The sequence below is a fragment of the Ictidomys tridecemlineatus genome, chromosome 6 (genome assembly GCF_052094955.1).
Source record: "Ictidomys tridecemlineatus isolate mIctTri1 chromosome 6, mIctTri1.hap1, whole genome shotgun sequence".
Taxonomy (NCBI): domain Eukaryota; kingdom Metazoa; phylum Chordata; class Mammalia; order Rodentia; family Sciuridae; genus Ictidomys; species Ictidomys tridecemlineatus.
In genome coordinates this window covers 39,304,347-39,514,647 of record NC_135482.1, presented here as the reverse complement: position 1 = coordinate 39,514,647, position 210,301 = coordinate 39,304,347, and the positions used below count along the sequence as shown (strand labels likewise).

Here is a 210,301-nt window from a genome sequence, read left to right as displayed (position 1 = left end):
TTTCATGGGATTAGGATCCTCAGAAAAATTCTCAAGTTTAAATAAATAAATAAAATATTGCAGAATGAAACATACCAAACACTGATCACACCCTAATGGCAAGGAGTCTTTGAGAATTTAAAAAGGAGAAAATTATTGAGGGAGCTTATTCTTTTGTTCACATAATTGTTTATGGTTTGAGAACTCAGTGGTATTAAATGAAAATGTTTTCAATTCATAATATTCAATTCATAATTATTTTGCGATACTGAAAGAAATACCTCTAGAGCTCAAGCAACTGTATTTTAAACAGTATACAAAATAAAGCAAGCCATCAGTGTTCTTTCTAGTCAGGTTCTTTAATCCTCTTCATTATCTGCTTATCCATGTGCATGGCAGTCCTTGCCAGACTGGTGGACTGAACCCGGGATGAGGATATGTGGTTCTCATTTATAGATGTATTTGGGAATAAGTTGTACACAACCAGGACAAGAAGTCTTCGCTTCTTGTTACAAAGTAAACCTTCAGTTTTGTCAAGTGCTTAATGTAAGAGTTTTTTTAATTTAATGTATTTATGTGACATTTAAAATAGAAAATCCACAATTCCAAGTCAAACATTCATAATGCCCCTTGACTAGGTCAACAAGTCATAGCTCAAGGAAACCAGATATGGCTCTTTGAAAATTCTTTTGCCTTTAAATTGAATATAAATGTTGTGCTCAGGTAAATTTCTGTCACCATTTACAAGCATTGACAAGTATTTTTTTTTAATATTTTTTTAGTTGTCAATGGACTTTTACTTTTGTTTATTTATATGTGGTGCTGAGAATCAAACCCATGGTAGAGTGCCTTACTCATGCTAGGCAGGCACTTTACCACTGATCTACAATCCCAGCCCATGACAAGTATTTTTAATAGGAGGCAGTATTTTTGGTACTCAGATTGTTTTCGTTTCTGGCATCAGAAGGGCTTGTTGCTTATGCTGCTGGCATCTGTTAGTTTAGTTTTCATCAGATTCCTGAAAATATGTAATGTCCTCATGTGCTAATTTTTACATCTATGCCAGTTCTGGTTGGTTTAGGCATTTTTCACCTTCATTATGTTTTTTTTCTTTGCCTCTTTGCATGCCTGGTAATTTTTGGTTGAATCCCAAACAATTTGGTACTGGATATTTTTATATTCTTCTTTTTCATTGTTTTTCTTTTTTTTTTTTTTTTTGGTACTTGCGTTTGAACCCAGGGACACTTAATCACTGAGCCATATCTCCAGCCCTTTTTTGTCTTTTGTTTAGAGGCAAGGTCTTACTGGAGTTGCTTAGGGCCTTGCTAAATTGCTAAGGCTGGCTTTGAATTCACGATTCTCCTGTCTCGGCCTCCCAAGCTGCTGGAATTACAGGTGTGCACTACTGTGCCTGGCTTATTTTTATATTCTTGACCAATTTTTAAGCTTTGTTTTGGGATGCAGTTTCTTGGCAAATTTGATCCTTTCAGGTCTCACTTTTCAGATTTGTTAGGCAAGACCAGAGCAGTGCTCAGTTTAGAGGTAATTATTCCCCATTACTAAGGCTTAGGTCTTTTGTGTACTCTCTGAAGTCCTGGGAATCTTCTTTCCCCATCTTGCTGGTGGGGCCAAGCACTTTGCTGCTCCATGTAAGCAGCAGACTTTTTTCTGAGAGCAGTGGGTCCCCCCACCACCTCCCACCCCCAGCATCACAGGTATCTAACATGCATTTTTCAGAACTAAGCTGAAGACTTGCAAGTTGGGGTGGTGGTGTCTACAGGTCTCAGGTTCTCTCTGCACAGCTCTCCAGTCCTGCAAACTAGCAATCTTGATTCTTTGGCACTCTCAGCTCTGTTTCAACTCAAGGTGGCTTCCAGCACTTTTCCTTCTTGCAGTCTATCCTAAAAATTCTCTAAGGAGTAAGCTTTGGTTATTTGTAGGCTAATCTCCACCCCAGAAACTATCCTTTGTTGCCTTATGTCTCATGTCCTGAAGTTTTTTGTGTAATTTGCCTTTGTTGCTAGTGAAAGGATAAATCGGCCCGTTATTTAATCTTGGCGATAGATGAAGTTTGAAGTTTAAAAAATTTAATTTCTAATGTGGAAAATATTGATAGATAACAAGTGTCCAAAAAAAAAAAACAACAACTCCTTGGATTCTTCAGTACCTCACCAATGTAAAGGGATTCTGAAAGCAAACATTTTGAGAACTGAATGTTCACCCCAACATTTCCCTAGATGATAGTGGTACCGTGGACAGTTCAGTACTCTTTCAGTATGCTAGTGGGCACTGTAAATGTATAGGGATAGATAAACACATCCACAACACTTTCAAGTGGGAATGTCAAGGAATTTATGGACTTACACAGAATCAGTCTGATCCATAACTATTCAATTCCACTTCTAATATTGCCAATTAACTATTTTCCAGCTTTAACTAAAAGGCCCTCCCCTCCCACATTGATATTGGTATGCTGTATAAAATACCTGAAGCTGCTCAAGGATGATATAGAGAAAGCATGAATTGTTTTGCCAAGTATACTCTCAAACAACCTCCAAAGTTTCTTTTTAAAATGTTTTCTCTCTATCCATTCATCCTCCCCATTAGCTTTTCTGAATAAGCAGTTTTGGATATAAATATGGGCTTGGGAAAGACTACGTTCACAAATCAAGCTGGTGCAATTTTATAACATACATTACAGACCAACTTCACACCTGAAATTGAATCAGAAATAATCTTGGGGGGGGGTGAGTAATGAAAATTCCTTGTTTAGTCTAATACCCTTTTCTACCCGAGGCAGATGAATATGTTCAGACAATGCAATATTCTTTGTTACTTATGCAGAATTGAAATGTGAAAAAAGCACCTGTTTCTAGAATTTAGTTAACATCTAAATTTACTTAACATCCTGTTCAAGTGGAGCTAAGCCCCAGATTCTAGTTAGCTATCATGACTTTTAAAAAATTTTATTTTTATGCAGTATTAAGGATTGAACCCAGTGCCAGCTCCAGCTATAATGACTTTTAAGTACAGATAGCAAAAGGTTTTTTTTGTTGTTTTGTTTTTTTAATAGTGTGCCCACTACTCTGGGTCTGTTTGTGCCTTTTGGAGGAACTTGTTAGAAGGACTTTTGTGCCTGACCTACTGCTAGAGATTCTGCTTTGGTGGGGCTGAAGCAGGGCTTTCAGATCTGCCTTTCAATTCTCCCAGGAAGTTTTAATGCAGGTTCTTCAGAAGCTACACTTGGGGAAACTGCTCCAAAAGAGAAGTTCTAGGCTCTGATGAGGCGATCTGTACTCCTCAACGCCAGCTCTGAGGAGCTGAAATGGTGAAACCACCTGCCTGACAACACTCCTAAGGCACATCCCCCAGATTAAAAGAAATGCTTTTCAACACCTGTGTCTCAAACATGAGCCTAGTGAGTCAGCTAGATAGGTTGTCTTTAACAAAATAGATGTAGGGTCCCAAATGATTTAAAATTAACAGAAATCAAAACAGCTCCTCCAAAAGATTAATTAAAAGACAAGGAACACATATGAAACTGAAGTTTTATTTAAAATATAAAATAATTGGTTCCTGAAAATGCTGGTGAATTAAAGTAAAATGATATAGTGCTCTCTTCCTACAAGTTAGCCAGCCTATACAAGTACAGGGTAATACACAACACTTCATGCTGGCAGAATTTCACAGTAGTGTAGTGTTACAAGATTATATGTGTAGATTATGAAGAGATTCTCAGTGTGTGATGATTAGTTCTGGGTTAACACTTTTACTGAGCATGAACAAGGGCTCCTGCTCCTTGGCCATAGCCAAATCCTTTGGGGCCAAAGTTTTTGGCATAACATCCTACAAAAGAAAATGGAGAATTAGTGCCAAGTCCATTGTGTTTTGCTAGCATTACTTAAGAAACTCCCATAAGTTAAAAAAACCAAACTGTTGACTATACCAAAATCAATTTATTTCAGATGCAAAATGTGCCTTGTAGTAATTATTTTCAAGCTGTGAAGTTATATCCAACATTCTGGTTCCTTTGAGTTCAGCTCATGTTGACTTAACAAGCATGGCAGTCAGATCAGCTAAGTTGTCTGTTACCCTCATATACTTGCACACTTTGAACAGAAACTTAATATTGTGGTTCTCTCGTCATCTGTAAGCATCTCTGGATGTTGTATTTTCAAATAGCTAGCAACACTGCTTTTCTGTTTTCAGAGTACTTTGGCTTTTTTAATACTGGTGATACTTCATGAAATAATAGTTATGGAATACTGGAATACTCATATTGATAACAGTAGGACATTAGTTTTACCTTTGCAATAGATTTCACCTTCTTTCTCGGTCAGAGTTGTGGATTCAAGACTCTTCCCACATTTGGCACATCGGAAACAGTTTTTGTGCCAGGGCTAGAAGAGACAGTTGTGTTAGCATGTTTGAGAGCCATGGTTCCTGCAATATAATTTAGATGTGGCAAGAAGTGTCTCAGGAAGATAAACCCAAAGCAAGCCCCTGGCTGCTGTGGCTCAGCTCAACTAGAAGGCTACATTGGCCCTCCTCTGTATCTGCATTCTTGGCCACCCACAAGAGGGCTGTCTTCAAACTTCATTCAGAGACTGGGAGCTATATTATGGAAGGCTATTTTAAGAGCAATCTTAGGTCTTGCTACAAATCTAGTGTGCTCTTTTTGCTACCTTTTGGTTAAGAACTGGGCATCTTAATGAGGCTAAAGTGATAACTTTTAAATCTACACACCTAATTAGCATCTGATGTCCTGACCCTGATTACATGGACTAACCCGAAGATCCCAGGTTGTTTGACAGTCTTGCCCTTTTCATTCATGACCTTTGGGAGTATTCCCTATGAAAACAAGTTTTAAACATAGAAGTGACATGTCAAGCTGTAACTCACCTTGATGTTGGGTTTCCAGACCCTGCTGGTGTCCCTCAGTTATGCAAACAACAATAAGTGTTGGTGAGGATGTGGGGAAAACGGTACACTCATACACTGCTGGTAGGACTGCAAATTGGTACAGCCAATACAGAAAGCAGTATGGAGATTTCTTGGAAAATTGGGAATGGAACCACCATTTGAACCAGCTATCCCTCTCCTCAGTCTATACCCAAAGGATTAAAAACAGCGTACTACAGGGACACTGCCACATTAATATTTATAGCAGCACAATTCACAATAGCTAAACTGTGGATCCAACCTAGATGCCCTTCAATAGATGAATGGATAAAAAAGGAGCATATATACACAATGGAATATTACTCAGCAATAAAAGAATAAAATCATGGCATCTGCAGATAAATGGACGGAGTTAGAGAAGATAATGCTAAGTGTTAAGTTAGCCAATCCAAAAAAAAAAAAAAATGCCGAATGTTTTCTTTGATATAAGGAGGCTGATTCATAGTGGGATAGGGAGCGGGAGCATGGGAGAAATAGATGAACTCTACAGATAGGGCAGAGGGATAGAAGGGAGGGGGCATGGGGTAATTAAAGATGGTGGAATGTGATGATCATTACTATCCAAAGTACATGTATGAAGACATGAATTGGTGTGAATATACTATGTATACAACCAGAGATATGAAAAATTGTGCTCTATGTGTATAATAAGAATTGTAATGCATTCCACTGTCATATATAAATTTTAAAAATTTACATAAGAAAGAAGTGATATGTCAAAAAATTGATTCTGATGGAAATTTGGTTTAGAAAAAGTTTATTTCAAAGCAGAAGACACAGCACTTAACTGAGACATGAAGAGGTTTGGGGCATCAAGGGAGCGGAGAGGAGTCATTTATTGTTATTAATTCAAATTGGCACTTTACCTTTCCAGCTCCAATTATCTTTTCGGCAGCATATACAGAATCCCCACATCTGGAACACTTCTCAGCACCTCCATATTTCTGAGCAAATTTTGAAGTGTTTGGATTTGTTGTAGGCCTGTGAGGTTGAACACTTGTAGAAGGGGGGAGAAAAATGAGGCAAGGTTTCAAAAAAGGCCCTTATAAGTCCAGAAGGCAGGAACTATGGAACTGCGGAACTTAACTGCTATCCTGTCTCAAGGCTGGAGCCTTTGCAGCCAGTATAGGGGAAAGAATAAAGAAATTACTCTTAGGTGCTGGCTGGAGTTGTTTAACCTGTTTTATAGACTCATTACTACAAAAAGATAGCCAAACTCCCATACTCAAATATCTTGTTCCTGAGTCTAAACAATTCATAATCCCCTGTGCTAGCCTCTTCATTAAGTAATTATTTTTATCCCAGGTTCACAGTATCAAAATCACTGGAATCATATCTAGTTTTGTTCTTCATATGAGAGTGAAAAATCAATGTTAAACAATTCTTCAGTTAAATTCTGCAAACTAGCTGGTCTCCGATAAGCAGCTCAAGAAGCTGAGGCAGGAGAATCACTAGTTCAAAGCCAGCCTCAGCAATTTAGTGAGGCCCTAAGCAACTCAGTGAGACCCTGACTCTAAATAAAATATTTTAAAAGGTCTAGAGATATGGCTTAATGATTAAGTGCCCCTGGGTTCAATCCCCAATACCAAAAAAATTATTTTCTACAAACTGATCAACTGACTTAAGTAGTTACTAATAAAGTTAAGCATGTTTTATAGATCAGTTTCCCAGTACATCTTGAGCAAGGTAAAGTATGACTAAACTATTTTCTTCATAGGAAAATATTTTAGAAAATTTGGCTATTTCAGTTTAGCTTTATTTTTTTTCTCTAGACAGAATAGTATTTTGTCACTATTTCCAGGTCACCAGGGTAGAACATATCTCAGCAGAAATTGTTTTTCTTTGAGTTAAGTAGATATACTAACATGTGCAGAATAGCATCTGGGCTTTGAGGCCCTCCTTGTAGAACCTCGTATGTTAAGCAGATAAAATAGATGACACCACTGAATAAGCAGCGGCTTAAGTGTCAATACTTTCTACTTGGAAAAAAAAAGTTTTCTGGGTTATCTTATTAAGTTACATACATAAAAAAATCAAAATCTTAATTTAGAATATTGCTTTTTCATAAAACATTTTATTCAAATACTTCCTGTGCATCTTCAATATCTTCATCTTCACTATCTCCATTTTTGGGAATTGTTCATACACTTCTACCCAAGTTGTTTAATATACAACATCCTTTGTGGGTGGCCAAGGGAAATATTCTAAGCAACAAATACCAATTCAAAGTACTAATTCACTGTATTGGTTTCTCCAGTTGACCCTAATGTAGGTGTATTTTTAAAAAAATCTCCATAATCTACTTTTTAGAGTGTTCTTTAAAAACTTATTAACAATGATATCCATCACTTGTAGTTATGAAAGTCCCAAGAAAAATTTCCAAATCTGTCAATTGTGTCAACTTCAGATGGAGTCTTCCATCTGCCTTTTAACAACTTCATAGTGTATGGAATTATTAACTGTATTACAGATGAAGAACTTGGGGCTCAGATATTAAATAACTTAGTGAAGGTCTACAGAATTAGTAAGTTGTGAGCCTGAACTGAAAATGCAGGTTGACCTCCATGAACGTGTTCTTCCCACTTTATGCTGCCCCTAGAGACCAACTCTGTGAAGATGTTCAATCTCCACAAGTATTCCAATTACCACATGACACAAGGATTTCAGAGTCATTAAGAAGGCTTAGGAACCTTGAGTGTGGAAAGAAAGTATTCTGAAAAAAACAGAGGTGAGACATAATGTAGTACACATTATTATTTAGCCTGAATATAAAATATTAAGTGAATGTTAACAGATTTAGCACCCTGATACTATGGTACTATAACCTTCAAAGTTTCACATTTGTCTCTCAAAGGATTAAAAACAGAAAATTATTTCTTTTTTTTTTAAGTTAGAGAAAAGTAATTTCTTGATGAGAACATTATGACATGGAAGGAATGACTGAGGGATTTGCACTGACTGCTTAAATGCATGTAAGGAAAGCCTGTCATGGTTAAGTACCATGTTTCTCTGATTTCACTTCATGATATATGGTCTCTAAAGTGCTATGAAATCACTTGGTTTTTAGAACACCATGACCCTTTTATACACCATGAAATGCTATAAAACCAATATTAGAAATCACTGAAGGAGTGGGGTTGTGGCTCAGTGGCAGAGCACTTGCCTGGCATGTGTGAGGAACTGGGTTCGATTCTCAGCACTCCATATCAATCAATAAATAAAGGTCCATTGACAACAATAATAAATAAATATATATTTATTTATTATTGTTTATATATATAATCACCGGAATAGTAAGAACTTCGTTAGGTACAAAACACAATATTTTGAAATTAAAGAATAGTTAGTAATTTACATTAGAAAATCTGAGTCACATAAAGTAAAAATGTTGTTCACTTAAAGTAAAAATCCAGAAACTTCCAGATTCTTGACCATTAAGCAATGCTAACTGTTGTAACTCACTTCTGAAGATAACAAACATCCTCCTATCTCACCTCTCTGGCTTGATGCCCAGCCTCTCGCCGCGGTCCATGTTGAGCGTGCCCGCGCCCTGGCCATAACCATAGCCTTTTGGCCCATACTTTTTTCCATAGCAGGATTTGCAATAGATCTCCTCATCATGAATTGCCACTGTTGTGCTGTCTAAATTTTTCCTGCAAACCACTAAGGGGGAAAAAGTTATGATTTTAAACATGTTCCAACAAATACCCTTTTCCTTAGAACCATGAGGTCCACAAATGGTAATGGCAGAGGCTCTCATTCATAACCTCTCCTGTGGTTCCCAAAGTCACAAGATAGCAGCTAGACTGGTCAAGTTACAGATGAAAATTATTGGCCTTCCTCCAAGATATGCTTTAGAAAGTATTGGAATTTTAACGTCCAGAAGCTTCAAACTTTGACGATCTGCCTTTCTGACAGGAGGGAAACAAGTTTCAGAGATGGCTCTGATCACATGCACAAAAGGAATAAAACTAACAATGCCTAAAATCTTAAAACCTTTGCTACCAACTTTTAAGACTTAACCCTTCTTGGCTTTTTCATACCAAGTGTTGGCACATCACAATCTGACAAAAAGGGTAGTGAGTGCCTTATGGGGCTGCCTTTGTAGGTCTCTCCTCTAAAAACATCCTCAGGGATAAAAAGTTTTAAATCCACAATTCTAGCTGTGTTCCCTAGAACAGGAGAAAGTGCCCTCCTTTCTTCCTTACTCCTAGCTTCTCCAGCAGTGAATGTGTGTCTGAAAACTAGCAAGTGGTTTAAAGCCTGAATTTGTTTTCTCTTGTGTCTCAAAGGAGAATACATTCTTTCTTGATGGATTTCTTGCCACAAAACATTTCCACATATCCCACTTCATAAAATTGCCACATGTCATCATGTTTCCCAGACATTATTTCACTTTCTGAAACTTCAATTAAGCTTGAGAAAAAGTATATTGTGAGAGAACTCACTGATAGCACAATTGGGCAGCTGGAAATCAAACAGTGCAGCAGAAAAGGGGAAGGAGGACAAAAGTAAGGACAGGAGGAAAGATGACTAAGCTGGCTGGTTGAAAGTTATATTGTGAAGTTTCTATTATTTTACACTGAAGACTTTCTAGTGGAATAAAGTGACATCTATTCTGGCAACAAACTACCAAGAACTTGATGTTTTCTCAATGCTGACTTTATTATGTGTAGACATTATGGCTTAACCTTAGATGAAATTGTGAACAATTTCTAAAGTATTTGCATTTCTCTTTGTCTCTATACTTTCTTGCTTACAAATTTGATGAAAACTTGATTACTTAAAAGAAACAAGAAAGTCACTAACTTCCTCCCCAAAATGGTTAAACCAAATCTTCTGAGAAACCGTAGCTATTATACAGATGTACACAGCAAACACTGATCTGGAAAACTTTTTTTTTTTTTTTAATAACCGCAACTCTTTTTTATTTCTCGTCATCTGCAAAGCACTCTCACTATAAAGAAGTCCAGATACCTTGAATGTTGCTTTCTATGGAAATCGGACAATTCAAATTTCAAATATATTTTTCCTGAAGATTATTTCTTATAGTAAGCAAATTTATTTTCAACAAATGGTTTCTTACCGTAAGTTTCACTATATAATATATAAGGCAAATATCTATATAGGTGGGATCCTTAGATGTGATAAATCCATCATTGAAGAAAATTTATTTGACTCACATGATCAATGAATGGCTTTCTTAAACTGATATTCAACTATTTTAAAACTGAAGGCAGTTGTCATTAGAGGGGATTTGTGTGTGGGGTTCTCTTTAGCTCTATTTCTCTCATTATCAAGTATTTGCTATCTCACAATGTCTTTGACAACAGGCAGATAAAACCCACCAGTGCTTCTAAAATCATCTTCCTTAGCAAAACCAATTTTCTTCTTAAGAAGATAAATGGAAGCATTTTGCATGTAAACTTTGTCAAAGGTGGGGCATAGGGGGATACTTACTACACAGAAAGCAGCAGCGGTGGAAGCTCCTCCCATCACACTGCACCTCTTCAGCATGGTACACGGTCCTCCCACAGGCCCCACACTTGTTTCCACCTCCCCAGACAGGCATTCTGTAGGAACAAAGGATTCATCAGAATGTCCCCTGTGCTTGTCTTACATGCTCCCTAGAGGGCTGTTTAAATCCAGGAGACAGCTGCACATCTTGTTGCTTTATGAACCACTCAAACCACATCTTTGAAAGGCCTGCGTTCCTCCAAAATAACCTCATCTCTTCTCCCAAATTGCAGCTCTTTCATTAGGAAACTCTGGCTTGTCATGCAATTTTTTTTTTCCTACAAGACAAAGAACCTGTATTCAATAGAATGGTACAGGTCACCAGGCACAAAACAAACTATGCACTAGAATCCACAGGAGTTAAGAAAGAAGCTGGGGAGTGGAAATGCAAACATCGCCCTGAGAGAACACCCCAGTCTTTAAAGAGCTTTTTAAAAAACCCAGCTGAACAGCTAACACTTGGGTGGAGGTTTTTACTACATGTTTAATTCACTGTAACAGTACTAAATTCTTAATATTCAACATATATAAGCCATAAACAATTTCTAGGGAGGAAGAAAGTGTGCTGCTTTGCAAGAAAAACTTTTATATTTGTCTGCTAAAGTTAGGCACAATTATAGCACAAATAGCTGTGTTTGTGTCCAGTACAACTGTGTGCGTGCAGCCCTGCTGTAACCACAACAAACACCCACCCAGATGGCTGTGATTTCAGTTTCTATGCACAACTACACCCAACATCCACTAGTCCAGCCAACAGTTGGTTTTCCGTGACAGATCTGTCAGACCATACAGAAAAAGCTACGAACGTCTCTTCCCAGAAACATGAACTGTTTGTGTGTCAGAATAACCTCTGAACAATGTGGACTAATGTGATGTAGAGCTGGAAGATTAAATCCTAGGCTAGCTTACTAGGACATGGAATCAAAAATCCTCTCAATTCCCTCTCAAATTGGTCTATTGGGACAGAGTTTTAAATGCCTGGTTCTGAATGACCAGCATCCTCAACCGCCTTAGCCATAAATAAAGTCATTCTGCTAGAAGACACATTTTGTCTGCAGGTTCCTGAGTGGTATCTAAAAACACAGTAATTACCTACCCCCCGCCCCCACCATCCTCTTCAGACTTCCCTTCTGTAATGATGCTATTAGCCCTTGCCTGTTCCATCTCTTTGGGGGAGCAGTTTGCCTCCGTAGAAAATTGGCTAGGTTAAAAATGCTGAGACTTCCTTACTAATGCAAACCTGGTGAAACATAAGGGGAAAGGAGTGCTGCTAAGCAGGAAAGACTGAAGAACTGTCAATCCTTAACATGAAAAAGGGGGTGGTGAACTCCCGTCCTCACCCATTACGGTGGTCCAGAACCCAACAATTTCCTGAACATTAGATGAGGTCTTTCTTGATACACAGAATTAATTGATGTGGGCATTTTATCCCTCTTCTAGGTAATACTTTCCCCAGATTTTCTTCCAGGGAGGCAACTATCTTGTGGTTTGAAATACTTATTAAAATATTGTCTCCTGGTGATGGTCCACTATGCTTATTTCCAATCTGAGCCAAAATTCAGATAAGCACTTTGAAACTTGCTATGGTTTGAATATGGACTGTCCCCACCCAAACTCATGTGGAACTTAATTCCTCAGTGTAGTAATGTGTGACGGTGGGGGCTACTGCAAGGTATTTGGCTCATGGGAGCTTCAACCTCATGACGGGATTCATAGAGTTGTTTCAAGAATGGGTTATCAGGGCTGGGGATGTGGCTCAAGCAATAGCGTGCTCGCCTGGTATGCGTGTGGCCCGAGTTCGATCCTCAGCATCACATACAAACAAAAATAAACATTAGAAATTCTCTTTCTAAAAAAAAAAAAAAATGGGTTATCACACTAGAGAGTTGTGATAAGGTCTTCTCTCATCCTGTCTTTGGATGCACCTGCTTGCCCTTCCACTTTTCCACCATGCATGCAATAGCACATGGCCTTACCAGAAGCCAGGGAGATAGATGCTGGTGCCCAAACTTGGACTTCCCAGCCTCCTGAACTATAAGCCAAATAAGTAGTAACAGAATAGCCGAGACTGGATTATATATAATCCTGTTACTACAAAAGGAAAGGAACTAACAAAAATTTTTATGTATTATGCCACAATGACCAAGAGCATGATGGATGGATTTGTACTTGGAAATTTTAAAAACATATATTCTTTTTTTTTTTTTGAAAAATCTGTTCCTGTTCTATGAGAAACAGTCACCAAAGGTGGAAGGGGTCAAAAGACCAAAGAAGAGGCACACAGGTCCAGGACTGTACAAAGCGTAATTTGTAGGGAGACTTACTGATAGAAGCCTGTCTTGGGCAGCAGAAAGGAGGATCCCCATAACTCAAGGGAGGTAGTAAGGATTTATATGCTACACTGAGACAAAGGTGGACTATGGCCAACTGGAATGTACCTGGCCTTTCTCAAAATTGATTAACATGTCCAATGTTTGTTAAGAAACATTCCAGGCATCAACAGCTGGCTCAGCTAACTATCTTAATGACTTGGTCCTATAGGGCTTTGGGTGTATGCCAGGGCCATCTGGTAGACAAAAGTGAGGTCATGTCCAGCATGGCTATAGTTAAGTCGAGATGGATTCCTACACAGTCCTTTACCACAAATAGTTTGGTTTAGATAATATTGACTCTATCCCGGTCTCAGCCTGTTTAGTGCTACCATAAAAGAATACTTGAGACTGGGTAATTTATAAAGAACAGATATTTATTTCTCAGTTTTGGGGGCAGGGGACTCTAATATCAAGGCACCAGGTTTTGTGTCTGGGCAATCCCTGGTCTCCATTTCCAAGATGGCACCTCCAAAGGAGAAAGGCTTTGTCCTCACGTAACAGAAGCGCAGAGAACCCCACCCACCCAGCCCCATAAGCCTTTTTTATAGTGGTATTAATCCTTTCATTCCTAAATTCCTTTTTTTAGGCCCTACCTCTGGATCCTGTTATTAGAGATTAAATTTCAACAAGTTCTGGAAGGGACAAAACCACTCAAACCATAGCAACCTCAAACTCCAGGGCTGGGTATGTGACTCAGTCATTGCCAGTCAGATCAATGCACTCCCCCTTCTTGTTGTAGTTACTAGTTTAGGAATGGGTACATAACCAATTCCAATTTACTGAAAGTTAAACCCAGAGCTTTGATTTAGAGCTTTGTGAATAAGAGGTAAAGGTGCTTGCAGCAGCCTAGCCACTATAGAAGTACCGACGAATGAATCTAGCATAGAGGAAATAAGAGCCCTTAGAGCCCTTCAGTCCCTAATTCAGCTGTGCCTCATCTTACCCTGCACTCAGTTATGTGAGCCAATAAATTCCCTTTTAGGCACTTTGGAATTAGAACTCCTGCTCCTAGAAACAAACAACATCTACACATAGCTTCCCCCCCACACACACACACACACACTCACACACAATTGATAAAATAAAACCACTGAACTGTCAAAATCAGTTTGCAGATAGGAACAAGGAATTCCAAGGATCCACAGTGTTACCATCTTTACTCTGAAGGTATCTACATAGGATCAATATGTTGCCACAACACAGCATACTTGCAAGCTTTCCTTTGTGTAGCTGCATAAATCTTTTATTCTATTTCCTGATGAAAGGTGCTCTATTATTTAAACCCAGAATGAAACTTGAGCCTGACCGCCAAACCTAAGACACAGAGCTTTGGCCCCACCAGCCTCTGCTGGCTTCAGTTGAGAATGCAATCAGTGACACTGACTTGGCACCTTGACTCCCTAAGTTTTCTATAATACTCACGGACACAACAGACACCCAACAGGTTCCCTCATGAGTCCTAAGACTACAAAAGATGGAGTCTGGGCTGTACATGAAGACACTACAATTATTTGAATTGGATCCCAGAATCAACTGGCTCTTAAAATACTTTGCTATTGTTGAGGCATTTCTGCTATTGAGGCATTTCTTTTATTAGAAGGTGAAGAAGTGTTTAATATCTGGTACCTTTCATTTTCACACACACTTACTTTGCAGCAATCACCATTAAGGAGTCAGATTTCTATTAGGATCAAGGTTAAAATAAGATAGTCTTTGAATAACATTAGAAAATAAAATTTTAAAAACCCAACTAATCACTTTATGTTCTTCTCTTGCAAGTGAAGAGCCGCCTAGATTTTTCTTAAAAGGAGGAAACAGCATTCCTTTTTCTTATGTAACTCAGAATTACTGTAAATTTCCTTGTTGTAAGTTGTCTTTAATTTCTACTGTACGTGCCACACTAGCCAAATGTGGAAGTGTCAGCTTTCAGGAAATGCCTACCATGTTTCACAGCATTCAATGTACCATGTTAGAAACTTCTGTTCATTGAGGTGAGGCCACATCTCTGTATTTCCCACACCACCTACCAGACAATTGGCATATATCAAAACACTGTTGCATCCAGTTTAAGGGCTTTCCTAAGTTCTAAAATAACCTTTTCTGGCACACAGACAAATAATGTACTAGAGCATTTTCAGAAAGCCTCAGCTGAATTGATGTTTTCTTTTTTAGGATGGATAGTGGGTAGTTACCTTTGGGTTTTCTTTTAAATTATTCTCTATTTTGTATATCCGAAATATTTCATAATGGAAATAAGGAAGAATAGGTAGGCTGATTGGTTTAGATAAACTTGGGCTAACTCAACTACTATAATATTGTTCAACTTGAGGTTAGTTTTCTTATCTTATATATGGGGAAACAGAGTATTGTGAAGATAAAAATCAGTATTCCAATAGGAAAACCCACTGAACCACCCCTAAAGAACACAGTTGCAGAGCTGTAAAGAGGGTAGGGAAAAATCAGCAGGCTAATCACTCAAACCTTTTTTGTCTGGGACATTAAAATACACTGAAGAATAATAACAACAGCTCCACCTACAGTGGTGACTAAGAAATGAAGTTCAAATTTACACTTTTAGGTTGAACCCCTAAGGAAGTTTCCTGAATTTGGCAGGAGGATGTGTGATATCTTCCAATTCTGTCACTCTTGGCATTGCTGTACATATTGAAAAAAATGTGAGGCCTCATTTTTCTTGTAAGCCTTTGGCGGCAGTACTCCACAACAGCTGCCATTAATCACAGCAAACTGGATCTGCACTGAGCTATATGGACTGCATGCTTTTCCCAAATCTTATGTATTAATTTCTAGAATGGCAAGAGCAGAAATAAAATCCCACTTTACACATATCTCAGAAAATAGGCCAAACATAGGTTTAAATAAATGATTTGTCTAGTAACAATATTTAGTCTTGTTCTTTGGTTTTCAGGGTCTGACAGAGTCCCAGCGCTAGGATTTACCGACTGCATCACAGTAAAACACTTGATTTACAATTGAACACCTATGTGCAATCACTCCTTCCTGCCTCTCCCCAGTCTAAGGCACCACCCAAAATTCCCAAGACTTACCCTTCAAGGAAATTACTATCATCTAAATCTGACTCACCTTTCGGTAAAGTTAACTATTCTCTAGGTAACCAACTGAGTGCCACAAAATGACCATATGAGTCATTCTTATACTATAGGGCTACATTTACTTTAATCTGAGTGACCTGTCTGAATTCATTTCAAGTCTATTTGTGACTACTTAGTTTGTTACTTGATCTGGTACTGAAGGTCTGGAGTGAGTCTCTCCATAAACCCAGATTTTAAATGCTTCCAGAAGTTCTGACACTGTGTTACTACATAGAAGGTTTTGTTATTACACTAGAACCTGGCTATGATTCAATTCCTCAAAAGTGAAAATTCTTATAAATCAGTTTTATCATGAGCCAAGAAAGAGTGTCATATAAAGAACATAAATTTGTAGCAGTGTCCCTAATTACAATGATTTTTAAAAGGCTAGTATTTGAGAGCTGCAGTTAATTAGAAAATAAGCTTTACTTGATGCCTGTCCTAAAACGTTTTTATTCTGCTACCCAAACTCCCTACTCAGTCTACTTCCTTTAGCTAGGGAACATGCTGAGCCAAGGACGGCCTCTCCATGTCTTGGTGATCCACTACATGGTCCATGTCTCTTCTACTGAAGCCAAATCCTTAACCTGGCTTTTAAGACAGTTCTGCCTAAAAGCAAATTAAGAGCATGAGTTCTGCAGCCAACATAGTGTCATTTCCCTTTTATGTAAAATGAAGATAAGTTACAAGAATTTACTGAGACAGGCACTCAATAAATGATTAGTCTATTACCAATATTTCACAATGTTCAACATTCATTATCAATACTCACTTCCCCTCCCCATCCCATACAGTACATATCTAGTCTCTCATTATGCCCCAACCCCTTCCCATCAAGGCAACTGCCTTCCTTCCCTCCCTCATCCAGCTAACTTCTGACTTCATTTCTGTATCTCAAGTAACTATTCTATGTTAGGGGCTGCTGATAAACACTGCACAGTCCTTTACTGTTTGGGAAGCTCTCCTATAAATGTAATACAGCATTTTAAAAGCCATACACTGGGACTGGAGATGTTCCTCAATGATAGAGTGCTTCCCTAATGTGCAAAGCCCTGGGTTCAATCCCCAGTACCACACACACACACAAAAAAAAAGTGTCATGAGCCATATACTGAGATAGAAGCTGAGGATAAAATGGATATGAGGAAGGATGTCTGTTTCTCAGGGTGTTTACACTGGTGGGAAAAACATGTAAATAAATGATAGCAACACAACATAACCAATGACAGAGAGGCACATAGAAAAGGCCTTTAGAAGTCTACATGGTTTCCATACGTGTTAGATAACCTCTCCTGGGCTCAAGCTACAGTGCTCATGGCTGTGGAGTCATTATTGCTAATGAACAAACAACACAGTCCATCTAGAAAAAGGAAAGGGAAATTCACCAATCTCTATGTGAGGCTTCTTCAGAAAATGCTAAAATAACATCTATGCATGAAGATATGGATAGGCAGCTGATTGTGTGGAGTCATGAAATGATGACCAAATTAAAAGGCATAGAGTACAGCATTGTTATAAGACTTTTTAGAGCCAAAGAAATTTCTAGGCACATTATGTAGGGCCAAGAAAATGTTAAGCCTTTCTTAGGTAAGGTTATTATAAAGAAATACTGTGTTAAATTAATTATTTGCAAGAAAATGTATGTTAAAACAAATTATATTGTCACACTGTGTATTTTGTGAATGGACGAATATGTAACAACAAATTCCATCAGTATGTACAATAATGTACCAATCCAAAAATGTGGAGAAAAAAATAAAAATATTTTAAAAAGTTTTCTTTAAACAGAAACACACATAAAAATAAGGGTATTTATTGATAAGTTGTTGAAAATGTGACCAGAGGCCCACAGTAACCTACCCCTTTGTTTCTCCTAAGAGCAATGGCTCAGTATTTGTAAATTCAATGTTCATTACAACCTTATAGAACATAACTACCCTGAATTATTACAGTATATTTCTAACTGGTCATATTCTTAATACCATTATGAGACTGTTTCTTCACTCTCAACTGAATGTTACTTCAAGCCTTTCAATATGTGAAAACTAGTACTTGAAAAATGATATCTAGTGATTATAATTTATTTTTATTTATTATGAGTAGTGTAGAACATATTTTCATGTTTTGGAGTTATTTATTATATCCTTTTTGTTTTTTCTTTGGATATTTATCTTTTTCTTATTGATTTGGGGTAGATCTTTTAGTACTCAAAAGAATTAGCCCTATGTGCTACGAATTGCCAATATTTTCCTAGATTTGTCATTCATCTCTTGACTTTTCTTCCATATGATAAAATGCTATATATACATATATATTTTAAAAATGTAACTAAATTTATTGATCTTTAAAAAAAAAAAAAAAGACGTCTGCATGGTTTTCATTTTGTAGGGATGGCAAAACAGTTTCATCTTGCAGATCCTCTGACAGTGGATTCCTGTGACTATGCTGAAGACGACTGTGAAGTTCAGTCATTGACCTGCATTAAAAATTACTGTGATTAGTAATGTCTGCCATGGAAACCACAGCAAGAAAGAATGTGGAACTCAAGAATTAGGCAGACTTAACTATGAAAGTCAGTTAGCAGCTGGCCAAGTTCTTTAAACTCTGAGCCTCAATTTCTTTAGCTGAAATGTAAAAATGAATGAGAAGTATCTCACAGGTGGTTGTAAAGATTTAATGAGATAGCATTTGCAAAGTACCTGGAAAAATGCCAGTATGCCACACGTGTTGGCTTCCTTTTCCTTCAGAAGCACTCCTTGACCAGAATATGGCTACCAGATTCCATTGTTAGGTGACTTGCTGAGGTCACTGATCTCCAAAGTAACTTCCAAAGCATCAAATCAGACTCATGTTTTGTCTCCAGAATTACAAGCTGTCCCCAAACTCCTACATCTGATTTTCTGCAAAGAACAGTGAGTACTGAGGCCATCTAAATCACTGTGAATTATAAGTACTTGATTTACCAAACAACAAGCAGAGGAATGTACCTCTCTCCATTCAATCTTCATTCACCCAGCTAAGTGGCTAGTGGCTTCTGCATGTCAATCTCACACCCAAACTACTTCTACCAAAAAGCTATTAACCTCACCAAGAGGAAAACCTTCCTTCTACCTAATAAACTCTTCTGTTTACTTCAGCTTTACCATTCTAACTAATTCTATATGCTATTAACCACTTATGTCTTCAACTTGGAGTACAGCAAAATTCTTGACACAAATCTGGATTACTACAGTATGCCAAATCACATACTGTAATTAAAATGCAACTATGCTATAAACTTGGTAATCCTGACCCCCCGGCATCTGCCATAGCAATCCACAATCTGTGCAAACTACAAGATATTTAACTATGCCAATAATTTATCATTTACATGATTTTCACATGGAGCTAGACCTAGAATTAAATGCTAAGACCCCTATCTATTTGCCAAATAATCACAAGTTGGTTATTTGATCTGCTACTTCCCTTTTTTTAAAAATGGAAACAATACTTATTTATATCGGAAGGCAATTCTGTGAATAAGCAATATACGTAGAACACTTAGAATAGTGTCTGCCATGTGACAGGTAATAATAATTAAAAGTACTTTATAAAGTTTACTGTATCCTTTAATCATGTTAAATAGTTTGCTTATTAATTTAATCCTAGGCATTAATTACCATTATTCCCACTTTATATAGAGCAAACCTGAGACAGAGAGATATTAAGTGATTCATAACTATGAATCCAAAAAAAATTACTAATTCAACTTAAAAACAAATACCAATAAAATCCCAATTCCAAATTACTAGTTTTATTTATTTATTTATTTGTAGTTGTAGATGGACAGATGCCTTTTATTTGTTTATTTTTATGTGGTACTGAGGATCAAACCTAGTACCTCACACATGCTAGGCAAGCGCTCTGCCACTGAGCTACAGCCCCAGCCCTAGCCTCAGCCCCAAATTAATAGTGTTTGTTAAAACTAAGCCACTGCTAGCAATAGAAATATAGTAATACTGTCCTCCTTCTATGGCACAGGTTCTTTTTAAGCTGGGTATTTCCTGCACTTCTATGTACTAAATAAGGTCTCAATTTTCTATTTTTCTCCTTTGTGAAGCCACCATGAAAGTTTCTTTACTAAAGTGAACTTTGAAGTCCTTCAGGGTGTCTGTCTTTTTTTCATTAATCAAAGACAATTAGCAATGTTGGCACAATGAGATCATAAACAAAAATGCAAGGAATCTGATATCATTTGCAAGTGATTCATAATATAGGTCTACTGGTTGGTTCTTCCTCTGTGATTTAACAATAAAATTTTTACAAATTGAAGCTGGCTTCTCTCAAATTCAGACTGATAAACACTCCCCTAAATCCGGACTCTTAACCGAGTCCACAGATTCCTTTAAAGTCTGGGTTGGCATCAGTAAATTCAGTACCATGTACTTTAAAAGAATTTTGAGAAGGGATCCAGAGGATTCACAGGGCTGTCAAGAGGTCTGTGACTCAGAAACAGTTAGAAATCCACACCTAGATAATTGAGGCCCCAAGGGAGTATGAAGATCCCAGTCCAAAAGAACTCAAGAGACAGCTATAAAATATCAGCCCAGGAAATAATATGGTGCCTTGAGGAAAACCTGTGAATATTCACAAAGGGAGAAAAGCTGGCCCCTTGGCAAGGCTTAGGAGATACTGAGACAAGTCTGAGTCAGCTTTCTCCCAGAAGACACTTTCACTGCTATCCATTTCCCACGTATATTTAGAAAAGTACAGAATGTTATCTAATCCCAAGAAATTTCTCCCATGCTGGAAATTTGTTCACACATTTATATTCTTTATAACAACCCTTTAAGGTATGTGCTATTATACCCATCTTACAGGACAAGTAATCAAGACCAGAGAATAAAGTTAACTTGCTTGAGGGCACTAAGCCAATGGGTGCTGCTGCTGGAATGTGAATTCTGGCCAGAGTGGTTCATTTCTGCCCTTCCTGGCTTGTCATGCCTCCTTTCCCTTAGAGGGCTCTCTCTCACCATCTCATTTGATGCATGTCATTTTTAACATAGACAAAAAAACTAGATACCCAGATCTCCATAGCTGTTTAGGAACAGGGTTGCATCTAGACCCAGATTTTGAAAGCTTCTCATTTCTTGATTTTTTTTCTATATTAACATTCTGTTTTTTTTTTTTTTTAAAGAGAGAGTGAGAGAGAATGGGGGACAGAGAGAGAGAGAGAGAGAGAGAATTTTAACATTTATTTATTTTTTCTTAGTTCTCGGCGGACACAGCATCTTTGTTGGTATGTGGTGCTGCTGAGGATCGAACCCAGGCCGCACGCATGCTAGGCGAGCGCGCTACCGCTTGAGCCACATCCCCAGCCCAACATTCTGTTTTAGGATAAAATACAATTTCACCCAAATCTGGGTGACTCTGCAATTTCACCAGGAGAGGCCTCCAATCAGTACTGCTTTCAACATAGTACTTAGCATAGAACAGTACTGATCAAAATTCACTGAATACATTGGAAAGAATCCATTAAAAATTCATAAAAACTTTATATCAAATCTAAAATATCTATTGCTGAGTCAAATTAAATCTTTGCTCCCAACAATTGCACCTTATTCTCTCCCTTCTTCACTTAACCAGTAGAGGTTCTAATCCAACCAAGGCACACAAGCAAACACAGTTTCAGATTCATGATGTAGATTCTGCCTCTGCAGTGCTCTAAACCGAGTGCTGAGGATGAAGGACCCTGAGAACTAGTGATAAAAGAGTCAGTGACAATCAAGAATAGTGAAGACCGGGTACTACTTCATAAAATCACTAATACTTTGCTATGTAGTTTTGAAGTTATGTGAGATTTCCCCCTTTTAAAAATCTATCACCAATTCTTTCCTGAAATTTTGGGTCAAAGTATAGCCAATTTCATGGTTGAATGACGTTTTGGGTTTTGTTTTGTTTTAAATAGAGCTTTAAAACAGGTCCATTAGGAAGGTCAATAACTAAAGAGATTTTTCACAGTCCAAGTTTTAAAACTGCCACCTCAAAGTGATTTTCTTTATAACGATAAAATGTGTTCCAACTGCAAATAAAATAGGCTAAAATTTCCAGTAACCATTTAAACCAACACACATCCCAGCTTCAAAGGGGGAGGGGAACCGCTGGTTTAGAGGGCCTTCCCCTCCCCCGGAGGGTGGGGGGTGCCTACGTGGAGCTCTTGAATCCAGCTTGGAACCCAGTAGGGGACTTTCAGGACCTGTTGCAGAATTTCACAACCAAACGTTCTGGCATCTTAATTTATACCTGAGTGGTAGAAAGTTCTGGAAAAATATGAGAGATCGAGTGACATTTTCTGACTGTTCGTTAAACATTTGAGATTTGGTACTTGGTGGGCAGAGACCACCAAACAATGGGGATGCCAGGAGCTCTGATCGGGGACAAATGAGGGCCCGAGGGAACTGCAGAAGCCCCCACCTAACTCGATCAGCCCCTTGAAGGTCGGGCTCGGCTTGCACCCTCAAGACCCAGGAGACCCAGAGATCAGACCCCTTTTCCAACGGCGGAGAGAGGACCCGCTCCAGGTGGGGGGGTGGGGGGGGCCCAGGCTGCTAAAAGGTGGATTAAACAGCGACGTTAAATTCCCGACGCCGCCTCTCCTCTAGAGGTACCAGTATTGAGAAATTAAAGGTCACTCAGGGCTATTTACCTGCCCCGCGGGCTGGGATCCAAAGGCAGGGCCCGGGCGGCCGCGGGGAATACAGCAGGTGTGTTGGGGGTCGGGGTGGGGGGTGGCTGGGAGAAACTGAGGCGCGAGGTAGGAGGACGCGTGGGAGCGCAAACGCGGGCCAGGCTGGGGACGTGAGACTACCGGAAAGGTGGCCGCAGGACCCAGGTGGCAGTGGGAGCCCCCTCCCCCAGGGTGGGCTGCTGGGAGGAGACGCCCCCACCGCCCCTACTCACTCGAGTCAGAGGCGGGCGCACGCACTGCGGGCGGAGCTAGAGAGGCCGGACCGGAGAGAGCGCGCAGGGAGCCGGGAGCCGCGGCTGGCGCGCGCGGACCGCCTTTTAAAGAAGCCCCCGGAGGGCGTGGCTTCTCTCTGGCCCGCCCCGCCGCGCCGGGCCGGGCGGATTCCCGGATCCGCTCCCGCGGGCTGGGGCGTCTGGCGGGAGGGCTTCTCGTGGCTGACTCCGGGGCTGAGAACCAGGAGACAAAAGGCAGGAGTCCCGCCTCTTCCTGCCGCTTCCCGCCTGCCCAGCATCTTCCCTCGTCCCGGGACCGCTCCCGTCGACCTCGCCCCCCCTTCCTCCCAACGGGACCGGCGGTTTCCAGAAGCCATAAGGACTTGGAAAAGGGGACTTCCTTACTTACTGAGGAGGCCCGGCGACCGGACGGCCCCCAGGGGAAGCCGCCCCCGCCGCCTTGCGCGGATCTTCCTACTGGGGACGCCCGTTCCCCTTCCCCGGGAGGGAGCAGTTCAAGGTTCGGCAGGCTCGAGCCATAAAAAGCCGGACAAACGGGGCTTTCCGCCACCTCTCTCCCTCGCGGTACCCTTATAAATAAACTCAACGCTCTTTACGTCTTTGGTGGATGTTCTCTGGGCCGGTTTCCAGCTCCTGGGAATCCGCCACTTTCCTGTAGTTAAAGAGCAAAATTCCTCACCTAGACTAAATAAATGACGTCACGAAAAGGCTTCATTCCTGAAGTGTTTTCCCTTTCCCACCACGCATTGCTCCGGGGAAAGAAACCAATACCCTGGTAGAAACCCCAGCGCCAAAGGACCCTGGGTTTTCAGTTGATGTCAGAAAAGGCCAAAGTTGCTCATTCGGATGAGAACCAAAGGAACCTGAAGCCTGAGCTTCAGGATGATTCATTGTTTTAGATAAAAAGGAAAATGATTCTCTTTTTCAAGTTCACCTTCTAGTCCTTTTGGTGACCTACTTCTCTGCCACCAGTAATGATTCCTGACAATTGATATTTGGGGAGCCTCCAAGAAGCAATGACGAAACCTACCCCTCGTGCCGCAAATTATGGCCTCCTCTGGTTCCAGGCTGGATAATTGTTTGGGGAGGAGGGCGTTGGGAATGGGATTTCCTGTGTATTGTAGGATGCCTCTACACAGTAGATGCCATAGCACCCCTCCCTCATGTTTTGACAATCAAAAATGTCTCCAGACATTGCCAAATGCCCTTTTGTGGGGAGAACAGGTCACGGGGTTGAGAACCCACGCTCTGGTACATATCTGCATGACAAAGCACAGAATTGGCTTATAATATCACTATTGTTTTATTTTATATTCTGGGGCCAATCCAGGGTAAACTCATTATAATAGCAGCCTTATTCTCTGTCCACCAAGTACTGTGTAAAAACACATAGTGGTGATTGACATCTCCTGATATTGTGTCAGAAGTCTGGAAGTATTCCTGCCTGCTGTGAGCTTTTCTAAATATGGGCAATCCTTATTTTAATGATTTCAGTAAACCTAGATGACTTGAATCCTGGGGCCAATGTGTCCCTCAGATTCTACATTTGCTTTGGCTCAGCTGCTAGCAGTATTTATTTTTTCTTGCATAGGTCTATGTAGTGTTTCTACGGACTGAAACTGTTTACTTCACTGCAACGTTGTTTTTCAACAAACCATGGTCCTTTCTTTCCTATGCTTGAGGAGTTCCCAGCATCTTTTTGTGGAAGGGACCTCCACCTGACCTTTTTGCTTTCTGTCAGGCTCAGGTTGTCCCTAGATTCCACATCGGCATCTTGTTATTTGAGAATGGGTTTGTTTCTGACCAAAATGGTACTTTTACTGTCTCTGTACATTTTTGTCTCAATATCTTTCACAGTGAGTCTGGGAACAATAGATAACATAATAGATCTGTATTTGTATTAAATTATCAAAGTTTTAAAACATTTTATTTCCTTTTAATTTAAACATGGAAACCAGAGTCAGTTATAAAGATTAACAAACTCTTCTAAATTTTTTAAGACAGAGTAGTGTTAAGAAAGAGTGTGGCTTTGGAATCAAACATGGTTTTAACATGCAGTTTTGCAGCTGCCATCACTTGGGTCTGGAATGTCACCTAGATGCCCATGTATTAAAGGCTTGGTCCCTAGCCCTTAGCACAGTTGGGAGGTGGTGGAGTCTTTAAGAGGTGAGGCTTCATGAAAGGTCTCAGGTCATTGGGGGAATGTCCTCAATGGGGATTATAAGAACCTGGTCTCCTCTTTTTTTGCTTCCCAGCCTCTCTGAGGTGAATGAGCTTTCTGTGCCACATACTTCCGCCATGATGTACTCTGCTGCCTCACCAAAGACCCAAAGCAGTAGGACCAACCTGTCATGGACCAAAACCTCCAACACTGTGAGTCAAAATAAATCTTTCCTCTTTAAAAGTAGTAGTCTCAGATATTCCATTACAATAAGGGAAGCCAGCTAACAGTCACCTACCACCTCTATGGGCTTGGGCTAAGTACTTAACCTCTTTGCACCTGTTTCTTTATCAGTAAAAGGACGATACTACAGCTTCTAGGGTTGTTATAGAATCAAAACAAATGATATGTGTAAAACTCCAAGTATAGAACCTGGCAAGAGAGTACATACTCAAGAATTATGGTTGTTATGTTAGGCAAGTCTATCCCTGTGTCCTTTTCTGCCTCTTAAGAAAGAAATAGAAATTGTACTTTGCTAAGCACTCATCTTATGTTGCCCTCCTCAAGACTTTGGTAGCAAGGAGATATGAGTGTTTTCCAAAACAATTGAGTCTTTAGTAGAAAGCAATTCATGTGCCTGGGAAAGGGCTAATAGGAGAAAGTTGCCTTCATGAAGAATAAGCCCTTCTTAATCTCACATGGTTTTGACCCCTTCAACATCATAAAGGCAAAATTGAAGGTTAAACAAGTCTTGGCAGGATGTTTCCCTTTCCCACTCAAAATGCACATTATACTTATAACAACTCCTTCTTTCTCTGGAACCTATCAAGCAATTTTGAATCAAAGGCTTCTGTTAAGGTCACTGTCCTAAGGCAAATTGAAGCAAGGATTTTTTTTTTCATGACCTTGTGCTTCAAGCTTAGATTCTTCAAATATTTTTATATTTTTATTTCATGCCCCTTTTTCTTAACAAAACTCTGAAACAGATGAGTGTGAATATAAACACAAGACCTCTTTATTTTATTTTAGGTCAAGGATTTCTTCCTAGAGTCCAGCTAGGCTATGGTAGAGAGGAATTTTTTAGTATATATTAAATAAAGGGGAAAAATCTCACTTTGCTAATCTACAACACAAAAAGAAACAGCTGTTCTACTTTCTTTGTCAAGATTTAGCAGCAGTGGTGGCAATTAAGAATTGCTCCTATGTGATCCTGATACTCTGATGCATTTTCTGACAGAGAAAACAATTTTACATTTTGAGAGATAAAGTACTTTGTTCTTGATATTTGTCATATTTTTTTCTTTTTTAATCTGCCATAGACTCCTACTTGCTTCATTTACTAAGCCTTTTCTCACAGTAGCTACTGTTTTCTTTCAGTACAATTATCTTCTATTACAGTGTTATTTATGTTTTCTTTTGCCCAGAGCTTTCTAGCTTTTCTACCTCTGATTATATTTTTTATTGTAGAGGAGTTTTTTTCTAGCTCTACCATATGAAAATCACCATTAATGTCAATCTCTAGGACAGCTTATTGCATCCTTGTCATCTTAACCCCTAATTTTCAGTTGGTGACATCACCTTCTCCTTCATTCACATTCACAACCACCAGGTAAATTTCCTTAGTCTTTCTCTACTTTGCCACCAAAAGTCCATGTTTTCTTCCACATTGATACTTGCTGACCATGATCTAAGAGGGGCACGTGCTACTCCCACTTCTTACCCACGATATCCACTCTGCCTGAATTTTGTTCCATTTCTTTGGCTTTTTTCTTCTTTCTTTATATTCCCACCCCTTGCAACAGATTCTTGGTATATTATCCAAGCTGGTCTGGAACTCCTGGGCTGAATAGATCCTCCTGCTTAAGTCTCCCAAGTGTTGGGACTACAGGTGCATGTCACCATATCTGGCTTACTTTGACATCCTTTACTGTCTTGATTTTCAATTTCTGTATCTACTGCTTCTTTTTCTTTCAGATGATAAAATGCTGTCTGTCCCATATTCTGAAAAGCTGACAGAAACTTCCCTGACTCTTCTACTAGGTGTTTGTGCTTGCCTCTCAATCATTTATTCCTCTTTTTCCCAGGGGCCTGAGTTTCTCTTTGGGGGTCCTTCTGGTCCTAGGGAAGTGATTCCACAGTCCCGGTCCTGGTTAAGGGGTGGAACATTGGAACCACTGGCTTGGATGGAGATTGGTGAACATGTGACCTAAGTCCAACCAATCAGAGTGAATCTTAGAGCTCTGCTGACATGCTGAGATGCTCACCTGTTCTGGAAGGTGCTATGTGTATATATGAGGGTAGAGTTGTTACTAGTAAGAAATGGACCTGGGGATGAGGAGGTCCTAAGTGATGAGGAGAGAGAAATGGAGCAAGACTTCTGAACCTACTGCTCTTAAATTTTCCTACCTGCAGGACCTTCTTATTAAGGGAACAAATGAACTCCCATTGTTTAATCCATTTTGAGGTGGATTTTCTGATACTTAACATTTAGGACTACCCAGTAATTGTGGTGGTTTAAAACTATTTTCACAATTGTTTTTAATATTCCTCCTTTCGATATGTGGTATTTAATTCATTCCTCTACCCTTGTGATTTTCTTCTAGAAAGTAAAGTGTTTGGTTCTAAGTTGGAAAAGGCTTTGGACTGGAGATGACGTGGCTCAGTGAAAGAATACTTGCCTAGCTTACTTGAGGCTCTAGGTTCTATCCCCAGTGTGGGAGAAAAAGAAAAGGCTATAACTTCTCATTCTTTCCCCTACCTTCTTCTCCACCCTCCTCCCCATATCTTTTCTCTTCCTATACACACTTGCCACTTTCTCTAGGGGGAAGATAGTTGCCATGTCAGGAGGACTCTTGAGCAGCCTATAGAGGGTTCAAATGTGAGAAAAAGAACCCTCTGGATAACAGGCACAGAGAAGTTGAAGCATATTTTCAAAAACATAAAAGTGAGCTTGAAAGGAAACTTTTTGGCCCAGTCAAACCATGAAATAATTCTAACCCCAGCTGAAGCTTGAATGCAGTCTGGTAAGAAACCCTGAAACACTTACTGTGGTCATCAAAAGGTTCCTAATTGCCAAACCAACTGCCATTTTTCAGTCTTTACCCTTCCTTACTTTCTGGTTATTGGACAACATTGAATATTTACATGATTTTTATGTACATGCACACAATAAAATCTTCTAAGAGGTCACACTTACGAAGTTTTGTACAAATGTTAACTTTCATATTTAAATACTGTTCTAATGAGAAATGGGAATGAATTCTAAAAGCCACAAACAATAGGAAACATTTCTTTCCATAAAAATAATTCTAAGGTGAGGAACAGAGGATACTGGGAAATGCATTAAATAATATTTTATTATCTTAGTTATGATTAGAAACACCAAATATTTCAAGAAAATAGTCTCTGTGTATTTAATTTCTAACTTTTAGATTATATTTTTAATTCTTGCTAAAGACTATATAAAAATAAATTGTATTTATTCACCAAACTTCCAAGAAAGTTTTTAGAATTTGCAATAGGGCTTATCAAAATATTTTGGTTTTTCCCACATTCAGGAAAATACTGTGTAGAAAATCACTCTAATTTAGGATTTAAAAATTAACATTTAGGTTTATATTTCATTTTAAATATAGTTAATGAGATTTCCATATGTGTCTTGTTCACTGCAGCAAAGCTCCAGAGAAAAACCTCATAAAAATTTCCACTTAAAACAGTATATGAATGTGTATGTGTGTATTTTTCTGGGAAATTATGTAAGGAAAGTTAACTAGATTTTGGAAACAATACACGATGCTGTAATTGATAGGCATTTAATTGTTTATGGCATATGCCTGCAAGGATTTTTGTATAATCCTCATACAAGAGATTAAAAGTCATTTGTAAAATGAACCCTTTCTTGTAAAAGAAAATAAAACCTGTCATGTTCCTGTAGCTCTCACCTCATAAGAAAAGTGTTGAGTTTTGGATAAAAGGTCAATATTTTTTTAGAAAAGCTTCTATAAATTCTGTAATCATGCTTATAATGAGGGCAGGCTTAGATTTTAGTTTAAACATTACTGACCTACACTGTTCCAAAAAGTTTGTGGGACTATCTAATATCCATTCCAGTTCTTAAATAATGTCATGTGTTAAAAGGCTTACATTTTTCATTTACTTGTCTCTATGTTCACTTTAGTTACGTGGCTTGGAGATCTGTAGCAGAACCAAACTCTACTGAACTTTTAAGGGGTGGACCTATGTATGTATGTTAGGTATGCATTATATACATACATTGCCTTTGTCCATTTGTGCTGCTATGCCAGAATATCTGAGACTGGGTAATTTATAAAGAACACAGACTTATTTCTTATAGTTCTGGAGGCTGACAGGTCCAAGGTCAAGGGGGCTATGTTGCAAGGGCCTTCTTGCTGTGTCATCTCATGACAGAAAGACAAAAGAACACTTATGGGAGATGAAAGGGTTGGGGCCTAATTGACTTGTCTTTTTATAAGGAACCATTACTACAATAACTAACCCACTCCTGAGATATTGGCATTAATTCATTCATGAGGGCAGAACCCTTGTGACCTAATTAGCTTTAACAGTCCCACCTCTTAACACTTCATTGAGAAGTAAGTGTCCAACACAAGAATTTTGGGGGATACATTCAAATCATAGCAAAATTGACTTGCAAAGCCATCTGGGTCCTCTATGAAAGGGCTCTGGGGATATCTTGGAGTCATCTTCTAACCAAATTCAGCTGTAAAATCATAAGTGAGGAAGAGCCAAAGTATATACCATTTATGTTTTAGCCAAATAACAATATTTATTGAATGTTCTTTTTATGTGAAACAGTATAGGAATATTTTTTCTGTTCCACACAACAACCTTTACATTTATTAACTTTCTTTCCATTTTACATGTGAGAAAAATTAGAATCATGGAAATTGAACAACTTGACCATAGCTAGTAAGTGGCAGAACAAGGATTTGTATTTATCATGTAAACATCATATTCTTTCAACTACTAAATGAGGACTTTCAACAATGATTCTTTCCTGTCATACTAGAAGAGTAAAAAACCTTTGCTTGAGGACTCTAAAGACTGTTAGCTTCACGGGAGCAAATGCTTGGGAAACCCAAATATAAAACTTTGCAATGCAAGGAGACCTCCACATCATGGGCTGATGGTAATGGAGGCTAAGATAAGTAGTGGTACCAAATAATAGCCTATCTGATCTTCAGATAGGGGAGCGGGTCTAGAAATAGGGTCTCTGCTGGGGAGGTGGAGGTGGAGGATGGGTGGAAGAAAACTCATCTAAAAAGCATCACACTGTGACTATCCTCTTTGAGCTAAAGCCTGCCAATGATGGATGAGTATGTTATGTTAACATACTCTCTGGGGCAGTGAATAGTGTCTTATGAATACATCCAATGCCAGTAAATGGTGCTGAATTCTTCTCACCTAGAAAATGTTAAAATATATCCAATCTGTTACTTAAACTTGAAGCTTCATTTTGAACTTGGGTTTATGAACTTTCTATATCAACATATAATTACAATTCACAAAACCTTGCTTAAATAATATGATTTCTTTAATGCCACAGGGAATGCAGTGAACTATTTATTTGGATTTTGGATTTCTGTAGTGTCTTTTAAAAATTCTCAATTTGATGAAATCTAATTTTTTTAGGTACCTCCTATATACAAAGAACATTGTTAGGCTTTGTGAGACATAACCATTAAAGGTGTCTGTTCTCAAAGAGAAGCTAGAGGGATGTTAAAGTCTTAGTACTTCCACTGTGTCTTACAGTTAAGACATCAATATATACAGGAAGGGAAAAGCCAATCCAAATACAGAGAATTGTTGGAGCAATGATCTAGAGGACGTAGAGTTCAGGATACTTTAGATAACTAACATAATTGTTATAACTCTGTCTTGTTTGTTTTTCCCACTTACTATTATTTAATTCTTAATTTTACTGCTTCCTTATAATTCATTGTGTCAACTCAATCTGTGTGTAGCAATTGCCCTGTATTTAGACATCTAGGTTGTTTTCAGACTTATTATACAGAATGTTCATTAATCAATATGTATGCATTTCACAAATACAGAGGTGAGCAAAACAGATCATATTTCTTGCCCTATGGTGTAGACATTTAACTGGGGACACTGTTGAAATACAGCTATGGCAGACCAGTCAGGTTGTAGCAGTTCAGTGTTCTCCCTTGGGAGACTAGGTAGGTGAATAATGTGGCTGACTGTGAGCTTCTTGAGGGCAGGGCACTGGCTCCTTTACACTTAAAACCTCTGCACTTAAAACCTCTACATCATCTGGCACATAGTAAGATGCTATATAAAATTAATTATGGGGGAAATTCCTTAAGTAGAATGTGAAAGGGGTAATAGGAGAACTTGAATTGGTCCTTGTATAAGAATCATGATTCACAGCACTTTCTCTATACCTTTAATATACCTTTCTGCATGTCCTGAGACATGAAATTTAATTCTCATACATATGTATGTGTGTGTGTATGTATGTGTATACATACACATACATAGTTGAGTAGTTTAATCCCTTTTCATAAATATATATATATATGTATTTAAATGTTATCTATTTATTTATTTATTATTTTATTTGTATCAGGGATTGAACTCATGGGTGCTCAACCACTGAGCCACATTCCCAGCCATTTTGTATTTTATTTAGAGACACGATCTCACCAAGTTGCTTGGGGCCTCACTAAATGGCTGAGGCTGGCTTTGAACTTGTGATCCTCCTGCCTCAGCTTTCAGAGCCACTGAGATTACAGTTGTACACTACCATGCCTAGTTATTTCTCAGATATTTTCTTTTGTGAAGCATTAAATTCAGGAGGAAATGTTTCCTTGGAATGTGGTCAGCTAATACCACACTTCTGCTGTTATTATCAGAATATGTAGAGTAAGCTCTTTAAATTCTAAAAGCAAACATTATTTACTGCATGAGTGTCTTCAACACCTGTAACCTTGCAGAAACACCTGCCCAGGCTTCTGGATTTCACCTGATTATATTTCAGTCAGCAGTTGCATATATAATATTTTATCTTGTTAAGCTTTATTGCAACAGTTCATGAATCATTTTATATGGTTTTCCTGTGAGCTACGGTATGAGTTTGTTCACATATATATTCAAATTCCTGCCAAATTTGTAAGGCTTTAAAATTTATCTTCAAACTTGTATTTTCTTTCTGCCAGCATCCACTTTTTAAGATCTCCTCCTCTTCCTCTTCCTCTTCCTTAGTTTTCCTTTCTCTTCTTCTTTCTCCCTCTTTTTCCTTTTCAAAATCAATAGCTGGCATTTTTTGGGTCATTTTTACAAATCAAATATTTTTATTATTTATATGGTAACCAACTAGAAAGTCACATTGACATATGTCATTGGCTACAGACTGAGTTCATTCTTCATCAGCTGAATGACTCACGCTCCAACCATGATACCTTGTTCAGCAGAATTACAAATTACTACAGCAGTGGAGCGTCTTCTGATAAATAGTTAATGCTGAAAATGGTAAGCTTGCAAATGCCCAGTGTCTGCTCTGGAATTTCTCAAACTGCCTGCAGAAGGGCATTAGAGTCCCTCGAATTGCTAACAGGTGATTTGCACAATAAAATTATTTTATTATTAAATAAGTTTGGGAAACACTTCATATCCTTGTTGCCTTTTAGAAAGTTCATAAAATAGATTAGCATATTGTGGCTTCCTAACCCTATTGGACTATGCAAACCTTTCACAAAACAAGTATTTTCATAGTAGTAAAAGCAGCAGGCACTTTGTTAAAGTACTTGTTAACAACTCACAGAGTGCTAATGTTCTAAAGAATATCATTTGAAAACGCTGATCTACAAACTTTCTAGAGTTGATTTCCTGGGATTTATCAGATAAGAGTGCATTGGCAGCTTGTTCTATGTGTCGGCCAATGAATTAGAAAAACACTATATAAGTACTTATGATTTTTTCTACCACTGACAAGTTTTGTCTTGATCACCAGTGTTCAGACTATTGCTAATTTGTAGATGAATATCATCTTAGTTGAGTAGTTTAACACAATGGTGTTCAAAGTATGATCCTGGACCAGAGGCTTCTGAATTACCTGAGAACTTGTTAGAAATATAAATTTTCAGGCCAACACTTACCTAATTAGAAAACAGAGGTTGGGGGAATACTCTGTGTTTTAACAAACCTGCCAGTTAATTCTGATACATGCTAAAATTTGAGAACCACCAGTTCAACATAGTCAAGACTTCTGCTTTCTGCTCAGAAGGGATAACAGACAGGCAAGAGCTGCAGAGAAGGAAAAAAGTGCAGAATTGCAGAGGGTTCCTCTCAAGTTTTTAGTTGAGTACTGATTAGTGCATTAATATAAGGAAACTAGCTAAGGCTGGGAAAAGATCTACACAAATGGAGCAAAGGAGGGGGAAATCCCTCATAAAGGACAGGGAATAGTTTCTATTCCCACCAGCTAGAGAGGATGCTCTTCTAGTGCTTGGAGCAAAAGTAGTCTTTAGGTAGAGTGCTCAGAAGGAATTGCCATAGTAGTGGGGCTGTTAGCTCTTGAATAAATGCTTTTCTGATCCTAATAAAAATCCAAAATAAATCCCAAAGGATCAAAACATTTCCAAATAGCATAGCTGCATCCCAGAACAAAACTCAAGAATATTGATAGGAAAAATCACAATTATTAGTATCAAATAAAAATTTACCAGGCATGCAAAGAAACAAGAAAATATAGTCTGTAGTGAGGTGAAAAATCAATAAATAGAAACATATCCAGAAATGATACAGATGATAGAATTAGCAAATGAGGACATTAAAACAGTTATAACTATATTCCACAAGTTCATATAATAAAGAAAGTACAGAAATACTTAACCATGTTAGATAGACATATGGGAAATATTTAAAAAGCATAACAAAAAAAGAAGTACAAAAAAATTGACTTCCTGAGATGAGAATACAATGTCTAAGATGAAAAACACAATCTATTAAGACCTGCAGGATAAAAGATTAAATAAAGATAATAACAAGTGAAATTATCCAAAATGAAACACAGAGAAAAAAGAAAAAAGAATAGAGCATTAGTGAGCTGTGGGAGAATTTTAAATTTCCTAATACACATACTTAGAATCCTCAGAAAAGGGGAGCAGAAAGAATATTTGGAGAAATAATGACTAGAAATTTTCCAAATGGCAATGAAAACCATGAATCAATGAACACCAAAAACCAAAGGAGATTGGGAGTGTAGCTCAGTGGTTCCTTTTCTGACTTAAGCACATCACAGATATCACAGTGTACAGCATTTACCTAGCATGTGCAAAGCCCTGACTTCAATCCCTAGCATGACATATAGAAAACAAAAACAAACCAAACAAGAAACATGAAAACTACACCAGGGCATTTCATAATCAAATTGTTTAAAACTAGTGAAAACAAAAAATTCTTCAAAGCAGCAGAGGGAAAAACACCACAATATATACAAAGGGAGGAAAAAATGACAGACTTCTTGTTGGAAACAATGTAAGCTACCAGAGAGTGGAGCAATATCTTTATAAAGGACTGAGAGAAGAAAATTTGTCAGCTTAGAATTTTTTAAAAACAGCAAAAAATACCTCATAAAAATGAAGGTGAAATAAAGTTTCATACATATGAAGGCTGAAAGACTTTATCATGGCAGACTTGAACTAATGGGAATGTTAAAAATAAGTCTTTCAGCAAAAGGAAAATGATACTAAAAGGAAATGTGTGTCTACAAAAGGACTGAAGAGCGCTATTCATAGTCAAAAGGCAGAAAAGACACTTTTTTTATTTTAAAAATCTAAAAGATATTTGACTAACAAGAAAACATTAGCAATGTACATGATATAGATTTTATAATGCATGTGGATGCAGGACACCAATGACACAAAGGCTTGGGAGTGGAAAAAGAACACTGTTGTGTTATATGTTATATGTTATGTTATATATGGAGTGGTATATTATCACTTGAAGGTAGATTATAATAAGTTAGGGATGTGTATGACAAAGCCTAAAGCAACCACTAAAATAAAACAAATTGTTATAGCAAAAATAAAAACCATCAAAAGAAGTAAATGTGATCATAAAAATACTCAATTAATCCCAAAGAGGGCAGAAAATATGAAAAAGGGAACAAAGAACAGATGGGTCAAATGAGAAGCAGATAGCAGGATGGGGGATTTAAACCCAACCATACATAGCTTAGCCTAAACTCTTAGGCAAGAACACTTAGCCTAAACTCTTAGGCAAGTAAACAAGTTAACTTTGATCTCCTGTCTGCATTAAATTTTCCTTGCAAAGTTGTACAGTGGAAGATTAGAAACTTGAACTAATCATAGTTACGACAGCAAAGTGATCTTGGCAGTGATTCCTTTTCTGACTTAAGCACATCACAGATATCTAATGAGTTCAGCCAAGAGACACTGTGCTGAAGGCACTTTTCATTTTCTTTGCAAAGCACTTACATAATTCAGATTGTTGTAGCATAACAATCTAGGCACAGTGTTCAAAAGAGATTTGTGCAATAACTGTTCTTGTCTCACAAGGCTGAGGCTTAGGAGCAGTATTAAGAGGACTTCCCTTTGACCTTTAAACATTTGAAAAGTTCTGGAGAACTTATGGGCCAAACTCTCTTGTTTAGCTGGATTGTGTGTACAATTTTGCAGTCTACTGCATGAGGATTACTTAGCCTTGTCGCATCTGTGTCATGCTCCCCTCACTGAACACACTTGCATTTCTTCAGTTCCCATTTTCTTCCAGGCTTGGGGTTCTTCTCTAAGGAGAATGCTTTCTTACCTTCCAATCCTGCTCACTTAGTTAATTCCTGTTAATCCTTTCATTCAAATTCAACCGTCTGTCACTGCCTACCTCCCACTTTCACCCTCACCCTTGATTCAAACTGTTTTGCAATTATGTACTGTGGAATAATATGATTGGATGGCAAGGAAAGAATCAAAGACATTCTAAATGCATTTATCATCTTCTTAGATTAAAATAGTCCAATCTTCTGCCACTAAGTCCTTCTCACTATCACCTTCTAAGGGCATTTCTGAACTTTATTATGCAAGTTGGGGAAATCGGCGAAGGGAAATCTGAGACATAGGTAAGACTGGAAAAATGAGAAAGAAAAGTATTAAAAGTGAGGAAAGTGAACCTATGCAAAGGGATTTGAGGCACAATGAATGAAGGCTGGGCAGCAGGGATGTGAACTACAGTTGAATTTTGGTAGGACTCAGATAATAGGATGTTCAAGGAGGCAATGGGACACAATGGGATATGAGGGACATTGAGGGTGAGAAGGAGAAGAAAATATTTAAATGTAATTCTGTAGGTCGTAAATTGGATCCTCTCTGGCAATCTTTGACAGGCACGAGGAAGGATAGAAATTTCATTAATGAAATTTTGGTTGCAGTGTTTTTCTCCAGGAATAGGTGGGCTCAGAGAGGCTATTCCACAGGGGCACGATAGCAGGCAGTACTAGTGTGTTTGGCTGCCAATGTCCATTCCCTCCTTTTGTAAGGCATCTTGATTTCTTCTAGTGATCCTCTTGCCCAAGCCTCTCCTGGAATTGGCTCACCTGCTCCCAGCCTTTCTAAGGAAGAACCTGTGACTTAGGCCTGGCCAATCTGAGCACCACATTCCTAGATCAGAAATACAGAAATAAATATGTGATTACTTTCAGATTAATCAGGGTTTTGCCCAGAATATTTTCTGGGAAGAGAGAAATACTGCATATTCATCACTGGATTTGAACATAGGAATGAATCCCAAACATAGGCAAGCCAGGCTCAACAAAGAAGAGGCACCAGATCCTGGTGACATTGTGTCCCTCACCAATCCATGCTGCAGTTAGCCCTCAGTTTTTTAACTGAGTTTTTTAAAATACAGGAGTCAATAAACAAACACCTTGTGTTTTGGTGTATGCCAGTGAGGTGGGTGTTGGCCACTTGGAACTGAAAGGTTCTAAATGGTACACCATTCAACTTAAATCTGTGTCACACATGATGAAAACTGTTTTGTGATGAAACTTCATGAGAACAGAGACTGTGCCTTTTTTGTTCTGTCCTGGATCTCTACCATCACGTACAGCATTGGATAAGTGGTTAATTGCAGCCTTTATAAACACATTGTGTTTATCTGTTTTGTTAACCTATTATGCTTTCTGCTCCCTGAGGCCGGAGAGTATAGACTATAGTATAAGGTTTAGAATATACTAAGTACTTTATAAATGTTGGTAGAATGAATGAACAAATACAGGGAAAACAGGATTTCAAACCAGAGTAAGGGATTACAATATTCATCATGAAAAGGCCAATTAACTTGGTTTTTATAAATTAATTTCTCGAGTATATATATTTAATGCTTGTACAGTAAAACATTGGTTTTTATAACAGATGTGGAAAACTAGAAATGAACCAGACATTTTTAGCTACTTTTGTTTTCCAGTATTTTATATCAATCTACTGGATTCTTATGCTTCTTTGATCTAAGAAGGCCTAAAACTAGGTGTATAAGACTTAACAACAACAACAAAAAGAGTAGTGGTTAACATATCATTTTACATGCAGTATCTGAAGAAAAACAATTGAAATGCTATGATATTTACAATGTCAAAAGTTGAAGCAGAAATCAAGCTACATTTCTAATTCAAAATTTTGACATTAAAAACATAAAAATAAGGACCCCAACGCACCCACAGGCCATTCTGATCCCCATTGTGACCTATGCATGCAGTGAGACTATTTTGAGAACGGGAAAAGGAAACTTTTTATCATCGTTTTCTCTCCCTGTTCAAATATTGTATATGATTCAGTAAAAGAAGGTAGAATTTTCTGGAAAAGCCTTGAATGATGTGAGTTCCCTAAACCATCTTTAGTGGTTAGAGAGAAAAAGCTGTAACTAGAGAAAAATGTGATCTTTCCAGACCATTTTTTTCTGTCAGGGCAGCTTGACACAAGATAAAGGCTTCCTCTTCAACAAGATCAATCAAAAGCTGAGGAAAAAAAGCAAATGGGGACAAAATAAGACTTCCTCTTGCCAGTGTGTGATGGCCCCCCTCCTTGTTTTTCAAGTGAATTGATCCATTGAATTTCCAAAGATGAGTATGTCATGCATAACTATCTCAGATTTCTTAGGCTGATTTTATCAATTAATTAATGTATGACGTTACTGGAAACTGTGGCAGTCAATTCCCATTATAATGAGCTCTAGAGAATATAAAAAAAAATAGAAAAAGAAATTTCTTTTTAATAGACTTGTGATTAGAAAAAGGCCTTAAAGAAATAATTATCATTTATTCCTTTTGTAGTGAATCAACAGGATTGAACTAAGAAAGGATTGAACTAAGAAACAAGAAAATGCTTTCTTTTTTCTATTACTGAGGATTTGAGAATTTATACAACATTGAAAGAAGTGAGCATTTCTTTGACATCAGAAAAGAAATATAAGGCTTTCAGTTACCATTCAGTTTAACTTTCCCCAATTACAAGAAATGCTTATGAACCTGTAGAGTAATTCTGTCTTTTTTTTTCCTTTAATTCCTTAATTAGGCTTTTGTGGTTTATAGTTAGTCACAGCATTCTCTATTTTGGGGGACAAGGTTTTCTTTTGTTCACATAGCAACAAACTGTCAAGAGAGAAGTCAGATTGGACTGATAGGTAGCAATTGAGATCATTTTCTTAGTTCAGCAAGACTACTGGGAAGACTATAGAAGGCTGACAGAATTAGGGGTATACTTCAAAAACTAGGACATGGAAAAAGCCAACTACAAACTATATACTAGGTATGGTATCATATTTGATTTTTAAATGTCTTTTTTTGTAAATAATTGAGCTCATTGTGGGCATATGTTTTTGTCTGTTTTATTCATGTTGTACCCTTGAAAGCCTAGGATAGTGGCTGGCACAGTTTCTCAATAAAAATATGCTGAATGGATAAATTTTTAACACATCCAGCAGAAAAAGCACCAAAATTTATTTCTGGCAGGTAGGATTATGTTTTTTCTTCTTCTTTTCTCTTGATTTCTGTACTATGAACATGGATTACTTGTGTAAAATACTTGTAAGTCCATAGTGTTTTATTTTAGTATAAATAACAAAAGCTTTAAAATATCTACATGTACATATCTATCCAAGTCTCTTCTAAGCAGAATATCCTCCTAGAAACAAAAGGTGCATGATAATAGGTCTCGAAAGAAGACTTGATGTTGTGTGGAATGGGCTAGTGGTAAACGCAGATTTTCTTGGCTACCATGTGATTTCTCTACAATGCACCATGGGAACACAGATTTCTGTCAAGGGTTGAATTAATGATTTTACTTATCTTACAGTCATACAATGATCTCTTAATTGAGCCCACTTAGGATTCCTTTCGTCTGCTGCTTTCGTCATCTTATTTTAGAAAAGGGTCCAAGAAAATCTCTTACCACTGCAATTGTTCATATTTAGGAAGGAAAATAGATTTCTGTTTGCATGCCTGTTCTGACTGACTGTATTTTAAGGATATGGTTATGCCTGGTTGATTAGCAATATCTGCTAGGGATCAGGTATGGAGGAAAGGAGGTATAATTGCCTTGTGAGTACATGATGTGGTCCATTAATATCTTATATTTAGACTCAACCTATTGATCATAATTAGCTTTTTAGGGTGAGTTCAAAATATGATATGCAGAATAATGAGAAACTTTTAAAATCTCAATTTATGTCTACACTGTATGTCATTTTAATCCAAATTTTTGGAATAGGTTTAGACACTGTCATTTTTTAAAGCTCCTAAATTGATTCCAAGTTTGAAATTCCAAGTTTGAAATTCCAAATTTGAAATTCCATGTTTAATCTACAACAAGGACTGTTTGGTGGATATCTCCCTAGCATTTAACTGGTTCATTACTTGGTAATATATTTAGTTACATGAGTGTATGTATGTGTGTGTATACATATATATGTATATATGTGTGTATGTGTGTATATATATATATATATAGACATATACACACATACACATTTACTTACATAAGTGTATTGTGTATACATATATATGTATATGTGTGTATAAATATATATATATATAAATATAAATATATATACATATATATATATCCCTTATTTTGAGAGTTCTCAAGAGAGTTAGTTCCTAAAGTTTAGAAGTTTAATGACTTTCAGGTTTTCTTAAACCATAGATTAATTTTTAATGGGTTCTGAATTTTTTGAATTTGCTGGCAATATTTCCTTTTCTTTTTAATTTGTGTATGCTTTTAAAATAATAATTGTTCTAATGCCCACAAACTCTTTATTTATAGCACTAATATATATTTAAAGAATGCCTATCTTTCTAGTTTGTTACTGTTAAAGTTGGTCATATTATATTGACACTAAGACAAAAACTCAGAAGCCGGAAAACCTTTTAAACTGCACTGTAAATAAAGGAAATACAAACAAAGACATTTCCAGTCTTGTGATGTGAGTTCTTATGAAGGGATAGAAAACTAAGATCCCAAGGGACCAAGCAGGAAATCTAAATAAATGAAATGGACCAGTATGTTTAAGGAGAGAATGAAAGGGGGAAAGAGAGAGAGAATGGGAATACACAGTGACCATTATTGTCAGATCTTCTAATTTTTAAAGAAAGCCAGTTGAACATTATCAATGTCTGCCCTCTTAATTTTTTTAAAACATCATGTCATTCCAATAAAACATATCCATGTTTGGGATGTCATCCATTGACTTATTGCAACATTTTAAGCACAAACAATGGTGTGTATACAAGGGTGAGCATCCTTCAGTGAGCCTCCTTGGAATATAGCTATGATTAGAATGACAGCAGATGATGTAATTCTGATTTATTTTTTTACTTAAGAGATAATGTCATTGGTTTCTTGACATCAGTAATAAAATAAGTACTGTTTTATTGGTTATTTATCATGCACTATTTACATTAAAACATAATTAGAGTACATTTTCTGAAACATAACATTTATTTTGTAACTAGGCATATTTTCATATGACTGAACAATTCTGCTGTAATTAATGCATTTGTCTCAAGTACTGTTTTTGTATGTTCTGCATGGTTAATATTCATTTTTTAAACAATAACCATAAGTATAAAATTAAAGGATTAAGTCTAGTCGATGGTGATCTCATGAAATCGTGATAACAGTGGCTTTTTTTTTTTTTTTTTTTTATTGGTTGTTCACAACATTACAAAGCTCTTGACATATCATACTTCGAACAATAGTTTCAAGTGAGTTATGAACTCCCATTTTTACCCCAAATACAGATAACAGATAACAGTGGCTTTTGAGATAGAACAATTGCTGAGAGAAGGGTTTAAGAGTAAACAGAAGAATAGGCTTACAAACCCAGAAAAACCAAGATCATGTCTATTTATGGGAAACTAGTGAAAATATTTACTTCAAAGAGGTTTTGACCTGCATGGAGAAAGTCAGAATTCCATTTTAATGAATACTTTTTATCTCTTGCTTTATTCAAGTCATTATTTATCAAACTCAAAACAGGCATTTCTTTTGTTGTTGTTGTTTGTTGCCTCATTTGCAGAACACATGTAGAACAAATTCATTGTTTTACTGATATTTTTCCCCCTACCATCTTTTGACTTTCATTTCCTTTGTGCTAGATGCTTTGAATGGCATTCGATAACACACACTGGCTATAGTTGTTTGGTTCTGAAGTTCTAAACAGTGTTAAGATGAGTCACCTATAACCCCAAGTGGCTAGAAGCATAAAGAATCTTTTTTAAACCTGCATACCCACTGAGTTGTAAAATGCTATTTCTTAATGAACTTACTGCTGCTTTCCTTTCAATTCTACCTTATAGTTCCCTGAAGTTTATGCAAACTCTTAAATCCACTAAACACAATAATGTTCAAAAACACTAGCTTTACCCCCTTTTATTATAGACATGGTAGTAGTTACCAAAGATGAAAATGAAATGATGATAATAATTTCTCCTTTTCTGACATCTTAGAATTTGATAGCTGGCAGGGATTAAAAATTCATCTGGGGGAGCTCTTCTCATCACAGTGTGTGATTTGGCCAAGGCCACACAGCTGGAGGTGCTCTTGTCCACATGTCTTGACTTTTACCTCACTGTGAAGCTCCTAACAGTTTTCAAGGCATTTCCATATTTGGCCCTTTAACAGTGCCATATCCTAGGAAGGGTGGGAATTATTATCCCATTGTAGAAATTATTAAACTGGATTTCTAAGAAAGTTATTCAAGATTAAATAGCTAGAAGCCAGTGTTCTCCCTGAAGTTTAGGACCCCTTAGAGATTGAGAAAACCCAAGCCAATTCTACTTCTTAAAAAGATCACATTTATTTTAAATTTTTACATTTAAAATTTGCTGTAGGGGCTAGGATTGTGGCTCAGTGGTACAGTGCTTGCCTACTATGTGTGATGCATTGGGTTCAATTCTCAACACCACATATAAATAAATAAAAGTTCATCAACAACTAAAAAAATAAAATAAAATAAAATAAAAAACCTGCTCTAATTTGGATCTTGAATGTCCCTCAAACCATGTGTTGAAAGCTTTGTCAACAGCCTGTGGTACTATTGGGAGGTGGCAGAAGATTTAGGAAATGGGGCTACTGTTAGTTCATGGGATATGTCCTTGAAGGGGATATTGAGATCCCTCGCTCGTTTCTGTTTCTCTCTCTTTGATTCCCAGTTTCTTTTTCTTTTTTAAAATATTTTTAGTTGTAGATGGACACGATATATTTATTTATTTTTTTAATGTGGTGGTGAGGATTGAACCCAGTGCTTACATGTGCTAGGCAAGTGCTCTACCACTGAGCCACAACCCTAGCCCCTGATTCCCAGTTTCTTGGTCTTTATAATTTCTGTACAGAAGAGGCAACAGTGTCTGGAATCTGTGGCTTGAAGCTGGAGTTATATAGTTCTTTAAGATTGAGGACATTTATCACAAAATGTAGGTGTAACCGGTAGAAATTATGGAGTGTGGGTGGAGGGGTGTGATACAATGAGATGTAGACATTTGGTAGTTGTCACTGGTTCCTGGCACACAGCTCCAAAAACCCTTTGAATCTCTGGAATGTTAAGGGTATTTTTGTTTACTAGTGAGGTGGCTGGGGAGCTCCTAGACAGCTTCAGGATGGGTGGTTATCAGAGAGACCAAGGCATGAATTTGGGGAGGTGAGAGGTTTGGGATTGAATTCAGTTATTAGTGACCAATGATTTAATTGATCATTCTGCATAATGAAACCTCCATAAAAATTCCAAAACAACAAGGACCAAGAGTCTCTCCCATAACTTGTCTTATTCATTTCTCTTACTTTACTGCTTCTGAGTTTTATAATAATAAATATAAGCTAACTACTTTCCTGACTTATGTGAGCTGTTCTAGCAGGTTATTGAACATGAGGAGGGGATGATAGGAACCCCTGATTGTTAGCCCATCAATCATCTGGCACCTGAAGTGGGGGTAGTTTTGTGGGACTGAGCCTTAATCTACTGGGGTCTGCCAAGGTATTGGGTAGTTAGTGTCAGAATTGAATAGTATTGAATCATGGGACACTCAGTTGGTGTGTGGTGAGTTGGAGAATGTGTGGATATTATGTTTTAGAAGTGTTGTGAATGAAAACAGTTCATGGTGAGAAGGAGCATCTAAATAACTCTGAAATCTCTCCCCTGTTTTGGATTCAGATAGACTCAACCACCAGCTGATTTTTTTTATAGAGAAGGGAGTAATACCTAAGCCCAGATGTGGAACCCTTCTTTCCTTCTTCCTTCCTCCCTTTTTCCCTCCTTTCCTTTTAAAAATATTTATCAAGCACTTACATTTCTGGGCCTTGGACTATGGAATTGAACAGGACTCACAAGGTCCTATTCATATAGGGCTTGGAGTCTAGTAGGGAGGAAAAGAAAACAAATAAACAAGATAATATGAGATAAGTAATGAGTGTGTAATGAAAACAAAAGCAGGGTAATGAGATAAGGGAACACTAGGATTGCCTAATTTCCCTCTCCCTACACACACATTTCCTAGTTTCCTGGGGTACTTCTCTTACCCTTTCTATTCTACTGAAGAATTTGTCAGAGACAATCAAATTTTTATGGGCCACTCCAGGTAAGCAGTGCATGCCATGATACACACACACACACACACACACACACACACACACACACACCCCTGAGCACATAAACTCAAATGCATGGAACAAACTGGAGCCCACTTAGAGATAGTCTCTTCAAGGCAGTTAACTTTGGCTTTTATACAAATATTACCTTGAAGCTATCATTGCAAACAGTTTAAAAATTCTCTTTCCTAATTGCCCATAATTGAGAAATTGTGGCACTTTCTTTTGATTAAAGACACTTTTTTTTAAAAAAAGATTGAGATTAAGATAGATTTGAATTTTGGCAACAACCTGTCAGATTTCCATTACTATTACTATAACGAATACCTAAGGCAATCAACTTAGAAAAGGTTTATTTTGGCTCTCAGTTTTAGAGGTTTTTGTCTATGGTCAGTTGACCCCTTTGTTTGGGCCTGTGTGGGGCATTATGGTGAGTGCATGTGTAGAGCAGAACCATTCACCTCACATTGACAGGAAAGTGGAGAAAAAGAAGGTGGTACTGGGGTCCCACAATGCTCTTGGAAGTCATGCCTCCAATGACCTGAAAACTTTCCTCTGGTTCCACCTCTGAAAGTTTACATCACATTCCCATAGGGCCCTGGGCTAGGAGCCAAGCCTTTAACACATGGACCTTGGGGAACATTCCAGATCTGAATTATAGCAGTGGCCATTTCTGAATATCATCTTTTTTGGCTTAAAAAGTTTGAAATAAATTCAAAAGTGTTTTAAATAAGGAGGAGGAGAGGATAGGGTGGTAGTTGGAAAGAATGTATCTATTTTGAAGACAAATGTAATAATTTTGAGGGAGGCAACATTCTATTTGAATAAATAAATTCAGATATTTGTTATAAATCTGTTTCATTTATGCAAAGTAATACTTCTTCATTTTTGGTTAGACAGATGTATATTTATTAGAAAACAGAAGTTATTTGCTTAGAGATCACCAGTTTACTATTTTTGGTTCATTTTTGTCTTATATCCAGCAAAATCCATTAAAGGAATTTTACTTTTTTATTGGTTGTGCCCTTATGTAAAGAATTGTTTAAATTCTTTCCTGCTTACCATCCCTGGCTCTTTCCAGACCACACTGCTGATCCTAGGAACATGGTGAAATTGGTAGAAATATGTATCTCACTGTATATATTATCAACATTTTTGAGGCATTTTTCAGGTTTGATCATTTTAAAGTACCATGTAATAGGTAGGGCAGAAATTATTGTCCCATTTACAGATGATCAAACTGGATCTCTGAAGGTACAGAAATAAATGCAAGGTTATGTAACTATGACCATTTCCATTTATAGACGCACTAGAAGGATATGCTAAAGGCTCAGAAAACTTAGGAAAACTCATGTCTGATTTTCAAATTCAGATATTTTTATCATGTTTATCACCAGTTATCCAAAGAACTTCCAGAGTTTTGTTTGTTTGTGTTTTAGTCTTTACGAAATCATGCAACTATTTTTAAATAGCTCAATATTTATTTTGGACTCTGATACAGATTTTGTTCACTTCTGCAGTTTTCCATTGGTGTGCTGCTTCCACCACGTTGTTAACTGTTTATCATGATTATGATCACTTTATGAGAGATTTGAGGAAGACTGCTCAATAATTATTGGTGTTTTGGCCATTTATGGTTTGATAGTTGATTCTTCAGAAATACTTAAGGAGTTACAGCTTGCTACTGATGAATCCTCCACCCAAATTATCATCTTTCTTAAATCAAAGAAAAACTATTCTTTTTGATAGGAAACAGTTCTTCTAAATGCTGAAATGTATAATTTCAGGCTCAGACTACTACTTTTTATTTATTTTTTTTAGACAACTTTCCTATGTTACCTCTGCCAATTCCTATGAGTGGGAAGATGATGTAAATTCCTCTAGTTTTCAGACTGGGAAACAACAAGACTGTTTACCTAGTATTATATGAATAATTAGTAGACATCTTAGTCTGTTTTGTGTTGCTATAACAGAATACCCAGAGACTGGGAAATTTATGAAGTCCAGAAATTTATTGCCTCGATTCTGAAGGCTAGGAGATCTAAGATCCAGGGACCACATCTGGTGGGGGCCTTCATACTGCAATCTAACTGGCAGAAAGCATCATATGGGTTAGAGCAAGAAAGTGCCCAGCTTATTTTTATAGTAAAAACACTCTTGCTAAATAAAGCAAACCAGCCCCTGTGATAGAGATGTTAATCATTCCTGAGGGCAGAGCGCTATGACCTAACCAGCTCTTAAATATTCCACCTCTCAATACAGTTGCATTGGGGATTAAGTTTCCAACACTAAAATTTTGGGTGATACCAAACCATAGCAGTGGTAGAACAAGAACCTTAACTCCATTTTGCCTTTTTATCATGCTTTCTGCATGTTGATATAACACAAGAGCAATGACTGAGACCAACCAGCTAGCTTTTTGGCAGGTGGGGAGTAGTGGGGATTTAGCCCAAGGGTGCCCAATATCTGAGCTACATCCCCAGTTCTTTTTTTTTATTTTGAGACGGCGTCTCAATAAGTTGCTTCATTAAGTTGCTGAGGCTGGTCTTAAACTTGGAATCTTCTTGCCTCAGCCACCTGAGTTGCTGGGATTACAGGTGTATGCCACCACACCCGGCTTAGTTTTTTAATATTTGAGAAAAATGACAGATGTATCCCTTCTTTCTGTGCCAGGCCAGTTACCAGCTCCTTTCTATATTTATCCACATTAAAAAGAAATCTCTCAATCTTAAGTCTTATTAACTCATTTTTTAAAAGTATATATTTAATATGTACAACACGATGTTTTAATATACTTATGGAGAGATGGTTACTATAGTCAATCAAATTAACATATTCATCGTCTCATGTAGTTACTTTATTCTTTGTAATAATACCACCTAAAATCTAAACTCTTAGCAATTATTCTAAGTACAATATAATATCATGAACTATGGTACTTGTGTGACACTACACTCTAGAGTTGTTCATCCTATACTTATGAGCTCCTTTTGATTTAAAACATTAGCAACTCACTTGTGAGAGTCCTCATTATCAGTAATATGTCTTCTGTCACTTGGTTATTATTTAACTCTCCAATATCCTATTTAATCTGATTTAGAATTTTTCATGTTTTGAACCCTAGTCTTGCCAATAAAATGGAGTTTCTATAGATAGGGGTGGAACAAATTTTTCTATGTTGAATTCCAACTATTTGAATTTTCCCTCCAGGCTTATTGATTTTTGGCTTTTTAAAATCTATATCGAAAGCAAGATTTTCTCCTTCTTATTTCTTATCAATTAGTAATCTTCTCCCAAAGTAAAGACAATCAGAAAGGACCACTCTGAGGTGCTGATTTCTTTTTACACCTCCCATTTTTTTGTTTCCTTCCTGGTCAAATTGAAGTTCAAACTCCAATGGTGAAATTTCAAATGGCCATTTTTAGGGCCAGCTTCCTAATTTGTGGGGCCCACTGTAAAGTGAAAATGTAGAGCCCTTTGTTCAAAAAAGAGGGGAACAGTGACACTATAGTTACTAGGATATGAGACTTTCTTATTTTATATTTTATTGTTTATAAAACATAATAAGGGTAACAGTGACACATGAGTAACAACATAAACTTACAAATTTAAAAAAGGAGAATAATTTTGGTATAATTTTCATTTCTAAGCCTGTAGATATTTGCTTTGCTATACTTGCAGCAGTTTTCAAGTCCAGAGATTCTAAACTCTTGAGAATTCTCATAATTGTTTTCTGTACTCTTAAGTCCACATTTTTACTTTGTGAAAATTTACCGACAAAGTTTGGTACCTGTGTGCCAGTAACGATAGTCCCAGTGCTCTCATCAGAGGGAGGGTTACAGTTTGAATGTGAGGTGTGCCCCAAAAGCTCACGTGTGAGACAATGTGAGAGAGTTTACAGGAGAAATGATTGGGTAACAAGACCCTTAACTCAATTGGTGAGTCAATCACCTCATGGAATTGCGTGGTACCTGGAGGTAGGTGGCGTGTGGCTGGATGAGGTGGGAATTGGGGGCGTGGCTTTGGGGTATATATTTGTATCTGGTGAGTGGAGTACCTCTCGCTTTGCTTTCTGATCATCATGTGAGCTGTTTCCCTCCACCACACTGTTCTGCCATGTTGTTCTGCTTCACCTCGAGCCCCACAGAATGGACGTACTGCCTATGGATTGAGACCTCTGAAACTGTGTGCCCCCACATAAACTTTTCCTCCTCTACAGTTGTTCTGGTCAGGTCTTTCAATTACAGCAGCAAAGAAGCCAACTAAAACAGAGGGTTAATGTTAGTGCAGACATAGCAAGGACAGGTTCTGGGGACAGACAGGCAAGCTGGCCTTTTGCTGCAAGTCTTAGTGCTGCTGCCTTACAAAACCCTCTTTCCCCAGTGTCTATTGCCATAGCTACTGCTGTTGCTACTTCTTCTGCTGTCACTGTTCCTATTGCCAGTCTAGGTCCAGTTTCCAGTCCAGCTGTCCCCAAGGGCCCTATGGCATCCTGTATTCCAAGATTGCTTGCTGTGCATGCCCATTGCCAGTCATAACTGGATTTGAGCCCTCAGTGCATGGGCTGCTGCTAGGCCACAGTCTCTTGTATCCTTTGCCACATGTCATCTCTATTTTCACGCTTATGCCCCATTGTGACATTAGACTCCACTATAAAACAAAAGTTCAAAGAAAAAATATCAAGAATTTTAAGATAAAGCAGAGTGTTAAACCAAGTGCAAGCCCTGAACCAATGCAGATTACGTTCTCATGAAACCAGCCCTGATTATTTTGCCTTTCTGAGTATGTGTTCCACCCAGAAATCTAAGGTGACACAACAAAGTTAGAACTTGTCAGTCTTCATCACTTTTTCTGGCTTTGTGACACTATCCAACATCAACACCACCTACTTTCTTCTGACCTGCCCCACAAGGTTCATTGTCCTTCCTGGATACCCACCCTTGCTTATCTACTAATACTGTTTAAGGGTATTGTAACCCTTTGTCCTTTGTCCTGCTTATTGACCTTCTTCCCTGGTCTATATCACTCTTGTTTATTTCACTTCTGTTTGTCCTTCATTCCTGATGCTTGGTTACCGTCCATGTCCGCCACGGGCGATAGAATGGGGTTCCCCTCCAGTGGAATGGGCTGGCTAAGCAGTGGAAGCTAGGAAAACTACAACAGCGAAATAACCACAGAACACAGAAAGTAGTTTCAAAACAAGGGCAGGAAGGGCAAGCTGTCCAGACAGGTCCGGCTTCTAGCAAAGAAAGGAGCCCACATTTGCTTTATTTATATTGGAAAACATCAAAGACCTTGGATAGAAAGTTCTTTACCAAAATAGAATAAAGGTGAGGGCAGGTAGACTGCTCAGTTCCTAATGGGTTACGCCCATCTTCAGTACTGCTGCACAGGACCTTTCTAGCAGAGTGGAGGGGAAGGCCACATGCATTGGGCAGTCTGTCTCAGTGGGAGTGCTACGGGCCATTCCCAGTGCCAGACCTATCCTTTCCTCAGCTGTAATGCCGAAAAAAAGGTCCTCACACATTTCACATTTCACGGATGGCTTCCCTCACTTGGGGTCACTTTGTAATAAAATACCTGCATGCAGGATCTGCTTTCAGGAGAACTCAAATTCTAACAGTCATTACAGTGCTTTGAGATGTGATTTCATAAGGCACTAATGTTACCCACAAGATGATTAGCTAGACCACAAACTATGTCTGCAGCTCCATTATCAGATACCAACATTCATTCATTCATTCATTCATTCATTCATTCAACAGACATTCACTCAGCATTTACTCTGTGCTAGGCACAAGATAGTAGAAAACAGAACCCCTTCCCCCTGGAAAAAAAAATCCCTGATTTTGCAGTGTTCTCATCATTAAGTGATACTGAGAGAAAGTAGGGAAGGAGAGTGATGAAGACTGACAAGTTCTAACTTGTCAGGAACAACCTCCCTGAATTAAATTGAAGTAGGGGAGGTACCATATATAATAGCCTCAAAGAAGAGAGTTCCAATCAAGACAAATGCTGAGGGCTTGGTATGGTAGAGCAATTGGCTATACTATAGAAACAGCATGAAGTCCGGTTAAGGCTGGATGACTGTGATTGAGGGCAGAACTGTATTCCAAAGAAGCAAAGCCTAGTGGAGAAGGACCTTGAAGGATACTATCAGGAAAACATCTACAGATTTTGTGCAAAAAGGGGACATGATCTTCTTTACAATTCAGGGGCTGCAGAATATTTGCATGTGGAAAGCCATCCCAACTGAGTACCACAAACTCAACTGCTTTTCAACTTCTTTTTTGTGTCTTTCAAAGAAAAATTTCAAGCAGACCTCTCTTAATTTTTTTCTCTGGTCAGATGTTCAAATTTTACTTCTGATGTTGGTATGACATTCTTTGATTTCTTAATTAAAAATAATTTTAGAAACATGTTTATATGTCTTCAATAAGAAGTATAAATTATATGTACTTTTGTCTCCATTCTAAAATGATCTTTTGTTTGCTGTTAGAAATACTTTACATCAATCACTGCCTGAATTCTTTGAAGGCTAGCTTATGATGTTGTACATATAATTATTCTCTTTGTTTGAAATGCATAGTTTCCACCCATTTGGATTTGCATTTTTATGTTCTTTTTTTTTTTGTTTTGCAATCAAACATCATTTTCTTGTTAGCCAAGTATGTAAGAGAAATCTAAACTGAACTATTTTTGTTAGGAGGTATGACATGAATATAACATGAAATTTTATACAGAGTCAATTATTCTTTGCCATAATTAAGTCACGATGGCATAAAATTAGTTTTCTGGATCTTTAGTAAATAGACTTTTTTTTTGTTCTAAGTTTTGAATATCATTTGAAATACACTGGCATCTTTCCCAGAACTCTAGATAACATCTGACAGTGAGCATAGATGAATGCTTATTAATGCCCCACAAGGCACAATTTAACCTGTGTCACCTACTGCCTTATTTTTTTTTTCTATCTAGTGTTCCCTAACTGTCTGTGCCCCTTTTTATGCTTCTGGTCCATGTTCTTTCTTTATACTCTGTTCTCTTTCTCCCAGCCACCCACCCTTCAATATCCACCAAACTGAAGTTGGGAGGGGACTGGGGTCTAGATTACAGGCAGGACAAATTGTTCCAGTTCCACTTGTTCTTCCCCAAAAGCTGTCTAAATGCTAAAGACATTTCCCATTGACCAGAGAACTTTCCCACAAGAACAAAATGTTCTACTCGCTTAGCTAGATTAATGATCTGTGAAATCTGTAGTGCAAAATGCTTTAAAAAGGGTGTAGAAGTAACCCATGCACTTGGAAAGCTGAGAATTTATTTTACTCTGAGTTTCACTACTGTCAACTCCATGAGGGGGGGGGTCAGGGTCTTTGTTATTTGATTTTGTTTGCTCAGCAGTAAATTAAATGCCTGAAATAGTCAGCATTCAATGAATATTTCTTGAATAAATGAACAAAGATCAAACTTTGTGTAGAGACTATAATTTTTTTAAAAAAAATATTTATTTATTACTTGTAGTTGGACACAATACCTTCATTTTATTTATTTATTTTTATGTGGTGCTGAGGATAGAACCCAGGGCCTCACACATGGTAGGTGAGCGCTTTACTGCTGAGCCACACCCCAGCCCCTATTATGCTATTTTTAAGCAAAATATTTTTCTATTAAAGTCATACCTGAAAAGAGAAAAGTGATTTATAAATTGGCATTGAGAAGTTGTTCAATAGATTAGCAAATACTTACTTAAAGAAAAAAAAGGAAGGAAATAATATAGAACAGAAATTATTGAGAAAAACTAGAGGATCATAAGAACTAAAACTGATGATTTATGTAAAGCTAATAAGACAGGGAAAAAAGAAAGCACAAGAAAAGTTAAAAAAAGTGCTTTGACTAAGTGGTAATAACAACTTAAAATAGCAGGGTGTCTGGGATAAAACAGTACTCAAATGAACATTTATAACTTAAAGTGCTTGTATCAGAAAGAAGCTAGAATAACAAGCAAATAATTTTTAAATTAAGTAGTAGGAAGAAAAAATAAGAGTAGGAGCAGAATATATGAAATAGAGATGAAATAATACAGCAAAAATTTGATAAAAATAAAACAAGTCTAATCAAGAAAAAATGAAAAACAAAAATTAATATCAATGCAAAGGGAGCTATCAAATAACCCTACAGATGCTAAAAATATATTAAGGTAATATTATAATTGTGTACCAACATATGTGATAGCTTATATAACATGGTCTATATTAGAGAAGGATCCATGTGATGCTTGAGGAAAAGTATATTCAGTCATTGATGGATGAGATATATTCTCTCTCTCTCTCTCTCTCTCTATTATATATATATATAGAGAGAGATTTTATATATATATATATATATATATAATCTGTTAAGTCTAAATTATTGATTATATTATTTAGTTCTATATTTCTTTGTTTAGTTTTTGTTTTGAAAGATCTATCCAGTAGTGAAAGAGGTATATTAAAGTCACTCAATAGTATTGTGTTGTGGTCTGATTCTTGTCAAGCTTCATCATTATTTTGTTTAAAAACATAATATTCTTACTATTTGATGTTTGCTTTATCTCTAATTATTGAAAGAGTCATATTAAAATCATCCATTTTGATTATTGGATTTATAAATTTTTTATTATAAGTTTGCTAATTTTAATTTTACATTTTAGCCATGTAGTTAAGTAACTATATACAAAGTTTTTATACTTTTAGACAAATTGTTTCTTCATCATTATGTAATACTTTTGTTTTAAATTACATTTATATGATATTAATATAGTACAGAAGCTTTATTTTGGTTAATATGTATTAATTATGTGTTTTCCCATCCTTTTTTTTTCTGAAATTTCCTATACCATTATATGTAGATAATTTTTGGTCAATAACATGTATTTTAAAACAATTTTTAAATTTTACTAATAGGAAAATCACTGAAAGAAAGATGATACGATATATTACTAAAAAGCTATTGGAGGAGGAAAATAGAATAATAAAATGATTGATTAATCCAAGAGAATAAATTAATTGAGGAATAAAGGAAAAATAACAATAATAAACAGGATAAATAGCAGTGTGAAGAGAGATTTGAACTCAACATTATCAACAATTTTGATAAATATAAATAGAATTCACATTCCAGCTAAAAGACAAAGATTATCATATTGAATTTTTAAAAAATATAACTATATCCTTCTGATTCCTTTTCTTTATCAAGTGAGATCACCAGAAAGTTCAGATTGGACTGTTATTCTGATGATTAAAATGCTTGCTTTGAGCTGTGCTATAATATTATGTTGTCTGCTTGTAGTGTTGGTTGATATAAGAAATTGCCATATATGGAATACTTCTGTATTATCTTTAGACCTCTGATTAAAGACCTGATGTACTATGTGGTTCAGTGTCTCATAAGAGGTTTCATATGATAAATCCCTCCTAGAGTTAGTGCTAGGGAAAAGTCTGGGCTTTTGACAAACCAAAAGCTTTCTTTTATTACAGCTATAAATATAAAATGATATTTTTCTTTTCTTTCTTATATGCAATAAGCTTATGGGTAAATAATGTAATTATTTTTAATGATTATCATGTCTTGGTTTTTATTAGAACTATTTAATCGTCCCAGTTTGCATACACAAATCCAGCCTATTGGGGAGATTAGGGAAACAAAGGATGCAAAGATACAAAAAAAAAAGTAAAGACAGATGTATAAACAATGATGACATTGTAGTAAGGCAAGTACTGTGATAGAGGTATGTACATAAAGTTCTCTGGGGACATGAATAGAAATGATTGATTAATTTTACCTTGGGTAGGGGAGCCAGAAAGTTTTCACAGAGGAGATGACATCTCAAACAGGGATTTAAAGGCAAGTCAGATTTTATCAGGCGAAAAACAGATTATAGCACTGTTGTGTGATAGAAATATAATGTGATCTACACAGGAATTTTGAGATTTCCTACTAGCCAAATTAAGATAGTAAAAAGAAAACAGATGAAATCAATTTTAATATTTTTAACCCACAAATCCATGACATTATCATTGTAATATGCAGTATTTCTAAATAAAATATCACAATAAGATATTTGACATTAACATTTGGTACAAAGTATTTGAAATCCAGAGTCCAGTTCATATTTATATTACATTGCAATTTGGACTAGCCATGTTTCAAGTGCTTAATAGCCACATGTGGTTAGTGACTACCATATAGGACAGTGCAGGATGAAAGCATTTTCAAAGAAAGAAACAAAATAATTTATCTGGGAAACCACAAATAAACCTATGTGATTAGAGCATGGGGAAGTGTGTGTGTGTGTATTTGGGGGAGAGTGTACTAAGTGGAAGTAAAAGGGACCAAAATTGTAGATGGAGCAGAAATATGAACGATGTTTCAACTTTATCATGTTGGAACTATTGAAGATTATCAGCAGAGGAATGACAGTTTCACATTTGTATTTTCAAACTCAAATTCTGGAAGCAAAAAATTGAGATTCATTAAGGGATGTAAATGATAGTGTGTTCAAGAGATGTTAACATGGTTCTGCAGTTCTGAAAGGGTGAGGAAAGAATCTAATAAAATTTTTTTCTGTTAATATTAGCAGAAATTGGCAACAATTTGGATGTTGCCCAATGGGAGTGACAAAAAGTAATTTAAAATGACAGTAGGTTTTGAGCATTGGCAACTATGAATACAAGTAAGTGTGAGGTAATTAAAAAGTAAACACAGATTTTGAAAGGGCAATAATCAGTTTGATCTGTTTTGTGCATTGAGTTGAAGTTTGCAATAGGCTTTCAAAAATAGTTATCAGTAACATGTTTAATAAGGGAAATAATTAAAAATTATAATCTCTACCAAACTGACATCTAAATTTAGTATAGCATTAACCATTATTTCAGTTTGTTTTAGCTGCTCAAGGTACTTTAATTAAAAAGATCATATACTATGATCAAGTTGGTTTTATTCCAGAGATACAAGGATGGTTCAACATAGCAATAAATGTAATACAGCAAATAAATAGAGTCAAAGGTAAAAAAATCACATGATTATCTCAGTAGATGCAGAAAAAAACCTTTCAATAAAATTCAACATCGCTTCATGATACAAGCCTTGCTGGAGGAACATACCTCAACATAATAAATGCTATATATGACAAACCTAGGAAAGGAAGAAGTTTAATTATCCCTGTTTGAAGATGATATGATTCTATAGATAGAAAATTCTCAAGACTCTACCAAAAGACTCTTAAAGCAGATAAAAAAAATTCAGTAAAAGAGCAGGATACAAAATCAAGCTCTAAAAAGCAGTTACTGTTTTATAGATCAATAAAGAACTGAGAAAGAAATCAGGAAACACACATGTGTACACACACACACACACACACACACACACACACACACACATACACATACACACACACACTTAGGAATAGACCTAAGAATGTAAAAGACCTTTATAATGAAAATTACAAAACACTGAAGAAAGAAATTGAAGAATACACTAGAGTGTGGAAAGACCTCTCATGTGCCTGGATTGAGAGAATTAATATTTTTTAAATGATCATACTATCCAAAGCAATGTACAGATTCAATGCAATAACTGTCAAAATACTAATGATATCCTTCACAAAACTAGGGGGAAATACTAAAATTCATGTGGAAGCACAAAGGACTCCAAATAGCCAAAGCAATCCTTATAAAAAAGAGCAAATAGCATCACAATACCTGATTTCAAAACATACTGTAAGCCATGGTAACAAAAACAGCACGATATTTGCATAACAACAGGCTTATTGAACAAGGAAATAGAACAGAGGACCAGAAATACATTCATGCATCTTCAGCCAGCTGATTCTCAATAAAGCTGCCACAAATACACACTGAAGAAAGGACAGCTTCTTCAACAAATGGTGCTTGAAAAACTGGATATCCACATGTAGAAAATTGAAACTAGATGCTCTCTGACCTGTACAAAAAACAAATAAAAATGGATCAAAGCTCTTCATGTAAGATATGAAACTTTGAAACTCATAGAAGAAAACACAGGAGATACTTCAAGATATTAGTACAGGCAATAATTTTCTGGGTAGAACTCTAGCAGCCCAGGAAACAAAAGTAAGTATTGACAAATGAGATTACATCAAATTAGAAAGTTTCTTCATAGCAAAGAAAATAACCAATTGACAAAGCAATCCTGAGGAGACAATCTGCAAAATGGAAGAAAATCTTTGCCAGTTATTCAATTGACAGAGGATTAATATCTAGAATATATAAAGAATGGCAAAAAGAAACCTTAACAAACAAACCCTCAAGTAATCCAATCAATAAATAGGCTAGTAAGCTGAACAGAGGCCTCTCAAAAGTACAAATGGTCAATAAATGTAAGAAAAATGCTCAATAATTTTAACCATAAGGGAAATACAAAAAAACTACATTGAAATTCTATCTCAACCCAGATATAATGGCCTCTATCAAAAAAACCCAAAATCAACAAAAAAATGTTGGTTAGGATATAGATAAAAAGGAACCTCTTCTACCCTGTTGGTGGGAATTTAAATTTGTGCAGTCACTATGGAAAACATAGTGTGAAGGTTCCTCAAAAAACTAAAAATAAAATTACCACATGATCCAGCTATACAATTCCTGGGTATATATCTGAAAGGAATGAAGTCAGCATACAAAAGACATACATGAACACCCATGTTTATTGCAGTACTATTCACAATGAGGATATGGAATTGGCCCATGTTATAGAGGTATGGAATTAGCCATTAGCAGATGAACAGACAAAAAATTATGGTATATATACATTATGGAGTATTATCCATAAAGAATGAAATCATATCATTTGTAGAAAACCGAATGAAACTAGAAGACAGCATGCTAAACAAATAAACCAGGCACAAAAGACAAATATTACATGTATTCTCTCACATGTGGAAACCTTAAAAAAATAATAAAAAAGATCTGAATGTTGAAGGACTGTTAGGAGCTGGGAAGTAGGAGAGTGGGGAGGGGAACCATAAGCAAAACATGCATTATGGAAGTACTATAGTGAAACCCATTAATATGTCCAATGAGCATATGTCAAGAATTATAATAGAAAATTGGTTATGTATTAAAATATATTTAAACTGCCATAATCACTGTTTTAGTCAGCTTTTTTTGTTGTTATAACCCAAAGACTTGACAAGAACAACAGAGAAAGAAAAATTTATTTTGGGTCATGTTTCAGAGGTTCAGTCCACGGTCAGCCAACTCCATGGCTCTAGGATTGAGGTGAGGCAGAACATCATGGTGGAAAGCATGGTACAAGAAAGCAGCTCAGGAAATGGCAGCCAGGAAGAAGAGATCTCTGCTCCTCAGGGACAAAACATAAACCCAAAGTCACACCGCTAATAATCTATTTCTTCCTACCTGCCTACAGTTACCACCCAGTTAATCCATATGAGTGGATTAATCTACTGATAAGGTTAAGGCTCTCATAACCCAGTCATTCATCTCAACTTTCTTGCAGTATCACATCTGGGGGATACCTCATATCTAAACCATATCAATCACATTGTATCAAATGTGTAAGAGAAAAGATGGTCTTAAAAGGTACATTCAAATGAGACATGATATTTATAGGATTAATTGTGTAGTTGTAGGTAGGGTTAAGGGAACCAACAGGGAGGGTTGAGGAACTTCAGTTACGAAGGAAGGAAGGAAGGAGTCTCCTGACTATTGATATTCTGCTTGTACCTTCAGCTGGCCAAAGCCAAGTTTAAGCAAGCAGGCCTGAGCTTTAAACATCCTGGGGTCAGCTCCCTGGGATCCAAGGCTGGGTAGAAAAATGCGTCTGAGAGCAAAGTAAGGCTAATGTGCATACATGGAAAGTTAATATACAACAGTTAAAATTTCAGTTCACTGGGCTAGTGGAAGTCTTTGAAAGACTGGCACTAGCTATACACTTGGAAGAAAATCGTTGAATCACATACCTTAAAAAATCAAATCTGGAGAAATTAAAAATCTAAATGTTAAAAATATATTTATAATTTTTGCTTGAAAAAAGACTTTTCAAACAAGAAAGAAATTAAAAACAAAAATATGGAATGATTTATCTATATGGAATTTTTAAAAACTTCCAAATGACAGAAATTATTATTAGCAATATAAAAAGAAAAATAATAGACTAGGAAACAGATTTGCAATATATTTTATAGATAGGGTTAATAGTTCTTATATGCAAAGAGCTATAAAAAGCTAATAATGAAATAACTCAATTTTTAAAAACAGGCAAAGGATGTGAGTTGGCATTTTCAAATTGAAGGAATACAAATGAACATGAAACACATGAAAAAAGTATTCAATATAATTTTTAGTCAGGAAACTGTAAAGCTAAAAAATGAATATGATTTTCATTCATCAGATTGGCAAAATTTATCTGTTATTGAAGAAAAGACCACATCCATAAAAGACAAATGCTAGCCAAGGGCAGATAATTAAGCTAGTCCTTTCCTTATCCTAAATCATCAGTCCCCCAGAATCATCTCCAGGTCAGCCACAAGAAAGAGTTTACAATGTGTTTTTCTAGAAATGGGCTCTGCATATCAATTGTACCTTTAAAAATGTACATAATAAAAATTATTAACAGGAACATGCTGTACCTGTAGTTTCGGACTTGTTTTTTTTAATTACTTATTAGTCTACATCATTAATTTTTAGAGATGTGGGCTGGGGCTGGGGCTGGGGCTCAGTGGTAGAGTACTTGCCTCATATGTGTGAGACACTGGGTTGGGTCCTCGGCACCACATAAAAATAAATTTAAAAAATAAATGGTGTCCATCTATAACTAAAAAAAATATTTAAAAAATAATTTTAGAGTATATAGTATTCTATATTTAATAGGCACCATAATTTAAATCAGACTTTTAGGGTGTTCCTAAACTGTTGCTACTATAAACAGTACTAGGAGGATACCTTGTGTGTTCATTTATACTATGGATCAAAGAGTTAGTGCAGTTCAGATTTTATGGCTATTACCTATTGCTTTCCAAAGTGGCTATACCAGTTTCACTGCCAGTAACTGTAGGTGTTGAAGGACATGCCTCAGTGCATTGAACGGTTAACACCCGTTACCTCTGGGGGGGGGGGTGGCATGGATGAAAGGCTGACTTTAACTTTTTCTGATTTGTTGCACTTGTATTGGCGCGCATGAATTACTTTCTAACTATAATATTTTAAAAATAGAGTTTGGAGTTCAGGGGACGTAAATTAGAAAAAGTCACAAACTAGGTAGCTAGGCTTGTGAAAATAGTTTATTTAATTGTATTTTTTTAGTAAAGCTTTTTGAGAGTAGGAGTCCTTAAAAATGGATGTTAAGTATGAAGTGCATCAACGCCTGGCTGAAATGGAAACTCCAGAGTTATCTTGGCTTAGATGAATCCCAAGGGAGGTAAAGCCCATTATCTCTATCTTACCTGTCTAATTTTTCTGTCCTTTTTTTTCCCCCTGCATACTACTGAAAGATTGAAAAATGTTAATGCTTCTTTCTAACATGCACACATGGAAAAAAAATGTATGTGAACTCCTTTCCAAGGTGATTTATCTGGGCCATTAACATCAGTGCACCTCTGACTTCTTCTCATTAAATGCAAATCATTTTAAAGATTTTTTCAAATGTTTGCCTGCACTTTCAAAACTGCCAGTAGCCCCTTTTCTTTATAGTGCTACAGGCTTTTTGAGGACCAAGGCCCTGAAAGGGTACAGCACAGAAAAAGGTTTATCAGTGATTTGTCCACAGATGTCTGCTGTGCATTCCTGTTCCTGAGGACGAGTGCTCTGTGCTAGGCCCCAAACAGGAAGCTATAAGACAAAAATTTCATTCTAAAATGCAAATTTATATTCATGTAGATTTTAAAGTCCATAATAATTCATTGAATACTTTTTTAATGTTTCAAAAGTAAACCTATTATGTGATACTTTTCTGAAATCTTGCATTTCAATCTTTATTATTTCTCTTCTCTTCTGAGCCCCACTCAGTTTCATCATTAGCTCCTACCATCTTCTCTCAAAAACTCCAAGTACTGCTGCTTTCTCCCTCCCAAGAAATTAATCGGGGCCTCCCTGTTTTCCTTAGAGTCAGAGCTGCAGGATGAGGCTTACCTGAGGCAGTGACAGAGGAATGGAGAGGAGAAAACAAATTTAAGAGGTCCCTCCCCACCACACCTAGATAGGCAGAGGCTTCGAAACTTGGTGATTGCTGACTTGGGGAGGGGTGGAGAATGAGAATTCATGGGGTTTCATGTGCCATCTGCTACCAGGTCTCCATATTTACCCTGTTGCTTTAATGAGGCCAAACCAGTTATGGTTCTCCTAGGACCTCACTTCCCCACAGGCCTTCAATGCTGTGGTTTTGCTTCATTATCCATAGGACTCTCCTTCCTCTAGTACACCCCTAACCATCCTACAAGATGCTGGTCAAAGGTCACCTCTTCTTCGAATTCTTTACTATCTATTGTGTATGTCCTCAATTAGCATAAATTTCATCTGTTTGTGTAGCAAGGTCTCCATCCATCTGTACTCTGAGAGTCAGACACAGGTTTGATAATCCTACAGGGCAGGAAGATCTTCCAGAAATGTGTTTGTATAGGTGGTTAAGGATCATTCTGGGAGAAAACTCAAAATTAACAAGTATGTATTATAACAAAACAAGACAATTTGAGGACCACGTTACGTCCACATGGCAGTTATTAAGCTCTTATCCCTCAACTCCAAAATGATACTCTGTAGTCTTTGTGCTGCTGCCACTGGGATTCTGCTCTATAGTAGAGGGAGAGGAAGGTAATTGAAGAGAGAAGGGACTTGTTCCTTCCTGTTCACTCTCATTTGTTCCTAAGTGATAGCACTTCACCTAGTGGTTACCAGTCCTCCTCAGAAGTCCACTGGCAGCTGGCTGGCACTCCTCACCAGAGGTTGAATCCCTGCTTTGTAGATCTCCTACTCCAAGTTCCTAGGCTCCCTTTGTTCCTCAGCCCTCTGGACAGTGGTTTCTCTCTGCTGTTACCATCTCTGTGTACTTTGGGTGTCTTTTTTGCTTTTTTGTCCCTTCAGTTCCTGCTGTCTCAATACTGACTGTCTCATTCATCCACATAGATGTGTATGTGTGTGTGTGTGTGTGTGTGTGTGTGTGTGTGTGTGTGTATACAGCATCTATATGGTATATATAGGGAATATACCAATTCCCTCTATTAAATTCTTTCCATTGAAAATAACAAGTATGGCTTCTATTTCCTGACTGGACCCTGTCTGACATACTTCTCCTCAGTTTTCCATGGACTTTTATTTGAATCCTATGAAATGTAAAGGGAAAATGTAAAAAATCTGAGAAAAATTTTCTGCAAATCCAGTACTGTTTTGTACCTTTCCTACAAGGCATGGCACAAAAATGAACACAGTCTCTCTTTTTGACCACAGAATGTTTTAAGTATTCTTCAGCAGAAAAATTCCTCTGTGGGACTCACTAGAATCACTGGGAGTTTATAGTACTCAATATATGGTAACCAATTAAGAAAGTCAGAGTTGGAGAGGAAATTTTGGCTGATACCAGACAGGTAAAGCAAATGAGTAAAGTAGATTAAATCAGAGAAACAGGTGAGTCATGGGTACACTGGTAACCATGTGCCTTGTGTACAAGGGACACCCACTAATCATTCCAACCTATTACTGCCAAGTGGGAATGTGGGTTCAGAATCTACTATGTTTTTAAGTAATCTCAAAATCTAAGTTAGCAACTAATTTCAATTTAAAAAATATTACTGTACAAGTCCAAAGCACGCAAGTCAAACAGTATCTTTTAATATTATAGCATAGCCACTGTTTCTTAAATCTACAAACTCGTGGGAACCTCATAGGATACTTGATGATTCAGGTGATATCTTTTGCAGTATGCTTTGCTCCTGAAATTATAGCTGTTGTAAGAACCAGCAACACAAGGTTTACATTTATTTATATGTCTTCTCCTTTGTTAAACTCTGAGCTCCCTGGGGGCAAAGATTATGTCATATATTTTTGTCCCTCAAGTCCTTAACCTAATGCCTGGAATATAGTAGGTGTTAAATAAGCTTTAATGAGTGATTGAGTGGGTGAGTAGGTAATTTAGAAAATGTGATAGGTAAAACAACAGCTTGCAAATTGACTTGCATCCTAGTCCTTCACACAGAAACTGTGTGACTTTGAGGAACTGCTTACCTTATCTGAAATTAATTTTCTAATCAGTAAAACAGAGATACTAAAACCTGCCCTCCAAGGTTTTTGTTTTTATTGTGTATTAAAAGCCTAACACAAGGTTTTAATTTTATTATTTACTCTCGGCTTATTAATATAATAAATGTGTAAGTATCTTTTGGGGGATTTCGCTAATAATGGGTTTTAGAGAGGTCTGCACATTGTTTTGTCCTTCAGTAACTTGCTCTGTATCTCAGAACTAGGACTAAATCCTGGATCCAAAGTACCTTGGTTCAGTGGCGTTTGGCCTGCACATGCTGACAGTCAGAAGGCAAGGGCACTGAATTGCGTTTCCTTCAGAATAACTCTACATTCAACACTGATCCACCATTCGATGAGAAAACCCTTTCCTGTTCTCTGCATTTGTGTGGCTCAAATCTTGTAAAGTGTTTTAAAAGGGTGTGTCTTTGATTAGTTTTCCATTTCTGCAATATCTAAGGTTATGACTTGAGCAAATAGAACCTCTTTTGAAATGTACTTCTTGGATTTCATCCCAGAAGTCACTTTTCCTATTTTCAAGATATTTGAAGTTACAAAGCTCACGCTTTCATGTACAGCCAGTACTTAAAGTGCTTGAGGTGTTTATGTGATGTGATCTGGATGCCACCAGAGAGAAAATTCCTCCTCACTCCTGTTGCCTCTAAAGCATCTCCATTGAATGCTGCAGCCTGAGGTCCCTCTCTTTTATTTCTCCATTGTTCCTCTCCTTGGCTGTCACTCTTTAGCCAAATGTGTTTGGTCAGTGAGTAAGGGAGCAAAGACTAATTTACTTCATGTGTGTTGAAGACAAATTGCCTAGAGTAAGACTGATGAGAAATACATGTGTTTGTTATCCCAATACTTCATTTTGACCTGAGTTTGTGAAGGCATTAAGCTTTTGGAGATGGCTCCTATTTTACTACTAAGCCGCCTTCTTTTCTTCTACCTTCTATTCCTACTCTTATATCTAAACTGGAATTCTAGAATGTTTGCTCTCTTAATTGTTCTAGTTATAGGGAAGGAGACCTTGATAACGTCCTATGTACTATAATACTGGTTTAACATGAAAACGGCAGTTCTTGTAGCCACCTCACATCTCTTATGGACTAGAAACATTTTCTGGGAAATTTTGCTTCATGTGTCTCAATAGTTCATTCTCTTCACTCAGCTGAGAAAATTAATTTATAAGTCTAGAGAAATTTTCTCCTGGCCCCAAGGTTTTCCTAGTCTAGCTTGTTTGATTGAAGTTCAACAAACATTTGTTGTATACATTTGGCCAGAGTCTGTGCTAGGTACTTGGTGAGACAGAGTTCATTCACAGATTTGTCATCAGACAGTAGCTCAGTAGGGTGGCAACCAAGAATATGGGTTTTAACAATTCAGTGTAGAAGATGCTAAAAAAAGGATAATTATTCCTGTTTAGGGCAGAAAAAAAATGGAAGTTGTGGAACTTTTTTAAAATACTCAACTTTGAAGGATGAGTGTTACATAGCAGAAGGAAGGAAGGTAGAGAAGGTAGCATTTTTTTCCCCTTAAAATCTAACATAATTCTCAAAATAATACAAAAATACACAGGATCTAGAAGCACCAATATTATTAGGAATAGTAAGAACCAAAATAGATAATTTCTATTATCTAATTTTAAGAATCATTTCATAGCTACAGAAATCAGGATAGTGACTATTGTCATAAAAGTAAAAGCATAGTCCAAGAGTCCAGGAATAGCCTATATGTTATAGCAAATTCACTTTTGGCAAGGGCATAAAGGAGAGCTAAAGGTAGTATTTTAAAACAAATAGTACCGAAAACTGGTTATCTACATTAAATCAAATACACTTAAGCACTTTTCTTTCAAAATATGTTTCCTAGAATTATCTTGAAGATTTAAATTTAAAAGCCAAAAGTATAACACTTTTAGAAGACAAAGGAGAAAATCTTATGATGTTGGGATAGGGAAAGATGTATTGGGATACATGAAATCCAAACCCATGCTGATTAATTTTAGGTGTTTGATTGACTAGGCTGTGGTACCCATGTATTCAGTCACAGATTACTCTGGATGTTCCTGTGAATGTGTTTTATTTATATTTATTTTAAAATGAGATTACATCAGTGGACTTCAAATTAACTTAGGATGGTAGGTAGGCCTCATCCAATCAAGTCAAGGACAGAATAGAACAAAAGACTGGCAAGGGGGATGTCTGTCACCACAGACTTAAATTGCAACTCTTCCTTGAATCTTCAGCCTGACAGCCTACTCTGTCAAATATTGGACTCATCAAGCCTCCACAATCATGTGAATCAATTCTTCAGTACTTCTTTCTCTACCTACCTACCACATGCACTCACATGTATGCACACACACACACACATCCTGGTGGTTTTATTTTTCTAGAGAACGCTGACTCGTACAAAACCATAAGAGAAAAATGTATAAACTAAATTTCATCAGAATTAAAACTTTTACTCCTGGAGGAAATAAAGGTATATCACAAACTCAAAAGAAATTATTGGATATGTGTGTATGTGTCTATATTTAGATACACATACGTATACATATAGATTCATTAAGAAGGACTTGTATTCAGAAAACATGAAGAATTTTACAATTCTACAAGACAATAATAACAAAGGGTCAAGATCAAAACGGGCACTTCACAAAAGATGGATATCATATAAACACAAAAAAAGTCAACTTGTGCAGAGATGACTGGACATTTTCTAGAGTGAAAGAATAGGAAGGGGAGACAGTGGGGGTTTGAGCAGAGCCAAGGAAATGGAAGTTTACACAAAGCAGGAAGAGGGTAGGATAGTTCGTGTGACCAAGCCAACTGGTTTGTTAATTGGGGTCTATCCAGAAGAGATAAATTCATTGCATCTTTAAAATAGGAGGCAGCAATTTAAGTTAGAGCAAGGTGTCCCCCAAAGTTAAGCCCTCCTCCTCCCACAGGGACTAAGAATGTTTGCATTTCAGAGATGGCCCTCAGTCCTTGAAAAAATAGTTTTGGGTGATGATTTACATCTCAAAGGTCAGAGAAAGGATTTATAACTGCATGGTGATGAAGGATTTTATTTGCTTACCACTAGGTTTTGGCTGGAACCAGTAGTAAGAATTGAGCTTTCTCAGGCAAGCACTTTTGGGAGGCTGGGTTATCCTAGGGTTGTGTCTTTGAGCTGTTGGAAACTATACTAGTGTTTGTTCAAGTCTTTCAGTGTGGGGAGCTGAACGAAATCATTCTTGATGACAGTCTATAATTTGTATAGGCCAAGCTTGAGACCTTGTCAAGAAGAAACTTGTCAAAAGAGCTTGACTAGAGTTGGGTTAGGGAAAGAATCTTCATCACTAATCATAAGGAAAATGCAAATTAGCAATACATTAAAATGTCATTACTCATGCAGAATTACATAAAGAATGATAGTAATGAGGGTTAACCATGTAGAGATGTGGAACAAGGATTGCTGAAGGAATGTGAAGTGGTAGAAACCTTTTGGAGAATAGTTTGGTAGTTTCCTTAAAAAAATGGTTACTATATTACTGAGAAATTTTGTATCTGTGTATGTACACAAGAAAATTGTCCATCAAAAGTGAATGGCAAACTGGGCTGGGATTGTGGCTCATTGGTAGAGTGCTCCCCTAGCACGAGTGGGACCCGGATTTGATTCTCAGCACCACATAAAAATAAAGGCATTGTGGTGTGTCCATCTACACCTAAAAATAAATAAATAAATATTTTTTAAAAGTGAATGGCAAAATGGAAAATCCATATGCAGCAAAATTAAACTAAACCTCTATCTCTCACCATGCACAAAACTCAACTCAAAGTGGATCAAGGACCTAGGAATTAGTCCAGAGACCCTATGCCTAATAGAAGAAAAAGTAGGCCCTAATTCTCATCATGTCGGATTAAGCCCTGGCTTCCTTAACAAGACCCTAAAGCAAAAGAAATAAAATCAAGATTCAATAAATGGGATGGATTTAAACTAAAAGCTTCTCCTCAGCAAAAGAAACAATCAATGAGGTGAACAGAGAGCCTACAATTTTTTGCCACATGCACATCAATTAGAGCACTATGTTCAAGATATACAAAAACTCAAAAAACTTAACACCAAAAAAATTAGCAATCCAATCAATAAATGGGCGAAGGAGCTTAACAGACACTTCTCAGAAGAAGATATACAATTGATCAAAAAATATATGAAAAAATGTTCAACACCTCTAGGAATTAGAGAAATGCAAATCAAAACTACTCTATGATTTCATTTCACTCCAGTCAGAATGGCAGTTATCAAGAATACAAACAGTGGGGCTGGGGATGTGGCTCAAACGGTAGCGCTCTCGCCTGGCATGCGTGTGGCCCCAGTTCGACCCAAAGATGTTGTGCCCGCCGAAAACTAAAAAATAAATATTAAAAATTCTCTCTCTCTCTCTCTCTCTCTCTCTCTCTCTCTCTCTCTCTCTCTCTCTAAGAAAAAAAAGAATACAAACAGAAGTGTTGGTAAGGATGTGGGGGGAAAGGCACACTCATATATTGCTGGTGAGACTGCAAATTGGTATAAGAAGTCTGGAAAGCAGTATGGAGATTCTTTAGCAAACTTGGAATGGAACCACCAAATTAATCCAGCTATCCCACTCCTTGGTCTATACCCAAAGGACTTAAAAACAGCATACTATATTGACACAGCCACATCAGTGTTCGTGTAGCAGTACAATTCACAATAGCCAAACCTGTGGAACCAACCTAGATGCCCTTCAATACATGAATGGATAAAGAAACTGTGGTATATAAACACAATGGAATAATACTCAGCACTAAAAGAGAATTAAATCATGGCATTTGCAGGTAAATGGATGGAGTTGGAGAACATCATGCTAAGCGAAGTAAGCCAATCTCAAAAAACAAAAGGTCAAATGTTTTCTCTGATGCTAATCCATAATGGGGGGGGGGATAGGATGAGTGGAGGAACTTTGGATGGGGCAAAGCTGGAGGGGGAGGGGACATAGGGGGAGGAAAGATGGTAGAATCATTACCCTAGGTGCATGTATAATTGCATGAATGGTGTGACCCTACTTTGGGTATAACCAGAGAAATGAAAAATTCTGCTTCATTTGTGTACAATGAATTGAAGAGCATTCTGCTATCATGTATAACTGATTAGAATTAATTAATTTATTAATTTAAAAAAGTGAATGGCTCATTAAGCACAGTCTGGTACATCTATATTGTGTAATTCTATTCTGTAATAAAATGGAAGGAAACTATAAATACATGCCATACATAGATGGATCTTAAAATCATGCTGGGAGGAAGGAGCCAGACAAAAAAGTATATATACTATGATTTCATTCATATAAAATTCTATAAGATGCAAACAAATATATGATTGCAGAAAGCAGATCAATAGTTGAGGACAAGGGTGAAGTGAGGGATAGATTTCAAAAAAGCATAAAGAAACTTTTGGATGTAGTAGAAATATTCAGTGTCTTTACTGAGATTATAGCTGCATGGGAAAACTCAGTAAATCTTGTACTTTAAATATGTCCAATAAATGGCACATAAATAAAGTAGTAAAGATTAAAATTTCAAGTCACCATTAATACAAGCATTTATTTAACACCTTTATCTAAATCGAGGAAGTAGGAAACCCATTCTGAAATTGACCTTGATTTTGCTTACAGTTGTGGTATCTAGATTAGGAACTGCAAACCTTTTTTGTAAAGAGCAAGATAGTATATATTTTAGTATATTTTATTCTTTTTATATATTAAAAATATATTTTATATTTTATTCTGTCACATTTTATTCTTTCTTTAAAAATGCCTCTGGAAAAAGACTAAACATAGCTTATGGGTCATCCAAACCAGGTTATGGGCCAGATTTATATCAATCTAAGAGGATAGCTCAATCATTACGTATTAATAATCCATTTGATTTTTACACTGCTTTTTCATAATGGACCCACCTCAGCAGTCTCATTTGATGAGTGACACTACATTTTTCAGGTTGGTAGGGCAGATGGTTCTTCATCCCACTCTGAAGCAGGACTGACTACCAGGGAGTATAAGTGGATTGCAACACAGTTAGGACCACAAAATGGAACAATCTATGTTTAGAAGGATCTAATAATATGAGAAGGAAATTAAAAAAATAGGACCACAACGTTGTCTTGGTATGCTTGGAAATCCAATTTTTACTCTAAACTTATTCATATCTTTAAATAATTTAAGCTTTCCTTATCTATGAAATACATTTTAATAATTGGATGAATTTATAGTTAAGAAAAAATTTATTGACTTTTTTCATATTGAATCCAGATTATATTTGAACTATAGGAAGCAGTATTATAGCACACAACTTTACAACATCTGTGTCACCACAACAATGTTTTCAATATGAAATTCCATAGCACACAAATAGCATAAGCAATGTGTTTCATTGGCATGGTATATGTGTTGGCAGGTATCAATTTTTTTTTATAAAAGAGAAAAGCAAATCATTTGAAATATCTGTAATTTCTCCTGCAAGAATTTAGGTATCATCTTTAATATGTTTTAAAACAATTCTTTAGGTGATAGATATCTCTGTTACCTTGATTGTAGTGATGCACATGTCCAAACTCATCAAATTTATGCATTAACTATGTAGCTTTGGGCATTGATTATACCTCAATAAAATTGTTTTAAAATAAAGAATAGATCTTTTCAAAATCAGAAAGAAGGAGGTATACATTTATATGGTAGAGTTCTATTTAGTATAAAATATGAAGAAAATAAACTCAACTAAAGGTTTTTAATAATCCATAAGGCAATAAAATTAGTAATAGTATCAAGTATTTTAAAAATATATATAGTGATATATATATAATATATACTTTATTTATATGATATAATATATAATGAATATGTGTGTGTATATATATATATATTTTACATAGATACCAAGTATTTATATCTCACACATCACAAGGTAATAATGTTTTGAACTTTCCCTTAGAAATAAGAATACAAAACAAAAAATTGCTGAAAATTCTCCAGTTCTTTACAATTAGTAAACAGTAGAATCAGACTTTGTCTTCTTATTTAGAATATTAAGAAAAAGAAAAATCTTTGAGTAAAAGGCTATTTTTCTCCCTGGAAAATTTTATTCATAAACAATCAAGAATATGTTTGGAAAGTTATATGAGAACCTACATTTTTTCAATAAGATGACTTATTAGATATCTTTGCATGAAAACCCAGTGTAATTTTCTAAATATTTCTTGTTGATTATCTCCCTTAGGTTAAAATATAAAAATTAAAACCACATGTTTGAAGAGCAATGAGTTACATTATTTTCTTTGTTGCTTTGTTGGTGTAATTTACTTGGGTATGTACATAAATGGGATAATTTATCTAGTTTATAAAGAATAGTAATTTCCCATGTAATTTCATCCAGTTTCTGCAGGAACTTATTTTGGGCTAACTGCTGTGGTTAATAAATCATTTGAATGAATTCACTTTAAGATATATGTAATTAATAATCAATTCTTCCAGATCCATTCCTTCAAATCTTTCTGTATTAGTCAAATTACTTACGTTTCTAAAGGCAGCCAATAGACACTTTATTTTTTTGCAGGATGTATAAATTTCATTAAAGAGAAACATCTTGGAAACATAATGTTATTTTTACATTTTTTTTGCATTTTTCTCTACATATTGGGTAATTTACTGTAGAAATTGTGTTTAAAAAGATCGTGGACTTTTGAGGCAATTTAATTCTCAAAAGAACAAATTGAGAGAAATGGCAAATCCTGGGGAAATGTGAAAGAAGTTTCCGAGTTTCAATCTACTGGGGAAAGACAAAAAGGGAAAATGCATTGTAGAATATTTGAGGCTGTTTTGAAGAATCTCATGTTTAATAATTCTTTCTTTTAAAACATAATTTTTAGGGTCTCCTCAGGGAACTGGTCCTTCAAAGTACATTAAAGGAATCAGTGGAGAGCATGCAAGGTGTCCCTTTCTTGGAAATAATTAATTTATGCTTCTTTCAGTCCTAGAAAATTTTATAACAAATACATTCTGGTGGTAATTCTGATACCTCTTGTGTTGGATCACACAAGACCAATCTGCTAGTAAAATCATAGTTCTAAGTGTGCAGACCACATTGTACGAATGAACACATGTCTGAAGACATCTTCCTAGCACATGGAAAACCACTGCAGATGCCTGGTATTCCAGGTCTCTGAACGGACTCAAACCCAGCTCAGGTTGCCATTGCTTCACTAGGGAGCTGCAGCCTCTAGTGGCAGCCAGATGAGTTTAGAGACCTCACAGTAGGGTACATGAAGTGGCTGGTCTGTGCTGCTGGATTTTCTTTCTGAAGCAAAGGCTACCAAGATTGCTAGGGTAGTTCTTGGCACAAAGGGAAGCCGTCCCTCCTGCCAGCAAGGTCTGACATCACCATGGCTTGGTGACTCTGGGAAAGAGATTTATGAGGAAACCTGTGTTAGTGGTTATTTTTCAAAATACTTAAATGTCCACATATCTTAGTAGAGTACAGTGTCCACATGTGCACACTGACACACATTCTCTCACACATACACATTAACATACACACACACCCTCACAGCCCTGTAAGCACACATTCACACACTCATATGCAAACTCATAACCACATGCACACACACACCCATACACTCCCTCACATGCTAATATTCGCACATATATTCTCTCATACCACACACACACACACACACACACACACACACACACACACAGAGAGAGAGAGAGAGAGAGAGAGAGAGAGAGAGAGAGAGAGAGAGAAATCTTATTATTTTCTAATGACAGGAACTTATTGGATACTAAACAAATATTAAACTATGAAAGCAGAGTTGACTATTCATCATAGTTTTAATTAGCAGAGAAATAGCTGTTGATTCAATTTTTATGAGTGTGTGTGTGTATATGTGTGTGTATGTGTGTGTGTGTGTTGTTGGGGATTGAATCCAGGGTCTCTTGCATGTCAGGCAAGTGCTCTACCACTGAATTATATCCTCAGTCCTGATTCAGATTTGAATACAAGCATTATGTGTACAAGTGTTAAAAACAAAGATAAGAACATAGAATTTTGAACCTCATATCTCCATGCTCAATTGACAAATAAATAATATGAAAACTAATTTCAGTGAATGTACTCATAATTCAGGATCCTAAGTCAGCACATCAATTCTGACATCACAGTTTTTCTTGTGCAGGAAGGCATCCCGCAGACAGTTTACCTGAATAGCAGACAGCAGGAAGCTTATGGCCTTGGCATTCAAGCTCATCAGGCTGGTCAGAAGGGAGGGTGGCACTGACATACTTATCCTTTTGACTCAACTATTTTATTTCATTACTTTAGATTTAAAATATTGCTATGGTATTTCATATTCTTCCACAGAAATATCAAGCCTTCTGAATTATTTCTAAAATAATGCTCCAAAAAAAGAATAATGATATAAAACAAATTGTAAGAGGACCTTGATTAAAGCAGGGAACAAATTCCTCTTCTGCACACTTTCCAGTGCCAGATTATGTTGTGTGTGTGTGTGTGTGTGTGTGTGCATGTGTGTGTGTGTTTGTGTATGTGTGTTTTAAATAATACAGAACAATCAAGACATTGACAATTTAATAAATACCTTTAAAGGCTACTATGTAGTCAATATGATCTGAACTGATTTTGTTCCATACTTCTGATAAGAAATCTGTAGAGGTTTGTTTCTTTCTTTACCTTATACCCATTAGTTCTCCATCTTTCTATGCACCAACTGTTGTCCCATAATTCTATTCAAGTCTGACCCTCACTGCCTGGGGTTAGTATAGACTCCACCGTTAAAAGCTAGGTCCATGGAAACTTTCCCATTTTATGAAAATCTTAAGTCCTCAGTCTCCCATACAAATTGTGGTTTCCCAAAACCCCCCATCATGGGCTCAATAATTTGCTAGAATGACCCACAGAACTGAGAAAAACAGTTCACTTGCTATTGTCATTTTATTATAAAGACTACAACCCAGGAACAGCCAAAGGGAAGAGATTCGAAGTCAAGTTATAGGAACATGGCAAAGCTCTTCCATGTTTGTTCCTTTGTTTGTTTTTTGGCATAGCACCTTCTCAGCACCTCAATGTGTCCACCTATCCAGAAGCTTCCAGAACCCCACTGTTGAGTTTTTATGCAGGTTTCATTTCATAGACATGATTGACTAAAGCATTGGCTTTTGAAGATTAACTCCATCTGCAGCCCTCCCTGGGGTCGTGAGTGGGCTGAAGGTTTGACCTGTAAGTACTCAATTGATTCCTTTGGTGATCCATCTCCTTCTGAAGCTATCTTAGGCCCACTAGATCACCTCATCAACATAAACTCAGATGAGATTGAAAGAGTTTTATTATGGACAAGAAGACACGCTCCTCTCACCACATCAGGAAACTCCAAGGGTTTAGGAGCTCTGTGTCAGTGATGCCGCACAAAGACAGAATGTGTATTTCTTATTACACACTATCTATGTGCCATCTGTTGGAGATGTCAGCTTCAATAAATTGCTGCCACCACCCAAGATAAAATCATATGGGAGTGTTCTCTAAGGATCTCCATCTTGACTTTATTTTTTTTCTTAAAACCAGGAATATTTTTTTCTTTATCTACTCATCCAATTCAAAGTACAATTAAAAACTTTCCTACAGGGTAGGAAACATTTAATATGTATAATTATATACAGTTAAACTAAGTCCCATTACACTGAATATAAAATTCAAAACATTAAAGCATCTCTAATAAGTTTTAGAAGGAAACCTCAACTTCAGCCTGGCTTCCGAGGGTCCCCCTGGCCCATTCTTCTCCATAGCAGTATGGTATGGGCTTGCTTTCTGTCCACAGAAATCAAGAAGCTTGTCCTTACCTCAGGCCTTTTGTTTGTGCTGTTTCCTCTTTGCCCTCATCTTTATGTGGCTGGCTTCTTTTTCATCATTCACTTCCCAGCTCAAAATTTACTATCTAGGGACACCTTCCTGGCCACCATCGTTGAAGTAGTTCCATCACCTTCTATCAAATTATCCAATTTTATTTTCTTTAGAACACTTTTCATTATGTGAAATTATGAATTAAATATCTTTTATATTAAAAAGCCTTACTAATACATATCTCCAACTCCCGTGACTGAACTTTTTGAAAAGAAATCTCAGGAGGTCAAGGACTTTTCCATCTTGTCTCTCTTTACCCAAACAAAATGTTCCGGTAAAGAGACACTTTGATCACTCTTTCCTCAGTCTGCACATTCTTCCCAGTCCTAATCCTAAGTAATCTGTAGCAGCCTGGGTTACATAGAGTAACACTACCACTTGTACCATTTTATGGCTTAATGGAAGATGAGCCTGTTTCTTCTCATGTCATTGGTGCAAGGTATATTTCCTTGGTTGGCTTCCCTGTGGTCACAGGGACCTTGGCTTCTATCTATGGCTCCCCCTCCCTCAAGGGATGTGATGTTGTCTTCGTTGAGTCCACAGATGGCAAAGGAGATTGTGAAGACCTAGGTATATTTTAGCCATTTCATCCAAGAAGTGGTACCTGTGGCCTCCCTCTCATTCCCTTCTCCACTATTAGCAATACAGCCCATTTATAACTGTCAGACTGGGGAATGCAGTCTACCTGTAAACCCAGGAGAAAAGGAAATGGGATTTGGTGAACACAGCAGGCTCCTCCAAGAATGACTATTCTCTTCTTCCACTTGAGTGATGACCCAAACTTTCCTTAAAGAATCGGAACCTTTATTTTGGAATCACTTATAGTTGTAGGTCCTGATTTGATCAGCTGGTGTTCCTCTGGAATGCTTCTCCCCTCGCCCCCATTCTCTCTGAAATTCTATTTTCCTTCATTTTCTTTTGGCCAAGCACTGCCCTTGGTATACTTATGAAATACCAAATTTAGAACTTCTGATTTGATTTCTTTCATATTAGTCTACTTCTCCTTCTTATAGATTTGTCTAATAGCCTGTGCTTTTGATCTGCCTGTTCCATTCACATCTGCATTAGCTTTGCATGTCTCTATCACCCTCTGTTCCTTTGTATCATGCCGTTTACATTCAGCTCACTCTCTCTTCTTTGCTCTTTGAAGTATGTCCATTGGGGAATGCTTTATATACTTCTTATGGCCATCACCATGTTCCTGGGAAGTCTAAAAAATACTTTAAACCTCTTTTTTACATTGCACATCATCTATGACAGTTGGTCATCATACTTTGGGAAGTACCCCATAGACAGTTATCTGCCTCTGCTCTCACAATATCAGCATAGTAAATTGTAGAGAATGTTTGGGATTAAATAGATCTGGATTTAAATTCATTTTCTAATTTTTTAACTGCACCATCTCATGGAGATAATGGTAATGTTTTTGTGTAGGTTTACTGTGAGAATTAATTAAAATAACAGAGGGCTTAACATAAACTAGTTTCTCAGTAATTACTAATAGGTCACCCATGTACCCTCATGTTTCTATTTATATTCATAGATTCATAGATGGGAATAGATAATATGATGTTTGGCAAAATGTAACAAATTACTTATTTGAATTTATAATGGTGAACAGTTTCTGAGTGAAAGATTTGCTTTGCAGAATGTGTAGCAGACACTCAGGAATTGGTCTATGAAGCCTACATTCTGACAGTAGTAGGCTAGGAAATTACAAGCCACCAGGTAAGACTGCTCTGGCTGTGCACTGCACAATTCCATGGGTACTATTTTAGACTAATGACATGATCATCACCTCCAGGAACTGCTCAGGGGAATATCCATGGAGACAATTGATTGGACTTCATTGAAATAACATTCTTGCTTGCTTTCATTATAATTTGAAGAAATAAGATTTTCTGACTATATGCTTTATGTTATTCAAGCTCCATTTGGATTATTTTTGTTCTAGTCTTTTAAGTAAAAATATTAAAATAATAAAAGATCAAAAAGTCAACCATTAAATGTGAAGATAATTGTGAACATTAACTGAATTTGATTATTTTTCAAATTTGGTGGAATAGGCATAGTAGAAGTTGGTTAAGAAAAAGAAAACAAGAGGATTTTTTCTTGGTAATTCATAGACACTTGATGTTCTTTGAAAACAATGCACTGAATGTTTGATAGGCATTGTCTGGTTTAATAAACAAAATATATTTTCACCTCTTACTTTCCCATTCTTTCTTACTCAAATTTAGGCTCCCCTATAGCATGGATATGATTTCCCTGAACTGTTTAGACAGTGACCAGTAGAGAATGTGCCTTTCAGATTTATAGATATTAGCACACTGTAAACATGAAGGAAAAGGCAATCTGTTGCTTGAAATCACAACTTCTCACCAGAAGAACTGGCTAGGATTTATATAGCTGCTGTCCCTGACACCACACAGTTATGAATGTTTTATAGATTTTTGATGTAGTCCAAAAAAACAAATTACAGCAATTCCCTCCTGTACTGTCAATTAGGTGAGCAGATGTGACTGCTAAGAGGCAAGGTCTTTGGGGAGCCATTGCTGTGTTACCAAAATTAAAATTGGGCTGGATGTTAGGGGCTCTCAGCTCAAATCCCCTAATTACATTTACCAAAGCGAATGATTTTTTAAAAAACATGACTGCTGTTTTATTGGCAAAGATTTGAAAGATATTATCTAACAATTCATTATGGACAGAGGCAAAATGATTAAATGTCAGGTATTATGAATTTTACACTCCTTTAAGTGTCAAGGTTCTTTGGAGATGTTCCTATTTTAATTTTCTCCTTCCAACAAAAATGAACTTGCCCCCACCAATACTGACTTTGCTGTTTAGATTATCCTCTGACATTTTTACAACCCCCGTGTGACTGACACTATCTTTCAAATTTAATTCAACTGGAAAAGAAAGGAAATAATTTGAAAATGGCCTTGTTAGTTCATATTCTGTTAAATTAATAAAGGTCTTGTCCCTGTGTGCAGCCCTTCTTTTCCCCACATTTTTATTAGGAATGGGGATTTCTTTGTCTGGTCTGGGTTTGCATGTGTTTTGGCCTTGGCCAAGCTCTCTTCATTTTCTAAATAGAAACTTATTGCACATAAAATTAATGACTAATCTTATTATGGCGATTTGCATAAATTAGAAGACATTTTTACTAATTTCTGAGGGCTTATCTCTACAAGAGAGGACACATAAATTTGGACACTAATTAAGGCAAGATTACCTTTGTTAATGAACATAAGCATACATTAGGCTTTCTAATGTATGGTGGGTGCAGGTACCACATTGAATGCGCAGGCATAATAATGTAGTTGCATCATGAGGTCTCTCCACAGAATAGTGGCTCATCTATACAAGAATTTTTTGTATAGATGTTTTTAATAACAAATAAAAAAAATTGTAACTTTTTTTTTTAATTTTAAAGAACGATTTGAAAGGAAAGGAATCTCTCCCTTCCTGGTTTATATATGTATGTATCAGAACGAAATAACTTGTACCAAAGATAAATCAGTCTGCATTCTTAATTGGCTCTTGATTACAATAATCATGCTCTTCAGGCCTTAATTTTAGGCCTACTTCCTTCTCTGCTTCTTCTGCCCCCATAATGGTTTCTCAGTGTTATTGGCTGTCTGCATGTTATTGATGCTAAAGAGAGATGTGGAGAACTTGGAGCAGGTCAAAAATAAGTCATCCAAGAAAATTATAGAGTTTAGAAGGGAAGGCAGGGCCAGCCTTGTACAGGATTTTGAAGAAGATAAAATTTGCTTCTAGAATTTAATCTCCCTATTCTTTTCTTTTTCATCTTTTGCTTCATCCACATACGCATTATCTTGTTTTCTTTCAACTTTTTCTTTACCTTTTTCTGTTTCCCCTTTATCTTAAGTTCTCAGTGTGAGTTTGCCCAAGCAAAAAGTTATCTTATGCTCCAAACCTCTCCCTGTCTTTCCTCATCTATCACACCTTTTTGTTTTGTAGCTCAGGGTTTTCTAAGGTCTTTGCTGAGTGACTGTTTAAACTGATAGAGCAAATGTCAGTGGTTAGAATGAAGTGGAATGAATTAATCATTTGAAAGCAGAGGCAACTGGTCACACTGGGAATCACAGATTCAGGTTCGAGTCCTGCTGGTAGCACTTTCAAGATATTGTGATTTCAGACAATAAGTTTTCTAAGCTTCAGTTTCTATATTCCTAAGGTGGGACTAATTGAGAGATTTGAATGATAGCTTTTACTTGGGTATTTGCTATATGCCAGGCAATGTTCTAAGGGATTTACATCTATTAATGCAACATTGCACTGCTACCCAGAACAATAAGCATTATTATGCCTATTTTATAGATGAGGAAATAAACCGAGATGTTAGTTAATATACCCATCCTATTTCTTGCCTGGATTATTGCAATGGATCCCTGACTATTCTATTTTTGTCCTTCTGTTGAAAACTGAATCAAATTTTGCTGCACCTCTGCTCTAAAGCTTCCTATCTTATTAAGAGAGAAAGACAAGTCCACCATGTACTCTACAAGATCCTCCTGATTTGGTTGCCCTGTTCCCACTCTCTCCCTCTCTGCTCCCATCAGTTGTGCTGATCTCCTTGAATACCACCTTTCTCCTTTCCTAGGGTTTTCTTCCTAAGTGCTCATCCTCCAATTATCTATATGATTCTTTCCTTTGATACCCTTTCTCAAAAGTCACCTTCTTAGTAAGACTTCTCTGGTCACCTTATCTGAAGTTGCAGCCCCACACCTTCAGTATTTTATAGCTCTCTGTTCTGCTTTATAGCTTTTCTCCTTAGCACCTATTCTGGTTTAACATCCATGCATTTCCTTATTTGCCTACCATCTATCTCCTCCACTAGCATATAAGCTCCATGATACAGAGAGAATATTTTGTCTATTTATATACCCTTAGTGCCTGGTGCATTATGGGTTTATAAGTATTTACTGAATGAATGAATTCACTTGTTCCATGCCATATATCCAGTAAAAGTTAAGATTTTATTTTGGCCTGATTCCAAAACCTTAATCATGAAGTGTCATTGCTTTGAAGCTGAAAATATTAAAGAATAATTGTTATGCATTATGTAGGGAGATGACGATGGCATGTGGGAAGAGTCCCACTTGCCTCAACTGGGGCTGTAGGATTCACAAAGGAACAGGCCACCATTTTCTTTTCTTTATCTAATATCAGGTCATATGTTGTCTGGCTTAGTAAGTTCTGTCCTGGGAGTAGACTTGACTTTGACTTACAGACACTATCAGATAGTCTTATGGTGATTTTAGCTACTATTACCCACAGCATTTCCTTCCCATGGTTCTTCTGCACCTTGCTCCCCTCTGAATTTCCTTTGCACTCGGTTTTCCCAGCTCTCCATTTGTCCTCCAGCCCTAGGATAACAGTGCTGGTCTTTAGCTCACTGTACTTGTGGTATCCAAGTGAAGAAACAGCTGACTGGTCTAGTTTGGGTCAGATCCTGATTCTCCAGGCCCTCCCCAGCTCTGACATAATGTATCTGAAATCTAAAGTACCTCTATATGGATAAACTGCTGTGCTCACACTATGTTGGGTTTCAAGTCTCAGACTCTGAGACTCAAACTAAGAGAGAAAGAAATCCCAAAGGCCAGAGGTGGGACAGATAAAAGTCTATGTGACTTTACTGGCCAATTATTACTTTTCCCATCCCTGGAGAGTTTGATCTTCACAGGCCCTCCTGGCTCCCAGAAGCCCTGTGTCAAGTAGCCTGTTCTTATTCTCAGTCGTCTTCTCTGCAGAACTCCCTTGTGTCTTATAATTCACCTACCTGAGGATCCATTCTAAGGTTTAAATTCTCTTAAATAGTCCCAGCCTAGGTTGTGGCTCAGTGGTAGAGCACTTCCCTAGCATGTGTGAGGCACTGGGTTCAATTCTCAGCACCACATATGAATGAATGAATAAAATAAAGGTTCATCAAAATCTAAAAAAAAAATTTTATAAAGGAGCCCCAGCTTGGTAAAGATAAAGATGTACGTTCTTGGTTTCCAGTGCTTTCCTTATTGGGCTTTTGGGGCTAGATATTTAATTATAAACCACTAATTATAACTATGTTAAAGATTTAACTCCTAGAATTCCAACAAAGAGTTTATATAACTGTTGCCAGTTTAGACAGTGATAGGGAAAAATGTCTTAAGATATTTTTAGGAAATCCAGCTTAGTCATTTTTAGAACAAAACGTTTCAGATGTAGCAGCATTAAAAAAATCATGACATGTACATATGCTTTATAAAAGATCGAGTTCATCCAGTATGTTTTAGACATCAAATAAAGGAACAAAGGATCTGATTTCATCTTTTTTAGAGTGGGAGGCTCCTTCCTTTGTGACCTTCTGGTTTTGCTTTTAGATTCCTATGTATGACAACTTTTCTTCCAGCCACAGAGGACAGGCTGCCTGGGCATTAGGCACGCTCTATGTGAGAGTGGTGTCAGCATCACTAATTGGCCCTAGAGGGAAAGTCCTGCTGGTTGGCTTGATGGTCCAAGATCATTCTCATTTTCTCATTGCGGGTTGTTCTGACATTTAATTTTTCTTTTGCCTGTAGGCCCCTCTTGTTCCTTTTTTTAACATACTTTGAACCAGTCTTCTCAAAGAAAAGAAGTCATCACACAACAAGAAGTCATCATTCGAAGTTGAGCAATGCTTGGGGTGGGGAAAGAGAAATAATCAAAATCATCATGTATAATAATAAATAGTTAAAAATAATAATAATAAACAATTTTGAAACTTACAATGGTCTTGATAGGCCATCACTATAGTTACTTTATGTATATTATCTAACTGATTCTCATAGTAACTTGTCTTTTAGATGAGAAAACTGAAACCCAGAGATGTGTAACAGACTTTCTCCCAAGGTCACTTAGCTGATAAGTTGTGTTGCTATTTTTCACCTAACAAAAAACAATTTTTATACAGAGTAAAACTTTCCTTTTAGTTCATGGTTATTTATGTTATGGAATTTATGGAAATTCCTGTCTAAGCAATATTTTCCTCTCAGCACTTTTTCAATCTACCACTTTCCCATTTGACTCTAGTTCACATAATATAGCAGAAAGAGAAAGGATTTGGGAAATGGGTGAAGTCTATTAAATTCTCACTATGCAACTTTCTAAAGCTAAAAGCTAAGGCAGATATCTTAGTTCCCACTTAAAAGAGAATAGCTCTTTCATATGGTTGTTGTGATAATTAAATTGTATAATACATACATAACTTGAGTACTCTCATCCTCCTTAAATTACCTAAATTTTGTTGCTTTGTACAGTATTTCATTCAGTAGAAAAATACATCTATTCTAAGAACCCTACAAAATGATACAAATTGTTACTAAAGTGTCTGAAGTAGAAAGGAAGGAGCAGTCTGATTATTCAGTATTTATCTGAGTGCACTAAAAATTCTCTTCTCTCCCAAACTCTGGTTCACAGGGAAGCTACCACACTTCTGTCCCAAAGTATTAATTCTTCTTCATTGCTCTCTTTCCCTCTGCTGCCATGTCACCTGGCCTTGCAGAATGACAGTTTTGTTGTCTAGCTCTAAAGAAATTTTACTGGGACAAATGCATACAACAGCGAAAAATTTTGCCATTTTTTACTTTCTCCCATTTTCCCTATCCATCTTTTCTTTCATTATTTCCTAGGTAGAAATGATTTCTTGGAACCTAATAGTGTTTTTCACCTCCTTTTATCTTTTGTTTGTGATTATCTGTGTTTAATTCTTCAAATAGATTACATTGTTTTAGTTTTGTATGCTTTAGGTTGCAAATAACAGAAAACTAGACTCACAATGGTTTAAACACATAGAGGTGTTTTTTAAAAAATATATTTTTAGTTGTTGATAGTCCTTCATTTTATTAATTTATTTATATAAGGTGCTGAGAACCAAACCTAGTGCCTCACACATGCGAGGCAAGTGCTCTACCATTGAGCCACAATGCCAGCCCCCACATGAAGTTTTTTTCTTATATGCAAAAATAAAAAAAGAACCCACCACCGTCATTGGTTCAATAGCTCATACTTTGCCACACTGAAGTTTCTGCTTTAGCTAAGTCTTTCATGCATCAGGAGAACATTTCCAGAAACCCTAGCTGATTTTTACCTTGCGTCTCATCAACCTGGACTATGTCAAATGGCCATGCCAAGCTCGAGGGAAGCTGGAGAAGCTAGGGAGCCTCATAAGGAAGGTACACAAGAGATAAACAAACTGAGATTAGGTCTCATGTCTTCCCCACCCTTTAGAGACAGAATATGTACCTGTTAAACCCTTCTTCATTGTGTCTAATGTACTTCCAGAACAAAAAGAGTACTCAGTCAATACAATCGATATTTGTTAAATTATTGAACTCACGAATAAGGGATGGATGGATGGGTAAATGGAGAGAGGGATAGATGGATGGATAGACAGATGGATGGGTGGTCCCATCAGCTGTCAAGGGCACAAAGGTCTCAGATTAGAACTCATTACAGACTGAATAGAAGTCAGAATGAAGGGCAGATAATTTTCTGCTGAAATTAGGGGAAAAAGAGCTTAAATGAAACACACAGGGAATTTTGGGAACTCTTCAAAATGCTTAGAAAAGTTCAAAGGACCTCCATGTCTTCTGATAATAATAATATTAGTTGCAGGGTTAAGAAAGTTATTTCTGAAGTAATCTGGAGGAGCTGATGGCCTGAATAGATAAAATTATGTGTTTTAGGTTTTTTTTTTTTACTGCATTTAAAAGCTTATTTTTTAAATTTTTTTTGTAGTTATAGATGGACAGCAGGCCTTTATTTTATTTGTTTATAAGGATCGAACCCAGTGCCTCACACATACAAGGCAAGCTACAGCCCCAGCCCAAGAGCTTATTAGTTTTTAACTTAAAAGTTCTAAAGTCATAGAACTGATGAAAGACTTGGAAAAAGAAGTCTCAAGATGAAGGCCTGAGTAGCAGAATTCACATGAAGTCAGTTCTATTGGGCTTTATTTAGTGATGTCCTTGAGTCATGGTCTCTTCAGGCGAGGGTAGTACCCTCCCTGGCAAACGTGTGGTCATGTCTCATGTGGCTGGCTTCATTCCTCCCTTTTGTTTTTTATGTCTTTATTGCTTCCTCTTTGTTTCTTTTTTCCTAAGATGTTTCTAATTTAAATTACTGACCCTATTTTATGTCTCTTTAAGTGCTGTCTTAAATCCTTCATGAATAAGGCAGGATATAAATAGACAATTAATAATCATCCACAACACTGTTTTCTGTGCCTGTTTCTGAAATGAAAAGCTATAATGACCTATATTTTAAAATAATTAAACAGAAAGTCACAGAATATGAGACAGGAAAAATATCTAAGTTAACTGAAATTGTTAAAGACTGCACTTCTTCTTCAAAGTATGACACATTGTAAGTTCACAAACGGTTTGTAATGTAATGCTGAGCTGTGAATTTGGGCACCTCAGATGGTGTTCATATTTTTGACTGGCAAATCTGTTGTTCCCACAATTGCTACCCCACTTTCCCCCAATACTTACCTGAATATTTCTTGGGAGATTAAGAAACTAATTATTACCTCATTTGAATTTTTTTCAATTAGACATATGGAAAAAATATAAGAAATCTTTTCTTTTTTAGGACTTAATTTGGACATATAAAATAAATGCCATATAAATATTTTTCATTACTACTTGTTAGATAAGTAATGAATCTGGCCAAGGCAGATTCATTTGAAAAAGAGCTAGTCTTGGGAGTGATTAGTATAATATTTCAGTCTGTATTGTCAAGTGAGTAGTACTGAATACCTAACAGGTGGCTTAGCAATTGATGCACAAAGGAAAAGAATTATTACAACACCTTAACTGCTTGCAGATGTCCTGGGTAGGAATACACATGCTTCTTTTATTTCACACTGCAGTCCTTGGTTTTTAGTTTTAGTGACTTTTAGTCTTGATGGGACTGTCTATAAATGAATCCAACTGGCTTTTGATTTATGACTAGGAGAATTTCAACTTGGTGAGGAGGGGGGAAATCTATCAACATAAGGAAAAAAAATGAGAATTGATAGCAGAAGAATGAATTTTTTATTCTTAGTGAAACTAAGGGAGTGTTATTGAACAGTGAGCACAAAGAAAATACCATCAGGATTCTGGAATTCTGATTCATGGTAGAACTACTCTGGAGCTACATTTAAATCTCTCTATATTGTCCAGTTAGGCATCAGTTTTGGGGTATCATATTTCTGTTGATAAATGTGATTTATTGGTGCACTTAGCAGCATTACATAGCTTTATTTTATTCTATCCGTGTGACCTGTTGTGGTCTCCATTGACTTTGGCCCAAGAATGAATGTATGCTAATAAGCCAAATCCCCCGACCCCCAGCAAAAAATCACAGGAGAATATGAATTTTTATCTTGAAATTTGTTAAAAGCATCTAAAATACAAAGAAGCCTACAATGAAATAATGAGTCTAAGCAACATCTTCAATGCTTCTGAATATCCATGGTAGAATAACAGAAAATTATATGGTTGCTATGAGACATTTATGTTACCACCAATAAATTATATTTTCATCAAAAAAAATCAAAGTTATACCAGATCAAGATTCTTGATCTAAAGACCACTTTATAGTGAATAAAGGAGAAAGAGGAATAAAAAGAAAAATGCTCTACAGAAATTTAATTAAAAAACAAAAAAGAGAAACTTTAAAGGGCAATCTGGTGTCTGACAAGTGAATTATAAGGACAAATATGGAATACTGCAGATGAAAAACAACTTACAATAAATATTAAACTAAAACAATGCATGAACTTGCCTGTTTGGGAACTAATTTGAACAAGTCAACTATTTTTTAAATTTGTTTTAATTAGTTATATATGACAATAGAATGCATTTTAACGCATCATACATAAATGGAGTATAATTTCTCTTTCTTCTTGTTGTATATGATATAGTATCATACTAGTCATGTAGTCATAAATGCACATAGGGTATTAATGTCGGATTCATTCTACTATCCTTCCTCCCCCCAGACACCCCCCTTCACTTTCCTCTATCTAAAGTACCTCTATATTTCCCTAGCCCCCACTTATTGTGAATTAGCATCTGCATATCAGAGAAAACATTTGGCCTTTGATTTTTGTGATTGGCTTATTTACTTAGCATAACATTCTGTAGCTCCATCCATTTACCTACAAATGCCATGATTTTATTCTCTTTTAGTGCTGAGTAATATTTCATTGTGTATATATACCACAGTTTCTTTTCATCTACTGAAGGGCATCTAGGTTGGTTCCACAGGTTTGGCTATTGTGTCACTATGAACATTGATGTGGCTGTGTCACTGTAGTATGCTGATTTTAAGTCCTTTGGGTATAAACCAAAGAGTGGGAGTGGGGTGAAATGGGGTTCCATTCCAAAATCTCCATACTGCTTTCCATAATGGTTGTACCAATTTGTAGTCACACCAGCAAGTTATGAGTGTACCTTTCCCCCATATCCTCACCAATATTTATTGTTGCTTGTATTCTTGATGATTGCCATTCTGACTGGAATGAGATAAATCTTAGAGTTCTAATTTTGATTTGCATTTCTCTAATTGCTAGAAATTTTGAATATTTTTTCACATATTTGTTGATTGGTTGCATTTATTCTATAAAGTGTTTGTTCAGTTCCTAAGCCCATTTATTGATTGGATTTTTTATTTTATTTTTTTGGTGTTAAGTTTTTGAGTTCTTTATATATCCTGGAGATTAGTGCTGTATCTGAGATGCCCGTGGTAAAGATTTTCTTCAAATCTGTAGCTCTCTCTTTACATTTTTGATTGTTTCCTTTGCTGTGAAGAAGCTTTTTAGTTTGATACAATTCCATTTATTGATTCTTGATTTTACTTCTTGTGTTTTAGGAGTCTTGTTAAGGAAGATAGTTTATAAGACAAGATGGTGAAGATTTGGGCCTATTTTCTTCTTTTAGACTCTCTGTTCTAGCACCTAAGTCTTTGCTCCACTTTGAGTTGATTTTTGTGCACAGTGAGAGTTAGGGGTGTAATTTTATTTTGCTACATATGAGTTTCCAGTTTTCCTTGCACCATTTGTAGAAGAGGCTATCTTTTTGCCAATGAATATTTTGGCACCTTTGTCTAGTATGAGATAACTGTATTTATGTGGGTTAATCTCTGTGTCTTCTATTCTGTACCATTGGTCTTCATGTCTATTTTGGTGCCGATACCATGCCATTTTTGTTACTATGGCTCTTTGGCCTGGTATTGTGATGCCTCCTGCTTCACTCTTCTTGCTATGATTGCTTTGACTATTCTGATCTTTTATTTTTCCAAATGAATTTCATGACTGATTTTTATATTTCTATGAAGAATGTCATTGGGATTTTGCCAAGGTCTCGGCTTGGCACCAGAATCACGAGCCACCACACACCTTTGTAGGTTCAAACAGCAATTCTTTATTCCCCATCTCACACCGCCTCCACACGGGTTCAGGGGCAATCTCGTTCTGCCGTCTCCCGCACAATTCACCTACTCCACGAGGCTATCTCCAAATCCCATTTTAATCTCACGAGAACTCAACGGGAACAAGCAGCAGGAACACCCTAATCCCAGCAATAATCTTCAATCTCCAACTTCCCTAAAACCCATTATCTTAAACTGGCAACGCCTTAAACTCAAGGAGCCGGTTACTTCCTCAAACCTGATCAGCTCTAAACCCGGATCCGCCTTGGTCCTTGAGCAAGGTCACCTTATTAAAGCATGCATGCAATGTCCCATCGAATGTCCTCTAAGCAGCATGGGGTACACTTGGCAAGGAAATTTCGATGCGTCATTCCTACTTGGTAATGGCCCTCAGCAGGATTTTAATAGAAATTTAATTTAATCTGTATAGCACTTTTGGTAGTGTGTAATTTTGACAATGTCAATTCTGCCTCTCTAAGATCATGGGAGTCTTTCCACCTTCTAAGGTCTTCTTCAATTTCTTTCTTTAGTGTTTTATAGTTTTCATTGTTAAGGTCTTTCACCTCTTTTGTTAGATTGATTCCCAAGTATTTTATTTTTTTGAGGCAATTGTAAATGGGGTAGTTTTCCTAATTTCTCTATCAGAGGATTTATCACTATTGAAATAGAATGCATTTGATTCATGGGTGCTGAAATATTTTAAAAATATTTTTTAGTTGTTGATGTACCTTTATTTTATTTACTTATATATGGTTCTGAGAATCAAATCTAGTGCCTCACACATACTATGCAAGCGCTCTATCACTGAGCCATAACCCCAGTGCTATGGGTACTGATTTTATATCCTGCTTACTTTGCTGAATTCATTTATTAGTTCTAGAAGTTTTCTGGTAGAGTTGTTTTTGGATCTTCTAAATAAAAAATCATGTCATTGGCAAATAGTGATAGTTTGAGTTCTTCTTTGCCTGTATGTATCCCTTTACTTTCTTTCTTCTAATTTCTCTGGCTACAGTTTCAAGGATGATGTTGAATAGAATTGGTAAAAGAAGGCATTCTTATCTTGTTCCAGTTTTTAGAAGGAATGCTTTCAATTTTTCTCCTTTTAGAATGATGTTGGCCTTAGCATAGATAGCTTTTACAATATTGAGGTGTGTTCCTACTATCCTTAGTTTTTCTAGTGTTTTGAACATGAAGGTGTGCTCTTTTGTCAAATACTTTTTCTGCATTTATTGAAGTGATCACATGATTCTTGTCTTTAAGTCTGTTGATGTGATGAATTACATTTATTCATTTCTGTATGTTGAACCAACCTTGCATCCCTGGGATGAACACCATTGATTATGTTAGACTATCTTTTAAGCATGTTTTTGTATGTGATTTGTCAGAACTTTAATGAGAATTTTTGCATTTATATTCATCAGGGATATTGGTCTGAAGTTTTCTTTCCTTGATGTGTCTTTGTCTGGTTTTGGTAACAGGGTGATATTAGCCTTATATAATGAGTTTGGAAGGGTTCCCTCCTTTTCTATTTGATGGAACAATCTGCAAAGTATTGATTTTAATTCTTCTTTGAAGGTCTTGTAACACTTGGCTGAGAATACACCTGTCCTGGGATTTTCTTGATTTATAGACTTTTGATGGTGTCTTCTATTTCCTGACTTGAAGCTGATCTGTTTAAATTGTGTATGTCCTTCTGATTCATTTTGGGTAGGTCATATGTCTCTAGAAATTTATTGATGTCTTCAAGAGTTTCTATTTTATTGGAGTTTAAATTTTCAAAATAGTTTCTAATTATCTTCTGTATATCAGTAGTGCCTATAATAATAGTTCCTTTTTCATCACAAATTTTAGTAATTTGAGTTTTCTCTCTCTTCATTAGCATGGCTAAGGGTTTATCAATTTTATTTATTTTTTCAAAGAATAACTTTACTTTTTTTCAAGTATCAACATATTTAATAGATATGATTTTAAAGTTGTTCATGAATTTTTTAAATCTTTTTTTGTTTTTATTACTTTTTTATTATTTCTTACATACATGACAATCAATTTTTCATTTTTTCAATTTTTTGAATTGTTTCTTTTGTTTCAATTTCATTGATTTCAGCCCTGATTTGAATTATTTTCTGTCTTCTACTGCTTTTGGTGTTGTTTTTTTCTTCTTTGTCAAGGGCTTTGAGATGTAATGTTAGGTCATTAATTCATTGACTTTCTGTTATTTTAATGAATGAGCTCAGTGCAGTGAAACTTCCTCTTAGTACTGCCTTCATAGTGTCCCAGAGATTTTGCTATATTGTATCAGTTTTCTCATTTACCTTTAAGTATTTTTTAATTTCATACCTGATTTCTTCTGCTCTCCATTGGTCATTCAATAATGTATTATTTAGTCTCTAGGTGTTAGAGTAGCTTCCATTTTTATTTAATTGTTGATTTCTAATCTCTTTTTATTATAATCTGATAGAATGCAGGGTATTATCTCTATTTTTTTTGTATTTGCTAAAAGTTGCTTTATGGCATAGGATATGGTCTATTTTAGATAGGGATCCGTGTGCTGCTGAGAAGAAAGTGTATTTGTTGTTGGATGAATTATTCTATATATGTCTGTTGAGTCTAAATTATTGATTTTATTTGTTTAGTCCTATAATTTTTTATTTAGTTTTTGTTTGGAAGATCTATCTAGTAGTGAGAGAGGTGTGTTAAAATCACCTAATATTATTGTGTTGTAGTCTATGTGATTCTTGAAATTGAGAAGGATTTGTTTGATGTGTGTAGATACTCCAATGTTTGGGGCATAAATATTTACAACCATTATGTCTTGCTGATGTATCATTCCTTTAGTAGTATAAAATAACCTTCTTTGTCCCTTCTGATTAGCTTTGGCTTGAAGTCCACTTTTATCAGATATGAGGATAGAAGCCCCTGCTTGTTTTCTCAATATATATGAGTGATATTTTTTTCCTCATCCTTTCAGTCTGTGGATGTCTTTAACTATGAGATGAGTCTTTTAGAGATAACACATTGTTGGGTCTTGTTTTTTAAATCCAATCTGCCAGTCTATGTGTTTTGATTGATGAGCTTTGGCCATTAGCTTTCAAGGTTATTATTGAAATGTAATTTGTATGATCATCTTGGTTTATTTCTGATTTTTTTAATTTGACTTAGTTTCTCCTTTGATTGACTATTCCTTAAGTGTAGTTCCTCCCTTTGCTGGTTTTCACTTTTTAAAATTTTATCCACATGGTATATTTTCTTGAGAATGTTCTCTAGGGCAGGCTTCTAGTTATGAATTCTTTTAACTTTTGTTAATTATGGAAGGTTTTTATTTCATTATCAATTCTGAAGCTTAATTTTGCTGGTTTTAAAATTCTTGGTTGGTATCCATTTGACCTCTTAGCTTTGAAGGTCTGGGTTGAGAAATCACCTGAGATCTGAATTGATTTCCTTTCTTCATAATTTTTTTCTTTTTGACTTTAAAATTCTATCCTTAGTCTGTATATAAGTCATTAGCATTGTAAAGTGTCTTTGTGTGGGTCTATTGTAATTTCGTACATTTGGGGTCCTGTAAGTCTCTTTTGTTTGATTTTTCCATTTCATTCTTTAGATTTGGGAAATTTTCTTATATTATTTCATTGAAAAGATTGTTCATTCCTTTGGTTTGTATCTCTGTGCCTTCATCTATCCCAATAAATCTTAAATTTGGTCTTTTCATGTTATCCCACAATTCTTTGAAGTTCTTTTCATGGTTCCTTACCATCTTCTCTGTGTAGTCAACTTTATTTTCAAGATTATATATTTTGTCTTCATTGCCTGATGTTCTTTCCTCTAAGTGGTCTAGTCTGTTGGTGATACTTTCCATTGAATTTTTAATTTGATTTATTGACTCTTTTATTTTGAGGATTTCTGCTTGATGTCTTTTCAGAATCTGTCTTTATTGAAGTGATCTTTTACTTCCTATATTTTCTAATTTCACTCCTTACATCATCTTTATGTTGTGGATCAGTTTACCTATGTACATTCTAAACTCATTCTCTAACATTTTTTTCTACTGTGTTGTCAATGGATTCTATTATTGTAGCATCTTGGTCTGTTTGGGGTGCTTTGTTCCCTTTGTTGTTGTTGTTGTTGTTGTTGTTGTGTCTTCCCATCTAGCAGGGTGGATTTGAGACAGTACAGTTTCTACTCTGTAGACTTATAGTATCCCTAAAGGTTTCCAGTACCTTGCCTTTAAAGTAGAGACCAATCAAACCATATACAGCCTTAAACCAAATAGCTCCTATTAAGATGCCTACAGATTTGTCATGATAAACAGAAATGTTTATTGTCTACAAAATCAACAGTAAGTTTGCAAAAGGTTTACAATTTCTAATGGTGGACAAAGAGAGAACAGAAATGGTGTAGGATGTGATGTTTATGAGGAAGTAGAAGAGATGATAGAAGTAAAAGATTATAGGGGGAGTGAAAGAGGAATCAAAAGTTGACTGTTAGTAGGATAAAAGAAAGCAAGAGAATCTAAGGAAACAGGTAAGTGAGAGGAATATATATTTTTTTCTCATATATAAGAAAAAATAAATAAAGAGAAAAAAGTAAAAATAAAAAAATATACAACAAAGCTGTAATGTATTATTCAGACATCCCAGTTGTAAATAAACTGATGCATGAAAAATATTTGGTTTCAATATGGTAGAGATGTGTGAGAGAATGAAAAATATAAATGTAAAATTGAATAGTTGTTTCTGTTGGAGTTCCTAAGTTTCTCATCTGACAGGTGGGGTTGTCTGGAGTTTGATGGTAGCTTCACCCTCAGGATGGTGAGGGTTGCTAGGGAGGGTTAGTCCTTTAGGCAGAACTCCTGGAGGCAGGGCATAGCAATCACTGGACCACACTGGAAGAGTGCACCCCAAGAATCGCCTTTGGGTTCCACTTGTGTGATGTAGGAGGCTGATCTTGGTCCCTTATGGACCATACAATTTCTGGTCCCTGATTTAGTCTCCAAACTCAATCTCTCCCACTCCTGCCCTTTCAGATTCCCAGTCAGGCACTTCCCTCTCAGGCCATCCTGAGGGCTGAGCCCTGGGGTTTGTGCACCTGTCCTGAAGAGCTGTTCTTTATTGGGAAGATCAAAATCAGGTGCTGAGAGCTTTGAGAGTCAGGCCAGCCATATAGCTGGGAGCACTGGGCTGGGTTGGTGGCTAGGGAGGAGTTGGGAGACTGAGCCAGAGGCCCTGTTGAGTGCCAGACCTGGAAAGACCAGGGGATTGGTGGATACCCAACTGGAGAAGGAGTCAGGTACTAGGCTGATGTCAAGGCCCAACAAGTACTGGTCGTAGTTGGCCCCAAGAACCTGATGGGTGCAGGACCAGCTGACTAGGAGAGCCAAGAGCAAGATGCACTCACACCCTCTTCCAACCTTCTGACCCAGTGTTATTTTAATTTGCAATTAGAGAGACTACCAGGGTTGTGATCACATAAAGGGGTGACCATGTGAAGAAGCAGCAAAATGGTGGCTGTTAGCACACCTGGCAGAAAGACCCCAGATGTAATCAAACCTGCAGGCACCTTGATAACGGACTTCCAGGCCCCAGCCAGTGTCCAGAGATGAAGGCTGCCATGTCTCAAGATGGCAGTGATGGTGGTGGCAATCTAGTCAACAATTTTTAAAAAATTGTTACAGTTAGGGAAATCTGAATGTTGCTTACTTAATGAATTAAAGAATTATTTATTAATATGTGTGATAATTGCATTGAGTTTATATTTTGAAAGTCCTTACCTTTTACAAATATATATTTAATACCTATGAACAAAAAAATAAGAAAGTCTAGAATTTGCTTCAATATAATTTGGCCACAGAAAGATGGTATTCAATGAAAGAAGAGTGTTCACATATTGATTACTGATACAACTCAATGATGCATTTGGTGATGTGGGGGTTCATTGTGCTATTTTCTCTTACATCTGGGTTTTAACTTTTCCAAAACCAAAAGTAACAAGTGAAATTTAAACATCTCCACAACACAAATCCACACAAACCCAGACAGTGTCAAGCCTGAACCTGAAGGGCTCTTCCCCTGAGCCTTTCTGGATCATCTGGCCTTCATTTGTATTCACACGGTGTTCTGTGCTTCTCTTATTTTTGACATCGTGTTGTAATTGCTTAGTCACCTGTGGAGTGGAATAATATTTTCAAATGAGTCTTTGGTTTCCCATATTTCTTCGTATCCGTTGGCCTTCATCCCATTCAGCCAGCTAAGCATTTTGTGTTCCTTGCCTCAGGGAAGGGATGATAGAGGAGACATCCAGGGTCCAAAAAAGGAGTTGTTGTTGACCTTTGAGCTCCAAAGCCTGAGTGTCCTGAGAGGGGGAGGAACCCCTGTGGAGATAATAGATTGGATACACAGTGTGAAGAGTTAAGAGAAGAGCTGGTTTAGTTCATAGCCAAGATTTCCTAGACTGGAGAATCTGAGAGATGGAGGGAACACAGGCTTGAGGGAAATGTAGATAGGTGGGATCTAGACAGGCTTCAGGTCTGGGGGTTCACACAGGTAGATCCAGAGCCGGAATCAGAGAGAGCTTGGCTCACACTGAGTGAGTGCTGCTTGGCACCCATACCAGAGGACCATGAGAACTCTGTCTGCAGTCACAGATAGTCCAGTCCCCATTTTAGTGTGGCTTATATATCACCTTAGCTGTCCTCATTAGTACTTGGGCCTTTTAGTGTGAGGGAGGGGTGGAGATGGAGGGAATATAATGTGGGGCAAAGATAAATACAATCTTGGATGGAGGGACATCTCTGAGCTCTGAATAAATTCAGAAATAAAACCAAGAAGGGCTACAGTAAAACAGGGCTACAGTCTCTTAATGTTATCAATCAGTAATCAGCTATCAAGGCTGCAAAGTACCAAAGAGCTTAATTTGGGGTTTGAGGGATTATCATATGGGAGACACAGATTTGGGTAGAGCTGAAAGTGTGTTCTGAAGAGAGAGCAAATGGCTTGGGCTATGAGAAAAAAACTCATAATAGTTGGTACAGACAAATGCCAAAGCCCACGTGTCCATGGCTGACTGGTTGACTTGTGGTTATAGCTGCTGATAGCTCTGGTTACATCTAATCTTTGTGCTCCATTAAAATTTTTTTTCTCTGGCCAAAGTGATTCCATCTTAGGTAGAATTTTCCATGATTTCACACCATTCCTATCAATAAATCCTGGGCTGGAGATGTAGAATGGTGGATTTATTGGACATTGAGGATCATTTGGTGAAGTGTATCTTCTGCCACAGCAGTGCTGAGGGGTAGGCTCTGCCTTTGGTGGTGGTGGGGTGTCCCCATGAGGTTATTGGCAGCCCCCACTATTCATCAGGAGCAGTTTGCTCCCAGGAAGAAAAAGAGAGGAGACGACAAGAGATGCCTGGCTTGATCCTCAATTTTGCTGTATGGTCACTCCCTGTCTGAGGAAGTTGGGCTGGAGAGGCAGCTATGTTCATTCCCTGGGCTTCCGTTACATGGAAGAAAACACCAGCAATGCAGAAGCAGCCAGCCCATCGCCCATCATCTGGCACAGTGATAGCCATTTGTATAAGACTTTGCTGAGGACCCAATCACTTGACCCACATGGGACAATCCCATTCCACAATCCCAGGATCCTTGTAAGGATTGTAGTGAAAACCAAGCAGTAACCTCCAAAGGTGCATTGGTGGCTGTCGAGGGACTTTGAAGCTTCCTACTTACTCATGAAAGTAGTAAAATACATTTCAATCCTTTCGGGCTTACCCACAAGTGTATAATTGTTTTGAGGGCAAGAATCAGGCTTATATTTATTGCCTGTCATAAAGTAGGCACTCAATAAGTATATAGTGAACTGAATTGCATTATAGCAACATGTTACTAATGGTGCTTCAATCAGTCAAAAAGATATTCTGATTTCCAGGGTCAATCATAGTTGTCTTGTGGATTAACCACACAATCATAACCCCACATACCCTTGGTTCTAAATTGCCATCTGTTACCTAATATCATCAGTATATCTTCAAAGCAGCTACTGCCTTGTGGTAACAATGACCTCATTCTCTTTAAGTAGTTGAAATAGTTAATGGAGGCTATAAATTTACCAGTAATTTTTTACTTTTATGTCCTAGAATTATGGAAATTCAGTGATTTAAGTGTTTTAATCACATTTCTAACTCAATGCATTATCAGCCAATAAATCAACCCTTAACTATTTGTGTTGCTCTTACAGTATATACCAATATAAACTTATTATTAATATTATTAACTTAATATAAAAATACTGTGTCTATTTAAATTTGTAGGAGGTTTCTGATTTCTAAAATTTAGTTTCCTTTTTCCTTCAAGTTGTACATGCATGTGTATCTTCTTGTAGTAGACACCAGTTGTTGACTACTCAACACCAAGATCCCTTCTTGCATATATCTTGGTTACATTTAAGAAAATTAATCCCTCCCATGTTTGCGATCTTGGTAGGGTTGGTAAATCCGGGTATTTTCTCTTCTTCTCTCTACAAAAAAAAAGTAGAGGTTTTCTTCCAGAGGCTCCTTCCATTGAATCCTTTTGTCTATTACCCAAGAACAACCAGAAGGCACATGATTCTCTTGCAAACTTACATCCTGTGTGTAATTAAGCAAGGCTGTAGGAAACTGTTGGAGCTGACACATGCCAATGACAGTATCCAAGCAAGACTGACAGCAGTTTGTGGAGTCTCCTGGCTTTGTCTGTTTTGAGACTCTTCTTTCCAATTTGTGGCTCCCCACAAAACCCTTCAACAAATCCTTTCGTTAGTGCTTCTGTTTACAAGATAGTTTCTATTACTTGCTACTGTAGAACCTTAACTGATTCACATGACTTGGGAGGACACATCAAGAAACAGAAGAAATGCAGAGTCAAGAGTCAGGGGACATGAATTTTAGCTGTAGCTTTGTAATTAACTTGCTTTGAAAACCAGTGGAAATCTCCTAGCCTTTCTGGAATTGATTTCTCAGTCTCTGAAACTAATATGCCAGATAGCCTTGAAGCTTTAGTTTCTAAAACTATAATTCCATGACTTGTACTGTTACTGGTTATGAACTAAGATCAGGATATAATGATTGAATAATAGTGGTTACATTAACCACACTCTGGTTAAATTAAGAACTTTTATAGAGGGTTCACTTGTTGGTTTAACACACAGGGTGCTGCATTATAGACCTGTTCATCCTTGACTGAGCATTTACTCTGTAGGTCATCTCTTGGGTGGGGTGATAGATATTGGAACAGATTCTTATATGAGAGAGAGTAAAGGGACATGTAACTGCCTGTTCTTGGAAAATATTACCTCAGTTCATTGGGGGCTTATGACAAAGCTAGCTTCAGAGATGATTGATGGAACTGGCTTTGGATCCAGAGAGTAAGAAATGCTGACATGTTACATTTAAGTTAAAATAAAATCTAGTCAGCGATATTTACCATGAGTAAGGCACCCTGCCTTTGAGACAGTAGCTTCTGTTGTAAATTTAAGGAACAGATGCAGTCTCGGATTTGGGGGTTGTCACTGAATGTTTCCTAACATTTCTAGATTTTCCTTTGCTTCTGGTTTTATTAATTTTGGGCTGTTCCAGTGTGAATTGGCACTTTCAATGACCCATGGATGGTACAAACACCAATTGCCAAATGCTTCAGATGTGAACTAGACTTTGTGGTTATTACACGTAAACTTGTGGTTATTACACTTCATAGCTCAGTTAACTCGGTAAATAATGCTATAGCAATGCAGCAGCTACAGGAAGTTTGACAGTTACACAGATTTGTATGATTAATTTAGATGCTATAAAATACTTGCAAAATCTACACTGAGATCACAGTAGATGACTTGTATATGGTTTGCTTGACTGCCAAGGTCAAAACATATCCAGTTAGCATGGCTGTACATGAATGCCTAGTCTCGCCAGACTGCTGGACCTCTTGGCTTGAGTCTTACCTGAGACATCATGTCAAACAAGCTGATGATTTTCACTTCACAGATTCTTGCAGTCATGTTCTAGCTCATTCAGAACAAGGGTTAAAAGTTGTAGAATAGCCCAAATGGATCCCATTTTATGAGCTGGTCCTTTTACCTTCCTGTTTCATCTCCTCCCATCTTCCATTATTCACTCCATTCTTGCTGTGCTGGCCATCTTGCTGTTCTTTGGGCATGCAAAACTTGACTTTCTCAGGGACATTTCCTTGCCTGAGTAAAGAGCTCTCCAGCACCATCAAAACTGTGTGGAGAATCTCCTTGCTACCACTGGAGCCTACCATCAAGCCAGCTGTTGCTATGAGAGCTATATCTTGTTGCTGAGGAAATAAGATAATCTAATGGTGTGCGGTGGGCCTGATGGGTACTGGAGTTTTGATTGCTAAAAACTTTTTTATTCTCAAAATGAATTAAATTAAAAATTTTAATTGGCACATGATAATTGTACATATTTATGGGGTATTTCAATACATGTATACAATATGTAATGATCAGATTAGGGTAATTGATATATTCACAATTTCAAATATTTATCATCTCTTGGGGAAAATTTAAATATTCTACTACTAGCATTTTTATTTTGGAGTGCTGGGGCAGAGGGGGAATTAAAACCAGGGCTCATATGCTAGGAAAGCACTCCACCACTTAATTACATCCCCAGTCTTGAAATACGTTATTCATTATTTTCAGTCATAATTACCCTACTGTGCTATATAGAACACTAAAATGTATGACTCCTAGCTACCTGTACTCCTGCAGCTACTAACTATCCCTGCTTTACCACCCTTCCCAGCCTCTGGTAACTACTCTTCTTTGAGACCAATATTTTTAGATTCTACATATGAGTGACATCATGTCATATTTGACTTTCTTTGCCTGGCTTATTTCTCTTAACATCACAATCTCCAGTAGCATTCATGCTGTTGTGAATGATAGAATTTCATTCTTCTTTATGGCTGTGTAATACTCCATTGTGAATATGTACCACATTTTCTTGACCCAGTCATCAGTTGAAGGAAACATAGGGTTTTTTTTTTCCCCATTTCTTTGCTATCGTGAATAGTGCTGAAATAAAAAATGGAAATACAGGTATCTCTTCAACATGCTGATTTCCTTTCCTTTGGATGTGTACCCAATAGTGGAACTGTTGAATGATACAGCAGTTCTATTCCTAATGTTTTGAGGATCCTCAATACTGTTTTCCATGATGACTGTTACTAATCTACATTCCCATCAATAGTATACAAGAGTATTCCTTTCTCCCCATCTTTGCCAGCATTTATCTTTTTCTCTTTGACAGTAGCCACTATAACTAGAGTGAGATGCTATCTCACTGTGGTTTGATGTGCCAATTTATTGATCATCAAAATCAGCTCCATGCTCCTTTGCTGTCTGATGTTGAGTCATGCCATCCCCACAGGGCACAGTATGAACCTAGTCCATCATAACAGTAGCTAACATTTGTCAGGAACATATTACATCAACAACTCTGCGAAAGAGCACTATAATTAGGCAAATTTTATTGATGGCCAAAACAGATTCTTTGAAAGAAACGACAGTCTTCCTGTGGTCATGCAGGGGACAAGCATAGAAGCTAGACCCTAACCAAGGCATTACGCTTCCAGAAGCCATGAATTTAATAATTCCAGAATCAATGCCTTGAACACCCCACTGTTTTGGGTTGAGGTGGGCTATAACCCACTCTCCCACATTTTGTCACTGTAAGCTGAATATATTCACATAGTTTTCGTAAACAAACAGACCATGATTGTGTTCAGTGTATGTTCACTGCACCAGCATCCAGATCTGAGAGTCAGGCTCTGTATTAAGAGGAGTTCAGAACTAGTTTGATACTATCTGACACTGTGATGGCAACTGACATCACCTCTACTACATTCAGCAAGAGGAGGGGAACCAGGTTTGGCTGAGCTAAGTTAGAACAATGACAAGATGAGGATTGTTTTTGAGATGATTCAGAGTCATGATGAAAGAGCCAGCCCCTCCCGCTCACTGCTCCCATTTAAAGTGGAAAGTACCTTTACTTTTATGGTTCTGTTTTGTTTACATGGATCTCCTGCTGTGATTTCTTTTGAAGAAAGTTTTGGTGAGGAGAAGGAGGAGGAGGAGGAGATGGAGGAGGAGAAGGAGGAGGAGGAGGAAGAGGAGGAGATGGAGGAGGAGGAGGAAGAGGAGGAGATGGAGGAGGAGGAGGAAGAGGAGGAGATGGAGGAGGAGGAGGAAGAGGAGGAGATGAAGGAGGAGGAGGAGGAGATGATGATGATGATGAAGAAAATCCCAAACCCTGAGAGTCACTATTGATGTTTTTTCCTCTTCCTGTTTTTGGGTTGGGACCATAATTCAGGCTTCAGCTTCATGGAGCTTTTGACAACAAACAGTATATTTTGACAAGGACCCAACCCGGAGGTCCTGTTCACTCAGCTTTCTGGGCAGAGGGTGACTTCCTGTCATGGCAAAGATGCCTTTGAAATGTTTTTATAAATTTTTCTTTTGAAGTACAAGGATAGCCCTCCTTTAAATTATGTCTATTGTCTCAGATTGTTTCTATTTTCTTTGTGGGTAAAAATAAAGATACTTCAAAAATCTCACTATTTCTGATATTAGTAGTTTGAAAAATTCAAGTTTCTCCATAGACAGCAACTGTATGGTTACTGGGCTCACATGAAATTCCGATTTACCAAAGGGATTGTGGCTCTCTCTGAAGCCTTGCCAGGACTTGTGGATTTAGGGTTGAGAGGAGGGATGAGGAATTCTGCTACAACAGCTGCTTTGATTTCAGAACTGTGAGAGCAGCACCACCTTATGATTCCCAAAAGCTGCCTCTCCCATTCCCATTTTAGCTGTGATGGTTTAAATGTGAGGTATCCCCCCAAAAGCTCTTGTGCTAATCCAAAAATGCTCAGAGGAGCATGATTGGATTGTGAGAACTGTAACCTAATCCGTCCACCCTAGTTGGAATGACTGTGTGGTAACTGTGGGCATGTGAGGCATGGTTGGAGGAGGGGCGTCACTGGGGACGTGCCTTGGAAGGGTACATATTCTCTGTTACCCCTCTCTGCTGTTTCCTGAACCTGCCCTGAACTGAGCGGCTTTCCTTTGCTGGGTCCTTCACTCCTGATGTGCTGCCTCACCTTGGGGCCAGAGCAATGGAGTCAGCCCATCTATGAACTGAGACCTCTGAAACCAGGAGCCCCCAAGTAAACATTTCCTCTAAGCTGTTCTTGTTGGCTCTTTTGGTCACAGAGATGAAAAGTTGACTGAATAGCTATAAAAGATTTTTTAAGAGTAATAAATATGTGCAGGTATAAAAGTGAAATTATCATTACTTGATGAGACATTTTTCAAACTGAGCATTTTATGAGTCTAAATAAAATATAGAGAGACAAGTGTGTAAATACCTATTTGTATTTTAAAATAACCAGTTCAAAAGGGCCATGTAAATGTGGCATGAAATATAATATTAGAAGATAGAAATCTCCACTTATTTCAGGACCTAAACACTGAAGGAAATTTTCTTACATTTCATCTATTAAAATAGTAACAGAAAAATTGTTTGAGTTTATTCTGTCCCCATGGTTGAGTAATCATGCACACAATATAGTCACTGAAATGATCTCTTTATGGTTCTGAGTTGATATCCTAGTAATTATTGGCACATCAATTACTTTTTCATTATAATTCTATTCTTTGGCTCATTTTTTCCTTCAAAGAGATAGAAAACAAATTTCTCACTGCCTGACTCTGTAATGACCCATAGTTAACTCCAGAAATATTTGTCAAATACATAAATGAATGCAGACTATTCACGATCTACTGAAAATGAGCAGGTCAAAGCCTGTATTTGAAGACCATTATTTCAATACTGTTGAAATAGAATTCTATCTTATGGGTTTGGCAACATTTTAAAATTTTGGATAAATGAATAGACTTTCACACTTTATACTCATTGATTCTGTTGAATATGTGGAAGAACAAGTAGGTTATTTTGGCATGAACCTGAAAGTTCAAACTTTGAGATAAAGCTGAAAATAGGTCAGTGCAAACAGACAACATCTAATTCACTTTAAGAGGTTTTGCATTTGTCCATTTTGAAGTGGTAGCATTTACTTTTGATTTAGGTTAACCCTTTAGAGCCCTCACTTGCTATAGTAGGAGGTAGAATCATTCTCCCACTTTTCAAAAGTGTGGCCACTATGAAATAGGAGTCAAACTGGAGAATCTGTCAGCCCCCTCTCGATGTCTATTTTGGATCACCACTCTTAAAGATATTTTGTCCCTGAAGGAGACCACAGAACCAATATTATTTTGATGTCAAATTATGTCCATAATAAAATAGAGTTAAACATGTAGAATTGAGCTTTGAGACAGGCACGTAATACTTTCATATACAGTGCTCTATCCCCACAAACCTATATTACAGGTTATGATATATTTATTTAACATACTGTAAGCAGATCTTTAACGTCACCAGAGTTAGAACATTAACCTAAAAAAGGAACTTATAATCTGGCTGATGCATGAATCCTCAGATTTCTCCCTAATTATTATACTCCATAACTGCATCTCCTCATGAAGCTTGAATAGTTAAATGGTTTTCATAGGAATTGAAATTTCATTTCTGTATCTTTGAATAAATTCTGGTTTGTGTACACACCTTTAGCAGGGATCCTAAGGAAGAAGCTAGGACGGGTAGGTAGAATTTACAGGGAGACTGACAGTTATTTTCATGAAGTAGAACTGTCTACTGTGCAAAATTGTCTTGGCATGGAGAGGACAGCTTCAGAGAGGTGGTGTTAATGAAACACTAATTACAGAAAGAGAGTTAGGCTGAAATGTCCATGGCAGAAATTTTGTAGAGGATATTGAAGCCTCTGGATGGAGCTTGGGATAGTCATTTAAAGGATTTATCCTACCCTGAGATACTCTGATTCATTTGATGATATCCTTCTTTCGATGCATCTTCTGGACTCCACATGTGTACATCAAACTGCCAACCTACATCTATATGGATATCTAAATGTCATTTTAAATCCCACCAAACTCTTGATATTTAAATTTGTTCTTTCAATGCTGCTCATCCAACAATTGTGTTTAATCTTCTTTTGGTGGATGGCTCCCCTACACAGAGTCACAGTAATTCTTTCAAAACTCTCCTATGGCTTCTCATCCTACAGCCTGTTCACTTTGCCTGTAGCTTTACTTTCTTCCTCTGTGTATTTTCAAGGCTAACTCCTCATTTCCCCTTTCCTGGACCCCGGGTGTCCTGTGTAGTGACCCTTGTCACCCCTCCTGTTATTCTCTCTCCCATACCTCCTCTGTTTTTCCTTGGCAAATTTAGATTACCACCTAATATTTATTTACTTGTTTAACTGATTATTGTGGATATCCCCAACTAGAATTTAAGCTTTGTGAGACACGCACATAATACTTTCATATACTTTGGTAAAGAAATTTTATTATATATCCTGCTGTATCCTCAGTGCTAAGAACCATTCCCAGATCATAATAGATATTTAATAAATGTATGCTGAAATGTTCTAAATGAATAACAATAATTTCAATTTAAATAAGCAAATAAAGAAGGAAGATGAAGCATAAGTTGTGTATGTTGCATAAATGTGTGAGGGAGGGAAGGACAGTGCTTATGAATTTTTCATAGTAAAGGGAAATAAATTAAGGATTTTAATTACCCTCCTAAAGCAGCCATCTTCCTGTGAACCTCATGTGGTCTCCAGTGCACACATGCTATGGTGGCCTTCAAAAGGAGCTATTACATTGCAAACCTCACCAGCATGGACTGTGGTTACTTTCTCTAGAGAATTCAGATTCCCAGAAATACCAAATATTAGAATTGGTTGGCTTGGTGAATGGCCAGGACTGAGGAACAGTCACTGGTTTTACTCCTAAGTTAGCCTAGTAAGTGGAAGACACATCCATCTTTTATATCTGGAGGGAAATCCTTATTTTCCCTTTCCACAGATTTGTTATTCCTTATTCCAAGCCCTCTGGGACTAGGTTTTCTATCCTGTATAAATCACTAAATTTCAGGATCTTTGTTTAAATACAGTAAGCCTGTGTCAAATTTAGATGAGATGACATAGTCACTTCCAATTTTGTTTTTTTAAAAATTTTCCTCTTTATTCTTTAATAAAATAGTATTTGTCAGTAATAGTAACTAATAAAGCTGGACACCATGGCACATGCCTGTAATCCCACTTCCTCTGGAGGCAGGAGAATCCTGAGTTCAAAGCCAGCTTCAGCAATAAAGAGGTGCTAAGCAATTCAGTGAAACCCTGTCTCTAAATAAAATACAAAATAGGACTGGGGATGTGGCTCAGTGGTTGAATGCCCCTGAGTTCAAACTAGTACTCCACCTGAAACAAACAAAAACAGCTGGGTATGTAACTCGGGTTAAAGAACCCTTGGGTCCAATCTCTGGTACCGCCCATGCCTAGTGATTTGTACATTTTCTAAAATTAGTATGACTAGGTTATATATCCATTTTTAAATTATTATTACTAACAGGAAAGTGTGTTTTCTCAGGATGAGTTCATTTAAAAACCTTTCTATGTGACAAGAATTTTAAATGCTGGTGGGGAAGGCAATCAATTTTCATTTTCCTTGAAACCTGAATATATCATCTTATAACTGTCAGAATTTAAAACTTGTTGGGCACAAAGTTTGGTGGACATTATTTATTTCAGTTCTTAGAAAACTCATATCTAAATGAGAAATGCAATAGAGAAAATAAAGAATAAAGGTTTTTTGGGTTTTTTTAAAGTCACAGTTAGGATTATGCATTAAATGAGAGCAAGGATGCTATAAATCTATGGTCCAATCTGGAACACAGTTTAGCAACTTGAAAATATCAGATTTTTTTTGACCTAGTACTTCCACTTCTAGGAATTTTCCCCATGGAGATAATCAAAGAAGAGTAAGAAGATTTAAGCATATGAATGTTCTTATAAATCTGTTTTTAATGTAGAAAAATTGAAAACATTCCAAACATCCATCAATAGGGAACTGAATAAATAAATTATTGCACATACAAATAATGAAATTTTCATCATTAAACTTAAGATAGCTCACTATTTTTTGGAAAGATTTTTGTGACATATTGTTGAGTGAAAAATGCTTCAGTATGATCCCATTTATGTAAGATTATACCACTGTCTTTAGAAGGACATTCATGAAAATGTTATTTGTAATTATTTATTTAGGCTGTTTTTTTGTTGTGTTTTGGTTTTTAACAAAAAATGTATATGGATAATTGAATTGTAAAAACAATTCAAACTTTTAGGCAAATTGCTTGATATGAAGTAAAATATAATTGAAAACATACTACATAGACCTAGTTATGGTAGTAAATCTAACAGCAGTCATTTTGGGATTCATTTGCTTAATGTAAGAAGAAGAAATTTGGAAATAACATCATATGAAGAATTTTTTAAGACCAGCTTTAAAATAATTTTAAGATAATACTTTAACAGCATGATATATAATGCCATTTCCAGCTTTATTGAGGTACGATTGACAGATAATTGCATATATATTGCACACACACATACACATATCTCATTAAGGTGATATCTCATTGTAGTTTTGAGTTGAGCTTCCCTGATAATTAGTAATGTTACTTTATTAAATGTTAACTACAAAGCTAACTAATATATTCACCACCTTACTTAGTTGCTATTTGTGTGTGTGTGTGTGTATGAAGAACTCTTGAGATTTATTCTTTTAGCAAATTTCAAGTATAAAAAATTATCAATAACTATATTCCTTATGTTATGCATTCAGTCTCCAGAATTTATTCATTCTATAATTGAAAGTTTGTGTGATTTAATTCTTCTCCAACCCCTCTGCAAGCCCCTGATAACCATCTACTAGTACTATGAATTTGGTTTTTAAAAAATTCTTTTTAAACATTCTACACACAAGTGAGATCACAGAGTATTTCTCTTTCTGTATTACTATGTCTGACTTATTTAATTTAGTCTAATGTCCTCCAGGCATATCCATATAGTTGCAAATGACAATATTTACTTCTTTTAAAGGGTTGAATGATATTCCATTATATTATCTTTTGTTTATTCATCTGTCAACAGACACCTAAATTGTTTCCATATCTTTTATGCTGTGAATAATGCTTCAATTATCGTGAAAGTGTAGATATTTCTTTATAATAGGGGTTTTATTTATTCCCTTTGGACTTGGAAGTGAAATTGCTGGATTATATAATAGTTCTATTATTAATTGTTTGAGAAAATTTCATACTTTTTTTTTTTGTGTGTGTGGTGCTGGGGCTTAAACTCAGGGTCTTGTGCATGCAAGGCAAACACTGTACCAACTGAGCTATATCCCTAGCCCCTCATAATGTTTTTAATACCGGCTGTTCCAATCTGCATCCCTTGTGCAACACTGCACAAGAGTTCACATTTCTCTATATCATTACCAATCCTTGTTATCTTTTGACTTTTTGATAATATATATTCTAATAGGTGTGAGATGAAACTGTAGTTTTGATTTGCATTTCCCTGATAATAGTGAGGACAGGGATTCTTCTTCTTCTTTCTTTTTTTTTTTTTTTTTCATTTATCTGTTGGCCAGTCTATGTCTTCTTTGGGAAGTTGTCTATGAAGTTTCTTGGTATATATATATTGTTGTCAAATGTGATTTATGAGATTGGCTTATAAGATCAGAAGCCAGATAGTCCCATAGTGGCCCTGGGCAGACGGAAATCAGTAGTCATTTAGTCTAGAAGATACAACCTCAGAACAAAGGCCACCAATGATGCAGCCACTGAGACTGAAGGCCTGGAAACTCCCTGGAGAAGAGCTGGTGAAAGCTCTTGTTGGAAGAATGCAGTAGTTGGCATGTGAGGTCAACTCAGAAGGTGGCATCAACAGACATACCTGCTCAAGAATAGCTTGCCTCAGCTGTGGCTCTTCCTGCTTCCTTTTGTTCCATCTGGACCCCCCAGCCTATTGCTGCATTTGCCTCATTCAGGGCACCTCTCCCCACCATTTGCTGTCCCATACCAGTGGTCTCTAGGACCACCCTCACAGACATGCCCAGAAGTCTCTGAATTCAGGTGTCTGTCAGTCCAACCAATTTAGCAATCTAGATTAATCATCACAGATATTTATTTTGAAGTATATAAGATTCTTATATTTTATACAAACTCCTTATACACTTTGGATCTTGACCCCTTTTGTATATATGGTTTTCAAATTTTCTCCCATTTCATAAGTCATCCTTTTTGTTGTTGTTGCTTCTTCTGTTGTGCAGAAACTTTTTAGTTAAATGTAGTCACACGTTTTTATTTTTGTTTTGCAGGCCTGTGATTTTGATGTCTATTGCTGTAAAATCATTACTAAGACCAATGTTATAAAACTTTCTCCTCTTATTTCATCTAGGAGTTTTTCTAGTTTTTCTTCTAGAAGTTTTATATTTAAGTCTTTAATCCATTTTTAATTGATTTTTGTGTGTGGAGTAAGATAAGGACACAATTTTATTCTTTTGCATGTGGACATCTAATTTTTCTGGTACCGTTTGTTGAAGGAATTATCCTTCCCCTGTTGTGTATTCTTGAAACTTTTAGGGAAAATTTGTTGAGGATATAAGTGTAGGTTTATTTCTGAGCTATCTATTTTATTTCATTGGTCACTATATCTGTTTGTATGCTGGTATCATACTGTTTTGATCACTATAGCTTCATAGTATAATTTGAGATCAAGAAGAGTTAGGTCTCCAGCTTTGTTCTTCTTGCTCAAGATTGCTTTAGCTATTTGTGGCCTGTTATGGTCCCATACAAAATTTGAAATTATTTTTTCTCTTTCTGTGAAAAATGTCATTGGGATTTTGAAAAATACTGCATTGAATCTGTAGATCACCATGGGACATTTAAACAATATGAACTCCTCTGATTGACAAATATAGGACATTTTATCATTTATTTTTGTCTTTTCAACTTATTTCATCATTGTTTTATAGTGTTCACTGTACAAGTCTTTGTTAAATTTATTCCTAAATATGTTTTGATGCTATTTTAAATGCAATTATTTTCTTTTCTTTTTTTGGTGAGGGAAAATCATTGTTTCATTTATTTTCATAAGACAGGTTTCATGTATTTTCATATAAATGCATGGTGTAATAACTTTAAAGAGTCATCAGACTGTGCAAAGGATATTACAAGAGATTATGCAGGGAGAAGTCTGCGCAAATTCACCTTCTACTTTCAGATAACAGTAAAAATATTATTTCTTTAAATAGTCTTATTTATATTAAAAATGATATGATAAACTGAACAAGCAGATATCTGCCCCTCTTTCTGATCAAATATCAATGTCAATGAAGGAGATTCCAAAGAAAAAACTGAGATGAGAAAATTCCAAATAAAAACCAACACTGCTATTAAGGTTTTTCTTTTAATATTCCATGAATTATCTTGATTGTACAAAATTTTCCAAAATACTTTTCCGGATATATCTTCCAACACTTCCAAAGACTTCACCAGTCTTTCAGTGCAGTAAAAGATGCTGGATTATAGTTCTGACCATCTCTTCTTTTTGAAAACAATATAATACTAATGACTTTAATGATAAAATACTATTTTCTAATAAGGAAAAATATTTACAAATATCAGAAACCCAGTTTTGAAACATCTGCCTTATTTTTTAACTGAGTAGCATTTTTTGTTTTTTTTTTTTAAAAAGGGACAAAAGGTTTAACTCACGACTTGCTGATGAACACAGTCTGTTGAGGAAAGGGGGAACAGTGAACACTGCATTAATCCATTGGCTCCAAAACTTCAATTTCACAAAGGGGCATATCAAAAGCAAACATGCAATGGTGTTTTAAATCTGTTACTGAAATAACAATAAAGTAAACAGTAATTAGGCACCAAAAAGTGTAAATAGGAAATAACTCTCTCTGCCTATACTTGTACAGCTTCTCAAATCGTTGAATGGTGGTAATTATTTTCAATTTAAGTAAAAATTATCAATTTCTTTAACTATTTGATATGATGATTTTGTAACTTATAAATACTGAATTCATTTATTCTGACAGATTTTTATATTTAGAGTTTTCTATATATGTCATATCATCAGTAGGCAGAGACAATTTTACGTCTTTTTCAATTTAGATGCCTTTTATTTCTTTTTCTTGCTTAACTCCTTTGGCTAGGACTTCTTGAATAGAAGTGGCAAGAGTAGGCATCTTTGTCTTTCAGCTTCTCACCATGCTTTAGAGCCCCTGCCTAAACAGGAGTTTGCATAGCAGGGCTGCTAGCAATTCTGCCCTAGTGGTAATGAAGGGGAGCTGGCCATGTGCATTTACAGGGTGCCTTTCATAAGATACTTCTTTACCTTGCATATAGCCTAATACCTAGTTGTCCCACCTATGAAAAGAAAACCTTATTGTAGCTCTCCTCTGACCTGTATCTGGTTTATGCCTCCCTAATCACTGCTTTGATTTTAGGCACCCATCCTTGTGTTCTCTCCATTGTCTCAGGAAAAACATGATCTGGAGAAGCCCCCAGTTCTTCAGATGAAAGATACAACTTTAATATACCACCACTATAGAAATCAGGTTCAGTGATCTTTACTTACAGGTCTTGGGAAGGGAGGATGTAATGAGCAGAGAGGAGAAATCTTCTGGTCATCTGGTCATTTGAGGCAAAAATGAAGATTCAGGCAGAGGGAGGGGTGGCAAGTAGGCAGGGCAGGGGAGGTAATTAACAGTGTTACTGTATGTAAGAGAATAGGTATGGGTCACTTTAAGTTCTCAGTGAATGATTTAAAGAAAGCAGTGGAAAAGCTGGGCTAGGTGGGATACCTCTAAGTTCTTATCTCTGGCCTCTGGTCTGACTCATTTGGGTGTGATGTAGAACTGGAAACTCTGTAACTCTGTCAAGGGTAACTGAGCCCTGCTTCTGATATCTGACAGTTAAACTTGTATTCAAAGTGGATCCAAGGCAACATAAAATTAGAAGAATTCACTACTTACCATTCAGTGTGATGTTAGCTGTGGGCTTATTGTATGTGTGGCCTTCATGTTGAGGTACATTACTTCTGTATCTTTTTTTTTTTCTTGAGAGTTTTTTGTCATGAAATAATGTCAACTTTCATCAAATATTTTTTTCAACATCTATTGAGATGATTATGTAATTTTCATCCTCATAAATATGTTGTATTAGTCACATTTATTGATTTGTGTATGTTGAAATACCCTTGAATTGCAAAGATAAAGAGGATAAAGCCCAAATGATAGAATCAATGATCCTTTTAATTTGCTGTTTAATTTTATTTGCTAGTATTTTAAAAGGAGTTTTGCATCTACATTCATCGGGTATTGATTGATTAATTTTTTCTTTCTTGTACTGTGTTTGTCTGGCATTGGGATTAGAATAATGGCAGTCTTGTAAAATGAGTTTGAAAGTATTCCCAACTCCAAGTTTTTGAAAGAGTTTGTGATGGATTGGTATGAATTCTTCTTTAAATGTTAATAGAGGCAGGTGTGACGGTGCCCACCTGTAATGCCAGCTACTTGGGAGGCTGAGATAGGAGGATCGAAAGTTTAAGGCCAACCTGAGTAATTGGGTGAGATCCTGTCTCAAAATAAGTTTTATAAAAAAAAAATGTTTTTTCCCTCTTAGTTTTTTGAGGTATAAAGTTAGATTTATATTTCTTCATGATTCAGTCTTGGTATATTGTATGTTTATAGAAATTAGTCCATTTCTGCTAGGTTATCCAATTCCTTGGTGTGTAATTATTCATAGTTCTCTCTCATAATCTTTTGTACTTCAGTGGTATAAGTTGTAATGTCTCCTCTTTTGTGTATAATTTTATTTGACTAGTCTTTTTTTTTTTTTGATAAACTGAACAAGCAGACATCTGCTCCCTCTAGATAAAGTTCAATAATTTTGTTTATCTTTTATCTTTTTGTGGTGCTGGGGATCCAACTCAGGACCTTGTGCATGCAAGGCAAGCACTCTACTAACTAAGCTATATCCCTAGCCCTGTTTATCTTTTTAAAAGTCAAGTCTTAAGTGTCATTGATTTTGTGTTGTTTTTCAATTCACTATTTATTTATGTGCTGATCTTTGTTAATTCCTTCTAGCTATTAACTTCTTAGTTGTTTTTTTCTCTTAGTTTTTTGAGGTATAAAGTTAGACTTTTAAAATGAGTATTTTCCCTTAATATAGAAGTTTATCACAATAAAATTTTCTTCTAAACTACTTTTGCTGCTTTCCATAAGTTTTGGTGTGTATTGTTTCTGTTTTTGTTTGTCTCATTTTTAAAATTTTTTTTCTTGATACATTGGTTGTTCAGGAGTTTCTTGTTTAGTTTCCACATATTTGCAAACCTTCAAATTTTCTTCCTCTTAATGACTTCTAGTTTCATACCATTTTCTTGGAAGAGATATTTGGTAAGATTTTAATCTTCTTAAATTTGCTAAGACTGTTTCATGTTCTACCATATGATATCTTCTAGGGAATTTTCTGTATGTACTTGAAAACAATGTGCATACTGTTGTATTTCTCCTGCAGTTCCATTTGATCTCTGGTATTGTTAATGAATTTCCTTATTTATTTTCCATCTGGATAATCTATCCATAATTGAAAGTATAGTATTGAAGTCCCTTACTATTGTTCTATTACTATCCATTTCTCCCTTATATTTAGGTAGTATGATGTTGAGTATATACATATTTATAATTGTTATGTCTTCTTGGCAAATTGACCCCTTAATCATTATTTAATGAAATTATTAGTCTCTTATAACAGTTTTTGACCTAAAGTCTACTTTATCTAAGTATAGCCACTCTGGCACTTTTTTGGTTACCATTTTCTTGGATATCTTTTTCCATCTCTTCACTTTCAGTCTATGCATGTTGTGATAGCTAAAGTAAATCTCCTGTAGGCAGCCTAGAATTGGATGTTGCTTTTTAATTCATTCAGCCACTTTGTTGATTAGAAAATTTAATCCAGTTATATTTAAAGTAATTACTGACATGTAAGGACTTTGCTACAGTTTGGATCTTGACTGTGTCCCTAAGGGACATGTGTTAAAATATTTGGTCCCCGGGGGTGGCACTATTTGGAGATGGTGGAACCCCTGAGAGTTAGGGCTTTGGATGGTTCCCTAGGTTATGGAGAGCATGCCCCCAGAAGGGATAATGAGACACTGGCATCCTCTTCTTTCTCTGCTTTTTGCTTCCTTGCCATGGAGTAAGTGATTTGCACTACTACATGCTCTCATCATGATGTGCTTATCAAAGGACCAAAGCAATGGGGTCAACTGATTGTGCACTAGAACCTAGCAAAAAATGAGCCTAGATCAATCTGTTCTCTTTATAATTTAATTTTCTCAAGTATTCTATTTTAGTGATGGAAAGTTAACAAATGCAGTCTTACTGCTGCATTTGGTTAATTATTTTCAAAGTGTTTTGTAGTTCTGTTGTATGTGGGGGAGGGTCCTAGGGCTCAAACCCAGGGCCTCACGCATGCTAGGGAAATGCTCTTCCAGTGAGCCATACCCTGAGCCCTGTAGTCTGTTCATCTCTTGCTATCTTCCTTTGTGATTTTTTTTTTGTAATGGTATGCTTTGATTCAATTGTCTCTATCTTTTTATTTTATATATTAGAAGTTTTTCTCTTTTCCTCTTGGTAATTTCAAGTGAGCTAGTTTCTTAAGCTCACGGATTCATTCTTCTCCTTGATTGTCTGCTGTTGAAGCTTTCTATGATATTTTTAGTTCAGTCATTATATTCCTCAGTTCCAGAATTTCCATTTGGCTCTTTTTTAGGACTTCCATCTTATTGTTGAGCTTTTAAATTTTATTTATGTATTGCTTTTCTGATTTTGTTTTATTTACCTGTGTTCTCTTGTAGCTTATTAATTTATTTTAGATAGTTATTTAAAATTATTTGTCAAGTAGTTTGTAGACCTCCATTTCTTTAGGTTCAGGTACCTATGCTTCATGTTGTTCCCTTGGTGGTATCATATTTCCATGATTATTCATGATCCATATGGTCATAAATTGGTGTCTGCATATATTAAAAAGTAGACACTGTATCTAGTCTTTACAGATTGGTTTTAGTAGAGAAGATCCTTCCTTCACTGCCACAGCTTAACAGGCTTTGGGGTCTGTCATGGGTTTGTTCTAAAAATTTTGGAGCAGACTGTATTAGTGTCTTGAGGAATGGGTGCTATATAGCCTCAGACCCAATTCCATAGAGGCAGGCCTGTGATTTGGGTCTGTAGGAGTAGGCCTGGATCCTGGTTCATGGGGCAGTCCCAGAACCTGTGGCCATAGGTCCCCAGAGACCAACCTGGCAGTGGGACAAGCTTTGAACCTGAGTATGTAGTGGCTGGCCTGATACCAGTATAGACCTGTGGCGTGAGTTTTCAGGAGCAGGCATGTGTCCTTGGTCTACAGGGACTGGCCTGGAACCCAGGTCCACAAGAGTGGTCCTGGTATTTAGATCCATGGGGACCAGTTTGACTCTGGGGTCTACTAGGCTAGGCCTAGATGCTGGGTCTGCTGAGGTGGCCATGAATCCTGGTTCCACTGAAACTTGTGGCTATGGCTTGGCTTGGAATCTGGGGCTTCCCTAAATCTAGGGAGAGATTTGTTGCTTGGGGTCTTGGGGCCAGAGTGGTTTCTGGGGCCACATGGGCTGATCTAGAGATAGGGTCCCGCCTGACCCTAGTGTGAGCCTGGTTGATGGGAGGGTCTACTAGGACCTGGGTTCATGGGGGCCAGCCTAATACCTGGAGTCACAGGTGCTAGCCTGGCACTAGACACACTTATATCCTGTATTCCAAAAGTCTGGCCTAGAGCTAGGATCTGTGTGTATCTATCTGGTGTGTGGGGCCATAGGGAATTGTCCGGATCCTGGGTTCACATCAAAGCCAAGTGCTTACTTCACAGAGGGCATCTCTTTCTTGCTGTGCTGCCAGAGTTGGAGGAGGCATGACATAAGTCATGTGTGAACCTGTTCTTCCTCCCCTTTCAGTGCATTTTTTTTCTTATTTCTGTGATATACCCAGGTGCTCTGATCTCTTACCTGGATCTCTTAGCTCTTTGAATGTACATTTATACATAGATAGTTGTGCAAATTGTTGTTTCAATGAGGGTACAAGTGTTAGTATGTCCTGTTCTTCCATATTGCTAATATACTCTTCCATATTTCTTGATGGTAGACACTGCTATTGCTCACTGGGACCCCTGGTACTCCTCCTATACATCCCTCCTCTAGCTTTGATGTATTTTTTTTCCCTCCCAACAGCTCCTGACCTGCCACTCTTCTTCAAAGGATTGTCCTTAAGGCTACTGGAACAGATTTACCCACAGACACTGAGAATGAAAGGAACCTGGAAGTTCATGATCCCTTAGGGTGATACTCAGCTAACGAGTGATCACTTTGGGAAATAAAACTTTAGCTCCCTTTCTATAGGGCACAGCAACTTTGAGGGTGTGATGCATACTCCAGAGAGCTCCTATAGAATCAGATTGAAACTGCTCTCCCCAGAATTTGCTGATTTCACAGCCTTCTTGGTTTTGTTTCCTTCTTTGTTGTATTTCTCCTGCTTCCTTACCAGTTTCTTATGGGAGCCCTTTTGTGAACACACATACTGAAGGATCCACTTCAGGGGAATATAAGGCAATAGGCTAAACATTGCTCTGTAAATATTTTGATTTGTCAGAATTGAATTAAACAACATAATATTTATTCTTCCATGTTATACTGAAAGATCTTTGCTCTTTGAAGGAAGACATGAGTCATGGTCGATTTGATACTTTCTTGTCTTTACGATTGAATCTGGAAATATGAGTTTATACTAAGTGAGCTAAATTGGAAGACACAGGGTTAGAAGTCAGGAATTTTATTTGTGATTGCATCAAGATGTATTAAGTGAGAACTCTGTCTCTTTTCATAATTCTTATGGATAAATTAGCCTGCTGTCCCCAGGGGAAAAATATACTTCTTTTCTATAAACCACTTTTAAAGATTGAATGACAAAGATACATTTCACCTTGGATTTGTTTTAAGTTCTGAAGCAGTAGATAGGTAAGGACAGTGTACTTCCTCTTCTCTCAATTATGAAAAATCACCTTGTCTTTCATATTATGTTAGAGAGCAGGGGTTGACTGTATTTTTGTAGCTTTTTAATTTGTCTTTGCTTGCATGGCTATTGAAATTAGAGGACATGTGATTTGTAGATGTCAAGCTTATAAGGTAATCAGTGTAATATGGTGATATGTCATCTGATTGAGGTCTGTTTAGTCTTCCTTTTTACATAATGGGAGCATAATCAGTAATATGGGATATTAGGTTAACCAGTGAAGCCTTGCATGAAAATCAGTTTCCTGTTGATTTGATTTAGATTTGTGCATTAGGACATGGATAACTAAAGAAAGGGATTAAAATATTAATTTAATGTGATTTCTTAGTCATTCATCCTTGGAAACCAATAAATATTTACTTAGCATTTGATGGAAAAATGAAATTCTCTCACCAGATCAAATTTTAATTTTGCATAAGTGATTTTTATAGTCCCAATATACATTGGCTGTTCAAGGAGTAAGTGTTCAAGGTCAAAACTATAGAGTAGAAGTTGTATAATGACTTCACTATAAATGGAAATGTGATTTAGATTTTCATTCTCTTTTATTTCATGTTTCCTTTCACAATTATTTTTCATAATTTGGTGGTTTTGAGAAAAATAGAATCTAGTATATGAAGAGTTCTTTACTTTCTGCTCTGTGTATCACTCAGTGAATATCTAACTTTCCTCATAAGGAAGATTTAAGATTTTGAAACTTGGCCCCATATACAACAGGCCCACCCAAACCATATCTTAAATATTAAATATTTATTTCATTTTATTTTTTTATTCAAACACTTTTGGATTACATATCCTTTTGGAAACAACACAATTATGCTAATTCAATCTAATGATTTAACAACTAGTGTTTAGAATAGCTCCTGGAATATGGTAAGTTCTTTGTAAATACTAATTATATTACAGGCCTTCAGCTCCTTCTCTGAAACTCTTCAAGTCAGATATATTTTGGAATTCTGAATATTTTTGAATTTTAAAACAGAAATAAGGTGAATATAGTGTATCTTGTATAGTATCCACAGCACCCTGAAATCAAACACATGGGGGCATTTCTGCAATGAAACACATGAATATCACACAAAATATATTATAAATAATGTCCTGTTAATTCAGGTTAGATTTTGTCACTGATTAAATTACTTTAAAACTTGATTTTTAGACCTTTTTGGATTTTTAAATTATTAATAAAGGACTATAAACCTATATCATCATTATTATTATTAGTTTTTTATTATTACTGATTTATAAAACCTACCTCCTTTTCTTGGTACTAAGTAGGGACTAAATAAGTAAATAAACAAATAAAATCCTTAGGTTCCTCTAATTAACAAAAGGGAAACAACTTCATTTCTAAGGAATTTGTTTTACATGAGAAAGATAACATCAGAAGCACAGTAGGGGGTTTTATCAGAAGTTCCCCAAGGTAGTATATTAGTCTGGCATTTTATTGATAAAAATATCTTTAGTTCCAGACAAACCTAAATTTTGAATTCTACCTTTAGGGAGTGGGCCAACCAGCATCTTCTGGGAATCTCAAGGAAGAGCAATTCTAGCTTCAGCAAATGACAAGTAACCAAATCAGTGTACATGATTAGCAGCCCTGAGAGAACATGGCTCAGGAAGGACATTTTTCTTCAGACATCCACAGAGACATATCAGAACCTTGAATCAGAACAGGCTTTTGAGTTTTATTATCATTACTTTGAGAACTTATCAAGTAAAAAATTTTGAAGACTTAAAATAGCAGTTTATATTGTCCGAATATAACCATTCTAGATCTCCTCATTACTTCATGCAGAAACACATTTCCATGTGGTATTATTTTCTTTCTGCCTAAAAATCTGTAACACTTTGTATGGCTACATTTTTGCTAGTGTTGATTTCCCTTGGATATTTTGGTCTAAAAGCTTTTCTTTACTTTCATTATTGACAATATTTCAACTAGCTATGTAAGTTCTTTCAGAACTTTAAAGGTGCCATTTAACTGGTTTCTGGTTTGCATAGTTTCTTGCAAAGATCTGTGAACATTCTGGTCTTTGTTCTTCAGTAGTAATGTGCTCTTTTTTCTCTGATTACTTTTAAGATTTTTAATAGTTTTAATAGTTTTTGCTTCTTTGAGGTTATCTTGTTTGCATTGAATATGAGTTCTTGGATCTGATTTTATGGTGCTCATCAACTTTGGAAAATATTTGGCCATTAATTTTTCTTTTTCTTTCTTTCTTTTTTTTTTTTTTTTTTGGTATCAGGGATTTGAACCCAGGGATACTTAACCACTGAGCCATATCCCCAACCTTTTTTATATTTTTATTTAGAGATAGGATCTCACTGAGTTGCTTAGTACCTCACTATTGCTACTTTGAACCTGCAAACTTCCTGCCTCATCCTCCCGAGCCACTGGGATTACAGGCCTGCAGCACCGTGCCTGGCTTGATCATTAATTTTTTTAACCCTCCCTCTCCTTTTGGAACTTCAGTTACATGTGTTGGACTGCTTGATGTTGCAAATGATGCTCTGTTCATTCTTCGTTATTTTTTCCATGTTCAGTTTTGCGTAGTGCATATTTTCAAGCTCTTTCCTTCTATGGTGTCTAATCTGCTATTAATCCTACCCATGATTTTTTTTTCCATTTAAAACATTGTATTTTTCAGCTCTGTATACTTTATTGTTTCCTTTTCATGGCTTTTTCTTTCCTCATTATTTTCATGTTTTTCAAAAAAATTCTTGAGCATATGAAACATATTTATAATAGCTGCCTTAAAGTCATTGCTAATTCCATCATGTGTATTATTTCTAGATCTCTTTCTGTTGACTAATTTTCCTCCTGGTTGTGGGTCACAAATTCCTCCTTTTCCTCCTCTTCCTCTTCCTCCATCTCTTCTTCTTCCTGCTTCTCCTCCCCCTCTCCCTCCTCCCTCTCCTCCTCCTCTTTTCCTTCCTCTCTCCTCTTCCCTCTCCCCGTCCTTTCTTCTGGTACTGGCAATTAAACCTAGAAGTGATTTACCACTGTATATCTCCAGTCTTTTTTATCCTCAGTCCTTTTTATTTTTTGAGACAAGTCCTCACTAAATTGTGGAGGCTGGCCTTGAACTTGGAATCCTCCTGCCTCAGACTACTGAATTTCTGGGATTATAGACATGCACCATTGTGCCTGGCTTCTGTTTCTTTATGTGTTAATTTTTTATTAGATGCTTGAACTTGTGAATTTTGCATTGCTAAGTGCCCGATATTATTGTATTCACTTAAAGAATGTGGACTTTGTTCTGGAAGGCAGTTAATTTACTTTGTGATTAACTTGATACTTTAAAGTCTTTGTTTATAATCAATCAATCTCTCCCCACCCCCGCCATCTCTCTCTATGGGGATTGAATCCAGGGGTGGTTTACCACTAAGCTACATCCAAATCCTTTTTATTTTTTGATAGTTTTTCTAAGTGTTGAGGGTCTCACTGAGTTGCCCAGGCTGGCCTTGAACTAGCCATTCTCCAATCCTAACCTCCTGAGTTGCTGGGATTACAGGTGTATTCCCCCATGCCTGGTTTGTTTATAAGCTAAGAGAAAATATAGAATGACTTTTAGGCTGAGGCTATTTGTCCCGACTACTATAATTTGACCCTTCTCATATCTCTTCTTAGTGATTTGTGTATGTTAACAAAATCTTCACTTCAGCTCTTTGTGAACTTTTTCTAAATCCTGAGACTTGTTAGGCTGATAGCTCCCTTAGTGACTATCTTTTTCTCAGCACTCAGACTTTTCCTGTTGTCATGGAGTTTCTCCCCATAACAGTGTAAACTGGCATTCAGCGAATATCTTGAGAATTTTCCAGAACTTGGCTTTTGAATAACTTCCTCCTGTCTACTACTAAGCCCCATAAATATTAGCTTCCAAAAACCTGCTTGAACTTCACTCTCTATCTTCTCAACTCAGTAAGATTGCCCGCTTGGTATTTGTTTCTCTCTAGGGCAGTTCTTAAAGTGCCTCTAGATGGAGAGCCAGGGAGATCATATGATTTACCTAATTTCTCTTCTCTTGGGGATCACATTCTTATGATATGACTTAATGTTTAAAAATAATCCCTTTCTATATTCTTTCATTCATTGTAAGTGGTAGAGGGAAATTCTATAGCTTTCCTACTCATGGGAAAGTTATTAATTTCCCCGTACTTCATTTATCATTCTAGCCAAAGAAGGTAATATTCAACTTACAGTGTGATGTAGATTAAATGGGATAATGTGTCAAGTATCAGCCCATCTTACGTTCTCAGTAAAAGGTAGCTACTATCAACAATTTAAAGTAGACAGTCACACAAGAAAGTGTCAGAGAACCAATTAGGCAATTTTAGATTGAAATTTTCTGTCCCAATGAGTGACTTTTATTTCCCCCCCCTTTTTTTTTCACAGTCATCCACCTACACAAATTGGCTAAGGTCCTTTACTTCTAGCCTGAATAACAGAGAGGAATGATAGGCAGAAAAATAATAAGCTTGACAGTTTGTATGTGACTAGAAACAATAAAGTACAGTGTTTCTGGAATAATCGCTGGAAAACTAGCTAAGCCTGATGAACAGCAACAAAACAGTTTTATATATGAGACACGAAAGAGATAGGGGGTGGTATAAGGACACCAAAGCTGGAGCAATTCTTGAGCCTGGGGATTTTGCAGTTAAGATGATTTCACCTTCAAGTAATAGCAAACCCTTGGTCCTAGTGGCTAGAACAACAGTATGTGTGTGTGTATATATATATAAAATATACAATACATCAATAGTACATACCCTTCCAGAGTTAGAGTGACCTCCAGGTGTACCATGTCAGTGTCTGGGCTCTCCCCTTGCTTCTCTGTGGTTCTTTGGCTTCTGCCTCTTCTTCTAGGCTGTCACCATTTGATAACAGCTGAAGAAGAGGAATCTTCTCATTCAATTCTCTCCTGCTGGGGGTGGATAAATCTTTACTACAAGTCCTTCCTGCACAGATCTATACTCAAACATTGGCTAGATAAAGTTAAATACCTACTCCTAAACCACTAGGAGATGGATTATGTAACTGGCTTATTCCGATCATGTGACATCTTTGAATGTTGTAGAGCCAATTAATAGAACCACCATAAGAAAAAGGTAGGCTAGTTGGGGGTTAAGGTAAGCAGGAGTTGTGGGTGTCGTTTTGCTTTATATGAAACAATTATGAGTATCATCTTAGTGGCTGGTAAAGAAGTAAAAGGCAACCCTTTAAAGAGTAACTGAGATCTACAAGGAATTGCAGGGCTTGGCTCTGGAGGTCACCTCCTCATTGCAGAACATCTCTTTTGGATTGCTGTGGAGTAAATGACCATTCTATCCTATGGCACCCCTCCCTTAAGCAAGGAGAACTTAGCTGTTGGTTAAACTGTTTATTCATTGAGTTTATTCATTAACTCAACTTGATAGCTTGCCTTTATCCTACATTCATTTAAATTAGCTATAGAAAAATTTTATGAACTTGAATCAGTAAGGAAGGCAAGATGATATTTTGGTCATAAGATTGGCAAGTCTACCAGCTGTTTCTTAGTTGACATAATCTTGAAAGCATCCTACTCTACGAAATTATGGGCAAGCTATTAAAGTAGCAGAAATTACTGGATTCTGAAGTGGGATGTGGCTATGTCATAGTCAAGAAAAAGGGGGAAAATCAGATAGCTTTAGGAGCTGACAAGAGTTTTAAATTGAAATTGAACTTCAAAATTCTTAACTGGGGATTGAACCCAGGGGCACTTACCCATTAAGCCACATCCCCAGTCTTTTTATATTTCATTTTGAGACAGGGCCTCCTTAAATAGCTTAGGCTTCACTGAGTTTCTGTGCATGGCCTTAAACTTGGCAAACTTCCTGTCTCAACCTCCCAAACTGCTGGGATTATAGGCGTGCACAACCACACCTATCTCAAAGCTCTTTTTTTTTTTTAAGTTCAAGTATTTCTGATTAAAAGTATTAATGCATTTAATTTTAAGGTAAAGAATATTTTCTCATGCTTTAAGGTTTAAAAAAACATGAAAAGGTCAAATGTTTCAAACCTTTTCATGAGAGTCCTTTCAACTAGAGTTGGAAGTAAATTACTTCAACATAAAAAAAAAGTACATGTATTAAAAGCCTCATGCTAACATAATAAAATACTGAAAGCTTTTCACTTAAGACATAAGGAATAAGACTTACTCTTGCCGCTTTTATAGTAATTGAAGTCCTAGCCAGAGCAATTCCACAGGGAAAGGAAACAAAACACCTAAATTGAAAAGAAAGAAGGACAGTTATGTTTGTTTGCAGATAACATGATCTTTTATATATACAAAACCCTAAAGAAAATTGTTAGAATGAATTCAGTAAATCTGCAGGATACAAAATCAACATACAAAAATTCGTTGTTTCTATAACTAACAAAATGAAAATCTGAAAAAAGAAATTAAAGAATTGATTATACATATATAAAATCAAAAAGGACAGTATAATTAGGGATAACTTTAAGCAGGTAAAATAATTTTACACTGACAACTACAAAACATTAATGAAAGAAGGAAAACACAAGGAAAAAGATATCTCACATTCATAGATTAGAAGAATTAATATTGTTAAAATGTCCTTACTACCCAAAGTAATCTATATATTGAATACAATCTCTATCAATATCCCAATGATATTTTTTAAAATATTTTTTAGTTGTAGATGGACACAATATCTTTATTTTATTTATCTTTATGAGGATCGAACCCAGTGCCTCATGCATGTGAGACAAGTGCTCTACCACTGAGCTACAACCCCAGCCCCTAATGATATTTTTTATAGAAATAGAGAAAATTTTTTAAAAATCATATGAAACCACAAAGGACCTAAAATAGCTAAAAGAATATTGAGAAATAAAACGAAAACTGATTCCAAAATGTATTACAAAGCCAGAGTAATTAAAATAGAATGGTGTTAACATAAGGACATATGCATAGATGAATGGAACAAAATAGCCCAGAAATAAACCCATGCATATTTTTACAGAGGTGGTAAGAATACACAATGGAGAAAGGATAGTTTTGTCAACAAATGATGTTGGAAATACTGAATATCCAAATACAAAAGAATGAAATTGAACCCTCAGCTTACACCACATACAAAATTGAATTCAAAGTGGATGAAAGACTGAAAAATAAGACTTAAAATTATAAAAATACTAGAAGAAATCACAAGTGAAAAGTTTTATTAATTAATTTTGACAATGATTTCTTGGATATGAAATCAAAAGCTCAGCAACAAAAACAAAAGCAAAATAAACAATTAGAACATAGGAAAAAAAATACATTTTAAAACCATATATCTGATATTTAATATCTTAAATATATAAGGAACTCACACAACTCAGTAGCATAAAAACAAATAGCCCATTTAAAAAATGGGCAAAGGACTTGAAAAGACATTTCTCCAAAGACACAGAAATTGCCGACAGGTCTATGTAAAGATACTCAACATCATTAATCATCAGAGAAATGGAACTCAAAACCATAATGAGATAGATATTGCCTCACACCTATTAGGATGGCCATTATTTAAATAACAACAACAAAAAAACCCAATTGTTGGTGAAGATGTAGAGGAATTGGAACCCTAGTACAATATTGGTTAGAATACAAAATAGTGTTGTTGCTAAGAAAAACGGCATGGATATTCCTCAAAAAGTTACAAATAGAGTCAACATATAATCCAACAATTCCACTTTTGGATATTCATCCTAAAGAATTGTAGTCAAGATCTCAAAGAAATTTTCATTTCCATGTTCATTGCAGCCTTATTCATAATAGCTAAGATAGATGTCCATTGATGATTAAATTGTTGTATAAAATATAAATTCTAAATAAAATGGAATATTATTTGGCCTTACAAGAAGGAAATCCTGAAATATGTGACAACACAGATTTGAACCTGGAAGACATTATGTTAAATGAAATAAACCACTCGTGAAGGAGAAATGCAACATGGTTTCACTGTATATAAGAGGTATCCCAAAAAAGTTAAACTCAGAAGCAGAGAGAAAAATGGTGGTTGCAGGAGACTGGTGGAGGAAAATGGAGTTTCAGTTATGCAAGATGAATAAGTTCTAGAGATCTGCTGTATACTATGCCTATAGTTAACAATACTATATATATATATTAAGAGGGTAGAGCTCATGTTAAATGTCTTCTCTACAATTAAAAGAAAGCTTTCAATTAGTGTAGTGATCTCTTTGCTCTTGTTTACATCAATTTCTGCAGCCTAAGAGTTCAGTAGAAGAAAAATTAATGACAACCAGAAGAATATCCATCATTCAAATATATTATCAGAGGACTTAATATTTTCCTTTTGAGACATGCTTTGAAATAACTGGCGAGTAATGACATTTGGACTATCTTGTGTATTTTGATGTTTTCAAACCTCTTCCAAAATTCTAAAATAAACTAGCATAAAGTTCAAGCTTTTGTTCAAGCATTAATTTTTTAAACAGTGATATTTATTTATCAATTTTAATATATACCATGTTCTAAAATAACATTGAGCTGGCTGATTTTCCAAGTTTATAAATATCAACTAATTCCCTTAGAGCACGGGATAGTATTAATCTGAGACCAATAATCAGCTAGATCAGAGCTACAGGTTTTTTTAAAAGATTAAATATAATCCCCATATCAAGTACACTGAAAGGTATAAACTGTGTCTTGATTTAGAGGTTCTAGATGAACCAAGTTTAGTTATGTTAAGGTTAAGCTTACATAGGAAATTCACCTAACACACTGCATACTTAAAATTTGTTAGCATTGTTCTAAGCAATTCTGTGTAATGTTCATTTAAGTCTTATAACAGCCATATGAAGAAGGTATATTATCTCCATATAAAAACAGAGATAATCGAGGTTAAGTGATAAACTACAGGCTCACCTAGCTGATAGCAGAGGCCCAAGATTTGAACCCAGGCAGTCTGACACCAATTCTGATATACACTACTATATGATTTTACCCTGACAGGTGTCATCTGAAGAGATCAGCTCCTGCTATTCTCAGGATCTTCAGAAACACAGTAGTAAATACTGCTTAGAGGTTAAGGGCAGAGGTTAAGAGCCAACCCTTGTTGCTTTGTTCACAGCAACTATGGATTGGTTATTTAGCTTTTCTCTTCATCTTTATTTATTCATCTGTAAAACTGAACTAAAAATTGCATCTAGCTATTTACAAAATTTAGTGTGCATAAGATTCCTATAAGGCTTAAACTATGGGTAGATCCAAGAATCTGCACTTAAATAAGCACCTCAAGTAATTCTGATGCAATCTCTCCTTGGGCACCCTTTGGGAAACAGTGAATTGTATCTCATATGAGAGATGAGATTATGCCTGTGAAATGCTCTAGTTCAGTGTTGCAGAGACAGACCACAGTGAGGGCTGAAGAAAATATCTCAAATCTCAGATGATATTGCAAATAAAGGAACATAGTATGTTAGGTCAATGTAAAATGGCCATACTGAAGATAATCAATGATCCTGGTACCCTCTATTTTTGGATAGGTATCACAGAAGAGAAGAAAGAGGAAGTTACTATTTTTTCTTATTCTTATTACCAAGGACTTATTTAGGTTTGCCTTCAGATTGAACAGCAGAGATCTGTTCATTTTAAGGGTCCTTCTGATCATTCTCTGCTATATTTCCTTATTTATTTGCATATACCAATTTCCTTTACTGGGAATAATCTCTCATTTTATAATTCAATGTAAAATCCAAATCTCAATGTATAAATGAGGTAATGTTTAATTTGAATATGTTCCAACTAAATCTCATTAATTCTTATGAATCAGATGAAGGTATTTTACTAATTCTTGTGAGTCATTCAAAAAATGCTCATACATACTTAATACATTTTTCTTTGTTTTGATAAATTGAAGTAGTGAAGAGAATGGGAGGTCTTCCTGTAACTAAAACAATGGAGAGAAATCATAAGGTTGGGGAAGCTGAATGAGGGACGGTGGAATACTGGACAACATGTTAACCTGTGTCTGGCTTAGGCTGGTGCCCTTTAGAGTTCTAGAAGGGCAGCTTTGTCACACAGCTGTAAACATAGGAAGCTCTTTGACATACTTCATAAACTTTTCTTAGATTCATTTTTTTCTCATTTTCTTAATCTCAGTTGCTAATGGAATCAACATTATGTTGTGGCATAATGTCTAGGCCACAGAAATCTGTGTAAAAAGATCCACATCCTATGCCATCATAACTAAATGTTGTGGATATATTTTAGGACTGATGTAACAACCTTAACATTACCACTAAAATACCTTAAAATAGAAAATTCATAAAGTGTCTTTCATTTCTTTAGATTATGCTAAAAATCATAGTGTACATGCATGCCCTGGAAGTGCTCAGGAACTGTAGGCAGCTTGGATATTGGTTGAAAACAGAAAGAAGTGATCCTGGAGGTACAGCATGACATTTGGAATCAGGCTTACTAGGCATGGGATTTGTGTGACCTGTGGCATATCATTTAACATTTCTGAGACTTAGTTTCTTCATCTGTAAAATGATGAGTTGTAATACATGTAAAATTATATTTTGGTATCTGATACAGAGCACAGACACATTCAAGATCTAGGAACTATTTTTGGAATTTCTTAAATGATTATTATGTCATCTGTGCATTAGAACATCTATTGGTAATTAATGCTGCTTAGGAGTGTATTGTCTATTTGAAAATCTAACTCTGTTTTAGTTTCTAAAATTTTGTGTATAATATGGCTCATAATGGACACCATTGTCAGCACTAACCTGATTTTCAGTCTTAGGATTGCTTAGAAAATGATCTGATGTTTGAAAGTTCAGGAGGCAGCTTAAAACCATGTAACTGACCATCACAAGATAAAATCTAGTAAAAGTGGAACAGAAAGATTAGGAGAGCCTTGGTCTCTGATGGATGTATTGAACAGTTTTATTACACCTGGACTGCCTACCTTTGTATGGCTCATTATGTAAGAAAAAGAAAACCCTATTTGTTTAAGTCACTATGGTTTGATTTCTATTTGCAGACAATATGTTCCTATTATTAATAAAAATGAAACCATTCTGGGTGGGATAAAAAGAGTTCCCCTTTTCCCATTCTCTAGAGAACCCAGCTGCAGGACAGAGTGTGGTCAAACTCATTGAGCTCTTGGGAGTGGAATGGCAAGAAGATCTTTCAAGAACTATAATGTTGGTCGTAGCATTATATTGTTGTCAGTAAAGCCTGTTAAACTTGTTAAAGTTTTGTGCATGGAATCTTGTGGAAATTAGATCAGGGCTGGATTTCTCATTCAGTTCGAAAAGATGTCTACCAGAGCATATGTGGAAGTAGGATTTGCAAAGTCAGGTTCACTTTAAGTTCATGGAAATTCACAATATTTTGATGTGAGCTCTAGGTTTGCACAGGGTGTGGTATCTAGGATCAGGGTTCGAACCAATTGTACTTGGGTATTTAGTGTTGGACAACTTCTGGATATTTGGATTATGTGTCATTAATCCAATGGCTTTACTGCAAATTGGCCAAATCAAAGAATCTAATAGTGAATGTTAACATATACTATTAACATACAGAATGCTTTTAAACATGATTTATTTTTCCTCTTCTAAATAGGGAAAAGCCTAAAATAAACTGATGAGTTAAATCTTGTGAAACATGCAATAAAGGCATCAGAAAATAAAGAATGCCATTTGTGTAAGACACTCAAATAACTTCCGTTCCACCCTTTCACCCAGTTGGAGAGGTTGAAAAGTTAAAACTACATTTCCTAGACTCTCTTGCAGCTAGCCTTCTGGATTTGAATTCATTTCTATTGATTAATGTACCCTACAGATTCTTGAAAGATGGAAGTAAGTTAATTGTCATCTTCCTGTGTTTCTTGGCCATTGTTGCTGACATGTAAGTTTCTGGAAGTTGATCCTTCCTCATATCACTGCTCCAGGGTCTATTTTCTAGCTTCCTGGATGCTTAGTAACTTTAGAAAAGGTCATTCCTTATTTCTGAGGGTGGTGTTTTATTCCAGATATGAGTTCCTGAACCACATACATTATAACTGTCTCCTCTGGCAATTGGTGGTTAGAGACCAATGCATATGTTTAGGTAGTCTAGTGGGAATCTCTCTCTTCTGTTGTTTAGAATTAGAAAACAAAGTCTGCTTCTGTGGTTCTTTAAATTTCAGGTGCTTCAGTATCATGAAAAGAACTTGTGGAAATTGAGGAATCTAGTGCTGCACTCTGGTGGGTCTCAGAAATGTCCATTTTCAATAAGCACCTGCATGAGATTCTGAGGCAGGTCACACTTGAAGAGACATGGCTCTGGTATGTTATTGGGTAGACAGCTCAACTGAGAATGTCACACAGACATTCTCAGGGTTATAGCAACCATTGTCTGCCTGCAGAAGCAAAGAAAAATTGAGTCTACATCTTGGGAGAAGTGGAGATAAGAGGCAAAGAGAGGAAAATGGGGTCAGGATGGGAGAGAAGGTGCTCGACTCTTGCCAGTTCTTGTTCTCAGAAGAACCCTTTTGAGTCCTAGCTACCTTGGTTATCATCTAATCTGTTAGATGAATGAATATCTCCTTTTAATTTGAGCTTCCTTGAGTTTTCTTTCTTTTTCTTCTCTTTGTCAAAGACAAAATGGTGAATCAATTCTTTTTTTTCCATTTTGTGACTTCCTTTTTTATTATTCAAAACATTACAAAGCTCTTGACATATCATATTTCATACATCTGATTCAAGTGGGTTATGAACTCCCATTTTTACCCCATATACATATTGCAGAATTACATCGGTTACACATCCACGTTTTTACATACTGCCATACTAGTGTCTGTTGTATTCTGCTGCCTTTCCTATCCTCTGCTATCTCCCCTTCCCTCCCTTCCCCTCCCATCTTCTCTCTCTACCTCATCTACTGTAATTCATTTCTCTCTCTTGTTTTTTTCCCCCTTTCCCCTCACTTTCTCTTATATGTAATTTTGTATAACAATGAGGGTCTCCTTCCTTTACCATGCAATTTCCCTTCTCTCTCCCTTTCCCTCTCACCTCTCATCCCTGTTTAATGGTAATCTTCTTCTCATGCTCTTCCTCCCTGCTCTGTTCTTAGTTGCCCTCCTTATATCAAAGAAGACATTTGGCATTTATTTTTTAGGGATTGGCTAGCTTCACTTAGCATAATCTGCTCCAATGCCATCTATTTCCCTGCAAATGCCATGATTTTGTCATTTTTTAGTGCTGAGTAATACTCCATTGTGTATAAATGCCACATTTTTTTAATCCATTCATCTATTGAAGGGCATCTAGATTGGTTTCGCAGTCTAGCTATTGTGAATTGTGCTGCTATGAACATCGATGTAGCCGTATCCCTATAGTACGCTCTTTTAAGGTCTTCAGGGAATAATCCAAGAAGGGCAATAGCTGGGTCAAATGGTGGTTCCATTCCCAGCTTTCCCAGGAACCTCCATACTGCTTTCCAAATTGGCCGAACCAATTTGCAGTCCCACCAGCAATGTACAAGTATACCCTTTTCCCCACATCCTTGCCAGCACTTGTTGTTGTTTGACTTTGTAATGGCTGCCATTCTTACTGAAGTGAGATGGTATCATAGGGTGGTTTTAATTTGCATTTCTCTGACTGCTAGAGATGGTGAGCATTTTTTCATGTACTTATTGATTGATTGCATGTCCTCCTCTGAGAAGTGTCTGTTCAGGTCTTTGGCCCATTTGTTGATTGGGTTATTTGTTTTCTTATTGTTTAATTTTTTGAGTTCTTTGTATACTCTGGATATTAGGGCTCTATCTGAAGTGTGAGGAGTAAAAATTTGTTCCCAGGATGTAGGCTCCCTATTTACCTCTCTTATTGTTTCTCTTGCTGAGAAAAAACTTTTTAGTTTAAGTAAGTCCCATTTGTTGATTCTTGTTTTTAACTCTTGTACTATGGGTGTCCTATTAAGGAATTTGGAGCCCGACCCCACAATATGTAGATAAGAGTCAACTTTTTCTTCTATCCAACGTAGAGTCTCTGTTTTGATATCAAGCTCCTTGATCCATTTTGAGTTAACTTTTGTGCATGGCAAGAGAAAGAGATTCAGATTCATTTTGTTGCATATGGAGTTCCAGTTTTAACAGCACCATTTGTTGAAGATGCTATCCTTTCTCCATTGCATGCTTTTAGCACCTTTATCAAATATAAGATAGTTATAATTTTGTGGATTGGTCTCTGTGTCCTGTATTCTGTACCATTGGTCCACCCACCTGTTTTGGTACCAGTGCCATGCTGTTTTTGTTACTATTGCTCTGTAGTATAGTTGAAGTCTGTTATCGCTATACCGCCTGTTTCATTCTTCCTGCTTAGAATTGCTTTTGCTATTCTGGGTCTTTTATTTTTCCAGATTAATTTCATGATTGCTTTATCTGTTTCTACAAGAAATGCCATTGGGATTTTGATTGGCATTGCATTAAACCTGTAGAGAACTTTTGGTAATATTGCCATTTTGATGATGTTAATTCTGCCTATCCATGAACAAGGTATATTTTTCCATCTTTTAAGATCTTCTATTTCTCTCTTTAGGGTTCTGTAGTTTTCATTGTATAAATCTTTCACCTCTTTTGTTAGGTTGATTCTGCCCGTGAATCAATTCTTATGAATCAGATGAAGGTATTTTACTAATATTGTGGATTTCTGAATGTGAAGTTATTTTTAAAAGTCAGTTTCATATTCCTCTGTTGTGAAGTCACTCCTACCACTAAATACTCTGGAAGCTAGAGAATGAAAATTGGAATTACTCTACTTTAAAGACTTATATTGCCACATTCATAATAATATTATATCAGATGCTACAATGTGTTGGGCATATATTATTCCCAGTCTTGTGATTTCTGCTTTACAGGTGAGGCCAATTAGACTTAGATGAAAAACTAACCTATAATCACACAGCTAGATGATACCTCCAAATTTTGAACCCAGACCATTAACACTGTCTCTTTTGTTTCTTGCTCCATAAACACTGGAGTTACATAAGCAAACAAAGCAGAATCAAGTTCCTGACCATATAGTGCTTGCATTCTAATGGGGGAAGGTGGAACTAGGCAAATGGAAGAGAAATGATGGTGGAGAGGCTACCAAGGGACTGGGCAAAGATGTATTCTCATTTTCTTATTTCTACTCTAATCCAAGCCTAGCTTAAGGTTAAAAGAGTATTTTAGGTCATCTTTTACATGTATTTGACATTTCCTGGGCATCAGTGACCTGTAATTTTATTAGTTATTTGTCTTTATTTCCTGCCAAAACAGACTATGTAGTCTACAGACTTCTTAGTCAAAATGTGAATTGAAGGGACATTCATTTCCTAGAGGTGCTATAACAAATTGCTGCCAACTATATGGTTTAAAATGACCAAACTTTATTCTCTCATAATTCTGGAGGCCAAAAATATGAAATCAGAGCCATGCTCCCCATGAAACTTCTAGGAAAGAATCTCTCCTCATCCTTTTCTAGCTTCCGCTGCCTGCTTCCAATCCTTGGCATTCTTCAACTGTGGTGACTTTAATCTTGACCTCTGTCATCACATGGATTTTGTTTATCTGTGTCTATGTGTCTCTAAATATCTCTCTCCTTAAAAGGACAGTTTTAACTGGATTAGGGCCCACCCTAGTTCAGGGTGACCTCATCTTAACTTGATCAGATCTGCAAAGACCCCGTTTCTAAATAAGGTCACAGTCACAGGGTCCAAGTGGACATGAATGGGGGAACACTGTTCAACCCAATACAGAGAGGAAAGCCCAGGTATAAACTGCCTTTCAATCAAGTTGGAAATCCCCTCTTCCATCCCATCTCCACCCTCATAAATACAAACTGATTTACTTAAAGTCTTTCATCTATAACAGGAATCAGCAAATTCTTCCTGTAAAGGACCAGATGGTAATGATCTTAGGCTTTGGGATCCATCAGCTCTGCAGCTGTCCTGTAAAAGGTGCCACAGACAATGCATAAACTCACAAATAAGGCTGTGTTCCAGTAAAACTTTGTTTTGCAGAAACAGGCTGCAGACTGGATTTGGCTTTGGGCTATGGTTTACCAACTCAAAATCAATAATGTTGAGAAATTGCTAAAAAAGGAGAAATATACCTGACTACCTAAATGTCTTTGAATTTGGGTGGAGATTCCAGTAGAACTTTGGTTTGTGATTCAGAAGACAAACTAATGACATTTTCCAAGAAATTTTACCCACCAGTTTGAATAACTTCTATCTCTCCCTCATATATTAAAAAGCATTAGGATAGGAGGAAAAGTTTTAGGTGTACCAGGCATACTGGTTAATGTGCTAACTTAATATCACTGTGAATATAACATGGTTTGTAGGATTTTGCAATAAAATAAATGTTGAATTTATTCCAGGAAATTCTGTAACAGTCATACAGCTGTAACCAAGTAGTGCCAAATTAGTCAAGCAAAAAATAGTGCACTGGAGTACAATATAATATGTTACGGAAGATTTTCATGAACTTGAAAGTCTGGTTATGACCATGATGACTAGACCCAAGGGAAGCCAAAGGGATTTTATTTAATACTTGAAAATATGGAATAAGAGCAAGATTGCCTTAGTGAGTAATCAGCATTGCTATTAATTGTGCTGTTTAGTACATTACAAGATATTAAAACAAAACAGTAGAAATACTTACGCAGCATCAAAGGTTTAGGGAGATAATTTCGGGAGGGTGATTTCGCCTTTGGAGAGTGACACACAACTGGATGCCCCCAAGTGGGATACGTGTAGGGGAAGTGCAGGGAAGGGGATAACCCCCCTTGCCTACTGTACAGGTTGCTATGCAACTGCTGGTCCCAGGAGTTTAGCAAAAAGTAGAATTCAAGGGCACATTTTCCCATGGTAGCAGCAGCTTCAGTGAGGGGACATAGGCCTCTTGAGGTTGTCTCTGGTTGTCTGGCAGATCCCAATATCCTCACTGGGATAAAAGAGAACAAATGGCAATTGTATGTCCTTTGTCTCTTTGAAGTGTTATAGAGCTACAGAGAGGGCTGGTTTAGAAAATTCAAATGGGGCTATTCTCAAGTGACAGACACTACTTATCAGATGTGAGTGGATGTGAGAGTCTTTTTCATTCTACACAACACTCAAGGTGGCCTGTGGATGTTTCTTCATTGGCGCTTCCTCCCTCTGGTGAGTGGGCAGTATGAGCCTGAATCTGGCATGTGATTAGTACTTGGGGCTTAGAGGAAAGCCATTACTTGCTTCTTAGAACTTGGAAGTTTTATAATATAGAAAAAAGGAAATAATATTTTTCTCTTAGGATTAAAATAATAATAAAGTAACACACATACCTTTAAAACACACACACACACACACACACACACACACACACACAGTAGTGTCTTAGGTCAAATGGAAGAATGGCCAGGCCTGGAAATCTGTTCAAATCCAGAGGGAATGTGAGAGGAAGCACCACTCTAATCACAATTACTAGTACATCTGAAGGCCTGTTCTGCAAACAAGCAGGATGAGAGTGAGCCAGGGATCAGAGGAGAGCCTGAGGAGTAAGAATTGTCCAGGTATCCTCACTTAGTCTATGAATAAGGGTGCTCTGACCAGCTAGCAGAACGGTCCTACCTTTTTGACTAGTTTACTGGTACAGTTTTAGTTACAGAGTCTATGAATTGTGCTGGGTACTTCATATCACTGTTCAATCCTGAAAACACTTTATGGTGATAATTGTCATTCCCACTTTACACCTGGGTGCACCAAGGCTTCAGTGACTTACCCACTACTCAAGAAAGACCAGGCTTCCTGCCTACTCTACTGCTTCTCATGTAATTGTCTACCTAGAGGTGGAGGCATTAGGCCATCACAGGTGGCATCATTACTAACTTATTGGGTTTTAATTCTGACTGTGTTGGTTGGGGAAGACTTAACTTCTATAACAAATTACCCCAAAGTGTAATGGGTCAAACACAATGGAAGATGTCATGTGGTTATTGCAGTACAGCTCAATAAACATTTGCTATTGTTATGAACCGGACATACTTTCCTAAAAACAACTCTGTGCTGTATTATCCTCATTTTATGGAGGAGGAAACATAGGTCACACAGTGCTGTAAGAAAAATGTAAAATGCTGTTAAGTAAATGGCAGAGCTAGGACTGGAATCCCAAATGCGTGCTTCTAACCATGGAATAATAATGTCTTATAAGTGAAGTGGGGGAATAATTGGCCTCTGGCATAAGAGAACTGAGTTCCTTATACTCTTATTTAAATGTTTTCAGTATTAATTAGATCTATAATGAAGCTGTCAAAACCAGTCTCCATTTTCCATCTAAGCTAGATCTAAGAAAAAGCAGGCTGCCTCCAGTAAATTGTACAGCCTGCTGGCCAAGACTGTGTGGAAATAGTTGCTGACGTGAACCAAAAATCTAAACTTGAATAACTTTTTTATTTCCAAAGGAGACCTTTTAAAATGCTTCTCTTTAGAGAATAACCACAAGATGAGGTTAGACTTTAAGAAAACAAGTTTGAGTAAAGAAGGTAGAGTTTTAAAAAAAATATTATTTTACTTTTATAAGTCAGAAACCATATGGAATTTCCACTCTCACATAGCTCTTAAATGACTTCGCCTGGTTTTCTTGTAACCTGATCCTCCAATCTCCAAACTCAGCAAAAACTGAAGATGAGTCTGTGTCTGGAGCCGGGACTCGGGAGACCGGTTTGTTACACATGACGAGCTGCTCAGGAGGAAAGACAGACTTGTGGGTGGGTGGGAGGGGAGGCACATCTTTCTCAGCCATCATCTTTTGTCCTGGTCTCACCTCTCACAGCCCTACAACTTTTCTAATTCTGGACTAGAAAAAATACTCTTCTTGTCTTTTACTTTTTCCAAAGAAGTGAGGATGGTGCCCTGCTCTACAAGCAGGTTTATGCCACAATCCAGATACAGAGAAGGGGACTGAATGAAAACATAGGGGCTCCTTGGGCAACCCAATGATTTGATGCCCCGTAATGTGTTTTAGATATTTGTTTAATGTTCACAAGGGTATGGTGTGACTGAGAATAGTCACTTTTGCTTTTCACCAGAGTCTCTATTTTGGCAGAAACAGGAACATTATACATTTACATAAGAAAGCTATGGAAACTAGAGGTAGCTGCACATATTTTCAGACATATAGATATATATGTCTATATATTTCAGATATATAGACAGTTGGCCCTCTGAATCCATGGGTTCTATAACTTTAGATTCAACCAACCTAGTAATAAAAAAAAAGGAAAAAAATGCATTTGTATGCTCATATACAGATTTTTTTTCTTGTCTTTATTCCTTAAACAACACAGTATACCAGCTATTTTCTTAGCACAACATTGTATTTGCTATTATAAATAATCTGCAGATGATTTAATATATATATAGGAAGGTATGCATGGGATATTTGTAAATACCAGAAGGAGAGCCTGAGGAGTCAGAATTGCCCTCACTAAGTCTATGAGTCTATTAATAGTTTAATATAAGGGACTTGAGATTCTTCAGATTTTGTTATCTGCAGGAGTCGTGTATATTTGGGTGGGATTGTTGGGCTATCCTGGTCCTCAATCTAGCTCTGAACGCAGGTTTCCCTGGTATCGGTTAGCAGTTCCTGAGTAACACGCCACCCCAAATATAATGGGTTAAAACAACCACCATGTACTATTATTACTCACTAGTCTCTTGGGCAAGCCTGCTAATCTAGGCTGAGCTTGACTGATTTAGCTGGGCTTATTCATGTGTTTTCTGTCAGCTGGTGGCTTGCCTGGGAACTGACTAGTTTAGGAAGGTCACTGCTGGCATGAATGCACTCTAAGTGGTATCTCATCTCCCATTTGACCAGCCCAGATGTTATCTCATGGCAGAGGCAGGAATCCAAAGTACAGAAAGCAAAAGCACATGAGAACTCTTCTAGTCTGGCTTCAACATGATATGCCCCCATTTCTGCTGCTTTCTATTAGCCAGAGTGAGTCAGGGGCCAGCCAGATTTAAAGGGGTGGGAAATGGACTCTACCATCAGACAGGGAAAGCTGGAAAATTGCATGAAAAGGAGTGTGGATAAGTGAAGGTGGGTGGAAAATTGGAGCAATGATGTTTACAATCAATCCACCATGGCCTATAACTGTGAAATCACAAAGTGAATGGAGTCTTTGGTAACTCACTGTTCCCACTCCTTTAGTATATGTTAGTGGAAAGATCAGAGAATTTGCTATGTGGGAGGTTGAGGCAGAAGGATCACAAATTGGAGGTCAGAGTCAGCAATTGAGTGAGATTCTGTCAGAAAATTAAATAAGAAAGTAAGTAAGTAAAAAGGGTTAGTAATGTAACTCAATGGTAAAGTGCCCTTGGCTCCCATCCCTAGTATAGAAGAAGGGGGAGGTGGTGATGATTGGTGAATTTGGGGTGAAAGACCCAGATTCAAGTCCCATGTTTGTTATTTCCCTTAGCAAGTCATTTTGTTCCTGAGCATTGTTTTACTCATCTTTAAAATGGCATGAAATCTGTGCACTGTCTTTTGTTTTGTTTGCTATATAATCTCTCATCTGTTTAATAAATAAGGCCAGAACTCCTCCCTTTTAGATGTTCAAAGTCTTAGGCTGCTTCTTGGCTGCTGACCCTCCTCCATCACCACCACTTACATTCCTGACTCCTGCACATATCTTCTGCTCCACTTAAGAGAGCTCCCCAATTCTTCCCCAACCCTGCTAGAATCTTTCCAAATTTTACTTGACTCTCCCATCAAACATGAACTCTCTTATTTTTTTTCCTTGGATTGAGATTGTTTAGCTAATTTGGTGAGTTACCTCAACCAAAAATGATATTGTTTGCAGATAATATTCGTTTTTCTTTTTTGGGGGGGGGGTATGATTGAAGCCAGGGGCACTACTCAACCACTGAGCCATATCCCCAGCCTTTTTTATATCTTATTTAAAGACAAGGTCTCACTGAGTTGCTTAGGGCTTTGCTAAATTGCTAGTTGTGATCCTCCTGCCTCAGCCCCCCAAGCTGCTGGGATGCGCCACCATGCCTGGCTTAAAACTGACATTTTAATATCAGCCTTCTGAGGAAATGAGGACTGCTTTCACTGTTCTATTAAGTTCCCCTGGGTTCTCGAAGCACTTTGCATTCCACTCTTGAATAATCATAAGTCTCTCTAGAGCACCAGTAAGGGCTTTAGATATATTTTTCCTCATCTTCTTGCCTGGAAGTCAAGAGCCCCAGTCCTGCCATTGACTAGCTGTGTGATTTTAGGAATGTCACTTCTGCTTTACACTTAAACTGAGGAAATTTGACAAATTGACCTGGAGAAGCCCTTCCAACTCTGAGAAATTATGGTATTCTAGAATATTTATAAAGTGAAACATGGAAAACCTGGAATTGTTTTTTAATATTTCTTTGTATTGTGGTTGGTAATTTAATTATTCTGTATCCAATGACAGCTTAGAAAGAAGGAAATCATAATTATAATCTTAATCATAGCTAATGCTTATTGAGAAGGATTACCACAAAAGTCACCTCACTTCTTATTTTCCTGTTCTAATGTTAATTGAAGAGTTATCATATTGTGATCAATGGTTAGACCTCTAAATAGAGGAATGGAGGAGAGAAAGAAAGAAGTGAGGAAGGAGGAAGGAGGGGAGGAAGGAAGGGAACACTTGCTGAACTCTTGACTACAAGCGTGGTAAGAGATGATTACAGCCCTTGGTAGAGATTGCTAGGTGTTTTCCAAATTCTGAGTCCTTTTATTCCTAGGCACTCAACCAGGTTGTGTCTCCCATCTTGTACAGATGGCTATATTTGTGTGCCTGAGTTTCAGCTAAGAAAATGTAGTGAAAGTGATGTGTCCCATCAGGTCTGACTTTGAAAAGCCTCCCAAACTCCTTTTTCCTGCTTTAGCTTACCTGGGTGAAAACAATGCCTGAGTGACCTTGAAAGTCCTGTGTTGAAGCTGGCAGAACTGCCACCAACCTGTTCCCTTGTCAGAGAAGCCTATGCCAACAAGGCCCAGCTGCCTTGAATGGCAGAGGGAGAAACTAGATAGGGCTCAATCATTAGACCTCCTGTGGTCCTTTTGTTATAGCACTATAACATACTAACATACTCCAGTGAGTGCACAGTGTTAATCTTCAACCCTGTGAGGAGAAATTGAGGTCCAAAAAGAGAAGGTGACTTTCTCACTTCAGATATGTCACAAAGCAACATTCAACTCCAGCCAGTCTACTCCATTCATATGGAGACTCTAAACATTCCCTTCTTAAAAAAAAAAAAAAAAATATATATATATATATATATATATATATATATATTAGTTATAGTTAGACACAATACAACAACACAAATATCTTTATTTTATTTATTTACTTTTATGTGTGCTAAGGATCAAACCCAGTACCTCGCACGTGCTAGGTGAGTGCTCTAATGCTGAGCCACAACCCCAGCCCCCTAAATATTCCCTTCTTGCAGTGGCAAAGCCCACCAGAGTTTGAGCTTAGGAATTCTTTCCTGCTTTTACATGTTTGACAAAGATGGGGGATGGCAGTATCCCCCCAAACAAGCAAAAGGCAGTGTGCCATAATGAAGTTAGAATCTGTTGCCTTTTACTGGTTCTATGACGTAAGCAAATCTTTTATCTTCTGGGGAAATCAACTTTCCAATCTGGAAAATTAAAGTAAAAATTAAAATGAGAAAAATAGATTTGTCTAAGAATGGCTCTGTAAATGATTATTCTACTTTTCTGTTTCCATTTCCTCTTTCTCAAAACAACTGTACTCCATTCAACTGAAACTTATAAAGTTGTCCTGGTCTGGGGTATAAACAGCTTAAAAAAGTAGAGTGGAGTGTTAAAAGAAATAATATTTTAAGATTGAAAGAAATAATATTAAATATCTGGCAGAGTGCCTACCATACAATAGATGCTCAATAAAAATCATCATCTTTGTAATAAAGCAAAATGGGCCCTTAGTAGTACAATGCTTAGGTAGGATATTCAGAGTTGCTCAAGCTTTCTGGGTTTCATTTTACTGCATTTATTTTTTGGGATGTTATTTGCTTTGCTATTAGCATAAGTCAAAAGCATCCTGCTCTGTTTTTCAGAAAAAGGAGGTAATTTGGGCTGTGGCCATATTCTCATTAGAGAAAATGAGGGCGGTTAATGGTTAGTGTTCAAGAACAACAAAGCTCTTTCAGTTGCTTAGCAACTGAAGCTGGGGGTGGGCAAAGTCCGTGTAAACACTGGGGAAGAGAAAAGCAGAGAGGAATATAAAAAATGAATTTAATGTCCTGGACATTCCCAGGTGTGTGAAAATAGCTCTAATATTTATAGCTATAGCTTATTTGTTACATGACCAGAAAATTTAATGAAATACGTTGAAATTCAGCAGTGGTAAGTCACTGTGGACATTTATGGTTCTAATACAAGGGAAATGTAAACTGGTTATTTAACATGTTAATTGCGAACACACACGGGGAAATGGTTTACAAGTCAACAGGCTTTGGAAATCCATCATGCTGCGCGGACACTGCTGCCACCATGTGGACAGTGCTGGGAGCCCAGAGGGAGAAGGGACAGGGCTGGAAGGGAGGATTGATTGGTCTCTAGGTGGTGTCGCTCCTGGGCCCTTGAGAAGAATTTTGAAAAATTCTGGCACAGTTTTGAGTTGGGAATATAAAAATATTAATTATAAATGTAAATGGCTGTAGAGAATATAATATGTGGTTTTAGAATATTGACAAAACTAAAACTGCTATGCTTCTCCTTTTAGTGAATACAGTAGAATCTAAATACCATAGGGATTTGATATACTATTTAAGGTTCTTTAAAATTACATGAGGAAACACTTTTAAATGAATGGTTTTCACATAATTCCTTTTCCTCCTTGAATTTGTATGTGGACATCCCTAATACCTATATTCTCATATATTATACAGATCTCTCTATAGATTTAATGTTTTATATGTAATACTACATAAAACATTGTATTTTCTCTGTAATAAAATAAATATACAAACTAAATTATAAAATTTTTCTAGGACAACACTTATATATGAATGTATTTAAAAAATAGATTAATAATTACTAAACATCAAAAGCTAATTCTTTATTTGGAAATCTACCTCTGAGAAGGCTGAGGCTTTAAAAAATTTAGTTTAATTGTCTTTGATGAATTGCTACAATATGACAAAGGTCCCTGTCAATGGTGCATGTTTATCATTTTTTCCTAATTTGTAAGCCCTGAGAATTTCATTACCAGTAATGAGAATATTCAATTAGTCAACATTAACTCAGTTTTTTGAATGATTTCTGAGTTTCATGCCAAAAAATGATTTTTGTGTACTCCTAATAATTTTCTTTGTAAAATAATCAGTGAACAGCTGAATGAGGATCTGCTTAAAGATTATTGACAACAAAATAATTTGAAACCACTGGATCTATAAAAATGTTTGTAAGTTCTAGCTACTTTAGAGTCATTTACTCTATCAGCATGGATACCAATATTTCACATTGTTCCTATTTTGAGTGTTCCAGAGACTTCTGCAATCCAGATAGCACCCCCTTGTAACATGTTATTGCCTGGGAAACAGATAAGCTGTTATTTTGTGATGGGAGAAAAGATTTTAGAGAAGGATGGGAACAGACTGAGCTCAATAGCTGAGCAGAGATTACTTGGGTGAATAAATTTTAGGAATGAATATGAATGAATAGAAAGTATAAGAAAATAATTTCCCTTAAAATTATCAGAATATACTTATCCTTTTAAAAGTCTTTGGACATACTAGGTCAAAGTCAATGGTTTATCCCAAAAGCCAGATGAAGCAATATTGAAAGTTTCAGTGTTGAATTTACTACACTTAAATAACTCTTTTTTATTTTTCTGTGATGTCTTATAAATAAAAGGATGGTATTAGGAGATGTTAATAGTCATTTCAAATGTCCCAGTTTTCTATGATCACAAGTCAGTTATGTTGCTACCCCCAGCCCCCACCATTTATTATGCTTTTAAAATTGTACCAGTCTGGATAACCTAAATTAGGCTGAGTGGCACTCAACCCACAGCTCAGCAACTTGAAAACAAATTTCATTCCTGCTCACTCTTCATATCATTGCAGGTTGGCTGTGGCTCTACTTCTCACTCCAGACAGTAACAGGGCAGCCCCTATCTGGGTAATTGGTTTTTGCAGACATAGAAGACTATGAGAAGGCTCTCAGAACTTCTGTTCCAAAGGAATATGCATCACTTCCACCTGCCTTTCTTTGGAACAAGAAAGTTCTGGACTCTGTAGAGTTTAGCATGGTGCAGATGGACAGACTTCCTCCAGGACATGGCAGCAGATGTTCAGACCAATGTAAAAACCTACAGCACCATGAAAACCCAAAATGTAGGAACAATTTGTAATAAACAAATGGTTATTTTTCTTAAACTGTTATTTTGAAAAGATTTATTTTAATTTCATAAAATATTTTCAAAATATAGAAAGTACAGAGATTAATACGACAAAGACACAAGTACTTCTGTTCCAGAATTACCAACTGTCAACATTTGTCATATTGACCTCAGGTTCTTTTGTAGAAACAGAAACAAAATATAGATACAGTTGAAGCACTCCCAATAACTCTATCCCATTAGTTTTTAAATACTTTCTTTTCTACAGTAACCCTATTCTGTTGCTGGGTATTCTTTGCACCTATCCTTTTATTGCAAAAATGCCTTAAACTTTACCCAATGTAAAATGTGCATTTATACAATTTCCTTTCACTCATTCCACATTAGATGCTTTATCTATATTCATGTTACTGCACATAAATCTAGTTACTTCATGTCAAGTACTCAGTAGTAGTATATTATGTGAATAGATCATTATGCATGATGTCGTCGGATCTTTTTATGTTGCTTATAGTTTTTTTTTTATTGTAACAAACAATGGTATGGTAAGCACCTTTATTGTCATGTTGTGTACAAGAGTTTTTCTAAGATTTATGCCCTCAACATAATTGAAGCACTTCACCATCATGGCCTTGCAGGATTCAAAAAGGGAATTGCTTTTGCACACCAAATTGAAGCTTTACCAGTGGAGACTCAGAAGGGGCAGAGTGGGCCAGCTTTACCTGCAATAATTTTCTTGGCAGAAACAACCAGAGACACTTCATAAGTGTTCCTGGATTCCCTGAACTATGTGTAATAGTAGGAAGTTTTCCTAGGGGATGCCAGCAGCATGGAGGGCTAGTGTCTGGAAGAAGACCCAGCAGGGGATTTCTTGGTGTCCAAGGAAGCCCCAGTGATGTCAGCAAAGAAAATATACATCTCACCTGATGTCAGTTTGTAAGAATAAGGACTGAGAACTAGCTTACTCCTCCTCGTGGTCTGATGTCACCCGATTTTAGGGGAGGGAGTAGGATTACAGTGAAGTTGCTGTTGCTAGCCAGCATCAATTGCCTGCTTTTCCATTCTAACAGAACCTGAATTTGTTCAGGTATCAACTCTTCCACCTCAGTAGAGCCCAAGTATTCAGTTCCAGAAAAAATTCTAAATAGAATACAGAATCCCATCTGGACCAAACTGGACTAGAGGTGAATCTTATTCAGTTTTTCAGAATTATAATAATCTTGCCCACATCTCCCAGTGGCAGTAGAATTTGGGGTTTCTCTGCGTGGAGTGAGCTGGCTGCAACATAAAGCCAAGAAGGCCGCGAAAAAAAATCACGTGACACAGAAAATAGTTTTAAAGAGAGTGGGGGTGGGACGGCTCTTTGACCTTAAGGGCCGAGCTTCCATGTTGCAAAGTGAGAGAGCGTGAGTTTGCTCTATTTATATGGGGGAACTTCAAAGGCTTTCTACAAAGCATTCTTAGACAATTAAGGTAGGAGGTGGGCTTTCCAGTTCCCAGTGGGTCAGGCCCAACTCTGGAACTATTAGATCAGTCTTCCTAGCCCAGCAAAGATAGAGGTCACGTGCACTACTAATCTGTTAAGTGGGAGGAGCCACAAAATAACTTGCAATGCCAAACCAAAATCTCCTTGGCTCAAGGCCAAGTGAAAATATTCAAATAGTTCAGGGTTGGCTCCCCACACAATAAGAGGCCCATGATAACTAACTTAAAAAGAAAACAAAGGTTTATTTACCTCATGGTTTTGGAAAGTCAAAGGCATGCACCTGCACTGGCTCATTTCTTGTGAAGGCAGCAGATGACAATGATGGGGAGCATGTGTTGCACCAAAAGGTCACAACTCAGCCAGGAAGGGGGTGGGGGGGAGATAGAGTGAGAGAGAGAGAGAGAGAGAGAGAGAGAGAGAGAGAGAGAGAGAGAGGGAGGGAGGGGGGGGAGGGAGAGAGAGGGTTGGAGCCTTGTAATTCCCTTCAAGGGCACAAGCCCAGTAACCTAAGGACCTCTCACTAGGCCCCACCTCCTGAAGGTTCTACCACCTCCATACTGCTGTGTTGAGAGCCACAGCCGAGTCGGAATGGCCCCTGGCATTTTGCCAGAAGTAATGGTTGAGAGGCGAGCCATTAAGATGATGCTGGATTGATTCAATTGTATATAGACCCCTTCTGTCCGCCTTGGACGCTCACCACTTTGGAGTTTTCATGGGAATTCCTGGAGAGTTCACTCTGGTTGGTGAAGTTCTGGTGGAGGGAGTTCCAGTTGGTGTGGTGTGCCTGAAAGGGCCGCATGGGTGGCGTTCGGAAGAGTTCCCGGGGAGTGTGCGTGGAGTGCTGGTGGAGTTCGGCAATGAAGAGTTGCTGTTTTGAACCTACAAGTGCTTTGTGGCGGCTCGGTTATTTGTGCCCAGTCAGACTGTGGCATTTGGTGGCCCGTGAAGGGGATGCCTGAAGCTTGGGGGTAAGTAAAATTGCTCGACCCTGAAGGAGAGTGAGAGAATGGGTGACCATTTCAAAAAACAATGTGTTCTTGTTTTGATTTGTTTTTGTTTGAAGCTGCCTGTCCCTAGAACTTTCTCAGGCAAACTGAGAAAAATGGTTGGCTCAAGGTTTGAAGTTGTTCGCCCCTGAGGAAGAGATAGAAATAGACCACAAATGCACATGTCAAGAAAATAGGGAAATTGATACAACGATTTTTTGTTCCTTTTTTGTTTCATTCTGTTTCGGTTTTGTTTTGTGTTATAGTAGATCAGAAATTAGTAAAAAACAAACTGAAAGAGTGTTAAGTAAATTGTTAGAGATTCAGACTATGGTAGAAGACATTTTAGATCAAGCAAAAGAGAAGGTCTCTCGAGCTAGTCAGACAGAGGAAGAAAATTTAAAGAAGGAAGGACTATCAGGGAAAAAGTTACAACAGGAGGCTGCTACTAACACCTTTCTATCACCAGAGGACTTAAGTGTCCAACCAACAGCTCCACCTATAGAGACAACATATGCTGGGGGGCCCCCAACCCCCATAGTTGATAGATGGGATCCTGAGACAGGACCTCAAAGACTAGCATGCCCTGTACTTGAGCAGGCAGGAGGGCAGTGAATTCACCGTGCTTTAGATTTCAAAACAGTGAAGCAGTTAAAGGAGGCTGTAACAACCTATGGTCCCCAAGCACCCTTCACTGTAAGCATGGTTGAATCCATTACCAACTTGGACATGACGCCAGCAGATTGGGCTAGTATGTGTAAAGCTGTGCTAAATGGAGGGCAATATTTGTTATGGAAGGTTGCCAATGAGGAATTTTGCACGGAGATGGCTAGGCGATATGCAGTGGCCAGTTATCCTCAGAGAAATCTAGATATGTTTTTAGGAAAAGGACTTTATGAGGGTCAGCTGCAACAAATTACATATGATCCTGCCATATACTCACAAATTGCTGCAGATGCAGTTAGGGCATGGAAGACTTTACAAGGACACAGAGATTTACAAGGTCAATTATCTAAGGTAATACAGAGAGCTAATTAACCTTACACTAAATTTGTAGATAGGCTTATTCAAACAGCCACCAGAGTTTTTGGGGATACAGAGCAAACAATGCCATTAATTAAACAGCTAGCTTATGACCAAGCAAACAAAGGGTTCAGGGAGGTCATTAGACCATGGAAACATATAGATTTAAACACATATATTAAATTTTGTAGAGACATTAATGAACAAGGGCAAGTCTTGGCAGCTACAGTACAACAGGCTTTAGATGCCAGGCCAAAAACATGCTACAGTTGTGAGCAAACAGGACATTTTAAAAGGATTTGCCTCATAGGAGGAGGGTTTAACAAAACTAGGTATCAAAGGGGTAGAATACCGGGTATTTGCCCACGATCCCGTAGACGGAGACATTGGGCTAATGAATGCCATTCTCAAACCACCATAGAGGGTACTTCGTTATCAAAAAATGGACAAGGACCAGGTGTTTACCCACAATATCGTGGAGAAAGGCATCGGGCTCCATTGCCAAAAAATGGACAGGGGGGCCCAATGTTCCGGGGCCCACGACCACAAATATACAGGGCACTGGAGGAACCCAGCAACACCATAGGGTAGTGCCCAGGACACATTATCCATCAGATCTCTCATCAGACAAACCAGAGGAAGTACAGGGCTGGACATCTGCGCCTCCGCCAGAGCAGTACTAACTCCAGAGATGGGAGTTCAAATCATTCCCACAGGGGTAAAAGGACCTCTTCCCCAAGGAACAGTAGGCTTATTATTGGGATGCAGTTCTTCTACTCTAAAAAAACTTATGATAAGTCCTGGGGTAATTGATTCTGATTATGAAGGTGAAATAAAAATTATAGCTAGTTCTCTAAGAGGTATATCAGTAATTTCACCAGGAGATAGAATAGCACAGTTATTAATAATACCCAGCCTGCATGATAAATTTTCCAGTAGTACTATAGAAAGAGGTGCCAGAGGATTAGGCTCCACAGGTGTAGATTGGGCTATGCTGTCTTTAAATTTAGATTCTCGCCCAATGCTAAAACTAAATATTCAAGGACATGAATTTAATGGGCTACTGGACACAGGTGCAGACCTTAGCATCATCTCTCATCAAGAATGGCCAACACATTGGCCATTACAACAAGCCACTCAAACACTTTGAGGCTTAGGAGTGGTGACTAATCCCCATAGAAGTGCAATGGTATTAGATTGGAAGGATCCTGAAGGATGTGAAGGAACTATACAGCCATATGTATTGGATCATCTTCCTATAAATTTATGGAGATGAGATGTCCTAGATCAGTTAGGTTTGACATTAACAAATAACATCATTCCAAATGTGCCCACTATTATGGCTAGACAAGGTTTTAGGAAAGGAAAAAGATTAGAAGAACAAGAACAAGGTATAGCAGCACCAATACAAATAGATCAAGGAACAGACAGACATGGATTGGGTTTTCAGGAGGGATCACTGAGACAATAAAAATTACTCGGAAATCAGAAAGACCAGTATGGGTTCCTCAGTGGCCCCAACTAAAGAAAAGATACAAGCAGCCCATGACCTGGTCAAACAACAATTAGCGGAGGGACATATACAACCTTCCATATCTCCCCATAATACGCTCATTTTTGTCATTAAAAAGAAATCTGGTAAATGGAGATTATTGCAAGATTTAAGAGCCATTAATAATGAGATGGTTATTATGGGACCTGCTCAATCAGGGATTCCTCAATTGTCTGCTTTGCCAAAAACCTGGTATGTTTTAGCTATAGATATTAAAGATTTTTTTTTCAATTCCAATTCATCCTGAGGATAATCCACGTTTTGCATTTACTGTCCCTGCACTGAATCATGAAGGTCCTGATCAGAGATATGAATGGAAAGTACTCCCTCAAGGGACGGCTAACAGCCCAACTATGTGTCAAATTTATGTTAACAAAGCAATTCAGCCACTTAGAAACCAAAATCCTGAACTACAAATATTTCACTATATGGATGATGTATTGTTAGCACACAAAGATAAAAACACATTGCTAGAATGTTATGCCATACTTACAAATTTATTAAAAAATTATAATCTAGAGATAGCAATACATAAAGTACAATTAAATTTTCCAATCAATTATTTAAGAGTTCTATTATCCTCAACCATGGTCCGTTCCACCAAAAATTCAAATACGAGTAGATCAACTCAAATCACTTAACGACTTTCAAAAGTTATTAGGAGACATAAGTTGGATAAGGCCTTATCTAGGCATACCAACAGGAGAGTTGGGACCTTTATTTGATATCCTAAAAGGTCCATCAGATTCAAATTCACCCTGCATGTTAATGCCTGAAGCAAGAAAGGCATTAAAAATCATTGAAACATATATGGAAAATATGCATTTGGATAGAATTGATATGTTTGCCTTTATTATGTATTGTACTACCAACAAAAAATATTCCTACAGGAGTATTTTGGCAAGAAGGTCCATTATTGTGGATACATTTATCTTATTCTCTTAATACTATTCTTACTAGGTATCCTGAGGTTGTAGAACAATTAATACTCAAAGGAATAAAAGCAGCAAAGGGAGTGTTTGGAATTTCTCCCAATAAAATTATTACTCCATATACTATGGATCAAATTGATGAGTTAGCTAATGAGTTAAATACTTGGGCAATAATCATGTGCAAATCTAATGTTTCATTTGATAATCACTTACCATCTAACCCTTTGTTGTCTTTTTGGTCTAAGCATCCTGTAGTTTTTCCAAAAATGACAAGAAAAATCCCTATCATGAATGCTCCAAATATATTCACTGATGGGTCAAATAATGGTACAGCAGCAGTAATTACCCCTGATCAAACTTTTACATTTTTAGTACCTAAACAATCAGCTCAAAAGGTAGAGCTTAATGCAGTATTACAAGCTTTTGTGATATTTAAAGATTCTGTATTTAATTTATTTTCTGATAGTCAGTATGTAGTTAATGCTATAGTATCCCTTGAAGATGCTGGTAGGATTTCTCCTTCCTCTACTGTTTTCTCTTTGTTTTCCACTATACAAACTCTAATCTGGGACAGAAAAGATCCATTCTTTATAGGACATATCAGGGCACATACAGTATTACCTGGAGTCCTTAGTTTGGGCAATGTTTTAGCAGATAAAACTACACATGACATACATATTTTCTCTACACTAGAAGAAGCTACAAATTTTCATAAAAGGTTCTGTGTCAATGCTAATACTTTACAAAAGCATTTTAAAATAACTAAGGAACAAGCTAGACAAATAATAAAACAATGTCAAAATTGTGTGACCTTTTTACCACAAGTTAATCTTGAAGTCAATCCTAGAGGCCTGATACCTAACCATATTTGGCAGATGGACATCACACACTTGCCAGAATTTGGAAAATTAAAATATTTGCATGTTACAGTTGATACTTCTTCCGGATTTTTGATGGGCTCCATTCATGCTGGAGAAAAAACTAAAGATATTATAGCTCATTGCTTACAAAATTTTGTCACTGTGGGCGTTCCAAAACAGTTAAAAACAGATAATGGTCCTGGCTATACTTCTACCTCTTTTAAACAATTTTGCTCATCATTTGGCATTACTCATATAACAGGAATCCCATACAATCCACAGGGACAAGGCATAGTTGAAAGAGCTCATCAAACTATTAAAATGTACTTATTAAAGCAAAAGGAGGGAATTGGCAAGGGGTATATATCCCCCAAAGATAAACTTAAAATAACCCCTTTTACTCTAAACTTTTAAAATTTGGATTTTAAAAGTGCTGCAGAAAGGCACATGTGTCCAAAAAATGTACATAAGCCTAAGGTACTTTGGAAGGATATTCTAACAGGACAATGGAAAGGTCCTGACCCAGTGATTGGAGTCGGGGGTCTGTTTGTGTGTTTCCACAGGGAGAACAGCAGCTGATTTGGATTTCAGAGAGACCAACTAAAGCGATTTCTACAGAACAAAAAGAAGATGACTTGGCTCAAATCCATAACAGCTGATATCCTTACATCTGCAACAGTGGTTCTCCCACACCTGGAGACTAATGAATAATGAACACCATTAGAGCCTATTTCAAATGTAAAAAACCTTGGGGCTTGCTTGTGGGAATACCTTCAGACCCATATGCAAGTTACAGGAAAAAGGATGGGATATCCAAAGAAGAGTCAAACCCAGGTGGTAACCAGGATGTCTTTTTTTAAATATCTATTTTATTATTGCCTTTTCCCACATCATGAAGTTCTATTTTATTTTTTGAGCTCATACAGACCTAGGTTAATGTTTTTCTGATCAGTTCTATTTTTTCACTGTGGAGTTTTTAAACATTGCAATGGAGATTTCACCTGTGTAAAGCTACAAGGCCTTTACTATTGTCTCATGTGTTGTATGTTATGTGTGCACACTTGTGTTTTGTGTTGTATGTCTGTATGTGTGTATGTCCATGTATCATATATGAGGAATGCTCATGAAAAAATGGATCCAAATATTTTTATTATTCACATGATTTAAATGGTTTTATTTAAATTGGGTAAACAGCTGTTGAGGATTGTTTTAATATGTGAACAAAACAGGAGGTTAACAGATCTGTTTGTTTACTTTCATCTTTCATTTTCATTATATTTAATAATTCTGTTCAGGATAATGTAAATTGTTCAGAAAATTGTTTTCTTAGTGCCTGCTGGAATGTTACATAATTTTTTTTAGCCATCATTGCCAGAATTTCTATCTTCATCCCAGTGCTAGTGAAGACAAAGATAAAACCAAACTACAGCTTCTATGATAGCTATTACAACAAACTGTATAAACTGATGCATCAATGAATAATAATAACTCAACAAGTGATCCTCAGTCAAGGAGTCAATTTACTTTGGGAGGAAATGGACATATTGATAGATTCCTCTGCTTTGAACTGCTTGCAGAACTTGCCTGGACTGTGTATCACTTGTATACATTGTGAACTATCTGTTGGTGCAGCGAATTGTGGTAGTGCTGGGGCATCTTTGCTGATGATGTCATTGGTGGTATAATTTTTCCAAAAGGAACCGTCATTTGGCTTGGTGTCGTGGCATTTTGCATCCTCCTTCCTTCTGCTTGTGATGGTCTAAAATTTGGGGGCCAACAGAGGTGAGGCAAAGAACCTCACCCCCCCAGTGGCACCAAGGCCAAATTTGGGGGCCAACAGAGGTGAGGCAAAGAACCTCACCCCCCACTGGTGCAAAGGCCAAATTTGGGGGCCAACAGAGGTGAGGCAAAGAACCTCACTCCCCCACTGGTGCAAAGGCCTATCCACAAGTATGGCTATATGCTGGACCGGTAGTCAATGACGGGTAAGATCCAATTGCAATGGTACCAACCTAAGACAGGAGGCTGACGCCTTGAGGTCATCTCATCCAATGATGGGTAAGGACCATATGTAGTATTGGACAATCTAAGATAGGCACAGTCCCTAAGCCACATTGCTTGCTATTTAATTAAACAGAAGGGGGGAGATGTTGAGAGCCACAGCCTGAGTCGGAATGGATCCTGGCATTTTGCCAGAAGTAATGGTTGAGAGGCGAGCCATTAAGATGATGCTGGATTGATTCAATTGTATATAGACCCGTGCTGTCTGCCATGGGCGCCCACTAATTTGGAGTTCTCAAGGGAATTCCTGGGGAGTTCTCGTTGGTTGGTGAAGTTCTGGTGAAGGGAGTTCCAGTTGGTGTGGTGTGCCTGAAAGGGCCGCATGGGTGGCGTTCGGGAGAGTTCCCGGGGAGTGTGCGTGGAGTGCTGGTGGAGTTCGGCAATGAAGAGTTGCTGTTTTGAACCTACAAGTGCTTCGTGGCGGCTCAGTTATTTGTGCCCAGCCAGACTGTGGCTCTGCTGTCCTGGGGTCCAAGCTTAACGTGTGGGCCTTTGGGAGACACCACCCATATTTGAGCCACAGCAAATATGCAAACCAATTTAGGCCATAAGAACTTGGAGTTTTCTGGGGAACTGGGAGAAAGTTCTTGCTTCTCTGAATTTCCAAAGATTTGTTTTTTCTCTTCTTTTGAACTTGGCTTGTATGAAAATGTAATTGTTCCAGCTTATGGATAAAACTCTGACATAAGGAGTAAGGAGAATCAAAGGAATCAGAGCAAAAATGAGCTAGAAGTCTACCTCTGTGCTTTAGTGATGTAATACAAGAAGGCCTCTCATTGTTTAAGTTTGTTTGAATTATGTTTTAAAATATTGGCCACTAAAAGTACTCCAGTCACTTCTAGAGTGTCAGGGAGTGTATGTGTGGAGAGCAGAAACTTAACTCCCTGATACTCTGAACAGACTGAGATTAATTTCTGCCACAAGGTAGAATGATGACTTGAAGGCCACCCTTGCTCCACCTGGTTCTGATATGCCCATGTCAGTTAGCATGGTTTAGTTAAGCAGCACCAGTTCTTCAATAGCAAGGTTCAGATTTCAGTTTCTGTGCCATGCTATATTAACTCAAATTGCATAAAGTACAAATTTTGCTGCTTCAGTCCACAAATCACTACATAAATAACAGATGTTCATCATGATCCATGTCCAATCACTTTACTTCTTTGCCCAGAGTCTGTTCATGCAGACAGAACATGGACTCATGTTGCCCCTTTGTTTCCCAGTGATGAAAACACATGTTCATTTTAATGAAATGAATAATCCAAAGGGAGAATTGGCCAACAAAGATGAAAGTGTGAAGCAAAGAAGCAGAAAGTGATAATGCTGGAAATGAAATTGGAAGGAAACATAAATAGTGGGGATGATAGTGGGGACGCTGATTGCCATCATCTGATGGTGACTCTATGTATTCAGGTGGAGGAACTAAACCCAAGTGAGAAAAGTAAGAAGGATGAAGATGCTCCAGAGGAAGTAAACTTCTAGATAAGTCTCTATCTAGAGACTTCACACCAGATAGGCTCTGGGGACAGTTTGAAGAACTAAAATTCAAGAATAAAATGTCAGAAGCTGCTCCAAACTTGGAAGGGAGTGTGACAGTTCACCAAGACAGAAATGATGTTCAGTACTTGTAAGTTATATGATGAGAAAGTAAGTGCTTTTCAAACTATTCTTGATAAGTGTTTTACAAAGAAAGGGAACATTTTAATGTTCAGTGTTTCCAATATTTTAAACAATATACTAAGTAAATGAGTGTTACTCATTTTTTATTTCCCTAAATATTAAGAGCCAAGAGTATGAGAATTCTTATACTCTTGATAAGAGCATAAGCAAGTTTGATAAAAAAATGATTGAAGGTCACAGAACAGTTGCAATTGTTTCCTTGCTTTACACCAGTCATTCCCTTGGTCTAAAGTGCCTTCCTTCCTCCCCCATTTCTTATACCTGGAAGTCTCACATGCATCTCCCTAAATTCAATGCAGATGTGAAGACTGCTCTGCATGCTTCAGACTTGCAGGGTCATGTTTTTACTCTTACATTCCTCCTATCTAAAGGGAGAACTACACACCCAGACTTGAGGTCTATAAATCCATACAACCAGAAAATTGTGTGGTTGACCTGTGGGGTAGATTTGTATGGACTGATCTTTCAACATTTTGTTGAAACCATTTGCCTTCTCCTGGGAAGTAGCAAAACATAGGAATGGGCATGCTGGACTACAGTATTTGGGGTTTGTATTCTGGTCTCAGCGTTGTGATTGAATTACCTGTAATCAAGTAATTTACCTCTCTGTTTTTCTTTCCTCCTCTGTAAAATGGACTGAGGATAAATAGTTTTAAGGTTTCTTTGTGCACTGAATTTCCATAATTCTCTACTATTATTAGAGAGAAATGTGTATAATACCTCCCCAAGACTACCTGTTAGGAACAGTAAATGTTTATTGAGTGAATAAATGATTAACATGACTAGTGAGATAGGGCTATGCAAGAAATGTTAGATTCCAGTGAGACATAGCTGTTTATTTTAGTTTTCTCATGTTGCCATTGTGTGTGAAACCACAGCTGCTCCAGTATCTTAGATGCACTACTGTGTGCCTTCAGCTTGGTTGACCGTCCTGGAGCACAATGCTAGGCTATAGGTGAGAAAAACTTAATTCCTGACGTGGAGGATCTCACAGTGTCCTGTGGAGGGACATGAGAAGGTTTTGAAAGATGCATGGGAGACAGCCCATGCTAGAGAAATGGGGAGGAGGGCATTTTAGGAAGAGAAATGGCTCATGTAAATGTGTGGATGCACAAAAGATATGAACATGTGCATGGAGACTGGAGTGACAGAAAACACTATATTTACAGCAGGAATGTTTGTTCTGTTGTTTTTGTGGTACTGGGAATTGAACCCAGGAGTGCTCTGCCACTGAGCTACCTTTCCAGCCTTTTTATTTTTTGAGACAGGGTCTCCCTAAGTTGCTGAGGTTGCCTTAAAAGTTGTGATCCTTCTGCCTCAGTGTTTTGAGTAGCTGGAATCACAGGTGTACACACTGCACCATGCACAGGAAGATTTTAATACAGGGAATTGGTGCTTACACTGTGTCTTAAGGAAAGTAAGTGGAAGTCAAGCGATTGCTGAATGATATCACCATTGCTATTGCCTAGTGGTTGGGGGGGGGTGCCGTTTCCTCCCAATAGTTGGGGACAGTATGGAACTACTGCTGATATAACTGAGCTGGATGAACTGCTTCTACTGTAGGAGGAAGAGCCTCAGTGTCCTTTACTACCAATTTCACATGAGCATATCTTCCTGAAAAAATCTCACCTAGAAGCTGGTAACAAGGGAATCTGGGGAATGTAGTTGCCAGGCTTCCAATTCTGTGGTAAAGAGAACTTAGGGGTTCAGGGGACAGTAACTGGCACAGCTAGCAATGCACATTGGATCCTGACTGTGAAGGGACTGGAAAGCCGGCCCAGAGTTAAGAGTATGGAATGGGATGCTGCTGAAAATTTAAAAGCAAGGTTGGCATGATTAAATTCATTTTATAAATTATTATTATAAATTATTGAATTCATTTTATGTTTTTATAAGCATCATGGAGCCCATTCTTCAGAATTAAAGAAACAAAACAAATTCCCCAATTTAAAAAAAGACAAGCTATAAGACAGTAATTTATTGCATAGTTATTATGTAACTTGGAACCACGCAATGAAAAAGCATTTTAAAGAAAAATATTTAATAGTGACTCATCCATCTAGTCAACAGTCTTCCCCCCAATTTTTTATTGGGTGCACATGTTGTGGCAGACATGGCAAATACAGATTTTATGAGGGCCTGGTTGGATATGTTGTAGCTGTGAATGGTTTTACTGAAAGGGTATGCAAAGAAAGCCAATCAGGAAATACAACCAACACTGATTACTAAATGCATTGATTTTTATTGCTATATTATAAAGCTTGATATTTTTCTAAAAGAAAAAAAATTGGTTTACATGTAGTACAGTTACAAGTAGATAGCTATAGATAATATAGCCATTAGGAGAAAGAGCAGAGCTAAATAATATGAAAACAAAAGCAGTATAAGCAGCAATAAAATTAATAACTACACAAATCTAGCAGTGCAATAAGACAAGCAGAAAGCAGCTTTACATTAAAAAAAGTTATTTAAATACAGAAATAGCACCTTACAAAAAGTAATTGAGTAATGTAAACTTGGTAGGTAGATTCAAGTATAAGTTATACCCCCAACTCTTGTACCAGAATGAAAGGGTTTCACAAACCCTGGACAGTGTAGGGCACACACCCTCAGTGCTGACTCAAGGCTGCATTTGCTTAGCAGGATCACCAACGATTATTTTTTTCTTTTACTGAATTATACACTGATAGACTCAAGATTGCCATTGCTTCTTCACTACCCAGAATATCCAACCAAGTCTAGCTCAGCAGCTTCTCTATCATCAGTTGCTCTGTAAGAAAGATTCATTTTCCTAACAGAAAACACCACTGATTATTTGAGTGTACATATCATAAAGCACATTAAGTGGGTACTGAATACAGAAGTAATTTTTCTTGGTTTTGTGCTGCTAAATGTGGTCCCAAAGTTGTAACATTCTCATTTATGGATATTTTCTTAACACCTCTCAAGAACCATGAATTCTCTGAGGTTAATGAATAATATGACAAAAAAGTTAAGTAGAGAGCTTGGTGAGGAAAAAAACAGGTCTATGTTTTTAATCTAAACATAGAATCTTAGTGAAAATATTCTGTCAAAGTTTTGAGCATGATAGATTTAAATGCAGTATCCCACAAAGACTCATATGCTGCATATCCTGTAGCCTACCTGAAAAATGCATAATTTTTATTTATCTTGATAAGGAACCCATCAGTACTAGTTCAGGGCAAACATTACCATGCAATTGATGATCAGAACCACGTTTTAAATCTAAATCTAGAGAAAACTGCAAAAAAAGGGAAAAAAATCCTCTTGTAAACTTGAAGTTTAGTGTTCATAGAATTTGATATAAGTAGCAAATTTATTTAATCTGGCTACCTACCTCAAGTTTTTAAAAATCTTGGGGGCGGTAATAAGGCTAATAGTATTCTGTAGTTAATATAAAGCTACTTTACTCAGACTCCCAGAGTCTCTTAAATTAATATTTTTATTCTTTTATACAATATTTTATTGGGTCTAAAAATAAAAATTAGCCCTATATAAAGATTCTAAATCTAAGACAGAAACTCAGAGAAAAGAAAGGAAGAAAAGAAGGAAAAGCAGAGAAAAAAGGAAGGAAGTCTTTTACTCTGAAGAGACCAGAGTGAGGTAAATATCAATACAAACATGAAGAACTAGTTTGGTTTCTTAATGAACCCCTATAGTAATATGGTTTATAAAGGGATATTGGGTAGCAGTTTACAGTACTGTGTTTGTGCTGGAACAATAAACCCCTGCAAGTACATTATGACTATGGTTTGAATATTCTTGGAAATGGAACATAATGTGTCCATTTTCTCTCTTACCCTTCCAAACAGAAGAATCACCTATTGCTTTATAACAGTTTCTACACCATTATTATTCATAATTTGACCAAAAGGTTTCACCTGGGTCCCAATTTTCCACATAATTACTTTCTACCATCCTGATTCATTTTACAAATAGCAATTGTTAGAAGGAATCCATACCTGATACTCTACAGTTAACATTTAAATAAAAATGCAGGGCATGTACTGAAGGAAGCTGAGCACAGGAGAGTTTTTGAAATGAACAATAAAATCTCATTGTTTGCAGTTATCTGAGAAGCCATTGGGCTTCTAGTTCCCCTTAGTTCTCATGCCCACAGATAGGGTTAGCACAGTTCATTTATAGCCAGGTGTGTCATTCACAGTTATTTTGGTCTTGACATTTATCACGTATGTACATTTATCCACATTATTACTAGGTCGTAGAGTAAGTGCAGGGCAAATTATAGAAAAAAGTATAAACATTCAAGTCGTCATACCCTGAAATAAATGTGTTAAGCTGTAGTTGTAAACTTTTTGCACTAAATCCCATTTCAGGAACAAAATAAATAATACCATAGGATTCATAACTGAAGGCAGCTTCCTGATGAAGCTTAAGGAAGCAGTAGGTTTTTATAAACTGCAAAGTTCTCTCACCACAGATTTACTCATGTAAAGAATGCTCACCCTGGTTAAGTGCTGGACAGCCCTCCTTCAGAAAGCCGCAAGGCTCCAGTAGCCTAATAGATCTGACTGCAGCAATCAGAGGATTTGAATCACAACCACGCCAGTCTATCAGTGCTTTCACTGTGACACCACTCAGAGCCTGAACTCCAGCTGGTACTGAATGCACAGTTAATAATTAATAGATGCCCCATGATGTTGGGAAGTTAGCAGAACCAGTGGGTGAGAGGACCAAGGACACGAATTGAGGGTGGGATGGTTCGTGTTCCACTTAGGACATCTCCTGTGACACAGAGATTCAAGGGGTTGGATCCCACCCACTTCCAAGGTGTCAGGTTAGTCGGGCCCACCACTCGGGATTTCTAGTCTCCTCTGGGCTGAGCTGGTGTTTCGTGACTGATTTCTTTCTCTTCTCCTGAGGACAGGGTCTCCAAGGCTGCCAGGTGTCTTGAAAAATGTTTCACGATGTGTGCGTAGGGTACTCTTGGGGGTCACTGGAGCAGGTGACTGAATAAAAAGAGCAAAATCAGAAATGAAATCAATCTAACAGTCTCTAGGCTGGGAGCCCTTTCCTGACCTGTGTCATGGCCCTGTGCAGGTATCCCCTCCTGTGCTTTCCTATCACATGCTTCCAACTTGTGTTTTTCACAATCCTGGCCACAACTGGACATTAGGCTGATGTTTACTTTGAGTGCAGAAAGGCGGCCTACCAAAAGGTTCCAAGTGTGGTCAAGGTCTAGAGCCAGGGTCTAGTCTCCCATTCCTAGGTGGGTGACTTTGGGCATCTGTCTCTCAGTTCAGTGCAGTAGGTTGATAAAACCACCAACTTCAGAGATTCGTAAGAATTAACTGAGATGACCTTTGTAAAGAACACTGAAGTAGATAATAAGTGTACATGTATGGTATTCATGTACTTGCTAACACTTATTATTATTCATGTGAAATGTTAAATATTTGTCCCCTTAATGTACCCTAAAAGGCAAAGAAGAAAAGCTTGTTTATTGTTATATCTTCACTGACTTGATCAGTGCCCAGCTTGTAACTGGTGATCAAAAAGGCCTGTTGGGCTGGGAACATAGCTCAGTAGTAGATGCTTCCTCGGCATACGTGAGGTCCAAGGTTCAATCCCCAGCATTGGGGGAAAAAAGTTTAAGTCATGCTATAATCATCTTATTTAAAAACCAACATGATTATTTCAATACCTAGGCAAGCTTCCGAGCCTTTAAATAACTTGTCTAAAATAATTTTGGTCAAATATTATTTTTATGCCAGGTGTAGTGGCACACGCCTGTAATTCTAGTGGCTTGAGAGGCTAAGGTAGGAGGATGGCAAGTTCAAAGCCAACCAACCTCAGCAAAGGCGAGGCACTGAACAACTCAGTGAGCCTCTTTCTCTAAATAAAATACAAAATACAAAATAGGGCTGAGGATGTGGCTCAGTGGTCAAGTGCCCCTGAGTTCAATCCCTGGTACCCTCCCCCAAAACCAAAACAAAACAAAACAACATTATTTTTTCTAGGAGAGTAAGTAATCACTCCAAAGAGATGTTTAATGACAACTACAAATGGCATTTGAAGGACAAATACAGTTCTGATGAACTTGTATGAATTATACATGTACATTTTGAGTATTTATATGTACATAAGTAGATATCTAGATATCACATTCTTGAAGAAATGATTGATGTTAAGAATCATTCATTCAGCATTGGCTGGGTCTGTTTCTGCTCATCAAAGTGCCACCAACACTGATGACTACACTTAGAGTAAGCACTTGGAGCTCAAGAAATGACAAGAGTTAGAATCAAGTCTGTTTCCCTGGATTGTTTCTATACCTGAACGATTAAAATTTAAGATGGTCTTCTTAAATGACCTAATGAAATAAAAGCCTGGAGATCACTGAAATCATCTAAGTATGTGGCATGCCTCAAAAATCTCCCCTAACTATGCCTAAATAGGTTCCTTCTAATTCTAGGATTCAGAATGACAACTGAAAAAATTACTTTTGTCTCGAAAATATAGGATCTCCTACCTTATATCTCATTATATAATAAGCAGATAACTGGGTTCACAGTGGAAGCCAGTAACACCTCTGTCCTGTAGCCATGTGGCTAAAGTGAAAGCTAACTAAATGTAGACACCCCACCACAGTGACAGAAGCATCAGGCCTCACCTGTTGTACTGCTGAGACTGGATGACCCATGTACACAGGAGAGTCAGGTTGGATGAGGTGGTGTGACCTTGATATCACTGGACTCAGGTTCAGAGAGGGCTGACTCTGAAGCTGAGGGTCTGCAGAAGTAAGTGTAGAGGACTTTGGATTGACCATGGCTGCAGGGCTGAGAAGAAGATGTGCTGTAGATCCAAGGCCAGGCAAGCTGAAATTCACAGGTCCCGTATTTGGGAGAGTGCCAGGAACAGAAGAAATCGGGCTGGGCATCGTGGGAGAATACAGAACAGAAAAAGGGCCCACAGTCGGAGATGGTAAGACCATACAAGGAACGCTGAAGGATGGCAGCTGACCTGAGGATGGTCCCATAGCATGAGGAGTTTGACTGCCAGATAAGAGCACATTGAAACCATTGATTCCTGAAACAAGAATAACAAAGATCAACATGACATAAAGGTTCCACTCCTGCTGACATTCTTCATGGCCCTTTCAAATGGAAGTCCCTGATAAATCATCAAATGGTCAAATGCCTTCTCTTTGCTTTTCTAGCCCACATGGCTCCTTCACACTGGTGGCCAAGACTGTACCCCCACATTACTTGCATGACAATGCAGTTCATGCCTGTGGAAGGTTCTTAACGTGTGAGTACCACTGACTCAAGGGGGAAAGTGAAACTTGGATGGGAAAAAGCATATCTTTATTTTTATGAATTTCTAACTGAAAATTTATCTTTCCCTCGATGATCACAGGCAATAAATTACAACAGTATTTACAAAGATGTTCATATTTCTTTATAGTTATTGTGATGATTTTAACTCATCACAACTTTGAAAAAAATGGCAATTTTAGACTTGCTACCAGTTCTTTTTATTGCTACAAATAATTTCAAAAATTATTTTTCTTCTTTATTTTAATATAATTGGTTCTTTGTAATTCTATATATTCAATTCTCTGCATTTGTAAACATTTTGAAGAGAATCCACAGATCTCTCCAGGCTATACAATGGTCTATGGCTGAGAAAAAGTACAAAATTCCTATGCTGGGATATAATTTTCATTCAGCATTGGCTGAGTCTGTTTCTGCTAATCAAAGTGTCACCAACACTGATGACTGTGCTTAAAGTAAGCACTCAGAGCTCAAGAAACAACAAGTGGGTAATGGACTAATGCCTACCTAATCTATTCTGGAAGGTCAGGTTTAAGCCACCAAGAAACCGAGAGAGTCAAGTCTCTGCATATACTTCTGTGCATGTAGAGACTAGCTTTATCGTACAAAGAACATATCTTAAAAATTAAGTTCCTATTGTAATTCAGCTTTAATTCAAAACAGTAACAGCATTTGACTAAGTCTTTCTAAGTACCAGGCACTATTATTTTAGATCCTTTAGACTTATTATTAAATCTAATTCAATTTTCACAGTACTCTTATGAAACAGGTGCTATTATTACTGGTGTTTTACAGATAATGATGGCTGAATACTTAAGTTCTCTCAGATTATAAGTGGTTTTAAATGTCAAGCCCTCCAGATCACGAAGTATTCAGGACTTCTGGATACTCAAGAAATAGAACCTAGCTGCACACAATGGCCAATAGGTTCACACTATTACTCTTAACCAATGAACAAATTCTGAAAATAAAATCTTTTAAATTTGTTATGATTTTTAAACAAAAAAATTCTAATGAATTTTTTAAAAAATCATTTGCCTTAACTGTTTTCCTGTTGTCCTGCTGTTGGTGAAGCAGAGCAGCCTCATCCTTCATTTTATACATGAAGAAAACAAGGAGGCTGAAAGTAAAATGGCAATATGTAGCAGCCAAGTCAATGAACTTCTTTCTTTGGTCAGATGACACAGACAAAAATTTAAAAATTCAATTTATGATTCAAATCCCACAGGGACTCTTAAGACATGATGATATCTCTTACCAGCTGGAGACTGCACATAAAGACACTGCAGCAAAGAGGGCTCTTTGGTACTTTCATTTTCTTTTGAAGGCTTTTCAGTATCTATATTTTTTGAAGAATTTCCACACTCAGCAGAAGTGAAGCAGTTTGCTGCAGCCTTTCCTGAAACCTCTTCTGCAACAGGGAGTTGACTATTCACATGAGCATCTTCCAGGGGCATGGATCCCCTGTTTCCCGTTGACTTGGGAGACGCAAGGTCTGTGGAACCTGAGGATTTCTAAGCATAACCAAACCAGGAAGCAGAAAAGCAAGTCAAAATTCCAGTACTGTCTTATAATAGGTTTGTCAAAATACCTAATACAAAAACAAAAAAAGTACAACACAGCTGTGTGCCTCAATGACTGTGTATGTTCTTTTCATCCTATTTATAGGAAAAGCGTGAAGATGGATGTAATGCCATGTCTATCTAGACTTATGACTCCTCAGTTAGAAATGATAAAGATTTTAGTAATGGAAATCTGGCCCTGATGTTTAGATTATGAAATAATTTTCTGAGCTGTTAACACAAAAAGGATGTTGATGCTGCAGTCTCATGTGGCCTTCTAAGAACTGTGGGCTGGCTCAAAGCCACATCAATGGTCTAAGATGTGTTTGTCAGTCTTTCACTTTGGATCTGCAACCCCAAGCTATAAACAAAATTAGGAAAATTCATCCTGGCAAGAGTAGAAAAGAAAGGTTCATAATTAATGGAATGACTTCCATGCAGTGTGCCCAGCTGACTCCTGAAAACTGTTCTAAGGACAGTCCTTCTGCTTCATATTTTACTGGGCACATTTCATTAACCTCTGCATGGCTACTAAGTGGGGAATGTGGAAAGCTCATATTTTTGTTTTTTATTCATTTTGTAGCTATGCAAATGGACTCACAGGGCAGTAAAGAGAACCAACCAAGTAAGGGCACCACAGCCAATCAGCTAGTACCCATGTTCCTGACTCTGAACTCAGCTGCATCCTGGACTGAGCTGATTATTGCAGGGATTCCAGCTTGATTTTTTTTTTTTTTTTTTGTTAATCACATATAAAAAGACTGGGAAGAAATATGCAAACAGGTTAGCAGTGATTGCACTATGGGTAAGTTAATGGATAGGTTGTTTTCTTCTTTCTTACTGTACTATTTTGTGGCAAGATTTTTTGGGGAGCCAGTTCAGAGTTTAATTATTGATATAAGTGACACATGAAATATCCTTATATTCCAGATTCTATTGGCTATTAGTATCTGTGTGCCTACATTAAGAAGCTCAGGGATAATGGGAAATCACCAGACACATCCACCCATATTCCTTTACCTTGGGCATGACAAGGGATAAGGGGCTATCTTCAAATTCCTGACTTTGTCTTTTAGCAGCGGGCTCATCCTCTTGCAGCTTCCTCTCTACACAGAGGCGCTTCTGAGCTGAGGGTGTGAATGAAGGCTCTGATGCAGCAGGGACTTCTGAGCTTCTGCTGTCTATTTCTGATACAGAATCAGGGGACAGTCCCTCCTGCAAGCTCCCATACAGCATGAACAGTGAGGTGGAGGGCACATATACCAGGGGCTGCCCGGCAATTAGAGCAGGCTTCAAGCTCTCCATGTCAGAGGCTGGGGAAGTAAGCGGGACACCAACTTTTCCATTGAGACCATTCTGCATGGAGAAAGCCTGCAAGTCTGTTTGAGCAACAGAAAATACTTGGTGGGCTAAAGGATTAACACAATAGTCTGAGTCAACAGGAAGGACAGGGTCCAAGCTGCTTGCTGGAGGCACCACTCTCTTACTGGCAAAGGCTTTTGCCCTGTAATAAAAAGAAAAATATAATGAGTACCATCAACTACCACATTCTACCAGCTCTTGACTCTTCACTTAAGAGAGCCCTACAAATCAGGAGTGAGGTACTGCTCAGGGTGGTGTTCAAATATACTCCCTGAGCTTACGTTAGCTTTTCCCAAGGCAGAAGAGCAGCACACTCTGCATGGATGGTTAGGGTTGGAGAGGGGGTGCTGATGTGGGAAGAGCTGATAGGGACTCTCAGATGCTACTTTCATGATTGGCACAGTATCGAACATTTTATACAATTATTACAGTAGTAGCTACTATAATAATTCTCCCCCAACCCCCCACCCGTTTTAATAGTGAGGAAAACTGAAACTCAGAGGTTTAATCAACCTGCCTAAGGCAACTTAGCTCTAAAGTGGTGAAGATGTGCATTATACAATGTTTGATGGCAAAAAGTTTGTGTTCTCAGTCACTTGAAGAAATCTTGGGCAGAGTTTGACTTAAAGAATTTGTCTCAAATTCAGTGTGAAACAAATGAAGTGGGTAGTGAGTAAGGAAATAAGATTATTTAATAAATGATTACTTTGTCATTCTCATTTCACTCTTCTCAGTATTACTACAGAATTCAAGACAGTATATGTCCAAAGTTAAGATCCATTAATTTATGAGCTTATAAGTGATGCTTCTGTCTCTAACATAAAAAACTCCAAATATTCAAAAGCATATTTGCATTGTTAATACATTTTTAGAAAGGGATGAGGGAAATTATTCAAGAAATGGTAAACAAAAGATAGGGGTTTTTCTCCAGCCCTTCTGATGGAATTGCTAAGACCCACTTTGTCCACCTTCTTATCATCCATTTTATTGCTGGGAACAAAATGGAGCACTCAGGGCTACAGAGATGAGAACATCTCTTTAGCCATGGCCTCCCTAAGTGAGGAATCCATATTACTCAGTTGAGAAACTCAACTAGCCCACATGGAGGGTATCAACCACCAACCAATCCCAGCCAATTGCTTTAATCCCATCTCTACCAGCATCACCACCACCTGCCCCCAGATGTTCTTTCTGTCATCTCTGTCTTTTGAGGAAGTCTTGCTGACTCTGTCTTACACTGATTTCCCTTCCTTTCAATCTCTAGCTGACCTGGCTTAGATCTGCACCACAGCAGACCAGAACCAACACAAAGGCTTGTTCTGTGATCCGATCTCCTTCCAATCCCACCTACTCAAAGCAGCCATAAGGTTCTTCTTTACTAAACCTGCAATAGTTCTTTACTATCTAGTGAATCCAAACTCTTCCACCTGGAGTTCAATGCTTCTTGCCAACCTGACCTATACCCAAGTTCTTCTTATGAATGGTGTTTCCTTTTACTATTCTATTTGGACAAATCATGACAGTGAAACTAATCAGATTTTGTCCCTCTGCTTCCTAACCTTGGCTCAGATAAGACCTGGGAATTAGTAGACAAAGTTAGCTATGGTGATCACAAAGTGATTTACGGGATGAAGATGCATCATTTCCCAGTGTCATGTTAGTATAGTGACTTGTTTTTTTGTTTTATGTTTTTTCCCCCAGTATATTATCTTTTAATTTTATTCCCTACATCCTATCATAGCTTAGGGGATGAATTTTTCACACTTTCATGTCCCAGATGCTATGTTTTGAAGTGTTGGGTACAGCAATTCTTTTTTTTTTAAACCATTTTTTAGTTGTAGTTGGTCACAATACCTTTATTTTATTTGTTGACTTTTATTTGGTGTCAAGGATCAAACCCAGGGCCTTGTATGTGCTAGGCGAGCTCTCTACTGCTGAGCCCACTACAATCCCAGCCCCAGGGCACAGCAATTCTAATAAAAATGATGACTTAAATTTTATCTTTTGATGAGTAGCATTTCAATTTTGTCAAAAATTAATAGTACAAAATAGAAAGAATGCACTCTGAGTTTTTAAAGAGTACTTACTGTGAATTGTCTTCTATTTTCTGTCTGTAGACAGCTGCTAGACTTCCAATTTCTAAGGAATAGCCACCTGATCCTGAAAAGGAAAATGAAGATTTTACAATAAGGGATTTATGCATACTAACTACATAAAACAGAATTTATTACTCATAGTTCAAGAATTATAAGACTTTCTCAAAATATGTTCTGGTTTTGATTCAGAAGGAAGTTTCCAGAAGCTGTTAATGGTGAATTCAAATCTCACTAATAATTAGTAAGGAAATCAAACCAAATCAGTGCTATTTTGAATTTCTGAGATATATCGAATAGGTCTACTATGGCAAACCAATTGATCAAGGCTGACCAGATCTATTTCAGGCATGGGGAAATGTCCATATACTGTGAAGTCAGCATCTCCTTTGCTGCCAATAATTACTGTACCTCAGGCAAATGAAAAGCAGACTTCTAAAAAAACAGGCAAGATCTAGAGTCAGATCATTTTAGAATGCTAGCATGTGGGGAGGGCTACAATTACATGGCAACCGATGGATTCCATGGGTCATGTAGGGCAGATACCTTGTTCTCTACACGGGCTGCTGGGTTCTGAGCTCACTTTCCTCTGTATCCTCTCAGAAGTCTGAACTGTGTTAAAGGAACCATAACGAGCCAGCCTCTGTTTTGCACATACTTCAATCTTGCCATATGTTTCTCTTTTTAATTCTGGTAAGACAGATGCAGAAACATCCACTAGTTCTTCATCTAAATAAATGAGAATTGGTAGTGTTATTATACAGCTATAATTCAGGATAAATTTAGTCCTTTGAAGAAATGGCTTTGAACCTATAATTGAAATGAAGTTACCCTATAAATCAAAAACTAAGACAAAGGAATTTTATAAGCCTTGACTCAAACCCCAATTTCTTTCAATGTACTCATTTTTTTAAAGTTAGTGGATGACTATAAAGTAAGAATGAATCCATATATATTCTAAAATTATCTGAACTGCAACAAAAGTAGAGCAAGATGTTCTTTAACCCAAATTAGAACAGGCCTGACATTTTAATGCTCTGTTGGGGCAGAGAGTATCAAAGGAAAACCTGACCATGTTCAACCCAACATGCATATTTTCAGATTCACTTTCAAGATAATTGAGATCAGCTCTTATGCCAAAGCTCTAGGGCAATGAGTAGGAGAATCTTTGTTTTCTATTGTACTTTATTATTTCTTTCTTATGCAGCAGGAGGCTCAGTTACTAAGTGACCAAAAGAATAAGGTCAACAGATTTTGTGGTTGAAATGCTACAGAACAGTGAGGATAATAGAAGCCATTTTGTGCTTAAAGGGTTAGGATAGAACTTCCCATGTAGACTCTGGCAGTTATTCCTATTTGTCCAGGTAGTCATTTCTTCCTTGCTTGTTTTTTCTAAGCTTAAAATATGCCTATTTTAATTATAAAACTGATTTAATACACTGAAAAGTACAGCAAGACTTACATTTTATAAAATGCCTACTTTCATGTTAAAGCAACTTTAAAATTGAAACAAAAGAAACCTTATCATTTTGTTTTTAATATAACAAAAGCCCAATAAATGTTCCTTTTAGAAAATCAAATCACAGAACCATAAAGAAGAAAATTAGACCAAGTCAGAAACAGGGACCATATTTGCCCTCCATCCTGAATTGAATAAAAACATTTGACAAAATATATAAACAATCGCTTTTAGGACACTGGACATCAGACAGTGACCCCTTAGGGACAGGTATAAGGTGAGTTCTATGACTGTCTTGAAGCCAGAGGAAAGACTGAGTACATTATGTGGAGACATTAAAGAAAAAAGTCTAAATCAAATATTTAGAGGTAAAATACTGAAGATGAAAAATAGTGTATGAGACTGATGATAGATTAGACAGTAAGGGAAAAATGAAAAAAGAAAAGTGAACTTGAAGATATAGCAAGAGAATATGTGAAGAAATAATAACTGGAAATTTGCCAGATTTGAAGAAAACTTTAAACCTATAGATCCAAGAAGCTCAACAAACCCAAGACCATGAAACACAAGGTACACCAAGTCACACATCATCAAATTGTTTAAAGTCAGTCATAGAGATAAATTTTAAAGCATTGACACATTATATACAGAAGAGGATGACAGCAGATTCTTTGTTAAATAATGCAAGCTAGCAGACAGTGGAGCAAGTTCTTTAAAATGCTGAAAAGAAAAACTTTTGGGCTGGGGAGGCAGCACAATGGTAGAGCAGTTGCCTACCATATGTGCCCTGGGTTCAATCCCAAGCACCATAAAAGAAAAAGAACAAAAACCAAACCAAACCCCAGCACCAGAAAAGAAAAAGAACAAAACAAAACCCTTTAACCTAGCATTCTTTATCCAGTGAAAATATATTTCAGATCTAAAGGTGAACTAAAGATGTTTTCAGACATACAGCAGTTGGAAGAATTCTTTACTGGCAAATCAGTACAACAAAATGTTTTTAAAAGTCCATCAAACAGAAGAAAAATGATACTAAATGGAAATCTACATCTACCAAAAGGTAAGATGTTTACCAGAAATGGTAGCTATAGGAAAAGATAAAATCGTTTTTATTAAAATAGTTTTAAAAGATGATCATCTATCTAAACTAAAAAAATGCATGGTGGGGTTTATAATATACACAGGAGTAAAATGTTTGACAATAATAGCATAAAGGACAGGCAGGAAAAATGAAAGGTGAGGTTCTTATACATGTTGTATAATATCACTTGAAAATAGACTGTGATAAATGTATACAATGAACCCTAAAGCAGCCACTAAAATAATACTAAAGAGTTACAGCTGGGGCTCAGGTTGTGGTCAGCAGTAAAGTGCTCACCTAGCACAAACGAGGCCCTGGGTTCAATCCTCAGCACCACATATAAATAAATAAAATAAAGGTATTGTGTCCAACTACAACTAAAAACCAAATATTAAAAAAATAGAGTTACAGCTAATAAGCCAACAAAGAAGTTAAAATGGAGACCAAAAATAATAATAATAATAATAAATTCAAATGAAAAACAAACAATGAGCAGATGGGACACATTGAATACAAAAAGCAAGAAAATAGATTACAGATTAGGAATTGTGTAACATGTGAACGGTCTAAATAATACAGAAAGCAGAAATTATCAGATTAGATTAAAAAATAAACAACAATACAGTGCCCACCAGAAACACCCTAAATGATATAAATTGCTTACAAGTAAAAGGATGAAGAATATATACTATGCTAATGAATGGAAAGCTGAAGTGATTATCTTACTATCAGATAAAGTAAATCTTAGGGCACAAAATGTATCATCAGGAATAAAGAAGATTATTTCATAATAATAAAAGAATTCATCATGAAGTTATAGCAATCCCAAATTCATAGAGCAGAACTTGATAGAACTGCAAGAATAGACAAATTTGCAATTACAGATCTCAATATCCATCTATCAATAATTGATAGAACAAGTAAAGAAATAATAAGGATATAAAAGAATTGGATAATAAGGATATAAAAGAATTGGATAACACTATCTACTAATCTGATCTAGTTATCATTTATAGAATATTCCACCCAATAACAATATACATGCTTTGTAAGTGTTCACAAAATATTTACCAAGATGGATTATGTGCCTCAAAAAATAAATCTCAATAAATTTAAAAGGATTCAAACTATAAAAAGTATGTCTTCTAATCAAATGGAATGAAATCAATGAAAGATATTTGGGAAATTCCAGCACATTTGGAAATTAAAATGCATGTCTAAAAAACTTGTGAAACTGAAGAAATTTAAAAAAAAATTTATTTGAAATTCAAAATGGAACCATATCAACTAAAGAAGTACTGAGTAGGAAACTTACATTACTAAAATGCCTCTTAGAAAAAAAAGAAGATGTCAAGTTTAGAACTTCAGCTTTTACCTTAAGAATCCAGAATAAGAATAAGAAGAAAGGAAATAATAAAGAAATTACCTGAATAGCCCTATAGCTATTAAAGAAAAGTAATCTATAGCTAAAAACCTTCTTAGGTTAGGCCAAATGGCTTCATTGATAAATTTTACCAAATATTAAAGAAAAAAAACACTAATTATATAAAAATTCTATTTGGGATGGACTACTTTACAAAACAATGTCAGAGGCCAATATTATGATACCAAATGGATGAGCAGACTAGGACAATAGTTGAGAGAGTCCAGAAATGGTACTTTACATATATGGCCAATTTATCTTCAATAAAGGTTCAAAGTTTGGAAGAGAAAGGACAATCTTTTTTTTGTTCCTTAAGAATTTAACCTTTATTTTATTTGTTGTTGTTGTTTATGTGATGCCAAGGAATGAACCCAGGGCCTCACCAGTGCTAGGCAAGTGCTCTACCGCTGAGCCACAACCCCAGCTCCAGTTAGTCTTTTTTAATAAATGGTGCTGACACAAGTAGATGTTTGTTTTTGAAGAACCTCTACTGTTTTTCATAATGATTACTTTACTATCCCACCACTAGTTTATGAGAGTCCTTTCTCTACATCCTTGCCAACATTTGTCTTTTTGATAATAGTCATTCTAATGGGAAATGACATTTCATTGTGGTTTTTGATTTACATTTCCCTGATAATCAGTGATACTGAACGTTTTTTGATGTATTTATTGGCTATTTGTATATTCTCTTTTAAGAAATGCCTATTCAGGTTTTTCACAAATTTTAAAATTAGATTATGCTTTGCTGTTGAGTTCCTCATATATTCTGGAAATTAATCCTTTGCCAGATAAATAGTTTACAAGTTTTCTCCCATTCTATAGATTGTCTCTTTACCGTGGTTTCCTTTACAGAAGCCTCTTAGTTTGATGTAATCCCATTTGTCAGTAAAACTTGCTGACTGTGTTTTTGGGGTCCTCCAATGTATGTTCTTGCTGTCCTTGAAAATCAGTTGACTATTAATACATGGCATTATTTCTGGTTTCTCTATTCTGTTCCATTAGCTTGTTTTTATGCCAATATGTTGTTTTGGATACTATAGCTTCATATTAACTCAGGTATCATAATACTTACATCTTTATTGTTTTTGCTCAGGACTGCTTTGGCTATTTGGGGTTTTCTGGGGCTCCATACAGATTTTAGTTTTGTTTTTTTCCTTCTCCACTTATGAGGACAATGGCATCGATATTTGATAGGAATTGAAATAAATCACTTTGGGTAATATGGACATTTTAACATTCTTGCAATTCAAAAACTGATATCTTTCCTTGTTTTTCTTTTCTTTTTTTTTTTACTATCCAGTTTCTTTTATCAGTGTCTGTAGTTTTTGTTGTATGCATCGTTTACTTCCTTTGATATTTTCTAGGTGTTCTGATTGTTTATTTTGTAGCTATGGTGAATGGAATTACTTTCCTTGAGTCCTTTTCCTCAGCAATTTTGTTATTGGTGCTGTTTTAGTCAGCTTTTTCCGCTGCTATGATGAAAGGACCCGACCAGAACAATGCTAGAGGAGGAAAAATTTATTTAAGGGCTCATGATTTTAGAGGTCTCAATCCAGAGACAGCAGGCCCCATTCCTTGGGGCTCAAGGTGAGGCTGAATATAATGGTGGGAGAGCGTGGTGGAGGGAAACAGCTCACATGATGATCAGGAAGGAGAGAGGGAGAGGGACTCTACTCTCCAGATATAAAATGTATACTCCACAGCCACACCTCTAACGAACCAACTTCCTCCAGCACACCCCACCTGCCTCCAGTCATCAGTTATTCCCATTAGGGATTAATTCGCTGTTTAGGTTAAGGCTATAACCCAATCATTTCTCCTCCAAACCTTCTTGCATTGTCTCACAAATGAGCTTTTGGGTCTATAGTAGTGTTCTGGTCTATAGTAGTGTTCCATTCTAAAGTTTCTTTGTTGATTCAAACCATAACAGTGCATAAAAAAGCTACTAGGTTTTATATGTTGATTTTGTACTCTGCAACCTCACTGAATTAATTTATCACTTTTAAATTTAATTTAATTTATCACAGTTTTCTGGTGGAGTCTTTAGGTTTTTCTATACATAAAATCATGTCTGCCAACAGGGATAATTTGACTGTTTCTTCTTTTCTGATTTAGATACCCTTATTGCTGTGGCTAAACTTCTAATACTTTATTAAATGAGAATGGTGAAAGTGGACATCCTTGACTTGTTCCTGATCTTAAAGGAAATGATTTCAGCTTTCTTCCATTCATTATAATGTTTGTTGTGGGTTTGTTACATATAGCACTTATTGGGTTAAGGGACATTCTTTCTACACTTAATTTTTTGAGGAGTTTTTAATCATAAAGCAATGTTAAATTTTATTACATGCCTTATCTGCATCTGTTGAGATGATCACACAATTTTGGTCCTTTGTTCTGTTGCTATATTACACATTGATTTTTATATGTTGAAATATCCTTGCATCCCAGGAATAAATCCCAATTAATCATGGTGTATAATTTTTATGTCCTATTCAATTCAGTTTGGTAATGTTTTATTGATCATTTTTTGCATCTGTTAATCAGAAATATTGGTCTATAGCTTTCTTATTTGTTGTTGTTGGTTTTAGTATTAGGATGATGCTGGCACCACAGAATGAGTTTGAAACCCCTTACCGTGAAAACCTTGGAATAGAGAGTTGGCATTACTTCTTTAAATTTTTGGTAAAATTCAGAAGTGAAATCATCCAGTCCTGGGCTTTTCTCTGACGGGAGACTATTACTGATTCATTGTTGTTACTTGTTATCAGATTTTCTACATCCTCATAGTTTAATTTTGGTAGGTTATATTTGTCTAGAAATTTGTACATTTCTTTAAGGTTTTCAATTTGTTGGTATATTTGGTCATATGGGATCCCAGTGATCATATATATTTGTTATTAGTTGTAATGTCTTCTTTTTCCATCTGATTTTATTTGGCTCCTGGTCTATAACAGTGTTCCATTCTAAAGTTGCTTTCCTGATTCAAGTGGATACTACTTTCAGTGATAAAAGTTGAAGTCTCCCACTATTACTGTATGACAGTCTACTTTTCCTTTTATATCTACTAATCAACATTATATAATTGGGTGCTCCAGTGTTAGGTGCATATATATCCACAATTTGTCAAATGTAGTAAGGTTTTTTTTTGAGTTTCCTGAAGGGGATAGTCTGTCTTTTCTAAGATTTAGAAAGTTTACAGTAATTACTCCACTTAATAGTTTTGTATGTCTTTTCCCCTTCTACTAACTTGCTTAATGGTATCTCATAAATCTTAAGAGGCTTTAAAAAAACTTTTTTTTTTTTAAACTGGACTAGGTTATTTCAAAAGACCTTTCTTTAAGCTCAGAAATCCTTTTTTCTGCCTGATCTGTTATGTTGTTTAGCTCTTAACCATTTTTTTTTTTTTTACACTTCAGTTATTTAGTTCCAAATTAGTTTGGTTCATAGTGATGATCTTCCTAATTCCATTGAATTGTCTGTCTGTATTCTCTTTTCTCATTAAGTTTCTTAAATCATTCTTCTGAATTCTTTGTCAGGCAATCTATTGATTTCCTTTTATATAGCATGTTTCTTTGTAGACATCATATTACCTTTTATGTTTTCCATACTTCCTGTGTCCTTACTTTAATATTTGTGCACTTGGTTGATGAAGTGACTATCAATTTTATTGGGTGGCTTTCAGTGTAACAGATTTTCTCTTGGTCGTATGTCTTAGGACCTTGGACAGGCTATTTTGACTTTGATTCCAGGTAGATGTTATACTGCAGTGTTTGTGCAGCTTCTTTAGCTGTAATCAACATCAGCATTGTCTGCACCTGATTCAGTGGCTTAGGCTGCAGAGGTTGTGGGCTTGCACTACCAGCTGGGATCAGATATTTTAGGTGGGGTGCCTGTTTTCTGGCAGCTCTGAATGCCCATCAGTTTCTACAGGCTGCATGGAAAGAGTGCTACCATTGTGGACTCACATGAGTATAGCACAATGTGCCTGATAACAAGGTATCCATCAGTGTCCGAGGATTGCATGGGGATAGGCCTCACCAATGGGCCCAAACTGTGCACCTGTCAATGTCTGAGGACTATGCAGATGAATTCTCAAAATCTCTAGAAACCAAATGCTCAGGGTAAATTGCCTAGCTCCTTCCAGGGACTAGTGGGAAGGGGGTATTTGGCTGTTTTCTAGAACCCTTGATAGGCTGGGCCACTTAGGGAAGGCTGCTTCTCAGGATCATGGATGGGTAGGCAAGGACATTCAACTCTTCCAGGGGCTCTGCAGACAAAGCTACTCAACACATGCTTCACAGCTGCTTCCTGAGACTGAAGGTGTAAGCAGGAACGTCTATCTGATTTCAGAGCAGCAGGAGCATGGGCAAGGCCACCTCATGATCTCCCAATGACCCTTGCAGGGCAGTCACTCAGGGTGGGTTGCCCAGGTGTCTCCTAGGGATATGGGAGGGTAAGTGGAGTTACCCTGCTGGCTCATAGGGCTTAGGTTGCTGATTTGCCAGGGGCAACTTTCTAGAATCCTGGGTGGTAGTCTTAAGAGGGCACTCAGCAGGTGCCTCAGCAAGAAATAGCACAACATGGGCTAGGTTCTTTCTCAAGGGCCAGGCAGTGTAACCTGGTAGCTTCCAAACTGGACTCAGAGCCTCTTTGTTTTTTCTTTCCTTGCTGAGCAAAGTCTTCCTTGGTTCAGGACTGACCTGGAGAGACTGGATGAAAAATGCAGTGTGCTTAGTTCCCTTCTTTAGATGGGTATGTATCTCTGTGCTCCATAATGTTTCTGTCCACGCAGCACTCCAGTAAAATAGCTGTTTTTCTTTGTTTTGATTCTTGTGTGAAAAAGAAAGTGCAGTAGTCACCTCTAGTTAGCCATCTTGCTTACATCACCCTTGGGAGCCATTTTAAGTAACAAAACCATTAACACAAAGCACAAAAATATAAAAACGTGATACTACAAAGACTGAAACTAAAAAAAGGAATCTTGTTCAACCAAGGTGTGTACTGGGAAACTCAAATTTTCTGCATGTCCACAAATGACTGTGACAATGCCAATGAGTGTTGTCTTTGGAGTTACAAATAAATCTTACTGGGCAGATAAATTCACAACTATGGTATCTGTGAATAATGGACAACAACTATACATAATTCATTTGTAAAAAAAAAAAAAAAATCTAGAAACACAAACAAACCTACCTAAAGAGGCAAAAAGAAGATTAGTGGTTGCCTAGGGATGGAAATGAAGGCCAGGAGGGAAGAAATACAAAGGAGCAGAAAAGACTTTTGAGGGTAATAGGTGATGAATATACTCAGTTTTGTGATTATTTCACAGGGGCATTATAAGTTTTACATTTTCAAAAACATCAAATTGTAACTAACTCCATGCTATTTATTATATGCCAATGACCCCTCAATAAAGCAGTTAAAAGTAAAACACCTATATCTATATCAAATGTGCCATACTGGTGGGAAAGACAAGAAGACATATTTATGAAATTTAACCCTGATGAACTGCTACTCTAGGGGTGAAGGAAAGTGAGTCAAGGAATCAAAGGTGACTTGATGATCCAGACTTGATTGCTGGTTTGATGATGTTATCAGTAATGGAACCAGGGAATACAGAAAGAGAACCAGGTTTGTGAAGGTCAGAGAATACTGGTTCACTTTGAGGTTCCCGACCTGATGCCAAACTGTTTTCCCCACATCAGATCACAGAGTTCTCTCAGCTGCTGTCCCACTGGTTGTGAACATGAACTTGATTTCTTTACACCAGCTCATGTCCCCAGTGATAATTTTGTTCAAGGCATCAACACTTTTAGCCCTTTCTGTTAATCTCCATATTCAAGGACTCCTGGTCATTTCTGCTCATTATATCTAGTGCAAATTTCTTGGCCTAACTTTTAAGGCCTTCCAAAAGTGTGGTCCCATCTGATTATATTTTATCTCATGTACTCTTTTTTCTTTTCTTTTTAACCTTTATTTTATTTACTTATTTTTATGTGGTGTTGAGGATCAGATCCAATGCCTTGCATGTGCTAAGCGACCACTCTACCACTGAGCCCCAGCCCCAGCCTTTATCTCATGTACTCTTAATCCTACTCTCTGCATTTAAATCAGAGTGGCTCATCTCTCCAGCACATCCCAGATTTATTCTCACATATGCCATTTTTTCACCCCTCTAAAACCTAAGAGTCTATCAGAACTGAACCTGTATCCTCTTACATATGCTAATTATGCACCTTCTGTAGAAGCTTATTAGTCAACTAACATAATCAAGGCACTGTTCTTAGTACTATGAGGTGATGCAAGATGAATAATGATGCCTGGCCCCAAATGTACAGGGCAAGGGAAAACCCACAGTATCAACTTTATCAAGTAAAACATCACAATACTAAATTGTAGTTGCTAAAAGGAGATAGTCTTCTCTGGGTGATTAGAGAAAGCATCAGGTAAGAGTTGATAACTGAGCCACATCTTGAAGGCTGAGTAGAATATAGTCACATGCCATTTGAAGATGCTTGGACCAAGGACAGATCATATTATACAGCCGTGGTCTCATGAGATCATATTGCCTAGTGACTTTATACTAGTCTTAGTTTGTGTATCATGATGAAATCTCCTAATAACACATTTTTCTGAACATGCGCCTGTTAAGTGATGTGTGCCCTATTAATGTTGAAAAGCAGACGGTTTCACAGGTGAAGAGAACAGAAGCCAAAGGCAGAGAAGCAGAAAATGGCAAAATTGTATATATCATGAAGGCGGGGACTGCATCACAAACATCTTAAATTTCTCATAGCAAGTAGGACAGTAATCAGCACAATCCGTACTTACTAAGTACTTGGTGTGTTGAATTATACTTGATTTTAAGATTTCATCTAGCTCCTAAGTGAATAATGTGTATTTAACAAGTGAGATAGAGAATGATATCTTTTATAAGCCTGAGTTAAGTGGCATGAATTTACACCACTAAAGCCGAAATTGAAAGGATAATTTAAAAATAACTTTAATGGCTTTTTCCCAGGCATATCTGTTGCAGTAGGATCTAGTCCCTGATTGCTTAGATATTACCTGTGCAATAAGCAGAAGATAATACCACCTTTCACATCAGTTTAGTTAAAATTATGACATTTTTAACTTTACAGATCAATTACAAAAGGGCTCATTATATCCATATTACATTTAGAAGCAATCTTACCATATATTAGATTTACAAAAAAATAGTAACTGACATAGTTTTTACATTATTTGGGATTTCACTGAAAAATAATGTTTTATTCTGCTAATATAGAAATAATCAGAGTTCAATAGAAACATCACTTTAAATTCTTACTCCCAAACTTCCAGGCAAAAGCTCCAGAACAAAATAAAAAATTATGAAGAGCTGTAATTTTTTAAAATTTTTATTTTTTAAATTTCTGGAGGGACTAAACCCAGGGACACTTTACCATCAAGATAATCCCTAGTAGCGGTTTTTATTTTTTATGTTGAGACAGGGTCTCACTAAGTTGCTAAGTGGACAGTCCTCCTGTCTCAGCCTTCTCAGTTATTGGGATTACAGGCGTGCAACACTACACCCAGCAAAAACTGTAATTTAATAGTTGTAGACATGCCTATGATGATAAGCTTCTAGTTCCCTTACTACTGTGAGCCAACCAGTACATACCATTTTTAGGCTAATAAAATGAGTGAAATCACTACCCTAATTTTGTATGTCACATGGATTATTGAGAAAAGAAGATCAACTTCACTGTGTGGTAGATGACAACTTGGAAAAGGAATTAGGGATTATAATAAAAATAGATCCCTAGCAAAACCATGCCTCCTTACCACTGGTGCTGAAGTCCACAGGCCCGATCCATTTGAAGGCTGGTTTACGGCCTCGCTCTTCTGTTACATGCACTTTCTTTATCAGAGCCAAGCTGGTCAGAACATTGGCTATATCATAGAGGCGTCGTACCTTTGCTTGAAGATATAAAACACAATTATGGTCATCCCTTCTGTGACACCATTAAATTTCAGTTTATGTGACAAGTAATGTTTTTCAGATATCATATAAACCTCAAAAGGGGTGGGGTGGGATGAGACTAATGGCTCTATCATGAAAGTACCCAAGATTTATGCATTGGATGTGTATGAAGACAAATATTAAAGGAAGGTCACTATGTCCTTCCATTTCCACAACTTCACACCTCTTAGAAGAGAGCATCTGGTGAAAGGCAGGGAGCACTGTGATTGCAAAAACACCATGGGAGGACATGATTAAATGCTTAATAAATGTAATTCTGATATGTGGCCCATCAAGAGCTTGTCCTGAGTTTTCTCCCAGCAAGAGGTTGTGGCACCTGCTTCACAGGGAGCTGGCCTGTAAAAATGACAGGGATTCCCCAGGTCTTCCTACAAGGCTGCACTCCTGGGAACACAGGAATTCAATGTCATGAGGTACAACTGTGCTAAAGATAGCAGCTCCTCATCTGGCATTCTGCAGTGTGTTCTCTGAATCTTACGGTTTGGGGAGAGACCTTTGAAAAATGCAGATATTAGGAGAAAAACCATAAAGTATTTCTATTCAAGAAACTTAACAGGTATGAAATCCACCTGACTCCAAGACTGAGATGAAGCAAAGGCATTGGATTATTGTCTAAAAATATCAAGTTTTCACCATCATCCTAACAGATTTGGATTTTATCCAGGCATTTCACCCGCAAGGTAGCCATCATCCTAGTTTGGTGGGGGGAAACAGGTAGAAGCTAGCAAATGATAAGCTCATGATTTCCCAGCTTGAAAGGACTGCCAGGAGCCCAGGGCACTGATTCAATGGATAAGGAGGATGGCATTAAGTGTGTCATCTGGAAAATCTCTACCTGTCCAGCAGCCACGTCCCACCACCCTGGGCCCTGACCATTCCTCTGTTTCTTACCTGTAGACAACTTTCATCTCCACCCTTCAGAAGAGTAGGCAGGGGGTGGGGAAAAAAGGGGAAAGAAAACTCAGATATTCTGCCTCTAAAGAGAAATGCAAAGTAATCCATACCCTCCCTGACCGTTGTTCTTGGGATGGCATTCTGCTTCTACTGTACCCTGTAACAGTTGAGGAAAAGGCTTCTGACAGGAATTTAATAGAAATTCAATTATGTGACTAGCTTATCCTCACAGCAAAAGAACTTTTATGAGCACATTCCTCAAAAATAGTATGTATATTTTTTAATCTCAGAGGTAGAAGATACCAACATATGAAATACCACCCTTTTGTGCTTAAATGGATTGAGGTGAAAATTCTTACTTTTAAATTTACTATGATCTGGGGTATCCTGGCTTTCTTCTATCAGTATCTTGGCAGCCACATCCAAAGTAACAATCTTGGTTTTGGAGACAAGGAACAGCATGACAAACTTCTGACTCATAATTCTCAGAGACTTATCTTTTCTACTGTTTGCAGATGCTACACAGGGGAGGAAACAAGAACATCAAAACATGGAATTTACCACATGAAAGACTATCTTTGGATAGTTGTTTGCCATAACTATCCAATGCCACCAGCATATGGAAGGATCATCCTTGTCACAGGCAGAAGCCTACTGGACACACATCACAAATATCAGCTCATAAAGAAATAAGAAGGATTTTCTTATGGCCTATAAAATCACTCTGTCATATGCATAACCTCTTACGTGTATTTAAAATTGCTCTTAACACTTTATACTTATATGTTATAAAACAGAATCTATGTGATAATTTTCCTGAAGGAACATTTTGAAAAGATTTGTAGGCAGATAAAAAGAGAGGGTAGGGATCAGGAACTGTTTACAGAACGTCAACTCTCCTCTCAAAGGCAAGAACTCCATTTTTCTTTCTTTGAACTCACAATATAAAAAATATACCCAAAAAACATAGTTAGGTGCCCTATTCAAGAGTTTTCAGAAACAGGGGAACAGATAAGATCTACATAAACAGACTCATTAGATGTGTGCCTTGTGGACGGCAGGTAAACCACCCCGGGCAGGTAGCTGCGGAAGGATAAGTGCTGCCTCGTGGGGTGCAACTAAAAGGCCTGACTTTTAGTGAATCTAATAAAAACCAAGCCCACCCTTTTTTCATGCTTTGTCATCTTGCCAACGAGGAGGAGGGTGAGAATGATGAAGATCAATGGCAAATATGGGAAGAAAAATACTAGCTGCGGAAAGGCAAGAACAATGCAGATACAAATTTTTTAAATTCTGTACAAAATGAAGAAGAGGGTTGTCTGTCTTTTTATCAATACTTTGTTAATGAGGCTCTCTTCTATGTAATCTACTCCAACATATAATTAAAAAATTGAGAAGATAACTTCAAATAAATTATCATAAAAAGAAAACAGAATGGGCCCATCAATCTATAACGGGGAGCACTACATGATCCATGGTCCAGACATGCTAAATACCAGGTGAACTCCACCAGACTGATTTTAAGTCAGGTGCGGTGCTGATGGCCCAGTTGGGAAGCCATCTGTCTCCCTTTCTTCAGTGAAAAATTAAGGGACATTTTCCTCTGGGTTATCAATGTGGCACTTCTCATTCTACTAGTGAGTCTCTTCAGAAAAGATCATCGCTCTTTCTGCCATTATTCATGAGGTTACAGTGGACTCACAAGAGGGATAGTCAGGTTCAGAGAAATCCAGTAACTGTTGATCTTGGGAATCTGGACAACCATCTTTTCTGCGTTCTCCAAATTTATAATCCATCAGGTCCAGTTCCTTCTGTTGGAGGTAGGCCATCTGCTCTTCATATTTCTGCTCCTCTCCAAGTCTCTGGAGGGTCCTCAGGGTTTTTGGCAGGCTATGCCGTCCATGCCAGCCATACTGATTCTTGGCCACCCGGCTGACCAGATGCAGTGACTCTAGCACATTTACAATGTCATAGATGCGTCTCCTTTCCACACCTGTTTGAAAAACAGAAGCAAACAGACATGATGCAGATGAACATGGACCAAGTCTGGGAACTACTTTGTATGGTGCCCAATGAAATGCCCATCAGATGTGAATGATCAATAAATTCAACCTGTAAGGATGCAAACAACAGAATTTTTTTTTCTTCTTTTGAGGCAGTCCTCAAACAGATCTAATCTAGAACACCCTCCTCAAGATGGTGAATAGTTCCATCTGCGTGACATAATGGTAGCACCTACTCTTTAGACCCATCAGGATAACCACACGAATATTTGTACATATTGAACTGGTAGTACTGAATAATATGCATAACAGTATGTCTACTGGATGAATGATGAATGGATGGATGATTGTGGCTTGTATTCCCAATTATACAGACTATAAAATAAACTAACAACTGCCACATTATTTTGGACAATCCTTTCTTAGGGTTTGAATGATGTGAAAATATAACCTTGAAAACTTTCTTTTCTGTGAGGAGGGGTACTCGGGATGGAACCCAGGGGACTGTACTACTGAGCCACATCCCCAGCACTTTTTATTTTTTATTTTGAGACAGGGTCTCACTGAGTTGCTTAGGGCCTTGCTAAGTTGCTGAGGCTAGCCTTGAACTTGCAATCTTACTGTCTTGGCTCATAAGTCGCTGAAATTACAGATGCGCGACACCATGCCTCGCTAACTTTGAAAACTCTTAATGGCCCAGTGAAGCAAGTGAATGGTAAAAGGCCTTTGGGTACCCTTTTCAAATGGCTAGAGGAAGCTATATCCAGGGCTGGAAGAACATGAGTCTCCTTTTTCTCATCATGGCTATTGACAACTCTCCCTGTGTTCTCTTTTACCATATTCTGCTAAGCAGTCCAACAATGAAGCACAGACAGGTGACCACTGCAATTCTGCAATTCATCAGCTTCCTCCCACTTTCCCTATACTACTGAAGTAGCTAAGATTATGAGTTATCCACTGAATTACCAAAAATAATCACTGTGGAGGGCTCTGGGTCAGACTGCCTAGATTTGAATCCTTGATCTATCTCTTACTAGTTGGGTGATCCTGGAAGTTATTTAACCTTTCTGTGCCTTGGAATTTATCTCATAAAATGATGAGGATTAAATGTGACCATAAATGTAAAGGGTCACCAGTTGGTGTTAATTTTCTCTAAATATTTTACATAGCATTAGAGATAACCTAAAATCCCTGCTAACATAAGAGGTCACAGTAGAAAGAGATTTTTTAAAAAGTCTCATGTCTAGGACTCATTCTGTTGTGCAACAGGCCCCCAGGCCCACTGTTCTTTTTTGCTCTCATCTAAGTATCCATAACAAAAACCTTACAAAAAACCAGACCAGCTACAAAGATTCCCTCTTTCATTGCACATGCCAGAAGCTGTTATATAATCAGATCAGACTCAGTGAATATAGCTTTAGGCCCTTCAAAGATTTAATGTGAGAAAGCCACCAAATTAAAAGGAAATTCTGGAGCTGAGGGGAAGTTCTATCACACATACAAAGGGGCACTTCACAGTCACATCAGAACATTTTAGCTCATGACCCTGAAAAATCTGCCCTACTCGGAAGTTTAGGCTTTGGTAGCAGGTGCCTGCAAGAAGGTGCTGGCAGGAGCAGCCAGCAGCCCCTTGACCACAAGTGCCTGGTTCTTGATTCCAGTTTGTTTTCACATATTAACAGATCTTGTTTAGAGTGTGACAATCTATAAACCTTCCCATTAGAAATGTCATGTGAATGCAAGTGAGACACCCCAGGGCCAGCCATATGCCCAGCTATTTTGTTATTTCATATTTGATAACAAGCTGTTAAGTCTCCATCTAGTGGCTAGACATCCCAGGCAAAATAAAAGAAGATCCTGACCACTTGGAGAATAAGATGTTTATCTATGCACAAAGGGTGCTTAGCGGGTAGTATTGGTAAAAACCAATCTAGCAGTTACTTGTCTGCTTAATCATTCACAATTTCAATCTTTAACTGGGGGTTGATGCACTAAAAAGTTCCATTTCACAGGTCTTTAGACCTATAGATTACTCTGGGGGCTTGCTCTCTCAGAAAGGTTCCCCCTAGCATTCAGCCTTCTTTTTCATTTGTATTTTTATTTTTTTTAAAGTTGTAGATGGACACAATACCTTTATTTTATTTATTTCTTAATGTGGTGCTGAGGATTATAAACCTAGTGCCTCACACGTACTAGGTTGAGCTACAACCACAGCCCCTGTTCATTTGTATTGAGCTAGTCTTATTAATTCTAGTCATGACATTAATTGTACAGTTAAGGAATTACTAACTGTTGCCACCTTTCCCTTGGTTTATTTCCCCATGGAGCTTATTGAGAATAACTCTCAATCTAGTAAAATAGTTTCAGAGGCTCTGCTGTTTTCTACTAAAAGTCATTCCCACTTCTTTAAATTCTTACCCATAATATCAGTGTCAGATCTACATGACACCAGAATCTGGGAAATAATAATATTTGAATGTTCTGCTTATCCTTGATTAAACTATGGTTTTGCAGCTTGTAACCCAGGTATAGCAGGGAGTTTAGATTCACCCCCAGAGGATGGTCACCAATGAAATAGCTTCTAGGAAGGGATCCCATTCCCAAACTCATGTGAAGAGAGATGGCATGCTTACTTGGCAGATCCGTAATTACAGGCATCAGAAAGCTGTTAAAAAACATCTAGAGTTCTGTTCCAGAATGATCTGCAGCCCAGATGAGAGAAGTCCACTCTTCCATCCTCTCTGGGAACTGGAACAAATTTCTCCAACATCTTTTTTCTACAGTGACATCAGTTAAGATCCCTGAATGGAAGTTGGATACTTCCTTTCCAGTGAGGACACTGAATAAGCTATTATTTTACCCTTATTTTCTGTAAGACTAGTTTCCAGAACCCTGTGCCTCAATGGGCTCTTCACTGGGCCTCTGTCCACCTGGCTCATTTTCTTGTTTGATTATCAGAAATCTGAGAAAATTGCATTATACTTCTAGGTTTCAAAACAGATCCCTAACCCCAGAACTCTACTTCTTCCTAGTTATAGAGACTGACAGGTCTTGGGGAGAAGGGAACAATCCAGTAAGAACTGAGTAGAAATGTTCCATATAATAGCAAGAACTACCATGCCAAGGACTAAGTTAGGCAGGTTATTCCATTATTCCCATCTTTGCAATGACTCTGTTGCTGTGGTCCCTATGGTATAGACAAGAAAAGATTAATTAACTTTTTTAAAGCTCTTACAGCCTCAAGAGCTGGGCTTCAAATCTACTCCATCTAACTCAAAGCTCAGCTCACAGTTTTCCCACAACTCACTGCCTACTCATCATCTCAAACCAAAATCATCTTCTTAGCTATCAGTTTGAATAATTCAGATTGACACTGATATATTGGGGCACATTTTTTCAGGGCTATGAAAGGAATAGGATTAAGAAACAAACAAAATATTGGTCATTTATCTACTTAGCTGATTTCTTCAAAATATTTTTTCCCTGGTATGTAAAATCTTATTTTTTAAGGGGACACTTATACCTTCAGATCATTGTGATTTCTGTATTTTTAAAGATTACCAACATGATCATCCTGAATCCAACTACAATCCATATCCACTAGGGGTCTCTATTCTGAAGCAGCTGTACATATATCACAGCCTGTATACCCATCACACATTATACATGCTCATGCCACGTGAACACGGGTATTCTTCTTTGTTATGAGGTTTAACTGTTTGAGTTATGTCCAGATGTGCTTTTTATTGTTTGACATGCTTGCTGTGAATATCATGGTATACAGTTTCAAACACAATGCTCTTGCTCTCAAATTTAAAGGAAATAAAACCACTTCTGTAGGATCTCTTAGAAACATTATTAAAAATACAAAACAGGATAATTCTAAATATTTTCTGAGTCTGTCTGAAGATGAATCTAAAATGAGATATTAAGGGCTGGGGATGTAGCTCAGTGGCAGAAAACTTGCCTAGCATGTGTGAGGCACTGGGTTTGATCCTCAGCATCACATTAAAATAAATAAATGAATAAAATGAGATGTTAATTTATAATCTAAGTCTCAAAAAATGTTGCCTCTTACAAAAATATTTTTTAAGGTTAAAACACTGCCCCCTCCCCCCCAAAAAAACCCCTGCATTTTTATTTGGACTAGGACGCTTCCTAGAATGAAGAGAAATTTGATGGTGATAAACAAAGCTATTCCTGCTCCTCTGTCCCATCCTTTGGAAAGAGCATTCTTTAGTTAATAAAAGAGGCCACCTGAAACCTTTTGCCTGCCCAAGGAAACCAGTTTCCCACTGTAACTGGAGACAGGCCTCTAGGTAATCTGTTGATACATACCAAGACTGACAGCAACTTCATCTAGAGAGATGGTAGTTTTCTCAGTTGACAAGGGATAACTTGGATAGCGAGCTAGAAACTTCTGGCACAGCAGTCCTAAACTTTTCTGTTTTCTGCTTGGCCTCTGCTTTTCAAATTCGTCCACAGCACTGTCCCCAACATCAAGCTACAAAAGGCATAGAAGGGAGGAGGGAAAGGTCATGGTTAACAATCTAATGGAGAAATCACTATGGTTGGTACTAGCAAATAGGGGTGGGGAGGTCATCCCAATCCACACCACCTGAGATTCTAGTTAAAATACATTTTAAAATATAATTTTCTTAATATTTTCCCTATTGCTTTCTCTGGACTGAAGCTGTTCACCTTTGCAACACAAGGATGAGTCTATTATTTAAAAAATTTTAAATAAACAATGTAATCATATATAGGTTATTTGGTACACCATTGCTACTAGCATGCTCCTTGAAAAAAACCGAATGAGCATCACCAGGAGCTTGTTGGAGTTGTAGAATCTCAGGCCTCATCCCAGACCTGCTGCACCAGAATCTGTCTTTTCGTAAGATATTGGGTGATTCATATTGACATGTAAGTTTGAGATGCACTGACCTGCATTAAATTTCCTAACTTGTACATTTTACAATCAACTAAAGACTGATGAAACTGCACAAGGGTCATTAAATAATAATCTTTGTTCTTATTCTTTTTTTAAAATTGCAAGTATACAATAGCATTGTCTCATCAACCCACATTTGAAAAAGTCCAAGAAAATAAAAGGGTTTTCAATGAATGGATATAGGAAGAAAAGTGATTTGATTATTTCAATAGATTGAGAAAAAGCATTTGATAAATTTCATTCATGATTTTAAGAAAAGTTCTTATAAACTTGGAATAGGAGAGAACTTCAATAAAGACTATTCACAAAAATCCCAAAGCAAGCATCTGTATTAATAGGAAAACCTTGGAAGCATTCCCTTAAAATCAGGAAAATGATAAGAATGCCCATTTTCATTGCTCCTCTTCCACACCATATTGGAGATCCTAGTTAGCACATGAGAACAAGAAAAAGAAATAGAGGCACAGGGATTAGAAAGGAATAAGCCTCATTTCCATTTTGTAGAATATATGAATGGCTATGACAGCCTGCTAAAAAAAATCCCAAATTACTAAAAATAAAGATTTAGCAAAGACAATGTATTTTAGAAATCAGCTGCATTCCTATATAACAGCATCAGAAAATGAATTCGAAAAGATATCATTTTCAATAGCAATAAGACTGATAATATTTTTATGGTTATTGTTGCTATTGGCAGTATGAGGGATTGAACACGGGGCCTTACACATGCTAACCAAGTGCTATACCAGTGAGCTACCCCTAGTCCTTTTTAAAATTTTGTTTTGAGACAGTCTCATTAAGTTATCTAGGCTAGCCTCGAACTTCCAATTCTTTTGCCTCAGAGTCCCAAGCACCTGGGACTACAAGTATGCACCACCATGCCCAGCAAGACTGATAAGGTTTATTTGCATAAAATACTAAACTTAAAACAACTTAGATGTGAGAGAATACTTAAAACTTAAGAGAAATACACTATCTTCATGGGTAGGAGGATTTAGTACCACAAGTAGATTAACTCATCTCAAGCTAATATACAGATTTGATGCAATTCCAATTAAAACCTAATTTAATGTATATATGAAAGACGAAAGGGCCAAGAATAGCCATATAATACATTTGAAGAAAAATAAGTTGAAGGTCCTGCTTTACAATATGGTATTGGTATAAAAATGGACCAACTGTCCAATGGAACAGAAAGGAGTCCAGAAATACAACAAACATAAATGGAGATCTGACATATGGCTGAGGTTGCACTACTAATGAGGGAAGGAAGAACTCGCAAATAAATGGTGCAGAGACAGGTGATTATACACACAGAAACATGAAGTTGTATTCTCGACTCACTACACATATAGACAAAGGAGAATTTTTCTAACCTTGGAATAGAAAGGATTTCTTTAAATAGACATAAAAACATCAGCCTTAAAAGAAAGGATTTACATACAAGGACTATGTTAAACTTAAGACCTTTTGTCCGTTAAGAAACAACAGAACCCACTTGAATCTAAAGTATGAAATATGATAGATATGTCAAGAGCTATGTAATGTTTTGAACAACCAATAAAAAAAAAAAGAAATAACAGAAAAGGAATTGACAGTTACCAAACTGAAAGAATATATGTGTAACACATACAGTTGATAATGGTTTAGTGTCAATAATCACCTCCTACAAATCAATAAAAAAAAAAACAATAAAAATTGGCAAAGAACACAAATAGCACTGCACTGAAGGTAAAACATGGCCAGCAATCATGTGGAAAGAAGCTTAACTTCCTGGATAATCAAGGAAAAGCAAATGAATTGCCCAGTAACATATAAACTGTACAAAAATATTGGCAGAAATTAGTAAGTTTGATAATTTCAAGTGTACAGAGGATATGGATCAATAAATGCTTATATATTAGTAGTGAAAGCTAACAGTACTTTAGAAAATAATCTGGCATTATATTATAAACATTTTCATATCCATTGACCTAGCAATTCCCCAATACATACCCTAGAATAGTGGTTCTCAAATAGTTTGTTCATAGGATTCCTTTATATTCCTAAAAATTACTGAAGATACTACAGAGCTTTTTATGTGGGTTTTTCTATTGATGTTTACCATATTAGAAATTAAAACTGAGATAGTTAAGGTGTTTAGTGAGAAAAGATCAATGTTTTATAATATATATTTTCAAATCCCTTTAGTATATGATTTTATAGAAAAGAATGAGATTCTCATGCTTGCTTTGTATGCAATCTGTCACAATAACCACATTTTGTAGTTACTAGGTTTCAGTAGACACTCAGGAGGCAATGAGACTTCAAATGGCAAATATCTTGGTAGTATTTTGAAAATAGTTTTGACCTCCTTTGACCCTCTGAAAAAATCTTTGGGGACATTGAAGTGACAACTTTGAGAACCACTGGTCTAGGGAATGCTTGTATATATATTCTAAGAGACATTAACAAACATATCATAGCTTCATAATTCATATTAGTCCCAAACTTCAAACAACCCAAATGGCTTCCATCAGGAGAAATAAATCATGGTATCCATGCAATGGAAAGTTACACAGCAATGAAAATGACAAGAATTATAGCTGTGTGCAAACATATGAATGAGTCTTAAAGAGATATGTTGATTGAAAAAAGAAGACTGTATACTATGTATAGTTTCAATTTTACAAAGCCTAAAACCCAAACACTATATATGAACACACACATGTAATAGGGTGATTTTTAAAATGGCAAAGAAATGATAAATACAAATTAAGGAAAATGGTTATTCAGATGTAAGTTATTCTGTTCTGGTTTGGGGCTGGGATGTAGGTTCCTGGGTACTAAAGATATTGCAAATATAAGTGTACTTCAGTGATCAAACAGTCTATAAAAGGCAATAAAGAACCAGTTTTTAAAAGATATTAAAATACTTTTAAGGCCACTCAAATTTTAGGCACTTACTTCCTAATAGTAGTGAGCACATCAAGTGATTGATCAGTTAAAATCTCCTTATAAAGTTTGGGTTGAAAGCCAAAAATTCGATTGTTTTAGGGGGCACATTAAAAATTAGTTATAGCAAGTAGATATTAATTATGTTACCTTCTCAAAGAGGTTATAACAATTCCCATTGGATGATTTTTACTTTTCTATCGTTTGTCAATAAAATTAAAAAAACAAACTAATATTTATATTCCTTTGACAGTAAAAAGCACACAATTTTATTTAATTTTTATGATCCCAATTAAACCAGGGCAGGCCCACAACTCCTATACTGCAGATGAGTAGACTATAGTACAGAGACTATGCCATTTTCCCCACTCATGAAGCTGGTGATTTGAAAACAAGCTCCTTGTGCTTTCTACATCAAATATAACATAGAAAGGAAGCCAAAAAATAGCTTAGACTTAAAGAGGAATTATGAAAATTTTCTAGCTTCAAGCATGTAGGAATTACTCTCAAAACTGTATGATGTGCATCTAGTTATATGAGAGAATCTGTTCTACTAAAGCAATGATATGCATAGTAGACCAAATTAATTTTGTTCTATTAATTTCAAATTGAAATTCAGGACATCTTTTTCTTAATTTCGGCAAATTTTATAGCTTAAAATATATACCACAAGGAGAAAAAATAACTAAGAACACTAATATCTGTAAGTAACTTTCCTTAACAAATCTAAAGATAGGTTTTGATGTGAGAGTAAAAATGAATAACCTGAGGTTTTTTTTTTTAAAGTATAGACATGCTGCTTTTACAATTCTGGTTCTTCATAGAACAGGCACTTTAAAGATGGTTTAACATTAATAAAGCCCGAAACAAATGAACTGATCATATATGAGCATAATGGGATTTCCCAAGTCAACACTATTAAACTTAAGATCTGAGCAAAATTAAAATTTAAAGTTTTTTTTTTAAACTAAATTCCTTCATTAAATCAAAATCATTACAACTAAATAAAAACAACATTTTAAAATCTGTTCTGACCAAGGGAGTATAATACAAAGGAGAAAAAGCATTCATTACCAAAAAAAGATATAGGTTGAGAATACAGCTATTAATAAAAGATTTAAGTTTAAATAAACATAAAGATATTTACAGCATAAAAAATACTTAAATATAAGTAGAAATAAAGACATTAAAAAAAAAAGACATTTTTCAGAAACTGAAAAACTAAGTATTCTGACTTTTTAATTAAACAAGTAAAATTTTTTGAGTTCTAACAACGCCCAGCGGAGCACAGTCTTTTTACCTGTAAAGAGTCTGAAAATGCGTCATCCTTGTTTTCAATGGGTCTGAATAGTCCCTTTTTCTTCTCCCGATCCCTTATGTCTGGACTGGCAGCACTAATGAGCATCTTCAGGTTAGCTGTGGGTGTCCATGGCTCTACCTGTTGTTTGTCGACAAGCTTAACTGGAGTAATGGGATTTCTTTCTGGAGTGAAGATTTTTTGCTTTGATAAGTCAATTGGTTCATTTTTTATTGGAGTCTTTGGGGCCATCCTTGATCGATCAACAAATATATTCTCCTATTTAAAAAAAGAGACCTTTTAGCAAGTATGAGAAAGGACAGGTGACAGTCAAGATTGAAGTTTATTCCCACCATTTACTAAGACCTGGGAAGACAAACAGTACCATATGTTTAGGAGTGAAAGCTATTCAGGATTGGATTAATGAAAATTAGACAGAGGTTTTATGGGCATTGAACTGTGGCTCTAGTGAGAAATGGATTATAATCATCTACTTCTTTTAAATATATGTTTCATGACTCTCTGTAAGAGAAGTCATGAATGTATTTGTAACCTGTAGATGCTTGTAATAGTTGAGGATGATGAAGGCCAATATGAATTAAGTCCACATTGCTTCTAAGTGCCAGATTTTTTGGAAACTCTACTTAGAAGTTTGCATTAACTAGTTAAGAGCAATTATGCTTTTGTAGTTAAATTTTGTAATATAGCAATTAGTAGCAGGAACAGTTACAGAAAATGCATCCAACAAAATACATTTTAAGCCAACCTAGAGAGCTATTTAAAGTTCTTCTCCTAGAGCAGTGTTTCTCACCCCATCCATGGTAAAGGACCAGTTTTTTTGTTGTTGTTGTTTTTAATTTCCAAACTCCCACATGCTGATACATGATCTTACTTTATAGGACTAATATGCAGTTCTCACCATAAGTGATTTGTTACTTAAGTTTGTCACTCAAAACAACCAACAGCCTAATAAACAAGAGATCACTGACCATAGTTCAGATGTCCCACAGGTGGTATCAAATTGCTATCAAGGTTTCTAAATGCTCAACTCACAAATTTCATTTTTATTTTTTTGCACTTCATGTACTACCACCTGCCTCCAGATCACACTTTGAGTAGACTTAAGTAATCCTAAAAAAAATATTAAATTTGGGTCCATTATGAAAAAGGACTAAGCACACAGAAACTACATTTGGAACTACCAAGTAATTAAAGCAAACTTTCTCCTAAAATGTTCTTGCCATTCAGTGCCAGAGATAGTCTGTTCTTTCTGTAGTAGAATTCATTTCCTGTCAATAGTGACTCACATGATTATGAAGGTTAATTACACACTTGTCACTCCTTTTCTTGTACAGGTATCACTCTATAGCTACTGCATGCTTGGATCTTGGCTGGTTGGTGGTTTAAAAAGTATTTTCCTAGGCATGAACAACACTGTGAAGAGGCAACGTTGCTTGGAAAAAACTGGAGTTTATGTTTGTAAGCAACTCTTGTTTCTTAGATCAGTAGAAGCTGCCAGCTAGCCATGGTGATGTTCTGTCCTCGTATATACGGTTGCAGGAAGGGAGTGGATGGGGCTGATTTCTCATGCATAAGAGCAGTAAGCACCCCAACCCTAGAAGGCTGCATCTATCCATCTATCTTTTAACTAGTCCCTGATAGTTAGCCATTCTGATAGAGAATTCTAAAAGTGAACTCTTGAAGGAGATTACTGAATATTTACTATGTCTCATATCCTATTTTATGTACTATACATGTATCAACTCCTCAACTGATTCTGAGGCATAGGTATATTATTTTTTCTAGTTTACAGATGAAGAAACTAAAGCACAGAGAGGTTAAATAACTTGCCTGAGGTCACATACAATCCTATTCTGTGGTATGTAAGAACCAGCTGAAAGCAGAAGTTTCTGAAATTCTGCATCTAGAATTAAGTTTGTCCTGGGTATAAATTGGAAGGAAGATATCTTTTTCAGAGTTCAAACAAAAGGTACTCAGAAGCCTACTGATCCTCACTAGCATCTCAGGAAAGGCAGTATGGCAAAGGTTAATGCTGACAGGATCCAGAACCAGCCTGTCAGCGTCTGCTGCTACTCAGCAGTGTGAAAGTGGCACGTTCCCTTACCCCACTATTCTTCCATTCCATCAAGTGAAAATGAATTTCATAAAAATACTAACCTCAAGTGTTACGAGGTAGTTTCTAACACTCAAGAAGCTTAGCTATTACCTTTCCCCCTTTTTCATTCCTGATTACCATTCATTCTGGCACTTAGAGTTAATATAATGTAGCAAATCCCATTATTATTTAACTTCCTAGGTGTAATCTTGCCTCAGGAATGAGACTGTGCACCTGTGGGACTCAGTTCCAGATGGCTTGGTCCTTACAATTTGTGGCACAATGACCTGCCTATTACAAATGTGTTAAGGTTTAGACGTGAGGTGTCTCCCAAAAACTCATTTGTAAGATAATACAAGAAAGGTTAGAGGTGAAAAGATTGGGTTATGAGAGCCTAAACCTAATCAGTGCATAATTCACTGGTATGGATTAACTGGGCAATAACTACAGGCAGGTGGGGAGTGGCTGGAGGAAACGGGTCACTGGTGGCATACCTTTGGGGTTTTTATTTTGTCCCTGGTGAGTAGAGTTCTCTATACTTCTTGATTACCATGTCTTGAGCTGTTTTCCTCCACCATACCCTTCTGACATGATGTTCTACCTCACCTGAGGTCCATAGCAATGGAGTCTGCCATCTAAGTACCAAGACCTCTAAAACCATGAGCCCTAAATAAACTTTCCTCCTCTAGTTTTTCTTTACTGGTCTTTTGGTCACAGCAATGAAAAACCTGACTGAAACAAAGTGCTCGAAGAACACTACGCCTTGATTACCTAGTTATTCCAAGAGGTTATGGTCATGGTAGAGTGTTGCCCAGGCTTGCTGAGTGGACAGAGATCTACTCTGTTTCTCTACAGTACCTGTCCTCACAGAGACAGTAAGTTACTACTATCTCCCTAGTAAGAGATAAATTCAGAATGGATTATTTTTCATATCCTTTGATATATTTTTACTACAATTTAATACTTAAAGTAGAAGAGTTAGTCCACATGGTCGGGTAGGACTGTCTTACATTTCCACATCAAAATTATAAAATGCCACGCATATTGTGTTCTGAAGTCTCAAGGGGACATCAACTGCAATCTAGTCACACCCTGTTCCACCTGTTTATCTTGTCATACTGACAGTGCACAGGGCAGAGAAAAGGAGTCTAGAATGGCAATTTAGCAATCTGGTTCGTCTCAGCTCTGTATTGTTTACTGTCTGGCCCCAAGTTTCCTTATGCATTATGTAAGAGGTTCAGACTAATCTAAAGAGCTTTCTAGCAAGGTTGCCTAGCTATGCAGAGGACCTTGGGGTGCGCCCAGATCTATGCAGGAAGCAGTGATTCATTCCTCCAGCTGCTGGTAGCAATGCCAACAGTAAGTCCCTAACTGGATCACCTTGGCTGGAGAGAGAGGGCTGACACACCACTTCCTGGGAGGCCAGGACTGAATTCAATGGCAGGTAGAAGTAGCACTGACAAAAGTACCTGGCCTGGTAACTTACCCTTTCTTTCCCTTCCTCAGGCCTTGAACCTGCAAAATCTTAGAAATCACTTTCTCAACTGTAAGCCTAGAAATGTTACCTATGAAATAGACCTTCAGTTTTCTGACAAAAAGGAAGTAAGGTATCTTGGCTTACTTGCCAGAGGTGCCATGAGGATCAGCTCAGATAATGCAGACAAAAGCAATGTCATCCATGAAGTGCTATATGAATGTTTATTATTATCATCAATAACAGTACCTGTGTTATGATGACAGGTTAAATGGCAGTATGCTGCTACAGAAAGGGCTCAGTAGTTGAAAGATCTTGGTTCTAGTTCTGGTTTTATCTCAATACAACCTCAAATAATATATCTAGTCATAAGCGTTGTCAAGACCCTTGACTATATGTGACCAGCCTCTTTTCCTGTTCCCTCTCATGCACAGCCCACAGTTTCCCCCAACAGTCCACTTGCTTTACTTTAAATCTGCCCTGAACTTTATCTCATTAAACTGTTTCTCACACATTTTGTTCTCTTTAATGCCATTAGACAAGTTTTGCCTATGGGAATCCTACTATTGTCAGGAAATATCTCCTTCTGGCTATTGATCGACAACTCTACTTCCCACCAGAGCACACTTTCAAGGAGTTATCCACACTGAGGGCTTTCTACCACCTTCCTCCCAGGCATTTTCAAACCACCATAGTAAGTTCCAATCCATGCCTCTCCCTTAAGTCACCTCTCAACTGCCAAATCACATCAATGGTAAAATATCTTATTTGACCTCAACAGTTATGAGTGTCGATGGCTCTTTATAAAACTCCCACCCCTTAGCTTCTGAAATACCATACTTTTTCTCCTGGATTTCTTCAGACCTCTGACTATGCTGTCTCAGTCTACTTCACTGGTTTCTTCTTTTGCTCTTACAAACCACAGGAGTCACACTTAGCCCTCCCTTACATTTACTCTCTCTGGGATGCTTCACCCAATCTCATGTGTTTGACTAAAAAGTCAACCTATATGCTAACAATTCCCAAGTTGGGTTCCAAGGCTAGACCTTTAATGAATTCCAGTATCAGAAAACCAGCTGCCTCCTGCGCATATTTTTCTACCTGTAAATCACACATGTACAAACATATTCCAAGTTAACCTCACCATTTTTCTCCACCACTCCCCAAAGATGTGAATAACATTTAAAGAGTAGCCATGCCCGCTAAGTCAGGCATTGTTCCCAAATATGCCTTGCTCATTTCTGCTCATTTACTAGCTTCCTTCCTATCTATCTGCCTACGTCTCTAGCTCAAGTGTTAGTAACTTCACAAGTCCTCCCAACAGCTCAATCTTTATCATTCACTTCTCCATCCCCAAATGTCCACTTTTTACTTTTGCCATCACCAGATACGTTACAGGATCTTGCATCCCCAAGGTACAGGGGAGTCTTATTTAAAATCCTACAATTGGAAGTAGTAAGTTTGGTAATAAGTTAAAATGAATTTATGTTTTAAAGAAGTTTCTCCATGAGTAGTCAGAAGATGCATGTATTAAACAGTACTTATAGATCTTGACCCATGTATAGACATCAAGGAAGAAGATCCTCTAAATGACAAGTGATCTAGCAGGACATCATTCCAGGTATCCATCCCTCAGAGGGATTTCCAGAGAGAACAGAGCATCACTGGCTTCTAGTCACTGATTTCTTGAACGTTTCTTGAATGCCCAACCTCATGTTGTTTCTTCTATCTGAAACGTCCATCTCACTTGCTCTTTTTTTCTTATAGGTTGAACTTCCTCATTCAGTAGGGCTTAACCCAAATGTAACTTTCTCTGTGAAACTTTCTAACTCTTAGGAATTTATTTCTTTCTCCTCTAGTCTGCCAAGGCACTTTGTTCCCTCTCCTATTTCAGGACTGTATTAAATCATAGTACAGTTTGCTAGTTTTGTATCTGGGTCCCTGAAAGTCTCTGATGACCAAGGGGCCAGACCTGCATCATATTCACCTTGTGCTATCAGTTTAGTTCAGTACAGTGTGAAGAGTATGTGCTACTGGTGCTTTACAAAAACCCAGTGGGAGCAGTATTATTATAATTAGGTCCAGTTTTTTAAAGGAAAAAAAATGGACTAAGAAAAATTAGGAGACTCATTAAACTACTGAATCACTAACAAATAAAACAGGCTTTAATTGAGGTTACGTAGCTAATAAACAAAACAGAAAATCAAACTTGGGTCTCTGTGACTCCAATCCCCACCATCCCTAGAAAGCCGCCTTACTTCTATAGCAAAAAAACGCCTTGTGGTCTGAGGAAGTACTCTGTACCCATCTCTTACATTCTCTCTGAGATGAAATGATCCTTGATTATGTATTCTATTCCAAACATTTTAATCACTTTCCCAACCTCTTCTGAGTCATTTGAACTTTTCTGCACACCCATTAAAATATCAAAGTGCAACTGGACATAGACTTACTGAGGGTAACTATAGTAGAAGGGCCCTTGTTGAAGGTACTTGGTAAGTAGAAGGACCCAGAAGGATAGAAAAAAAAGGGTGGGGGGAAATAAATGGCTCAGCACAAAACTAGCAATAGTGTTGTAAAATATTCAAAGAGTATGTTGGTCAGTTTGTCTCCCCATATGATAGGCACAGATCATGCTCTCACTGGGCAAATGGGATAGTCTCTACAATTGGTTTATTGGTATGAAGATATTTGTCAAGATTTTAATAATCCAGCATATATATAAGTACAACAGCCTATTTTCTTGGGAAGTGAGGTTAACATTTCTATAAAGATTAGCTAAACCACCCTTAACAACTGCAAGTATTACAAATTTCTGATTGCTATGTCTACATATCTTTGATTTATATAAGTTGGCTCCAATACTACATCTAACCTGACCTCTCTTTCCACTGCACAATGAGTGGGAGTAGATTTGAAAAAATAGTGCTTTAGGTGGCTCCATTTTTTTAAAAAAAGTATATTTCTATTAGGTTCATCAAAAATTATTAAAATGCTTATACATACAAATAAAAGTTGTACTCTGGAACACTAAATTGGATTAGACATCACTTTTCTTAATATGTTAGACATTAAGGTATTTAAGTGTACTTACCTTTTGTGCATTTTCCCCATCTTCAATTGTAAAATCTAATCTGGCCTGCCTGGGATTGATCAGGTCTTTTAGTGTTAAACAATTCACCTCCATCTGAAATGCACAATTACTTTAGAAAAACATTTTATCATTAGATATTTTCCCCTCCAAAAAACATTTATTACTCATTCGTGAACATGAACTTCCCCTTCCCTAAACAACTCCTGGGTATTTCCAGGAATGCAGCCACCCTCCAACCAGCCTGTCTAAAACTCACATGGATACTTAAAATGATTAGTAATTACGAAATTCTGGGAAGAAAAAAAAATCAATATGAATTCTTTATGAAAAGCAAGAGGGCAAAATAAAGTTCCCAAGTCTGAAGGGTGTTGGGTAAATCTGTCAGAAAGTATAGGGTCTCTGCAGGTCAGTTAATTTTGGCGCAAAGAACTGGGAGGAATTAGGCTTTGAGGGGGTTTGAATCAGGGTGAAGGAAACCTGATCGCTAGAACAAACCCCCTCAGCTACCTCCGCAGCTCTTTCCCAGGCCTCCAGGCGGACCCCAAAGATACACCCCAAATCATGGGGAAAGGCCAGTCCATTTCACTGAGAGAGCTGGAGGCGACAGAGCCCCACGCGCCGGGTCCCGCGGTAGAGCACCTCAATCCTCCGCCAGCCTGGGAAGGAGAAGGGTGGCAGCCTGGCAGCCAGGCGGGAGGGTCCACTTTTCCCCAATTCCCGCCTCCCCACCAGCTCCGGGGCGGCACGCGTACTTACTCCCGCTTTGCGAAGGAGGCTTTCTGCCTCTACAGGGACCTGCGTGGCCCCACAGTGCGGGAAGAGGGTGCAGACATCAGCAGCCGGGCGGCGACATCGGCAGGGCAAGGCGAGGCAGGCAGAGCCCCGCTCCGAGTGCCCCGTGCTGGCGGGGACCCCGCGGCGTCCGGGAAGCGCCAGCGTTCCTACGCGGCGAGCGCGACTCCAGGCTGTACCGCGGTCCCCGCTAAAACACCTCCACTGGCGCCTTGAGACTGAATTTGAGCATCCGCCAATCAGAGGCGGCTGGCGGGGCGACCTCGGCCAATCGCGCGGCGGCAGGGCCCGGGCTGGCCGCCCCTCTCCGTCTTGGCGCTCCAAGCCGCGCGTTTCGCCCTCACCCGCCCAATTGTGTCCGCTTCGGCCCCCTCCCCCTTCCGGGTACCTGGAAACCTCGTCCCGGGAGCCAATGCGGGCGGTGGACGCGGGGGCCGCGGGAAGCAGCGGGGGCGGTGGCGCGGGGCGGCGGGAGGAGGAGGAGGAGGGCGCTTTTGTTATGCATAAAAGACCCGCTCACGTCCCCGCGGCTGGCGGCGCCCGGCACCAGGGGTGGGGAAAGCAGATGGAGTTTGGAAAAACGATACACACACACCCTGGATGCTACCGCCGCCGCCCCTTCCCCCAGCAACCTGCGAGGTCGCGAAGTTGTCCAGACTTGCTGGGGCAAACTTGCTGACACCCAAAGGCTGGAGTGACACGTGAACCATGGTTACCACTTTACGGTTCGAGCAGATGGCACGCCGGTTAGCCCTGGAAACTGGACTGGAAGCCCAACCAAATGTTTCTCCTCCCGCCACCCCGCCCCAAGTCTAGGGATGTTTCTTGGTGTCGCCTTTTCTGAAGAGTGCAGGAAATTTCCTCAACATTGCTAATTTGTATTAGATGTTTCACTTCCTCCTTTGAATGTTAAGATTCAATACTAAAATAAGAATGTTAGTAGCAACAGTCTCCCCCTACCCCTAGAGATCTCTTTGTTCTGAACAGTTTTACAGAAAAATGGGAAAAAGTTATTTCATAGAGTTCCCACAGATCCAGCGCCCAATTTCAAACACTGTTAACATAATAGTATAAGACATTTGGTAAAATTAATGAACCAGTAATATACCAATTGGTATATTATTCTTAAAAGTCACTATTTTAGTAATATTTCCTTAATTTTTACCTAATGGCTTTTTTTTTTCCTGTTCCTGGATACAACATTACTTTTAGTTTTCATGTCTTCTTTCTTGGCTGTCAATTTCTAAATTTTTGATGACTTTCCAAGAGTACTGGTTAGATATTCTGTAGGGAATTCTTCAGCTAGATTTTGAAGTGGTCTTTTTTTTTTTTTTTTTTTTTTTTTTAAAGCCTGCCTATGGACATTCCCCTACAAACTATATACTTCATTGCAAGGCCAGCATTTTCATTATCCCTTCAGGGTTTCACTCTTCATCCCTCTGTCCTCAAATGTATGTGAGGGACCGACAGCAGAATTCACAACACCAGTCAAGTCCTTTACTTTTTATGCTATTGAGAATACTAGTAAAAATCACCACCAGGCCATATGTTAAAAAAATATATAAAAGCATGAAAAACATGAAACATAAAGATACTTTTTATAATAGAAATAACATTTTGAACTGAAATCTTTCTTATAGGAAGCATAGAGAAATAAAAAGTAAATTGCAATTTATTCAGTTACATCCTTATGAGGTAGAGAATTTAGATGAAGAAACCTTTCCTTCCTAACTATTTCCTGTTGTGTGCCATGATATTCTAATAAATGACCACAAACTGGTTGGCTAAAAAGAATAGAAATTTATTCTTTCATTTTTGGAGGCCAGAGGTCTGAAAGAAAGCAAGGTGTTGTCAGGGCCTCACTTCCTCTGGATCCAGAGGAAAATCTAGATTCTCTTCCACTTTCTGGTGGCTGTTACCAGCCATTGACTTCTAGCTGCCTGCTCCAATCTGCCTCCCTAGTTACATTGCCTCCTCTTTTGTTCATTAAATCTACCCTTGGTCTCACATAAAGACACTTGTCATTGGGTATTCCAGGATGTTCTCATCTCACAATTCCTAATTGTTATAGTTTGGATACGAAGTGTCCCCCAATCTCTCATGTGCTGAAGGCTGGTCCTCAATTTAGGAATATTCAGAGGTAGAGCTTTTGGAAAGTATTTGGGTCATGAGGACTCTGACCTCTTCAGCAGATTACTCCCTAAAAGCTGAATGGACTACTGGGAACTGGTGGAAACTATAAGCAGGTGGGGCATGGTAGGAGGCAGTAAATGGGGAGTATAACCTTGGAGTCTATATCTTGTCCCTGGCTCTTTCCTCACACTTTTTCTCTGCTTTTTGGCTGCCATGAACTAAGTAACTTTTCTCCACCATGCTGTGTGCCATGATATTCTACCTTACCTTAGGCCAGAGCAAAGGAATTTGTTGACCATAAATTGAAATCTCTGAAACCATGAGCCAAACTAAATCTCTGTTGTTTGTGTCAGGTATTTTGGTCACAGTGATGAAAAGCTAACACATTAATTTAATTATAACTGCAAAAATTCTTTTGTAAAATAAGGAAAATGATCATGGGTTCTAGAGTTCATGATGTGGAAATGCTTTTTTGGTGGGCCACCATTCATCCCTTCACATTATTAAAGTCCATTCATTTCTCAGATATTTCAAATTACTGTGTTTGTTTCTTTGAAGTTAGACAGTTTTATGTTACCTTTTTCTGGCATTTTCAGAATAAAAGTACCTTTTCTATTTCAATTCAAACATCTAATCAAATCAAGAACGCAGTTAGTATGTATCTTCAGGCACCTGAAGTTTCACTGATTTGGAGGAAAACTGGAAAATATATGGTTGAAGGACAAATTCAGAGACATTATTTCAATACATTTATTAAATTGATGATTTTGAGTCTCAGATTTCATAGGTAATCTGTCAATCTCTCAATTATTCAGCTAATGGCTATGTTGACTAAAAATTAGGCTAAGATTGCCCCTACATGTGGCTTCTCCACCTAGCCCAATTTTTCCAATATCATGGTAGTTCAGGGTAGCTGTATCTCTTACATGGTGGCTTCAAGGATTCAAAACAAGTGTCCCTTCCTGGAAAAGTGGATAGCCTTTGTGACATAGCCTAAAACCTGAGATAGAATCAGCTTATAATATTTTTTTGGATGAAGTCATCAGAAGGCCACCATTTTCAAGGGAAGAAAACACATACTCCACCTCTCAATGGGAGAAGTGTCAAAGAATTTGGGGCCGTATTGAAAAACTGCCATACCAAGTTACTTGCCAATGAAAGTATTTTCCAGTTCTATCTTTTTTTTTTCCATTTTTTATTTTTTTTTGTATAGAATGATTTTTTTATTGTTGGTTGTTCAGAACATTACATAGTTCTTGATATATCATATTTCACATTTTGATTCAAGTGGGTTATGAACTCCCATTTTACCCCGTATACAGCTTGCAGAATCACATCAGTTACACATCCACTGATTTACATATTGCCATACTAGTGTCTGTTGTATTCTGCTGCCTTTCCTATCCTCTACTATCCCCCCTCCCCTCCCCTCCCCTCCCCTCCCCTCCCCTCTTCTCTCTCTACCCCCTCCACTGTAATTCATTTCTCCCCCTTGTATTATTTTTCCCTTTCCCCTCACTTCCTCTTGTATGTAATTTTGTATAACCCTGAGGGTCTCCTTCCATTTCCATGCAATTTCACTTCTCTCTCCCTTTCCCTCCCACCTCTCATCCCTGTTTAATGTTAGTCTTCTTCTCATGCTCTTCTTCCCTACTCTGTTCTTAGTTACTCTCCTTATATCAAAGAAGACATTTGGCATTTGTTTTTTAGGGATTGGCTAGCTTCACTTAGCATAATCTGCTCTAATGCCATCTATTTCCCTCCACATTCTATGATTTTGTCATTTTTTAATGCAGAGTAGTACTCCATTGTGTATAAATGCCACATTTTTTTTTATCCATTCGTCTATTGAAGGGCATCTAGGTTGCTTCCACAGTCTTGCTATTGTGAATTGTGCTGCTTTATGTTGTGTTAAGGATGGAACCCAGGGCCTCCCATGTGCTAGGCAAGCGCTCTACCACTCTGAGCAACACCCCCAGCCTTAGCATATCTTCTTAAATTGAGGGTCGCTGTTTAAAATGGGCTTTGTCTTCAGCCCTTCCTGGATTTGAGAATGTGATGAATTTGCTTCTCTAACTGCTAGAAAATTAGAGAAGGCAGAACATTTAATTTTGTCTGACCACAAGCAATGTGAAGAGAACAAGTCCAGTTGGCTCCTGCTCATGACCTTAGCAACAATAAAAGGAAGATAATACTATAGTTATAACTCCCATTCTTCAATGATATCCAGATGTCCAGCTATTCAAAGAGAGGGCCCTCAGTTGTGATTATATGATCCATAGGTGTCAGAGGGAATTCATTCTTTATCTTCTGCAGATCCCTGGTAATCCTTATCACTAAGGAACAAGGCTAGTTTTCTTAATAGTTATGTGATTTTCATTCTCATCGAATGAGAAGGTAGAGCATTTAGTGTATATGTGTGTATGTGTGTTTGTGTGTTCATGCTGAAGGCAGGGATGGGGGAGGGAACTGTGCCAAAATAAACATGGGCAACAACAAGTCAGGTGAATTTTGAGGTGAGTGTTTTGGGAATGGAGAGTACATAAAGTAGCACTTCTGCTGCAGGCTTTAACACGGCCATCTGGAGGTACTACAGTGCATGGGACAATAAAAATGAGACTGATCTATGACACTGGAACTGACATTCTGTAGAAAATGGGCACGATAAGCTTCGCCTGAATCTCTAGTCTTATCCAGAAGGAAAGGAATTCACTTTGAAGAGTGAATAAATTCTAGACCAAGGTTGGTCAGGAATTTTTTGGGGGATCTGGAACTAAAGATATTGCCTACCTAGGCCTCAGTTTTCTGTGATGATGGGCCTAATCTGGTGGACCTCTGAAAAACCTGCTTATTTTAAATATTTATTGAATGCTTAGTATCTTCTTAAAACTCTTTGTGACTGACTTCTAATTAGTGTGAATGTGAAAGAATATTTGAAACCACATTTTAACTTCTATATTTGGTGAAACTGAATAATTCCCTACTCAATAAATCACAGTATGTACATCCCTAGATGTATACATATATTTTAATAATGAGAATGTAAAAAAAAAATCAGGCCAAAGACTAACCTTTGTGACTTTCATTGTTCTCACCTTAAAATTAAATGGCTCTGAATGTAACTTTTTGTACCTACCAAATAGCACTATTTTAATAGCATTTATTATAATACTTTGTAAGATCAAATGAAAATATTTTCATTGTATAGTGGAGGAAGGAGTAGTTTGGGGTTAGTGGCTTACAGATTCAGAACTCAAGTTCCAATATTATAAGCATTGTTGTTGTTTTTTTAACCCAGGCCCACTTTATCATTTTCTACCGTGGGAAAAAACCCCAGAGAAATGGGATATTGAGCCCAAATGGAGTGTTTTAGTCAACTCTTGCTGCTGTGATCAAAAGACCTAACAAGAACAATTTTAGAGGAAGAAAAGTTTACTTGGTGCTCACGGTTTCAGAGGTCTCAGTCCACAAACAGCTGGCTCCATTGTTCTGGGCCCAGGGTGAGGAGGAACGTCATGGTGGAAGAGTATGGCAGAGGAAAGTAGCTCAAGACATAACAATTAGAGAACGGAGCTAGTTTTTCACCAGGGACAAAATATATACCTCAAAGTCATGCTCCCAGTGACCCACCTCCTCCAGCCACACCCCACCTGCTTAGTTACCACTCAGTTAATCCTTATCAGCAGATTAATGAATCAATTAGATTAAGGCTGTCATAACTCAGTCTTTTCACCTCTGAATGTTCTATTATTGTCTCAACATGAACCTTTACGGGGCACCTTATATCTAAACCATAACATGTACATACATTAGTCCAGGGCTTCACCAGTCAGGTGGGAATGTAATGTACAAAGATGAAAAGCATTGTCTACACGAAATCTCGGAAGCCAGCTATTCCTGGAAGGAGTAACCATTTAACCAACATCATCCATGTACTATATTAATGTGTCTTTCCTTGGACCACACTTGGGGGTTATCATAGCATTGACCTTGAATTATAAAACAGTTGCTTTCTCTGGAAAACATTATATAGACTAAAGATGCTCCTTGATTTACAATGGGGTTACCTCCTGATAAACGCCTCCTAAGTTGAAAATATCATGTCAAAAATGCACTTAATACACCTAACCTGTCAAGTTTCATAGCTTAAGTCTAAGTTACTTTAAACATGCTTAGAAATTGTACACTGGCCTATCGCTGGGCAAAATCATCTAACACAAGGCCTATTTTATAATAAAGTGTTGACTCATATAATTTATCGAATAACTATGTCCAGAAAATGCTGGCAACATAGTGTACCATAGAGTAACAGTAGTTTAGCCTCCTGATCACATGGCTGAGTAGGAGCTGCTGCTTCCTGCTGTGACCCAACTTGGCAAGGCAGGACTGGACTGCGTATCACTAGCCCAGGAAAAGATCAAAACTCAAAATTCAACTCACGGGTCCTACTGAATGCATATTGCTCTGGCACCACTGTAAAGTCCAGGGCTTAAAATGTAAGTCGCACTATTATAAGTTAGGAACTACCCATGTTGTAATTTTCTAGGCTTATTCAAAGACTCACCGTTCCTTCTGAGTGAATTCCCTTAGTCTCCAGTCACACATACTCCTAACAAGTCTTTGCAACCTTCCCTGACACCTATGGCCCCCCACTGTCACTGTGGGTTTTTTTTTGCCCCCATGGTGATGTGAGATATCAGATGTGTCCATACAGTGTGGTTTCCTTCTGCCACCAAGCTGTCACCACTCAGAAGGTCAGGGATGCTCTGTGATGTCACCCTGCCTTCACCAAGGGTGCCAGTTGCTGCTGCCATTGAGTGAAACCAGGTCTAGATCACTGTGCTTCCAGGACAGGTGTGGCTGCTGCTGGTGGTCCTGTAAGGCCCTGCTGCCACAGAGTATGGTGGTGGCACCAGCCCCCTCTCTTCTACCCCCAGCAAAATCATATCAGGCCAGAGCCTTTCTAGTATCTAATATTTTGTTGGAGTTATTCTTCCCCTTTAGGCCTACATCTGTTTAGTAAACTTGTCTAACATCCTTCAGGTGGCTGACTAATTCCTCTTAATTTCAATTATTCAACCACTTTTTTGTGGATGAAGTTAAATTCTGCCTATCCTTTTGATGTAAGGAGGATTTCTTTTTATTTTCAATATCTATTTTGACTGGATTTCTTATTGTTTGATAGTGTTCCCATGTGATCACGTCTACTATTTTCTTAAGCTTACTGAAATTTGCTCTAGAAATCTGTTATCCCATTTTACTATTCTCTTTCCTTTTCTGGTTGTTATTAAATATTTTATTGGTGTTTGCAAATGCAATGACATAATGCTAAAATACCCTTTTGGGTAGTTTTTTTTTTTCTCATTTCCCCAAACTTTCTGTAATTTGGGGTTTTTAAAAAATAATTTAAAAATTCCAAAAAGAATCCACCTTAGGAATTGTCAATATAAATCAAGTAAAATTGTTAGCTGAAAAATAATATGGTTATATTAACAATTTCTAGTGGCACTTTAAAAGGAGTAAAATATTATAAACTGAGCTGAGGCGTAACTGAGAACACATTATGCAGACAAGAAAGCAGATACTTTCACCAGAATAGGATAATGTATGTTATAACCATAAGGCTTAAATTAAACAAATAGAAGGAAGAGACAAAATTTGCAGAGTCAGAAAATAACTGGACTCTCGTCATTGTATAATGATTCTTTAGTTAAATATGTAATTAGACAGTAAAAGAAGGAAACCCATGTACAATCTGTGAGGCTGAAGAGAGGCAAGTGTTACTGAATTACAAGGCAATAAAAGAAGCATCTTAAAGTTTTCCTAATTGTGGTGTGTCTGGCGGTTAATTTTATGTATCAACTTCTCTATGACAAAGTGCCAAGATATTTAAGCAAACATTATTTAGAATGTTGCTGTGAAGTTGCTTTGGATGAGATTTCTGTTTAAATTGGATTTGAGTAAAGCAGAATGCCTTTCATAATATGGGTGGGTCTCATACAATCAGTTGAAGGCAGAATAGAACCATTGATAACCTCTCCCAAGAAAGAGGGAACTCTGCCATCAGACAGCCTTCAAATTTCATCTTCAATATTACTTCTCTCTGGTTCTATGGCAGACTACCTTTGGACTCCAACTGCAACTGTTTTCTAAGTTTTCAGTTTGCCAAATGCCCCCAGCAGATTTTGGACTTGCCAAGCCCCTACAATCACAGGAGGCAATTAGTTGAAATCAGTGTCTTTCTATATACACATCCGGTGGGTTAGACTCCTGACTAATACAAGTAGCCTAATTTTTTATTTGTATGTTTGGAAATCATCAGAGTTGGCTGTTTGAAAGACCTCAAAACAATCTTGTCTATTGGATCAAAGGCAATCTCATTGCTACTGAAGAGGAATCCATATTAATAGCATTAAATCTCAATGAAAATTATTTATGGGCTGGGCCACTCAGAAAGCATTCATAAAACCTTTGGCTAGTTCTTTTTAGACATTAGTTATTAATACTTGCAGTGAAACAATGATACTATTATGTATTGGCAGTCCTTTTTACTATAGAGAATATCAAGTACTTTATTGAGCTACTGGGAGCCAGTTTCTGCTCACAGTGCATGTATAGCTCTCAGACTTGAGTCAGCCAGAGCATAAATATCATTCATGCTTGGATTTTAGACAAGAAGCCTTTGGCACTACCATAAAGATATGTCCAGGATCCAAGTCCTATTTACCACCTTCACCGCAACCCTCTGATTCCAAGCCAGCTTCATATCTCTCCCTGGATTGTTTTAATAGTCTCAAAACTGATCTTCCTTTTTGTGTCCCTCTGTGACTTCCTCCTCAACAACAGCTGTAGGCATCCAATTAAAATGTCAGCTCGTGTCTCCCTTCTACTCCAAACACTCCACTGACACTCCAGCTCATTCAAGGTAAAAGCTAATGTAATGGCCTACAAGGTCTTTTTTTTTTTTTTGGTGCTGGGGATTGAACCCAGGGCCTTCCTTTTGCTTTCGAGGCAAGCTCTCTACCAACTCAGTTATATCCCCAGCCCTGGCTTACTTCTGCTACTCTAATCTTATCACCTTCGACCATTCTCCTTGTTTGCTTCACTTTAGCTTCACTTGGCTCCTTGCTAATCCTTGGTCACTGTTGAGAGCCACAGCCAAAGGGACCCCAGAAAACTTCCAGCTGCCAGCAAACTTCCAGCTGCTGGTTGATGATTGGCTCACAGCGGCCCCAGCAACATCTAGCTGATTGGCTCCTCCACGGAGCTGCTCATTGGGCTGTTTCCCTGCCCTTTCAGACCACGGAGCTGCTCATTGGGGGACTTCTTTGGCTCCGCCCACACGACCCAGCCAATCGGCCTCAAGAGCAGGAGAATTGTGGGAGGTGGTGAGGTTTGTGTGGGTGAGAGGCTTGTGGAAGCCGATGGTGGCAGTTGGGCTCTGAGGGTTTTTTCCTGAGGAGCTGTTTTGTTTGGCATTTGTAGTTCTAAAAATAAAGTTAGTTTCTTTTGACAAGTGGCTCCTGAATTGTGCCCAGACAGACTGCGGCAGTCACCCTGCTAGTCTTCTGTGAACTCTTGTCTTCCTCAGAACCTCGTAGCTCTCTGCTTCACTTCTTTCAGGAGCATATGAATTTCTATACCAAGGAAAATTTGAAAACTAAGTGACTTACCAAAGCAGAAGTTCATCTCTCACTCACGTCGTACTCTGATAACAGTTTTCTTGGATGGCAGGTGGCTTTCTTGTATGTGGTGACTCTGGGTGGCTTTCCTGTATGTGGAGACTAGGACTCAGGCTCCTTTCGTCTTGATGCTCTTCTGCATGTCCTCAGGCAGATCTTCAAGTCCTCTGTTTCCAACTCCTGGCAGGGAAAAAAGACAGTGAAGAAAGCAAGTATCACTTTTCTCACACTCTTGAGAGAACAACCAGTCTCACAGCCACACTGGATTCAAGGGGAATGGTGATCATGGTGACTGGCTCTGCTCTGCAGCAAGAAACTAACGCTATGGATGGAGGGCAAAGACTCGGCGCAGCTAGCCATTTCTGCCACAGACTGCCCTCTGTCCATTGAACACCTCTGTGGTATCTGGCCTAAAAAAGACAACCCAAAGTTCAACCCAGGTGCCCCACTTATGACAAAGTCTGGGAACTCTGGCTAATGGTCCACAGATTTCTGAATTAAAAGACAAATCTGCTTACCTCTTTACCCCTCTACACCTCATATAAGAAATATGGGCCAAGAACATAACTATAATAAAAACTCTCATTTGGAAAGGGGAGGGTTGGGAGATCTATAGCACTAACTGATCTATAGTAATGAGAAAATCCAACGGGGCGGGCTCTCCATGTGGAGGCGATTCCTCATTAGACTTTAGGGGAGGAAGTTCCTTGTTCCTTGTCCTTCCAGGTCCTGGATTCTCTTTTCTGAGATTTTCTTTCTTGTCCATTATCCTTCCCAGGCAATATCTGAGATTGGCATCCAGGAATATGACCTCAGTACTGTGTAGTTTTCACAGCCTGCTTCCTGCTGCTGCATATTTGCAGTCCTGGGAGCATGTTTTACAGTTATAAGATTTTTAAGGCCCAGCTCACTACTTTTATGATTTCTTTGGAAACATTATTTCATTAATTCCTAGTCAGTCCTATATGCTGGCAACCATATACAAAGTTCTTTCTAGAAATAATTCTTAAGTCTGCTCTATTTCTTTCTTATACTTTCTTACCCCTGTGTTTCTTTCTTAATTTAATGTGGCCAACTTGGAGCCCCTTGAGACAATAGGATTGAACCTCTGCTTAATGAAAACAACCTCATGTGTGTTTTTGCTCAAAACATTTTATTTATTTTTATTTTTTAAATTTAATATCTTTTAAAAAATATTTATTTTTTAGTTGTACACGATACCTTTATTTTGTTTATTTCTTTTTTATATTGTGCTGAGGATCGAACCCAGGGCCTCGCACGTGCTAGGGCAAGAGCTCTACTGCTGAGACACAAACCAGTCCTAATTTTACATCTTTTTTTAATATTTACTTTTTAGTTTTAAATGGACACAATATCTTTATTTTACATATATGTGATGATGAGGGTAGAACTCAGTGCCTCAATCATGTTAACCACTGAACCTAACCCCAATCCCCCAAAACATTTTAGATAGTTTTATCTCCTATTTCTGTGTCTACAATCGGTCAGCTTTCCAATCTTGAAAATTCCCCTTGATTTTTAGATTCATTTTTATCTTTCATTTCTGCTCATAAGCCAGACAATTATTTTCCTGAACACATGCTTTTCTTGTAATCCTTGTTCAATTTAGAGGATCATTCATTTAATATCTCTTATGACCTAAATTATATTCCCCCATATTCTTATGCTGAAGTCCTAGCCCCTAATGAAATTGTGTTTGGAGACAGGACCTTACGGAAATAGTAAAGATTAAATGAGATCCCAACCAGGCGCAGTGATGCACACCTGTTAATCCCATCGACTCAGGAGGCTGAGGCAGGAGGATCATAAATTCAAGGCCAGCCTAGGCAACTTAGTGAGACCTGTCACAAGGGTGACGCTTTTATCCAATAAGACTGGTGACCTTCAGAGAAAGAAAGAGTTACCACTAGTGCAATTGCACAGAGAGAACACCATGTGAATACACAGAGAGAAGGTGACTATCTGCAAACCAAGGACAGAGGTCTCTTATTGGAATCAATCATGCTGATACCTTGATCTTGGATTTTCAGCATATACAACTGTGAGAAGACACCATGTTTTTGTTGTTTGAACCACCCAGACTGTGGCATTTTGTTATGATCGCCCTCGTGGACCACTGTAACATCCCTGGTGTTTTGAATCTTTCATGTCACTCGCTCTAATGTTACAAGGCTCCCTTGTTCAGTCTTGCAAGTGTTCACAGGTATAGTTTCCTATTTCTTAATGTGAGTCTCTGCTTTAATTTTTGTAGTTTAAAATTAATTAAAAATGTTAAATTTAATTTAAAAATTAATAGATATTTTAATTTTATACTTTAATAATTTTAATAACAAACCTACAGGAACAACACAGAAGACAGACAACTTTAAAAACAGGTACTTGCATGTAGGACAACTCAGAAAACTATAGTGAATGGAGGGAATCTAGTGTAGAATAAAAATCCACAAGCATCATTTAGTTTTCATCAAACAGGAAATGGAAATGTTTTAAATGGAGTGTTTTAAAATCATCCCAATGCTGGTATATTTTACAAAGAATTTTAACAGGTGTATTTATAAATGTTGTAAAGTCAAACTGCTGAAACTTGTTCCCTGAAATGTTTTGACTTGCATTAGTGTTTTTAAATGTCTGCATTTAAATTACAAATTCACATACAAGTGAAAATGGAAAAAGTGTCAATACCTGATTTCTGTCCTCTGTTTTTTCAATTTTAATCATACACTTTGGTATCTTTTGACCCCATGGGGGAAAAGAATCTACTGTACATATTAAAATGTTCAGAACTGCTGTTAACAAGAAGAAGAGATTTTTTTTTTTTTAATGAAATGTTTCCCATCATGGCAGATCTTGAGTTGTCACATATGTGGTATGCTAGCTGGATGTCTTTTGGCATAATTGTTAGGTATTTGGCATGGATAGCACACAGGTTGGTATCTTCAAAAAAATAACCAACCAGATAGATTTCACTTGCTTCCTGAAAAGTACCAACAGCTGCGTTCGGAAGCACAGATTTTTTTGTTCAAATTACTTGTTCTTTTTAGTTATACATTGCAATAGAATGTAATTTGACATATCATACATACATGGAGTAAAACTTCCCATTCTTGTGGTTGTATATAATGTGGAGTTATACTGGTCTTGTATTCATATATGAACTAGGAAAGTTATATCTGATTCATTTCTACTATCTTTTCCATTCTCATCCCTCCCAGCCCTCTACCTATTGTGAGTCGGCATCCCATATCAGAGAGAAAATTTGTTTTTGGTTTTTTGGGACTGGCCTATTTCACTTAGCATGACAGTCTCCAGTTCCATTCATTTACTGGCAAATGCCATAATTTCATTCTTCTTTACGGATGAGTAATATTCCACTGTGTATATATGTATTACATTTTCTTTATCCATTCATCTGTGGAAGGGCATCTAGTTTGGTTCTATAGTTTAGCTACTGTGAATTGAGCTGCTATGAATATTGATGTGGACTTGTTACTATAGTATACTGATTTTAAGTTCTTTGGGTATATGCCAAGGAGTGGGATGACTAGGTCAAATGGTGGTTCCATTCCAAGTTTTCTGAGGAATCTCCATTCTGCTTTCCAGAGTGGTTGCACCAATTTGTAATCCCATCAGCAATATATGAGTGTAATTGTTTTCCCACATCCTCACCAACATTTATTGTTACTTGCTTTCTTGATAATTTCCATTCTGACTGGAGTGAGGTGAAATCTCAGTGTAGTTTTAATTTGTAGTCTAATTGCTAGAGATGTTGAGCATTGTTTCATATATTTTTTGATCAAATGTATTTCTTCCTCTGGGAAGTGTCTGTTCAGTTTCTTAGCCCATTTATTGATTGGGCTATTTATTTTTTTGGTGTTAAGTTTTTTGAGTTCTTTGTATATCCTGGAGATTAATGCTGTCTCTGAGGTATAGGTGGCAAAGATTTTCTCCCATTCTGTAAGCTCTCTCTTCACATTCTTGATTGTTTCCTTTACTATGAAGAAGCTTTAGAGTTTGATACAATCCCATTTGTTGCTTCTTGATTTTATTTCTTGCACTTTAGGAGTCTTGTTGAGGAATTTGGTTCCTAAGCCAGCATGATGGAGATTTGGGCCTACTTTTTCTTCCAGAAGGCACAGAGTCTCTGATATAATGTCTAGGCTCTTGATCCACTTTGAGTTGAGTTTTGTACAAGGAGAGAGAGAGAGGAGTCTAATTTCATTTTATCACCTATGGATTTCCTGTTTTCTCAGCACCATTTGTTGAAGAAGCTATCTTTTCTCCAAAGTATGTTTATAGTGCCTTTGTCTAGTATGAGGTGACTATATTTATGTGGGTTTTTCTGTGTGTTTTCTATTCTGTACCATTGGTCTTTATGTCTATTTCAGTGCCAATACCATGCCATTTTTTGTTTTTATGTCTCTATAGTATAATTTAGAATATGGTATTGCTTCACTTTTCTTGCTAAGATTGCTTTGGCTATTCTGGGTCTTTTATTTTTTCAAATGAATTTCATGACTTCTTTTTCTGTTTCTATGAAGATGTAATCAGAACCTTAACAGGAATTGCATGAAATCTGTATAGCACTTTTGGTAGTATGGCCATTTGACAATATTCCTATCCAAGAACATGGGAGGTCTTTCCATCTTCTAAGGTCTTCTTCAATTTCTTTCTTTAGTGGTCTGTAGTTTTCATTGTAGAGATCTTTCACCTCTTTTGTTAAATTGATTCCAAAATATTTTATTTTCTTTGAGGCTATTGTGATTGGGATAGTTTTCCTCATTTCTCATTCAGTTGACTCATCACTGATGTATATAGGAACACAATTGAGTTATGGGTGTTAATTTTATATCCTGATACTTTGCTGAATGAATTTATGAGTTCTAGAAATTTCTGGTGGAACTTTTTAGGTCTTCTAAATAAAGACACATGTCGTCAGCAAATAGGAATAGTTTGAATTCTTTTCTTATTTGTATCCCTTTAATTTCTTTCATCTGTCTAATTGCTCTGGCTAGAATTTCCAGGATTATGTTGAATAGATGTAGTGAAAGAGGGCATCCCTGTCTGGTTCCAGTTTTTAGAGGAAACCTTTTTCAATTTTTCTGGAATGATGTTGGCCTTGGGCTTAGCATACCTGACTTTTACAATGTTGAGGTATGTTCCTATTATCCATAGTTTTTCTAGTGTTTTGAACATAAATGGATGCTGTATTTTGTCAGATGCTTTTCATGCAGCTGATTATATGATTGTTATCTTTAAGTCTATTGATGTGATGAACTACATTTATTGATTTCAGTATATTGAGCCAACCTTTCATCCCTGGGATGAACCCCCACTTGATTGTGGTACACTATCTTTTTACTATGTTTTTGTATGTGATTCATCAGTATTTTATATAAGGATTTTTGCATCTATGTTCATCAGGACTATTGGTCTGAAGTTTTCTTTCTTTTGTCTAGTTTTGGTATCAGGGTAATACTAGCTTCATAGAATGAGTTTGGAAGGGTTCCCTCCTTTTGTATTTCATGGAATAATTTGAGGAGTTTTGGTGTTAATTCTTCTTTGAAGGTCTGGTAGAGGTCAGCTGAGAATCCTTCAGGTCCTGGGCTTTTGTTCCTTGGTAGACTTTTTTTTTTTTTTTAAGAATGTTTTTTTCTAGTTGTAGATGGACACATACCTTTATTTATTTATTTGTCTTTATGTGGTGCTGAGGATCAAACCCAGTGCCTTACACACACAAGATGAGAGCTCTACCACTGAGCCACAACCCCAGCCTCCTTGGTAGACTTTTGATGGCATCTTCAATTTCACTTTTGAAATTTATTTGCTTAAATCATGTATGTCCTCCTGATTCAGTTTGGGCAGGTCATATGTCTCTAGAAATTTGTCAGTGTCTTCATTATTTTCTATTTTACTGGATTGTAAGTTTTCAAAATGGGTTCTGATGATCTTCTGTATATCAGTAGTGTTCATCACAATAGTTCCTTTTTCATCATAAATGTTACCAATTTGAGTTTTCTCTCTCTTTCTCTTTGTTAGGTTGGCTAAGGGTTTATCAATTTTATTAATTTTCTTTTAAAAACCAACTTCTTGTTTTCTCAGTTTTTTTTGGATTGTTTCTTTTGTTTCAATTTCATTGATTTGAGCTCTAATTTTAGTTATTTCCTGTCGTTTATTGCTTTTGATGTTGATTTATTCTTTTTCTAGGGCTTTGAGATGTAATGTTAGGTCATTTATTCATTGACTTTCTGTTCTAGTTCTAGTGAATGAGCTCAATGCAATGAACTTTCCTCTTAGAACTGCCTCTGCAGTGTTCCAAAGATTTTGATATGTTGTATTGCTATTCTCATTTACCTCTAAGTATTTTTTATTTAATGCCTTATTTCTTCTGCTATCCATTCATCACTTAATAGCATATTATTTATATCACCATCTATCCTAGCTGGTGACCTAATGCTGGGTTCACAAAATATGACTATTCCAATAACTTAAGAAAATGACAAATAAAGCACACAAATACACAATAGTACCTTTTCAAATTCCTCGAAAGCTCTCTGATCTTAAGGGTTCGTGGAAAGAGTGTGAGCCACTGGAATTCTTTATTCTTATGTAGGGGACACACAAAGGAAGTTTCCATGGAACATTGTATCCCAAAAGGGCAAAGGGGTAGGGTTACAAAGGAAGAGGTGAGTGTATCTTAACCCCAGGGTGATGCCTACACCTGGAGCCACACTTTGTTATCTGTGCTGGAGTTATGCCCAAGTTACTGTGGAAGGCAATAATTGTTCAGTATCTCAGGGCATCAGGACTTAAAGGCATGTTTATCTAGATGTTATAGTAGCTTCTATTTTTTATTTGATCATTGATTTCTAATTTCATTCCATTATGGTCTGATAGGATGCACAATCTTATCTCTATTTTTTTTTATTTGTTAAGAGTTGCTTTGTGGCCTAAGATATGTTCTATTGTAGAGAAGTATCCATGTGCTGCTGAGAACAAAGTGTATTCAGTCATTGATGGATGAAATGTTCTATATATGTCTGTTAAATCTAAATTATTAGTTATATTTTTTAGTTTTGTATATTTTTTAGTTCTATAGCTACTTTGTTTAGTTTTTGTTTGGAGGATCTTTTCAGTAGTGAGAGAGGTATGTTAAAGTCACCCAGTATTATTGTGTTGTGGTCTGTTTGGTTCTTGAAATTGAGAAGAATTTGTTTGATGTACATAGATGCTTCATTGTGTGGGGCATAAATATTTATGATTATTAGGTTTTGTTGATGTACAATTCCCTTAATCAGTATGAAATGTCCTTCTTTGTGCCTTCTGATTAACTTTGGCTTGAAGTCCACTTTATCTATTGTGAGGATGGGAACCCCTGCTTGTTTATAAGATCCGGGTGAATGATATACTTTTTCCCATCCTTTTACCTTTAGTTTGTGGATATCTTGCCTATGAAGTGAGTCTCTTGGAGAGAGCATATTGTTGGTTTTGTTTTTTAATCCAATTTATTAGTCTGTCTTTTG

The 210,301-nt window shown here is 37.2% G+C and overlaps 2 protein-coding genes and 1 long non-coding RNA gene across 3 annotated transcripts; 1 reads left to right on the top strand and 2 right to left on the bottom strand.

The window, feature by feature from the left end:
• Positions 1-3,515: 3,515 nt before the first annotated feature.
• Csrp2 (cysteine and glycine rich protein 2) lies at positions 3,516-23,036 on the bottom strand. Its single transcript, XM_005330439.5, has 6 exons — positions 22,880-23,036; positions 10,402-10,514; positions 8,436-8,604; positions 5,808-5,937; positions 4,286-4,379; positions 3,516-3,825 (listed from the first exon to the last, which is right to left on the bottom strand). Exons 2-6 carry the CDS (start codon positions 10,511-10,513, stop codon positions 3,749-3,751), a joined length of 582 nt encoding a protein of 193 aa, XP_005330496.1. The 5' UTR covers position 10,514; positions 22,880-23,036; the 3' UTR covers positions 3,516-3,748.
• LOC144378598 (uncharacterized) lies at positions 22,576-176,692 on the top strand. Its single transcript, XR_013440440.1, has 3 exons — positions 22,576-22,683; positions 25,156-25,273; positions 174,800-176,692. It is a non-coding gene; the product is annotated as an uncharacterized LOC144378598 (long non-coding RNA).
• On the bottom strand, positions 151,299-193,262 carry E2f7 (E2F transcription factor 7). Its single transcript, XM_005330440.3, has 13 exons — positions 192,910-193,262; positions 192,154-192,246; positions 185,473-185,748; positions 180,626-180,791; positions 175,987-176,277; positions 174,644-174,802; positions 173,192-173,326; positions 161,942-162,124; positions 161,390-161,462; positions 158,961-159,444; positions 157,637-157,892; positions 155,715-156,130; positions 151,299-154,050 (listed from the first exon to the last, which is right to left on the bottom strand). The coding sequence occupies exons 2-13, from the start codon at positions 192,244-192,246 to the stop codon at positions 153,880-153,882; spliced, it is 2,703 nt and encodes a 900-aa protein (XP_005330497.2). The 5' UTR covers positions 192,910-193,262; the 3' UTR covers positions 151,299-153,879.
• Between the last annotated feature and the right edge of the window lie 17,039 nt (positions 193,263-210,301).

What these genes read in the sequence shown, in the direction of transcription:
- E2f7 (XM_005330440.3), bottom strand. Translation starts at nt 192,246, where the DNA reads ATGGAGGTGAATTGTTTAACACTAAAAGACCTGATCAATCCCAGGCAG. An exon ending in AAAATAGAAGACAATTCACA is followed by an intron (nt 159,445 to 161,389) that starts GTAAGTACTCTT and finishes TTTTTATTACAG; the next exon opens with GGCAAAAGCCTTTGCCAGTA. An exon ending in TTATGTGCAGTCTCCAGCTG is followed by an intron (nt 156,131 to 157,636) that starts GTAAGAGATATC and finishes TTCTTGTTTCAG; the next exon opens with GAATCAATGGTTTCAATGTG.
- Csrp2 (XM_005330439.5), bottom strand. Translation starts at nt 10,513, where the DNA reads ATGCCTGTCTGGGGAGGTGGAAACAAGTGTGGGGCCTGTGGGAGGACC. An exon ending in CCGCTGCTGCTTTCTGTGTA is followed by an intron (nt 8,605 to 10,401) that starts GTAAGTATCCCC and finishes TTTCCCCCTTAG; the next exon opens with TGGTTTGCAGGAAAAATTTA. An exon ending in CTGGGCATCAAGCCAGAGAG is followed by an intron (nt 5,938 to 8,435) that starts GTGAGATAGGAG and finishes CCCTTCTACAAG; the next exon opens with TGTTCAACCTCACAGGCCTA.